We start from the raw sequence: 288358 nt of genomic DNA on the forward strand, positions 1-288358 counted from the left end.
ACCTCAGGCTCGGGGAAAATAAAATGAATGGGCACTTCTTGGAAGGGGGTGAGGGAGAGCAGCTAGAGTCTGCAGTATTGACGGCTTATAGGAACGGGTCATTTGGTGACCTTGGCCATTGGAGGCATGGAAGGGCCACTTCTTAAGTGTGCTGGGAATTAGTATGTGCGTGGGAGGAGTGCACAGTTTCCAACTAAGCAATCTTAGCTTTCCAAATCGGAGGCGGAATGAACGCATCGCTTGATGGGTCCTCAATTTACCTGGCCTCAAATCAATGACCACCCCTCACCTCCTGCCGCCGAATAGCGCTGGGGATGGGGGGAGATTGGTTACTTCTGTGGCTCGGTGAAAAAGGGGTTTCTCATTTCCTGAGAAAGTTAAGACTCTTGCCTCTCTTACAATTTCCTTTCTCTAAAGGCTGTTAAACAAAGGGAGGGCGCCGTGAGAATTCGGGGCCCTCTGAGTTCGCGCTGCTTTCACCTGGCAGTCAGGACCCGCGTCCGCGCACCTGGCGGCTCCGCGCACCTGGGCAGGTGGAGAGAGGGCGAGGAGGACCGTGTGAGAAAGGGCTGCGTCCTGTCTCCCGCGGCGAGCATTCCTGGTGTACTGCACCCCTTGGGCGAGCGCTTTTCATGTCCATTGTGTTCCAGACACTGTTTCTCTGACCTCTTGAACCAAGTCATCCGAAGCTGCTGTGAAAGCAGAGACCCACAAATCTTCAGTCGTGGTTACCACCCCTCGATCCTGGCTTAGAAAGGGCGTCGTGGGGCCCAGGGTGGCCGCGTGCAAGCCCAAGTCCTCTGTCCCCAGGCACGTGGGGGCCTGTTCAATTCTCTCCACAAAGCTTTGTCCTCTTCCCACGTGCCCGAGCCAGGAGAAGCCGTTGGATTGCCCGGCGGCTGCGGGCGAAGGCTGGGGGTGGGGGCAGGGAAGGGCCAGCTGTGTCGAGAAGCCTGCACGAGGCGGCAGGTGCGTGGTGGGCACCAAACCAGGTCTCAGGCCCCTGTTTCCGGCGCTCCTGGCTCCAAAGCTCCAGTGGAGCCAAGTAACAACTCCCGTAGTGTAAAGACGTGGTTATTGCCCCATCTGCACCGCGGGCAGGGCAGCTCCTCAACTCTTGCTCCAGCCTTGCAAATACGCATCGGAGAAACCGGTTCTTTGTTTAAATCCACACCAAATCTTACAAATGTTTCGCTTCAAGCCAGCAGGCTGCAGTGGCAGAACTTTTCAACTATGGATGAATGGTCGAAAACATAAAGGTTCTCTAAGGCAAGCGTTTTAAACACACACAAGAAACACACCCCGAAGAAAGAAACGGATTAAAACACGAAGAACGTAGAAACCAATATTCCTGGATTTAAAGGATTTTTAAAAACGCGATTTAAAATGCTGTTTAAACTCCATTCAATCCCGCAGCTCCGGAACACGTTGGCTGTAAAGGTGGCTTTTACGTTTTTTTATTTAACACCCCCTACTTCAGAGGCACAAGGGATCTGATTTGTCCTTCCTTAACGCCGTCCTCCTTAGACGGCAATTTGCTTTTATAAAGACTTTTATTTCGCAAAAGAGCCCCCTCCTCCCCCTTCCCCTTGGTCGCGCTTGTGGTTGGAGATAACAAAAGAGCTCAGGGAGGCAATAATTACAGTCATTAGTTCACAAAGGAGTCAGCCACCGAATGGGAAGGGGAGGCGGGCGGACGCTGGGGAAAAGCTTTCCAAGGCCCTTCATCGAAAAGAGGAGAGAGACCCACGGCCCGGGCCACCCGCTGGGCCAGCTTCTTAAGTTGACCTATTTCTTGTCCGTCTGTGGTTTACAGAGGAGAACTCGTTGCAGGCCTGCCAAAGAACAATATCTGATACAAGTTTTCCCTTGTGTCCTCCCAAGTGCTTAAATGTCGAAGGACAGAGAAAGAAAAAGAAAAAGAGAAAAGACATACAAAAGAAAAAAAGGAAAACAAAAACATTGCACCCTTTCACCAAATGTTTGCCATTCTCTTTCCCGGTCCCACTTTAGAAAGGGGAAGACGGAGGTTAGGGAGGGGGCCACTTGCTTCTAGCAACGGAAGGACCGGGCTGCCCGGGCTCTGGTCTGTGGGGGCCACTCCGGAAGCCTGGATTGAAGAAGGGCCCGGTAGGAAGCTCGGCTTTAACCAGCTCCTCCACCTCCCATCCCAAGGCCTCCGGATAGTGGTTGCACTGGTGGGTAGGGTTGGAGGGGGACCGGCCACATCCGGCTACAGATATCCCTTCCTCCCCAAACCACCAGTGAAGTGTGCCCTGCGGCTCTGGTTTTGTGGGTGCCTGGGCCAAGCCCAGACCTGCCGCCGGCTACAGCTGTGCCATCGGTCCCCACGGGGGGGGGGTGAGGGGAGGGGGCTCCTCCCTCGGGGTACCACACAGGGCAAGAGCAGGGCCGAGAAGGCACTTGGCCTTGGAGCTCAGCCCTGCCACAGTGGGAGCTTCCCCTCGGGCGGGTATCATTAGTAAAATGAAGAGTTTGTACGAGTCATGTCTGGGGACCTTTCCGTGTCAACTCTTTGGGTTGTAAAGAACCTTACGTCAGGTTGGCCACAGCACAGCAAACATTAGTAGCCGGCTGCACGCTCGTCACCATCTCCTCCAATATTTCCCCAAAGTCTCCTGGGCCTGGGTCGTGGGTGTAGGAGACCCGGACACTGGCAGAGGGGAGAAGTCACATCCCAGCCCGAACCCTTCTTCCAATACAGTCATCGATGAAACACCGCGCCACCCCTCCTCACCCGCTCCAGGCCACGTAGATACGGAGGGTGTCTAGCAGAGCTCAACCTGGCTTCTTAAAACAAGACGCATCAACTGAGGAATGCAAACCTCTGCCCACTCACTGCCCTCCCTTGCACCTTTAATCCACCAAAATTCAGAGCAGCAGAGATTGCCTCAAATCTGTAAACTAGGAGAACCTAAAAAATCTTACAGTTCCCTCAGTAGTGGACCAAAATTTTTATAGGCGAGGCTAAAGGAAGCCACACTGGGAAGGCTGTGTGTGTGTGCGTGTGTGTGCGTGTGTGTGTGTGTTGAGGGATTTGGAGATTTGTCTGGAGGCCACGTGTGTGTGGCAAGTAAGGGATTTTAACATCGTATGTGCGTTTGGGATGGTTGTGTATGGGGGTGTTATTCACTAATGGAGACAAAAGGTACCTCTTCCCCTCCGTGGTCGCCCTCCCTGCACAGCAGGAGCTGGGACCCAAAGAGGAACACAGCGGACAAGCCGTGAAAGCCACCGACTTCCCAAGGCACTTCCTTTATTTAGCAACATTAATAACGAAGGAAAGGGAAAGCGCGAATTTGAGGTGAAGTTCATCTTCCAAGCTCCCGGTCCGCACCCCCGCGCTTTTCCTCCCACCCGGGCTTTATGCCGTTCTCACAGACTCAGCCCGTCCCCAACTGTGCCGCGAGCCTGAGGGAGGCATTTCCATGAAAGAAATCTTTGAAGTCTTCCAAAATGAGTGCGGAGGGGTCAGAGAGAGCTCAGGCACGGTTGGGTCCGCAGGAATCGCAAACAAACAAACAAAAGAGACACATTGGGGGCCAGGTACGGGGGTGGTCCAACTGGTGGGCAGGCGGGAGCGGAGGGAGCGGAGCGCAGCGAGGCGGCGTCCGACAGGCGTCCAGGTCTCCGCTTCCCGAGCTCCCAAAGCTGGCGGGGGCACTCGAGGGGGAAGCGCTGCGAGCGGCCCCGGCCAAGGTCAGGGCTGCCGCTTCAGCGTCTGGTGCTGCCGGCGCCTGAGGGTCCCCCGCTTTGCCCCTGCACCCCGCAGTCTCAGGCACAGCCCAGTGGCCGCGGCCGCCGTGAAGCGGGGCTACACCTGCTGGACCAGGCGTCGGCGCTGGGAGGTTTTGCGCAGGAGCCTTCTGTAGTCGTAGGGGTTGGCTGCGGTCCCATTCTCCTCCTCCTCGGGGTGCTCCGCCGCCCAGCACCTACGAGCGAGACCCAGGGCCCTGGCGTCAGCGGCGCCACCGCGCGCCACCGCGTCCCCGCCCACCCAGCGTTCGGGGGGTCGTCCTCCCCACACCTCTCACCGTCTGCGAGCATTTCAGAACGGCGCATTCAAAACACCCTGACAGTGGCCGAACGGATCTGTGGCAGTTGCCTCAGCAGGTTTTCAAAACTCCTCTGAGCTGAGTAGCAGAAGGGCGGGTGGAATCGGGTGTCTTTGTGGTTCAATGACAGCTAAGTAACGCGTCAGGTTTTAATTTAGAAAGGTGAGCTTCGTTTGGTTTGAAATAACTCACGACCAATAAACAGATACTTAGTTGTCTAATAGACAGCCATTATTTTGCATTTTTAAACTGCTCAAATGTTTCTGAACAATGTCCCCAATCACTCCGGTATTGACACAGTTGCTGTGTGGGCCCTGTCAGCTTTTTCAATGAAGCTGTTGGGCTAAATCCCCTAAACTCATTGTTGGGAAATCCTGCCAATGTTTACCTTTGGATACTGCAGCCTGCCTGGGGAAGTGGCATACTACCTAAAGTGCAGCGACACAGATTCATCCAATTATTCGTGGAACACCCACTAAGTAACAGCTGCCAGTGTAGGTGATGGGTGAACAAAAGTCCCTGCTCTCATGGAGTTTATCATCTAGTATGGGAGAGGACCATAGACAGCTTTTAATACACCAGGTGGGGTGTTAGACAGACAAATAAAGCGGGCTAATGGGGAAAGAGTGATGGGGTGTGTGTCTGCGTGTACAAGCAATTTCATACAGGCTGATCAGGAAAAGCCTCCCTGACAAAGTGACATGGGAGGAAAAACCTGCAGGAAGGGGAGGCGTGAGCCAGGAGAGCTCTCAGGGAAGGGCAGTCATTCCTGGATGACGGTCAAACAGCGTAAAGGTCCCAAGACTACAGTGTGTGTATTTTATTCAGGGAACAATGAGGAGGCCACTGTGGGGTAAATGGGTTAAGTGAGGGGGGAGAATATCAAAGGATGAGACAGGAGGAATGAGGGGATAGTGTGGCAGATAATTTGGTGCTTTGAGACCATCCCTTAAGGACTTGAATTTTATTTATTTACAGTGAGAGAGACACTGGAGAGTTCTGAGCAGAGGAATAATTCATAAAAGGACCTGGCTGCCAGAGTGGAAGTAGGGAGGCCCCTTAAGAGATACTGTAACAGTTCAAGCAAGACTGATAATGGCTTGTTCTAAGCTTGTAGAGGAGGTAAGAATTGATCAGATTCTGGTCATAACTTGGCAGGTAGAACTGAAAGTTTGCTGATGGATTCGATGTGGGCTGTAAAGGAAAGGAATCAAGAATGTCTCCAAGGTTTTTGGCTTAAACAACTGGAAGGATGGAGCTGCCATTTGAGTTGAGGATTTATGTAGGAGGAGCATATTTTCTTTGTGGGGGGGAGGGGCGTAAGATTCTGATTTTGGCTATGCTGAGTTTACTTATTAGATACCCAAGAGGAGATACTGAATAGGCAGTTGGATATGTAAATCCTGATCTAGGTTAGAGATTTCACTTCAGGAATTTTAAGTAAATACATGACACTGAAGGTCATGAGAGTATGTGCTGATAAAACAGAGGACCGGACACTCCAATGGTGAGAGGTCAGTGAAATGAGGAAGACCTAGCAAAGGAGAATGAGAAGCTAGGTGAGGTAGGAGGCAAACCAAGAGAAATCTTATGCTGGAGATGCATGTTTAAATAAAAAATGAGAAATTATAAAGAAAAAAATGTCAAATGCTGCTGATAGGGTGAGATAAGGATTGAGAATAGATAATGGGACATGGAAAAATGGAGGTGACTGGTGGCGTTGGCAGGGGCAGTTTCAGTGGAATTGTGGGAATGGAAACATGAGTGGCTCATGCGAGATGGGAAGAGGGGTTGTGAAAAGGTTGAATCCCACTCATGAATTATTACTCTTTTAATAATGAAGAGCAGGAACATGGGTGGTTTGGAAGGGGGATCGAGTCAAGGGTGCTTTTTATGATGGGTCCAAGCCTCATGTTCCCAGATTGTCAGAAATTATGCTGTAAAGAGAACAGATGTTCAAGATGCATGGAGAGAGAAGACAATTGTTCTTGAGTAGATGGAAGGAGCTGGATTCAGTGCACAACAGGAAGGTTTGGCCTTAGCTAGGAGGACTACTGTCCTCTAACTTCCCTTCAGTAAACTGAGGGAAGTATATGGGTAAGTGTAGATGTGGTGGTGGGAGCATATGTTCTCTGCTGTTGTTTTCTCAGTAAAACAAGAAAAAAGGTTGTCAGGTCAGAGAGAGGAGGAAGTCTGAAAGAGTGGACTGGGAAAGTGGGATAATGGATTTTTTAGAGAAATGTAGTATTATAAAATAACTCCAAGGGCCTGCCTAAAGTTTGTGGTCATAAATTTTAAGGGAGAATAGACTGTGTTTTTCTCTAGCCATGTTCAGCTATATAGGTGCATGTATGGATTGGGTAGGAATTTGGGTTTACCCAGCACTGGCATTTACCAGTTGAATATAACTGAGGGACAAAGGGGCAAGGTCGTGGAAGGTATACGCAAATGAGTGAAAATAACGAGAGGTGAGAATGGAAAGGCTAGATTTTGCCTGCAGATGGAATATGCTTTTATTCTAGTCCATTCTGAATAGAAAATTAAAAAAAAGAAACCTTTGGGAAGGTCTTTCAGGGCATCCTGAGCTCAGTGGGTACTTGACAGGGAAGATATTTGTATGGCTCATGATGGGCCTCTTTGGGGAGGATCTTGAATTCTCATACCTGTTCATCTCATTTCTGGTGCAAGAATACTGAGAATCAGCCATCTGCCAGATACATCACACACATTACCTTTAATTCTAAGGACAACATGGCAAGTCTCTACTTCTTATCCTCAATATGCAGATGAGGAAATTCTAGTTGATACAAGTAGTGAAGAATAGAGAGGGGGCTCACATCCAGGTCAAGAGCACTCAGATCTCATACTTTCCCCACTGCATCCCTTTGCCTCTTTTCTGTTGATACTTCTTTTATGATTCTCCTATCCCTTAACTGAGGTACTCTTGTTCCATTTTATTCTGCCATTTCCCTTCCATCCTCCCTATATCTTCTTACCATAATTAAAATCTGGCTGTGCCTTAAATACCCCACATCACTCTTTAGAGCTCAACACAGACCTCATCAAGTCCCATCTTAGGAGGAGGCGAGGAGACATCAGTTCTCCTGTTGCTCTCTAATGCCATTCTCTAATCACTGATTACCTGCCACCACTTGTATTCATTTAAAATGTACAAGACACTTAACTCATCATTGATTCTCAGATCCTTCGTGGGTGATATCAGTACTTGTGTGTGTGTGTGTGTTTGTGTGTGTGTGTGTGTGTGTATAAGTAGTACATAGACTATATTGTCAGAATAATATATTGTACTTATTTATATATAATATAAACATATATTATATAAAATATATTTATTTATATACTATGCATATATATAATACAAATATATTTATTATAGAATAAATAATTTAATATATAATAAGATATATATTCTTTCTGCAGTAATGTGATCCAACACAGTTTAGCCCCAAGTTTCTCCAATTGTTTTTCTGTGTTGTTTTTGTTTTCTATTTTAAATTTAGGATCTTATCAAGGTTTACCTAGTGCATTTGAGTGTTTTGTCTCTTTAATCCCCCTTAGTTTAGAAAAATCCCTTCTTGGTGTCACCTTGTTCAGCTTTATAAGATCAATATACTTTCTCTCCAGAGTCAAGTCCTTTGGATATAATGATTACATCTCATACACCAATGTATGTACCCCTTCCCCGAACATCCAGCACGGTGCTTTGCTTAGGGAGGGGATCTATAGTAGTTAAGGCCATCCACTTTAGACTCAAGAAGGTCTGTATTCAAATTCTGGCTCCATCACTTACTCGTATTATCTAGGTGAGTATCTGCTAAACTTTGTAGACTTAGCTTCCTCACCTATAAAATGGAACAATAATAGTAATTGCCTCACAAGGTTGCTGTGAAGTTAATGAGATCACAGTCATAGCACAAGGTAAGCTCTCAACCAATGCCAGCTAGCTTCTAGCATTCTTATTCTAGTGAACACTAACAACACATCCATAAACACCACTGAATACCAGGCAGTACATCAGGGATATAACACATGTGTCTTCTGGTGGGGGAAGGATGAGAATATACTGGAGGGAAGGCAGACTAGGTTGTTAAAATAGGAAGCAGGTAAGTCAGTGAAATGCAATTTGAGCAGGGAGTAGAAAAGCTTATATTTTGGTTTACTAACTCAACGTGTGACTTTGGACAAATCATTTGGTATTCTCCTGTATAGAATTCTGTGGTTAGACTGGAACATCTCTAAGCTGCAACATGTTACAGTTTTTGATACCAAGATTAAAGAATGCATTTTCTGCTGGAGAGCCATGATAGTGGAGCAGATAAACACTCTGCCTACTTCCTTCCATGAACACATTAAAATTACAACTAAATTATAGAAAAACAAACCTGGAGAACCATCTGAAGTCTAGCTGAACAGAAGCTTTATAACTAAAGATATAAAGAAGAATCCATGGCAAGACTGGTGGGAGGGGTGGAGATGTGAAATGGGCTGACCCCAAACCTCCATGTGGTGGTTGAGAATGAGGAGGGATATCTCAGCCACAGAAGTTACCCCCAGATAATCGAGAGACTCCAGCCCCACACCAGGCTTCCCAGGCTGGAGTACTGGTGCCAGGAAGAGGAGCCCCTACAACATCTGGTTGTGAAAAACACTGGAGATTCTGACCATCTGGGTGGGATGGAAGGCTGCGGTAAACCCAGATGTCCTCTTAAACAACCCGCACACAGACTGTCTGAATCCCAGGGAAGCACCCTGGGCTCCAGCAGAGGGACAGTGACTCAGAGGGTGTCAGAGAAATATGTAGGATAGACTGAGGTATGTGACTTCATTGAGAGGGCTGGAGGACAGTTGCCATTTTCCCTGTGAGGGGATGTTTTCCTGTGTAGCCGGCAGGGAGGCACCATCTTTCCTGTGTTGAGCCCTCCCTCACACCCATGGCCAAATCTGAATCTGAACTGGCTTGATGAACTCCATTGGGACCCTGCCCCAACCAAATCCCCCAACACCTGAGACACTCTCTACATAACAGCCAGCCCCATCCACACTGCACTCTTTCTTGGAAAACTATTGGAGTCTGTGGGCCATAGGCAGTGGTGACTGGCCTCGGTGTGCTCTGAGAGTTTTGTTGAGTAGCTCTAGGCTCAGCACTAGCACCAAAACAGAATCTATATTAACCTGATGACCACAATTCTTCCCGCTCTAGTGACTCCCTGAGACCCTGTCTCACCCAACTCGCATACCTAAGAAGGCTTTTTCAGTGGCTGAAACATAAAGGAGCCGGCAGGTGGCAGGAAACCGCTGGTGTCCTATAGCTACCCCAGGTCCAGTACTGGTGGTAGCTATCCTTAGTTTGAAGTGTGACCTCTCCCATGTGCCTTCAGGTTTAGCACAGGCAGTGAACAACCATGAATCACTTTGTAGCTCCTACCAGGTAGTCCCTGGCCATTGACAAGCTGTGGGTGACCTGGGCCTGCACCAGAGCAACCTCCAAGTCAACATACTTGGAGGTTGGCTTCAGACCATAGCAGAGCACCACCCAATTAGCTACACAGTGGCACACTGAAAGCGGTGACTCAACAGCACCAGTGCCCATTGGGGCAAATTGCACTCAGTGGGGTCAGCCCTCTGCACAGCAGCCCATAAGCTGTGGATGTGCCCAAATCCCACAGCCAATCACCCCAAGGGTCAATCCCACTCACTGTCATGTCAACAGCAATCAAGGCTCAGTTATAGCAGAAGGGCACAAACAACCCACACAAGGGACACTCCTGGAGGACTCATTGCAGATGACCAGGGAAACTGTGCCACTGGCCCCACAGGGAACCTACTACATAAGGCCACTCGGCCAAGGCTGGAAGAAACAGCAGACCTAACTAATATATAGAAACAAACACAGAGAGGCAGCCAAAATGGGGAAACAAAGAAATACATCCCTAAATGAAGGCACAGGAGAAAACTCCAGAAAAAGAACTAAACAAAATGGAGGCAAGCAACCTACCAGATACAGAGTTCAAAACAATGGTTATAAGGAAGCTCAAGGAACTTAGTGAGAACTTCAACAGAGAGATAATAAGCATAAAAAAGGACATAGAAACCATAAAAAACAACAAATCAGTAGTGAAGTATACAATAACTGAAATAAAGAATGTACTAGAAGGAATCGCCAGAAGACTAGATGAGGCAGAAGATCAAATCAGTGATTTTTAAGGTAAGGTAGCAGAAAACACCCAATCAGAACAGACAAAAGAAAACAAAAGTACAAAAAAGATAGTTTAAGAGATCTCTGGGACAACATCAAGTGTAACAACATTCGCATCATAGGGGTACCACAGGAAGAGACAAAGCAAGGGATTGAGAATGTATTTGAAGAAATAACGACTGAAAACTTTCCTAATCTGGTGAGGAAATAGACACACAAGTCCAGGAAGCCCAGAGTCCCAAACAAGATGAACCCAAACAGGCCCACACCAACACACATTATAATTAGAATGGCAAAGGTTAAAGACAAAGAGTAGCTTAAAAGTGGCAAGAGAAAGGCAACTAGTAACTTATAAGGGAGCCCCCATAAGATTGTTAGATGATTTCTCAACAGAAACTTTGCAAGGCCAGAAGTGATTGGCACAAAATATTCAATGTGAAAAAAAGCAAGGACCTACAACCAAGATTACCCAGCGAGGCTATCATTTAATATCAAAGGACAGATAAAGAGCTTCCCCGACAAGAAAAAGCTAAAGGAGTTTATCATCACCAAACCAGTATTACAAGGAATCTTAGAGGGGCCTCTTTAAGACAGAAAAAAAAATCAAAATTATGAATAATCAAATGGCAATAGTTACATATCTATCAACAATTAATTTAAATATAAATGGATTAAATATTCCAATCAAAAGACACAGAAGGGCTGAATAGATAAGAAAATAATATCCTTATATACTCGTATGCTGCCTATGTGAGACTCATTTCAGATTGAAAGACACACACAGGTTGAAAGACACACACAGATGGAAAGTAAAGGAATGGAAAAAGTTATTTCATGAAAATGGAAATGAAAGCTGAGGTAGCAATACTTGTATCAGACAAAAGAGACTTTAAAACAGAGACTATAACAAGAGACAAAGAAAGACCCAGGTCCCCACTTCTGGGTATTTATTTGAAGAAACCCAAAATGCTACTTTGAAGGGACATGTGTATCCATTTAGTCATTGCAGCTTTATTTACAATGGGCAAGATGTGGAGGCAGATTGGCGTCAATGGAAGAATGAATAAAGAGGAGGTTGTACATATATAAAATAAAATATTGCTCGGCCATGGAAGGGAATGGTTTCTCTCCATCTGTGGCAGCATGGATGGACCTGGAGGGTATTGTGCTAAGTGAAGTATGTCAGACAGTGAAAGATAGATGCAAAGTAATTTTGCTTATATATACAATCTAAAGAACAAAATAAACAACAAATAACCAGAAACAAACTCATAGATATAGAAAACATTTTGATAGTTGCCAGATGGGAGGGGGGTTGGATGTGTGGGTGCAAAAAGTGTAAGGATTAAGAAGTACAAATTAGTGATGGGGATGTAGGGTATAGCATAAGGAATGTCGTCAATAATATTGTAATAACTCTGTATGGTGTCATATTGGTACTAGACTTGTTGGGAAGATAGACAGGAGGGGTTGGGGCCAGGGTGAAAAAGGTGAAGGGATTAAGAAACACAAACTGGTAGTTACAAAATCGTCATGGAGATATAAAGTAAAGCGTAGGGAATATAGTCAATAATATGGTAATAACTATGTATAGTGCTAGGTGTACTAGACGAGTTGGGGAATCACTTCTTAAATTATATAAATATCTAACCACTGTGCTGTACACCTGAAATTAATGTAAAATAATATTGAATGTCAACTGTAATTGAAAAATTAAAGAGGGGGGAAAGGTGAAGGGGAATAAGAGGTCCAAATTTTCAGGTATAAAACAAGTAAGTCATGGGGATGTAATGTACAGCATAGAGAATTAGTCAATAATATTGTGATAGCATGGTACGATGTCAGATGGTGATGGACTTACCATGGTGATCACTTCTTTAGATATATAAAAGTGGAATAACTATGGTATACCCCTGAAATTAACATAATATTGTATGTTAGCTACATTTTTAATAAAAATCTTTTAAAAAATCCTGTACCCTCAAAAAAAAAAAAAAGTGCATCTTCTTTTGGGTACATGAGGAGGAAATCTTAGTTCAGGAAGATTCTGGAAAAGCAAATAAGATGGTAATTGCCACCTTTATGGACCCCTTGCCCTAGGCCACCTCTGGTGTTAAGCACCTCACATACATCATTTCATTTAATCGCTAGACAACATACTTAGGCAATTATTAGTAAATCGTTTTGCAGATGTGGAAACGGAAGCTTAGCGAGGTCTAGTAACATGAGAAAGGTTGCTCAACTACTAAGTGGCAGAATCAGGATCCAAATCTGACTCTAAAACCTCTTAGCCATCATGTCACATGGTAGAAGACATGGGTATGAGGTCTTGAGTGCCCTGGGCTGATAGGATATTTGCTTAGGATTCTGGAAAAAGAGCTTTTCATGGCTTGTCATTGATTCCATTTCTCATAGACCACATTTCCAAACTTGCAATTTCAAAACTTCATGAAGAACATTTGGGGAAAGAAAAAAAAATATTCCCAAAGTAGTAAGTAAGTTAGAAATGGTAAAGTTATTTTAGGTCAAAGTCTGTAGCAAAGTGAGAAATCAAATTAAAAAAATACATATTTCTATATGAATCTTTCTCCCAAATATTTCTATTTGGCCTGACATCACTAGTTCTTAAGAAATTACACAGTATAATTGAGAAACCAATAAGTGATTAAAATTACATTGGTTAAAGCTTAACCAAAGATTTTGGATATGGTTTTTTGTTTATAATTAGTATGGCCATACAATTATCATCCAAACTGAGATACGTTTAAAGAGAAGTGTTATTAATGATTACACCAGGAAAACAGGTATAAACTGGGACTGTGCTAAAAAAAACTAGGACGTGTAATTATGCTACTATGATACCTATTATTTTACTTTGAGAGCTTGTTTGGAGGTTCTAGCAAGGGAGCGCAGCTACTCGTATACCCGTGACGGAGAAGACGGTCCTCTCCACTATTGGGGAAGGTCGTCCTCTTCGACCGAGCGCCCTTTGGGAGGGACGCACATGAATCCGTGAGGGAGGAAGGGGACACCCGCCTAGCCAGCCAGATCAGCCGAATCAACCCTGGCGATCAATGGGGTGACACATGTCGCAGCCAGATCGCCCTCACATCCTGATTTTACTTTTAAACGACATGTCAATCAAAGATGTAATATTGAGTTAGAATGTTTTGTCATTAGACATACATGAAATGACAGTGCTTCCGAAATGGAATTGTGAGTATAAGATTGAAAATGCTGTACCTTAACGTGTAGTTTATTACCTTTCATCGGCCTTGAAACACTGACTCTGGAGTTCTTGCTCTTGTCTTCGTTCTCTTAAACTAGGGTTGTGTTCCTTTGGTCCAGAACGACTGGGCAAAAATTCCTTGTAATAGAAATCTTCCAAATCTAATAATTTTCCCTGACTGTAATAAAACACATAAACACACCATTGTATCAATCGAATTATCTATTCACTTAAACTTATAGGATACTTGCCTCCTTATTTTAATGTGATTTACTATAATTTAGGAGTAACACATACACGTATGTATCAAAAGAAAGAGAAGTCTTGAAATGGGCAAATACTGTACAAGTATATACCACAAATTAGAAAAAACACACCCCAAAACCCTTATCTCTTACCTTTAAGAGAGCACTAACTGCTAAAGCAGCTTTCCCTGATTCTGTCACATTCAACTTGGCACAATGTTAATCATTACTAGGTAGTCAGTGATTACAGCGTTCCAGTTTGGCTGGTCTAACTTAGGGTTCACAACAGACCCTCAGATCACTACAAGCAAAGCTGATGTACTCACACACAGCACTTTCCAATTTTATCAGTACAATGATGTACACAATGTTTCACGATCTTACCTTTACAGGTAATCTTCCATCCTCCCCCTACCTGTTGGTCTTTAGGTAATTAATTTTTGTGCTCGATTTTAATTCCTGTACATGGAACACACAGAGGGTGTTCCCTCAACTATTTTAATTCTTGGACCTACTCTGCCTACGGTTTTGGTACCTGTGGTACTCAGTATCTGTAGTCTGATGGGGCTTCATATGAGGTAAGCAGTTATAGGTCTGGAAAACCACCAGATGTTATAGTGCTTCTGGGACAATGTGCTTTCCAAGTTACAGATACCAATTTATAAATGAACTTTGAGAATGCTACTGATTCATAAATTAGGGACTCTGTGTCCACTCACGCTTAACAGAACCCTTAATTGCTATTAGCACAGTGGAAATTAGATTATTTGAAACAGTGGTAAAATATTAAAATAGTAAAGTATTGGTGGGCTGAAATATTGGACAAGGAAGGGGAACAGTGTGAATTTAAGTGTGCCCCACTTACAGGTAACACAAATCTTAAAAAATATATTTTTTTTTAAATTGAGGAAGAGTGTGTTTTTCCAGGACCAATCAGATCCAAGTCAAGTCGTGGTTTTCAATCTATTGTGGAGGGTGCAGCTCACTGGCCCATGTGGGAATCGAACTGGCGACCTTGGTGTTACGAGCACTGTGCTCTAACTAACTGAGCCAACCGACCACCCCAGGGGACAGAAATCTTATCTACCGAACAAATCCATAAAAGTGAGATTTAACATGTCTTGAAGACTAAAAATAAAAAAGGAGTTTGGGAAAAGAAAGATCATGAACATGGATATGTTCAAATTGCCCAATTAAAACCATATCAATGAATAAAGAAAAGCAAGTTCTGTGTTGGGACAGTACAATTCATTCAAAACTGAGTTTTTAATGTACACTTTGCACTGTACTAGCTCAGTATATTTCCAATAGACAAGATCTTATAAATTACATATAAGCCACATACAGATATTTATAATATAATTGTATTGAGAGCACACTGCTTTCCAAATCTATCCACATAAAACTGGTGATTAATTGATTTTGAACATAGATTGATATTTTGGTGTGATAACTTACTGAAATCTAGAAATAATAATTACCTATCTTTCCTTGGTCTTCGTTTTTCTTCTTGGATTGACTTCTAAAGGGAATAGAACAGTTTTAAAAATCTATGTAATATTATGATTTCAATATAATGTAATTGATATATTACTATAATCTTAATATATAAATACATTTGTTCTCATAAAGCTAACTTAGATGTAAACAAGTGGATACAATATTTTTAAAATCTAAAGACATACAATTTACTCAAAGTTTACTAATTACAAATTTGTGATTAATCTTTGCATTTCATACGAAGAAAGAGTTTACTGCACAGTGACCAGTATACACAAGATTAACTAAGGTCTATCTATCTATAAATGGGGGAAAAACATGTCAGAATTTCTGGAAAATCCATCTCTCTTCACAAATGCAGTTGTGACTTAGGCAGATTAACTAGGCTGCTTTGATGTCTTGCTTATATGTTATCCTTGTCTGCAGGTAAAGCAGATGCGTGGACAGTGAGGGCAGGTGCAACAGTTTACAAAAGAATGAAATGTGACATCACCACCCTATAGGAGCCCATTTATGACATCAAAGTGCAGCACGGATGATACATATATTCATTTTCAAAATGTTTTCATAGTTGAGAACTATGCATCAAGGCACAAGTTATTTACGTATAGATATAATTAGATATATTTTAATCAATGCTTCCATTTGAACACTAACAAAATGGTACTTCATTTTACCTTACATACAAAGCAATATTAACTTTTGTACTTTAACATTAGTAATGTGTTTCACGGTTCACTAGCTGAATATATTTGAGCTCATGTGTATACCTGTTGCAAGAGCACGTATGTCTTTTACGTTGAGAAAACAAATATCCCAGTCACCGTGAACAAGCTGAAGATATAATTATGGCAACCCTCATGCAGATATTAAGTGGCACCATAAAAGTGCATGATAACAAAAATGGCAATTAATAATGATTTGGAAGTATTGAGGGTTTTCCTAGTACTTTTAGATACACTAAATCATTTTATCCTCATGATTTGTAATATACTAAAATGTTGTATGAGTCAAACAGTTCATAGTTTCTTTCTTTTTAACTGTGAAGCACGTGCATTTATTCATTCTGAAATAAAGTGAAATTGGAATGTTTTCTCTTTCATTTCCCCAAATTCCGCCCCTCCCCTTTTTTCGTTTCTGCTATGGTGGAGGCTGTCAATTGTAGGCGGGCATCCTAGTTTCCGTCTCGTAATTTCAGTCTAGAGCTGTGAGCCCAGTACTCTGGATGTCCATAGTTTCTTTAATTCTTATTTGTTGGTATTTTAGTGGGTGGATGGAGTAGAATTGAATGCTTATAGGCATCAAGTCTGGGAGTGGACCATTGAGAAAATGACAATGTAAGGGGCAGGACACCAATTACAATTCTGTCCTCCTTCTCATTTCCTATTACTTCACATTCTTGACCTAATGCCCTAGGCTAGGCGGTGCTTATAAATCATTGTATTACCAGCATAGGTACAATGGCCCCTAGCAATCCAGTTAATGATACCTGGGACCAGGGTGGTGTTTGCTCTGCGGGTTGTGGTTGTTTTAATATGACAGAGGTCCTGCCACCTTGATCCATTATCTGAAAAAAAAGTCTGTCTTGTACGTGGTAACAATTTTCTATGATCCAAAGTTAAGCTTAAATGATAGCATGATATTGAGTGACAGAGATTCCCTTTATACAACCAAGAATCAAATAACGTTCTGCTCTTGAATTCTCAAGTTGCAAGGACCCCTTTTTATTTTGGATTTGCATTTCCTTCTGGGAGGTGGTGTATATAAGTTGCTTCTCAGTTACAGAAATTCTTAGAAGAGAAAAATACTGTTCAGGCTTATTTCACTCTTGCCTATGCTAGGATATTCTAATAAAATGTTAATAATATATTTTCCAAAAATTACTTAAGATGGCTTATACTAGAAGCAATGATATAATCAAAGTAATAAATTAGACGTTGTAAACAAGAAACAAAGAGGACAAAAACGTGTTAAGATGGGGTCTTACATTTGTCTCCTAGTTTCCTATCTGCTAGGGTCAAAAGAGAAGTGTGAATCTGTGAAGAAGGAAGCATATTTTATGTCATGGAAGAGGATTTAACATAAATTTTATTACATGGGACTTTATATTGGGGACATTTATTGCAAAAACAAACAATGTTTTCGATTATAGTTTTGAAATTACAAATTACCAACTTGAAATTTGAAATGGAAAAAAAGAAGCTGTTTCTTACAGAAGAAGAGTAAACAAGAGAGAAAGACAAGGAGACAAACGTGACTCAAGGAGGAGATATTCCTGTGAGGGTGTTTCTTGAGGAGGCTTTTAAAAGAACAGAGCTCTTAGCTCAGGGGAGTTTGAAGACTCCTCCCCTCTCACCTGACATAAAGAAGCATGTTTTAGAAATAGACCCATAGATAGAGAGAACAAACTGATGGTTGCTAGTTGGGAGGGGGTTTGGGAGGATGGGTGAGAAAGATGAAGGGATCAGGAAGTACAAATTCGTAGTCACAAAACAGTCATGGGCATGTGAACTACAGTATGGAGAATATAGTCAATAATGTAAAAACTATGTATGGTGTCATAGGGATACGAGACTCATCGGGGATCACATCATAAAATATACAAATGCCTAACGACTATGTTGTACAGCTGAAACTAACATAAAATAATATTGACTGTCAACTATAATTAAAAAAATATATAGTCATGGGATATAAAGTACAGCTTAGAAAATACAGTCAATGGTATTACAATGGCTATGTACGGTGTCAGGTGGATGGACTTGTTAGGATTATCATTTTGTGAGGGGTGTAAATGTCTAATCACTATGTTGTTTTGTACACCTGAAACTAAAAAAAAGAAGAAATACGTTTTATGACAAAACTTTAAAATTCACATTAATTCTATCATGGTGGACACAGTCTTACATTCCTTTTGGAAATACACTATTTATTTAGAGGCCTTTACAAGGATAAGGAAAGTCGCCAAAACATAGAAAAAAAAAATATCTTGGAATAACCAAACTACCCATTGCTGTATTTCAGGGAAGGTACTGGAGAAAATAATAAAACCAGAAGGGACCTCTGTTATGACTGTGTTCAGTTACTCATTTTTTGAGGAAACTGTTGGCGCTGAGTCGTTTTGTGGGTGGCCGCCCAGCTTCTGAGGGTTAGAGCAGCCCACACACCATTGCAGCAGGGTGCGCATATCCCGACAACACTCTCTCCTCCACAGGCAGGCTTCTTAGGCTCAGCCTACTACTATTTGTTACACAATAGCAATATTTCCCAGCCATAAGAGATTAAGAACATCAAATCATAGAAGAGAGCTGGTGTTGACATTCGGGCAGTCAGAATGACCACAGGAAGAAGTGACATCCGAGGCGAAAGAAAAGCTATAAAAATAGGTAACACAACTTGACAGCACAGTTGTTGGTGATGGGCAGGTTCGGGGAAATCATTTCCACAGCTCGGCAGCCCTCAGAGCCCTGTCCTACAGTGGTGTGTTATTCAGCAAATAAAAGTCTTTTATTTATGAGCAACACACGTGTTCCGACAACAGCGGGTGAAGTCCCTGACTTCACAGGGCTTTTAGTCAGACAGGAGACAGGTAGAAAAATAAATATTTATAAATGCTCTGAAACAAATGAAGCTTTTGCTCACGACAGTGACCTGGGGTCATCAAGAAAAGGTTTAGAATGTGCAGTATAATATATTTTAGAAAGATTTTCATGAAGACCATTTAAAATTACAGAAAGTGTTTTGAAAGGTAAAGGGAGTGGGGCCCCATCATAGCTGTAAATTTCACTTATGTGTAGTACCCCGAATCCTGGTAAGGGCCGATAAATATGAGCATATGATGTGTTTTCACTTGTAACAATAGACCAGTTTTCTGTGTTTTATTTTTCAGTGAGCCACAGGTTTCAAGACTCAGGGTTATAAAAAGGATTCCAGCTACTAATAACTTAAGATGTATTAAAACACTACATTCATTTAAAAAATAATGGTTCAATGACCAAGTAAACTTTTGGGGGGAACGGACGGGGCTCATTTGTGAGGCTTAGAATCTGCTTCATAATTATCACTGACTGGTTGGTTTTTAGTCATAAACCTTCCTCCTTTTTTCAAAGTCTCTTATTTCTCATATTGAGAATGGTATCTCTTTGAAGCCACGATAATCGTCATTTCAGTTGCATTTAATGAAGATCACTGAGCATCATTTACTACTTATATTCAGGGTAAACAGGAAATGTTTGGTACTTCCTAATCTTGTTCTCTGCTGTTCGGCCTCAGAAGGAGTCTGGACTTTATGTTGAGGGAGTCGCTGAACTATTCAAGGGTCTATCAAGGGAGGAAAATGATCGAATTTATGGTTTAGGGAAATTTTATGGTACAGGCTGGAGAGGCTGAGATGAGAAGCACGTAGGTAGGGCCTGAAACCTTCCAGGTGGGAAATGATGATGGTCTGAAACAGGGCAGCCGCTGTGAGATCAGAGGAGGGAGGTGACTGGGAGCAAGCCATACTTTAGAGTGACTGATTAGATGTCAGGTATGAGACAGTGAGGGCCAGGACACCCAGGCTCTTGGTTTAGGTAACCAAGTGGATGATGGTGGCATTTGCAGAGAACAGGGCCATGAGAGGAAGGGCAGGCTGGCAGGGTGATGCCAACAAGCTCCCATGCTGCACACGGTGAGTGACAGGAGCGGTGGAGTCGGAAGACTTCAGTACAATAATGGCCCTGACAAGTAAGAAGTGTCATGTCTGTGTCTCAGAGTCCTGATCTGTGAGATGGGATCTCCGCTTAAGGGCTGTTTCTAGGATTAGGTATCACAGTGGATATGAAAATGGCTCTCATCCCAGGCCTGGAATTTAAAAGGTGCTCAATAAATGTCTCGTTCTTCCCCTCCTTCCCTTTCTTCTACTTTCACCGTAACTCACCCATTCACCTTAAGGTCCCTCTTTGGAGAACTCCTGCTATGATGTGCTTCTCTTTCTGGGTTACTATTTGCATATCAGCTCAGATTAACGGACCAGCAGAGAAAACTGCTGGGAGGACATGGGGGTTACGGGACCCTGGGAGAGGCCTGGACGCTGAAGAATTAGAGCTGGAGGAGAGCTGAGTGCCCAGATCCTCAGCCCCGGCACAGGGCCAGGAAGTAGAAGCGGAAGCTGAGGGGCATCTCCCTCTTGCACAGCACTCCCTTTTGAGAGACCTAGTGTGGTCATAGAGGTGGTGGCAGATGTTATGGCTCCCATCTGATAATAAGAGTGAGCCACTTACATGCAGTAGATAATAGTATGTGCAGTCTTCAGGGTTATTTAGTGTTTTGGGTTTCCGGGGCCGTCTTGGGGGTCTCAATATTTTTGGCTCTTCTCCTTTAGAGATACCTACAAGAAAGGTGATCATAAACAAGTTTTCAATTACAGACTATCATCAAGCAATGTTTTCCTTTTGGGGTAAATTAAAAAAATTATATACATACCACTGGGGCTAAAGCTAAGAGAAAGAGGAAATACCTTGGTTCCCCCAACCGACTCTCATCATGTTCCTCACCATGTGCTTCCTTCCGATTGTCTGCTGGTCTAGGACTTAGAGAGGTAACGAGGAGCGGAGAAAGGGAAGAAAGGAAATGCACAGATAGACAACAATTTAGTGGTTACCAGAGGGTAAAGGGAGGACGGTAGAAGAGGGTCAAATATATGGTAATGGAAGGAGAACTGACTCTGGCTGGTGAGCACGCAATGTGAGATATAGATGATGTATCACAGAATTGTACACTTGAAATGTACATAATTTTACTAACCATTGTCATCCTAATAAATTAAATAAATTATATATGTATATATATGCATACTCAGTGGGTGCCAAAAAATGTATACAAATTTTAAGAAAGGAAAAAACTATTAAAACTGTAATACTCACTATATACTGATAACAAAAGAGGACTACAAATCACATTTGACTTCTGCAGGTACAAGAGGTGCTCAAAGTGGTCACCATCAGCGTCCAGACACCTCTGATTACGGCGAACTACTGCTTGAGCAGTGTTGACCAAAGTGTCCACTTGTATACATTTTTTTGGCACCCATAGTATATAAAAGAAATGCAGTTTGGTAATGTGGAACAGGGTACTGTAGTTCAGAGGGTGGATAGGAAGAGGACACAAAGTTGCTAGAAATCTTTAAAACGGGTATAATGCTCATAGACTCTTGCTGGCCCCCTTTTCCCGTATCACCAGCCTCACAGGGCGACAAGCCTCACAGGGCGACCAGCCTCACACAGTGCCTGCCCAAGCACTGCCGGGTGTTCATTTTAAGTACCACCTCAGGTTACGGCTGAAACAAAAAGACTGCTCATTTGCAGGCTTCACTCTTTTCCTAAAAGCCTAATCTAACCTTTTGCCAAAATTTAGAATCTCACACTATTAGAATTTTCAGATCTGACTTTAAAAACCTTAACCAAGAAAGAATAAAGTTCGTCATGTTTTTCTGCCCTTTCTGTGAATATAGCCAAGTTCTCCAAGCTGAAGCCACATCATCAGAGCTCGATGATCGGCGTGCTTGGTTGTTAGTGTTCATTACAAGGAGCTTTATGTTTACAGAGCTGACAGGCTTCTCATGAAGTATTTCTGTCTATTTTTCACGTTCTGACACCCCACCCCCTGACTGCATTTGTGGAGGAATGTGTCTGCTGGATGAATAAAACAGGATCCGGGTGGGAGAGGGTTATTATCAGTGTTTATTGGAGAACGGCCTGCGGTTAACAGGTATTTGAGTATACATTTTTTTTCAGCTGAACTTTAAGGGTACTAACAGATCATTATTGTCTATAATAAAGGGACAGTAATGATCCCTAATTCTTAGATGTACAGAGAAACTGAATTGTTCCGAACCATACTAATCACACAGAGTCAAAGAGAATCAAATCAATGAATATTTAATACTATTTATGAGGTTTGACAATTATAATAAGCTCGTGAACTTGTTGCAACAATGCTGCCAACCTTTGTTTGCTATCGGAGGGATTATTCATTATGAATTTGTACCAACTGGACAAAGAGTTAACCAAGTTTACTATTTGGAAGTGCTGAGAAGACTGCGTGAAAAAGTTAGATGGCCTGAATTTTTCGCCAACAATTCATGGCTCTTGCATCACGACAATGCACCAGCTCACATGGCACTGTCTATGATGGAGTGTTGAGCTGGTAAACAAATAACTGCATTGGAACACCCTCAGTGACTTCTTTCTTTACCCGAAGATAAAGGAAATATTGAAAAAAAGACATTTTGATGACATTCAGGACATCAAAGGTAATATGACCACAGCTCTGATGGCCATTCCAGAAAAAGAGTTCCAAAACTGCTTTGAAGGGTGGACGAGGCACTGGCATCAGTGCATAGCTTCCCAAGGGGAGCACTTCAAAGGTGATCATAATGCTATTCAGCAATGAGGTATGTAGCACTTTTTCTAGGATGAGTTCACAAACTAAATTGTCTGACCTCGTAAACAGCCATGACTGGCAGTGTAAATCAGCTTCAATCAGAACAGAGACTCATCTATAGCTAACTTGAAATTCTGTCCTATGCCCGCCCCACTAGGTAAGCATACTGATCACCATAGCATTTATAGTCTAACATTATCCAGCTCATTCATTTCAAAACTTATGGGAATTTGCTGGATGACAAAGAGTTCAGCTAGTTAGGAGTACTTCCTAGAGGTGTAATGCATGAAACAACACTAATAATAGAAAACCATGACAATCATACAGTACCATACAGTACCATCTTTTTTGAATATAACAAAAGAAAATGAGGTCTTTGTTAATGAGACCTGGTTAATAGGGATTAGTAATAGACAGAAGTAAAAGCACTTTTCCATCTAGTCCCTGGAAGTTCATCTTCCATTCTCTCTCTCCCTTCTCCACAGGAGTAGACAGAGGAGGTGAAGGGGATTTAAATATCAGAGCCCTATCTACCTCCTTTCTTGGACTGTCACAGGCACAAGGAGAGATGCTAAAACCAGCATAGTTTTTTTTTATTTTCCTTCTGTCCCAGTGCTGATTATTAAACAGCTTCTATTAGCTCTTGCAAACTTTTATCATTTTAGAATGTATTGGTCATATCCATTTATATTGCTCATTTGAATCTGAATGGAAAGATAAAAATATAATATCAAGTTATTATGTTTTTAGAAACATGAAAGTGACCTGTGACTAAATTTTAACCTGACTTTTAATATCATATAAAGTCTGAATTAAAATATCAAACAATACTATTGTAACAAAAATTAATTAAATTGGAGGTAGCAAACAATCTGAGTAAATGCCAAGAGAGTGAAAACAAATCAGATTCTGGAAATAAAGGAAGTCTTGCTCTTGTCTTCATTTCTTCATCAAATTTTCCCCATTCAATCTGATTTCTACTACCAAGACTCTATTTAAATTGCCTCCTAGAAGGTCAAGGATGACCACTTTATCGACAAATCCAAAGGCCCTTTATCTGTCTTTATTATCTCTGACTTCATCATTTAATACTGACCACTCCTTGCTTTTATGACTGAGGATGAGGTGCCTGAGTGCAGACACCTCATCTTATTTATCTTTGTATGCCTAGCACTTAAGGAAATGCTTGACACATAGTACATGCTTATTAAAAATTTGCTGGATGAGTAAATAATCCCTTTGCCTGCTCTCAGCTCCTTGCAATTTCCATACTTACTCCACACTGACGACTTCCTAATGTATACCTCAGGTTTGACCCTCTCACCTCAGCACCCCCAGAACTTCTGCCCTAATTTCTTATTGAAAACTTTCATCTCAGACTCTCAGACTCAGAGGAACCAGTGGTCACCTTTCTTCTCCATCTAGGATTCTGTATACCATTCCCACAATGGCATCATTATTTCTGTTCCTCTGGTTGAAAACATTGATGTTGCCCTGTCTTATCCTTCTTAATTTCCTATAAACACACATTCATCAACTTCTGTCAATAGTAAATGGCATTTAAAGAAGGAAAATCCAGTTTTCATTTGTGAGAAATTTCATTTAAAAAAATTATGATGCTTCTTTTTTCCTTCCTCATTATGCCTAAACTTCTAAATCCAGATTACTTACAATGTCAGCAGTTTCAATTTTACCTTTCACTCCCCCTCCCCAAATTAACTATCTCCTCTGGTCAGCCTAGTACCCTTATTGGAACCCCCAACCCACCACGTTTATAGCTATAACTTTGCTTATTCTTATCTTCTCACAGAGAGGCTTTCATAGCCTCACTTAAATCTTAAGCATCTTTCAATGCCTGTCTCCACTCCTATCTCTTCCAAGAGCCTCACACTGACTGTCCAGCGGTCTCTCTCATGTGAACACCAATGGTACTTACAGCTGCTGTTCGCATTATTTGAAATGTGCTGTGGGCTGAATTATGTTTCCTCGAAATTCATATGTTGAAGTCCCAGCCCCCAGCACCTCAAAATATGACTGTATTTAGAGAAAGGGGCCTTAAAGTGAGGTCATTAGGGTGGGTCCTAATCCAACAGGACTGGTGTCCTTATAAAAGGAGATTAGGACACAGGCAAACATAAAAGGAAGATGATGTAAAGACACAAGGAGAAGGTGGCTATCTATAAGCCAAAGAGAGCCCTCAGAAGAAACCAACCTGGCCAAAACCTTGATCTTGAACTTCTAGCCTCCAGAACTATGAGGAAATAAATTTCTGTTGTTTAAAACAGCTTGTCTGTGGAACTTTATTATGGTAGCCCTAGCATAATAATACAGAACTTTATTGTTTTTGCCTGTGATTTGTTTTTGTAAGTAATGGGACCTTATGTTTTTGGATGTACAGATCACTACTTAGGTTTTGATGCCCTCTTGCTTGTCACTGGTGATCTGCATTTGCAGATAAGAGGTTTGACTGATTCCATTTTAGCTTAGAGACGCAGTGCTAAGTGAATAGTATATATTCAATATACTTTGTTAACTGGATCACTATTGTCACTAGATATAAAAAGTAAATTCCTGACGCTTTAAAACAAGTATAAGAACCAACAAAACTCTTGAAAGAGAACCCAGAAGACTTCACGAACAATCTAGGGGTACAAATGTCTTTATCCAAACTCAGAAGTCATAAAAAACTAGACATATTTGCCTATTAAAAATAGATGAAAACCTTATTATGGCAATGAAGTCAAAAGACACATAATAGATTAGGAAAATTATATTTATAATACAGATGACAAATAATGGGTTGGCATTTTTAATAAATATACCTTGTGCTAGCAAATGACTGAGAAAATACAGACCAACTGAAAAATGGGCAAAAAATATAAACAGAAAGTTTAAGATAAGCAAATCCTAAAAGCCAATAACCATGGAAGGCAACTAATCTTGCTAGCAGACAAGAAAATATACATTAAAATAATAATGAAATATAATTTTATTTCAGACACATTAACAAAGACTAAAAAGAAGGTTAACTGCTAGACAGGATGTCAGAAAAAGTATATTCTCACAAATTGTTGAAGGAAATGTCAATTGTCAGGGACTTTTAAGAAAGCAATCTATCACAAAAACGTATCTTTCAATTCAATAACACCACCTCTCGGGACTTATTCCATAAATGAAAACCCTAGTATACAGGACATTTTCAAAGATGTTTACCGCAACATTTTTCATAGTGTCAAAAAATTTAAAAAGGGAATATCTAACAACAGGAAAAAGGTTATGTAATAATTCATACATGGACGATTACACAGCCAGTAAAAACAATAAATTATAGCTATTCCAGTTGATGTGCAGGGATTCCTGCTAAAGAACTGAGGGAGCAAAGCAAGACACATAAGTGTTTACATTATGATCATATTTATGTAAGAGAATGAGAAAAACCTCTACGTCTGTATGTATGTATAAGTACACATATGCATACCTGCAAAAAATATTAAAGACTAAATGTTTTATAATAAGGGTTCCTTTAAGGGAGAGTAATGTGGGTTGCAGAGAGAGAACAGGAGTGTATGGGGGGAAGAAAACAGGAAAAAAAGAGAAAGTGAAAAACGACTGCATTAAGAATCCTGTAATGTATGGTACAGTCACATTTATGTCTAATTATAAATATGCATGCAGGTATGTGTAGACATATTTGCCTATTAAAAATAGATGAAAACCTTATTATGACAACAAAGTTAAAAGACACGTGATAGATTTGGGGTTGCCATTATTTGATACAAAAAATGTCAAAATGCCAAAGGAGCCAAAAACGTACAATGGAGAAAAGAAAGTCTGTTCAATAATGGTGCTGGGAGAATTGGAAAACCACGTGCAAAAGACTAAAACTAGACTGTTATCTGTCACCATGGTCCAAAATTAACTCAAAATGGATCAAAGACCTAAAGATAAGACCTGAAACAATGAACTTCAGAGAAGAAAACATAGGTACTAAACTTATGGACCTTGGGTTCAAAGAGTGAGCACTTTATGAATCTGACCTCAAAAGCAAGGGAAATAAAAGCTGAAATAAATGAATGGAACTATATCAAACTAAAAAGCTTCTGCATAGCAAAAGAAATCATTGACAAAATAAAGAGACAACCAACTGAATGGGAGAAGATATTTGCAAACAACGCCTCTGATAAGGCATTATATTTATATCCAAATATAAAAGGAACTCAGACAACTCAACAACAAAAAAGCAAACAATCCAATTAAAACATGGGCAGAAGACCTGAATAGACATTTCTGCAAAGAGGACATACAGATGGCCAATAGACATATGAAAAAATGCTCAACATCACTAATCATCAGAGAAATGCAAATAAAAACCACAATGAGATATCACCTCACCCCAGTTAGAATGGTTATCATGAACAAGACAAATAGCAACAAGTGTTGGAGAGGCTGTGGAGAAAAAGGAACCCTCATACACTGTTGGTGGGAATGCAGACTGGTGCAGCTGTTATGGAAGGCAGTGTGGAGGTTCCTCAAAAAATTATGAATAGAATTACCATATGACCCAGCAATCCCTCTCCTGGGTATCTACCCAAAAAATCTGAAAACATTTATACGTAAAGATACGTGTGCTCCAATGTTCATTGCAGCTTTATTTACGGTGGCCAAGACATGAAAACAATCAAAGTGTCCTTTGATAGATTATTGGATAAAAATGTGGTATACAGAGGGTGCCAAAAAATGTATACCCATTTTAAGAAAAGAAAAAACTGTATATCAAAATTACACTGACGGTAACCACTTTGAGCACCTCTTGTAATTGCAGAAGTCAAACGTGACTTGTGTTCATCTTTTGTTGTCGGTATATACTGAGCATTAGAATTTTAATAGTTTTTTCCTTTCTTAAAATGTATATACATTTTTCTGGCACCCTCTGTATTATATGCAATGGAATACTACTCTGCCATAAGAAAAGATGAAATAGTGCCATTTGCGACAACATGGATGGATCTTGAGATTATTATGCTAAGCGAAATAAGTCAGACAGAAAAAGTCAAGAACCATTTGACTTCACTGCTTTGTGGGATATAAAACTAAAAGCAACAAAGGAACAAGATAAAGAAACAAAACCGCATAGACACAGACAACAATTTAGTTATTACCAGAGGGTAAGGGGGGTGGCGGGTGGTAGAAGACGGTAAAGGGGTCAAATATATATATGGTGATGGAAGGAGAACTGACTCTGGGTGGTGAACACACAATGTGATAGATAGATGATGTATTACAGAATTGTACACTTGAAACCTATGTAATTGGTTTCAAAACTAACCATTGTCACCCCAATAAATTTTAATTAAAAAAATGTCAAAATGCATTGGATTTTCAGAATTTCTATTTAATTCTTGTATCTTGCAGAATCTGCTTTAGTGTTATTTCACTGACGTTAGGACAATCTGAAACTTAGAGTGTCTCCTTTCAGATACTGTCATGCAAAACGGGAAGTCAGCAAGTGAAAATTATTGATGAATATATTCACGAGGGTCTGACTGCTCAGATTATATTTCCTCAGACTATTTTGTATTTTTGAAAAGCAAACTTCCCATCAGTTTATCAGCATACAAATATTTCAGAAAGGCAGAAGTTTATTTTTTGTTCCTCTAAAGTTTTGTTTCTCTGAGGGAGTACAATCACTCTCTCTAACATCATTCTAACCCCTTAATTACAAAAGTGACATAAACATTTATAATCACAAATGATCAGCAGCATATCAATGTTGGCAGTAGCAAAATTAGGTTTGTGACTATTCTGTGTGATGTGCACGATAAATATTAGCTGGGAAAGGTTATTGTTATACTAAATAGCCAGAAGGTAAAATATTTATTTATATTGTAGTTCCGGTAATGATTTCATTAAGTGTCTCAGTTTACCAGGAATGAACTTTTTTTTAAATACCAAATGGACAAACATCTCAACATTTTGCGTCCAGAAAAAGATAGATTTAAAACTCATTGTCAATATTACTTGCTTTAGAAAATTAAATTTCAGTATTATTCTCATTTTAATGATAATTATACTCTTTTATTTACTTGAGTATATACACAGAGTATACTTTACTTAAGTATCACATGTAAATCAGATATTAGCAGATCAGAAAGGCACTTATGTTATTGTAATTTCTTCTTTAAGAAATCAGTTTTGTAGTTTTTGTACATTTCCATTTACTCTGTGACCTTTAAGTATTACAGTGGCCTCCAGGAAATCTTAGAAGGAAGGAATATTTCTTGCTGTGTATCCAAGGCAGTGTTTGCCCTAGTCAAGGTTGCAAGCTGCCTTCCAGAGCTGCTGTTTCTGCCTTGCACCTCCTCTGCCCTTCAGCCGGGGCGGCCCCTCTGGAAGAGAACTGGATACAGGCTCTGAGCCTACCTATGGTGAGCCGTTCAGTTTGCATCACTCCTCTCTGCCTCGTGCTCTGAGCTCCTGGAGATACCTTTTCATCATTGCCCCAGATTTGACCACTAGCTTCCCTCTCCTCTCTGGTCTATCTTTATTCTTTTGAGTCCACATGAGGGGAAGAGTTGTAGGGGCAGGTGCTTCTCCAGCTCTGAGAGTCCTTAACACTCAGGGCTTCTGCTGACCTTCTCTATAGGCAGCTACCAGCCTCCACTCATCTGGAGAACTGCTCAAGCAATTCCTTTGACTCTTACTTTTCCACAAACTGAACACTGATGCCCTCGAGCCAGCTTACCCCTGTACTCACCCAAAAGGTCATTGGCTTTAAGCTTTTTGCTACTCTCCGATTTGGGTACGTTAACACTCTACCCAGAATTTTGAAAATGGAGCATTTCGTTTTTTAATTACACTCTTAGGTTTAGGTAAGTTACTTTCCCCAGCCTGCCTCCGCCCATGTCTCTTCTAATTATGTCACAGAAGAAACAGGACAATAGAGCAGCTCTGTGTGGGGCGTGAGACCACTAGACGTGGCCTCTGGACCATCATTTGTCTCTTGGATACGATCAGTACATATCGTGTCATCCTGGTTGGGCTGAGGTCATGGATTACAGTTCTCAAAGGTGAGCTAGTTTTGCTTTAGAGCATGGGGTTAGGTTACACCCTTACTCGCAGCCAACTTGCATTCATGTTCACAGTCATCAAAGGAGGACACCCTAGCAGAGGTGTATGAGAATGCATGATGTGACGATGACGTTGCCTCGAGGGTGCCATTTTTGTTGGGTGTGATGCTGAAGTGTGTATGAACATCCATGATGTTAGGATACAGTCAAACATCAAAAATACCTACTTACCTGGAGAATAAGGACTCTCAGGTGGCATAAACATCACATGTCTAAGGCCCCCTAATTACCCGTTGGTTATTTTTCGAGATTATATTGATTTTATCTGAAAAATATTTGGGTATACAGCCTGAGGTGAATCCCTATGTTAACTGTTCCCAAAGAGCCACATTTTAGAAAATTATTTACTGACTGTTCATAGTCATTTTCTCAGATTGGCCTTTAAAAAACACAGACTAGAAAAACATTACCTGATTTTAAAAAAGCAACATTTAGTCTTTTCTTGCCCTCTGCTCATACTTTATGTCGCACAGATAGGTGGTTCCTATCAAGCAGAAGTGAAATATATCAATATTTTAAAGAAGCCATTATTCCATATTCCATATTATTGTCTGGTCAGAAGCATGGCTGGAGGAGATGCCAAGAAAACTTTCCATGGTCAAGACAGCTTGGCAGCAAAGATGACATACCTGGAGATGACACTAGCCTCATCACACATGGCTGTGGCGCTCTGGACGAGGCTGCAGTAGTATTATTCAGATTCTTAACTTTATACAGACGTGGACACTGAGGGTCCAAGTCAGCAAGGGATGGAGAGTGTCTACACTACTGGCAAGTGGGCACCTTGTTCTCATTCAATCAGTCTCTGTGCTTTTGTAGAGCTCTCTGCACAGGTGCTCTTGTTAATGAACCACCTCATGAGGGAAGACGAAGCTGATTTATTTACAGCATTCCAATTCCAATTCTGCAATATTTTATCCTGTAGTTAGATTAGCTAGCAGTTTGCCAAGGTTATTCTTTGAAAAGTATATATGAAGGGCTGTTAATAGTCCACATACAAATGTGTCATTACTTATTAATCATTTTATTATTGTCTCATTTTATTTTTTGCTATGTACATAAATTTTTATTTTTCAGCTCTGATTATTTCCTTGGGCTATGTTCTCATATGTAGGTTTAATTTTAGAATAGGCATGTTTACAGAATATTACCTTCCAACCCAGAAACAGAGTGTGTCATTCCATTATCCACCTTTTTTCTTTTTGTTTTCTTTTGGTTTTCTTGCTAGCTTTATTTCAATGTATTAAAACATTTTTCTTTTTGCTGTTATTTACAATGAGCTCTTTCCATTATAAATTTTTATAGGAAAGAATATCTGTGTATCTATATATCCTTGCTGAATTCTACTGCTAGTGCCAATTATTATTTTGGCTCACTCTTTGCATTTTTAAGGTCAAATTTAAGGTTGTTTACTAATATCCCTACAATTCTACCTTCTCCTTTTCAATAGTTATGATTTTTAGAAATCTGTAATGAAAAAAACTCAGTCTCTAGTGTTGCTAATATTATTAGTCCTTTTTGTGCATTTTAAACAAAAATTTAATGGGAAGTTGGGGAGAAGTGTGTTGTTCATTACTCTCCTCTTTTCATGTTAGCTCCATGTCCTCTGTAGTTCAGAGTACATAAAAAGTAAGGAATAAGGAGAAATAATTTAGCTCTTTTCGTCTAAGACTTCTAGCTCAAGTGTTTTGTCTGAACTACTTCAATGAACTCATCAGAAACCAAACTTCAGAGTGTAAACTTATGTCAGGCAAATTGTTTTATATGGTTAGTATTTTAATATACTTAAAATGTTAAAAATAAATGATTCTTACTGAATTGTAAGGTTGTAAATAAAATTATTTCTTTTTGGATACTGAGGATTGTTGTTTGCAAGAGTTTGGGGAATTAGTGTTACTTATTATGAAGAAAGAGGAATAGCAAATAAACTCAGGAAGATAAGTGTCCCGCAGAGGTAAGTTGGGTGGGAAGCAATATAACTTCTGAATTCTCTTTACTTTCTAGTCTTAGTGAAATATCATTCCTATAAAATATATAACCCAACATTACTTAAGCTACCCGGCTTTCACATGAACGTAAGTGTATTTATAGATACATTTGGAGATATCTTAGACATTTTGTAATACACATTTCCAGGTGCCAGCACTACAATGGTAAAATGATAAGCATTCCTAAAAAATAAAGTGGATCAAATCAGCACCATCATAACTGAAAATACTAGAGTTACTGCATGAATCTAAATGCCTTAATCATTTAGAAACAAATTAAAAATTTCTATGTTTTTTTCTGACATTTACTCTGAGAGCAACATAGAAAGGACTGCTCTGATTTAGTGTTGAATTTACTGATGATATTATGTAAATGAAGCATGGGAATTACAATAGCTTCCTTATTTGTTAACCTTACAACCCATTTAAAAATTGCATGTTGGATAGTTAACTTCTTTGTAAAAGGAGACAGGAGAACATGCTTTCGTGTTAGCAGGGTTTGTTTGTCCTATAATTCATCATTTTCTTCTCGTCACAATGATCAACACAAATCACCAGGTGTACCATAATTAAGAAAAAAAACGTCCCCCAAAAGGAGCACTCTGCACACCATTAAGGGAGAACTAATGCATTGTCATTGTATACTTATGAATACAACAGCATTTATTACGATCTATGATATATAGATCTAATTACATATCGCCTGTACTCTTTCTCTCAACGAAAATGCAAGTACATTTAGTTTATATCAGTTTCAATTTATAACAATTATTATTAAAACAAAGATATAAAATAAGTTGTTCATCTTATTTTATTTTTAAATTTCATAATTAGCTCCTCAGTTTTTATTTGGATACTACGTATTTTACTCTTGACACTTTTGTACATTTAGGCATGTCTCACAGAAAGAGAAATCTCATAAGGTTACAGCTTGTTAAAATTTGCAGAATTTAATTACCCTCATTTATTATCCATGTTTTCAGGGCTTTCTTCTGAGTAGGTAAGAAGCTTTTACAGGTCACTTAACATAAACCTAGCTAAGGCTTACTGAGTTCTTATAACAGAGTTGGGTGTAGCAATCACTTGAAGATGCCCGTAGATTTTTGAGAAGCATGAGATAATTAAAATTTCAGGTGAATCTTAGGCTTATTTTAATGAAAGAGTTATTTGTAAGTGAGCTTGATTTTCATTTCCCAAGTGAAATTTTTCATGGGGAAGTACAGTGGCCTGTTGAAACCATGCTAACAGGTACCACCTAAATCTGCCTCTGAGGTGAGGACAGCTGCTTGCATTGCAAGTTTCCAAATCCCGTGGTTGGCAATTCTGACAAGCTAAGGAGACAGGACTTCTGTATATTACAAGAATTTATTCTCTGACCACAGGAATTTTAAAGCAGACAACATACGAAAATAGTGAACATTTAAAAAATGTGATGCTACATTTTTTGTTTTAATAAAAACCAAACTTTCTAATCTTCACTCCTCTGGCCACTACACTTCGCTCCAGTATAAGTCTTGAGGAAATTAAGCATCTTTCTAGTCAATTAGTAAGCAGTTATTGAATGTCTACTGTGTGATGAATAAATACATTAGGATTATGAAAAATGAATATAGAGTATATGACATGGTCCTGCTTGCAAAGAGTAGAAAATCTATTTGAGGGGGACAAAACTAATATGTATATATAATGAAATAAATCTGAGGATAAGTAAATACAGACCGTGATACTGATAATCTATTCCCTTCAACAAGGGTGCATCCATGTGAAGTTTGGGATGTCTGGGAAAATCACTAGAGCTAGAGGAATAGGGAATGGGGTGGTGGGAATTCTTGGTTTAAATGTGGCCAGGAGATTGGCAAACCTAAGCTGTTTTATAAAGAAAACCAGAATCTGAAAATTTAGGATGGTGTTTGCCTATCCCGAGATAAAAACAAGCACATCCAAAGGTACAATAAAGGACACAGAACCACTTCAGGGATTGAATATTGACCAAACCATATCTGGCTCAATTTGCAACCTCAATTTGAATTATTTGCACTATATTTTACCAAAAACTTTCAAGAAATTTAAAAACCAGTTGCATAGGTCATTAAAATATTTGAATATAGACTAGATCCAATGATAAAGCCTAGTAGATATTGAGGGTGACTCTCCCCCAAAATAGCACAATAATTATTTGTACTCTCCCCTTTTCAATTTGTACCTATTCTAACACTTAAAGACCTCTGGGGGAATTCAGTAAGTAATTGTTAATGCATAGAAACGTCAATGGATATTTCATAGCTCTCTTCTAACTTGTTCTGTCAGCATCATTCTGTATCACATCTTAAAAACCCTCTTCCTGTGGTTTCTGAGGTACTGGCCTCCCTGGTGTTCTTTTCAACTTTCCAGTTGTTGTTCTTTGCTGGTTCCTTTCTACCTGACCTGTACATGTCCAAACTCTTGCTCTAGGTTCTCTCCTATTCTCACTGTAGGTGGACTTCCTGAATGACCTCAACCACTATATGGCTTCAGTTGCCATGCACGTGTCCACCTACCTACTTAGCAGGTCGTCTACTAACTGCTGCCTGACACCATTTACCTTCTCAGCTACCAGCTTTGTCCAAACCACCACCATCTCTTGCTGGCCTTCCACATTTCCCCTCATGCCGTCCAATTCTATTCACACAATGTAACCAGAATGATCTTTCAAAAATGCAGCTCTGTCAATAGTAGGGCTTCATTTTCACAGTGTTCAACAATTCAGATGTACAGAAATGTCACTGTATTTTCCTAAAACTAGACTTAATTCCTACCTTGCAGTGCTCATTACTATTTTCTAGTATTACGTTATTTTTAATGAAGTCTAGTTAAACTCAGTTGCTTTCGATTTACTCAGCCTTCTGGGTAAACTTAGTCATTTTAGGTTTCTAACCCTCCTCTGTTTCTCCCCAGCTACCTCTCAGTTGGGGTTGGGGGTGAGGGACTATTGCAGCTTCATTCATGAAGATAGGCCATCTTCCCTGTGCCTATTCTTGGCTTTCATCACTATCTGCTGAGAGTAACTATACTGTCTAGTCTCTGGTACTGGCATCTGCTACTTTCCCAATGTCCTCTCTTACTCCTTGCTTCTAGGTTGGCAAGTTCACCAGATTCCTTGGTGTCTTCAGGCCGCTTCGGGCCCTCTCTCAGGCACTTCCTCTGCTATTCTCGGGGACATGGGACAGTTTAGATATTTGCCAGTTTAGCCTTAAATTAATGTAGTAGAATATGTAACCTTCTTACATGTGCACAGAACAAAAAGTTTTCCCTCTAAACCTGAAGAGTTAAAGAAATGTCACTGAATTACAATCCTTTCCATATAAGCTAAGCATTGATTTCTGATACTCTTTAGGTCCACTAAAAAATTGGCAGATTGAAGAATAAAGTGAACTATTTTGATTTTCTAGTAAAATTCTGCTGCTTTGGGGCATACTGAAAGTCCCTAACAAGCAATCTTGAGACAGAAGAACAGAGCTGGAGGCATCATGCTTCTGGTTTCAAACTATGTTATAAGCTATCGTATTCAAAACAGCATGGTACTGGCATAAAAAAGACACATAGACCAACGGAACAGAACAGAGAGCCCAGAAATAAACCCAAGCCTATATGGTAAACTACTTTTCGACAAGGGTACCAAGAATACACAATGGGGAAAGGACAGTCTCTTCAATAAATGGTGCTGGGAAAACTGGACAGACACATGAAAAAGAATGAAACTGGACTCCTATCATACACTACACAAAAAATTAACTCACAATGGATTAAAGAGTAAATATAAGATCTGAAACCATAAAAATCATAGAAGAAAACAGGGAAAAACTACTTCACATTGGTCTTGGCAATGATTTTTGGACATGACACCAAAAAGCTCAGGAAACAAAAGCAAAAATTAACAAGTGGGACTACATGAAACTAGAAAGCTTCTACACAGCAAAGGAAACCATCAACAAAATGAAAAGGCAACCTATGGAATGGGAGAAAATATTTGCAAACCATTGGATATAAAGGTTTAATATCCAAAAAACATAAGGAACTCATATAATTCAATAGCAAAAAAACCAATCAACGTGATTAAAAAATTGGCAAATTACCTGAATCAACATATTTGCAAAGGAAACATACAAACTGCCAACACTAGATGAAAAGGTGCTCATCAAGGAAATGCCAATCAAAATCACAATAAGATAGTACTTCTCATCTGTTAGAATGTATATTATCAAAAAGATGAGAGAAAAAAGTGCTGGAGGGGAGAAAAAGGAAACCTTTTGCACTGTTTGTGGGAATGTAAATTGGTGTAGCCACTATGGAAAACAATGTGTAGGGTCCTCAAAAAACTAAAAATAGAACTACCATGTAATCCAGCAATACCTCTTCTGGGTGTATATCTAAAAGAAAAGAAATCAGGACCTTAAAGAGATATCAGTGTTTCCATGTTCCCTGCAGCATTATTTATAGTAGCCAAGATAAGGAAACAACCTAAGTGTCTGTCAATGATGAATAGATAAAGAAGAGGTTATATGTGTGTGTGTGTGTGTGTGTGTGTGTGTGTGTGTGTGTGTATAATTAAGCCATGAGAACGAAGGAAATCCTGTCATTTGTGACAACATGGATGAACCTGGAAGACATTATACTAAGTGAAATACGCCAGACACAGAAAGAAAAAAAACTGCAGGCTCTCACTTCTATGTAGAATCTAAAAATTCAAATACACAGAAGCAGATAGTAGAACAGTGGTGACCAGGGGTGGGGCGGTAGAGAAAATGAGGAGATGCTGGTCAAAAAGTACAAAGTTGCAGTTAGAAGATGACTAAGTCTAGAGAAGTAATGTACAGCATGATGACTCTGGTTAATAATCCTCTACTGAATACTGGAAATTTGCTGAGAGTACTTATCAGTGCTCTTATCACATACACACAAAGGGGTAACTATGTGAGAAGATACATTAATCAGCTTGACTGTAGTAATCATTTCACTGTGTGTATTTAAATCGAATCATCATGTTGTATACTTTATACATATAGATATTTTTGTTAAACATACACACAAGTCCCTGAGATGTTCAAAAGTGCAAGTCATAGCAAACCATCAGTAGGCTCCACTCCCTCTCTAGGAAACTGCTGTCTCCCACACTCCCGTTTCCCATGGAGGACTAGGCTGAGCTGCTGCACAGGGAATTCTGCCTGGCTGCCCATCCTTCCCTTAGAAGACCGGCACCTCACTGCCCACATTCGCGATGGCTGCCACACACATGATCAAGAAGGAAGCTGAAGATCCTGCTTTCCCCCTGCTCCCAAATGGGCATGCGTCATTGGTGGCAGGTGAATTAATCTGGGCTATGGCTTGTTAAGCTACTTCTTCAAAGGAAGAGGCTCTGGGCCCGGGCCTGAGAGCAGCAGGAGTGGAAAAGAGCCAAAGAACTATTCTGTGGGCAGCTTTTTTTTTTCTTTTTCTTTTTAAAAGCTTCACCATAATTCTTGACTTGAAAACAGTGGGGCACGAGAATTGATTGAAACATTAAGATATTTCCTTTCCTCCTAGGTCAGGCAACTAGTTAGGCTCCTCTTAGTCTATTCCTGCCTAAGGCATTTTTGCAGAAGCTGCTGGAGGTTAGCAGCTCTTCCTGTCTTGGGTAAGAGCCAAATTCAGTGCAGAGGTGGTGCCAGGAGTCCTGGCAGGAGTGGTGAGAAAGCGAGGGAGAATAAGCAAGATAAAATGCACACTGATTCTCCCAGAGAGAGGTCAGCAGAACAGTCAGCGGCCCCTCCACCCCTGGGGGGAGGTCATAAGGCTGCAGAGAGGGTGGCCACCTGGAGCGTGTGTGGACCAGGTGACACTCCTGACTTGCTGGGTTATTGGGTGCCTCCTGTGGATGTGGAAGCAGCAGTGCCCCCTGATTTGAAGGAGTTGTAAGGTCAGCTAGGAGGTGGGTGTCCCAACGGTAACTGTGTGGACAAATGACTAATCACCATGGCTCTACCTGATCCTTTGCTTGGCCCTGGGGAGGGAGAGGCTGGATAATTACTGAGCCTGAATTGCCCACCAGTTTAGTGAAATAGGGGCAGAGTGTGACACAAGTTGATTAGAAGAAAACAATAATGCATCTGAGTTTGTACATCTGAATGAAGACTGACACTTTCCACATTCTATGCAAGGTGGCAGACGTTGACAAAAGGAATATATTCTCCTTGTTTGCACTCTGCCTCACTCCCCAACTCCATCCCTTTCCATTCTCTTCTGGTCATATGCCACGTTCTAGTTAAAGTGTATACAAAGGGGAAAAAAAGAAAAGAGGAGGACAATGAAGTCAGAGAAGGCAGGAGGTTTGTGGAACATTCTGGAAAAGTGTATACCTGCTTATAAGAAATGGAATGAAATGAAGGTTCTCCCCAAGACAGTTAGAACATAGTCACCTTAAATCTACCATAGAATAAAGGTGGGAAACTGATAAGCAAATAAAAGAAAGTATCATTGCCTTTCCTTCAGGAAGTTCTAACTCTTGATTTTTACCTGAGAGGCACTGCTGAGAAGGAACTCGTCTATTAATTGGCTTACGAGGATAGACACCCAGATAAAAAGGCTTCAGTTGCTGTGACAAAATCATTTCATTCAGTTTTTTCTGCAGAATGAAATATTCTTCAGATAACTTTGATATCTAAAAAGAAGGTCATGTGTCAGATTAAATCAAGGAAAATAATTCAGAGAGCTAACAGGTACACTGGGGTCTAAGAAATGCCTGATCAATGGTCCCTGGGACTCCCCGAAACTTCTTCTCCAGGATCCACCCTGACCCTGGTCTGATAAAGTCCTCCCTTGATAAACCCCTGTCCATATATTACTCACCCATCTCACATTTTCCACTTAAAACTGCCAACCGTGTCACACTACACGAAAGTGTGCTTTCCTGATCAACTCCTGGGCTTCCAGATATCTGGCTAGTGTCGGTGTTGCTGCAGTTGCCTTTCTGCTTGTATCCCAAGGAACCCCTCTGCTGACTTACTTCTTCCTTTCCTTTCCAGTCTTCTCAGCCTGACTTCAGGGCTACTCTCCTCTGGTTCCTCCCTTTCCCCCTGATCCCTCTGCCTCCGTCTTGTCTGTTAACAGGCTGCCCTGCTAGGTTGATTGTGTCCTGCTTCTCTGCCTGCAGCTTTGTTCCGCGGAGCATCATGGCATTATCGTCAGCTCTCGGTAGCTGACCTGATGATCTCACATCTCCTCAGTGTCTCAGGTGCAGAGTAGGTCAGGATTCTAAACCCCGATTTGGTTGTTAGAGTGAGCAAATGTATGCACCAAGGGAAGAAAGGACTGCGTGCACATTAAACTATTTCCATGTGCTTAAAAAAAAAAAGAAAACAGGAAGGGGCTAGGTTAATTCATCAACGGCACCTCTCTCTCTCTCTACTAACAGCTAGAGATTGGAGACTGGGGGGCCACACCTCTAACACTCAGGGGGTGTCCAAGGACAGTTTTCTCATGGGCTCACCCACCGTCAGACAAAAAAAGCAGAGTTTAGGGACTCAGGAGTATTAGGTGATACTCCTCTGAAGTAACCATTATGATATTTCTTCTATGATTCTGTACTATCGACTACCCGGTAGTTCATACTAAGTTATAATATTTTAAAGGTCATCTAGTTACAATCCTTCACTTTATACAAATGGTGAGAAAATAAAGGTGCTGACACCTAAAGTGACTTTTTTAAGGTCAAACACCTAGAGAGAGAACAAGAACTGGAACCGACCTTTGTACAGGAGCCAGGCCCTGTACAAATTCCATGGTACAAATTTGTCAGAGTTCCTAAAGCCCCCTTCTAGAAACAGCTGAGACATGGCCACTAATGGAACAAGATATTCTCCAGGAGGGAATTTTTCTTTGTGGTTCCTCATTGTCATGATGTAACATGTAGACTTTCATCTTCATTGCATTTGTGCCTCAGTATGGCTGCAAATCTAATTTTTTAAAAAAGCACATCCAATTTTGATACCTAATTATGTCCTCAAAATCTGGGGCAAAGAAAGCGTAAACTTTAAAAGATTTAGAAAAGTATTTTTTTTTTTTTTTTGGTATAAGGAAAGTTCTCAGATACATGGAAATTTGCATTGTCAAATGGCAGCATTTTAGTAAGCTGTCTCACTACCTAAGATTTTTCTCATAGTTTATACTATTTTTATCATAGCAAATTGTTTTACAAATCTATGGCTATTTGTATAGCACAGCCCTTGAGACATTTTATTAAAAGGGTTTGTAGTCTCATAAAAACAGATGGAACAATAGAGCAGTTATCAATGAACTACTTGTTTGATTCAGATATTGTGTAGTTCCCAGAGATCTGTACTAATAAATAAATCTGTTTATTTACATACCTGTTTTGAAAAAATTGCCAAATCACATGCTTCTTTTTCTGAAATCGTTTTTGAGTCTCTATCATTCTTCATCATGATAGTACAGGATACCTCACGTTTTGTAGAATAAGAATACAAATTGGGAGCATTTCTTGCTACTTCTGTTGGTGCTGCAACAATCTTTTGATTTTTAAAAGAAGATGCCCTCCGGTCCCTCCGTAACTGCTGCCTTCTCTTGTAACCTCGGTATTTGCTCTGGATGAACACTGCTGCCTTGTCTTCTTCGTCCTGGGCTTGTGATGTTGGTCCAACTTGCCTGTCTTCGGCCATCCCATGCCTCAGGTGGCTTCTCTGCTGGCTGCATAGGGATGCATTCTGGGTGACCACAGATGTCTTTTTTTCTTTTTCCTTGCTATTTGCATTTTGATACACTGACCTTTGGCTAAGACTAGGTTGCAAAGTTTTTTTAAAAGAAGGCTGCTTAGTCTCATTCTCAGCTAGCCAAAGTCCTGGGTAGTTTGGCCTTTCTGCTTTGGCCTTCCTTTCTAGATATGCTGCTTTTGAGTCTTCAAAACTCCTTTCCTCTGTATAGCTCTGATAGTAACTCTGGATCACAGTGTCCTCCTTCTCCACTTTTCTTACTTTACTGTTATCCTCCAAGTGTCCCATGTACTTCTGTCTGGAGGTGACTTCTGCCCAAGGGTCCCCTACCAGGTACAATTCTTGCTTAGCATCTTCCCCATACATGTTATTCATTTTTTTCTGAGTTTGGTATCCTTTGTTGTTACTTTCACCAGCATTAGTGGCTTCCTTTTCAGCTCTGAAAGTAGAAGTCTTCACTACAGAGGTACTCCCCTTATTATTTGGAGCTGGAATGACTGTTTCATTCGTCGAGACTGCATTTTCTGTCTGTTTCTTCACAAAAGATTCCCTGTGTAAAACATACTGTATCTGAATATATATTACTACAATAGAGCGTATTACCTCTTTTGGCAATAGCTTACATAATGTTGGGAGGATAACAAAAGGGATAATAAAGCTCAAAACAAAAACTTATCAAGTCACATTAATCAAATGGTTGCCAAAATGTTCTCTATGATGACAACTATGATGGCTACTCACATAATGATAATACCAGTTTAAACTTAGAGTGAGAAATATTCTAGCACGTTTTCACTTTATGAGGGAGGTATCAAAATCTTAGGAATTTAATCATTTCAAATATGTCCTCTTCAAAACAAAGTACCTGCAGTGAGGAGATGCTATGGAAAATATATCTTGATTTGAGACAAGTAAGCAGAGTATGTTCACTAGGCTGACATGTACTTTAATAAGCTCTAAGTCTACTGATCACTGGAAACATCTTATAGAATTAAAGGAAAAGCAGTGTCTCTGCTACAGTTCATGATTATATAATATGTTGGCCAAAGTTTTACACTTATTACTTTATCAATATCTTTCCAAAATAATTTTCCCTTAACCCGAAGATAAGACCCTCTCTACACACAGTTTTTTGTTTTTTTGGTAAGGGCAAAAACCTCACAAGATCAATTTGGCCATGAAAAGGATGTTAAGGTGGAGTAAAAAAGTCATAACCTGACACCTGACATGTTATTTGGGGACTTCTGCCAAAAACTTTTCATTTTGTCCCAGGAAAGCCATGGGAGAGTTTTGGCCTTTTGCTACTATTTTTAAAGAAGGACTTTTCTCTGAGTGGAACTTGGAAAAGCTATTGGGACTCAATTTTCCTAATTCCACTGGCCACATCCTAGACTTACTATGGCATCCTCAGTCTTATGCAGGAGGCATACTATAATCCCCACTATTCTACCAGGATCAGAGAATTGGCAGGGAACCAAGAACCTCATGATTTTGATGAGTGGCTATGCTAGTATTTTGAATACCTCCATAATAACTCCCACAGAATGCTCACATTAGTCAAAACACAATCAATGAGAGAAGATAAACTATATCACAAAACTATAGCGATCAAACAGTATGGTATTGGTATAAAAAGAAGCCCATAGATCAATGGAACAGAATAGAGAGACCAGAAATAAACACACTCATTTATGGTTAATGAACTTATGACAAAGAAGCCAAAAATATATACAATGGGGATAGGATAGTCTCTTCAAAAATGGTGTTGGGAAAACTGAACAGCCATATGCACAACAATGAAACTGGACTCCCATCTTACATCACACACAAAAAATAAACTTGAAACGGGTTAAAGACTTGAATGGAAAATCTGAAACCATAAAACTCCTAGAAGAAAACATAAAGGGTAAGCTCCTTGGCATCAGTCTTGGCAATGATTTTTTGGATTTGACACTAAAAGCAAAAATCTAATAGTGAGACTACATCAAATGAAAAAGCTTCTGTACAGCAAAGGTAACCATCAACAAAATAAAAAGGCAACCTGCCAAATGGGAGAAAATATTTGCAAATCACATATCTGATAAGGGGTTAATATTCCAAATATATAAAGAACTCAATATTAAAAAAATAAAACAACCCAATTTAAAAATGGGCAGATCCGAACAGACATTTTTCAAAGGAGACATACAAATGGCTGACCGGTACATGAAAAGATGCTCAACATCATTAATCGTCAGGGAAATGCAAATCAAAATCACAGTAAGTATCATCTCACACCTGTTAGAATGGCTATTATCAAAAAGACAACAGATAAGTGTTGATGAGGATATGGAAAAAAGGAAGTTCTTGTGCGCAGTTGGTGGAAATGTAAGTTGGTACAGCCACTATGGAAAACAGTATGGAGGTCCTCTAACACTTAAAAATAGAACTACCATGTTATCCAGCAATTCCACTTCTGGGTATTTATCCAAAGGAAATGAAACCATTATCTTGAAGAGATATCTGCACTCCCATGTTCACTGCACTATTATTCAGAATAGCCAAGATATGGAAACAACCTACGTGTCCATCAGTGGATGAATGGTATACGTGTACAATGGAGTATTGTTCTGCCATCAGAAAGAAGGGCATCCTGTCATCTGAGACAACATGATGGACCTTGATAGAATTATGCTAAGTGAAGTAAACCAAACAGACATAGACAGATACTGCATGGTATCACTTATATGTGGAATCTAAGAAAAGAAAAAGTCAAACTCACAGAAGCAGAAGTAGAAAAATGGTTGCCAAGGGTAGGGGGATGGGGGAAATAGGGACAGGTTGGTAAAAGGATACAGACTTTCAGCCATAAGATGAATAAGGTCTAGTGATCTCATGTATACCATGGTGACTATAGTTGATAATGCTGTAAGGTATAATTAAATATTGCTAAGAGAGTAGAATTTAAGTATTCTCACCAGATAATGAAAAAAAATAGATAACTATGTGAGGTGATGAATGTGTCATATAACGAGATGGGGAAATCCTTTCACAATGTATACATATATATTATCATCATGATATGTACTTTAAATACCTTACAATTTTATATGTCAATTACACCTGAATAAAACTTAAATTTTAAAAAAAGATGAATACGTTTTGGGGATCTAACATATACTATGGTGACTGCTAATATTATATACTTGAAAGTTGCTAAGAGAGTTCTTAAATGTTCTCAACACACACACACACACACACACACACACACACAAGACTGAGATGATGGAAATATTAACTGACCTTATTCCATCATTTCACAATATACATGTGTATTGAATCATCATACTGTACACCTTAAATGTACACAATGCTGTATATCAATTAAATCTCCATAAATTTGAAAAAAAGATAAGAGGCCTGGGGTTGGAGCTGGAATAATCTATCTTCCTAAAACACCACTTATTCATCTTTCAAACAATTCAAGCAAAATTGAGATATTTCCCCTTTCACTAATACCCCCAACCAAGGCAGAATTCCCTTCTCCATGTCCCCACTGCACTCTTTACACATTTTAATAGCAGAGTTAACTCATGTTACTAGAATCATGTATTTATTGATTGTATCTCTTTTCCATGATTCTGTGAGCAATTTGACTATAAGGATTTTGTCGCATTCATTTATATGTTCCCACTGCTTAGCATAAAGTCTACTGTATAAATGAATTCAGGTGGATCTGCTAATACGCATTTAGAAATATAGATATGGGAGTTCAAGAGGAAAAAGGACAAAGGTGCTATGCTTTAAAGATTAGATTACAATTTAGGAGCCAAATGGTATGCTGGTTATTAAAGCCACAGGAATGAATGAGAGCCCAGGGACAATATTTAGATGTAGAGAAGGATTTAAATACGGGAAGAGGAGAAGGAATTAGCAAAGGACACTCAGAATTAGGAGCAGAAATGTAGAGAGCAGTGTGGCAGAAGCCTAGGAAGAAAAACCTTTGAGACGGAAAGTGTGGTCATCAGTGTGAAATGCCAACGAACTCCTAAAAAGGGTAAAATATCTGGAAGTGGGCACTGGTGTTCACTGACATTTAATGTGTGGATAGTAGGAACTTGGTTGGGTATGAGAAAGACTGTGAACTTTATTTTGTGACTTTACAGATTTGAAAAATCTATAGTGTCAAAATGGTACATGATGACATTATTATACCTTTTATTTTCAAAGTTTTTCTTGTAGTCAAATTCCTGATGATGGGTCTGAATGGTTGTTACTGCTGTGTTTTTCATGTTAAGGATTTCTTTTCTTTGTTTCCTGACTAGATGTCCTCTTGCAGCTGGAACATATAAGGCCCACAGTAGTGTTAATCATAATAAATAAAAGAACATTACTTAAATGAGTAGAAACAAATGGTTTTTTGTCCATCAATGTCAAAGAAGAAAATGAAATGAAAGACTCCAAATAGAACAGGTTAATAAAAAGTATGGGGTTCATTAATGAGACTCTTTTAGATGACAAAGTATAGCAAGAAAATAATTAAACTACCTTTTGTATTAAGGAGGGTACTAAGATGAAACTGAAATGACAGAAATGAGTGAAGTTGATGAAAAAGACAAAATGTGCTAATTTGTTTAAAATCTGCTAATAATTATTTTATTTTTGCCATGTTAAGCTATTGATGGAGAAAGCCCCTATTATCTAAGTATATTTTTGGACCTTTTGGCCAATTATCCCCGGAGTCAGATATATTTCAGAATTCAGATTAAAACTTTTTTTTTTTTTTTTAGATTTTAGAAAGGTAATTCAGAGCAAATGACATATACTCTGTAAAACACTCCAAGGCCAGGGCAGCATTCCATAATCAACACGAATATTTCTGCAGAAAACACAATATTTTCACTAAGTGGGATAAAGAACTATAAATATTAGGTCATGTTTCACTTCCCAGTTATGAAAAACCATTTTGTCCCAGTGTTTTATAAATTTGGGAAGTGTGGATAAAGAGTTAGACCCTAAACTATAGGGTTGCCTTTTGATGTCCCAGTGAGAAGTTAAGGGCTTAAAACTCCAAAAGAGATGATAATGTATCATAGATCTACAGAACAGGGACGGGGCATGAATCTTTTGAATGTTAGTCAGCTATTCTGCCCACCACGTCAGTATTCTTCAGAACACAGGTTGCAAATCAATAGTGGATTATAAAATTGATTTAGTGGGCTAAATCTAGCATCCAAAAATGAAACGGAATAAACCAGAATAGAAAATATCAAAGTGCATGGTTTGCAGTATGTGTGTACAGAGTAAAATATATTTTTTACTGTAGATGTCCAGTCAAAATTTTTTTGAAAGATACTGTATTAAGCCATATTAAGTTTCATATGGAAGAATAGAAAGCAAAATCCAGTCTATGAGTACATTTTAATACAAATTTTTGAAATAGGATTATAAATATTATTTTCCTCCAGTTAATACGAAGAAACGAATGCCCTTTAAAATGAGATTTAATTAAGATGTCAAAAATTATGGCAAATGGAACCTCTGAAATAAAGTAGGAAAATTCTTATTGTCTAATGTATTATAGTAATATAATTCTTGAGATCTATAATTCAATCACTTATTGCATCTTGCACAATAGGTCAATTGTGATTCATTAATACTTGACAGAAAATTTAAAAATTAAATTATTTTACTTAAAACAAAACATTTATTCAAATATTGAAAGCGTCAATCACTAAAACAATCTAATTTACATTTAGCATAGACAAAGTAGCAAGGCAACAGAGTCTGGAATTAAACACAAAAGCTACATAAGAATTGGAGGTTTGAATATAAGCTTTGATTTTATGCCCATTTCTAAACATTATATTTTGCTATACTGTGAGATGGTCTGAGTAGTTACCTGACTGTAGTATTATAGCGCTCTCTTTCCTTTTCTCCTGTATTTTTTGGTACCTTCTTGAACCCAAGAATCCTCTGACACAGGCTTGAATCAGAATAAGCTTATCAATGGCTTCCTTTCGCATTAAATTTAACTGCTCCACATGATAATATTTAAGGAACACCTTGAAAGAATTGAAATAAAATACAAATAAAATTAAGAAACAAAGATGTGAAACAGTCATGTGCTATACTTTGAAGAATAGGTTATATTCTAAATCTTTTTAGATTTTGGAAAAGTACTATCCTTATTTTTTGCTTTTTTGAATAGATGTTGTTGTAGAAAAGAAGAAATAGAGTTTGACAATCACAGTAGTTTTGCAACAGGACTAGATTTTGTTGGATGGACCAAGAAGAGTGGAGGAGGTTGAGCTCTTGTATCAGTTTTAGTCTCATGTACTCTGAGCAAAGCTAAGTTTTATGCTTTTACTATTTTTTAAAAAAGATAATTTTATTTCCTAAATTTAAAAATCTCACTAATCTATTTGTAAGACAGAAAACAATTCTAGCTATAGTAGTTCATTGATTAAATGTTTATTGAGTTGTGTTATATGTACTCACCTGATTGGATACAAAGGTGAATGAAGTGGGGGTCCTGTCCTTCAGGGGCCTGAATACTGTCAGTGGAGGGAAAAAGGCAGAGAGAAGGTCCCAGGCAGAATGAACAACTTTCTCACTAGACCCAGTGGCCACCCGGGAGAAAGGAGGGCTGACTTTTGGTCATTTTAAAATCAAAATTAATTGGAATAACAGAGGAGCCTGAAGGTCCGGAGATGTTCTCATCTAAGAGTTTCCAACTTCCTCCAGGAAATAGGAAGGTTTTTTTTCCCTTCTTTTAATGGCTACATTTACTAAGGAAATTCACCTCAAAGAGAGTTTATTGAATCCACTAAGAGATTCACTTAAATTCAAATTGAACAGCTGAGTCACAAGACCTGGTAATCCTGACTAGAGTTCTCTCAGCATTCCGTTACTTAAAAGCGTGGCACCATAGGCAAACAGTTTAACATTACAGGTTTTGATTGAATTTAATTTTAATTTCTACAGCACTCTAGATGTTAATATATTTAGTCCATTCTACTGTTGACAATTCATTTAAAATTCAATCTGTTTAAAAAGGTCATCATTGTTTTTTTGTACAGCATTAGAAATGTTCCTATATTGAATACTTTTATCCATCTTAATGAGTTGGAAAAGGTGAAGTGGAAAAATACAAATAGCTTTAAAATGCTACTCAAATATCATGCAGAACTGGACCTGCAAAAGGCCTTTTTACAAATTAAAACTCCATTTGAAGTTACGCATGTGTTTCTGACCGTGAATCATGAGATTTCAGCCTGACGAAACTCATCTTTGTGAGCATCTAAAAGAAAGGGTATGAATAAAATACCCATCATTTTAGTGCTCAGAATTTCCCCTCACTAAATCTAAAGTAAATATAGATTAGTGAATATGTAGGACTCAGTGTAAGATAAACAATAAAACAAACTCCTTAAATTGTTACAGGACAAACTTCTCATCTGAACATAATGAAAATTCTCCCCCACACTTCCCACCTGCACGACACATCTAATATAAATTTCTTTGCAAATGTGGAAGTTTGTTTCAGTCTGCATCTATGGTGTGGCTGACTGGTTATTCTTGAGAGGTCAATTTATGAGTCCTTCTCTTTAGCTTTGCTCTTTTCTCCATGCTCCCCCCGTGATACACTTACTGCCCTAAGACCTGGTACGCTGTTTGTCTCCTTATCTCTATGTTGTAATACTCTGAGGGTATCTGAGCAGCCCAATGCATCCTTTCTCCAATTAGCCACCTGTTTTTCTTCCCCATTCAAAATTGGTTATGATTTTTTACTTTAATTCTCTAAGGGATCAAATAAACTAAGATCTCACATTTCTCAAATCTAACACATAAACATACCAATATCCAAATACATATAGTGAGTCTAGTAATATTGGTAAATTTCACTCCAGATAAAGATCACATTTACTACATACATACATACATACATACATACATACATACATACATATATATAGAGAGAAGCAGCTTTGAGAATTAGGAAATAAAAGAAAAACAACCCTACTTAAATCACTAAGATTCTCTACAGCTTTTGACTATATTTGGTGATGATAAAATAGAGAAAATATATCAGCCTGTTTTCAATAGTATTTGAAGTATACTCACTATAAATTTCATCCATTTTTAGGATAAATCTTCAAGATAAATTTTTCTTGAATTTCTTAAAAGAAACCTTTACGAGAGCCAAGTGTTTAATTTTATTGAAGAAAACTTTATGAATTTCTCAATTTACTTCCCCTATTTTAAGCTAAGATTCTGTAACATAAAAAGCTGTAACATTTTCAACCATTGTAAAATGTTATAATTCTCAGTAACTCCAACATACTTATTAACTTTTTTTTTCTTGAAAATTACATGAAAACCTTACTTTTGTTTTTCCAAGAGCCCAGTTATCCAGACCAGCTTTTTCCAAAATGGCGGCGCAGGTGTCAGGACTCACTGGTGGCTCCTCGCTCCACTTGTAGCAGAGAACATGGTACCTTCAAATGGACGAAAGGGCTGCTTAGTATTTCACAAAGGTCTAACATCTCACAGCCTGGTGGACTACTGATAGTTCCGTGCAGAGGGGGGAAGAGACTCCCCAGATTTAACATAGGGAATCCTGTAGGCACTGTCCGAACAACTCTGGCATAGGCTGCATTCCAGAAGGACACAAATCCAGACCAGTCCATTTGTGTAAATTTGAGCATTGTTTTTTCAGTTTAGTGACTACTTTTCAACACTTAACAATGAACCTCCCCCCCACTCCCCCACAAAAACTCTGTCTCTCAAAACAAAAGAAAAATTAACTGGGTATTTTTTAAAAAGTAACCTTTCTCTGGGCACTAAAAACAGTATCGCAATGGCTGGAAGCAGAGGGAACAATTTTATTCTTTTTTTTCTTTTACCTTCACAAAAACATTAGAAGCTGATCTTAAAATTGGAATGAAGGAGTTTAATTCTACACAAACTTCCCACTACTGTATATACACCTTCTATCATTGTTTTTCCTTGAGTTACACTGTCTCTTCCTGGAGCTTTTCTCTATTGGTTTAATACATCAATAATTGAGGAGAGCAAGTGATTAAGGGGTGAATGAAGGAGAGATGTGAATGAGGTCACAAGCTATTCAGGCTGAGTACAAAGTCTAATGGAGGAAAGGGGAAGGAAAACCAGTTTACACCGGTCAATAATCTTGCACAAAAAGTCAGATTTCTAGAGTTTTCAAACATTCTTATTTTTATTTAATTTCTTGATGCAAGATTAACCTGAGAGTCCAGAGGAGACAAAGCAGCACGTTTTGGTAGGTTCTGAATTTCAAAACAGAGGTCATGCTGTGTAGGAGACCGAGGTAGAAAAGTAAAGGGTACCATACTGAGAGTCATCTTTGGACACAACATGGAACCTCTTTAAGTATCAACTTCCTCATCTGAAAATGAGCTCGTAGATAAATCTCTAAAAAATAACATAGCCCAGCTCCACCAAGTTTCATTCCATTAAATCTGCAGATGAACCAGTTTCTGTTAGGCTCTTGGAGAATTCTGGCCTAGAATAGTCTAGAAAGAAGTGGATGCTCATAGCTTTTACTGTTTGTGCAAATAGCCTCAGGGAATGCCCATCAGCCTCCCTCCACCTACCAGGCCTGCCTGCTTCAGGATTCAACTTGCTCATGGAAAGACATACTGTGACCTGAGTAGCTACTCTGGTCTGTTAGCCTACCAACCATCTCCTTTGTAGATCCAGCCAGGATCTCACAGTTCATCACGTGAGCCACCCTTAGTGAGCTCCCTCTCATTCTCTGTTGCCCATGCTCTGCAAACATGTGAACATGGACTGTCCAATCATCTGGTTCCCTGCTGTCGGGAAGGCTTCAGGGCACTGCCAGAGAAGACCACATTCGTGACAGTGTGCACCCTCCGAATGTGCAGTTTCCTCATTTAGCTGGGTTCACACAATGCTCAGAATCCTTACTGGGCCGTGGTCATGTCCTCACTCCATGCCCACAAGGGCAATTTAATCCCTCCTGCCCCCTCCCAACCTCCCAGCAGCCCTGCCCTCTGAACCCTTCTCAGCAGATAAGCTGTCTACTATTTTACTAGAGACCATTATTCATCTACCCATTATCAATTCTTCCCTCCTTCAGAGGAGGAGATAGCCACTGTCCCCGTACATGGGTTCTAGATGCCACCTCTTCCTCCTCTTCTCTTCTGTACATTTTCAATCTCTTTTCTCTCTTCTGGCTCCTCCCATTTAGTACTAAAAAAAAACCCCTAAGTCTCTGTCATCTGAAATGATTCTGTATCTCCCACTGGCTTTATAGATAAGTTGAAAAATTGTTTTAAAAAACTGTCTATTTCTCTACTTCCCATCACTCTTCAACTCCTGGAATTTTATTGAATCACATAGTAATAAGGACTCTTTATTTAATCACACATGATCTTTTAGTGATGAAATCTAGTTGTTTCCCTTCCCCATCATAAGTGTTTTTTCTGCAGTACTTGATATTGTTGACCACTCTGTCTTCTGTCTTGAGAGTGTCCCCAAGGATCCCATCTTACTTTGTACCCCTGCTTCTCTTCCCCTGCTGTCTCCCTGACATGCTCCATAGTTAGACTTGCTACTTAAATGCTAGTGTTCTACAATGTTCCATCTCTTTCTAAGCTCTCTCCATAGGTGTCTTGTTTACACGCATGGTTCTGACTATTCCCTGGTTGTGAGGATACTTAAATGTACATTTTCAGCCCTGTTTACATAAACTCTAAACACATTACTTCTGACTGCCTACTCTACATCCCACCTGGTTATCCCACAGACATTCCAAACACAGCAAACTGCATCATCTTTTCTTTCCTCTGCTAGTTCCTGTCTCTGTGAGTGATATCATCACTCTTTAAAAGGTAGTAAATCTAGAAATCTGTGTGTCATTCTAGAGTCTTCCCTAGGCTTCAGTGTACCCAACAGACTTAAAAGTCTCTCTGGAACCCACTTCTTTCTCCCCATTCCTATTGCTGTTACCTTAAACTTACTTACCACTTCTCACCTTGACTTCTATAATTTCCTCCCCACTTGTGTCCATCTTTACTCCCTTCTACCCTCCCTAAGACAACTTGCACACTCCATCTGAATTATCTTAGAATGAAAATCTGATCACATTCTTTTCTGACTATGAAGTCTCCCGTTATTTCCCAGGTTCTAAGCTGGGATGGCAAAATCAGGTGTTTTCAAAGTCTGGGTAGGTAACATAAACATGTTAGCTGGGAAGCAGTGGACATGCAGGAAATGGAGAAGTCACGCCTGCTGAAAAGCAGTCATTTAAAATTGGTTGCCCCATATGATGACTAATCTGAATGCTCCTTCCTGCTCTGCTTGCCTGCCTGCCTTTCCAGCCTCATGTCCTGCAATTTTCCATGGACATCTTGAGCTCCAGTCATAAGAGTTATTTAAAATTATGCCAAAGGGCCATGCTTGCTCATGCCTCCCTGCCTTTGTATGTTATTCTCTATGACTGCATGTCCTCTCTTCCTTACTCCTTGTGCCGTGTGCTCTGCTGCCAAACCTGTTCATACCAGTCGCACTTGAGGAGACATTATTTAAATAAATATCAGGTAAATTGGTGAAATACGAGTGAGGGGAGCCAGAGAATTGTTTCTACAAAACTGTATCAAATGTGTTGCTGAGACTTCATAAAGACATGTTCTAAACAACTATGGAATTGAACATAGATGAAGCTATAACGGGGTTGAGGTGGTTGTTTCTCAAGTATCTTTCACTTCAAGAAATATTAACTAGAAATCCTATATAAGAGATTATGGATAGATTAGGTAAGAAAGAGTCAATAAACTCTGATTAGTGGACTTTTATTCAAAGAAAATAAATGAAGCCTATATCAAAAGATTGAAAAATGAACAGATGCTCACGTTCTAAGTTAAAATACACTTATAGTACAGATTTCTATATTATTTTTATGATTCTCTGCTTTATCTGAATTTCTGCTATAATCTAAGAAGTCTTCCCCTTTGCTCTTCCACCATCCCTACTTCAAGCTCTGCGCATACTTTTATTAAAAATATCCACTGTTCTTTCAACAAATATTTACTGAGCACCTACTACACATCAGGTACCCTTATAAGTGCTGGGGACAGGGCAGTGAACACTGCAGACCAACACGCTTGCCTCCCGGAGTTTACATTACATTGTAGGATAATGTAGATAATTAGATCCCCGTTACCACAACTAGTCTGAGTTTCTAAAGGTCAGAGGCTCTTTCATTAATCTTTGGATTAAGATTTGGGATAATCTTTTCTCAAGGACTGGAACATAGTGGGTGCTCAATTAAATGCTTGTTGAATGACTAGTGAACTGTCTCTGGGACTTTGCTCTGGAAATCAACATCTAAGTGAATCAGATGTGTTTACAGAGAAAGGCCCAGACCCATGCTTTGTTGTACCCCTTGGTTTAAGGACTTGTTTTAAAGCCAACATGCAGACTTTTGGTTTGTTGCTTATGGGTTAGCTTCATGATTTAAATTATGGGATTGAAGACTACAGCACTGAACATAATAAGTAATTTTGGGATCTTGGCGCTGAGACAAAAATTATAATGAAAATAATTATAGCTGATATGTGTTGTTGACATTTGGTTCTATCAATAAACTTCATATGTATTATTATGTTTAATGAGCATAGCCACATAATAAAGTATATGCTATTATCATAATTTCTATTTGCAAATGAGAGAATGAAGTTTGAAGATTTCAGAACTCAAGTAACTTTGAACAGGACACATATTTGGTAAGTGGCGGAATTGGGATTCCAACCAGGGTTTTCTGAGTTCGAAACATGTGTAGTCCTCTATACAACTGCCTTTCATAAGTTCTGGTTGTATTAGAGCTCTGGTAGCTAAACCACTCTATCTAGGTGCCTTGTGGGAAAATGGAGCTAATTTCAGACGTTTCTTAGTACAAGGGTTCTTCTGAAATAACTACTGTAAAACCCGTGTCATGTGCAAAGTAAGTTAATGTTGTGTCTCTTAAGATTATGTCTTTGTCACAAAGCAAGTGTTTCTCCACAACGGAACAAAGGGGCTGATGAATTTTGCATCATATGTACAAGGAGGGTTGGTCAAAGGCTAAGGCAGGACACAGGAGGCTCACTTCGTCCTATTTACACCTCCACGGAGCCTTTGCAATTGTTCTGCCTCCCGAAGAGTCTATGTCAATTTGATGGCAGCTTTCAAATTAGTGACAGAGCAAAGGTTTAGCCTTTTATTTCTGGACCTTCCTATGTGCAGAACCACTAGCTATTCCCATGTTCTCTATAAACTTAGTTTGTTTCCCCTCCTCATGTATCATGTAGTAATTTGCTATTCTTTAATAACATGGGACTTCGAAATACATTTAAAAATTTATTCTCACTTCTGACCCTCTAAATAAGTGACTTTCAACTACATCATCATCAGGGAAATATGCTCAGCTCTCTTTATGGTCCATAGTGTAAAACCATAGATAATTTTGAAATTATAAAAAATTAGTCTGGCATTCAAGGCCATATTTTTAACCTGATCAGTTTTCCCATCTTATCTCATCTTATCTTCTATTACTTCTGTCACTCTACTAATATATACTCTACCACTCCAATCTAATCCAAGACTCTGGCTTTTGGCACACCAACCTGTACACTGAGAAAGCCCCTTCCTGTCTTTCCACAAACCATGCCCTCCATCTGATCCCAGTTTGGGCCTCCTTTCTTGATACCCTCTTAGCAGCCCTGCTGGAGATAATCCTTCTCTCCCGATTTCTTATACTGTGGACACCATTCCCTTGGATCTTGGTGTTTGTTACTTTGCACTGCTTATTAACTTTCCATGTCTATGGCTCTGATTATTTTAACTGGATTGTTCATTCTTGAGGATCAAGCCTGCATTTGCAAGTTTTAAAATTCAGTATTTCCTACAGTGATTAGCATGGTGCTTATACATAAAAAAGTCACTAAAATATAAGGATACTTCTAATAATATTATGTTAATGTTACTTATATTAATATTTAAGCAAGTTAAAAATCTACTCTTCTCCTAAAAAATGTAAAGTATAATGAAGTCAAATTTTAACTTGAAATTTGAAACTCCTCTGTATCTAGTACTTTTGAGTTACCCGCTTTAATGTACAGAATGGAGAATTTACCTATTGCTCAATAAGAAATTATAATATTTTTTATTTCTTAGCTTTGGTTATAAAATTGGGTCTGTTGTGTGAGAAGTGACGTCAGTGATTTGATGCTGGCTCTATTTCTGCACTCTAAAAGTTGAAGTTTTAAAGTCTGTCAAACTACTATAAAGGATTTTCCAATACACACATCACCATATTTATGTAATTTTGCTCTCCATCATGAAAAAGCAGTATGGTTTTCCTCATTTCAAGGCACTCCAAATGAATACCTTTCTTTTCTTTCCTAAATCTCTAAAGAAAAAAATAATTAGGAAGTACTAAGAATTGCTGAAAGTATGAAAATTTACAAAAAGAGTTAGAATACTTATTCCATTTACTAAAGGTCTTGGTTACACACAGTAAAAGAATGCTTGAGATAAGACATGACAATGTTTTTTGTTGTTGTTGTTGTCTTTGTGGGGGGAGGGAGTTAAGAGATCACAGTGCCTTGTGCAATCACTAAACTTTGTTTTGTTCTTAATACTAATTTACATACTCTGAAAAAAGCCAGAGGATGTTACATATGGAGAATCCCTCAATTGCTAGGTTTCACCTGAAAATTGTAATAGACTTCTCTTTTGAAGGTTGAAACTTCAAATTTAATGGGTATAGAAGTCATAGAATTGACAAACATCAGAAACATGAGCATTTCAAATATTGAATACATAAGATATTGAACCTCTATATCACTACTGTGTTACTTAATATATTTTATAGCTTAATTCATTTAACATCAATCTCAAATATCAGAAAGGACCCCTTATCCCCAATTGATTCTTTACAGGTTCTAAATCATCTTTAGAAACGACATCTCATTTGATTCTTATAAGAATTCTATCAGGTAGTCATGGCAGTTTCATTAGATGAGGAAAATGAGGTTCTGTATAGGCCGGGCTTTCTCCGCCTCAGCACTGTTAACATTTTAGGCTGGATAATTATTTGCTGCAGTGGGTTGTCCTGTGCCTTTTCAGATATTCTCTGCCCCCACCTCCTCCACCCACATCCTACCAGTTGTGACAACCCAAAATGTCTCCAGACATTAACATATGTCCTTTGAGGAGCAAAATACCCGCTCACTGAGAATCACTGGTCTAGGCCGTGGTCACACAGGAAGTGACAGAACTTGGACAAGAAACAGATATGTCAGTACAGAATCTCAGGCCTCTTGGTCACGCTGCCTGTGACGTGTATCCTATGCTGCCACTCGCTGGATCTCCCAGTTGACAAGAGAAACTTCCAGCCCAGTTCACAGTTACCTTTTCTTTCAATACATAATCCTTTGCGTGGACAAAATGCCTCCTTCCTTGAACACTTAAGTTATTCTCGTCCCTGTTTGGGTTCCTATAATTCTCCTGAATAATTTTTTTATATAAACTGCACATGGAAATTTAAAAAGAAATCCACATACCGCTTTATAAAGTTAGCAAAGAGTATCCGATGTGAGTATCCTAGCCTTCGAATTCTTGCTGTTTCCAGAATTCCTGTGTAGCGAAGCTGTAGCAGAACTTTTTCTTTGTCATATTTTCTGGCCTGACGTTCATTATTTGGTTTGATGCAACGGACAAAATGAGGTTGGCCCATCACCATTTTAGATAACAAATCCATCAGGGAATACTATAAGGTGCAACAAAAATAAATTTCCCAGTGTAACATACAAAAACTTATGAGCTTGTAGGTCTTTTTATTACGAGAAAAAAAATCTGAAAACTGAACGTTACACATGTTCACATTAATTCACAGTAAATGGAGGAAAACCTGTATTAGTAAAAATTTTATTTCTATTTTAAAAAATAGAGATTTACTCATAAAAATGTAGAGGCAATAACTAGGAACTTAACTAGTCAAAGGTTGCCTATAAATTCTAAAGGCAACTTTAATAGACTGATAAAATTATTTTTGATATAGATTGTAAAGAATCATATCCTCTCAGGGAAAATCGCCAACTTACAATAATTAGGTATACAATCTGGCTTCCTGCTTATACTAATGATTTCCTTCTCCAACTCTTTCTTCATAGAAAGAATGAAGAGTAAACACTCTAACCTGTCAGTATCATTTCCTAGTTTAAAATAAGGACTGAGAAGTTAACGTAGTTTAATATACGGGACATAGTTACAGAAATAAGCAAATCTGTTAAGTACTCTAATCTGCTCTGGTTTGACAATTTTCTTATTTATTTTAGAGTTTTTAATATCACACAGATGTGAAAATGGTTTTTCAGCAACACCTTATTAAAACAGTGCCTGATTTGCTAAGCATAATTAACTAAGCCAATTAACTAAGTATAACATATTAGGATAATCATAATTCAACTAAAAGTGGAATCCCAGAAAACTAGTATGTCAGAGACGTACCAGGATTACAATTTGTTGGCCAGGTAATAAATGTCTGGACACTGACAGCTGTTGGCTGCTGGGTCTCTTTCTTTTTCTTTTCTGAGGTGATATCTCATTGTGGTTTTAATGTGTGTTACTTTTCTTTTTTCATTTAAAATTTTTTGGGGTGACAATGGTTAGTAAAATTACATAGGTTTCAAGTGTACAATTCTGTAATACATCATCTATATATCACATAGATGAGGGTAAACGGGGTCAAATATGTGGTGACGGAAAGAGAACTGGCTCTGTTTGGGTCTCTTTTTGTGTTGGAAATACAAAAGCCCACAGTTACAAGCGCGTGCAAACCAAAGGCTGGAATTGGGTAACTGACACAGCACTGGATTTGCATGGCTTCCTCTTGGGCACTGTGTCTCAGATGTGATCTTCTTCAAACAGCTGGGTCTGTCACTTTGGAGCCCTTTTGCATTACTTTTATCAGTGAATCATCATTCCTTTAGTCATGCAAACATCTGCCAGGCACTGCGATTCTGAAGTGTATACACATCTGTTGGCAAGCTGAGCAAGAGCTTACTGACATTTAGGCATTGGTTTCTCTCAGAGGCCAATGCAGAGCATTTCACTGTGTTCACTGTTCTCTGCAGAGTGAAAATATTTTAAAAAATACATTGCATACTACATGGAATTATCTTCTATCTTTTCACTTCAGCCTAAGGAGTAAAACAATTTTATGAACTCAGTTTAAATGTATACACAGTATTTGATGTTAACAACAGCTGTACGGTAATGGTTTGGGTATCTCACTTAAAGAAAAGAAAATAATCTGGCTGTAAATATTGTCGGTGATTCATCTGTGCTGCAGTCCTGATGGATTGGGAACGTGTTTAGCAGCAAATGTGAGATAGTAAGCATATAAATAAATATATTAGGTGCTACTCAAAGTTGATTTAATATACATTGTCTGCTATGAGATTAGGACTTGAAAAACATTTTGATAAACTACCCAGCTATTTTTAAAAGGATTTCATGATTCTGTTAAGGAACTGGGTTTATTCACTGAGCACTCATAGGAAATTTAACCCAATTTCCTCCCTTTCCCTACATTAAATTAACTATTAATAATTTCCAAGGTTTTGGTGGTATTTTCTCCATTTTCACTGGCTGGTTAATAGGATTTTATCAGAGAAGATAAATAAGAACTGGGACCAATAACGAGGGCAGAGTCCTCCAGAGCAAAGAGACAATAAAGCTTTTCTCTTCTTTCCTTTCTCCACACTGTGCAAGGAGGAAAGGTCACCTTGATCCAATGCTAAGGACACAGTGACTCACTTCCTTGGCATGTTACTGTGTTTCTCTGGTTCCTTCTCCTTGCTCCATTCCTACACCAGTTCTATTTTTCTTTTGAGGTTTTCAGCTTGTCTATGTGCAGGAAGACATGGAATGTAGATGGATGCTCGACCTGGTCCCCTTTATCTATCCAACAGTTATTCAGGAGTGGGAAGGAGCATTGTTAATTATAATAGCATCAAATCAAAAACCTTTTTAAGTTCTATTTTGGTGGAAATGCATTTGGCTCTAAGGACAAATTTTAATGCAGGTATAGACCTCCATTAAGAACAACTCAGTATACAATAATTTTACAGGTGAAATATACCCAGTAAACCAACGCACAGATTTTTGTCAGTATCGTCTAATATAGCCTCTATCTAACAAATAGTAAATGAAACACAATAAAAATTCTCTTTTGCTAATAGCACTCTGATATCTGTTACTAGCTTTTGATCTATCACTCCCATTTAGGACAGATAACATCCTCAAACACAACACATCATAATGTAATGTCTTACTCTAAAATATGATGCAACTGTTTGTGTTTTCATGTTGGTTGTCTCTCTGGCATGACGTGTGGCTTCTGCAGTTTCACCCTAAGACCAAGGAAGGACAGTGATGCTTCAGTACTGATTGTACTTTATGATCTACAGGGAGCAGGTAGAATTTTCCTTCAGGCTATCATAGTCCATGCATTCAAATACATAAAGCAACAAAATGTTATTGGTATTGTTACTTCAAGGTAATTGTTTTGTCAACTCCTTGTAATTTGAATTGGTCTTACATAGAATGTGAATACCTCTGACCTTAGCTAATATAGTTTCAGTTGGTCTTACTGTAACATAAATTAAGAGTTAGGAATATAATAAGAAATGCATGATTATTTTAGTGACTAGCAGTAATATGAATATAACATAAACAGCTGTTTAAGCAGAAAAAAGATCAAAGGAAAAAAACTAAGGAAAAGGCTATTTACTTTTAGGAGCACACAAATATTGCCATTGTAAAGGTAGATTTTTAGACTCACTGCCATGAAAAATGCATTTTCTTACCTTTGTCAGGTTGATTGACTTTTCTGACATTCTCATTTGATAGTTTATTATATTTTTAGTTTTAGAATGTGGCAGATTTCCTATGGGAATTTAGACACAAAATTAATATACATTTTTAGAATCCTTAATGACTAAAAGATTTTCCCAATTTACTTACATGTTAAAATAAACATTGTGAATTCCACAGTATTCAAACTTACATGCTTGGCTAACTACTTACTGAGAAACTTAGAGATAAAGTGTGATATTATGTGAAAATTTACAACAAGATTTTAATTCAGACAAAAATCCAGCTTGGAGAATAGAAAAGATAGAGGTAAGTGTTGGATTTCCTTTTAATTATTTCAAGATATGGGGTGATAAGAGTCCTGCTGACACAGATCCTGCTCTGTAGGATCAGCCCCTGCACAAGAGATCGTCCACAGTAGTCACTGCCAGTCCTCACATCCAATCAGCCTGAGGGTCAATCCCTCCCACTGATGTGCAAAGAGCAACTACTGGCTCAACTACAACAGGAGGGCACACAAAACCCACACAAGGGACACACCTGGAGAACCCAGTTCTGGTGACCAGGAAGACTGTTCCACTGAGCCCCACAGCACACCTACTACATAAGGCCACTCTGCTAAAACTGGGAGACATAGGAACCCTACTTAATACATAGAAACAAACACAGGAAGGCAGCCAAAGAGGGGAGACAAAAAAACATATCCCAAATAAAAGAACAGAACAAAGCTCCAGAAAAAGAACTAAATAGAACAGGGACAAGTAATCTACCAGACACCGAGTTCCAAACACTGGTTATAAGGATGCTCAATGAACTTAGGGAGAACTTCAACAGACAGAGAGAAACCATAAAAACGGAGACAGAAAACAAAAAAGAACCAGTCAGAAATAAAGAATACAATAAGAAATGAAGAACACATTACAGGGAATCAATAGTAGACGCAGTGAAGCAGAGGATCAAATCAGTGTTTAGAAGATGAGGTAGCATAAAACACCCAATCACAACAGAAAAAAGGAAAAAGAATCCAAAAAACTGAGGAGTTTAAAGTGGCCTCTGGGACAACATAAAGCATACCAACATTAGCATTATAGGGGTACCAGAGGAGAAGAGAGAGAGAAAGGAATTGAAAACCTATTTGAAGAAATAATGACAGAAAACTTCCCTAACCTGGTGAGAAAATAGATACACAAGCCCAGGAAATGCAGAGTCCCAAATAAGATGAACCCAAACAGGCCCACACGAAGACACACAATTAAAATGCCAAAGGTTAAATACAAAGAGAGAATCTTAAAAGCAGCAAGAGAAAAGATAAGTTAGTTACCTACAAGGGAGTTCCCTAAGACAATCAGCTGATTTTTCAACAGAAACTTTGCAAGCCAGAAGGGATTGGCACGACGTATTCAAAGTGATGAAAAGTAAGGACTTACAACTAAGATTTCTCTACACAGAAGAGCTATCATTAGAATCGAAGGACAGATAAAGAACTTCCCAGACAAGAATAAGCTAAAGGAGTTCATCACCACCAAACCAGTATTAGAAGGAATCTGAGAGGCTTCTTTAAGATGAAAAAAATAAAAAAATATGAATAATAAATGACAATAACTATATACCTATGAACAATTACTTCAATGTAAACGGATTAAATGCTCCAATCAAAAGATAAGATGGCTGGGCCGGCCCGGTGGCTCAGGCGGTTAGAGCTCCATGCTCCTAACTCTGAAGGCTGCCAGTTTGATTCCCACATGGGCCAGTGGGCTCTCAACCACAAGGTTGCCAGTTCAATTCCTCGAGTCCCGCAAGGGATGGTGGGCTCCGCCCCCTGCAACTAAGATTGAACAGGGCACCTTGAGCTGAGCTGCTGCTAAGCTCCCAGATGGCTCAGTTTGTTGGAGAGCGTCCTCTCAACCACAAGGTTGCCAGTTCGACTCCCCTCCCGCAAGGGATCGTGGGCTTCACCCCCTGCAACTATCATCGGCAACTGGACTTGGAGCTGAGCTGTGCCCTCGACAACTAAGACTGAAAAGACAACTACTTGAAGCTGAACGGCACCCTCCACAACTAAGATTGAAAGGACAACAACTTGACTTGGAAAAAAGTCCTGGAAGTACACACTGTTCCCCCAATAAAGTCCTGTTCTCCCTCACCAATAAAAAATCTTTAAAAAAAGAAAAAAAGAAAAAGAAAAAAAAGATAGGATGGCTGAATGGATACGAAAACAAGACCCTTACATATGCTGCCTATACTCACTTCAGATTGGACACACACAGACTGAAAGTAAAGGGATGAAAAAAGATATTTCACGAAAATGGAAACAAAAAGCGGGAGAAGGAATACTTATACCATACAAAATAGACTTGAAAATAAAGACTATAACAAGAGACAAAGAAGGACTTTGTAATCCCACTTCAGGGTATTTATCTGAAGAAACCCAAAATGCTACTTTGAGGGACATGCTCACCCATATGTTCACTGAAGCATTATTTACGAGGTGTGATCAAACAATATGGTGAATGTTTAAATAAAAAAAAAATTATTACAGTAAAAGATACATTGCCATTAATCCCCCTCAAAATACTCCTCTCGCTTCGATCACACTTATCCCATCGTTCTTGCCACTTTTGGAAACATTCCTGGAGGTCCTTTTTCTTGAGAGTCTTTAATGCACTGTCGTGGCTGCCTCGATGTCTTGAATCATTTTGACTTTGGGGAAGAGCCAGAAGTCAAAGGGTACCAGATCCGGTGAATAAGGTGAATGAGGGCACACTGTAATGTTTTTATTTGACAGAAATTGCTGTATACCAGAAGTGATGTGTGACACAGACTGTTGGCATGATGGAGGACGATTTATGGCACACTTTAAAACACACCTTCTGTTAACTGTACTCATACCTAACTGATTGCACCTGACAAGCTGAAACTTATCACGTACTGTTACTAATGTTTGATACGCCACTTCCGGTATTGAAGATCCCTGCCTTTCTGTTGAATGGCACTTGGCAGCAGCATTCACCAAATTTTGTGATCACAATGGAAAGGCTCCCTGTCACACATTGCTTCTGATATGGCAAGTTCTATCCAATAAAAACATTACAATGTGTCCTCATCTACCTTATTCACTGGATCTGGCACTGGGGACTTCTGGCTGTTCCCCAAAGTCAAAATGACCATGAAAGCTAAATGTTTTGAATTGATTCGGGATTTTGAGGCAGACACGACAGCGCAACTAAAGACACTCATGGAAGAGGACTTCCAGAATTGCTTCAGAAAGTGGCAAGAATGATGAAACAAGTGGTTTGAAGCAAGGCAGAGTATTTTGAGGGGGATTAATGGCAATGTGTCTTTTACTGTAATAATTTTTTTTAAACATTCACTGTATTTGTTGATCACATTCGTACAACAGCCAAGATATGAAAGAAACCTGGGTGTTCCCGAATGGATGAATGGATAAAGAAGAGATGGTACACATAGGCAATAGAATATTACTCAGCCATAAAAATGAATGAAATCTTGGCATCTGCAATAACATGGGTGGACCTAGAGGGTATTGTGCTAAGTGTAGTAATCAGATAGCAAAAGACAAATGTCATATGATTTCACTTATAAGTGGAATCTAAAGAACAAAATAAACAAACAAATGAAATAGAAACAAACTCATAGATACAGAGAATGTTTTGATGGTTGCCAGATGGGAGGGGCCTTGGGGTAGGTGAAAAAGAGGAAGAGATTAAGAAGTACACATTAGTTGTTACACAGTAGTCATGGGAATGTAGGGTATAGCATAAGGAATATAGTCAATAATATTGTAATAACTAGGTATGGAGTCAGATGGGAACTAAATTTATTGGTGTGATAGATGGGAGGAGGGTTGGGGGCAGGGTGAAAAAGGTGAAGGGATAAGAAATACAAATTCATGGGTATGTGAAGTAAAGCATAGGGAATATAGTCAATAATATGGTAATAGCTAGGTGTAGTGACAGGTGGGTATTAGTCGGGGGGGGGTGTCACTTCGTAAATTACATAATGTCTAACCACAATGCTGTACACCTGAAATTAGTATTAAATAATATTGACTGTCAACTGTAATTGAAAAATTAAAAAAGAGGGGAAGATAAAGTGGAATAAGAGGTTCAAAGTTCCAGGCATAAAACAAATTAAGTCTTGGGGATGTAATGTACAGCACAAGAAATATAGTCAATAATGTTGTGATAGTGTGGTACAGTGTCAGATGGTTGCTGGAGCTGTCATGTGATCACTTCTTTAGTATAGGGAATATAATCAAAATATGGTAATAACTATATGTAATGCCAGGTGGGTACTGTTGAGTAACTATGATGTACACCTGAAATGAATATAATATTGTATATTAGCCATATTCTGAGAAAAATCTTTAAGAAAAAGACTTGTAACTAATCCGTATGAGTGTCTATATTAGAAAAGAAGAAATGTTTTTCTTAACTCATTGACTTAAAGTTTTTACTTTAGAAATCAGAAAAATGACAGAATACCCAAAGTAAACAGGAGAAAGGAGGCAATAAAGATAAAAGCAAAAAACAAAACAAAATCTACAAAATCAAAAGTAAAGCCAATAGAGAAAATCAATGAAAGCATAAGCTGGTTCTTGATATATATACATATGTATATATATATATATATGTATATATATATATATATATATATATATTAGGAATATATATATTCCTAATATATATATTGAGAATATATATATTGAGAATATATATATATGTGTGTATATATATATATATATATATATATATATATATATATTAGGAATGACAGTGTTAACTTCAAGATGTACAGACATTAAAAGGATAAGGAAATATTATAATCAACTTTATGTCAATAAATTTGTTTACATAGATGAGTAGACAAATTCTTAAAAGACACAACCTACTAAAACTTATTCAAAAAAATTAGATATCTTAAATAACTTTATATTTATTAAAGTAATTGAATTCGTAGTCAGAAATGTTCTCACTAAAAGCCCTTCAGGCCCAGGTGGCTTCACTGGTAAATTCTACAAAGCAGTTTAAAAATAAAGTAATACTTATTTTACTTTTACTGAAAATTGAAGAGCAGGCAATACATATCAGTTCATTCTACGAGGCCAGTATTACTTTGATTCCAAAATCAGAAAAAAAATTAGAAGAAAAGAAAACTATAGTTCAATGTCTCTCATGAACATAGATACGAAAATTCTTAACAAAATGTTAGTGAACTGAATCAGGCAATACATAAAATGTCCAATGCATCATGACCATGTCAGGTTTTTCCCAGGAATGAGAAGTTGGTATAACATTTAAAAAATCTGTCAATGTAACTCACCATATTTATAGAAAGAAAAACAAATATGCATATCTGATAAAAACTCAGCAAACTAGGACTACAGAGTCCTTCTTCCATCTATGCAAAACCTACAGCTGACATCATAGTTAATGGGGAAAACTGAATGCTTTTTCTCCAAGATCAGGTAAACGGCAAGAATGTTCAGTCTTGCCACTGTATCCAACACTGCTTTGGTGACTCTAGCCAGTGTAACCAGGCAAGATGAAGAAATCAAATCTGAACAGAATGGAAAAGTAAAGGCAAATTGTTCACAGGTGATCTGACCATCTATGTAGGACATCTTATAGAATTTATTGAAAAACCTATCCTAATAAATGACTATAGCAACATTGCAAGGCAAAAGATCAATATACAAAAATCAACTGGATTTCTATATGCTAACAACACACAGAACTTGAATTAAAAATGATCATTTGTAATAGCTTAAAAATGTGATATACTAGCAGATAATTTGAAAAAAGATGTGCAAGACTTGGGCACTGAAAACTACAAAATATTGCTGAGAGAAATTAAGGAAGACCTAACTAAATGGAGAGCTATATTGTGCTTTCTGATTGGAAGACAATATTGTCTTCCAATATTGTAAAGATATCATTTCTTCTAAAACTAATCTAATAGCTTCAGCACATCCCACTCAGATTCTCAGCAGGATTTCTGGTAGAAGTTGACAAGCTCATTCTAAAAGTTATGTGGAAAATCAAAGGAATTATAGTCACCTAAACAACTCTGAAGAAGAACTAAGTTGGGTAACTTACACTACCTGATTTCAAGATTTTTTATAAAGCTACTGTAATCAAGAAGTGTGGTATTGGCATAAAGATAGACAAACACCAGTGATACAAGTACACAGTAGAGAGTCTAGAAATAGACCTATACATATATAATCAATTGATTTTCAATGCCAAAGAAATTCAACGTGGAAAAGAACAATCTTTTCAATGAACTGTGATAGAACAATTGGATAGAGGTAGGGAGGAGTGTAGGGAAAGATTACAAAGGATCACGAGGAAACATCATTTGGGGGTGGTGAATAGGTTCATTATTGATTGTGGTGATGGTTTTATAGGTGTTTATGTATGCCAAAAATTCATCATATTTTACTGTCTAAAATAGGTGCTATTTATTTATTGTACATAATTCCATCTCAATAAAACTATAAAAAAAAGAAATGCAGAGAACAATTTTAAATTCCAATTAAAAAAAACAACCTAAACTACATTTTTTTTTTTTACTTAAAAGAAAATGCAAGAATGTATATGGTTGGGTTGAACAAAGGCACGTGAGGTTTTAATCAATAATGTAGAGCTCACTAAACCTGTAGAACCCCAAAGAACCATCCAAAAGCTGCCCACTCCTGAAACAGCAGGCAATTCTGAACTCTTTGGAGGTAAGTATATTCTTCTAATGAGTAGCTAGGATACTACCATATTTTCTGGTGAGTGCTTCACACTTTTATGAAAACCTAGCTTGTTTATATTTTACTATTTTCTTCACATGATCTAGGCAAAGCATATTAATAATTGCATATTAAGTGAGCCAAAAAAAAACAGCATGAAAAACTGAGAATTATACTCATGAAAATCACTGTCAGAAACTACTTGGTTGGGCCTGAAAATCCTTCTCATTTAGAGGAAAATGTCTGAGCTTACCAGTTTTTGTCAGAGGATGGTTGACTAGTTGCCGAATGACACTGTTTTCTGATGACCTCAAAAGTAGCACAATATCAGTTGGAAGAGTGTCTCTATTTTTAGCTAAGAATCCACTTGCATTATAGAGGACCTGTTGATAAAGTATGCTATAAGCATGATCACAATTAATATCATGGTCAACTGTCATTATCATCATCATCAATAAATTTATGGAGAGCTTACTCTGTGCTGAGTGACAGATATACAAAGATTTATAAAGGTAGTCCCTTACAACTTTGTTGGAAAAGCAAACCTCTCCAGGTTTACAGTAAATCTTGTCAGAGAAAAATTTGTGTGTCACTGATTTTACTTGGTTGAAATGATAAAAGAAGTTTGATTTATCCCATTATGTTGGAAATTTAGTGTGTTTCCTGTCTCTATTTGGAGGGTTGGAGGTGGTATAAAGGAAGCACACTGGGGCCACCCAGGTAACTCATTTCTATGATAATTGATTCACCACAGAGAATTGGCCATTATAGGGTTTTGTCTCACTACGAATGTGGTCCAAGTGCACTGTGGGTGTTTATGTTTCTGGAACTTCTAAATAATTTTAGGACTTTCTAAAGCTCACTGTAACCCAAAGACTTCTGATGATCCAATATGGTTGTTGTTATGAACAGAACTGTGTCCCTACAAAATTAATATGTTGAATCCTTACCCTCCAATGTGACTGTATTTGGAGATAAGCCCCTTAAGGAGGTATTTAAGGTTAAATGAGGTCATAAGGGTGGGACCCTAATGCCACAGGACTGATGTCTTCATGAGAATAGGAAGATGGGACATGAACCAGGGATTGATCTGTCTTTACACCCATTTGTACACAGAGAAAAGGGGATATGAGGACACAGGGAGACGGTGGCCATCTGCAAGCCATGAAGAGAGGCCTCACCAGACACCAACCCCGCTGGCACCTTGGTCTTGGACTTCTACTCTCCAGAACTCTGAATAACTTTCTGCTGTTTAAGTCACCCTGCCTGTGGTATTTTTGTTATGGCAGCCCAAGCAGACTAATACAATTGTTAAAAACTGGATAAAATGATCATAGGCAATTATTAATAGGTGTTTTAAGGGAGGCTTATTTGGAAAATCATGTGCTGAAAATAATGAGAGAGGCTATAACTATAATATTTAAGGTAGATTTTTTTTTTTAATGACAAAAGTCTGTGGAATATTGAAGTTTGTGGAATATAGTTTTAATAAATTAGAATGCTCAGGGTTCTGTGTTATTTTATGTATTTCTAATTCATTGCATTCTTTCTTGATTTTATCCTCCAATATTTATAACATCATTGTGAGTGAATGACATGTTATTCTCTTCAGAAGAGAAGGAAGGCATCCGCTGGGTGTCAAGGTTTGCTCTGGTGTGGAAATGTGTATCTGTCAATGCATAAACATTTCTTTCTCTAACTACGTAACAGTCCATTAGCCAATTCCATCCACCTAGGTTAGCTCTGCTATCTGACCATACCTCCAGCCTGCCACCTCCTCTTGTTGGGAGGGAGGAGAGACAAAGGCTGCAGTGGAGAGGGAAGCACCTGAAGTCTGAAAAAGGCAGTTTATATTATAAGGGTCTCAGCCACCATAAAAAGAAGGAAAAAGTAGGTACCCATTGCCAGCCAATCTGACCGAAAGCCAGATGTCAGGATCAGAGGCTTCTTTCTTTTCCTTCAGTTTCTTAATAAAAATTCCTCTAGAAAAACTATAACTCTGTTGAACTAAGAGAGGGATTTTTTTCCCCCACCTTTTCAGGATAGATGCTCAAAGTGGATGTCCTGGAGGGGGAGTGGTTGGCAAAGGACAGAACAGATTGTAGGAAGCTGGAGAGCACAGTTAGGGCCAGATAGGGGCAGAAACAGATGGCTATCTCATTACAAGCATCTATAAATACTGTGGGAAATAATTTTCATGTCTATGCTTATCTTTATTAATCAATGAAAGGCTAAAGAGAAACTCAGTCATACTTTTTCAAAGTTCTTACCTTTCCTGCAAAATGATGAATTCCAAAACTAAGTTCCATTCTTTTGGGCCTCCAGAAGTACTGTGATTTCAGGTTACCTTCAAATTTTTCTAAGAAAAAAGATTGAAGTCCAATATCAAGCATGTGGGAGACCCTCAAAAAATATTGACAGAATCATCTCTTTCACCATAAAATGGACAATGTGCAGTGAAATTTTTTTTTACATAGTTAATATACACAGATTTGAAACATAATTATATATGGTAAGGAAAAACTCAAAGATCGTGAATTTCACCATTCCATTATGATTGAGAGCAGCAGTTCTCAAACCTTAGCAAGCATCCTTAGCAAGGGTCCCCTGGAAGGCCTATTAAAACACCTACTGCAGGGTCCCAGCCCCAGAGTTTCTGACGCAGTAGGGCTGGAATAGGACCCAAGAAGTCACATTTCTAGCAAGTTCCCAGCTGACGGTGACGTTCCTGGTCTGGGGACCACATTTTGAGAACCACTGGTACAGAGGAAGGGAACTGCTGGAGACTGATTGATCAAAGAGGTTTGTGACACAGTTTGTAGAGAAGCCATGTGCCTAACAATTGGGTCTTTTGGTTCTCTTTTCTACTAGAAGACTTATAAGATATTGATTATATAGGAAACACAATGGGATAATAAAGGCAGTTACATTTCTATATAATTTTACCATCCTCAAAGAACTTTTTACTCCATGTTCTCGAGGAAACATTTTAACGTCAAAGTCAAATGACTGCTGTGAAATGACTTTTCCCACAATCTTGCCATTATTTTCTTTTCCATTACATTGTCCAATTAGAGGAGAGGATACACCAGTGAGTCAGAAGGAAGCAACACCATTGACTTAACGGTAAGAAACAGACTCTATATCACCAGAAGTAAATGACAGAAAATGTGAATCTAAATTTTCTGCGAGTATTGACTGTCTCTTACCACCAGGGAATATGGTGTTCTACCACATTTTTAAAATAGCTAAACAATCTACTACAGTTTTTTGTTTTTGTTTTTAATTTAAGGGATAGGACATTTATTTTAGCCATTTTAGATGACAATCTTTTAAATATAGGATACACATCTCTGCATTCTCAAGCAGAAAAAAATCATATGTTTAATATTTCTTTGATGATTCAGGATTATTATCATGAACATTTACTAATGTACTATAACTGAGGGTTTATTAAGGTATTTGAAGCTATTTGCCTCTAGTAGATAAATGACTGTATCATTGCAGACGAATTTGTTTCCTTCCCATTAGCTAACTCTTTTCAAATACTAGAGCTATCTTTTTGCCCTGCCCTCCAATTTCTAATTTTGGGCTGGATAACTTTTAAGGTCGTTTCTAACACAAGATCCTATGGTTGAGGCTTTACCATGAAGTAAGGAGAAGTCCAATCTCTAAACTTGTTTAATTTGTCATTAAATATTTCACTCTATTATAAACATTCACTGGTCCAGTTATCAGATCCAAAGCCACTTCTTTAAAGTTAGATACGCAGGCTTTGTGACACCTGTGTTCTCCCAAATAATTAAAAATATTTTTTAATCATTCAGAATTAGATGACTATCAGAACACGGCCATCAGAACATGATGGATTTAAGACTCACCTATAAGAGTCTGGTCAGTGGCCTTGGGAAATCGACTTTCTTCATCGAGCAGAGATAGTAAACCCATTGGCTTCTGTAGAAACAGATCTAGGAGGGGCCGGTTATCTTCATATTCAACAACTCTGGCATCAACATCTTCATTTACGTATTCATTCTATAACAGGTCATGATACGTACAGAAAATTCACTTTAAAAATTCACTTAATTAAAATTAATTAATGACAACTATGTGAATAAAATTAAACTATTGTTAAAAAAGTATCTACTCCTAAAATCTGAAAACATTTATCCATAAAGATTTATGTACCCCTATGTTCATTATAGCATTATTCATGGTGGCCAAGACATGGAAACAAAGTGTCCTTCAATGGATGATTGGATAAAGAAGAGGTGGTACATATACACAATGGAATATTACTTGGCCATAAAAAAGATGAAATAATGCCATTTGTGACAACATGGATGGATCTTGAGATTATTATGCTAAGCAAAATAAGTCAGACAGAAAAAGTTGAGAACCATATGATTTCACTGATATGTGGGATATAAAACTGAAAACAACAAAGGAGCAAGACAAACAAATAAAGAAACAAAAACTCAGACACAGACAATAGTTTACCAGACAATAGGTTACCAGAAGGTAAGGTGGGAGGGAGTTAGTAGTTGAGGGTAAAAGGAATCAAATATATGGTGATGGAAGGAGAACTGATTCTGGGTGGTGAACATACAATGCAATATATAGATGATGTATTACAGAATTGTACACTTGAAACCTGTGTAATTTTACTAACCAATGTCATCCCAATAAATTTAATTTAAAAAGTTCACTTAAAAATTTGTGAATAACTTATAGCTTGATAGTAAATGACCTAAAATCCTACTTTCCATGTATAATAATAAATTGCTCCTTCTGACCTTGACCTTAAACTGAGAATGTCATTGTATTTTTCTCTCTCCAGAACTGCTAGTTCATTAAAGTCAGCACTGTTTCTACACTCTGGCAGTCATGAAAAGTTTCTAGTGTCTACACTAGAATTACAGATATCTCAAGATTTCAAAGATTTCAAAAAGCAAGGGAATATGTTGCTAATGAGCAGTAATAAAATTGTGTCCCAGAATTTATAGAATATTAATTAGGTATAGCTTAGGGTGACATGTCCCCTAATTTAAGCCTTTTATATAGTTCCAGAAACAAATCTCTCATAAGCATTTACATAACTTTTCAGTCATGATAATATTTACATTGTTAGTAGTGTGGAAAGCTGTGGGTCACAGGAACCACCAATGGATTTGGAACTGAGAACACACAGGTTCATATCTGTGCTCTGCCACTTAACTAGCTGTATAATTCTTTGGAATTTTCATACGTTATAAGCTTCTACTTTTCTATCTACTCAGTGGAGGTCATCATCTTCACCTAACAAAGAAAAAATATCTGGTATATTAATATTCATTTGCTTTTGAGTATAAAATGTGTAAGATAAAAATAATGAACAATTACTGTATGATCATGGTGCCAATGCAACATAGATGCTGATGATCTAATTTACAAAAGGGACAGGAAGAACTGCGCTGTACATTTGTTTCTATTAACTCTGCCTTCATACTGTGGTCCTACTCCTGTGTTAGTCTATAAAAGTAAGGACACACATGACTCTGAACGATGACTCGGTAACTCGTATGTAGTGAGGCTCGCAGGCAGAGTATTCACCGGTTCTCACGTGAGAAAGCAACTGTGACCGGGGAAGCGTATTGGATAACCAATGACTCGGGCAGAATGGCCTGCTCCATTCACAAATTAAAATGACAGGCTATTTTCATTTATGTATTTTATTTAAATATATTTTATTATATTTTTTAACTCATAAATGTGTTTATTAAACACCTTGTGGTAAAGCACTGCGATGGGTAATAAAGAGACGTTTAAAAGAAACTCCCTGTCCTCAGTGGATTTAAAGTATTGTTGGAGTGGTATATTAGTAAATAAACATTCAAAATGCAAGGTAAGATGCAGATATATGCACCGCACCATGTACTACATGAGTACAGAGAAAGAACTTACTCTGGCAACTTCATGGAGGAATCTGGCCAATGGCAGGTGGGGAATTTGATAAGCAAATGCTTTAATCACTACTTTTGGAGCCTTATGAAATTGAAATCTCATTTCAAGGATGTCAGCAGAAAAGATATATGTGTGTTTGTACGTATGTTTTAAAATAAAACACAATCTAATACATAAAAATGAGGCAGAACCCCGTTGGTCTAAAAGGTAGATCACCTGAAAGACATTCAGTTTATCCAGTATCAGAAAAAAAAGAAAAAAAAGCAAACAATGTCTTATAGTTTCACAGCTTGTTCATTTGAAGGTAACCTTGGGAGAAGTATGCAGACCTAGAATTACTTCACTATTAGACACATTATTCTGACAGCATGTTATAGCTTAAATGGCAACTGCAGAGTTCAAAGGAGGTTTTGTACGTTTTATATAGAAAGCACATGAGGTGAGAGTCTAAATCAATGCATTTGTCATTTCTATTTGCCTGTGTCAAAATCCATTGAATGCTTTTGTGGCAGTCATACTGAGCAGAGATGAGTAACCTGGAAAACAATGGGCTTCCCCCCTTTAAGATACTTGTTAGGATTATGGACTCCAGGCGATGGAGAAAAAAATGCTATTCCTCAGGATTTGTAAAGCACTTTTAGTAAAATGATCACGACTAAAACAATATATCATATATTTTTATAGCAGTTATAATCTCAAAATGCTTAGCTGTTTTGAAGCATATGTGCAGAAATGGAGCTCATATAACTCTTCAGAAAGTCCTCTGCTATGCCCTGTACATTAAAAAATACATTTATAAAGCAATAATGTTACATACTAAAGATTAAGATCTAGTGCAAAAAAAACATTTAAAGCAGATCAGTGGAGTTATTAAACTGCAGTAAAGCTGAGCTGTTTAGCATAGGTAAACCCTACTCTGTTCAGATGAGCTGAATTCCCTTTTGAAAAAGGGTAGATAAATTATCATTTAAAGCATATATCAAGGAGGCAAGGGAAAACGTAAGACTTGGACATTAGAAACCTCAGGCCCGAGTCAAATTCTCCCTTCTTTTTCACTGAATTTTGAGTGTGGGTTGTGACAGAACATGATGGCAAAAAAACCTATGGAAGGTGCACCTCCATATGTATGGCTTAGACAACAAGCTTAAATATTTACAACCAATGTGTCACTGCAGGAGAGACTCGAGATTACTAAATTGACTCCTCAGACTCATACAGTAGCGTGGAAGGGTGCTCACTACAGGCTGAGAGAGACTTCATGCTTCCATGGGAGGTGAAAAATTAAACTTAGATTACTTAACACAAATTAGTAACACTAAAAAGGCTCGATTCTCATCATTCAGGTCTCACGTCCTCAGAGAGACCTTCCCTCATCTCCCAGACTAATTCAGCAACCCCCCCCCTCCTCAATTGATCACTCTCTGGCCCCCACCCCCCCAAAACACCATGTGTATCTCTTTTACTTTTAAACTTTAGTCCACTTTTTAAATGCTTCTAACCATTTCAAGTCATGGAGGAAGAATGAATGGGATTTTATATCAAGAGATGGGATTTGAAATTCACGTCGGTGTGTGGCACTGTCTCTGTTTAGGTCATTGTACAGATGCCACATACTAAAATTCTTCAGATATTTGAGGAGCACCTACTATGTGTATGTTTAGAGGTAGGTGGGGCAGGGGAAGGTAGAAATAAAGATGAAAAAGGTAGAGTGTCTGTCCTTTACGACACAGCAAAGATGCTCTCTGCCTTTCCATTTCAACCCGAAACAAACGTCCTAGGATTTCTTTGCTTTTGCTTATTCTCTTTTTCACCTGTTCCATACATAGTTTAGTACTCTATCCTTCCTGGTAGGTGGTCTCTACTCCCTCCATTTGCCACAGTCTGTTACCACAGACACCTGCCTCTGTTTCCTTTTTTCCTGCCTTAATATTGATTCTCCTTGGTTTTTCATGTGAAAAGACTGTTTCTTTCTTTTCCTGCCTCCCTTCCTCTCTTATTCCTTCTTTCTTTCCTTTCTTTTAAATGGATGGAGCACCCCTTTCTTCTGCATGAGAGGTTACCTTGTTAGGTCCCTGGTTTTTCTCAATTTGGCTTATTTGTTTGTTCCTGGGAAGAACTGGGATAGGTATGACAGGACCTGATTCTGGTTCTGGCTTTGTTTCACCAGCCTGTAACCTTGGGCAAGTTACAAGGAGTCATTTTTATCTGTGAAATATAAGTGATCTATTTAGTTTTTTTCTGGTTCTAACATTTCAAAATGCCAAAACTACCTAAAAGTGTTGTGAAACTTAATGAATGAATAAATGTTCTACTGATAGAACTTTTGCAGAAGGAAAGAAGCCACATAAACACATTTACTCCCCAAACCCGTCTTTCCGTAAAAGAATTCCTACTAACCAACTGCTCATATGAGTATACACTTTATAAAAACATTTGCCACAGTGGAAAGAAACCACTGAGAAGTTATTCATTCTAACCATTGACAAAACTGCTCCTCATTCTAAGAGAAAAATGTTAAAGGTTGAGAATCAAGGATTTAGAATGCTATTATCGTATTTCCCCGAAAATAAGACCTAGCTGGACCATCAGCTCTAATGCATCTTTTGGTGCAAAAAATTCATATAAGACTCGGTCTTACATTATATTATATTATATAAGACCCGGTCTTATATTGAAATAAGACCGGGTCTTATATTAATTTTTGCTCCAAAAGATGCTTTAGAGCTGATGGGCTGGCTAGGTCTTATTTTCGGGGAAACACGGTAATACTCAAGGTGAATTGAGTATGTGTATTATAGTGAAAAAATAAACTTTTGCCACTTTTTATTTTGAAATAATTTCAAAATTAAAGACAAACTGCAAGAATAATACAAAGAATTGCCATGTAGCCTTTACTCAAATTCCCCAATTGCTAACATTTTACCACATTCTCGTTATCATTCTCTATTTCTATATATACATATTATTTTTAGTAATAACATTTTACAGAACTAATTAAGTATTTTAAGAAGCTAAAAATGAAGAAAACAGTAGTAATATGCATGTTGTAAAAATACAAACTCTTGATGCAAAATAAAATTAATGATTTGAAATCTCTTGCTTTCTGTATTTCCTATTCAAAGCTGGTATCAATGATCCTGTTGATTTTTACGTTAATATTAATGAAAAGCCACAGGGAATGCTGATCGTCATTAATTTGAGACGACAAGGCCATTAATTCAGAATCTGACAAGTAACCTAATGAGAAAGTATTCTGGATAATACATAAGAAAATAGACATGTTTTATTTCACATATATTTAATGAACTTTGGGAGAAGGAATTTTAAATGGTGCTCCCTAGAGCAGCTTCTTTTTCTCAGAAAAAGTTATATAATGCATGTTTAGATGAAAATTCTAGCTCACTAATTTTTTTGTGTATATACCTATTCTTGAAAAGTCTGTAAAAGCCATAAAGGAGTTAACAAATGTATATTCTATCGATAGATATTGGCTTAGGAAAAGGAGGCATTTTAGTTAGGAATTCAGAACTGTAATTCTCCATCTACCGGTATCTGTTTCACCTTAAACTATTTCTCCTTTACTGTCATGTTTAAATCTTTACCAAAAAATTTTATTTCGGTTTGGTCAATAATATGCTCTTAACCTCACATGTAGAAAACTACAGTAATTGTACAGCTTTATGGTTCTAATTGTGTATATCATTGACAGTTATTAGTTATCATAACTGAAAGATTTTTTAAAAATGTTATCAAATTATCAAAATAAGTAGCACAAATCCCCACATCACATTAAAGGTGCTGATCTAACTTCATTGATGAAAGAGAAACAGACTGGGTGCAGCATGGGTCTTGGGTGTTGGATGAGGGGAATATAGGAGCCCAAGAGGTCACCTGTAAGAGCCAAGGGACAGGATGACACGTGCACAGCCACAAGCTGCTGCAGGGCTGGGCCACACAAATCTCACCACGTGGATACCAACTTCCATAGTTTCTTAGTATGTGAGAAGCTTAAAGAACATTTGTATGTGATCTCAAGCAGTAACCCAAGCCCTGGCCAAGTATTTAAAAAAATTTATTATATCAAGGGTTTCTTAAATGTATGGTTATTTTAATGCTTAAAGAAAATGCCTATAAAAGGGCCTTTGTCACTTAGCTAAAGTGATAAAAAGCTAAAATAAGCTAAAATAAGACAAATGCTATCACCATCACACACATATGGCTTAATAGGGAAGAAAGCTGGATATAAAATAAAAATTCATACTTTGTAAGCAAAACCATTTGAAGACACATATAAGGTGTTTATTTTGAATTACCCACACGGTTTTTTTTCTATCCAATGAGTAATTTTTTTTACTTTGTAATGTAAAAAAGTTGAAAATATAGACATTGTGTATTTGAATGAATTTTTGTTCTTTGTAATTGCCACAAATTATGTGTGGGAGCCCACATTCAAAAATGTCAAAAGCTTTAATCTTTAGGATATGAACAGCTGGAAATGAAAGTCTTACACATCACTTTCGGGCAGAGAAGCCAGAGCCATAATTGCAGTTATTGTTTTCACTATGCACTGAAAATAGTTCCCTGCCTCTAAAATGACTTCTGACTTTTAATTCTAAACCCGTGGGTACATACAGAAATGATATATGTAACAGCTTATCCTTGTACAGAAACAAATATTAATAGCTCACTTTAAAAACAAACTTCAGTTAATAGCGAGAAAGATGAGCTGCACTAATGGTTAAGAAAGCTTATCCTAGGTATAAATAAGCACATAAAGAAGTAGAGAATCTTCAGGTTTCAAGAAGAATGCTCTGTAGTATTACTATGGCCCTACAGAACAATGGCATTTGTTCAAGTTTAAATCATGCTCACGGTTGGTGCGCATTCCTTTTGATTTAAAACATAAACTTATAGGGAACAAGGTTCATTTCTTTCTCCATGTTCTATACCATGATTATACCAAAATTAAATCAAAGGGCAAAAGCCATCACTACAACACCAGCGTGACTCTAACCTGAAGCTTGAATTTCAAGCTTTTTATCACACTTGATTAATGTTGCGCTCTCTTTTACATGAAGAAAACCAGAAAATGAAAAAACAAAAGCAGAACAACCCCCACCCCAAATCTTGGCTATATAATTACTGTGGAGGTTCAGTGTGGGGGTTCTTGCAGAAAGATGCCTCCCTTATCAGAAATGGGATAACTTGTCTGCTGCCCTTTAAGCTGCTAACTAAAAGCTTTTTGAAAAAGGTGGAAGTAAATAGTGTGTATCAAAATAACCCTATACAAATGTAACACTGAAGGTTGAACTATGAATACTCTATTTGTGGAATGAATAACATTGAGAGAAAAATTATATACTTTTCAGCTGCAACTCATTTAGAAGAGTTGGAGTCTGGAATTGTAAAAGATTATAACTATACTCCTCATCATCTCTTTGCAGGGGTGGGGACCTGGATTATCATTTAACATTTAAACTATTGTTTCAGATATAAATTGTTCCTTTATATTTTATGAAGGTCAATATATATATGAAATGGTTCTTCTAGTGTTGGAAAAGTAAGGAAGCTTCAAATATTATGAAATACCAAACTCCAGAAAATTTTCAGGAAGTATATACTAGTAGAAAAATAACGCTACCACAGACCAGCTGTCTTAGACATTCTAAATATCTAGACAATAAGGGGAAAAAGGATACTCTCAGTTGGGTGTTGAAATTCCAAGGCATACAATTTATGTCCATAGAAAAGAAGGTTATGAGGAGAAAGGAGGCATAAATGCTGGTGAGGTGAAAATGGGTTCCCAGATTTAAGAACACGTTCAAAGTAATACAAATGGTCAGCTGGAGGCAACCATTCCCAGAAACATGAAACTATCCACCCAGCAAGCTATGATTTAGGTCACAGCCATAAACTCTTTCACTAAAAATGTTTTTCTGTGGTCTATTGATTATTGTTTTAATGGAAAGTAATGGGGAAATGATATTCAAAATACCTTCGTAACACCAATTGTGCTGGAGTGTCCAGGTGTATATTACATGTAAACTGAACTTGGGTTAAATAAGGAAACGTTTTCAGCAAACCTGTATTTATGTTCCAATGTTGTTGGTCTGTCAATAAAGATAATGTTTGTTGGTTTAAGTGGGACCAGAAGTTGTTTCATCTGAGAAGGTGCTGCCTGAGGCTTATGTCTTGCTTATATCGGCCAGATCATTTGTATGTCCATGAAATCAAGACCAGTATGTCTTACTGATAAGCAACGAAGACTTGATTGAACATTGGAGCTCTGAGTTAGGTCAAATCTGTGGTCAGATTCGACTAAAAAAAGTGTGACCATGACTTTATATAATGACTTGGCTTACTAGCTGTTTCTTATTTACAGAAATCAGTGTAAGTGCCCTTTATCTGCGATGGCTAATACATATAGCTAGTTAGCATTGCTCGGTTACATTTTTTTGCCTTCACAGGGAAGTGACAGTGAAAGAAAGAAACCAAACATACACCCACACATTAAAATCAAGAGTATCACTGACTAATCCTGTATCCACCAGATCACACATTTCATCCCTGATCATCAGCTGCCAATGTCTGGTCCTTAAGATTATGAAGCAGAGGTTCCTGGGTAGTTACCCTAGGAAGATACTTGAAAGGATTGGGAATGGCCTTAATTTCTCAAAGTGCTTTGTATAATTCTGGATCCTAGTTAAATTTTTAATTTGGGGGTGCAATTTTGAGTTGTTTTGTCTTGAAATCCTCTTGAGGATATTTTTTTAAGGGCTTATAGAACAGTTTTATTTGTAGCAAGCCCAAAGATAAAAGAATTAGGATCATGGATGAAATTCAAGACTGTCAATCAAGTGAATTATAAAATGTAACATTCTATAAAAAGTGAAAATCAAGTAATTACTGAAAGGCTTAAACACTAATTCCAATTAAACCAGATTATAACCTCAGTTCCCAAAAGAGAAGAAAAGCAGAGGTCTACCAACACAAGATGTTAAATAATCAGATGGGAAATACAGGAAAATGTACCTGGTCCCAAGAAGTAGATAATCCTAATAGATTCCTATAAAAAAGTTTAACCCAAAAAAATGTACTTGTTTCAGTCCCTGGCTAGAATGGATTATGTGAACACTCTGAGGCATTAAAGCACGATGACCTTAGTTTAATAAATATTTACTGAGCACTTGCTATGTCGGGCTCTGAAGATACAAAAAGAATTGAGACACAATTGAGACCTGAGGGTATTTACATCCTACTGAGAAAGGCAAAAATGTAAACCAGAGAATGTATTGTCAAGTATTTTTATTGCAGCATAGAGGAGAGAAGATGAACAAATATCGGTGATTTTATGGATTTCAGTAATAAGAAATGAAATATAACATAACATTTTTTGGCTTGAGAAAGTGGGTAGAGATGTCATTCACTGGGTATAAATACAAGTGAGAGGGAAAGATGATGAGTTCAGTTCTAGACAAAGTCCTGGAAACTGTCCTAAAAGGAGGCCTGGAGGTTGGAGAGATAGATGGGTTGAAGATAGGGATTTGCGCATCGCTTGCTTGTAGGGGGTAGTTGAAATAATGGAAATAGATCGTTTCTCCTAGTGAGTATGAAAAGAGGGTCAAGAAGAGAACTCTTTGGGGGAGCTAGCATTTAGAACAGTACCTTTCAACGTTGGCTGTACATTGGAATACACCGGGAACCTTAAGAAATATTGATGCCTGGGTCTCATCCCAAGAGATTTGATTTAATTGGTCTGGAACAAGGTCTGGTTACTGGAATTTTACGATAATCGTCAAAAGGTTCTAAAATGCATCCAGGGTTGAGAACCATTGGTTTAGGGGATGATGCAGGAAGAATAAAGGAAGAAACCTCAAAGAGGAAGATAAACTGAAAGATGGTATTATGGATGACAAAGGAGGGATTTTCCATAAACAGGACTGTGTTAATAGGGTTGAAAACTACAGAAAACGATAATAATGTTGAAACTACAATTTGTCTGATACTAATGACTGATGAGATTAGGAAGGGCCATTATGATAGAATGGGGAAAGTCAGAGCCAGATGCTAGGAACACGAAGTACCAGGTGGGGAAGAAAGCAATACAGTGCAATGAATACTGCCAAGATGCTTTCAAGGAGATTGGCTGTGAAGGGAGGAGACAGGAAAGACCACAGCTACAGAGATAAGCAGCCTGGAGCAGCACTTTTGTTTTTAAAGACTTTAAAGAGATTTTATCATATATGGAGGCTGAGGGAGGGCAATGATGAAAGGAGTAGAGGAATAGACAAGAAAGGGTGGGGAAAGAAAGACACACAATAGATATCAGATGGAATAAAATCCTGGGGTAGATGAGAGTTGGGCAAACATAGATAAAATCTTAAATTTATGTCCTTTGTCTTTTGGCCTAAGAAATGTAAAGAGGTTAACATTTTCTTTTGTGATTTCTGTTTTCAAAATGCAATTTCAAAGTTAATTCTTAATAAGCCTAAATATTTTGAATCAAAAGAGGTTCTAATTAATCTCAAATTTAAATTAAAAACTTCAGTTGTAATTAGTAAGCACAAAACAATTTAATATTATTTAAAGGAGACAAAAAACATATTGAATATGACTATTTCTTTTAGACTTGATAAAATATTTTAAATAGTCTTAATACTACAGATTTTTCCAAATGCAATTTAAGTAAGTCTCTGATTTATCTCTAAGAAAGAATATTTTTGAAGCTGAATCATAAATTACTCATTGTATCCTGACAAAATTACCGTTTCATGGCATTTGCATCAAACCCATTATCTTGTGTTCTGTTGCCTAGTTACCAGAATTTTGAAGTTTAATACATTTTAGATGGATATTGAAATTTCAAACAGAATTTCAGCAATGCAGTAGACAGAAAGAGGAATAGTTGGACATATCTGCTTACTTAAATTTCCAAAGGAAACTTCTTTGTTTGTAAGGGCTCAGGTTTGCTGAGTTTTGGAGAAGGGTGCAGTGATTTTTGATGGAGGACATCCAACATCACATATTAAGACACTTAATTCATACTAGTTTTTTGGGGGTTTTTTGGTTGTTTTTACTATGAAAATGGAGGAAAACATCTGGGTTTTTTTGGCTTTATTAAATGTTTAAGGCTTTAAATCTATCAGTCAACTTCAGGTCCTGCTTCATTAGTATAATTCTGCATAGAATTTACACATGCATGCATCTTTAGAGCACACAGACTTACCTGTTCCCACGCAAACACGTGCTGATTGAAATAATACTGAATTTGTTCATTTGCAATGTTAATGCACAGCTGCTCAAAGGAATTTTTTTTGAAATTTTCAAAGCCAAATATATCCAAAATGCCAATGCTCAGCTCATCACCATTCCCACTGGAAAATTAGAGACATTATTTTGAGGTCTTATTTATTTTCTTAAGGGATAATGGAAAGCAGAGTATCTCAGAGTATGCTTTTGTGATTTAGCTAAGAAGCTACTATCAGCATACACACAGTGAAAGTTTTAATTGAAAAAGTTTCCTTCCAGAGGACATAAAGATAAATTAGGTAGCATCAATTTTAATATGTAAATGGTCAATAGTTTCCTTATACTACACAAACCACTTCTATACTACCTTATATACTTAAACAAAAGAAACTTTTTTCCTATGGGTTTATGAGCACAAGATCACAGCCCTGAGTGAGTCAAGATTCATAGGGAAAACCTGGCTAGCTCTCAGAATGTAGCAAAAATATGCCCAATAAAAACATACAGAAAAGCACGAATTCTGTGAAAGAGTATAATTAGCCTTTAATTTTAGGACAACAATGAAACATCTTGCTAAAAATATTTTAATTACTTTAAAGAATCCTTATTTATTGTTGGGTTATTCGCTCGCAATTTTTTAATATAGAACAAATGGCAACCTGAAGATATAAATATATGTGGATTTATTTCATAATTAAATACTTTAACATACAATTAAATACTATATTATAATTACCTATTCCAAATGCACGTTCTCATTCTCCTTCAGAATGGTTACCTCTGTTCCCTAAAGGTTACTTTGTCAAAAAGTCTTCCCCTCCCCTAATAAATATATACACTGCCAAGTTATTTTCATGTGCATTTAAAAAAGAAAGTACAAATACTTCTCTTTGTGTTCACCATTTACATAATCTGTGTTAATCTTAGTGTTGTGTGAGGCAGCCATTTGGAAAGGACAGCTAGCGACTGCATGCTGTGAGCTGAGGAAGGACGCTCCCTAATGGGGAGGCCTGGACTGAATTTAGAACGTGAAGTTTACAGAACATTTTGAATATATGATGGATTGACAAAAGGAAAGCTATCCTACTGAAAGTTCCTATTTTGAATAGTAAGTGTAATTTTATGTGATGATATGAGGCAAAATGACTAAATTCATTTTATGCTGGTCCACTCAAAATGATTACTCTTTTACCATCTTTTTGTCCCAAAGGGTCTCACTGAGATAAATGTTTAACTTGAATAACAATATGTTAGAAAGAATGTAAGCTTACATTCTGTGGAATATACAGATATTGAAAAATTCTCGAAAGTTTCTGTTTTCATCTGAAAGCTTGGCATCATACAGACAGCCACACATGAACATACAAACTATCTGACAATTATAATTGAATTGTGATTGGCAGATCCAGTCATACAGGGTACAGTTGAGCAGAGAGGTAAAGAAGCAATTTTGAGTGGATAATTTTGACTGGATAATATTACAATACGGTGTATATTTTAGTGGAAAAACAACAATGAATAGCATGCCTGAAATGTGTATCAGTGGTCTTTTATGTTTAAGAAAGTGCGCACGAGGTCATCGTAGGTAGGCATTCATATTCTTTTCATACACTAATTTCTAAAGATTGTATAATTTATGGCAGAACAAACTTTAGGTGTAAATGTAAAGACATATCTATGCACAATCCCCGGCACATAGAGAACACTCAGGTAATGGTGGCTGCAATTGTTTTTATTTCTATGATGAGGTATTAGGTAGAGCAGAGAGTTATGGTGAGATAACATTATTGCTCAGATCTACCATTTACTAGTTATTTAGAGCACTTCTCACCCACATTTCAGTGGAAGCCATAATACCTACCTTTAAGAGATTATAATGAGAGTTAAAATATGAAAAGTTCTCCTTTGCTTTCAAGATTTAATTCAAACCCTCAAAACAAAAACAAAAACTGCTAAACTGACATTTTATGCAATTATAAAATGGCATATATTTCCCAGTAAACCTTCTAATTAAAAGACACACAAATTGATAGTAAGATGTCACTTTAAAAATGCACTTTCTATTATGTTTATTCACGTTGCTACAGTTTTTACGTGCCAGCAATTTAAAAAATTATAGCTACTTGACACAACGAAGTGATACTATTAAAAATAAAGCAGGTCTACTGAACTATAGCTTTGATAAATTAAATGATACGAATTAGAAACATCTTCAAAGGGACTCAGATATAAATCAATAAATTACAAAATAGATTTACATCACCTGACAGTTGGGAAAAAATATTTCTATAAAAATGTTTACCTTGGTGATGTGTCATGCTTCAACAAGCTGTTAATGCGATTGACTATCCAACTAAAGAGACGGCCATATAGAGTTTTAGCCATAGCATCTCTGACATCAGTAGCTTTTTCCACCGTGTTGCGTCGTATAATGGTTTCTCCTCTAGTGACCACACAGTGGGAGGTGAGAGCTTCTTGTAGCTCATCTGCCTGAATGCAAAGCAAAGAAGCAGCTAAAAAATAAACAGATGTGTTGTTAGAAGATATTACAGCACTGAAGTAACTTCCCAGAGAATAAAAATGTCTTAATTGACCATCTTCAAATAACGTGAAATAAATATAAGAAGATTTTATGATGTAAAAATAAGTTACTGTTCAACAGTATCTCTATGTCTCTTCTTGATCATCTTTCTCTATTTATCTCGACTGGTCAAACGCGGGCTGCTGTAAAATATAGCACAGCCCAAACCGAACTGGCTGGCGGAGTGAAACATCTGTACACACTGAGCAGTTGTTTATACGATACCAACATGATCGCACTGAATTATGTTAAATAATTTAAAAGATCATGAATAGACTTGGTATACTTTGGATTCCAATATTAATATACACATTTTTGAAATGCAGAAATTAATTGTAAGGTTACCTAGACTTCAGGGATGTACCCAAACAAATGTATTTTATGTACCTTTTGCAATGTAAAAGAACATAAAAAGACATTCAGATACGACCCAAAGAACATAAGCCTATTCTGACATTCAAATACCTTTTATCATACTACTTTTCAGTTTCATATTTCAATTACTAAATTTTGTTAGAACTTGATGTCCAAACAATTATTTAATAGTTAATGATAATTCAACATCATGGGGAATTTAAAATTAATACTTAACCTCGGTGAATAAAACTCATTTTTTAATATAATAAATATCTTTAACTCAAACTACTACATGACAGAGAGGCTAAGTTTTCAAATCAATTTCCTTTTAAAGTATTTTGAACATACGTAATTTACTTTGAGCATTAGGGACAAAGTATTTCTTCATATGTGGCTAAGATTGTTGGGCCTTATTTAAACAAAATATTTTGTTCATATTCTAGAAGTAATACAGTCTCAGCAGAAATCTCACCTTCTTCTAAGTTAACATTCTGCATTTCTTTCTTTCTAGGCATTTTATTGCCATTATTCTGCACACACATTTTTATCTTTGTCCCCTCTTCCCTTTCCCCACCCCCCAAACTCCGGTTCAAGCCGTTGTTTCTCAGTCTAGTTGTGGAGGACACAGCTGCCTGGTCTATGTTGGTATTATGAGCATTGCACTCCCCCAGCTGAGGTAGTCGGTCGCCGACCTTTGGTTGGCACCCAGTCATTGTTCTTAGCTGTAGAGGGTGCAGCTCACTGGCCCAGGTGGGAATCAACCAGCGACCTTGGCGTTAGGAGCACAGCGCTCCAACCAACTGAGCCGCCCGGCCCCCTCACATTTTATCTAAATATAACATCTTAAGCATTTCTGATTTGAGTATTGTTTATAAATATAATTTTAAGCTACATATTCTGACATATATCAATAATTTTTAAATTGTTGGATGTTTAGTTATCTCCATGTGTTCATAATTGTAAAGAATGCTGATATAAATATTTTGGACATGAAACTGTGTTCTTGTTTTGAATTATTTTTGTAGCATAGATTTCTTAAATTCAGCAATTAGTTCAAAGTATACAAATATATTCAAGCCTTTGATATATACTATTTAGCTGCTCTTTAAGCCTTTGATATTTACTATTTAGCTACTCCTCAAAAACTTGGAAGCAATTACACTCCTACAGCTAAATGAAAGACCAATAATTTCAACACAATTAAATGGACACTTATTTATTATTTTTTTAAATGGCCAATTCGACAGGAAAAATGCCTCTTTCTTTCAATTTGTTTTTAGTTGATTCCTAGTCAAGCTGAATACTTTCTTCTGTTCATATTTTTATTGGTGATTCTTAGTTTGTAAACTGCCTTGTTTCTTTGATGTGTTCATCTTTTCCTAATCAATTTATCAGAGATTTTTATTACTTAAAGAAAATAATGCTTTGATATATGAGTTCTGACAATTAAGTTTGCAAACTTGTTGCAATGATGTTGCTAACTTTTTGATATCAGAGGGATTATTCATTATGAATTTGTACTAACTGAACAAACAATTAATCAAGTTTACTATTCAGAAGTGCTAAAAAGGCTGCGTGAAAAAGTTAGATGACCTGAACTTTTTGTCAACAATTCATGGCTCTTGCATCACTACAATGCACCAGCTCACACAGCACTGTCTGTGAGCGAGTGTTTAGCCAGTAAACAAATAATTGTATTGGAACACCCTCCCTACTCACCTGACCTGGCCCCCAATGACTGCTTTCTTAACTAGAAGACAAAGGAAATATTGCAAGGAAGACATTTTGATGACATTCAGGACATCAAGGGTAATATGACGATAGCTCTGATGGCCATTCCAGAAAAACAGCTCCAAAAATTGCTTTGAAGGGTGGACTAGGCACTGGCATCGGTGCATAGCTTCCCAAAGGGAGTACTTCAAAGGTGACCATAGTGATATTCAGCAATGAGGTATGTAGCACTTTTTCTACGACGAGTTTGTGAACTTAATTGTCAGACCTCGTATATATTGCAAATATTTTCCCTGTTTTTTCATTTGCATTGCAATTTCTTTTTCCTTTTTTTTTTTTTAGTATAAAAGAGTTCTAATTTTTATGGAGTCAAATATCCATTTAAAAATCATTTGTTTTTGGTTTTCTGCACATAAAGTTCTTGAAGTCTTTTCTCAGCTCAGGATTATATAAATGCATTTTTCTTGTACTTTTATGATTTTTGCCCTTAAATTGATACATGTTTGGCATTCATTTGGTATAATGGCAAATAAGTATTCATAAGCCCCTCCCCCACATGGTTAGCCAGTTGGTGGTCCCTACAACATTGATTCCCTAGTGATTTGTAATGCCACTTCTGGAAATTCTACTTGGATCTGTTTTTGAAGAGTGTCTTCCATTGATTGGTATGTCTATTTATACCCTACCTTGTTCATTCATTTCACATATATTTAATGTCTACTACATGCCATACATTTCACTTGAGGCTATATTGCTAAGTACAATACTTTGTAAAACAAAATTCTAGTCTTGACGGTCTTCATTCAGAAGGAATTGGAAGCTAACAAGAAATTTAAGTGGGAAGATAGTGGGAGGAGGACAGGGACAGGGAGATATCAGATGAAAGGAAAGAGGAGGAAGAGAGGAAAAAAAGAGGGAATGGTGGGGACAGGGGAAAGGGACTGGGACAGAGAGGGGGAGAAGGAGATTGGGAGAACCCACCGATACATGTGTTAAATGATTTCTGAATGAACTGTGGAAAATGGTCTGGGAAAGTTCAAGAATTGATGTGGGATGAATAACTGGGGGACAACTGAGAGATAATATTGTCTTGGATGAGAATGGTGACGGAGATCAGGAGAAGTGGTCATATTTGAAAGATATTTATGGGATAGAATGAACAGAACTGGTTTCTGATTGAAACAATGCACCTATACAATGCTCTTGATTTGGAAATAATTCCTTGTAAGTTTAATTATATGTAACTTTAATGCAAATTAGTGTAATTTCTATTTTCTATGGCTGGCTATTCCAGAAAATGCTTTAATTAATTTTAAATATATTCTCATTAATATTAACCTTTTGTGATCTATATGACTATCTCTTGCTCTACAGAAATAGGTTCTCAATCATCAAAATCCTTTTTCAGTTTGGTTGTTTCTAAGTATATCCATATCTTCAACAATAGCAACTCTATTGCTATTCATTCTGGTGATTGTTGATCTAACTGTAATCAGATGGTGAGATTTGAATCTTATCATTTGCATTTTCTGGTTATTCCTTCCACTTCTCATCATCTAATACCTTATGTGCCAACTAAATTTTTTTTGTTTTACTATATGAAAAATCAGAACAGGTTTCCAGGTACATGCCCACAATGACGTGCCAACCTCAGACGTTTGTTCTATTGCATTACCAAGCTGGTTCCAGAGACACAGTGGGACGGAAATAATAGGGATCTGGGGACAGGTCCAGACCAGAATGGTTTAGCATTTGGCCCTATGAAATTACCCTAAAACATCTCATTCTGTTCCTGAGAAACTATAAATTAGAAAAAATATACAAATAAAAATGTATATCATGATATTATCCTTATGTGACACAGTACGTCATTAGACTTTTAAGAGTTGAGTTTTGAATGGAAGATAACAGAACTCACAATTCTCCAGAGCAGCATGATTAGAAATGTGGCTCTTGTCAAGCTGGTGTTCAGTTGCCACAGAAGAAAACTCAATGTTTCCAACATTCAAGATGGCAGCGAGTATACTGTATACACTTCCAAGTTGCTGAAACACACCATTGGAATGTTAGTATCATTCTCCTGCTGAATATAGCAAGGCAGTGATTATGACTTGGGACAGACTGGGGAGGAATCCTTCGGCTTCAGAAGTAGTAGGTCATCCTACAGACTATGATGTCAGACTAAGGACCCAAGTAGGCAAGGATCCAAGGAAGCATGGCCTCATTATTTTAATCTTAGATGTAAACACGGTGTGTATTACCCTGTGAGTGACTAAAAATATTTTATGAATGCAAATATGAATAAAAAATAGAAATGAGGAGCTCCCCTCAGAGAACATAGAAATAGCTAAATTCATTAGGCCACAGAGAAATTTCTCCATGTGAAATTTAACTTCAGAACTTCAGAATGTGGTTGTTTCCATATGTTCATTTTCCTTGAGGCCATCTTCAAAGTGAGGTATATGTGTGGATAAAAGATAGTTAAGGAAGAAAACTCAAAAGATACTAGCAATAAAATCAAAGGATATGTGTAATTTAAGAACAGGCATAAGAACTTTGGACTATAGCATAGAGATTATAGTAATTGCTTCTTTAACATAAAATCCCTAATTAGGTATACTGAAATATACTCAGAAACACACCACACACACACACACACACACACACACACACACACACACACACACGACTCTTCTTGGAGTCACTGAAGGCATTTTGTCGAGTCTGTGGTAATTTTAGGTGTCATTCCAACTATGTTCATGGTGCAGTGAGGAACAGGAAAGCGAGAAAATCCTGTTATTTTTTTTTTTTTTTGCTACAGTTATTTTATTCCAGCTCCTACACTTATCAAAGAATGATAATTTTATCCACTCCAACATTCTAAGTCAAGATAAAAGCTGGAGTTGAAATATATCTTCAGGGATATTTATTCACTCATATATAAGATATACTGTTTCCCCGAAAATAAGACCTAGCAGGACAATGAGCTCTAATGCGTCTTTTGGAGCAAAAATTAATATAAGACCCGGTATATTATGTTATATTAATTATAATATATTAATTATATTATATTAATTATATATTGTATTATATTATATATTATATTATATTTTATATTTAATAAGACCCAGTCTTATATTATATAGTAACATAAAACCAGGTCTTATATTAATTTTTGCTCCAACAGACGCATTACAGCTGATTGTCCGGCTAGGTCTTAGTTTTGGGGAAACATGGTATGTTGAATGAACATCCAAATATATTGATTGAATGAATCCTCACCAGCATTGGGTGCCAGTGTGTTGGATGTGGCCATTCTAATAGGTGTGCAGTGGTATCTCATTGTTGTCATAGTTTTTAAAAATGTAAAACATTCTCATTTCTGCTGCTGGACTTAAAGAACCTGGAGAGGAGGAGCTGTGGCTGGTCCACTGACCCTATTTAATATCCAGCCCTCTGGCTTCCACATGGTCGGCAATGACTAAAGGTTTGTGTAATCAATGAGCAAGTGTGCTTTTTATAGTAGATTGCAAATGTCCTGGTGGTGAAAAGTCCAGGGAAAGCAGGACCACTCTGTGGCGCTTTATAAAATACAGGCAGTATCTGATTTATAAAACATACTATTCCAAAAGTGTCTTTGTTAGTGACTTTGGGACATGCAGCATTGTGCTATCGTACACAGCACCTTCCTCTCGGATGGCTTTGTCAGCCTCAACGTGTAACCGGCTCAGAAGGTAAAATGGAACATTTCCCTAAATGCGCCCAGCACAATTCACAAGCTAACTGAAATAGTGCACCTTTGTAATAAAAAGACAGAAAAATAACAGTCGAATTATATTTTTTAAAATTATTAAACAGAATATATATATTCAAGTAAAAATGATATATAATTCAAGACTAATAATTGTATTTCAACATGTTATAATATTAGCCCAAGAACAAACCTGAAAATAAGAACAATTCCACTGGCTTTGAATTCTGACACTCGAGGAAAAGCACATTTTTAAGGAGAAAATGAGATAAGTGGAGAGTTTGTATAGTTTCTAAAGAAGATTCTGTGAACTTTCAAGTGTAACAGCGATTGATGACTTTGATTCTATTTCATATCTAATTTAATTTTTCAGAAATATATTTTTTTCTTGATATGGGTATTACCAATATAATGAGTTTAAAACCATGGCCTTTGAGCCCGGAAGTATAAAAAGAATGCAGAATTCAATCATAAGGTAAAGGGATTAGTTGAATCCAATAAAATAGTGAAGGTATGGCTGTGGTTCCCCACTAAAAACAATAGAGAGAGCACAGCTCTGAGAACACATTCAGATTTATGGTTTGAATTAATCATCCTGGAACAGTGGTTCTCAGCCAGGGACAACTTTTTCCTGAGGGGACATTTGGCAATGTCTGGAGATATTTTTTTTTGGTTGTCACAAATGGGGCTGGGGTGTTACTGGCATCTAGTGAGTTGAGGCCAGAAATTGTGCGAAACATCCCACAATGCACAGGACAGCCCCCAGCCCCCTCCCCCAAAAAGAATTATCCAGCCCCAAATGTAAATAGTGCCAAGATTGACAGACTCTGTCCTAGAAATGTGCAGGACCTAGGTCCGAGACAGTCTTAAATTCTCTGTCCTGAAGAATGACTCTGAACTTTCAGCCTCAGCTCACAACTTTAGGACATAGGATATAATATGTAGTGGTGTTCAAGTAAATCAAATCTACAGTATCTGTTATGGGTTGAACTGTGTCCCTCCCAAAATTCTTATGTTAAAGTCCTAACGCCCAGTACCTCAGAATGTGACCTTATTTGGACATAGGGTCATTGCAAATATAATTAGTTAAGATGAGGTTATACTGGAGTAGGGTAGGCCCCTAATCCAATCATGACTAGAGTCCTTTTAAAAGAACATCATGTGAAGACACACACACACACGAAAAACACCATGTCAAGAAGAAGACAGAAATTGGGGTGATACAATCCAAGAAACTCCAATGAGTGTCAGGGAACTACCCGAAGCTGGGAGGGAGGCACGGAACAGATTCTCCCTCACAGCCCTCGGAAGGATCCGACCTTGCTCTGACTTCCAGCCTCAAGAATTGTGAAGAAACAAATTCTGTTGTTTAAGCCTGTGGTACTTTGTTATTGCAGTCCTAGTAAACGAATACAGTGTAGCAATGCTTTTTCATTAAATTTACAAATAAGATGTGTAATCTTGTGATAATCAGTGTTAATTCTTAAATGTTTACAATTTTAGAGATAATATGAGACATGAAGTAGAAAATCTGACAATTAGTCTTGTGACTTAAATTTAAATGTGTATCTGGTAATACACATGCTTTTAATTTGAAAAGTCACAGAATTTGATTGCAAGTCATACTGAAATGTATAAGGTAACTTGATCTACTACATTATAATTTTGAATTATTAGATTTTTCCTGACTAATAAGTTTAATGCTTAAGAAGATTTAGTTAAATGATTAGAAAGTTTAGAAAGTGCCCACCAATCTTTGTAAGCCTGCTGCTGTGTGAGTCATTTCGAATGTTTGAAAGACAGAGATGTACTGAATTTTTCCATAGGTTCAGATTTTCAAAAGAATTTAATTAATTATGTCTGTTTAAGGTTATGAGTTCAGTGAATAAAGTTGACTGAAAGTTGTTTCTATTCTTACACAAAGATTGTTAGATTAACAAAGTGAATGAAAAGATGTGTAAAGAGGATAAGACAAGGCATAGACTGGGAGAAAATATTTGCAAAAGACATTTCTGATAAAGGACTGTTACCCAAAATATATAACGAACTTTTAAAGCTCAACTATAAAAAAAAAAGTAAAAAACGGGCCAGAGATTTTGACACCTCACCAAAGCAAATATACAGATGGCAAATAAGCACATGAAAAGCTGCTCCATATATGTCATCAGGAAGGTGCAAATTAAAACCACAATGAGATATCATTACACACTTAAATATTAGAATGGCCAAATCCCAACTCCAACTGACAACACCAAATGTTGATTGAGTATGTGGAGCAACAGGAACTCACATTCATTGGTGGTAAGAATACAAACTAGTATAGCCATATTGAAGACAGTTTGGTAGTTTCTTACAAAACTAAACATATTCTTATCATATGAGTCAGAAATCAAGGTCCTTGGTATTTACCCAAAGGAGATGAAAACTTATAGCCACACAAACTTCTGCACACAGATGTTTGTAGCAGCTTTATTCACAATTGTCAAAATTTGAAGTAACCAAGATGTCTCTTAGTAGGTCACTGAATAAATAAGCTGTGGTCCATGCAGACAATGGACTATTATTTCACATTAAAAAGAAATGAATTGTCAAGCTAGGGAAAGACATGAAGGAACCAGAAATGCATAGAACTAAGTGAAATAAGCGATTATGAAAAGGCCTACTATGTGATTCCAATTACACGACATGCTGGAAAAGGCAAAATATAGAGACAGTAAAAGATCAGTGGTTGCCTGGAGTTACAGGGGAGGGCAGGATGAATAGGTGGTAGAGACGAATTTGAGGGCAGTGAAACTACTCCGGATGATATTATAACAGTGGGTGCACGACATTACAAATCTGTCCAAAGACAAACAAAGTGTAACACTGAGAGTGAACCCTAATGTGAACTCTGAACTTGCGGTGATAATAATGTGTCAATGTATGCTCATCAACTGTAACACATGTACCGCTCTGGGGCAAAAATGGTGATAGTGGGGAGGCTGTGTATGTGGGGAGACAGGGCGTATATGGGATCTCTGTACCTTCCACTCAGTTTTGCTGTGAACCTAAAACTGTTCTTAAAAAACAAAATATTACAGGAAAAAGGATGTATAGGCAGAACTTAAAAGCTGAAAGAAAACACTAGGTACTTGGTTCCAAAATCATTAATATATTGAATTAATTACCAAAAACATGCCTTCTTGGAACATTAAAAACGGGATTTGCCCGTCCTCAGGCTCAAGGTCACACCCAGACTCACAGACCTGGTCAATGCACAGGCTGAGCCTCTGGTGCCCCTGGTCTGGCCCCTCGCCGATCCATCTTCCGCACAGCTGGCACAGTGATCCTTCCAGCAGTCTGTCATATCATCTTATGTCCCCAGTTAACATCCTTCAATGGCCCCTACACCCTTGAAGATAAAGTTCCAGCTCCTTACCATGGCATGAAAAGAAGAAGGTCCTGCATCTTCTGCTGCCTCTGCACCTTCATTTCCAGCTACTTTTCTCTCACACAGTTTCCAGCCAACCCAAATTCCGCATTAGGTGCCCCTCATTCCATGTTATTTTCATACTTTAATTCCAGTTCACTGTTCTTTCCCCCACTCTTTACACGCAATCCCTTCGTAGAATCTTCCAGTAGACCAACCACCATGACTTCATGTTTCTGTAACATTCTCTGCGTCTTATCATGAAACTGACTACATTTTACTGAAATTATGCTAAGTGTATGCTTCTTTTATCCGATTATAAACTTGTTGAAGATAGAGACTGTGACTAATTCATAGCTCTGATTCTTAGCACAGAGCCTGGTACACAGCTGGGACTCAATAAAAGCTTGTCAAACTGTTTTCTTTTGTGTCAGTCAAGTGACAGTGAAAATCTCCTTCACTTTCAAAGCAATCTGTCTTATTTGCCTTGAAGTTTTTACTTACACTGTGCCTCACAATTTCTGCTCCTCTTCTTCAGAATTTTTTTTTTTTTTGAATTCTGATGGTCCCCTTTTTTCAGTTTCAGGCTTGCATCCTGAGTTAGCAGTCAAATTTTATGAGAAGAAGACTACTAAGCCAAGTTATTTTCTTCCCAAAGCCAATTAACTCCTCTAAGCTGTCAAACCTTGCCATTAGAAAATGTATAATTCCCTTTCTCTGACTTTTTTTTTAGAATGGAAGCTACAGCCCTGGCCGGGTGGACTGAGTCTGGTGCACAGTCCTTTTGGTGACATGTACCATGTCCTTTCTTAGAGCCTTGACCCATACTTGTTGCTTAATTGAAATCCATTCAAGAGAGGAGTGAGAAAGGTGAAAACAAACGCCTGGGCCTCAATGTAGGTGGGGGTCACCATGGACAACAACAAAGTGACACCAGCCCAGGCTGGGGGATGTGGCACTATCCAGTCTAGTCCAGGGACAGCCAAGACGCTGATGCTGCCACTGATAAAGGACAGAGAAGGCAGGATAGGGAGGAGCAGACTGGGGCAAGTACCATGAGACCAGATGCTATCGGAGACCATGTACCAGGCGAAAAGGAGCTGACAAGTGAAAGGAGGAGCTCTGTAACCAGCATTTGCAGTCGTTTCTATATAAGGATATTAATATGTTCTCTACACTGAGGTTGATTTTGCAATAAGCTGACATGAGCAGTCTGCAAAGATTAGAATAAAGTTAGGTAGGACTCAGTTTGAGTCATAGATAGTGGGAGAAGGAAGTGACTCAGAAATAAACCATCTCTCTGCCCTCCTTTTACTGATAAAGAAACATAGACCAGAGAGGGTTAGTTATTGGTCTAAAGACACACAGCTAGAGAGAAGCAGTGCCAAGGACTTTAACTCACAGATCCTGACTCACTAGTACAGAATTATTTTTATTTTAAACAACTGGCTTCCTTGGTCCTCTCATTCTGCTCATCAATGTTGGCTGAATTATGACATTCTAGAACTGTAACTTATTTTATGCGTTTTGAATGAAGATAACTAGACCTCAAATTATTATTTTTAATTATCAAATGAACAAAAGGGACTTATATGCACCTCCCACCCTGACCAGAAACAATTTTTAAAAATGAAGTATATCACAGAAATTCAACACTTTGTGTGATGCTTTAAAATACTTATAAATTTCTTTTAAAATATTATTTGATCATACCTAAAATCATAGCTGATAATCCACAGAAAATGAACCAGATTGGGATTTTGGACTATTGTAAGAAATGTAAGCAAAATTAAAGCAGAAAAAAAATCCCAAACCATTTTCATCTTGGAACTAAGACATATGACCTTGTGCAGAGAAACAAACAAAAATTCCTGTTATGACATGGTAAAAATTGCCTCTAAATGAATTGAATTATAAAATTACTAATCATTTATTTTAAAACTATGGCAGGAAAATGTCTTAGGAAATCACATGTTTTTAAAAATTTTAGCATTTCCCAGTTTGTGTTATTTTTAGAGAATATCTGATTTTGATTTGCCTGTCAATGTGCCTAAATCAGAAATGTACAAGTGAATAATAGTAAACTCTAGAAACACATATATGGTGGGTGCTGCCAACACCAATCAGAGAAAAATCAGGGGATAAAAAGAGGGAGAATCTATAGTGGAGAGTCATCAAAAACTGTGCTGGCAGGAAGCTACGCTTGGAGAATGTGAGAATCATGCTACTTCACTTGATGTGCAAAGTTGCCTCTTTCCAAAATGGAACTGAAGCAGCTGCTGAAAAAGGACACATCTAAGAAAGCCAGTGGCATAGTATAAAAAAATTTAGGAGTGGGATAAAAAGGAAATAAACATCCACTTGGCTTAATTCTGCTCCAACCCGGCTCAGTCTGCCCTGTGAACTGTGAGTCTCTGCTTTTAGAAGGGAGACCCCTGTATCCCAGGACAGTCACCTCAAACCAGACTGAAAGTTTTCACAAAACATTTAGAAGTGATTGTGCTTCAGCTCCAGAAACAGATGCCTTATTTTCCTTTATTTCAATCTATATGTTTAGAGGTTTGATAAACAGAGTATGTTAATGTTCGGAATAAACAGGTTTAAATAAGTGAATTCTCTTTGTCAGGGGATGCTGACTGCGAGACTGGTTTTATTTAAGGTTACCAAGTGTTGGTGGACTGAGCAAGAGAAAGGAGTTGGGCCAAATACAAGTGGAAGATTGCCTCTGAGGACTGGGGCTTAGAGGTAAACAAACCAATTCAAAATGATTCCCTGCTTCTAAGATAGCAATGTTTGGAGGAGGGAACTGGTAGGAAGATCAGCTCTTCTGATGACAAAAAGCAGGGAAAAGCACAGAGAGGCTGCTCCCGTCAGCAGGAGCTGCTTGCTTGGTGTACAGAATGCTTCAGCTTGAAGGACGACACACTGAGATGCAATACTCTCTCCTACTTTCCCCAGGCCAGGCCACCAACAGAGCCAGATCACAGTCCAAAAGAGCACCTACCACTGGCAACATCCATCTTATGACCAAGGATTGGAGGAAAGGATGGCTGCTGCCTTTTCCTTCATTCATTTCACCTCTAAGTAAATTGGATACCCCCAGTACTTACATCAACTCATCTCCACAGGTGTAAGCTGTGGGTGAGGGCAGGGCTAGGGAGAGGCTCCGGAGGGAAAGGGACACAGCAGAAGGGGAGGCGGCAGATTTGAGTTTGAATTCTGGCTGGGGAAGTGAGGAAGATGTGCCCGGGGGAAGTTGCCACACCCACGAAAGGGTTGGGGTTGGGGCAGAGTTAGGGTTGAACTAATTGGTATCACGCCAGCCAGCTGGAGCAGCAAATATTCTGTTTTTCACTCCTGGTGCAGTTAACCTGGGATTAATGTGCTGAAACACTCAGGGGAGGACGAGATCTTAGTCCTTTGAGCCATAATGAAAGCAAATGGCCCAAGCAGTCACCTATGATGCTTGGCACATCAGAATTAGAGCATAAGGACAAGAATACGTCTGGAACAGGGTGACACGTGGAATCTCCTGGAGTGTCTCTCACAGCTTGCCTGACATCTCTGAGCAGTGGTCATATGTCACCTGGAATATGGCTGAAACTCATGCCTTTTGAGTCAGTGACTTCCTCTCCCAGAGCTGAACCAACTACAAACACATTTATTTCATTAGAAACAAAAGACATCTGTTTTATTAGGAAACATATTAGGGTCATCTCTGACTCCAGATGTTATAGTTCAGACCTTGCTCCCAAATGGTAGTAAGGTAAGGTTAACAGCACGTTTTCATCACAATACGATGTCCACTACCCAGATCTCACGGCATATACAAGGGTGTACACCACTCGACTCTGCATGAGCTATTCACGATAAAGTCCACAAGATTAGTAATCTCCCAATTGTCCAGCTCCTTTTCAGTCCTCATCATTTTTTACTCAATTCTTCAGCAAAGGCTGCTACTGGTTATTTCTCCTGTCTTCATACATCAATCCAGTCACCCTGCCACCCTTTGCTGCTTCCGCCCCCCCCCTTTTGTTCAGGTGGAATAGGGGAATGAGATTCACATATTGGCATCTCTCTTTCCAGGAAAAAGTTCTTCACAGTAACACATTACAGCTAAGAGCAGAGTCTGCAAGGTTCCCCCCAAACCTTTATAAATCTTACCAAGCAATGGATTCTTTGTTCCATTTGACAGCCTAAATGCTGTTTAATGCTTCAACAGAGAGAAGGGCCCCCATCATCTCCTTTCTGTCTAGAGATCAGAGAACCACAGAGTTTCCTGATTCAAACTGCGTTTTAGTAAATATGGTATGGACAGTGGAGTCGTAAACCCAAAGCTCCAGGTCGGGCCCATGAATCTATGGAGAGGATGCATCATTTAGAAATGAAAATGCTCCAGTTGGAGCCTCCACTTCTAAACAAAAAAAGTTATTCAACTTCCTGTGAGGAGAATATTTGACTAAGGATGCATTTAAACTTGGCTTGTCATTGAGTTCCCCCATCAAGTCTGAATTCCTCTTGGCTATAGACAAAGGCCACACTAAAAAAATTAACTCTACTAGGTGAATGCTTCCTGATGAACAAAGATTATCTTGATTTGCCTAAACATTCCCTGTATATACAGCCCTCATTTCAAGTCAAAAGAAAAGCCATTTACGAGGTGTGATCAAATAACATGGTGAATGTTTAATTAAACAAAATTATTACAATAAAAGACACATTATCATTAATCCCCCTCAAACTGCTCCCCTCACTTCCAACACCCTTATCCCATCGTTCTTGCCACTTTCTGAAGCAGTTCTGGAAGTCCTCTTCTGTGAGTGTCTCTAGTTGCGCTGTCATCGCTGCCTCAATGTCCTGAATCAACTCAAAACATTGACCTGTCATGGTCATTTTGACTTTGGGGAAGAGCCAGAAGTCGGACGGTGCCAGATCCAGTGAATAAGGTGGATGAGGACACACCATAATGTTTTTATTTGATAGAATTGCAATGTGTGACACGGAGCCTTTCTGTTTTGATCACAAAATATGGTGAATGCTGCTACTGAGTGCGATCCAATGGAAAGGCAGGGACCTTCAATACAGGAAGCGGCACATCGAACCTTAGTAACAGTGTGTGACAAGTTTGAACTTGTTTGGTACAGTTAGTCAGCTGTGAGCTACGGTTGAGAGAAGGCGTGTATTAAAGTGTGCCGTAAATCAACCTCCATTATGACAACACTCCATGACACATATCGCTTTTGGTATACGGCAATTTCTGTCAAATAAAAACATTACGGTGTGTCTTCATCCACCTTATTCACTGGATCTAGCACCGTGAGACTTCTGGCTTTTCCCCCAAATCAAAATGATTCAGGACATTGAGGCAGCCACAACAGTGCAACTAAAGACACTCACGGAAGAGGACTTCCAGAACCGCTTCAGAAAGTGCCAAGAACGATGGGATTAAGTGTGTTTGAAGCGAGGGGGAATATTTTGAGGGGGATTAATGGTAATGTGTCTTTTACTGTAATACATTTTTTTTTAATTTAAACATTCACCATCATATCTGTCCTCCTTTTCCAACCTCACCCCATTGGCAGAGATCATACTTCATTCCCTAGGGTCAAGGTCTTGAGAATATCCTCCCCACAGGCCTGCAGCAAGAGCATCCACGGTAGAGCCAAAGCTTTCAAAGAGAACTGTAGAAGTTAGTAGTAAGGTCTTATAGTTCCATATTTAGAGAAAATTCACTTAGCTGCAAACTTTTCTCTATGTCAAGAACATGTACATTTTTAGAAATATTACTTTCTGGTAAAAAATAGATCAATGGACTAAAGGTTATTGTTCACAGCCTTTCATTTTAGAAGGGAGTCAACTTTGCCTTAAAAGCATGCTACAAAATGATTAGATTCAATAACTTCACTGCACATAATTTAAATGATTTTTGTGAAGTTGCATTTATATCAGCATCTCTACATTTTATGTACTGTGGATAAATTTTCCAAATTTCCGGAGAAGAATGAGGTGGTATTTTTAGCTCAAGCTCTTGGATCTGATAACCCAAAGAATCTCAGGAAACTTGCACAGACACATTAACTGCTTAAAGCTGAGGGAGTGTCAATTATGAAAATGAATTAAAATTCAGCAAACTGCACATTACTTCCCTGAAAGAGTTCATCTAAAAGCCTGATTCGCATTCAGAGTGAAGTACTCTTTATCACTGGATCCAATCAACACAGCGAACAGTAAACTGCTAAGAGCAGTCTGAAAGCTTTTTTAAAAAGCCTTCAGGAGTCCTATTAAACAAGATACTTTGTTATAAAAATGGCACAGAATGAAATCTTTATGACTTATGGGTAAATTTACAGCCTTAAATTCCTTCATTATTAAATAAGGAAAATGAAGAAATAGAGGAACCCAGTATTCTTTAAGAAAAAGAACAACAAAAGAAACCAAATGACCAAATTAATAAAACATATGGAAATAAAAATGAAATGAATAATACAGATAACAAAAAAAAATATTATAGGACGGGTAAATATATCCAACAGCTATTGTTTTGTTTTTGTTTTGAAGATTGAAAATCCCTTGTGAGATCAAGTAAAGATGAAAGAGCAAGGCCAAAAAAACCATAAGATTAAAATGTGAAAGGAAACACAGCCAGAGATAGAGAATAAGTTAAAAGGCTTATAAGAAAATCTATGAATCCAATCTATGACATCAGATTTGATGATGATTTCTTGACAAAATACAGACAACCCAAAAAGAAAAGAAAAATTTGAATAGGGAATTATCATAGAAGAATCAGAAGGGTGATTAAAGACTCAATATCAAAAAGGCCCCAGGACCAGTGGGACAGATGGCTAAGTTTTATCTCATTTTAATTCAAAGTTTTAAAAACCAGTGTTCCCAACCTTCTCTAATGATAAGAATCAGGTGAGGTGCTTATAAAAGGCACAGATGATTAGGTTTCTTCCCTGGAAAGTAGGTCTGGTTAGGACCTAGCTATATTTGTCTAGGTCCTTTATATCTTCAGAGACATTGGGAACTGATTTTAACTCTGATTTAAACTTTTACAGGCCAAAGAAAAAAGATTATAAAGCTCATTGACATAACTTTGATACTCAAATCTAATTAAGATAGAAAACTAATACAATAGATAAATCTCACTAATGAATATAGGTGCAAAAATTCTAAATAAAACACTTGGACATAGAATCCAGATATTTATCAAAAGAGAAACACAATTTGACTACACTGGGTTTATTCCAGAAATATAAGGATACTTATATATTAAGAAATCTATCAACATAAGAAGAGATATGGACAAATGGCTACAGAAAAATAAGATTATATCACGAGTAAGGAAAAGACATTTGATACAATTCAGCAGATGCCTAATAGAAACTCTAAGCAAAATAACAATAAAAGGAAATTATTTGTAATAAATGCTTTTATCAGAAATAAGAGCAAAACACTAAAACCATTTCTCTTAAAATCAGAAGCTAGATAGGGAGGCAAGCTATCTAAATCATTATTGCTTACTGACTTAGACTCTAAGTCTTAGATGCTCTAAGAACACAAAAGAAAAAGAAATGGCTGACATAACATAAAAAAGTATAAAATTATTCTTTTTGCTGATGACATCATTACATATTTAGGAAAGTCTACCAATGGAAGAAATATTTCACTTAGAGTAACACCGAAAACCATAACATAGAAAGAAACAAAAAATAAAGCTTAAGTGCTAGATGAATAAAACTATAAATTATTAAACACTCAGGCAACATGTAAAGAAATGGAAAGGCGTACCACGATTTGGATGAGAAGATATAACACAAAAATGGCAATACCCTCAAATTGATACATATATTTAATACGATTCTAATCAGAATTCCAGCTGGGGTTCTGAGAGTTGAATAAATAGACCTTAAAGTATATATGGACAAACAAATGCCACACAATAGCTAAGAAAACCATGGAAAAGAAGTAAGTGAGTACAGGACTTGCCTTACTAAGTAGGATGCCTTACTAGAAAAACAGAATATCAAACCACTCTAATCAAGTCAACAGAATATTGGTATAGAAATAGAAACATAAGTTAGTAGATAAAATAGAGATATCAGAAATAGATTCCATGTTATATAATGCCATGTTATATAGATTCCAATATATAATAAGTCAATCCAGTGGGGAAAAACGTATAGTATTTTATAATAATGATAATGAAGCACAACTGGAAAATAAAAGTGGGACCCACCTGGTACTATATAAAAAATTTCAAATAGAATAAAGACAAACATATTTTTTAAAAACTTTCACGAAAACATAGGAGACTACATGTACAATCTAGAGATAGGGAAAAAATTTAAACCAATGTTAGAAACCCAGGTGTTATAAACAAAAAGATAATCTTGTTTGAATATACAAAAATTAAAAGTATGTTTCTGTATTGTAAAAGATATGATAAAAAGTAAGTCATGAACAAGCCATACAACTGGAAACATATTTATAATACAAATGATAGAAAAATATAATGTCTACAATATTCAATGAGAACTTAGAAATCAATGTAAAGCATCGAAATAACTCAATAAAAAGGGCAACACACATAAACCTACAATTCATAAAAAAACAAACCCAGGAAGCGAAAAACCAATGGAAAGATGTTCATATTCTCTATTTTTTAGTCAAGGGCATACAAATTTGAAATGAGATGTTACTGTCACCCATCAGACTAACAAATGTTTAAAAAGCTACAACACTTTGCTGGCAGAGATGGGGTTGGGGAGGGCACTCTCATAAATTGCTGCTGGAAATGTGCAGTGTTTCAGAATTGTTGGAAGGCAGTCTTGCAATTCATATTCAAATTATATATATATATATCCCCTTTACCCAGCTGTCCTACTACTAGAGAACTATCCCACCAAAATAAAAGCACTAGTAAATAAAGACAAATTTGGCTTTGCTCATGGTGACAAAGATCTGGAAGCATTAATAGCTATACTCCCAGCCAAAGTTCGATGGCTGCATATATGGTGTTGCCTTACAGCTGCCACTGTTGAACAGCTACGGACTCCGGTAGCCCTTACATGGACAAACAATAAGCCTCTATGGATAGCACACTGGCCCCTCTCTAAGGAAAAATTAAAAGAGCTAACAGAATTAATACAGACTCAATTAGAACAAGATCATATAGAATCTTCTACTAGCTCTTGGAATTCTCCTGTATTTGTTATGAAGAAAAAATCAGGAAAATGGCGAATGCTCACAGAGCTGCGAACTATCAATGCTATCATTGAGCCCATGGGTGCTTTACAGCTTGGGCTCCCACAACCTTCAATGATTCCAAACAATTGGCCTTTAATAGTTACAGGATTGTTTCTGTACAATCCCTTTGTATCCTCAAGAATGTCCTCGATTTGCATTTTCTGTGCCTTCAATTAATAAGAAGGAACCTATGAAGAGATTTCCATGGAAGCATCTACAAGGAATGCTTAACAGCCCTACAATTTGTCAGCGTTTTGTAGCCAGAACATTACAACCTGAAAGAACTAATTTCCCAGATTATTATATTGTTCATTATATGGTTGATATTCTGTGTGCTGCACCCTCTACAGAGCTTTTAGCGACATGCTTTGAATTCCTTAAAGCCAACTTGATTCAGCGGGACTTTGCATTGCTCCAAATAAAATGCAAACTACAACACAGGTCCAATATGTAGGAACAGTTGTAGACTGCCAGTCTATCAAAGCCCAGAAAGTCCAAATGAGAAGGGATCGAATTTCTACTTTAAATGAGCTACAAAACTTATTGGGAGATATTAATTAGCTAAGTCCAATTCTAGGTGTTCCCAATTATGCTCTCAGTAACTTATTTGGTCTTTTGCGGGGGGGGGGGCCCCCTCAACTGGATAGCCCCTGTACCCTAACTCCTCGGGCCAACAAAGAGTTAGAATTAGTTGAAAAGAAAATTCAGGACGCTCAAGTTCAACGTATCGATCCCTCTTTGCCTTTACAAATGCTAATTTTCCCTACTCCACATTCACCTATGCGGTAACTGTTCAACAAAACAAAACTGTTCAACAAAACGACCTGGTTTCTGCCTAACGACTTTGTTAAGTCACTTCCAAGCTATGTAGAGTTGATCTGAGAACTCATATCATGAGCCCACACCAGGTTGTTTCATTTAAATGGACAGGATCCCAATAAAATAGTGGTTCCCTTTAAACAACAACAAATAACACTTTTAAACATTCATCCTGAATTTTAGCAAACTGCTATTAGGGACTGTTTTGGAATAATCATTATCTAAAAAATAAGTTATTTCAGTTTCTCCTGAAAACTAACTGGATTTTACCTAAAAAACCTAGACAGGCTCCTATTCCTCAAGGCTTTACAGTTTTTACAGATGGATCTAATAATGGTAAAGCAGTAATTGTCAGCAAAAAAGGTCATCAACTTATTCACACTAATTGTACTTCAGCACAAAAGGCCAAATTGGTAGCAGTTTTAACTGCATTACAAACTTTCTCAGACCCTTTAAACCAGGTGTGTCCAAACTTTTTTTAACGTTTTTCACCAAGGGCCATATGCAGTAAAATACACAAACTTCCAGGTCACTCACTCGAGGTGAAGTACGTATTACCTCACCTGGTTTATTTAAGCAAACTAAATATATTTTTGGAATTTGCTGCAGGGCAATAAAAAATGGATTGCGGGCCGCAGTTGGCCCGCGGGCCGCAGTTTGGACACCCCTGCTTTAAACATTGTTTCTGATTCTGCTTACGTTGTTCATAAGTACGAAGTATTGAAACAGCATCTCTCTCCAATAATTCTAATCAATCTCTTCAGCTTTTGTTTACCCAACTCCAACAGATTGTGAGAAACCGTCAACACCCTTTCTTTATCACCCATATTCAGGCTCACACTACATTACCTGGTCCTATGACTCAAGGTAATGCTATTGCAGACTCATTAGTAGGGAGTGCCCATGTTACCGAGGCAACACATTTTCATTCTCTGACCCATACCAACGCTGGTGGTCTTTGCGCTCGGTTTCCTATTACTAACAAACAAGCTCGACAGATTGTTGAAATCTGTCCAATTTGTCAGATTCTTAGTGCTCCACAAGAATGCCCTGAAGGAGTAAACCCTAAAGGTCTTGTACCCAACGCTCTTTGGCAGGTGGATGTAACTCATATTCCTTCTTTTGGATGTTTATCCTTTGTGCATGTCACCACTGACACAGCGCCTGCCCACGTGGTATGCCACTTGTTTGTCTGTTTTTCAATTATGGGGCTTCCTCTAGCAATCAAAACAGACAATGGCCCTGCATATACAAAATTCTGTGCTGAATGGCACATTACTCACACCACTGGTATTCCTTACAACCCTCAGGGTCAAGACATGAACGTGCTAATGCCACGTTGAAAACACAATTACAAAAACAAAAAGGAGGAGAAATAGGGGACCCCCCACAGATACAATTAGCAAGAGCTATGTTTACTTTAAATTTTTGAATTCATCTGGCTCAGATACCAAGGCTTACCTTGGACGCACTGCAGCTGAGAGATGTTTCAATAGTCTCCAGAGTACAAAACCTTTGGAAAGTGTGCCTATTTAGACATTCAAACTAATCAATGGCATCTAGGAACTTTATGGACATGGGGATGAGGCTTTGCTTGTATTTCTCCAGGTCCTGAAGAACGACTTTTGTGGATACCTGGTTGGTGTGCTAAACCATATGATGAGCAGCAGCCAGCGAAGGAGAAACCACACTTGGCTGAAATCTTTCACAGGGTACACGGAGATGGTGGAGCCTCCAACAATCGAGATGTCCAACCTATCCTTCTGGATCACTCATCCAGAGCCCTCAACCCCCATTTGAACCGTGATTCAACAGATGACAGCACAGATGACCAGTGCCCAACCTCCCTCTTGGGGTCAACTGAAAAAGTTGGCTCTAATGTCAGACAAAGGTTGATTGAAAAGGGAGTTCTCAAACCTGACGTCAATATGTTTTTGTCCATGTTGGTGGTTGTTTCTGTTGTAAGTTGCCTCCCACTTGGCATTGTCGCCGAGAATTTTACTTATTGGGCTTATTTACCCAATCCTCCATTATTGACACCTGTAACTTGAAATAATGATCCTCTTCTCATTTATATTAATGATAGTTCTTGGTTTCCTGGACCAGAGGATCAAAGAGGTCCGGAATTTCCTGAGGAGCAAGGCCGAAATTTTACTCTTTCTGACCATACAGCTCTAGGCTATTTATATACACCGTTTGCATTGGTCCCATCCCTCCGTGTCTTCCTCTCTCCGATCAAGCTTGGGTAATTACCAAAGGAGAAGGAAATGACACAAGGATTTGTTTGTGATATCTGGTAAAGGATTTCATACACAGGAGTTAAACACTCCCAGTTTTCCTCCTCTACTTCATACATGTTCTCAAAATAATAATTGGATTGATACACATTCCCACATTCATTGGGAGGAATGGTGGGGAAGCCTAGATTGGGTGTTATTTAATAATTCCCATGGCACTGTGGTTGATTGGGGCCCTTATGGAATCGCAATCCGTGAATGTTCTCACTTAAAATGCTCTGATCCTCAGTGATTAAGAGAACAGTTGCTCGGTCAAGGCTTTCCACAAATAATTAAATCACCACTTAATATCTCTATCTCTTGGAAGAAGAAGGTTCTGGCCCCACCTCAATTAAGAATGATCAAACCCATCCAAGGTCCATTGTAAAAAACTTTATGGAAAGTGGCCTTAAGCCTAGGACAAGATAAGATCTGGAAAGGAAATTATACTAAAGATGAAAACAAAAAATATACCTTTAAATTTGAAAAAACATGAATGTTCAATTTACAAGTTTGTCTTAAAATTCCTTCTGTCTTTTTATTAGGGAAGTTTACAATTGATCCAATTTTAAAAGTGGTTGAATGCCCTCAATGTCGTTTGTTCACATGCCTTAATTCTTCAATTTATAATCCCTCCCATGACCAAATTATGATCTTAAAAAAAAGATGGGGTTTATGGATACCCGTCCAAGCTCCTAGGGCGTGGGAAGGCTCCCCAACTGTTCATGTTGTTTTACAACTTCTTCATAAGATTTTACGTAGGACTAAAAGATTTATTGGAATCTTGATTGCAGAATTATGGAAATTATAGCAATGGCCACCGTGGCTGCAGTCTCTGGAGTAGCAGTACATCAGACTGTACAGACAACTCAATTTGCACGAGAATGGCATGAATATGCTAGTAAGACTTGGAATTGACAAAAAAAAATTAGTGGTAGATTAGCTGATTTAGAGACAGCTGTAGTTTCTCTTGGAGATCAATTAGAAAATCTCCATACCTTGATTACTTTGTAATGTGATTGGAATGTTTCTACTTACTGTGTGACTCCTTTCTCTTATAACCAAACTAGGACCCCGTGGTCGGAGGTACGAGCTCACCTCCGGGGACATGCTCCCAACCTTACTGTGGATGTTCTTGAGTTACAACAAGAAATAGATCAGATGTCTCAAGCCACGCTCCCACTGCTCCCAGGAGGAGACACTTTCCATGGCTGCGGAAGAACTATCTCATTTGAATCCACTCACTTGGGTGAAAACCCTAGGTGGAGGACTTGCGGGTACAGTTACATTTCTGTTAATTATTCTTATTCTATTTTGTTTAGTCCTCAGGTGTGGACAACAAGCCCTTCAACGGGCCATAAATGAGGAAACTGCCAAGTCTGTGTTTCTCCTATTACAAAAACAAAAAGGGGGAGATGTTGCCTTACAGCTGTTCTAACCATTTGTTCCCCTGCGCTCTTCCCAGGATTTCACAAGGGAGTGCTTCAGTAAACTGAGGCCCGATGGAGAGATATCGAAAAACTTCCTTGAGGGGATGTCTCAGCAAACTAAGACTTGATGGAATAATATCGGTCCCTCGCCTTTAATGGATCCCCTGGAGTTAAGCGTGTGTGTGTGTGTGTGTGTGTGTGTGTGTGTGTGTGTGTATGAAGGCACAGCACGTGCTGGAGCACAATGGGGACTTCCGGAAAGACAGCCAGCAGGCACGTAATTCACAGATCTTGAGATTAACAAGCTTTTCTTCCTCATTTGTTAACCAATAAAATGTGTTGGCCCGAATCGGGACTCAGTCCTTGCGGCTTGAGTCCCTTGGCCCTGCTTGCACTCTATTCTTGTCTACTGTCTTTCTTAACCCTGCGCCACCCTCCTCGCTTCCCACAGCTCTTGTCGTGCAGGACGCGACAATATGGGACACTGTGTTGCCTTTAAGAAAACTTGTTTAGTACTATACTAGGTGATTTGAAGGGATTTTCACAAGATATTGCGTAGTGAGAAAAACTAGATATTGAAGAGTGTGTGTAATCTAATCCCATATTAATAAAACAATGGCCACTCATCCAGACATATGTACATGTACATATTTGTGCTTGTGCATGTGGTATATGGTGTGTGTGTGTGTGTGTGTGTGTGTGTGTGTGAAAGAGAGAGAGAGAGAGAGAGACAGAGACAGAGACAGGTGTCTACAAGCAGGATTTTATGAGCAGGGAGCTACACACGGAATGCTGGACTATGTGTGATGGGTTTTAACATCCATTAGCTGGGGGAAGGGAAAGGGAGCAGACAGGGATGGAAGAGGGTAGGATGGGGATGAAAGAACTGAAAAAAAAACTTTTAAAAAAGACTTCACTAGAAATTGAAAAGCTGATCCTCAAATTCATATAGAAATTCAAGGGACCCAAAACAATCTTGAAAAATAATGATGTTGGAAGACTCATACTTCCCAATTTCAAAACTTATTACAAAGCTACGGTAATCAAAACTTTGTGGTACTGGCATGAAGACAAACACATAGATAAATATAATTGAGAGTTCAGAAATAAATCTATACATTTGTGTCAATTGATTTTTTGACAAGGATACCAACTCCAATCAATGGGGAAGAACAGTCTCTTCAACAAATCGTTGTGATACAACTGAATAACCACATGCAAAAGAAGCTGGACTCCTACCTCACACCAGACACAAAAATTAGCTCAAAGTGGAACAAAGATCTGAATGTAAGAGCTAAAACTATACAACTCTTAAAAGTAAACTTAGGCATGAATCTTCGTGACTTTGGGTTTCTTATGTACGACACCAAAATCATATGCAATGAAAGAAAAAAATAAATAAATTGGACATCATAAAAATTAAAATCTTGTATGCTTCAAAGGACAAAATCAAGAAAGTAAAAAGACAAAAAATAGGAGAAAATGTTTGCAAATCATATATCTGATAAGGGACTTGTATCTATAACATAAAGACTTCTTACAACTCAATAATAAAGATAACCCAATAAAAAAATAGGCAAAAGATCTGAATAGACGTTTTTCAAATAAGAGCTATAAATGAACAATAAGTACATGAAAATAAGTTCAGCCCATATGCCATTAGAGAAATGCAAATCAAAACCACAATAAGATGCCACTTCACACACCCTCGGATGGCTATAATCAAAACACAAGTAATCACAAGTGTTGGCAAGAATGTAGAGAAACTGGAACCCTCACACGCTGCAGAGGAAAATGTAAAATGATGCCGCCACTTTGGAAAATAGTCTGGCAATTCCTCAAACGGTTACAGATATGATCCAGCAATTCCATTCATAAGTATATTCCCAAGACAATGAAAACGTGTTCACAGAAAAGCTTGAACATGAATATTGATAGCAGCATTATTCATAATAGCCCCAAAATAGAAACAACCTAAATGTCCATGAGCTGAGGAATAGAAATAACATCAGGTATATCTATAAAATGAAATATTATTCAACAATCAATGAAGTACTGATACATGCTACAACATGGTTGAACCTTGAGAACATCATGTTAAATGAGAGAAGCCAGTCAAAGGATTAAACATGGCATCACTCTATGTGAAATGTCTGGAATAAACAGATCTAGGATGATAGAAAGCAGAGGTGGGGTAGGAGTGAGGACTGCTTGCTAGCCTGTTCCTTTTTGGGGTAAAACATGTAGAACATCCAAATGATGGTGATAGATGAACACCTCTGCAAATGTACTAAAAGTCATAAAAATGTACACTTTTAAGGAGCTGACTTATATGGTATATGAATTATATCTTAATAAAAGTATTATGAAAAAAAGACTGCACTAGAAAAGAACATGTAATATGATCACGTTTACGCATTTATATAAAATTTTATACATACGCAGGAGATGCAAATAACAGTAAAATAAAAGATTAAGAACTAAACCAAATTCAATTGTATCTCAAGGCCACTGATTCCTCATTTAGAAAGTAAATATTATACTGCTAGTTGTTTCATAAGGTTGCTTCAGTAATTAAAAGGATGATCCATGCAAAGTACTTAGCACAATGTTTGGCATATATTAATCATCCAATAAATGCTAACTCTTACCATTAGTGATGACGAAAAGGTACTTCCTAAAGAGGTTCAAATGTCTTTCACACTTACCTCCATTGTAAAACCTATGACTTTGAAACACTGCTCAATTAATTCATACTGGGATTTATAGACACTATTATTCGTCATGTCCTGTACTGTTCTGAGGTTGTCATTTTGTAGGTATCTGAAAATAAATATGAAAGGAAGGGTAAAAATATAAAATTAAGTGTAAAGTAAAAGTATTATTTATGAAAGTACAACCTGCTGGGTTACCTGGGAGGTTTATTTTCAGGCAATTTGTAATGGGCTAATTTCTTCTTTTCAGATAAACCAGCATAGATGTAGTAAAACACATGAAAATTCTTTTCTCCACTGAAAAGATAAGACATTTTTCAGTAAGGTGGTTAGTAAGAATTTTTATTACTGTTAAAACTACTTGGCAATATAATTATCTGAGCAACTGTGAGTGCCAACCTGGGCTTCCCCTGGGATATTGGATTTTGGCTTTCTCTTGTTGTTATCATTATTATTTCAACAACTATTGTCATTAAATCCCAGCCACCACTAAGCACTTTATATGAATCACTCAACGCTTACTTGTGAGTGACTACCAGGCATTGCTGTAGGCACTGGAGATACAGCAAGAGCACAGCAGTCAAAATCCCCTAATTTCTTGGAGTTCAAGTGCCAGTGGAGCAGACAGAAAAAGAAATAAATTGATAATATACAGATAAGCACACCAGATGACCGTAAGTGCTCTCTTGTCTCATTTACCTGCCATAAGCCCCTAGTTACTCAGGCAGTTCCCTCATTTCACATACAAGCAAACTGAGGCTTAGAGGGGCTACTGATCGCCCCTCAGGCCACAGAACTGATGGCTAAACTGGATTCAGCTCAGGGCTGGTTGACTCCAAAGGCCACGGCTTTAACCTCCCCGGTACACTGCTTTCTGGGGCTCCATTTTCTCAGTGGTCTGAGGAGTTGGCCTCACAGGAGTCTCAAGTTCCATGACTCTGGTGCTGTGTATAAACAGCATTTCCCAGATTCAGGTATAATACAGTTAGGGTGCAGGGGTCACAACAAGGAGAGTCTCTGGCTTAGGATGGTCCCTAACATAACTGCTGAGACCTCAGGGTCCCCCTTCTCCTCCTTTCCTCATCTTCCTTTTGCTCTGGAGAGTTCTTGGGATGGATCACACTTCCTCTCCAACATCAGGCACGTTCTCTTCAGAAACAGGGAAGGATGGTCTTCTGGCTTGACAGGTTCACAGTCTCAGTTTTCCCTTTTGCTCCTGCTTTGCTTCTGCTCTGACGACCATGACGGTCACGTGGGAGGCCTTGGGGTTTGCATGTGTCTTGTGGCATCGCCCTTCCATCCAAACCCTTGCACCTTCCTCTCCTTGGGGCTGGTCCTACACCCTCCCTGGATCATTCGCTCCATGATCTCCAACTTCACGAGACTGGGGCTGGGGCAGAGAAGGGTTCCTCCTATAGGGACTGAATTAACCGTCAAAAGCGAAGGTCTTGCTGTCTTTATATCTTTGTATATTACTCCTCTTTCAGTTAGTATAAGACTCCCACCCCATCGCAAAGCTTTGGGTGTTACCAGAAGGACTGGGTCAGGAGATAGTAAATTGTTGCTGCACAAGGGCTCCTCTCGGCCCACGGGATTAGTCAGGGTTCTCCAGAGAAATGGAACCAAAAAGGTTTGTTTATACACACACACACACACACACACACACACACACACAGACATTGATTAAGGAGAGAAAAGGGAAATACTCCAAGGACAAATCTTTCACAAATACAAATTTTGGAAATGGATGGATGAATGTAAGTCAGAGAAGAAAAGTTCAGAGAGGTACGACAGGAATCAGGGGGATCAGCCATGGAAGCAAAGGCAGGCAAGCTTTTTGAGTCAAAAGGGGTGTCCATTGGCTCAGATGCTGAAGTAAGGACTGGAACAGCTTTAGATGGTTGTATTCATACTCTCCGCACCCCCAGCCATGACTGGTTGTACTCACCAGCAACATTTCAATGAACACTAACACTGGAAATGAGCAAGGTTAGGGCAAAATTAAAAGTTTAGTTCTTGTCTTTTTTCACCACAAAATAACAAAAACTTCTCCAAGACTGGCACAGCCTATAATTCAGTTTGCTTTATTCTGATGAAATTACATTGATTGCTCTGTGGGCCACACCTTTAACACATAAAAGAGGCAGTGTACAATTAGAGAACTGGCTCATAAATGTAGACAAACAAAATTGGTGGTTTTCTCTTTAACTATCAGTTTACGTTTACTGAGAATTGTAATTTGATAGGACCTGGAGATGCTATAGGAAATACACTGACCTTTAGTGGATAAACATTCGGAGAGTTAAAGAAACAGGAAAAGAAGATACCGCCAAAATTACCCATTCTGTGTCTTGCCATAACTACACCAAAGCTGTAGCTAAGACAGAGGACCATAGCGTCCCATACATGAATATATGACTAGTGCCTCCCAGGTCAGAATGGCCTGGGACAAACACTGGGTCTCAGCAAGTTATCAAATAGCATTTCTCGGCTTCTGGCCCCAATCCTCATAGTGTATCCTGTAACACTTCTTCAGAGTCCCACTCAGCCATTTGCAGGAAGACTGTCTCGTGTGTTCACCTGCCCTGGACCCTATGAAGCCAAGGCCTCAAACACCCTCGAAACTGTGGCAAAGTCCTCACAAGGGTGCAGCTTACCACACCTGTGAAATGTTTGCATCTTCAGCAAGGCTTAGAAAGCCAACACTGCTGCTTTGCATTCATCAGGCCCCATAGAATATTCATGAAACAGTGTTTTTTTCATTTTTAATTATGGCTCCTTCCACTAAGAGTCACTCCTCTAAGACATGCAGTCTCCTCAATCCCTCTGTCTGCCACCCCGCTGCTCACATTTAGCAGATGAACCCATTGCCTACTTTCCTGAGAGATTAGAAACCAACAGGAATCAGCAAGCTTTGTGACAAAGCACACATGGTTCTCTAAAGGAGACTGAGCTGCTTTACTGCAGGAATCACATCTTATTTAGTTTTGTATCTTCTGTGCCTACTAAGTTCCCAGAACTTAGTAGAACAGAATAGGCACTCAATAAATATTTGTCGGATGGATGGATGGATGGATGGATGGATGGATAGATGAATGATGAACTTTGTAGTCAGACAGAGAGACACACGTTCAAATCTCAACTCAGTCATGTATTAGCTGCTTGATATTAAGCAATTTATCACAATTCTCTTAGTTTCTGTTTCCTCATGTATAAGATAGACAATAATTTCCTGTCACATCACTGTAAAAATTAAAAGAGATAACAGATATAAAGTGCTTAGCACAGCGCCGACAGAGTAATTGCTCCATAAATAACACTGTCCCTTCCTCCACAGTAGAGAGCAGCACATCTGTCACTTTGTTGATGTTGTCTGTAGCATCTGGTAAAACGCTGGGCATGTGAGGGAAATGCAATCAATGCTTGCTGAAGTTAGCTGTAGTAACGGGAGAAAAGTGCAGTGAGACAGTTCTAATTTATTTTTATAAGAATTATCTAGCATTGACTTCTTTAATATGCTCATTTTCTTCTGGAAATTAAGCAGCTTCTTCTAAAGATTTCTTTTTTAAAATTGTCTACATTCAGAAGAAGATTTAAGCCACAAATTTTGTAATTGTACCATTACTAAAAATACAAAAATAAACATAGTCAGAGATTGGAGTGGGATAGCATGGGCAGAGGCAAAAAGAGAAGGAAAGCACTTATTCCCTTAAAAGAAAGGGTAAATTCGTTTTTAAAAAATAATTGTCTGCTCTGGTTCTCTGCTACCTCAGATCTAGTCTCCACATTTCGTTGCTCTACACACTAACATCTGGGCTCCATACTCTCTGCCTTCCAGCTGGGATTGGCCAATCAGAAGCACAGGAAGGAGATGGGAGGGAGGGAGAAGAGAGAAGCCACGGTATCTGTCCCCTTGTTTTCCCTCCCAGTAGCTGTACTCCCCATGGCAACAGCTCCTGACAGACAGCCAGTCCTCCAGAGCCCTGGCTTTCACCTAACTCTGCAGTGCTGTGCCCTCCTTCTGTCCTGCAGTCCTCGGTGGCAATGGTTTCTCGCTGCCGTGCGTCAGTGGGAATCTCACCATTTATTCTTGGTTCTTCGCTGCCCTCTCTACCTCTGTAAATAGCCCTCTCAGTTAAACCCTTTGAAATAGTTCTTTCCTTTGAGTACCCTGACTGATACAGTACATTTACATTTGTAATAAAAAATGGACCTACTAAGAATTCTTCTGTTACATTTCTAATATTTCATTTTCAAAGAACACAAGTTATCCAGAATTTAAAAATGCAATTGAAATTAAGTTTAAAAAGGTGGAAAAGAAAAATGGAAAAATTATAGGGCAGCTGTGCTCCAATTATACCTGAGTTGTATTTCAACCTGAATGTAAATTTGGAACTTGGAGGGCTTTCCCCCAATAAACGACGTTAGAAAACTAGAATAGTTCTTTAAGACAGCTGGAAAAAGCTTACTTAATACAGAATATCCCTAAAATATAACCTTAATTGTACAATTTCCTAGACGATATCCTACAGTATTTCAATAAGCATTCACGAGATTATTTCTATGGCTACAAACTGACGGCAACATTGTGCAGCTACAGACGGTACTGTCCACAGTTTATTCTATGTGAATCTGCTCCCGCATTAACTCCACAGAAGCCACCGTGAATGGCGCCCCGGACAGTGTGCAACATGGTGGCCCCATCTAAATCTCAATAATTTAGCCTCTTAGGTAGACCTTCCCCAAAGGCCTGAAGGAGATACTTACAGTTATGAGGGCAGGACGAACTGTTCTGAGAACCAGTTAAGTCTCCACATCTGTGTTAGACCCTGAGGTTCTCTGCCAGGTATAGGTGGCAAAGGCCACCATGCATGTCCCCTAAGTTCTGGGCACAGGGCACATGTTGGTGACAGTAGCTGCTGTTTACTGAACATCTCCAGTGTGCCATGTACTGTACTAGATGTTATTTCTAATCGTCACACAACTATCATCACTACTGCTGCTGATAATAGCTTAAACTTACAGGTTCTTACTGTGTGCTATTCACTGTGCTAAATACTTGAAAGGCATGACCTTAATCTATAGGTAGGGCTATTGCTATTTTTATTTTAAAGATGAAAAACTGAAGAGAAGAGAAGTTAAATATTCCAAATCATGCAAACAGTAAATTGCAGAACCAAGATCCTAGAAGGGTCCTTAAAATTTAAACATCTTAACCCAAAGCAGACTTCCATGTCACAGAGCCACAATTAAAAACTACATTTGTCTAATATTCTTTCCTTACATGTTTTGAATTGAGGACCAAAGGATAATTTTCCGCATTGAGGGCTGAACTCAGGAGCTGGACTCCAGGCAACTTATACTCACAATTTACTCATAATTGAATAATAGTAAGTTTGAAAGCACTTATATTAATAGTAATATACTAATACATAACAAGAGCTTGTGTTCCCATAAATTTAACATATGATATATTGCTACAATAATGTTTTATGTGTAGCATAAAAACAACATAAACAAATGGAAGACTCTAGCTCACCACACTTCTTACAAAAATAATATAACCACCAGGGTAGAAATCTAATGTTGTGACTATAGTTTCCTTATAAGAATAACAAACAAAGACGTTTTGGAAGCATCAGGAGAGAAACGTGGCTATTCAGCTACAAACTGCCAAAATGAACTCATTCAACCTAATACCAAAACATCATATTAGCTTAACTCAGCCGGGAATAAACAGGGCGATACAATAAAGCCCTTTCTTGAATCTTTATTTGGTCCCTTGTGTATAACCATAGGAATAACAGAATTAACAGAAAGATGCCTTTATATATATCAGCACTTAAAACAACAAAATGACTGTTATTTCTAATTAAATTTCACATTAGTTTTGTGCAAATAAATATATTCTCTCCTATCACTGAAATCACTCTAATTTATCCTGTTTGTATCCTGCTAGTATAGGTGTAGGCTATTTCGTTATCACAAATATTATTTTTTAATTCCTCTACTGGATATGAGAAAGTAACACAGCACTGAGGGAATCTTTGTTTCTAAGAGTAAATACCTTGCACACAGTAGATGATAAATAAAATTTTATCAAATTTTTGTTGAAACGTCAGTTATGACACATATCACTTATGACATGTATGCTGTTTACGACATACATACTGCTTATGACACATGTATGTCACTTGTGACACACAGGTTGCTTGTTTAGGACACATATGTCACTTAGGACATAATATCACCATTACCACATGTGTCAACTATGACACACATATCACTAATGACAAGTATGTTGCTGAGGGGACACATGCCGCTTATGACATTTTGCAACATGGTGGCATGTCATTTAGGATATGCATGTCATTTAGGACACATGTTGTCAACACACCAATTATGACACGTGTGTCAATCATGACATCACTGACACATGTCATTCATAACACACAGATCACATAGGGCACATGCCGTTTGTGACACATATGCTACTTATGCCACATGCATCACTGATGACACATATGTCATTTATGACATGTAACTTTGCTTGTTTCCCAGAAAACAGAAGATATTTGATGTGAACTTACAGGGCTTGGTGGATAACTCGGGATTTCTCCAGAAGGTATTCATACATCTGTGCTCCTACTACCGCTCCAGAAGAGGTAAATTTCATTTCTAAGTATTTTCCAAATCGGCTGGAATTGTCATTTATAATAGTGCAGGCATTGCCAAAGGCTTCCACCAGATTGTTCACTTGTAAAATCTTCTCCTGAAGGGTTATGTTATTAGCCTAGAGAAATTGTCAAGATATATTGTAAGATGAAAAAATTAATTGTGTATATAATAAAATGTCTCTTCTTTGATAAGTGCTTTACGTAGCTATAAACTTACGAGAGCATATTCCTGGAGTATAGCCAGACATGACAACCTGGCCTATTTCTCCCTTCCCACATGTGTAACCACCCACTTATTTTCTTAGAGAGGCATGCTTTTTCTATTCAAATATAGTTCCACTCCGTGTAGATTTACAAACACAATTTATGCATACAGAGATACACCTCTCCTTTTGTTATTCCTCCTCTAACTGCCTGGCTCCTACATCCAATGTTTCCTGAAGTCAGAACCATTTCCCCTGCTTCCATAAAATCTTCTAAACCTGAAACTGAGAGAGTAAAGATAATTGGTCGTTTCAAAAGCAGAGGAAAGGGAATAATTGTGAAAATCAGGGACAGCTTAGAAGTGGAAGTGGAAGTGGAAGGGGAAGTGGAGGCCCAGTGATGGCCAATGGGCCTACTTGCCTGTCCCTCTAGCTTTTCCTACCCAGTCTCAGATTCTCCTCTCAAACAGGTGTTACTTTTATTTTCTTTATCACTTCCCTTGAAATTCCATCAAGCAGAAATTTATTTGGATTAAAAGGCAACCTCTTTTAGAAAAGCATCCTCCCCTCTTAGAAGTTTGAGGAGATAGCATGAGTCATTCCCATCTTGGTAGAAACTGTATCAAATAGATTATCTGCAAAGTAATACCTTGCTGAGCTCAGCTTTGTGAAAGGTATGGAAATTTTATAAGTCAGGGAGAGGAGCAGTAGGTATTTCTGGAACGTAGGCTACAGTAGAATGCAGATGGGCTGGAGGGGGCATTCACAGTGAGGTTTCAAGGGCATATAAGGACTTCGGGTATTTTCTAAAATAGGCATTAAGGGTTGAGAGCAAAGAGTAATAAGAACTGGGACAAACTTGGCTCTTTTAAAATGTTGTTTGGGGCTGGCCTGCACCTATGGAAAAGGTGAGAAAATATCTTTATCCACTGTATGAAATATCAGTACCCCAAGCAACATTTTGAAACTGAATATTACAAACGTAACTTCAATCCACCAAACATCCCATGTTTGTTTCTGGTAAATCTTCATCAGAAAGATAAGTAAAAAAACGTGATAATCTCCGATAAGAGTAGGATTCCCAGGTTGTGTGTGTATGTGTCACCATTCCCAATTAATATTAAATCACAGTTTCAGATCTAGAACAAGATAAAGAGATTAGATAAACAAGTTTGCTGACATCTACAAAACAATATTCACACTCAAGCTATCCATTACTGATAAGTACCTCTATCAGCCCACAAATCAGGAAAGAATGGCAAAGTCTTGAGTAAACGAATTCAGGTGAACACTTCTATGCCACAATAGTGTACTGCGCCTCCCCACCCTTCCCCCTCAAAAATTACATCTTATTTCACTGGACTTAAAACCTTTTCGAATGATACTTATCCTAGTTGTAATTAGAGGGAAGTTGATGGGCAAGGGAATGGGGAAGGGATTGAGATGCCAGCCCTAAGGTGGCACTACCTTCCTAGTTGCTTCAGGCTCTTCCAGTCCTTTGGGGTCACAGGTCTGGTTAGTAGAGGTCATAGAAATCCATTGAGAAAAGTATATTTCTATTCCATACCAATATACATGATTGAAAATATTAAAACTGTCAATTGATTTTTAATAGGAATATTATTTTGAAAATGAATTAGATTCAAACAGTTGTTTTGACACTATGAGATTTCACCCTTTTACAGAGAGGTTAGGTCTGGCCTTGTACCCACAGTACTTTGTAACACAAGATTCCTATAATCACAATGATGGCAAAAATTTTAACATGACTTTAATTATAAGTATGTGGATCATAATAAAATTTTTCAGAGATAAGGTACATACAATGAATTTTTTCAAAAAGGTGTTAGCCTAGTAAGAACACATAATTCTTGACCTATCTCATTTCAAGGATTCTACCTAGAAAGTTCAAACCTAGTCTCTATCATCTTCTCCTTTTCCAAAATTAACTGAAAGCAACAAACAAACAAAAACTCAGTTTAGTGGTTATCAGAGCATAAGAGGAGAGGGAGGGTGGTAGAAGAGGGTAAAGAGGGTCAAATATATGGTGATGGAAGGACAATTGACTCTGGGTGGTGAACACACAATGAAATATATAGATAATGTACTATAGAATTGAACACTTGGAAACGATATAATTTAACTAACCAATGTCACCCCAATCAATTTAATAAAAATTAAAAAAAATATTAAGATATAATTTACACACAGTAAGATTAATCCTTTATAGTTGAAAGTTCTGAAAGTTTTTACAAACATATATAATCATATAACCCCCACTACAATCCACACATACAATTCCATCACCCCTCAAGTTGTATCATTACCCTGTATAGTCAACACGCCCCTCCATCCCAGGCCTGTGATAATCACCGATCTGTTTATGTTACTATAAGTTTAAATTTGCAAGCGTGACATACAAATTGAATCATACAATATGTAGTCTTCTGAATCTGGCTTTGACATAGCATAATGCATTTGAGATTTAGCCAAATCTCATATAATAAGATTCATTCATTGCTTGTATCAGTTTCTTCTGTTCATTTTTAAATTATTTGATTTCTTATTGAGTTTTCAAGTTTATATATTAAAGATGCAATCTTTTATCAGATATTTAACATTCAAAAAGTTTGTTTGAATCTGTAGCTTGTGGTTTCATTTTCTTAACAGTGTCATTCAGAGAACGGAAGTTCTAAATTTTGGTGAAATCCAATTTTTTTCCTTTATGGATTATGCTTTTTATGTTGTATCTAACAACTATTGCAGCTATGTAGTTAAATCTCAAAATCAGGTAATGTTGTTTTTTTTTTCCACAAATTAATTTGTGGACAATTAATATGTTAATAACATTAAGCCTTTTAATCCATGAACATGGTCTACCTCTTCATTTATTTAGGTCTTTTAAATTTTCTTTTAACAACTCTTCTTAGTTTTCAGCATACAACTCTTACATACATTTTATAAGATTCAGATTTAAACAGATCATGGTTTTTGTTGCTATTTAAGTGATACTTTTAAATTTCAATTTCCAATTGATCATTGCTGGTATATATGTATAATATATAAATAAAATTGATTTTTGTAATATTAACTCCTCTTTAACCTGCTAGTAACAAAAGGAAAGTAAAAAACATATTCACTGAATGAGTTGGGGCTATAAAAGAGAGAAAATCAGATTTATAAAACTTTGCTGACTAAGAGCGAAAAAGTTAAAATATCCTCGAAACAGAGTATATGTTTTTATATTGCTTGTCATATTTTAAACAAATGTTTTATCATTTTTGTGCGTTACAAAATGTGAAAATTAGTAAATATTAATCTAAGTAGTTATATTAAGTTCTGAAATATAACAAATACCTGGTAGGTCAGAGAAAAAATACACTGTACCTTTCCAAGAACCGTCAGCTGCTGAACTAAAAGATGAGCACTTTCAGTCTTTCCAGCACCACTTTCTCCAGAAATAACAATGCACTGCATGGTGAGAAAAGAAAATTGTAAGAAGACTTTATCCTCACAAAATTCAGCTGACATACAAGAAACTAAGAGAGGAGTTTCTAAGAGTGTGAGACTCCTTACCTGATCTGAATTATACGTTATCATAGACTGGTAGCTGAAGTCAGCCATCGCAAAAATGTGAGGTGGATTGGCAGTTCTCTTTGCTCCAATATATAGTTTGGAATGCTAAGGGTTTAAAAAATACACATTCTGTAGCACTTTTATTTTTGTTTAAACCCAATATTATTTAGAGGTAGAGCTCCAATTTTTAAAGCAAAACATAAATCAAAATAAAGTTTCATACCACCTCACATATATACACAATTATGTAAAATAAAAGTGTGACATAAAGCAGCTCAGAAATATGATATGACAATGATATGATATCACTCAGGAAGCAGTATTTAAAAGAAGACTCTTTTGGAAGTGCATACCACATCCAAAACTGAACTTAAGGTTTGAAAATACTATTATTTCTTTAAATGAAATGATACTTTATAAACAAGACAATCAGGTATTATTTTGTTTACTGTTCCTTGGATAAAATAATGTCTGACATACGATAACTACTTTTTTCCTTTCACATCATTTAATATATAATCTCTCACTTTATTTTTCCAAGATTATATAGTTAATTGATAGCAGAATTTGCACTAAAGCCCAAATCTTCTGACACTTAAATCAAGGTTCATAAACATGCCATTGTTCTTGTAAATTTTAAGGTGGTAGAGGATGACAGAATTATGTCTTTTTCACATGCAAAAAATAACTTTCATGCAGTATTAAATAATTTTCTAGAGTACTCAAATAACTTGAAGATAATCAGTCCAGTTAAAAATAAAAAAAACAGAGTGACGTCAGAAACATGGTGGCGTGAGGGGTCCCCCTTGATCTCTCCCTTTGAAGTTATAACAAATTGAATGACTATAATTCAACAAAGGATTCCCTATGCAACACACAAACACATCTGAGAGATCCACGCATTGAAACATCTGAAGGTGGATGAATCGGGGTGAACAGGGGAGGAGGGAAGGGAGAAGAGCAGAGACGGGGCCATGGATGCAGCCCAGAGCTCACTGCAGTCCCAGGAGAGGGGATGATTGAGACCGCAGGTGTGCTCTCCGTGGCTCTGAGCAATCCTGCCCGAGGGATCAGCATATGAGGGGTGATCAAAAAAAAGGTGAATGTTTAAATTAAAAAAAAAATGTATTACAGTAAAAAAACACATTGCCATTAATCCCCCTCAAAATATTCTCCCTCGCTTTGAACACACTTATCCTATTGTTCATGCCACCTTCTGAGGCACTTCTGGAAGTCCTCTTTAGTGAATGTCTTTACTTCATCCTCCATCATGACAATGCTCTGTGTCACACATCATTTCTGGTACGGCAATTTCTGTCAAGTAAAAGAATTACGGTGTGTCCTTGTCTGCCTTATTCATGGGATCTGGCACCATGCAACTTCTGGCTCTTCCCCAAAGTCAAAATGATTCAGGACATCGAAGCAGCCACAATAGCACAACTAAAGACACTCAAGAAAGGACTTCTAGAACTGCTTTAGAAAGTGGCAGTAATGATGGAATAAGTGTGTTCAAAGTGAGGGGGAGTATTTTAAGGGGGATTAATGGCAATGTGTCTTTTACTATAATTAATTTTTAAAAAATTTAAATATGCACCATATTTTTTTTAGCATACCTCGTATAATACGGCTGAACCCAGATGATTATGGCAGAGACCTCGGGGTAAAGACCAAATACAGAATTGTGACAGCTGTGATCGAGCAGTCCTCATTGCAGGGCAGAAAATAAAGCCACAGAACCTGGCCAACTCTACCCCCCAAAATTAGGCTCCCCAACACCCTCCCTGTGTTAGCAGTGGGCTCCAGAAGACACAGCTTTGATAGCTGATCACAGCGGGGCACCCAGGGCTGTCAGGCAGCATATCTGGCTGCACTGGGATTTCAGGGGTTCAGAAAGCTATCGCTTATCACATCCTCCCACAGAGGTGGTGCTCAGAAACTGAGGTGACCTGATCACAGAAGAGAAGCCCACCTCCCCAGGATATCATCTACTGCGAGAAGCCCAAACAGGGCAAAATAAATAAAATGCTCCAGTGCTACCCACTGGAAAACAAAAGAAATACCTCTTTATTTCAACCTGCTGTAGAATTCATTCCGGTAGATGTCCAGAAAGAGAAATAATCCATCAATTACAGTGAATAACAAAAGTAACAAGGCAGCTCAGAAAGAAAATGAAAACTCTCCAGAAAATAAACTTAAAGACATGGAAATATGTGACTTAAATGACAGAGAATTCAAGATTGCAGTTCTGAAAAAACTCAGTGAGATGTAAGAAAACTCTGATAGGCAGTTGAATGAACTCAGAGGTAAAATTAACAAACAAAACGGATACTTTACCAAAGAGGTTGAAATTTTAAAAAAGAACCAAATAGAAATTCTGAAGCTGAAGAACTCAATAAAAGAAAATGAAGAATAAAATAGCGAGCTTAGGTAATATAGCTGACCAGATAGAAGAATTAGTGATATTGAAGACAGAAATCTGGAAATGACGCAAATGGAAGAAGAGACTTGAAAGTTAAAAGAAAAGAAAGGACTCTTCAAGAATTATCTGACTCCATCAGAAAGAACAATATAAGAATAATGGGTATACCAGAAGGAGAAGAGAGCGAGAAGGGAACATAGAGCCTACTCAAACAAATAGTTAACGAGAACTTCCCAAACCTATGGAAAGAACTGGATATTCAAACCCAAGAAGCAAACACCTGACTACCTCAATCTAAAAGGACTTCTTCAAGGTACATTATATTGAAACAGTCAAAAGTTAATGACAAAGAAACAATTCTCAAGGCAGCCAGGGAAAAGAAGATGGTAATCTACAAAGGAAAGCCCATTAGATTATAATCATACTTTTCAGCAGAAACTCTATAAGCCAGGAAGGAGTAGAACTGAATATTCAAACTATTGAAAATAGAAATTACCAGCCAAGAATAATATACCCAGTAAAGTTATCCTTTAAATATGAAGGGAAGAATAAAGACCTTTCCATACATATACAGAAGTTGAGGCAATTTCCTACCACAAGGCCTGCATTAACAGGAAATACTGAAGGAGGTTATTCTACCTGAAACAAAAAGACAAAAGGATACAAAACTATGAATAAGATTACTAACAAACAGACAGAAGCAGGAAATGGCAATCCCTACACAGAATAGGGCACTACACACTTAACCATAACATAAAGGGTAAAAGAGACAAAAACATAAAAAAAGAGAAGACAACTTGCTACTGCAATTCAGAAATGAACTCACACCATAAATAGGGATAATTTGTGACAACAAAAACATAAAAGAGGAGGAGGTAAAGGTCTGAATTTGCAAAGGGGAATGGAGAAAAAATGCATGCTGAAGAAAAAGGACTACTGTATATATGAAACTTTCTTTTACATAAACTTAATGGTAACCATTCAAAAAAAATCCAAAACTGAGACACATATCATAAAAAAAGTGAAACAGAGGGAAAAATCATAGAATACCACCAAACTAAAATAACAGACAGAAACACAAAGGCAAAGAAACAATGGAGACACTGAGCTACAAGAAAACAAAAAATAAATGGCTATAGGAAATCCTCATATATCAATAATCACCCTAAATGTAAATGGACTGAACTCACCAATAAATAGGCACAGAGTAGCAGATTGAATAAAAAAAAAAAAACCCAAACGCATTTGGTGGATTGCAAAATGATGGATAGGCTGAGCAGTAAACAAACGCGGTTTACTGAACCCAGAGGTGTAAATGAGATGCACGGTGCCAGCAGCCTCCAGGCTGCATTGCCTGCAAGCCACACACACTCCTCCACACAGGCCTGAAGTTACCCCAGGAGCACATACGGACAGGATGCTGCAAACACACCAGACATCGCAACACTCAGCCAGTCCGCTGGCTGTAGCGTAAACTGTTCCGACATCTTCCTGCGCTGCCCTGGGGGCCGGCACTGACCCAGCTGCGGCTCCGCCTCCCTCCTCTGGGGACTCTCTGGGGGCTGGCAGCTTCCACCCATCTGGGCCAGCTTCTCCACTAGGGACCAGTCCCATGCCTCCCCAGGAGGCCCCCAACCTCCCGGGCTGGGCTTCTGCGGTCAGCTTTGGGCTTACTGCCCACCAGATTGGGGAAGTGCCTGTCTTTGCATTCAGCTTCCTGGGAAGCTCATTTCTCTTCAGCAAAGCTGCTGCTGGAGGCCTTGCTCCAGGTTTAAGCAGATACCAAAGTGTTCCCACCAGCCACTGCCTGCCTCCACCAAGCAAGCCCCCCCCCCCCTTATTCCAGGGAGGTGCTTGGGAAGGCCCTGGACTTGCATACCTTTGGTAGCACGTGGCATCTGAACTGCCCTTAGAAATGGAAATCAGCCTGGCTGGCGCCAGGTAGGCCTGCACTCTGCTCTGGAGTTGATTGGCTGTGTAGTTTTTGGATGAATCACTTGGCGTCTCTGGGCTTCACCATCTCCCTCTGGGGAAGTGGAGAGAATCCAAAGTGTCCTCCCTATGCTGGTGTGGGGAAGGTCACAAGTGCTAGAAACACTCAGCAGGCTCCAAGGGTTAGTTAGAAGCCTCAGGACAGGGCCTGGAATGGTGAGAATTTAGAGACGTGCAGAGAAACCAAGGCAGGCTCTCTTCCCACCCACTTGCCTCCCAAACTTGGCTTTCTGGGTTCACTGTGAGAAGTCGGCGATGTGGAGACATATGGGCCCAAGGACCCACACACTGCCTCCCCTATTTGGACCTCACCAGCTCAGGCCCTTGTGACAGTTGGGGGAACCTAGAAATGACCCCAAGTCTTTAAAAAGTGCCCCAGGAATGCAGCAGGCAGAGCTTAACACCAGAGCCAATTCTAGCTTCCCTTTCACTGCAGTTAATATTTAAATCCCTCTCCCTCACATCACTTTGTTTTGTTGTCTTTGTAGCATTTTGTTGCTGCCTAAAATTTTAATAGTCATTTGTTTGCTTGTTTATTGTCAATTTTCCTCGCCCAACATGCACATGCATGTGCACATGTGTACGTACACACACACACACACACACACACACACACACACACACATTCTTTAGGACAGAAGCTTCCACCTCAGCACCTGGCTTGGTAATCAGGTGCGTGCTGAGTATGTGAACCAATGAATAAAATCACTTTGCCTCCCCTGTGAAATGGGCTTCCCTTGAGGGGATCTTGGAAGGGTTTAAAAGTTAAAACAAACAAACAACAAGAACTCCCGTCCCCAAACCCAACCATATGCTGCCTTCAAGAGATATCTCAGCTGCAAGGACAAATATAGACTCAGAAAAGAAAGCAGGAAAAAATGTAAAGATTAAACAACGTGCTCCTGAAGAACAAGTGGGTCAAAGAAGAAATAAAAGGAGAGATCAAAAGATACATAGAAACAAATGCAAATAAAAATACATTGCATCAAAATGATTGGGATACTGCAAAAGCAGTATCAAGAGGAAAATTTATAACATTACATGCCTATTTCAAGAAACAAGAAAAATCCCAAATAAACAACCTAACAGCACATCTTTAAAAAAAGTACTAAAAGAAGAACAAATGAAACCCAAAGTCAGCAAAGGAAGGAAATAATGAAATTTAGAGCAGAATTAAACGAAACAGAGAACAAAAAGACCACAGGAAAGATTAACGCAACAAAGAGATGGTTCTTGAAAAAGATTAATAATATTGACAAACCCTTGGCTAGACTCACTAAGGAACAAAGAAAAAAGACACAAATAAAAAAAGTCAGAAAAGAAACAGGAGAAGTTATAATGGACACCACAGAAATACAAAGGATCTTCCAAGAATGCTATGAAGGACTATATGCCACCAAATTCAATACCCTAGAAGAAATGGACAAGTTCTTAGAAACATATAACCTTCCTAAACTGAATCACAAAGAACTGGAAAATCTAAATAGACTGGTCAACAGTAAGGAAATTGAAACAATCATCCAAAACCTCCCCTAAAGCAAAAGTCCAGATTACTTCACTAGTGAATTCTATCAAACATTCACAAATGATTTAATACCTGTCCTCCTCAAACTCTTCTAAAAATTTAAAGAAGAGGTAATACTTCCCAACTCATTTTATGAGGTTAACATTACTCCAATACCAAAACCTGATAAAGATAACACAAAAAGAGAAAACTACAGACCAATATCTCTGATGAATACAGATGCAAAATCCTAAACAAAATACTAACAAATCGAATACAGCAATACATTAAAAAGATTACACAACACAATAAGTGGGGTTCATTCCAGGGGCATTAGGATGGTTCAACATACACAAATCAATCAATGTGATACACCACAAAAACAAAATAAAGGACAAAAATATTATGATCATATCAATAGATGCAGAAAAAGCATTGGACAAGATATGACATCCATTTATGATTAAAATACCAAATAAATGGATATAAAAGGAAAGTGCATCAATATAATAATGGTCATTTTTGACAAACCCTCAGCAAATATCGTAAGTAGGGGTGAAAACAAACAAACCTGAAAGCTTTTCCTCTAAGTTCAGGAACAGGATAGCAATGCCCCCTCTCACCACTGTTATTCAACATCATATTGGAAGTCCTTGCCAGAGCAATCAGGCAAAAGAAAGAAATAAAAAGCATCCAAACTGGAAATGAGGAAGATAAACTGTCACTTTTTACAGATGACATGATTCTTTATATGGAAAGCCCTAAAAACTCTACCAAAAAACTATTAGAAACAATAAAAAAAATACAGTGAAATTGCAAGATACAAAATCAATGCACAAAAATCCATTGCATTCCTATATACTAACAATGAAATTTCTGAAAATGAAAAATAGACAATTCCTTTAGCAATTGCAGCAAAAAGAATAAAATACCTAGGAATAAACTTAACAAAGGATGTGAAGGACTTATACACTAAAAACTATGAGACATTATTAAAAGAAACTGAAGAAGACACAATGACATAGAAAGACATTCATGTTCATGAAAAAAAGCAGAGAACCATATGATTTCACTGACATGTGGTATATAAACCAAAAACAACAAAAGAACAAGACAAACAAATGAGAAACAAAAACTCATTAACACAGACAATAGTTTAGTGGTTACCAGAGGGTAAAGTGGGTGGGAGATGAGGGTGAGGAGGATCAAATATATGGTGATGGAAAGAGAACTGACTCTGGGTGGTGAACACACAATGGGATTTATAGATGATGTAATACAGAATTGTACACCTGAAATCTATGTAATTTTACTAACAATTGTCACCCCAATAAATTAAGAAAAAATCAACATAGTTAAAATGGCCATATTACCCAAAGCAATACACAGATTTAATGCAATCCCTACCAAAATTCCAATGGCTTTTTTTTTAAAAGTAATACAACAAAATCACCAGATTTGTATGGAATAACAAAAGTCCTGAATATCAATCCTAAGAAAAAAGAACAAGGCTGGAGGTATCACACTCCCTGACTTTAATTCATGCTACAAAGCAACAATACTCAAAACAGCATGGTATTGGCAGAAAAACAGACCCATGCAGTAGAATTAAACCAGAACCCACATATATATGGACAGGTAATTTTCAACAAAAGAGTCAAAAACATACAACAGAGAAAAGAAAGCCTCTTTCTTCAATAAATGGCTGCTGGGAAAATTGGAAAGCCGTGTAAAAAAGAATGAAACTAGACTGCTATCTGTCACCATATATCAAAATTATAGAGTCAAAATGGACAAAAGACCTAAACATAAGACCTGAAACAATAAATTGCATAGAAGAAAGCACAGGTACTAAACTTATGGACCTTGGTCTTAGAGAGTATTTTATGAATTTGACCTCAAAGGCAAGGGAAGTAAGAGCAAAAATAAATGAGAGAATATCAAGCTAAAAAGCTTCTGCACAGCAAAAAAATCATCAACAAAACAAACAGGCAACCAACTGAATGGGAGAAGATATTTGTAAACAACATCTCCAATAAGAGATTAATATCCAAAAAATACAAGAACTCATACAACTCAACAACAAAAAACAAACAAACACAATGCAGTTAAAAAATGGGCAGAAGACCTGAACAGACACAATTCCCAAGAAGACAAACAAACGGCCAACTGATATATGAAAAAATATTCAACTTCACTAGCTATTAGGGAAATGCAAATCAAAACTACAATGAGATACTACCTCGCACCTGTTAGAATGGCTATTATCAACAAGACAAGTAATAACTAGTGTTAGAGAGGTTGTGGAACCCTCATACACTGCTTATGGAAATATAAACGGATCCAACCACTATGGAAAAGAGTATGGATTTGCTCAAAAAATTAGGAATAGAATTATCATACAACCCAGCAATCACTCTTCTGCGTATCTACTCAAAAAATCTGAAAAAATTTATCCATAAAAATATACCATATTTTGCTGTGTATAATGTGCACCCACATTTTTGGCCCAAACTTTCAGGGAAAAAATATTTTGTTTTAATTTTTTAATTCAAAATTTTATTTGCTTACATTTAGGTACTTGTTTTTTATATTTTAAAGGAATTTTAGCATTTATTTTTTAAACATTATGGTACAAGAGTTTTATGTAACAAATAAGTATAAAACACAAGAACAGATGTAAGGTACAAGAAATTTTAGGTACTGGTAACAAATTTACGACATTTACACATCATAGAAGGTCAAGAAATCTTTGTTGTTGCAGGTTTGTTGTAAGTTCAACAAAACCGATTATCGTATTCCATGTATTATTTTGCATACGGATATTGTTATTGATTTCTAGAGTTACATTTTTAACTCATAAGCATAAATAAAAGAATTAAAAACATTTATATAGATATGGAATTAGTACTACCTGTGTATAATGTGCAACCTTATTTTTCCCTCACAGATTTGGGCAAAAATATGCACATTATACACGGCAAAATACAGTATATACCCCGATGTTCATTGCAGCATTATTCACAGTGGCTAATACATGGAAACAACCACAATGTCCATGACTGGATAAATAAAATGTGGTATATATATATACCACATATATATACATATATATGTGGTATATATATATATATATATATATATATATATATATATATATATATACACACACACACACACAATGGAGTATTACTCAGCCATAAGATGAAATACTGCCATTTTCGACAATATAGATGGATCTTGAGATTATCATGCTAAGCGAAATAAGTCAGACAGAAAAAGTTGAGAACCATATGACTTTATGCTTATGTGGCATATAAAACTGAAAGCAAAAAATGAACAAGACAAACAAACAAACACACAAATCATAGACAAAGGCAATCATTTAGTGGTTACCAGAGGGTAAAGGGGGTCAAATATATGGTGATGGAAGGAGAACTTATTTTTGGGTGGTGAACACAAAACGCAATATATAGATAATGTGTTAGAGAAACGTCCACTTAAAACCTTATAATTTTACTAACCAAGGTCATCCTAATAAATTTAATAAAAATTTTAAAAAATCTGACTTTGACAGGTTAAAAAATTTATCTTGACAAGAACCAAAAGATATAAGCCAATTATATTATAAGATCAACTTTATTGCTAGTAAAATTATTTTAGATATATTATTCATCATATTGTCTTATAGCTTTATAAGGTTAATGAAAGCATTATTTTTTGATAATAAAGTCTATATTTACACACACACACACACACACACACACACAAAGGGTGCCAGAAAAATGTATCCACATTTTAAGACAGGAAAAAACTGTATTAAAATTATGCTGATGGTAACCACTTTAGCACCTCTCATAATTGCAGAAGTCAAATGTGACCTGTATTCATCTTTTGTTATTGGTATATATTGAATATTACCATTTTTATACAGTTTTTTTCTTTCTTAAAATGTGTATAATTTTTTTGCCACCCTCTGTATATATTAACAAAAATGAAAAACATCATAGTTTAATTACAGAAACCTATTCTATATTTAAACCATTAGGGGTTGAATAATCTATTATTATATACTTACATTAATAAAACACACATTGTCTGATATTAAAAACAAATCACTATGTCAATAGGAATATTTAAATTCATAATGACAAAACTTATAGCCATTAAGTATATATTACCAATAGAAACGATGTAATTTTACTTTTGACTCTCCCTTACTTGGTTCAGAGATAGACATTGTGTATACATCTTTTTAGGCATCTGTTTATTGATATGATGCCTAGTATAGACCAATTACGAATAACTGGAAGCAATTAACACTGTGCCACATACTATTGGAAAAATGAAGACCACCTACTACAATCAGATTGATTCTTTTTCTCTTTTTTTTCTATCTCTATGTTTTAACAATAATTAAACTGTTTATTCAAGGCTCTGAATAAAACTTTCTTTGGCACCATTTAAATTAATTTAAATATCTGAATAGTGTAATTATTAGTACAAAGTAAGAAATGCAAGACACGCCACATACCTCTGTGGAATAAAGACCCAGACTCTGGAAAGGGTTAAGAGCAATGAGTATATCTCCCACATACATATAAACCTGATCTCTGGAATAACATTTCTCCAGCTGCTCTGAGACTGTATTCTATAATAAAACAAAGATAATTTCTTTTTCTTAAAAATCATTTATGGTCAATTACAATTTAAAAAGTAAGCAATAATAAATAAAACATCTGGAATCTGGACCAAGGCTCAGAAAGAAATAGATGTATTGCTTGTAGAAGTATAACGTTGGGTCAGCAACTACCTTTTCACTGAGCATACATTTTCTTTAGTTTTGAGAGCCACAGAGAGATGTCATTGTTACCTGTGTTTTCCAAAGGACATATTTGATATTACAGTAATATTTTATACATATACAGAGGGCGACAAAAAATGTATACACTTTTAAAAGGAAAAAATTATTAAAATTATAATACTCAATATATACTGATAACAAAAGATGGATACAAGTCACGTTTGACTTCTGCAATTACAAGAGGTGCTCAAAGTGGTTACCATCAGCATAATTTTAATACAGTTTTTCCTTTCTTAAAATGTGTATACATTTTTTTCACACCCTCTGTATATACAGTATTAGGCTGGTGCAAAAGTAATTGCGGTTTTTGCAATACTTTTAACCTTTTGTACCGCAATTACTTTTGCACCAACCTAATATTACATCTATTATATAGTATAATAATAAAATACATATAAACATATATATGTAATGCTTTCAAGGAAATAAATAAATGCAGAAGATGAAATGAAAAGAAAGAAAACTAGAAAAGGAAAGGGAAGATACAGTGAACATGATTCTATTGCAAATCGAGGTTATTCAGTGGCTCTGTGGAATGTCCTAGCCCTTTGCTCAGACATTTGGTTTTATGAGGCAGAATGAAAGTTCAGAAAAGTAACTGTCATAGTTGCTAAATCATGAGTACGTGGAATCAATTTTAATAGCATCAGAAATCATCATTTATAGTACACGACACAAGAGAGGAACAAAAGATCTTAAGTCAAAAAAGAGACAAAACAGAAAGCACAGACAATAGAAACAAACAAACTCAGTGTTTAACACAATATGTCAGCAATATAGATCAGCAAAGCCTTCTTTATAATCCACAAGCCTAGAAATTCACATCATTGGAAAACTTGATATATAAGGATTCAGAAAGGTTTTGGTTATCTCTGACTTGCAAGCACTATTTGATTACAAGATGTTTGATGTTCACAAGAGAGGTTATTTTGAGGAAGTCCTTGAGTTTTTATACAACCCTAAATTTACCAAATGACTACTTCTGTTCAGAAAATGTCTCATAATGTGTTACATTTCTGAGCAAAATGCTCAGGCATGTATCAGAAGTATTAAAAAAAATAAAAATCTGTTGATCAAGCAGGATAGATATCCCAACCTTTCACTGAAAAGAACTATTCATTTCTCTAATGATTTGATTATCTGGACTAAAGGGGGATGAGGGGAAAGGAGGCTGAAACTATAATTTACTGGCTTGGATTTGTGCCTTCACAAGTGATGTCAGAACTATTTCTGAGGTCATGGGAATAAGGAGTTTCAAGCAGAATTCAGTGCCCTGGAAGGTTAACTCCCTGAGAGCAGGGCTTTGTGATTCCACGAAGGGGACCACTGGCTGTGGTAACAGACAGGCTCTCGAGGGATCTTGGAGGCCTCTAGCTACTGTCACTGAGAGAGGAACAGAAGAGGAGTAACAGGAAGGATGTCACATGGAGGTTGTAGAAGGCTAGTTTTTGACCTCAGCAAATCATCCCTTTGAAACTTCTAGAAAGAATTCAGGGGAATAAGGGTCTGTGACAAATAAGCAATTCATGCTAGTGGGAATACAAACCTTTGTAATTTGAGTATCAAAAAAAAAAAGAAAAATATTGACACCAGGCTGGAGTGATCTGAAGATTTGAGTTATTAATATAAGTATTAAAACTGAAGATAGGAGAGAGAATCAGGAAGCTAAGAGACAAAGAAAGCATGAGATGTACAGATGTTGTTCAAATAACCTCCTGCTCACATCACTTCTATACATTAAACAAATCTAGAATGTTTAAGTTCAATTAAACTGAGTTTCTTACCTCATCCAAAACTTCTAGGGTTGCCAAATCATCTACATCCTTCAGACCGGAAATTAGAGATCTGCTGAAGTTACTTTTCTTTGTATGAATACGCTCATGTCTGTGAAGCAATACAAAGAGAAAAACCGTTCTGATTTGAGAACTTATTATTGATCATAATGAAAGTAAGTTTTAGATTCATATAAGACGGAAAAACTTCTACAAAGCTGATTTACTAAAATTCAACGGTAACTATTTACCAGATAGTAACCTAATGTATTTTGATCTGTTTGTTTTCTCCATTGGAAAAATGTACAATGTCAAACTTACTTCACGGATGATCAAAAGAGTTCATTATTTCTATCAAGGACTATCTTATATGTAATTTTTTAAAGCTTCCTCTAAATTCCTATGCGTGATTTAATTTGCTACAAAGTAGTGAGTCAGAGAGATTTGAATTCATTCGATTTCCAGTTTTGTCAGAGGTGGGTTAGGCCATTGGTGGTCAATGAACATAATTGAAAAAAATTATTGTTCAACAAAATTTAAGAGGAATACAAAATAAACCACCTGTGGATTTTCAAAAGGTTAAGTGTATGCAGAAAATTGATTTCAGACCCTAGAAGTTTATTTTCAAATTAAAACATTTCAGCAACTTTCACTAACAGCATCAGGATCTTGATTGGACGCGAAGGCCAGAGAAATTGCTGAGATAAACACAGAGGTTTGTTTCAACTTTTCTTGAACGAAAATTATCATCCACTTTATTTTGACCAAAATTTTATTTTCCATGTATATTTTTGGACGTACTTTTAAGCACTTGAATTTGTCTATTAGTAAAAGGGAAAAAAGTAAATAGTGAGGAATAATAAGAATCACATCATTCGCTCAGTAAACTTTAATGCTTTCTCATTGCTTAGAGAATTAAGTCACCACCTCTATCTACAGCCAGCCCTCCTTTTGTGCACTAGATTCTGTCCCCTCTCACTAATTCAAGGACATCCCACCTTCCTCTCTCACTCCTACATCACTCATTTTCTCTTCTCAGCTGTTATAGCACCCATCTCAAAAAAACCCAAATGAACAAAAACACCTTTCCCTGAATTTCCTCCATCTACTATTTATAGAGAAAATTCTCAAAATAATTATTTATACTTAATCTCTTCAATTTCTCTCCATCCATTAAGAAAATGCATTTCAATTAGGCTGTCATTGCTACATCCAGGGAAACAGCTTCTGTTAAGCACATTAATGACCTTCACATTGCTAAATCCAGTGGTCATTCTAACCCTCATTTTACTTAACCTATCGGCAGCATATAATAGACTCCTTCTTGAATACATCCATCTTCGCTTCCTGTACGTCTCTCTTGATTCTGTTCCTTAACTGGCCGGCATCTCCATCTGAGTATCTTTTTCTGGTTCTTCCACGTCTTTCTGTTACATTTTAGAGTCTCCCAAGCTTCAGTTGTTGGAGCTATTTCCTTCTCTATCTACATGCACTTCCTGATTTCATAGCTTTTGATACCAGTCATGTACTGACAACTCTACTGATCTCAAGGCTTCAGGATTCAACTGCTTACTCGTCACTTCACTTGGAAGTCTAATAGGCAGACTTAACGCATTCCAAACCTTGCTCCTGAACACCCCAACCCCTCAATTCTCACCCCAGTAAATGGTGACTCCATTCTTCTTATTCTTCAGGCAAAAAACCCCGAGAGTTATCCTTCTCTTTTTCTCATACCCCTTATGTTATCTATATACAAATCCATTCAGCTCTATCATTAAATTATATCTAGAACCAAACATTTCTCACCACCATCTCCTCCACCATACTGATTCCCAATAGTCTCTCAAGTGGTTTCCCTCCTGTCAACTTTGCCTTTTTATACTCTTCTAAACACTGCAGGCAGAGTGATCTTTTAAAACATATGTAAAGTCTGTCCTTTGTTTTTGTTATTTCCTCCTTGACCCATTTGTGTGATGAAACTTTATTCACTTTACACTGTCCACTTCAAATTAAATCCATTAGTATAATTCCATACATCTTTCAGTACAAAAACATCTCAGTTAAGTCATTTCAGTCAATCATTTGTGTATAGATCTTATTCCCTTTCCCAGATTGTAAACTTCCTCAGGATAAAGACATCTCGTCAACATATGGTGCTGGAACAACTGGACATCCACATGCAAAAAGAAATGTATCTAGACATTAACTTTACACCTTCATAAAAATGAAGTCAAAATGGATCATAGTCTTAAAACATAAAATTCAAAACTCTAAAACTCCTAGAAGATAACACAGGCAAAAAAAACATCTAGGTAACCTTGAGCTTGGAGATAAGTTTTCAGATTCAACGCCAAAAATGCCATCCATGAAAGAAAAGAATTGGTAAGTTGGATGTCATTAAAATTTAAAACTCTGATCTACGAAAGGCACTGTTAAGTGAACAAAAAGCGAAGCTACAGACTGGGAGTAAATATTTGCAAATCATATATCTAAGACTTGTATCGAATAGTAAGAATAGTTTTACTCCTATTTGCTATTAGATTCCTGCATAATAATGTTTGTAGCATTTATAAAAATGTATAATTAGGCATTCATTTGTATGGATAATTTAGTTTATATTTAAATCCTTTACTACAATGTAAGCTGCAAGATGCACAAGATTATGTGTCTTAGTTTGGCATTGCATCCCCGGAACAAGCAGATCATTTAGAACATAGTAGGTCCTCAATAAATGTTTGTTGAATGAATAAATACCTATCCCCCATGATTTCTGGCACAGGATTGACACATAGTTAGTCTCCACTTTGCTGCACTCAACAAGTATCATTTTATTTATCCCCCTATTTCCAAAGATACTCATACATTATTTTTAAGAAAATAGAAAAAGAAATTCTACTATCCACTGATTTAAGTCAAGGGCCCTGAATTTTTCATCTGTTTTTATGGGCCCATTTGGCAGCTAAAGACTGTTCCTGGACAATGACAAGGAGATAGTGAAGAATAAAAGGATCAATATTTGGCTGGCTGGTACTCTCACTCTTCCACTCCTGTGAATTTGTCTTCCATGTTACTTTTGGTATTAGCTTCCAAAAACATATCAAAGATTGTACAGTGATGATTAAAAACCTCAGATGGCTCCCCATTATCTACAATACGACTTAAAAATTTTCTGGCATGGAATTCATGGACCTTCACAACCTGGCCTCAAACAACCTTTCCAGCATCATCAGCCATCATCTCTGTACAGAACATTCCCCAATATGTCAAGTATTTTCAAGATTTTGTTCTTTGCTCATTCTGTATTTTCTGTTTGGAATTATTTTTCCTTCCAGTGTGGGAAAATTCTACTTATGCAAAATCAGACTCAACTATTGCTTTTTCTGTGAAGTAGTTGCACAGAAATTCCTTCTGTGAAAGAATTTCCAGAGAGAATATACTACTAGTAGAGTTGCATTCAATTAGGTAAATTCCCGCTGGACGGGGAGAAATTGTGGGAGAAAGCAAGGGTTGTTCATCTTTCTATGCCTGGCATCAAGGATACGAAGATGTAAAATACAATTTTACAACTGAATTGAATAGGACTGAATTGCAATAGTGAGCTCTGCCCAAGCAGCTGGTGTGCAAAGAATAGTGTCTCCTAGAGTGAGCAATCCTATGCACTGCCCTTTTAGTTCAAATCCCACAATTTCCAACAAGCCTCTTAATGATAACGCAGCTCAGGTGCCAAAACCTGTCCAACCCACCATCCTCTTTAATAAAAAGTGTAACCACAATACACTTTTAATATTCACAGAATTTAATGGAAAAAATTAAATCTAGCCTTTTTTATTTACCCAAGCCTGGCGGTTGTTAGACTATCTGATGGGGAAAAAGGATATATGAAGGCAGAGGAGAGTATACCATGTTCCTCAGACTCAGGGACGGACCCTGCAGCTGAAACAGCAAGAGGCATGGCAGTCCATGGTGAGGCTGGACTCTGGGCACAATGGGAAGCCAATGAAATATTTTAATCCAAGGGTAGAGTTTGGAAACGATAGAATGGAGTAGCATATTCTAGAGGAAAATAAATCATTTTACCACACTATAAAAATAAACATCATCACTAAGTAAAGATACCTAAGAACAGTTAAAATTCTAGTAGTGAATACTTCATAACTTAGGATCATATATCTTAAGAATATATTATATAATTAATGTGGCATTTTAAATTAGTAGAGAAGGAAAAACTTCAAGAAATTGTGCTGGATCAGCTAATTAAAAATGTAGGAATTGTATATGCTATGTAACAATAAATTTCAGGTGGATTAAAAAATTTATAGAATTAAAAATGGAGTCATAAACGTTCTAGAAGAAGATGCAAAAAACACTTGTGTAATAAGAGGGTAGGGATGGAATATGTAAGCATGATAAGATAGAAAAGAGAATGAATAAAATGAAATTGATTTGACATGCTAACAATTTTAATATAAATATAATAAAAACAGAAGTTAAAAGAGAAAATGGGAAAAATATTTGCAATATGTATGATGGACAAAAGATTAATATGTGTAATATATAAAGAACTCCTGAAACTCAATAAACAGAACACTGCAAATAAGATACCACGGGATATTACGATGGTAATCTTATAACACAAAGATTGCAGGCTTGTCTATTTCAATTTCAGTAAATGACTTTTTCCATTGGGAAAAAACCCTTCACTTCTATTACTATCATCATTTCCTAAAAAACATGTTATCACCAAAAAATGTTGAAAGCTAATAACCAGCTTATCTAGATCAAGGATATCCAAATTGCTAATCATATAATCTCTGTTGCATCTTCCAATCCTGGAATTTAAAAATTTGTCGACCTAAAGGGTTTGATAAATTTGTGTACTGAAACATGTATTACCTAGGGTACAGATGAGTGGTTCATTCTGAAGAGAAATTGTAGAGTCATTTTCTATGACTTTGAAAAAGTAGCTTTTACTACTGATACTGAATTTACTGGGGTAATTGTGAAGATATGTTGGCCCTACTCTAGAGTATGGTTCCTTTATTAATATTGCATTCTAATTAAAGGATGGAGGGGCTGAAGGAATGGGGCATGGCCAACAAGGTGGCAATGAGGAACATAAAGTCAGGGAAGATTAGGGATTGACTGACAAATTATTAGACCTTAAATTCCAAGACAGCAATTGTGTGATCAAAATGGCGGCGTGAGATGAGCCTCTGTAAAGCTCCCCTAGAATTTACAACTAATAGAACAACAATAACTCCACAAAGGAATCCCTGCACAGCAGACAGACAATATGAAGAAGCCCATACTGAATTCACCTAAAGGTGGGCGAATTGTGCAAGCAAGGGAGGAGAGAAGGGAGAAGTGCAGAGACGGAGCCACGCAAGCGCAGGACACAGACCTAGCTCAGTGCTCCGAGCTCGCTGCATCCCGGAACTACCGCAGTTGCGGAAGACGGAAGAACTCGGACTGCTAGGGCTCCGCTTACGGCCCACAGGGCTGAGGGGGCAGCATAAACACGGCTGAACCCAACGCTCACGACAGAAACCTTGGAAAAAAGACTGAGGGAAGAAAGGCTGAAGACGGTGATTTAAGCCCTCACTGCCGATCAGAGAATGGAAGCCTCAGGCACTGAGACTAGCCGCCCCATCTCTTGCCTCCCAAAGCTTGCCCCGCCCCCACTGGCCCAGTGCTAGAAGTGGAACAGTAGCAGTGTCAGATCAAAAGAACAGAATATTTGCTGTTCTGAGAACTGTAGACTGCAGATACAGATTCGCAGCCCAACTAGTTCCGGCAAATGGGAGGAAGCTGTGGAAGCAGGACCGGCTGTGGTGGTGGTCACTGCCATTGCTCTGGGCCACCACTAAGAACTCACCCTGCCCCTGGCCCCACAGATCTGGGCAGATCTCTGAAGGAGTAAACAGAACTGGTGAAACATACGGGCTCTGAATCTGGTGCAGGAAGAGCTTTAAAACTTCAAAAGCTTTCTGCATACCCACATGGACACTGCGCCCTGTGACGCAGGCGAACTATTAACAGAGTTGAGAAGCCCGTCTCCCAGGGAATCCCCACATTGTGTGAGAAGCTAGAATAGTGCAGAGAAAACATAGCACTACTCTGTCAGAGAGAAAAAAAAGGCTGCAGTCGGAGAGAAAATAAAACATTCTACCAACAAGTACTGGAAAACAAAAGAAAGACCTCTTCCTATCAATCGGTTGCAAAAGCCACTCCTGCAGATGTCTAGCAAGAGAAATAATAAATCAGTAAATGCCATGAACAACCAAGGCAACAAGACAGTTCAGAAAGAAAGTGAAAAGTCTCCAGAAAAGGAATTTACAGATATGGAAATATGTGACTTAAATGACAGAGAATTCAAGATTGCAGTTCTGAAAAAATTCAACGAGATGCAAGAAAACACAGAAATGCAGTTTAATGAACTCAGAAACGTAACCAAAGAACAACATGAGCATTTTATGAAAGAGATTGAAATTTTAAAAAATAACCAAATGGAATTTCTGGAGATTAAGAACTCAGTAGAAGAAATTAAGAATGAAATAACCAGCTTAGGTAGTAGAGTTGACGAGATGGAGGAAAGAATCAGTGGCATCGAAGATAGAAACCTGGAAATTACACAGAAGGAAGAAGACAGAGACTTGAGACTTAAAAGAAATGAAAGAACTCTACAAGAACTTTCTGACTCCATCAGAAAAAGCAATATAAGAATAATGGACATACCAGAAGGAGAAGAAAGAGAGAAGGGAACAGAGAACATATTCAAACAAACTGTTGATGAGAACTTTCCAAACTTGTGGACAGAACTGGATCCTCGAATCCAAGAAGGAAATAGAACACCTAATTACCTGAATCCCAACAGGCCTTCTCCAAGGCACATTGCATGAAAGATGTCTAAAATCAATGACAAAGAAAGAATCCTCAAGGCAGCCAGGGAAAACAAGACGGTAACCTACAAAGGAAAGCCCATTAGATTATCATCAGATTTTTCAGCAGAAACTCTACAAGCCAGGAGGGAACGGAACCAAACATTCAAACTATTGAAAGAGAGAAATTATGAGCCAAGAATAATATATCCAGCAAAGCTATCCTTTAGATATGAAGGAGGAATAAAGACCTTTCCAGACATCCAGAAGCTGAGGGAATTTTCTCATACACGACCTGTACTACAAGAAATACTAAAGGAGGCTATTCGACCACCACCAACAAGGACAATTTGTGGCAACCAAAACATAAAAAGGGGGAGAGTAAAGGCCTGAACCGAAATATGGGAATGGAGAAAGTAAGCGTGCTGAAGAAAATGGAATACTCTAAATATCAAACTTTCTTTTACATAATCTTAAGGGTAAACACTCAAAACAAAAATCCAGAACTGAAATATATACTGTAATAAAAAAAGAAACAGAGGGAAACATCATAGAATACCACCACACGGAAATAATAGACAACAACAAAAAGGCAAAGAAACAATGGAGACACGGCCTTACCAGAAACCTAAAGATAGAATGACAGGAAATACTCAAGTATCAATAATCACCCTAAATGTAAATGGACTGAACTCACCAATAAAAAGGCACAGAGTAGGCAATCCAAAGACACAGACTGGATCAAAAAAGTAATCCCAACCATATGCTGTCTCCAAGAGACACATCTCAGCTACAAGGACAAGCATAGTGTCAAAGTGAAAGTGTGGAAATTGACACTCCAAGCAAATGGTACCCAGAGAAAAGCAGGTGTAGCCATAATTATATCAGATGAAACAGACTTCAGGGTGAAAAAAATAACAAGAGACAAAGATGGACATTTCATAATGGTAAAGGGGACTATACAACAAGAAGACATAACAGTCATCAATATTTATGCCCCAATCAGGGAGTACCGAAATATATCAAGCAACTACTAACAGAACTAAAGGGAGAAATTGACCAAACCACAATTATACTAGGGGACTTAAATATATCATTGACAGCTATGGATAGATCATCCAAACAGAAAATAAATAACGAAATAGCAGCCCTAAATGACACATTAGATGAAACGGACATCATTGACATTTATAGAGCACATCATCCTAAAACATCAGACTATACATTCTTTTCTAGTGTACATGGAACATTCTCAAAGATAGACCATATATTGGGACATAAAGCCAGCCTCAGCAAATTTAAGAAGAATTGAAATCATACCAAGCATATTCTCTGATCACAAGGCTTTGAAATTGGATATCAACTGCAAAAAGAAAGCAGGAAAAAACACAAATAAATGGAGATTAAACAACATACATTTAAAGAACGACTAGGTCAAAAAAGAAATTAGAAGAGAGATCAAAAGATTCATAGAAACAAATGACAATGAAAATACATCCTACTAAAATTTTTGAGATGCAGCGAAAGCAGTTTTAAGAGGAAAATTTATATCATTACAGGTCTATCTCAAGAAACAAGAAGAATCCCAAATAAGTAACCTCACGTTATACCTTAACGAACTAGAAAAAGAAGAACAAGTGAAACCCAAGGTCAGCAGAAGAAAGGAAATAACAAAAATCAGAGCAGAACTAAATGAAATAGAGAACAAAAAGACAATAGAAAAAATTAATGTGACAAAGAGCTGGTTTGTTGAAAAGATTAACAAAATTGACAAGCCGTTGGCTAGACTCACTAAGATAAAAAGACAGAAGACACTAATTAACAAAATCAGAAATGAAAAAGGGGAAGTTATCACGGACACCACAGAAATACAAAGGATCATCCAAGAATACTATGAAGGACTCTATGCCACCAAATTCAATAACCTAGAAGAAATGCACAAGTTCTTAGAAACATATAGCCTTCCAAGGCTGAACCATGACAAACTGGAAAATCTAAACAGACCGATCACCAGTAACGAAATCGAATCAGTCATCCAAAACCTTCCCAAAAGCAAAAGTCCGGGACCAGATGGCTTCACTAGTGAATTCTACCAAACCTTCAAACAGGATCTAATACCAATCCTGCTCAAACTTTTCCAAAAAACTGAAGAAGAGACAGTCAGTACTCCCTAACTCATTTTATGAGGCCAACATTACCCTGATACCAAAACCTGGCAAGGACAACACAAAAAAAGAAAACTACAGACCAATATCTCTGATGAATACAGATGCAAAAATCCTAAACAAAATTCTAGCAAATCGAATAAAACAATGCATTAAAAAGATTATTCATCACGACCAAGTGGGGTTCATCCCCGGGGCACAAGGATATTTCAACATCCACAAATCCATCAATGTGATATATCACATAAACAAAATAAAGGACAAAAATCATATGATTGTATCAATTGATACAGAAAAAGCATCTAAGAAAATATAACATCCATTTATGATTAAAACATTTAATAAAATAGGTATAGAAGGAAAATAGCTTAACGTAATAAAGGTCATATATGACAAGCCCTCAGCTAATCTCACAATTAATGGTGAAAAACTGAAGCCCTTTGTTCTACGTTCAGGAACACGACAGGGCTTTCCCCTATCACCTCTGGTTTTCAACATAGTGTTGGAAGTCCTTGCCAGAGCAATCAGGCAAGAGAAAGAAATAAAAGGCATCCAAATTGGGAATGAAGAAGTTAAATTGTCACTCTTTGCAGATGACATGATGCTATATATAGAAAATCCTAAAGACTCCACCAAAAAGCTATTGGAAACAATCAACGAATACAGTCAAGTTACTGGCTACAAAATCAACATACAAAAGTCCATTGCATTCCTATATACTAACAATGAAATCTCAGAAAAAGAAATACAAAATACAATTCCTTTTGCAATTGCAGCAAAAAGAATAAAATACCTAGGAATAAACTTAACCAAGGATGTGAAGGACCTATATGCTGAAAACTGAGACATTTTTGAAAGAAATAAGACATTTTACAAGAAGGCACAAAGAAATGGAAAGACATTCCACGCTCATGGATTGGAAGAATCAACATAGTTAAAATGGCTGCATTACCCAAAGCAATATACAGATTTAATGCAATCCCCATCAAAATCCCAATGGCATTTTTTAAAGAAATAGAACAAAAAAATCATCAGATTTGTTTGGAACCACAAAAGACCCCGAATAGCCAAAGCAATCTTAAGAAGAAAGAACAATACTGGAGGTATCACACTCCCTGACTTTAGCTTGTACTACAGGGCTACAATAATCAAAACAGCATGGTATTGGCAGAAAAACAGACACATAGACCAATGGAATAGAATTGAGAACCCAGAAATAAAACTACAGAAATATGGACAGATAATTTTTGACAAAGAAGCTAAAAACGTACAATGGAGGAAAGACTTCTTCAATAAATAGTGATGGGAGAATTGGATAACCATGTGCAAAAGAATGAAACTGGACTGCTATCTGTCACCATGTACCAAAATTAATTCAAAATGGATCAAAGACTTAAGCATAAGACACGACACAATAAACTGCATAGAAGAAAACATAGGTACTAAACTTATAGACCTTGGGTTCAAAAAGCATTTTATGAATTTGACTCCAAAGGCAAGGGAAGTAAAAGCTAAAATAAATGAATGGAACTATATGAAACTTAAATGCTTCTGTACAGCAAAAGAAACCATCAAAAAATAAAGAGGCAACCAACTGAATGGGAGAAGATTTTTGCAAACAGTGCCTGTGATAAAGGGCTAATATCCAAAATATACAAGGAACTCATGAAACTCAACAACAAAAAAACAAACAACCCAATTGAAAAATGGGCAGAGGACCTGAAGAGACATTTCTCCAAGGAGGACATACAAATGGCAAATAGACATAGGAAAAAATGCTCAACATCACTAATCATCAGAGAAATGCAAATAAAAACCACAATGATATATCACCTCACCCCAGTCAGAATGGCTATCATTAACAAGACAAATAGTAACAAGTGTTAAAGAGGCTGTGGAGAAAAAGGAACCCTCCTACACTGTTGGTGGGAATGCAGACTGGTGCAGCCACTATGGAAGGCAGTGTGGAGGTTCCTCAAAAAATTACGAATAGAATTACCATATGACCCAGCAATCCCTCTCCTGGGTATCTACCCAAAAAATCTGAAAACATTTACACATAAAGACACGTGTACTCCAATGTTCATTGCAGCTTTGTTTACAGTAGCCAACACGTGGAAACAACCAAAATGTTCTTCGAATAGATGAATGGATAAAGAAGTTGTGGTACATATACACAATGGAATACTATTCAGCGATAAGAAAAGATGATATAGGAACATTTGTGACAACATGGATGGATCTTTAGAGTACAATGCTAAGAGAAATAAGTCAGACAGAAAAAGCAGAGAACCATATGATTTCACTGATATGTTGTATACAAACCAAAAACAACAAAAGAAGAAGACAAACAAATGAGAAACAAAAACTCATAGACACAGACAATAGTTTAGTGGTTACCAGAGGTAAAGGGAGTGGGGAGTGGGAGATGAGGGTAAGGGGGATCAAATATATGGTGATGGAAGGAGAACTGACTCTGGGTGGTGAACACACAATGGGATTTATAGATGATGTAATACAGAATTGTACACCTGAAATCTATGTAATTTTACTAACAATTGTCACCCCAATAAATTAAAAAAAAAATTCCAAGACAGTAACATGGAAAATCAAAAGTTACTTCTGAAGCTGTATAAATCCTTTCCTCTATTTAGGTCGTGGTATTAATGACACCAAAGTAATAGTTAACAGCAGAGGCTCTAGAATTACAATGCTCAGCTCAAAAAACAAAAAATTTTGTGAGGATAAATAAAATGGATTGTTTCATGTAAAATGCTGAATTAGAATGGGCATATGGAAATGCTTAATATAACAGCTATTATTATTCCAATTAAGTGGTTCTGCCACTTCCTTGCCCTTGGGCAAGTAGCTGATTCTGCTTCCTCAGATATAAACAGAAAGGTTAATAGCCTTTTTCATGAGGCTGTTGTGAAATTTAATTATATAATATACGTAAAGTAATCCATTCAATGCCTCCTACGTTTACTAATTTGAACTATTATTATCATTATTAGTTCTATGGTCATGGGTTCAGTCCTCATTTACTTCATATTTATATTTAACATTTACTTTTCATTTATATTTAATTACATTTTAAATTTGTATTTACTTTATATTTAGTTGTCTTCTTCATTCTCTTCTTGTTCCATAGATATCTCCTCTGTTCTCAACAAACATGAATTGTAAATGCATGACTCTGGACTCAGTATCAACTGAGCAGACAGTGAGAAGAATCTGTACCCAGGTCTTGCTGATGAAGGATTCATGAACATCGTTTTTGGAGAATTTCATTATATTTATTAAATCCTGTACACACCCTGATGGTAGTATCTCAGCAGAAATTATGCATTGTATCAGACATTGGGAAATGAGGCAAACCATTCTTTCTTTTTTTCCCTCGCTCTTCTCACTGCAGTGTTCAAGGCTGATTTTACAGGCCACAGTATGGAAGCCTTGTCAGGTGCTGGAGGAACGTGGTAAAAAGGTACCCGGTTGTCCAGCACACCTTGGTTGCAGCAAACTTTCCTCCTGTCTGTCGCTGGTTCATGGTTGAGGTCAAGTTAACTGGAGAAGCCTCCTGGGACTGGAATTGCCTATTTGTATTTCTCCCATAACTGTATTTCTGCATCACCAATTACTGGTAGACAAATGGAGGCTCTGGAAAGTATGGTCAGTGTTGCTGTCACTTGGTTGGGCCTTAAACATCATGGAAAACAGGCCAAAGAAAAAAGAAAAAAGATAGTGATACCTACCATGACAAAGTAGCACTAGTGAGTGACTCACATTGACTCACATTTTTCCTCTTTCAAGTGGCATGATTAGTTGCATCCATAGTATTATTGTTCAGGTTTAAAATTAGCCTTTAAAAATCTACACAATTAACCCTATCGAAGATCATAGGATGTAAGAGTGAGAAGAACAGTTAAATATAATGCAGTCCAATTTCCTTTAATTTTAAGGATTGTGAAAAGTGAGGTCAGCAAGTATGTGATGGGTCCAGCCTTGTGGCAAAATTCAGTGAGCCAGGTGATTAATGTGACATTTCCATTCTTGTTCTGATCTGTTAGACTTCTCCTCCACCACCACTACCACCAGCACCACCACCACTACCACCAGCACCACCACCCCTAACCTCACCCCCCCCCCCCCCCCGCACACACGGTAGAACCTTAAATTGTATATGTTTCAACATCTACTACTTCATTCATTCATTTAACAACATTTAAATTTCTGGAGCATCTAATTTGTTTCACGCACTGTTTAGGAGCTGGGGTAAAACCCTTAAGACAACGGATAAGGCCCCGCTCACATGGGGAACACAATCTGATGGAAGATTTAATAATAAACATATTAAAAGTTAAGATAATCTCAGTCAGCTAGGACTACTATGTCTGGACAGATCCATTTCTGAAGAAGAATATGTTAAAATCAAGGCGGTACAACCAGCTATTGCTTAAAATACTACTCGACTAATTAACATAGCTATATTTGTTCATGTGGGTTTTGAAAATACATAAAATATGCATAGTTAATTCAGGTACATAAAATTGGTTTATAAGAGTTTTCTCCATTAGTTAAACACTTTAAAAGCTATTAAAATTGTATTGACAATAGTCTAGTGGTTACCAGAAGGTAAGGGGGATAAGGGGTGATAGATGAGGGTAAGGGGGATCAAATATATGGTGATGGAAGGAGAACTGATTCTGGGTGGTGAACACACAATGGTATTTATAGATGATGTAATACAGAATTGTACACCTGAAACCTGTGTAACTTTACTAACAATTATTACCCCAATAAACTTTAATTTAAAAAAAATTGTAATGAATGATTAAGAAAAACTAAAGCATATTCTGTGAATTAAAATAAAACAAGAATCAGCAATTATAGATATACTTTATATCTTCTTACATGTCTTTTTTGGTCACTAATGTTTCCCAAGCACCTACAACAGTCGCTGGGACATAGTAGGTACTCAATAAATATGTGTAGGATGAATACATGATTATTTTTGAAGAAAGATGTCTAGTCCAATCTTCATCATTATGTTAATATGATATCCATGTTTATCTGAAACAAACTGAATCCTGTGGAGTTTATTTGGGTAAGTAATAGCTTTAAATGATTTTTCTTAGTGCAATATCGGGTATTTCTTAAAATGAGTAAGTATATTTTCACAAGAACATCTAAAATGCTTCTATAATTTTTTTTTTTTTTACAGGTTAAGTCAAATTGTTTATTTCTTTAGAAGGCTGCTTAAAGCATAATGCGTCTTTAACATACTGTGTTAATCTAGTTAATTCTAGTTAAAACATACAGAAAACATTTAATGAGTTTAATAATCTATACAAGGTGTGAGATAATTAAAATTTTGTTTACAACTTTACTGTGACAAAATAATCTTAGAATTTCTTTCAGATACAATTCTTTTCAACATCGGCTACCAAGGATTTATTTTGTAAATACATGTATTTCATACCTCATTGAAATGTAGAGAGACTCAAAAATGAATGTAATATGATCATCCTCCTAAAGCTTTTTTTTTGTTTGTTTTTTGTTTTTTGTTTTTTTTATAATTAATTTATTTATTTATTAGTTTCAGGTGTACAAAACAAGGTAATACTTAGACGTTCATCATTTATATCCCTCACACTGTGAACCCCCTCCCCCCATCCACTATCCCTCCGACCTCACACTGAACCATCACATTATATATATAAAATTATAGTTGGCATTCATTAATGTTTAGCTTCTGGTGTACAATACCATGATCAGGTATCCACAGTATCCCTGAGGTGGTCTCCCAAATAGGACGCATGTCCATCGGATACCCAACAAAATCTTTACAACATTACAGAATACCTTCCCCAAATTAATTTTCAAAAAAAACCCTGAGGCCATCTTGTGGTTACCAGCTGCTTCCAAATCCCTTCACCTTTCCCCTTATCCCCACCCCCCCCACCCCTCTAACAACTCTCGGTTTTTTCTCTGCGTCCCCAAAACTGTCTCTGATTAGTTCATTCACATAGTCTTTTCTTTAGATTCCATATATAAGTGAGATCATATGGTACTTGTCTTTCTCTTTCTGACTTATTTCACTTAACATAATGTTCTCTAGATCCATCCATGTTGCTGCAAATGATAAGATTTCTTTCTTCTTTATGGCTGCGTAATACTCCATTGTATAAATGTACCACAGCTTCTTGATCCAGTCATCTACCGATGGGCATTTTGGTTGTTTCCATGCTTCTATAATTTTATACACTTGTGGATATCTAATCAATCATGACTGATTATTGTTCTGGTTAACTTTCATTTTTCCAGTATCAAACAATTTTTTAAAGTATGCATACATTATTTGTTAGATTTAACTACATACCAAGTACCAGACAGAACTGTAATGCAGATTTTTTTTTTATAGTTTAAAACACACACATTTATAGGAAGTGACAGCTACAGATTTTGGAAGGGCATTTTCTTTAGAATATTCTGGTGTGATTTTAATAAAAACCTAAATGTGCAATTCAATCCAACAATATTTATTGAGACCCTGCTATGTGCAAGGCACTGCCCTACGTGCTGAGGGATTACTGTATGTGAAATAATATCCAAACCCTGCATTTGACTGAGTTTTAATCTAATGAGAGATTAGATTTCAAACAATACAAGGCATATGGCAAGTGATGAAACGGAAGTAAAAATTGTTGTGGAAACAGCAAGGAGGAAATAATTCCATTCTGGTGAACTAAGAATGGTTCTTGGTAGTTTAGCATTTAATCTTGGTGGTTAAGTAAAGAGGAGGGTTCCATCAGCTGAGGAAGAGTATTCATATATGGGGTGGTGCGAGGTCAGATTTGAAAGAATAGCCTGTGTAAAGCGACCATTGCAGTGCATGTGCCCCAGGACAGTGATGACGTACCAGAAGGTAGAGTGCTAAAGTGCAAGAGGTTGGGGGCTGAGGAAACTAGGTCGGGGGAAGGCGTGATTACTGAGAAATACAGATGTCTTAAATGCGAGTAAATCCCAACTTTCCAAAAAGCAAAGCATGATCTTCCACAGCAAAGCCTGGAACCCCTCCAGCGTTTCTCATCTCATTGACCGACACCACATCTAATTAGTGGCACATATCAGAAATCTCCAGAAATCTCTATCTCCCTTGCCTGCTATATCCACCCCCTCACCAAATTATGTTGTTTGCAACTCCTTAAAACTTCTTAAATGTCCATTTCTTTCCATCTCTCCATCTCTACTGAGGAGATAATGGTGCCACTGATTGAGACGGAGGTGACTGGGGTTAGGAACCGTGAAACAGACAGGAGAAAAAAAAATCAGATGTCATAAAAGCTACAGATCATATGTAAGAACAGTACAGAAAGTTTGCCATGGACTGCTGACTCGATACTTGGGTAAAAAAGAGGATTTCTTACAACTGAACAATATTCTGATCTCTTAAATCCTAAACAGAAAGAGTATTTAATAAAACCTTCAATGTTTATTTCTGAGATAAAACCTCTACTGCTTATCACCCTGATTTTTAAGCCCCCATTATTTTTGACTCAGGTTATTGCAAATAGTGAGTATGATCTTTTTATAACATAAATCAGCTATGTCACTCTCTGGTCAGTACCCTCCAGTGTATGTCATTCAGAAAAGGGTCCCATGTAATCTGATCCCATCCCTACCCGACTGTTTCAGACCTTATCTCCTAACACTGTCCCCTGACTCACTCCTGGCAGTGCCCCTATTCCTGGCACATGTCTGCTTCAGAGGTCCACCTTGACTCTTTCCTCTGCCTGGAGAGCCGAATATACATACCTCCGTCTGTTGTGAGGTCTGAGCTGACCCCTCCTTTTAACATTACAATTCCATTCCACCCGCCAACCCAGGACTCCCCATCCAATTTACCTTGCTCTATATTTTTTCTGTAGCATTCATGACCATCTATTATACGACATCATTTACCAATTTATCATATTTATTGTCTGGGTTTTCCCATTGGTATGGAAGCACCATGGTATGGAACAGGGTTTTTATTTTTTATTACATCTGTTGACTGATACATCCCAAACTCCTAGACTGGATTCTCACAAATGGTAAGAGCTCAAACTATATTTCTGGGGTAACGAAGTGAATATTTTGCTTTTACTAAACATTCATCTACTGCGGGATCAAAGACACTTTATTTTATTTTATTTTATTTATTTATTATTCATTTTACTTTTTATTTTATTTTTTGTCTATTTTTATTTTTTGGACATTTTATTTTTTAACTCTAGTTATAAATAATTGAAATGCTGAAAGAAAAATAAATATATATTATATATAATGTGTAACATTATATATAATATATATATAACATATATGTTTCAAGATAATTTTATACTTGTAACATTTTCCTTTTGCCTTGATTTTATAGAATTGGTTTCTATTCTTGTTACTTTATTCAATATTAAATTTCTGTACGACTTGGAGAAAGCAAAGTCAGAATCCTTCTGTAAGACTTTTGTCTTGTGAAAAGTACAGCTTGTTAGCCAGATTATATTTTTCATTTACTCTATAATACTGGAGAGACATAGTTTCAGACTATAAATATTTTCTTTCTGTGTTGTCAAAGGTCACGAATACCCTCAGGCATGGTTATTACAGCTTCAGTTGTATTGCAGTTCTACACATTGAAAAAAGAAACAACTATTGCTGTTCGATGTTAAATTTTTATCTTTAGTATTCAGTTGCACTACTGTAATACAACAGCTTTATTTGCTTTTACTTTGGTTAAATATACCCTTGTAAATATCAAGCTCTATCTTCTAACACAATCCAGGAGCCACTGGGGCAGTCTTGCAATCCTTTGTTAAACATGAATCTAATCAATGGTTTTATTTTAGTTTCATTCTCCATCTTTAAATTCTAGTAACAAAGTCACAACTGGTAGTATACCAATGGGAGTACAGGCTGTCATTGACGTGCCTTGGAAAAATAATTTTTATTTATCTGCAGTTTGACCCCTTCGGTCAAGTGTGCAGTTTTGAAATGATGGTGGGGAAGGCAGTTAGGTCAGTAGACCAACTCTGGCAATGGCTGTAGTGACAGACGCGATAATCACCCAGCCCCCAATACACTTTTAATTGCCCTTTTCATTCACAGAGCCCTTCCCCTTTCATACATAAATCCTCAGAGATATGCATTAATTGGAACTGTACAGATCATGTTTATAAAATTTGTAGCAATGCTAGAAGGATGAAGTTGGAAAAGTAACATAGTTGACCCTTGAACAACATGGAGGTTAGGGGTGCTGAACCCCCACCCCCAACATGAAGTTAAAAACCCCCTCCCTCCTTACCCTCTGGTAATCAGTAAACTGTTGTCTGTGTCTATGAGTTTTTGTTTCTTTATCTTGTTCCTTTGTTGCTTTCAGTTTTATATCCCACATATCAGTGAAGTCATATGGTTCTTGACTTTTTCTGTCTGATTTATTTCGCTCAGCATAATAATCTCAAGATCCATCCATGTTGTCGCAAGTGGCACTATTTCATCTTTTCTTATGGCAGAGTAATATTCCATTGTGTATACAGAAGAAGGTAAAGGGGGTCAAATATGTGGTGATGGAAGGAGAACTGACTCTGGGTGGTGAACACACAGTGTGATACATAGATGATGTATTACAGAATTGTACACGTGAAACCTATGTAATTTTACTAACAATTGTCACCCCAATAAATTTTAATTAAAGAAGATGGGATACTTAGAAACTCAAACAAAACAAAACAAAACAAAAACAAAAACGCTGCATATAATGCCCCAAAACTTAACTACTAATAACCTACTGTTAACCGGAAGCCTTACCAATAATATAGTCGATTAACAAATATTTTGTATGTTATATGTATTATACACTATATTCTTACAATAAAGTAAGCTAGAGAAAAGAAAATGTTATTTAGAAAATCATAAAGAAGAGAAAATACATTTACAATACTTTATGTATTTATTGAAAACAATCCATGTATAACGAGCCCACACAGTTCAAACCTGTGTTATTCAAGAGTCATCTGTATGTGGAAGCAGGTGAAAATCTGTACCTATGTTAGTATCTTCCTTAATTTATTTTAAATCTCTATACTAGTTGTTTCCCTACTATTTTCTCCATGTGAGTAGTAAAGCTTATGGAATAAATGAACACCAAGGGATTTTGTACAAAATTAGCATGTTCCTATAGTATACTCTGTATCATTATAATTTTGTTATTGCTGCATTTAAAATCACTTCTTGATTTTTCTTGTCTCTAATGCTTTTGCCCATTCATTAACATGACTAAGATTCCATGCTGTAGGATAGGGATTGGCAAACTTTTTGTAAAGAGTCAAATAAATAAGAATTTTCAGCTTTGAGGTCATATGATCTGTGTCACCACTACTCAACCTGTCATTATGATGTGAAAGCAGCCATAGATAATACATAAACAAACAGGCATGACTGAGTTCTAATAAAACTTCATTTACAAAAATCGGCAGCAGGACAACTTTAGCCTGTAAGTCATAGTTTGCTGACTCTCTGACATGCAAGCGAGCTGGGGGAAAGAGAAGGATCTGGAGGTGAGGGAGACCAGCCACTATTGACGATTGGTGGTTCACTCCATAGAGAGTACTTTTGTAAAAATAAGTGTATTAAAGGTTAATGTATGCATTATGACCAGGAGAGTGAAATTGTTTTAAGAAAACAAACCATGAAATGCTAAGTACTACATTAAAAAAATTACAACCTAGTTGCAGAACAGGTTAGATCTCAATTAATATAAATTGATATGCTGAAGGAAGAGATATAGAAATCAATTGTTTTGAACATTGAATCTCTAACCCGATCTCTTACGCTCTTATTTCAGAAAAATATTAAATTCCCTTTGACCTGTAACTGTCAGGCCTCTCTGACAGTTACAGGCCTCTCTGACTATCCTTGATGTTTTTGGTAAAGTGACAAAGAGTATTAAATGATTGAATTAAACACTAAAAGAGGCTTTTACATTTTCCATGAATGTTCTAGTTATTTGTTTGTACATAAATAGAATATATTTAGAAATATACATGAGACTACATACATTGGTTGCCTTTGGGAAAGGACATAGGTGAGAAGGAGACTATTTTTCAATGACTATTTTTGCACTATTTCACTATGCATGGGTTACCTATTCAAGAAACAGAATAAAAGAAACGTTATTCTCTAGCATAGAAGTTGATTTATAACTAAGAAGCAGCCTGCATCAAGAAGTAGTATATGATCCTTTGTTAATGATTTGGACAATAGGCACAATATCACCTACTAAAAAGAATGATTTTATTATGGTTATTAGAGAATTTTAAGAAACATGTACCATCTGGTAATCCCCTTTGAGGTGGTTCCAGACAGCGTCAAAGTGTGCCTGTGGGCTCTTAAAACGGAATCAGTTATGTAGAGACTGAAGAAAAATGTTCCCACTGGGAAATCTTGTCTGTTTCTGCTTTGAATGTGACTTCTCTGTTTATTATTTTAAATAGGGACTTGGTTTTAGATGTTGAAATAAAATTGATATCCGTGTTTGCAAGAGTATTTGATGGTTATTCTCCATTTGTCAAGAGTTCCTAACATCTTTCTTTTCCCCAATCTTAGCTGAGAGAAAAGTAAGAGAACAGAGAAGACAATTTCTGTAAGTAGAATTTTGTTGCAGAGAGGGAATGGGACAGTTCCTTCAGTAGGTATTGCTACATTACCAGGGCCACAGTGAGAATCTGTAGGACAAGCATCATTACAGAAAATTGATCTGGTTCAGAACAAACATGTCTGGGGAGTTTTATAGAGTTTGCCTTTTCAAGGAATGAAGGGTCAATAGAGAGTGTGTGTGATTATCCTGACTACATTCACTTTATTCCAAGTATAAAAATAATATCCATGACTTGTTAAAAAAAATTGAAAAATGCCAAAAAATGTAAGACGAAAATCACCTATAACTCCATCACCAAGAGATGATCCCTATTAACATTTTGATGTTTCCTTGTGTGCTTTCTTTTTGTTTGTACATATTTTTTATACAAGTCGGTAGAATCTTATCTTTGTGTCACCTTATTCTTTCTGGTTACATGGATAAACTGTCCCTGCTCTGAGCAGAAGCCCACTCTTCTATTGAACTCTTGCTTTCTCCAGAACTCACTGCTGTAAGATGCTCTCTTATGTGCATCGCCAACTTCTCCCTCTATCAGCATTCAAATGGGCTCTAGCATCTCCCATCTTGGAACAATCTCTCCTGTTACCCTCCATCCCTTCACTACTGGCCTCATTTCTCCTCCTTTTACAGCTGTAGTTCATATTCCCTCTTTCTCCTTCCTCTCCTCACCTCTCTCCTTAATCCCTCCAGGCTGGGGCTTCCCTCTATCCCACCCTGCTGAGATGGCTCTTGTTAAGTTCATTGAAGAACTTCGCGTGTCCAAATTCAGCGTCACTGTATTTTTCCTGAATTTTCAGCACTATCTGGCAGAGATGACTATTATGTCCTTCTTGAAACACTTCATTCACGTGGCTTGCAACAGACCACATTCCCCCTTTCTTCCTTCATAGAGAACCACACTCCCTCTGACTAGGGCTGGGTTCCCAAATGTTGATATCTCCCAGAGCTCTGCCCTAGACGCCCTCACTTCTTTTTCTAAACACTTTCAGTGGCCTCATCAGTGCCATGGCATCAAATATGAAGTTCGTGCAAAAGTAATTGTGGTTCAAAAGGTTAAAAATAACTGCAAAAACCGCAAGTACTTTTGCACTAACCTAATACCTCCATAAGCAAATGACTTATAAAATTATCTCTACATGGACATCCCCCCTGAAGTCCAGACTCCTATATTCAACTGCCCACTTGTAACTACTTTCATATTTAATTGGCATATCAAATTTAATATTGCTCCAAAAGAATTCAAGACCTCCTTCCACCTTATTTGAATACATACAGCGGAATTACACTATCATCCATGGACAAAGAACAACACCCACATTTTAGGCTGGGCTGCCTAGGTAGTATTTTACACACACACACACACACACACACACACACACACACACACATAAGTTTTTGAGGGGAACTTGTGGTACAGTCAAATCTATATAAGAATCAACCATAAAATAATAACATTCTACTTTAATTTAAATTCCCAAGACTGGAATAGCCAGAGTTACATATTTATTTCCCTTCCCTTCTTTTTGATAAAACATAGCATTTTGACTTTATTTTCACTTAAAAAAAACCACAAACAACCCAGCTGTATTTATATAAATGTATAAAAATCTAACTTCAAAGTGAATCATAATCTTCCAAAACTAAAAATCCTGTTATATACAGCATTTTTTTTTTTTTTTTGCAGAGATTACAAAACTAAATGGAGAAGCAAACAAGATTAGGACAGCTGAGCAGCCAGAGATAAGGCTGTACGTGCCTGGCAGTAAGGAATGAGAGGAATGTCATTCTGAATTCTACTCAAAGACTGAAAAATTCTGCTCTAAACCTTGACTACTATCTTAAGAATATTTCTCTCTTCTCCATCAGAAAGCTGGTTACAAGTTTCACCTAATTTAAAGGACAAAATTTGCTAGTAAGTTACTCTCCATATACTTATTACTCAGGCCTTTGATGTGATGACAAAATGTATTTAGAGGACTAAAAATGTGAAGGCCCTCAGGGAAAATGATTGCTCGGCCTTCCATTCAACATATTCATCTTGTACATCTTACTTTGATGCAAAAAATTAGTATCATCCATGCTCAGTGTCCTGCTTCCTGTGAGAAGCAGGACAACAGTAAATTCAACAGTAAATGTAATTGTATGCAACTGTGTCTTTTCTCATGGCAACAATACTAAAAATGAATGCAGTCAAATCTTAGACTATTGCTAATTTGAAAGAAAAGAAACAAATAGGCCAAACTGCATTATTTCTTACAACTTTTATAATGTAGATTAAGACTCTTGATAATCCTTTAGATTATTATTTTTTCTCTCTAGAACACAAATTTTTAAAAGACTAATGTCTTTAAGAGAAAGGCCCAAAGATGTACATGCAGAATTTTTCAGAAAATTTTGTTTTTGGAAAATGTGTTATATTTTGCTCTATTTAAGAACATATACTTGTTGGATTCATAGCATTTTTCTTTTCTTTTTTTTGAAGGTGACTATTGAACCAATTCTTTATTCAGGAAATTAGTAATTAAAAAGAAAGAATTAAGCATTTACTCTGACTTTTTAGGAGAAGTTGTAGTAATTCCTGTTGATGAGAAAAATCCCTTATTTGTAAAGAACATTAGTCAATGAATATGGAAGGAATGACAGAATTTTTAAAACCATCATTTTGAAATATTCAAATAAATAACTGACTTACACAGTAAGAGCATCAAAAAATGTTCAGTCTATCAGGTGATAGGATGTTAATGAACAAGATATTCCAGGGGACCAAAGTTGCCCCCACAGATTACTTGCTGATTATAAAAAGGGACAATGAACCTTTTCAATGGCCAGATCTGGCAGGGGCCATCTTCCTCAGATGGAAATTAATGGCACACTCCAGAACTGTGAGAAATCAATTTCTATTGTTTATAAACTACCCAAGTCTGTGGTATTTTGTTATGGCAGCCCGAACATACTAACACATGCATCAATAGATAACTAATAAAATATCATAGGTTATGCTACCAATTTCACATTTCATCACATCAGAAGGATTCATAGCATTTTATCCCATAAAATCAAACGTGATCATTTTCAGGAATCTCTTTAAGTAAAACAATTATAAAATCACAAGAAAAAGTACCAATATTTTTAAAACAAGTAAGGATTTGAGTCAGTTTCATATAGCTAAAAATGGGTAATGCCATCTTTAAAATAATGATTTCTAGAACATCACTGGAAACACTAATTATAGGAATTTGAGAGTCTGATATAAGCCTTCAGAATTTTTAAAGTGGTCCTAATATCTGATAAAATTAAAATTTCCCTATAAGTAATTAGTATATTTTAGTACTAAATTCTAATGAAAAACAATCTTCTATTGAGTGATGCTGAAGACACCAACAAAGCGACTAATAAATTATTAATAGATGCAAATAACTACACTTAAGTATTACCTAAAATAAAAATTCTTAAATACTTAGAGTTAGAAAAAGTTGATTAAAAGTTACTAAAAGTGATATCAGTTAAACTAAATAGTCCACATAAACTTTAGGGAAACCTTATAGGATTTAGTCCCTGTAATAGAAATCCTTATATAGGATTTCATTCTTGAAAGCATTTTTATGTGAATGCAATTTTATGTGAAAATACTTCAGAGGACAAACATTTGCAGGCTAAGTTAGGATGCAGATAATAAACCATGAACCAGGGACAGCCTTTTATTCTATCCAGTTCGCTAATTGCACTAAAATCATGTGCAGGTAGCTAACATGCAGATGGTAATCTATTTTGGGTTGTGCTCCTGGTCCACGGTCCACACCGCACAACTCCAGAGGGCACCATTAATGAATGTAGTGTCTCTGCTCAGGGGTGAAAGCCTTCATGTGGAATAGGACATGAATGGTGTCTGCTGGTCCTGTACAGTATGGGCCATCCCATCCCACTTGCAGGGGTCTTCATGTTAGCCGTCTTATTTCGTGGGCTCATTGTCATCACAAGCTAATGCAGGACTCCTGTTGCCTTAGTAAATCCCCACAGGTATGTCTCACCAGTGCTCGTGGACAAGTCTGCTGTAACTATATACCGTGTTCCTCATCTCTTGTTTAGCGGGGTACTAGTCTCCTTCCCACTTTGCTGGGATGATGGCGGTTGGCACACAGTGGGTCTGGTGCCCCTCAGCATATGGAGTCTTGGCAGGATAGGCTGGGCATTGCTCAGCATGGCTCAGCAGGCAAAGCAGTGTCTCCAGGTTTCCTACTGGTAGTTTATTCCTCTGCTGATGGCCCTCTGGGTGGGTACATCACGGCTGTGTGGATACGTGGCCCACATGGGGTGCTTGGGCATGGCCACTGCCCTTCTGCTGCTCCCATCACCCAGGAGTCCTTTCGGAAGTGAAAATGATGGATCTTTTCCCTTTGTGTTACATGCTGACTGAGATGGGGCAAAAGGTGTTGCTTGCACCCCATTTAAAAGCTGAGTGAAGCAGCCCTTTCAGTTTTTGCTTATAACCTCACCCTTCCTGAAGACAAAGATACGTACCCAAGTGGTTGTGCTGGGCTTGGGATGGCTTTAATTAACAACCAGTGCTTGTTTCCAGAGTTCCAACTCCCTCCAACTACTCGGGCTTTGTTACTGGGTCAAATCTGTGCTCTTTCCCTTAGTATCAGTCATCTCCCAGAACATTACATGGTCCTTGGCAGAAAGACTCCTGTGGGCCAACTCACTACCCACCAGAGACGCCTCGCTCCCTGAAGAAGGCACAGGTGTGCCTTTCACCTACGTGAATAGATTCACCTCACTGGTTGCCCAGACACGGCTACATCTCTCTTGGACTCAAGATGGAACTCCTGTGACATTAGTGACATATATATAGGGCTACTATCTAAGGTTTCAGGCATCCACTAAGGGGTCTTGGAACTTACCTCCTGCACATACTATGTATAATTTTGCAAACTGTAACCACTGAGCAAAATCGAGGATACATGGGGTTTCTTTGTATTATTTCTTACAAATACCTGTAAAATTTTAAATATACCAACACAATTTTTAATTAAAATAGTATGTATAAAATAAATCCCTGAGGCAGCCAGATGGCTCAGGTGATTAGAGTGCGAGCTCTCAACAAGGTTGCCTGTTCAATTCCTGCATGGGATGGTGGGCTGCGCCCCCTGCAACTAATATTGAAAACGGTGACTGGCCTTGGAGCTGAGCTGCGCCCTCCACGACTAGATTGAAGGACAACGACTTGGAGCTGATGGGCCCTGGAGAAACACACTGTTCCCCAATAAAAATTTTAAAAAATAATAAATAAATAAATAAATCCTTATTTGTAAAATCTTTCTATCTCCCTTGCTATCCACACACACACACAGAGTGGGGAGTATCTGGAATTGTGTTCATCAAATGTTTCTGCTGTTTTTCTAATTTTCCCTTAGTGCAGTGGTTTTGCATGATTTTTCTAAAGCTTCTTTAGATGTTTATGTATTGATTGGATTTATAAATAATAAGGGTCACTTTTACAAATAAACTAATATTTATTATTCTTTCAAAAGAATTAAGAAACAGATGATCAAAGCACGTTTTAAAGTTCAATCCGCTACTATCTGAGAAAACTGATGGACGGAAGCAGGCAAAGATAAAGTTGAAGTGGAGCATATGAGTAATCGTATTAGAATTACTCATCTGGTAAAACTACAGTGATAATGATAGTCTGAGCCCCATAAGAGGGGGCTTCAAACACAAAGTAATACAATATTCTATTGCAAGAGCCAGCATTATTCTCTAAGTTGGAGAACCATGTGTGTTGGTTGTCAGGGTCATGACCAAATCCATTCATTATGTAACTTCCACTAGCAAAACACCTCTAAAATATATGATTTACCTCCAGAGTATCAGTTGGCTTATCTTACTATTGAATAACTAAGTTTCAAGAAACAGCACAGAGATGAAAATGGAGAGACCTGGCAAACTAGTTCTACAGTAGCTCCCTGTGCCACAGTGGTGCTATCCTAAAAGAAAGACCATGTCCTATATCACGCAACTTCATAGAGGTGGTTTTAGGAACTAATGAAATGTTAATGTACATTTTATCATTTTCCCCCCTAAGTTCTCTTTTTACTTTTATCACTATCCCAGCGTGAAAACTTATAAGAAAGAGGAACTACCGGAAGTTTTCTCCAGAAAAAAAAATTTTTAAACCCTTCTATCAAGAAAAATATTTCATGTTAACTGCTTCTTCAATTATTTTCAGTTAAGTAATAAATATCTAAATGCGCTATTAACTATGTCTATTGAACATATAAAGCCAGATGGGGGCTTTCTGTTCCAGATCTCAACCCGAACTCTTCAATTCAAGATAATATATATTTATTGAGACTTACTACAGACAAAGTTCTGGACTTTGCACAGGAGATAGAGAGATGGTTAAGAAGCATGTAAATACAGATGCATATAACTATCCATACAACGATGGTGATAGCTCACTAACCCTGTGCTAGCTACTGGGCTTCATGCTTTTTAGGTTATTTCATTTATCCTCACCACTTTATGGGGCGGGTAATATTAGTGTTCCCATTGCATAAACAAGGCTTAACTGGGTCTGAGAGAGATTCGGTCACTTGGCCAGAGTCACAAAACTAGTCCACGGCAGGGCTAGTACATGGAACGATGAAGACTTGATTCTAGGTCTGTCCGACTTTGAAGTATGAACAAAGTGCTGTATGACTACAGGGGAAAGAAAATGCAAACATCCTTGGAGCTTTGGGGAAAAGTTTCTCAAAGGTGCTGACCTTCAGAAATATAGTTCTGAAGTTCATTTTCAAGGACAGAATGAAGGGGGGAGGTTTCATAAAAAGAACACTGCATGAGCCCAAAAGAAGGAGAATGAAAATGGATGGTAGTAAGTTCAGCAACCAGCAAGTGGCTCCAGTGTGGGCTCGTGGGGAGAAATGGACAGGTCATTACACACCCTTTTACTGTCATCAGGGCCACATGCGGGCAGTCACCAAGGACTCACCGATTCAGACCTAAATGAAACTAAGGACTGAATAATAAATACTATAGAGCATGCAAAATAGCATGGCTAAACAATGCTTCAGAGTGTAGTGTAACTTCAAGTAATAATTAGCAGAGAAAATGGAACTATTAAAGCAGGTTTCTTTTTCCTTTCTTTAAAAAAAAAATATTAGTTTCGGATGTACAAAGCAACATAATAGTTAGACATTTACACCCCTCACAAAGTAATAACCTCCCTCTCCCAAGCTATTACCTCTCTGACATCTTATAGAACTGTTACAATTCCATTGACTATTTTCCTTATGCTGTACTCCACCTCCTGCTGTGTGTGTGTGCGTGTGTGTGTGTGTGTGTGTGTGTGTGTGTGTGTGTGCATTTTTTCCCCTTATAGTTGGCATACAATATTATTCTACTTCGGCTTCAGGTGTACAGTGCATTGGTCGTGCAGCTACACAGCCTTTGAAGTGATCCCCCTGATAAGTCCAGTGCCCATCTGGAACATTACATAACCTTTGCAACATTAGTGCAGTTTTGTTGGCCCCTGCTAATAACTTGGTTACTAATAACAAATGCAAACTCTTAAATGCAGAGCAGAGATGAAGGATCTTTACAAAAGAAATGCAAAAATTATGATATTGATGATCATCAACTCATGTCAAGAAGTCAGTAAAACCTAGTTCCCAAATGATTATATCCCAAACAGTTCAAGGATGCTGTAAATTAGATTGCCGTTTAAACTAGCTGTTTCTACACTCCATCCTCTTAATTAAAAAAACAACAACAATAAACCCTTGGGGAAACATGAGCAAACATTTCTTGACCCTTGAATATACTACTCAAGTAGTGCAAATCCTGATTGCAAATTGGTTAAAATTTAAGTTTAAATGATTATTATGAGTAAATCATACAAAGCAGCCTTAACAAGTCTAACAAAAACTCTTCATATCACCAGTTTTGTGAATGCTAACTTCTACTAACTTCTACTACTAGTGAGGAACACAGAGAAACTAGTAGAATTACTGATCTGAAAATTATGGGTTTTCAATTAGGGCCCTGAGCTGGCCATTAACTGGTTTTAAAAATGTCAATTTCTCTGGCTTTAGTTTTCTGATCTCCAAAATAAGAAACTAGAAGAAAAAAGTTCTCTTCCAACAGTAGCAGTCTATGATCCTATGATTAGTCTTTAAAGAAAAAAAGACAGTATGATACAGATTCAGACAGGAACTGAATTAGGTATTAGCACAAATGTATTCTGGTCCCCCTGGCGTCTGCATAATGTGACATGACTCTGGACAAGTCTTTTTTCCCCTTGGTCTGTTTCCTCTAGTTATGTGAGTCAAATAGATGGCAGATTGTATGAACATGATAACTCTTCACTCTGGTGTTTATTTTGTTTTAAAGCACCAATGTAACCTTACTCCTAGGAATTATTTATAGCTTTTTAGTACATTTTAGCAACTGCTCTTCCTGTTTATTTGAATCCCTTTATTTATTGTTACTTGGGAGCACAGATACTCATTAATGGTCTTCCCCGGGGAGTGCTTATTCAATCACCTACTCCTTATTAAATTCCTCCAAAGTTTGAAAACTATTTAGCTCTTTTTTGGGAGCTTTTCTGGAAGGGGAAGTAGTGAAGAAAGGCATAAGGTAATATTTCAGGTAGGGAAAGATAAGTTATCATTTCTTAATGCCCTGGTCCTTTATTGACCCTTCTTATAGTCCCCCAGCTTCATTGGTCTCTCTCTGAGTTCTCTATCTTGGACAGATACTGCCATCAACTCATGCCTTGATGAGACCTTCTCTCCTAGATTTCGTATGGACAATTTCCTTTATCCCCTTGTTTTGGCCAAGATAAAATTGGAATTTACCCAAATAAAATTTACTTAGAATACAAGCATGCACATATGTGTTTGCATGCATACACACACACACACACACACACACACACACACACACACACACACCAAATAAAACCATCCCACAAAACACAGAAATAAATATATATCAGTAGATTCCTCATCTCAAAAGATTTAAACACTAGCCACTAACTGCCTTTATAATTAAACATGATGGGGACCAATTGGAAAATATTGTATTGAAAACACACCAATTTGAAAACATTGTATTGAAAAATACAATAGCTTCAAGTTAGGAAGTAATATTGGGAACTGCATCCTAAATTATTGCTGTAGTGTGTCTTGGTGTATCCATAGTTTACCTTCCAGAACCCATGAAAGGGCGGTGCACAGGATACAAGCGTCTCAGGTGTACTCAGGGATGTCAGAACACAGGTCAAACCTCTCAGCCTGACTCCCACTGCTCTGTGGGGTCTGGTCTCTGCATATCACTTCAATCCTATTTCTAAGATTTCCCCTTAAAATTCTAATTGAATCCTGGCTTTTCTGTGAGCATATCTCCTCCATTTCATGATTTTGCTCTGGCTGTTCTTTCCAGCAATGACATTCATTTAGTGGGTACTCTGTTTCCACATGGTGAAGGCCTGTTTATCCGTTGCAGTGCCAATTTAATGGCCGCCTTTTGGATAAGTCTGCCTGTCCTGTACCTGCTGGCGGAAATACTCTCTGCATCTTCTGAACTCTCACAGGACATTGTCTGTATTCCTTTTGTGGGACTGAGATTTCTCACTGTGTGTAATAGTTACTTACATGCTTGTCTTACCCCTTTTACTAAAACATAAGCCCCTAGAGCACAGATTCTATAGCTGCTTCAGCTGTCAGACCCCTCTGCAGCACCTCACCTAGAGCTATCCAGAATGGCCTCAATAAGTATTGAGACAACATGGATGCTTTCTCAACCCATGATTTCTATGATAGCAAGGATTACATCATAACTGGTCCTGGTTTGAGCCAGGGTGTAAGAAATTTAGTCTTGCTATGGACTAAAAACAGAAAGTAAAAGAGGAGAATACGTCAAGATACTACGTAGCCTAGACTTCTGGCTGGCATAATGGGAATAAGAAAGGGAACAAAGAACTAATTTTGGGTGGGACAGCATAAGTTCAGTTTTGGACATGTTGAGTTTGAAGTTTCTTTGAAATATTCATGTGGAGATGACAATCAGTAGGATGATTATTGTAAGAGCAGCCAGGATAGGATTTTAAAAGTCCCACGTATTAAGAGAAAGAAGTAAATGTTCCAAAGGGTGAATAATTCTCACCATGACATGGTCACAATCATTAGAGAAAAATTACCTTGTTCAGAAAATAGAAAGTAAAATGGAGTCATGCATTGTATCACATTGAAAGAACCTTATTATTACTTCCTATTGATTTTTCTGCTTTTTTTCTTTTTTGTAAAATCAAAATCCCATGCAAGTAAATTTCCATTACATAAAGTCCTATGCCTAAATAAAGGACTAACAGCTTGAACCAGACACTTTTACCACTGAAGGGTTGGACAATTTTTTATTTGTTAACCCTTTGAGATACGTCTCAAAGTTGCCTTATATCCTTATTTGGAAACCATACCGTGTTTGCCTGAAAATAAAACCTAGCTGGACAATCAGCTTTAATTGTCTTTTGGAGCAAAAATTAATATAAGTCCTTGTCTTATAGTACATAAAACCCGATCTTATATTATAGTAAAATAAGACTGGGTCTTATATTAATTTTTGCTCCAAAAGATGCATTAAAGCTGATTCCCGGCTAGGTTTTATTTTCGGGGAAACACGATATATGCTGATTGCAACAGTGCCACAAACACAGCCAGTATTTTTGGCCTAAGAAATAACTATGTTTGAGTGACTAAACTTTTACATAGATATAATTTTGATTCTGTAAAATTATATGCAGAACATAATTTATACAAATCAAAGTTAATCACCACCAGCTTATCGAGCATAGCAAATAGAATACTAAAGTTATTTTGATTTATAGGTAAAACAAAAGAAATTTAAAAAGATAACACTAATAGTATAACTACCACAGAGAGAAATTTTAATTTGAAATTTGTTATTCAAATAGGTACTGAGCTAGGTTGTTCTTTTATTTATAAGGAATGCAAATCATAGCTTAAATAATGTGCTTAGGTAAATGTTCAAGATATATAAAAGAAAGAACTATAGGAATCTGTTTGCATATTCCACACAATGGTTATTCATTGTTTCCGCAGCTCAAAATACCCCTCCTCTTTGGGGGAAGTTCCAGATGGATAAGAGGAAGGACTCTTGCTTCTCACATAGAAACTGGAAGTGAGGCAGGACCAAGTGAGGGAGGAATCATGTGGTCCTGTATGGAACTTGGAATGTCAAGGGAGTGCACAAAGCTCAAGGTCAGTTTACTGATATTTTGAGATGGCTGAGGCATTCAAGAAACCAGTGTTGTTGCAGGAAATGTTGTTGGGCGGAGGGTGAGTTATTACTGGCAGCCTTTAACGGGAAGTTCTTTTTTTGTTTTTTAAGTTTATATAGGCATACGTGTACCTCGCTTTATTGCACTTAGCAGATATTGTGTTTGTTACAAATTGAAGGTTTGTGACAACCTTATGTTGAGCATGTCTGTTGGCTTCAGTTTTCCAACAGCATTTGCTCACTTCGCATCTCTGGCTGTTCTTGTAGAGGGATATTTGAGGCACCCTGCTTCCTTTGCTTCATGCCTAAGCCTGACTCTCTGCCTTCCTCTCAATTCCTCAGCCACCCAGTATTTTTCACTAAATTGCTTTTCTTCTCAAATTGGCTATCATTGTGGTTAGTCAAGAATGCTGAACAGGGCACTTCGATTACAAATGACTTTTATCTAGTTCCATTAAATTTGAATAGTTTTAAATACTGAACAGAGAAATTCAACTTTTTTTAAAAAATACTTTGTAATTCAAATTTCTCACTGAGTCAGTCTGCATTCTAACATTGTCACTTTTAACTCCTGTGAAAAATGCATTCCCATCATTGAGGAGGGTGTCACAGAAGCAGATGATGAATGTGTATGCATCTTGATTCCTCAGAATAATTGACTAAGTTATACAAGTGACTTTTTGTACTCAGGCCTTGACTTAAAACAGAAAGTTCTTGGGGCAGCCAGATGGCTCACTTGGTTAGAGCGCGAACTCTCAACCACAAGGTTGCCCATTCAATTCCCACAGTGGATGGTGGGCTGAGCCCCCTGCAATTAAGATTGAAAATAGCCACTCGACTTGGAGCTGAGCTGCGCCCTCCACAACTAGATTGAAGGACAACGACTGATGGGCCCTGGAAAAACACACTGTTCCCTAATATTCCCCAATAAAAATTAAAAAAAAAAATAGGTCTTGTAGCCATTCTACAGTGTCTTCTGACAGCACCCCTTCCCCATGATCAGGACATTTAAAGTACTCAGTTTGTATTGAATTTATAGAATAGTTTTCTTTAAAACTGAATTGTGATTTTTAAAATTATCCTGCCAAGCACATATATCAATACAATTCCTAAAGTTAGTATCAGGCACAATAAAATATCAGCTTTGAGTTAGCTATGTTGATTTAGTAGTCATATTTTACATCAATTTTATCAATGTTAGGAACTATGAGAAATCAGATAATTTTGCATGATCCTGAAGAGGACTGCTTTAGCCCAACATGTTGCCAGTGGTACGCCAGAGCCTCTGTTCTTCGGTCTGAGTATATCTCACACTTTGGAACTAGTATAAACATGCTAAGAACAGTAAAATCTTCCCTCTTCCTATGACTTGGGACTATGGTCTGTGGTCAGAAGAGTGCTGTGGGTTAATGATTCAAGCTCCAGTCCCAGCCCCTCCAAACATACACTTGTAAAAGATAAAATATTTAAAAACATATTTTTAAGTAGAATTAAAAATACAAAGACCTTCTCTAAAACAAGGTGAGCATTACAGTGGACCTAACAGATCAGATACACACTGGGTAAGAGAACAGACTTTATAGGCTGATTCGAAGCCCAGGGTTAGAAATATGCCAAAGAGGACTGGAAGGTAAAAGAACTAAAACGCCCCACTCACAAAGAAGGCCCTGACCCTGGCTCAGTAGAGAGAATGGAGCTGAATGTGAGTTTGAGTGCGTGCGAGGGTATTGCTTGCCTGGCAGAGAAGATTGAAGAAATGCTGTACCCTCTCCCTTTAATGGAGCCAGGTGCCTGACATTGCAGGACAGAGCAGAGACATGTGGTCTACTTCATATTGTCTCAGTGACTAGGTCACTGTGATATCCTCACAGTGATGATAGGCAGAAAGGCTTTGGACTAGGGAGATCCTGACGCCACATACGGCAAAGGCAAAACCTTCATGACAGGAGAAAAGAATGCAGAAAGAAAGAAAAAGCAAAACGAAACATACCCTAGTCAACACAAGAGAAGAAACTAAAATTCTAAACCATAGAAGGAAACCAACTATTAAGGAAACAAGTAAACTCACTAACCAGGACAATTCACTCCTATTGAAATTCAAATAGAAAATGACTGTGAAATAGTCTAAGAAAAAGGAAAGAATTACATCCACAAGAAAGAGGAAAAAATAGCCAAATATGAATAATCGGATATAAAAAGCCAGGTATGAATAAAGAATAAATGGTTAAAAAACAAAACAGTGAGAGAGAGTCTAGAAATGAAAAATACAGATGTTGATAGAAACATCAGCATGAAATATCTGTATGCAGAGCAACTTTAGACTAGCCCTAGTCTAAGAGAGAATTAGTGAATTGGAAAACAATTCTGAAGAAATCATCCAGAATGCAGCAGAGATTGATAAATGGATGGCAAACATGAAAGAGACATTGTAAGACGTATAAGGTAAAGTAGGGCATTCCAATAATTATCTCATAGAAGTAAAAAATAAGAAGAATGAGAGAAGATCAATATTTAAAGAAATAATGACTGAAAATTTTCCATAGCTGTGTAAGACAAGAGTTCTCATATTCCAAGCATATTCTGAATTCCTAAGTGGATAAACAAGAATAAATTTTGTGACTCAGAACCAGAAGTATTGAGACTAACACAGCGCCCAATATATAGCAGTTTTCTACTAGAGAGTAAGAGGGGATAAGGTAGAAGAGGGTGAAGGGGGTCAAATACATGGTGATAGCAGGAGAACTGACTCTGGGTGGTGAACACACAATGTGATATATAGATGATGTATTACAGAATTGTACACTTGAAACCTATGTAATTATACTAACCATTGTCACCCCAATAAATTTTAATTAAAAAACCCAACATATAGCAGTTTTCACTATATATAAATATATATATATATATATATATATATATATATATATATATATATATATCACTAGAATTCAGAGCACTGGGTTTACAATCTAACTGTTGTGTTAGTTCAACCATTCTTGTGATGCTTAAATGTTGGGAGACAATTCTCCATGGGTCTCTTACATTTCTGCATGTCTTATACTACCTTTTGTTCCAGATTATATTTTCGAGGATGTCTGTATAGCAAATAGTCTTAGCAGTTAACGATAAGGTCTCCCTTCAGGACCGATAGAAGTTTTGTTTCCCTTCCAGAATAGTAAACATGATGTCTGCTCCAGGGAAATATTTAGACAGGTTTGCTAGCAGTCATTTTAAAAGATTAGAGTTCCCAAACTGTGAAGCAAACCCACTGTGCATATAGCACCTACACAGGCCATTACCCATTACCCCTCGGACTTGTGGGGTAAGGACAGCCAACATGAACATAAAGCTCATGCTGCTGACTTAACTATGAGTAATAAAGGCCTTTGTCTCTGATCCAGGAGTCTCGCATCTCCTGCCAGTCTTCATGAAACTGGCATGTCAGCTTGTGGGGTAAAATCTCAGATCCTTCATAATTCTTCACATTGAACACCCAGTACAATATTGGTACACCTCAATTTCTGTTTGTTTGTTTGCTTGTCTGTTTGCTTTGGAAAGGATGGGATAGTGCCGGAATATAGAACTGTATTCACACAAGGATACAAAGATGGGTATGTTTGAGCCCCTGACCACCTCCTCACTATACACTCCATGCCTGCTTCCTTCTTTTTGGAACTCTTTAATTTTTTCTTATTATAGGTGTATTAGTTCTGTCTCTCTAGCAAGGCTGTGAACTCACATAGGCAAGGACTATTATCTCCCAGGATAGTCCACAATCTTTAGGCTGTTTATACTCACGAGAATAAAGCTTGGGCTTTCAGATCAGGATTTGAATCCCTGCTAACTCATTCATTACCTGTGCAGGCTTCTACAAGTTAATTAGCCTCTGCACACCTCAGCTCTTCTCAGCTGTGAAAATGGGGTATCATAAAACATTTCCCTCACGGTTGTTGTAAAGTCACACAAGATAATACAAATAAAGTCCTAATAGAATGTCTGGCACATACTGAGCATTAAAGAAATAGGAACTTATTATGCAAAACCCCAACAGGTATTCAAATATAGTTGCCTTTTAAGTCGTCCTTTTTTCCTACTCATTTCTCCCAACTTCCTAAATAGTGATATGCTCCTGAGATGAAACTAACAGGATTCTCAAGAATGAATTTAAATTACCACTCTTTGACTTGACAGTACCATCTATAGGAATTTACCTTAATATATAGTAAGAGGTCCGTGTACAGCTCTGTTCATTACAGTGGTAGTAGATAAAAATAGTAACAACCTAAATGTCTAATAATAGGGGATTATTTAAATCAATCATTGAGTAGTCACGCAAGAGAACGTTGTGTGAAAATTTAAAAATTTGTGATAAAAGGAATAATGACATGAATATTCACTTTTCAGTGAAAGAAGGCAGGCTCCAGAACATATATAAATATTACTCCAATTCTGTTTTAAAATGTATTTCCATTCATAAGACACTGGACAGCTACAGATTAAAATGTTATACTTGATTGATTTTATGTCGTATACTCTTGTAGCTTCCAAATTTCCTAAAATAAACACTTATACTATCTGTAGTAAGTAAAAAAAAACATAGTCAATATTATAAAAACTATACATAGTAGATTCTTTAAGGTCCAAATAGGAGGAATAAAGATACTAAAAATGATTTTTGAATATAACCCAAATAAAGAAAATGATATCAACAAATAAGAGTATCAAAAGTCTTTCAAGTTTTACGTTCATTTTTCAAATCTTAACTCTAAGGTATCTCACTTTACAGAGAAGGAGAAAATACAAGAAATATACGACAACACTAATCATCTATTGAAGTTTACATTCTTTGTTCTGATGAAGTTGTTTAAAAAATGCTGGTGATAATTTCACCAATATCGGGATGCAATGCAACATATAACATTCACTTTTCATGCAAGTGCCCCCTTATCTCTGAACCCCAACTCGGAAATTTAAATGAGTCCCTTTCTCACCTTAACAGCTATTGCATTATAAAATTGTTCAGAGTTGTAGATGATCTTTGGACTTTTGGAGTCAAGATACTATTTGATTACCTGGCCTTCTCTGTGCCTCCCACGCACTGATGAATATTAATAAATTCCGTGAGTTGTTTTTGCAACATCACATCTTTGCCCTCAATTTGAGTGATGAATTTATGCTGTAGAAGATCTGACACTGTTGGACGCTTTTCATAATCTTTAGTCAGGCACCTGCACTGGCAGAAAAGAACAGGCAATTATTAGATAAGCGAGATAAGTTATGATTCATATTCCTAAAAACTACACTAACATGAGAGAACAATGCTCCTCATACTCTCTCAGCCCAGGAAACATGTCTCAAAAAATGTTAAACTGCAATATGATAAAATGAATATGGGTGGAAGCGCACACATCTGTGATTGATTATGCGGTAGTGATACGAACTTCCGTCTAAATACCACTTCTCCAGTCTCTCAGCAAGCATTATTGCATAGTGATAATTAAACTCGGTCTTTACTATCGCCGCCTCCTTTACAAGTCAGTAGCTAAAGATAAACAACAATGAAGTCATTACAGTTTTAACGCTTATCTAAAATTAAAACAAACTTGGTAGTTTCTCTTCACTAACGCTTTTAAAGTCTTCTCAATTCGTCTATTTCTTTCTACGTGATAAAACTGCTAACCCATGTAAGAAGGCTAATGCACTGAGGATGTTTAAATTCCACATCAGTAGATGTTTTCCGAGGTCATACAGCAGATGTACTAGCGCAGCTCACACTTCTACAGAGGCTCAACCAGAGCAGAGTCCCAGGAAAGGAGGTGGGAGCGAGAACACCTGGAATAGCATCCCAGGAGAAGCTTTTGGACCACGTTAGGATGTTCAATCTACTGTGACAGCTGTCTTCAAATATTTGGAAGAGGAATTAGACAGTTTTCTGTGGTCACAAGGGGCAAAAAAAAACTAGGATCAATTGGTGGAATTAAGACAGACACAGATTTAGGGTCAGCATAAGGAAGAAATTTTCAACAGTGAAATTTACCAAACATGGGATATGCTGAGCTGAGAAGTATTATTATTTTTATTAGGCGTGTTTCCCGATTGGATGGCAGCTCAGTGCACACTCTGGATATGAGTTTGGGCAAGATAAACTACCAATATCCTTCCAACCCTGAGATTCTGGGGATCTATGATTATGAGAAAACTGGTCAGAGTTGGGGCTGTCATCGGGGGATATAGAAAAAGAAAGAAAGAAGAAACCTATGCCTTGACTTGAGCAGTGCCATTTCTAATCTGTATCATTAATCCTCCTGGGATGACAACTTGGCAATTCATTTTATTGGTCTTTCCCAAAAAGCTATTTCCCAGGGATCCTAAAATATGCTAAGGAATAAGGATGATGATGCCTGAAAAGAAAAACAAGAGCTCTTAGTTTTCATTTAGTTTAATAGAAAATATCGAGTTCTGACATCTGCCAACAGTTTAGTCACATATGAAATTATTCTATTCTAGTAAAAGTTTATCAGATATCTGATGTGTCCCAAGCACTCTGCTAAGACACTGGAGTTATAGTGACAAGTAAGGCACAGCTGCTTGCTCTCTAGTTAGGGAGAAAGACCTCTAAGAACATAACTAAGTGAAAGTGGCCAGAGGAAGACAAACAAAACACAACGGTGACACACAGGATAGCACACTACTGACATGGAATTGAAACACTTCCTCAACGGATTAGCCTTTTCACATGGGTTAGCAGCTTTATCATGGAGAAAAATAGACAAATTGAGAAGGCTTTAAAAGCATTAGTGAAGGGAGACTGCAAAGTTTGTTTTAATTTTAGATAAGCGTTAAAACTATAATGACTTCATTGTTGTTTATCTTGATAGTACTGACTGGAGGAAATCAGTAAATGTTTCTCAGAGGTGAAGTTAGTTGTGTGAAATATGTCAGTCAGCAAGTTTCACTGAGGATGTGCATAGAAGGTTCTGCAGACATTGGGCACAATTATGAATTGTGGAGAGTCCTTTAAAGTTACCAATGATTCTCCTAAGGGATTTGTGAAATTCGATTGCAATTTATTAAATACTCTCTAGTGTATAGTACATACTCAGTAATGTCTGGTTAAGTGAAAACTAAGAACAAAAAGATTAATCTTTCTAGGGTTTTCAAAACCCTTAAATCTAAGTCTCTTGTCTTTATAAGAATAAGCAGATATTCTTGGTAGGAAAACCATGATATCAGTTATGTATGAGTATGATTGGTTTCTCTACTTTCTTTGCCTTTTCTAAAATTTCTGAGTGGAGTTTGACACACTCCACTTAACGACCCTTAACAACCCTTCTCTCCCATTTATAACCTGGGGTCATCCTTTACCTTAAGGAGGTTCCGAGGTATGAAGGAATTGTAAAAGGCACATTTCAAAGTTGGCAGGATGGTTATCTCTGATTTTTTAAAAAGACTCTGTTGTTACTCACTTGCTAATGAAGTCATTGAATTCTGCTGACCATATCTCAGGCTGCCTTAGTTTTGGGGGTGGATTCCTAAAAAAATAAGAATCAAAGTTGGATTGTGTATGTTGGTCAGTCAGTGCAAAATTAGGGGCAGAAACAGACAGACTAATCCATTACTGCCTTCACAGGTCCTGCCAGGTATAATCAAGCATTACCATTATTTTCCAATTCAAAGGCAGATAATGAGTTATTGATCATTCTTTATATAAAATGACAGGTTCCTTTTTCTCTGAAAGTACTTAATAGACGACCCAATTTTTCTACCTGATAATTTTTTTTCTTTTAAAGAATCTTCTTGCTTTTACCTGCGAGCCATAGGGGAAAACATCAATCAATACTTCGCAGAACAGAAACAATGAATACTAGGGAAAAGATTTTTGCTTTGAGTCCTACTGAAGTCTCTGAGGAATATCCACAGTACACAGAGGGAACCTGGAAGGAGTTGTTGAGAAGATGGAGGAAACTGCAGGCGACAGGGGCATAGGAAAATGCCTTCACGAGATGTTTGGTTGTTATCGGATACATGGCCGGAAATAAGGTTACAAAATTAAGGAACTGCGCAATACGATTAGCTATAGAGTTCTGAATGCCACTTAAAAGATTCTGCTATTAATTCCTTTCATTTTAAGCTGAACAAATCTTTTCTTTTTCGATATGTTCATGAATACAAAGGAATATCACTTGAAAATAAGGCCCAGCTAACTATAATCAAACAACATTGACCAACCATGAGAGTTGAATTTGCTGAAGGACTGCTTTATGTTAATTCTAACAGCTCTTTGTTTTCATTAGTGGACTGGAAACACTTTGTCTTCAGTTCTGCATTACTCCTTAAATAGCTTATAATGAAATTAATGTAGTTCGTACAGGCTCATTAAAGCAAAATGCATCTACTCATCTACCCTAGACCATGCCTAAAGCTCATTTGACAATCCTTAGGACTATCTGAAGATTGCTGATTTGTACATTAAAAGAAGTAATTCTTTTCTCCAAACAATCTTGCTTTGTTTCTTGTCCTCCTGAAAATTTCCTTTCTAAGAGATTTATAGGCTTGTTTTAAGGATAACAAAGTTTTGATGATTTTAGAGCACTTAGAACTGGGTAGCTTTTCAGATCCCTTTTTTATTATCATTTCTACAGTAAGTCGGAATACTTAGAATTTCATTTTCGAGATATACTGGTGGTGAAAGTCATGAGAAACGACTGAGACAATGCCATTTCCAGAAGTGCCGTGCTCATAGGTACAAATACATTAAAAGTGTCATCATTCCTCCATGTGATATCATCCCCAAGAGTTATAGTGTTGGACTAGGGTCATTTAAACCATAATGAAAATGGTTCAGGAAGTATAGTGCTTCATGTTACATACTGAATGATGGTAGGAATTAGAAAACGCACACCTTTTTTTCTGTTTTCCTCCAATTAATAAAATGTCTTAGACATGGTATAGAGCAGGTTTTCTGTTGCTTTTTGTAATCTTGTTTCCCTAATTACCAAATAAGCAGTATATTTTACAAACAGTAAGTCTTGAAAGATACATTGGCGTTCTATGTAAAGCATGATATATATCTAAGGTGTTATAATTCAGAACCTAGAAATTCAAAGGTAATTCAAAGGTAGGAAATTCAAGACAGGAAATTCAAAGGTAAAATTACAAAGTCAAATGCTTTGATCGTACACTAATTTAATTACATGCCAAATATTCCAAGTGGATCCATTTGGAAGTGAATATAAAATATTGACATTATTTCTTTAGGACTGGAAAACTGCCCCTCCCCCACTTTGTACATATGATTCTATGTTCTATAGGTGTTGGGACCATAAAATTTAATGGAAAATGTGGTAACAAATTGTAACATACCACCCACCATTCTGCCCTGGACTCCTGTCACCACAGGCCATCTCTGTGTATTCTATTAGAATTAAGGTACTAGGCAAAATCCTTAAGAAAGTCTTCAGAAGATAAGACATTTTATTCTGTCTTTTCATGTCAGGTTTCTGAAATATCTAGGAACTAACCAAAACACATATAAAATAGAGTTTAGTTAGTAATAGAAAAATCAGGGGAAAGTTTATTGATACTGAAGGGTAGAGGTGTAAATAGATAGAGGAAAGCATTTTCATGGCTCCAAAGAAACTATTCTTTTAAGTTCACTGCTTTATGTCCATATATTCAAAACACTAACATACTCTAAATCATTATTTTATCAATATGTTCTACTTATAATTTTCTTAATAATAGTATTTTAAAGTTCTAAACAAAGAGAAGTCTTAGCAAGTAGTAAAAACTACTAGACGGATAGACTGAAGCAAAGCAAATCTCTGTTGCATTGACTGGGGACCAGGCTGCCTCACTGACTAATTGGAGATTGGATAAAGTCTGGGAGGAACTGTTGTTTTTTGAGACCAAATTCTTGCAAAAGAAAAAAGACACACAGAGTATTAAAAAAGAAAAAAAAGAAAAAAAAATCTTCCACTTCGACCAGGGAAATGAAACTGCTAAACAAATACAATGACTTGGAAGAAGCAGAATGATATTCCAGGCCACTCTGCTCCCGATTTGCTAAAATATTTCTGAATATTTCCATGAGCATGGTGAGCACTCAATGGCTGGAAAACGGGATTGCAGATACTGGGCCGAGTGTTAGAATCCTCTGACCTTGGTATTTTGAAGAGTGCTCGCATGGGATGCAGATCGGCTAGTGGTGGGTCTCCATCCCCTAGCTCGATGGCTGTGATCCCCAGGGACCATGTGTCACATCTGGCATCATAAGTTGTGTCCAATTGCTGTTCACACGCAATCACCTAGTAGAAAATGAAAAAAGAAAAAAAAAAGACATGAAATTTGTGACTTTAACAAGCATGTAGCAAAATGTTCAGAACAAAGCGTATGTGTTCAAACTGATGAAGTTAGATAGCTACCAGTAAAGGCAGTAACTTGAGAGAGTAAAAGCTCAAATTATTAGTAGTAGTGTTTTTATTCTGAGAACAAAATATACCTTAGCAGGTTTGCAAATATTAAGGGAAGAAGCCTATGAAAAGGAATATTTTTGAAAATACCAAACAGAAAGGAGAAAGAAAAGGCGTCCCAAATGGAAAAGGATGGGGTCAAATGCACAGGTAAAGATTGTGCAATGATAGTCACTCAATAAACACCTGTCTGATGAGCAATATATCATCTTGGCAAAGACAAAGAACAGATCTTTAATAAATTAAAAGTGAAGGAGATAAAGAAAAACAAGCTTGAGAGCAGTCTAGTTAAATGGCTTTGATCTTTTCTGGCAACTAGAAGGCAAGGATACCTAAGGGAGCAATGAGACAAGTTTGGAGGATGGCAAAAAGGATCAATTAATAAAAGGAAATTATACTAAATACAAATAAACACTAATAAAGATTTATGAACCCTTATCTAGGAGCACTCTAAACTCTAAAACTACAACCAGGTTTTTAAAAATTTCACTAATCAAAGGATGTAATTGAGAGACAAGAAAAAAGTGGGATTTTGTTTTGCAATATTATAAAATAGTATTACATAGAATTATTGAATAATTACTTAATTTATTTCTAAATAATGTAAATATAAATACAGTTCGTTTGCAAGTAATTGTAACATCAGTGATCACAAAAAGGAAATTCAACTTCACATTTTAAAACAAGTTTTTACACTTTAAAAAAGTTTACATTTTGTGAATTCCAATCCACAAGACAAATAAGAAATGATTTGGGGATGCTGGCAGGTTACAGTTTTATCATTTCACTGCAGTACTATGAAATGATATATAAAACGAAAGAAACGTAAGGCCCTACGTGGAATAATATTTCATCTTTCTGACTCCATTTAACATCAGGCTTAACACATTAAAATATCCCCATGTTGTCACACTGGAGTTTCTTTGGTAACATTACAAACATGTCATCCAGAAAGGGTGACTCCTTCATCAATATATCTTTATTCATACCTGACACTAATAGCATCGACAAAAACCAGTTTTAAGTACAAACATTGTTTTATGGCCTTTATGTTTATTTGCCCGTGAACTCACCTCGCACCCCAGAACCAGAATGTTGCCAATAACATACATTTGCTTCTGTGTTCTTTCTCTATCCCATCTTCTTGCCTCCTCCCTGGAGTAACTCTGGTCCTACGTGATATGTTTATCATTGCCTTTTATTTTTTAATCACATCCAGAATTTAATCCTCAAATTTAATTCTAAGCTTTTGCAATATTAATGTAGTATTTGAATTATTTTCCCTCCTTCACTCCCTAGAAAATTGTAGATAAATAGCAGAGCTTTTCCAAAGGTCGCAGAGAAAGTTTTCAAACATAAATTGTTGTTTTCTGATAAACATGATTAAAAAGACTAAGGGCATTAACAGTGACTGTGGAGAGATGTGAATCTAGAGAACTTATTTCCTCAACTATTTTGGCAGTTTATTTACAACTTCGCAAAGGTAATAATGAAAGGAATCTACTAAAACTGAACATAGCCCGAAGCAGAATGACTCTGTATGGAAATCTGTTACATGGGTTAATAGACCTGAATCTGATGTTAAACAAAAGCTAGGGGTTTTCATAATATTTCTATTATAATTTAAAAACAGCATCTATTTACCATATGACCCAGCAATCCCTCTCCTAGATATGTACCCCCAAAATTTGAAAACATTTATCCATAAAGATACATGTGCTCCTACGTTCATTGCAGCTTTATTTACAGTGGCCAAGACATGGAAACAACCTAAGTGCCCTTCAACAGATGACTAGATAAAGAAGTTGTGGTACATACACACAATGGAATACTATTCTGCCATAAGAAAAGATGAAATAGTACCATTTGCGATAACATGGATATATCTGGAGATTATTATGCTGAGCTAAATAAGTCAGGTAGAAAAAAATCGAGAACAATATGACTTCACTGATATGTGGGATATAAAACTGAAAACAACAAAAGAACAAGACAAACAAATAAGCAAAAACTTGTAGACACAGACATTAGTATAGTGGTTATCAGAGGGGAAGGGGGCGGGAGATGGTAGAGGAGGGTAAAGGGGATCAAATATATGGTGATGGAAGGAAAACTGACTCTGGGTGGTGAACACACAATGAGATATATAGATGATGTATTACAGAATTGTACACTTGAAACCTGTGTAACTTTACTAACCATTGTTACCCCAATAAGCTTTAATTAAAAAAAAAACCAGAATTTAAATATCATTCATATGCTAACAAATTAAAAGTAAATTTAATAAAAAATTAAGGTTGCAAGTAGTTTATCTTCTCTGACTCACTCATTCAGTCAATCCTTCATTTACTCATCTATTCATTCACAGCCCATTTATTACCTGCCATGTTCCTCCTTATACATGCAAAAATCTGCACAAAAACAACACAACTGACATTTTCTTCTAGCAATATTCCAAAACACATATGGAGATAGAGTACTCATAAAAAGGAAAGTCAGAGAGGATCAAATATTACATTTATTTCCCTCCGAACTCTAACCTCAGGAGCCATCCAAAATGGTGTTCCTACAGATGTATTCCGACGGTGCCAGGTGCTGGTGAGCTGTGCAGACACACCTGGAAGTAAGAGAAGAGACTTCTTACATTAATTCCTCACATAAAGAGACTGCAATTGCAATAAATTTGCTTACAGACTAATATTAAAATTCTGTTCCCTTAAAGCTGCCACTGGACTTGAGCCTCAAATTGAAGTATCCTAAGTTAGGATTTTTGCACAGCCAAAATATAGCAGGGTCCTACTATTTTCTGTTTCTCATAACCAAACCTATCCATCCTTAAAGCCCCACTTCCAGTTTTAGGTCCCTATGCTGACTTTTAATTTACCGTACTTTGCCATGTATAATGTGCACCTTTTTGCCCAAATTTATGAGGAAAAAATAAGGATGCACATTATACATGGGTAGTACTAATTCCATATCTATAACATGTTTCCCCTAAAATAAGACCTAGCCGGACAATCAGCTCTAATGTGTCTTTTGGAGCAAAAATTAATGGAAGACCAGGTCTTATCTTATTTTACTATAACATAAGACCCGGTCTTATGTAATATAATGTAATATAATATAATACCGGGTCTTATATTAATTTTTGCTCCAAAAGACACATTAGAGCTGATTGTCCGGCTAGGTCTTATTTTCGGGGAAACAGAGTATAAATGTTTTTGATTCTTTTATTTATGCTTATGAGTTAAATGTGTAACTTGAGAAATCAATAATGCTACCCATATGCAAAATAATACCCTGGCATACGATAATCGGTTTTGTTTATGACGAACTTGCAACAACGAAGAGTTCTTGGCCTTCTATGATGCATAAATATCATAAGTTTATCAGTACATAACATTTCTTGCACCTTGTATCAGTTCTTATGTTTTGTAATTATTTGTTACACAAAATTTCCTGTGCCATAATATGTTAAAAAATAAATGCTAAAATCCCTTTATAATACAAAAAACAAGTACTTAAATGTAAACAAATACAAATTTGAATTAAAAAATTAAAACGAAAGATTTTTTTCCCCTGAAGTTTGGGCCAAAAACGTGGGTGCACATTATACACGGCAAACACGGTATTCCTGATCATACTAACCTCTATTTCTTTTAACTTTCTACATTTTTAACTATTTGTCTGTATTACATATTTTGACATGTAATTGTTTTTCAATGGTATGCTTCCTCCCCTCTGTCCCCTCTGACCATTACCAAAATTCTGGTGAATTTGAGAATGCTTTATACGACGGTATGCACATAGTAAGGTGAATTATGAATGTGAATAAAATCATTTTCCATCTATCAACTTTGGTCAAATCCCCTGTGACTAGAAGTTGCAAATTAACCACATCTATTCAAACCAACACCATTAACAGAATCTGTTCTTTTCCTTTAGAGAGATTACAGACCAATGGGCTACAATATAGAGGTTTAACCAAATATTTCAATCATATCATTCCATAAATTCTACCTGGTTAAATATAATCATAACTGATCCTTAAGAAAATCAGGAGGAAAGTGTCTCTCCTCGAAATTCATATTCTTGCTCCTCACATGGAGCATGGTTACCTCTGGATGTTCAGTGCTGCTTCTCTTGACCTACTCTACAGTTGATAGGTTATACCCAAATCATGGGTTTTCACTACCTGATTGCCCTGTTTTGAAAAGTACCTCCCAGGTATCATTTGTTTTGGTCTCTGGATGTTTGTTTATATTATAAGCCAAATAGAACAAAGACACTAAGAGAAATTTAAAATTAGATCTATTTGATTCGTCTAAGATAGCATGTGACATTTATCAGACAATTCAGCCAAATGAATATATCACTGGTGGAAATATACCTAAGCAGAGGGGTAGGCTGTATCTTTTGGTTCCAAAATAACTGCATCCCTTACAAAAAAAATTCACCTACAAAAAAATCCTGTTCTTTAAATTTTGTCTTTAAATATGTTTATTTGACAGAAAAAATATCCTCACTAAATCATTTTTCAAATTCAAAGGACATTTTCTAGCTACTGATACATCCAATAAGGGGTTAATATCCAAAATTTATAAAGAACTCATATAACTTAACATGAAAAAAGCAAACAACCAATTTAAAAAATGGACAGAGGACCTGAATAGACATTTCTCCAACGAGGACATACACATGGCCGATAGATACATGAGATGAAGTTCAATGTTACTAATCATCAGAGAAACACAAATTAAAACCACAATGGTTTATCACCTAACACTTGTCAGAATGACTATCATTAATAAGTAACAAACAACAAGTGTTGACAAGAATGTGAAGAAAAGGAACCCTAGTTTATTATTGGGATTATAAAAGGGAATGTAAGGATTGCAAATTGGTGCAATCATTATGGAAAACAGTATGGAGTTCAGAACTACTTTATGACCCAGCAATTCCACTCCTGGGTATTTAACCAAAGATATCCAAAACACATATTCAAAAAGATATATTCAGCCCTATGTTCACTGCAGCATTATTTACAATGGACAAGATATGAAAGTAACCTAAGTGACCATCCATAGACAATTGGATAAAGAAGAGGTGGTACATATACACAATGGAATATTACTTGGCCATAAAAAATAATAAAATCTTACCTTTTGTGACAACATGAATGGACTAGAGGATATTATGCAAAGTGAAGTAAGTCAGACAGAGAAAGACAAATACCATATGATCTCACTTATATGTGGAATGTAAGGAACAAAAGAAATAAAACAGAAACAGACTTATAGATATAGAGAATGAACTGATGGTTTCCAAATGGGAGGGGATTTGGGGGACAGAGTGAAAATGGTGAAGGGATTAAGAAGTACCAATTGGTATTTACAAAATAGTCATGGGATGTAAAGTAGAGCATACGGAATATAGTCAATAATATTATAATGACTATGTATGGTGCCATGTAGGTACTAGACTTATAAGGGGGATCACTTCATAAATTATATAAATGTATAACCATTATGCTGTACACCTGAAACTAATATACATAGTCTGAACGTCAACGGTAATTGAAAAAATTTTTAGCCAAAAAAAAAAAAAAAATCACCCCAAAGATTTTCTAATCTGTTTCTCTCTTAAATATTTTCTAATAGACTACATGAAGAAAGGGAATCAACACTTAATATCACAGTTCTTCAAAATACAACCTCTTCCTCTACTCCAGGTATTCTACCTTTCAGAAAAATTAAATCTCAACATTTTATCTTGTCTTTTTCTATGAATTAAAGGCAGAAGTGATTAAGCTTTTATGTTTCAATAGTATCAGCATATAGTAATTTATATAAGTGGAAAAAGCAAATGGAGTTTAGAAGCAATTTAATTTATAATAGATTTTAAATTTACTAAAATTTATTCTGAGTGTTTCTAATTATTTATGAAAACATGTAAAATGATATTTAAACCTTGGATATTTCTGCTTCAATTTCATAAAGATAATTTAAGAATTCAAATGTCATTTAACTGAAAAGTAAAGAACAAGGGAGAGAAAACCACAACCAAGTTAAAAATCAAAAGTTTTGCTCCCGGCAGGAAAGTGACATTTTAGACTAATCATGTGATACTGTTTTTACTCAATCTGGATATGAAGAAAAGATCATGTCACTAGAATTTGCATTTGTCAGCAAGTAGTCATGTCTTGGTATTTAAACTTATTGACATGGATGGGAAGAAAGAATCTTCCCTCCATATTCCACAGGAAATATATATTTAAGATACTAAAAGAGGTTTTAGGGGTGTGACATGTAACCCAAAGCAGACCATTCAGACACCTTTACTTGGAAATGTGAATCTTGAGTAGAGATACTCAAAGAGGGAGGTAACTAGAGTCAAGTCAACCAATGGCAGAGCTCTAAGGATTAGTCCGGGCAATGCCGTTCCTGCGGTTCCGGGGCTGTCACGGTGCTTCTTAAGAGGCCAGATGGCCCAGCTTCAACCTCAACCTTGATTTTGTAAGCCAGCCAGTGTTGTTGTCAGTTCTTGCCTAAGTTGGTCAAAATCAGTTTCTGTTGCTTACAACCAACGAAACCTGGCTAATACAAGACCCTAATGATTTCACATATAAAGGAGCAAACAAGGGTAATAGTGAATAATAAGTTTATAAAGCCTGAGTCATTAGGTTTTGATAGTAATATGAGATTATATTACATTTATATATTTATACTAATATCAGGTTAAGAATTTCCTAAGGGAAACCTTTGGCATCCAAACACTTTAATCACACATACCAAACAATAAAAACCTTCTGAGTAAGGATACTATACATAGACATATAGACTATTCTCTAAATTTTTACTAATATATTAACATATACATTATGACGCATATAAATGAAGGTAATTTTAAAGAATGAAGTTAAAATAATAACTATAGTAGAGGTATTAATATTTCTTTCTGCACTTCAATGATGTTTGCAAACACCCTGGTATTGACTGACACCCCCTTACAATGCTCTTGGAGACACATATATCTTTTAGTAACTATTGGGATCCTGCAGAAAGAATGTTTTACACTTGGTTCCTGTAAACTCTATGGAAACAAGAAAAATTGAGCCCAGAATGTGAAGAAGGAAAAACAGTCTCAAAATAAGTGAAAAAGGAAAAATGCGACTATGTAGAATGAGAAACCCATGAATCTGAGAATACTGGCTGATTATCACATTGAAATAATAAAAATATTAAAAACAGAATACAGACCCAACTATGCAAAAAATTTCATGTTTGTTGACTGCTTCTGCAATGACTGGTAAACCTGAAGATCATTTTACCAACACAACCAAATAGCTTCAGAGCTAGAAGGCAACTCAATGGTCAGATAGTCTAACATGTTCATTGTCAGGTTAGTAAACTTCCACTGGAGACAGAAAAGAGTTTCCTGAGAACAAATGACATTTTTACTTAATATAAATTCTCACAAGAAAAGTAGCTAAGAAGGTAGAAAAATACCACATTCTATTAAAAATGAGTGACACAAATGACTTTAAAAGGCAACAGGAATCCAAATCACGCCTATGAGTTCAGGAGTCCTAGGAAGTAAAGAAGATTAGGAAAATCATCTTGTCCAGAGAGGAACTAATGGAATAAGATAGCAAAGCAAACAGTTACATAAGCATCTCAGGGGAGAAGATGCCAAAGGATGGAAAATTCCAGGCAGAAAGTTTGAATAGTGAGAGGATATTGGAAAAAAACAAACAAACAGAAAAACAACCAAGAGGCCGAAAAGAGATCAGGGCTGAAGAGAAAACAGGCTAGAAGAGAGGGCAATAATCTACTGAAAGTCAAAACCACAGGAACATGAAGGAGGTTTATCTGTATTAATGATTCTTCAGTCCTTTGCTCTGATTACACTGATGGGGACTTTTCATGCCATTTCAGGCCCCTCCAACAAGACTTCCCGGGCTGCTGATGACAGTACAACAACTCTGTTTCCCTATTGTACAAGTACCGTATCTAGGGGAAAAAAACATGTAGGCTTTATACCTCACCTCCGGTCAAGAGATCTCGTATTCTTAGCGAATCAGAAGAAACATCATATATGTGGTTTCCAACATGGTTCTAACACACCAGACCATTCCAGAGAACTTGATTTGCTACAACTAGAAAGCAACACCTTGATATCTCAAGAGACCAAAAGGAAGAGCATGGATTTTTGTTGTTAACAAAATATTACAGGAATGAGAATTTAAATTATAAAAATACTAATTTTTTCTCAACAAGAAGGGGCCATAAAATTTATTATACTACTTAATATCCTCATTTTGTTCATGAGGTTAAGACAATGTGATGAGTCATTTTATGTGTCAACTTGGCTGGGCCACAGTGCCCAGATATGTGGTCAAACATTAGTCTGGATGTTTCTGTGAAACTGTTTTTTGAATAAGGTCAACATTTAAATCAGTGGACTTTGAGTAAAGCAGATTATCTTCCATAATGTGGGTGAACCTCATTTAATGAGTGAAAGGCCTTAACAGCAGAGACTGAGCTCCACTGGGCAAGGAGTTTGGCCAGCAGGTGACCTGTGGACTCATACTGCAGCTCTCCTGTGGGTCTCCAGCCTGCTAGCCTACCTTCAGATTTTGGGGTTGCCAAGCCTCCACAGTTACATGAGCCATTTCCTTGAAATCTCTCTCTCTTTTTCCATATATAATATATTATACACACACATATATTACATATATGAAATATATATAATACATATTATACACACATGTATTACATATATGAAATAAATATAATATATATTACACACACACACACACACACACGAGGTCGGACAATTAAGTTCGCAAACTCATCCTAGAAAAAGGGCTACATACCTCACTGCTGAATATCACTACGGTCACCTTCGAAGTACTTCCCTTGGGAAGCTATGCACTGACGCCAGCACCTAGCCCATCCTTCAAAGTAATTTTGGAACTCTTTTTCTGGAATGGACATCAGAGCTGTTGTCGTATTACACTTGATGTCCTGAATGTCATGAAAATGTCTTCCTTCCAATATTTCCTTTATCTTTGGGTAAAGAAAGAAGTCATTGGGGGCCAGATCAGGTGAATAGTGAGGGTGTTCCAATACAGTTATTTGTTTACTGGCTAAAAACTCCCTCACAGACAGTGCCGTGTGAGCTGGTGCATTGTTGTGATGCAAGAGCCATGAATTGTTGGTGAAAAGTTCTAGTCATTTTCGCAAAAAGTTCAGGTCATTTTTATCTAACTTTTTCATGCAGCATTTTCAACACTTCCAAATAGTAAACCTGGTTAACTGTTTGTCCAGTTGTTGCAAATTCATAATGAATAATCCCTTTGATATCAAAAAAGGTTAGCAACATCAGTGCAACAAGTTCACGAACTTAATTGTCACATCTCGTATACTGAAAACCATGAGCTCACGTTGATATCACCAATTCCAATCAACCTCATTAGGTTTAGTTTTCTCCTTTTCCATATTTGTCATTATTTTCACTAACAGCAAAAAATGTGGCTCCCATTGTTCTCATCATTTTTTGTCCTAATTGTTTTCTTCCTAATTGACATACATAAATGAAGTCCCCTTTATGTAACCAATCTTTTGTCTCCATCTTGTCCCCTATGCAGATGCCTTCTTACCCAGCTCAGTCTCTGACATCCTGACAGGGGTCACCGTCATTCCCCTAGATGGATGCTCTCCTTGTCCCACTTGGGAACTGTACACCCCATGCCCAGCCACTATTCCTACCATCCTCCCCTCATGGGCACCTTCCTCACCAGTTTCAGGCTTAAGCCATGTGCTGCATGCCACACACTTAAAGGCCTTTGTTTTGAGTGATTCAGGAAGGAAGGAATGAAGGGAACTTTCCAGTTTTTAAGTTCAGGTGTAACTGCCTCACTTGATGTTCAAAAGTGGGTTTTAATAAATAAATCACAATTTTTCTTTGACCTACATTACTCATTGGGGATTTGGTCTAAAATTGAAATGTGGGTAACAAGATATTTAAAGCCATAAAATATTCTGTCAAAAGAACGATGTCTAAATAAATCACAAGGAGTACATTCTGTACTTTCATATTAAAATGTGAACTATCCTATTAGAAATGAAGTTTCCCAGAGAGAAATTCACAGAACTGAGAACGGCCCTTCAAATTTTGTCTCTTTCCTTTTTCTAATCCAGATAGGACTGCTTTTTCAGACATTAGGTGACTTGCCTAAAGGGGTTTATCTCCTGGGAGGTCATATTATTTATTGATTGATCATACACCAGTGACTGCTAATGTATTTAATAACGTTTACAAGCTCACTTGTTTTTTCACTCTCTGAGGTGTTTGGTAGTTTTTTGTAAAAGTATATCCCATTTAGCAAAAAAAAGAAAAAAAAAAGATTTTCTTAACTAGTATTACCAAACTGAATCTTACTTTTAGTGTAAGTGGCTTGATATTTAAAGTAATACTGAATTTACTTTAGCAAAGGGCTATTTATTTTTGAAACAGAAATTGGCATCAAATTTAGGAACTCAGATTTTCATCATTTAGCAACTATTTAATAAAGTATTGATTTACTATTTATTGAGTACGTACTATGTGTGCAACACTGAGCTAGAGGCTATATGGAAATATGATTTCATGATAATGGTAATAGCTCAGATTTTTTAAAATTAGAAACATCAATAATTTTACTAAGTAGTTTACCTGTATCATCCCATTTACTCTCCACAACAATAAACTGTATTAGGTAGAGACTGTTCTTTTTTATAATTGTAGATGAGCAGATTGATGTCCTTGGAGGTTTTAAGTGACTTTCTCAAGGTCACAAAATTGTATGGAAAATACAATACAATTGTATGGAAGGAATGCCTCCCATTCATTCATTCATTCGAGAGTATTTATTGAGTACTTTCAATGTACCAGTACTATGCAAAGTGATAGTCTAGACTGTCATCATGAAAGTCATTGTAATCACTTGTAAATATATGATTACAATCAAGTGTGACAACTGGTTAGGTAAACAAAGTATAGGGTGTAGAGGAAGCACTCAGCCAGGCAAAAAGAAGTTAGCTGAGTGCAGGGGTAAGGGGGGTGTTCTATGTAGGGAAAGCATCTTGTTTGTAACTGGTCACAAAACTTTATATATAAAGAGAAATTGTAATTCTTCATTTTATGGCTTATCCCTATGCCCCTTACCCACTGGCTGGAAGGGAAGTAAAGCTTAGTCAGATCCATGAATCCTGGAAGTCCTCTTAAATAGAGTTCAGTCTCTCTTGGACAAAAGTGCTTGCCCCACCTCTCAGAGGGCATTCCTCCTCCTTCTTTTCTCCTGAAGATGGTACTGTCTGTACGGGATAAGGGATGGCTTACCAGACCCTGTGGCAGGAAGAAGAGAAGGGTGGGACCCTAGTCTCTGGGGACATGTGCTTTTGTGTGCCTGGCTGCTAGGGGCCTTGCTGGCTTCCCCTGCTAGTAGCATGGGAATCCCATGAGCTTGGGGCCTGTTCTCCTCATGCAGGAAGGGTTTCCTGTAGTCCTCCTGGCACATGAAGGCTCAGGGTGGCTTCAGCTGGAGCTGTGAACACTCTTCGGTGTGGCTCTGGCTCCTACTCGGACCTGGCCCAGGTGATCTGTTCTGTGTGTCACTTCCCCTCCTCAGCAACCTCCTCTTGAAGCTCCCCAGCTAGATTCTCAGGTACTTTTGGGTTTCTGAAAACTAGGGGTAAGGGTTTGGGGAAGCTCAGCTTGAGTACTTTCTCTACCTAATCCCCCCACACCTCAGGCACAGCGATGTGGCTCACCCTGTGGGGACCACGGCACACTGGGCAGTGGCCTCCTCTGGGACCCTGAATGACAGTGATGGGAAATGTGAGCGCAGGAGCTCCGTTCTGCTCTCGCTGTTATCTCCACTTTTTATAAGCTCACCTCACTCTCCTGCCTCTTTCTCTGTTTCATGTTTCCACAATCAGCCTAGAATTGGAAAGCGTTTCCCTCTTGTTTCTGTTCCCTCTTACGTGAAACTCTATGGTATGCCCCTGGATATCCTCTCTCCATATGCTAAAGGGATAGAAATGGAGGCAGACTCTCTCAAGAGATAGCCTGGGTCTTGTTACAAATTCCTGTTTTTGAATGTTAATACTCAGCCAATTTCTTGCATTCCTTCTGGAACAAATCTTAATCTCCCCCAGACAGAGAGATGCCTCAGGTAGACGGGGGCGAAGATCATGTCCTTGGGACAGGCAAAAGAGAAAAACATGCTAATAAATTTTGAAGCACTTCCAGAAGTAGGTTGAAGTACTCAGTTTTCCAAGTATTTCGTAGTACTCAATTACATGTGCCAGAGCCCTGCCTCAGAAAGAGTATGGAACTTTTAAGGAACTGAAAGAAGATGACCTGGCTCTTAGATGACAGGAGAGAGGGTACCTGATGGGCACTAAGGGGTAGAAAAAGGGTATCAGTCATTTGGTGCTTACTCTGCGCCAGCACAGAGGATCATAAAGAAAGCCTTTCTCAAGGGCTAGTGGCAGCCATTGAACACAATATTGAGCCAGAGAGTGGCAGGATCATATGTGCTTTCTTTTTTTTAAAAAAAATTAAAGTTTATTGCGGTGACACTGGTTAGTAAAGTTACATAGATTTCAAGTGTACAATTCTGTAATACATCATCTATATCACTTTGTGTGTTCACTGCTCAGAGTCAGTTCTTCTATCACCATATATTTGACCCCGTTTACCCTCTCCTGCTTCCCCCCTCCCCCTTACCCTCTGGTAACCACTAAACTATTATCTGTGTCTATGAGTTTTTGTTTCTTTATCTGTTTGTCTCGTTCCTTTGTTGCTTTCAGTTTTATATCCCACATAGTGTGCTTTCTGAAAGGGTCCCTCTGGCTATGGTATGGAGAAAGGACTGGAAAGAAGGGAATGAGATTAGATGCGGGGAGTTGAATAAAGTGTAACTACAGGAGCCCAGGTCAGAGATGATGGCTAGGACTGGGGAAGAGCAATAAATATGGAATCTGAGGATATATAATACAGAAACAGAGCTTTTTAACTAATTGTAGTTGTGGGAGATGAAAACAAGGGAAGACTAGAGGATGAGCCTACGATTTCTGGCTTGAGCAACAAAATAGGCTTTTTCTAAGACAAGAGACTCTTGATAGGAAGCAGGTTCTGGGGATGGATGAGGTGGTGAAGTTCTATGTTGGACATCTTGAGGACTGGCAGGTATCCCAGAACAGATCTTCAGTACTCAATAATGAGTTTACCGTATATTTCAGGAGGTGAGAAATTGAAATTACATGGATTCTAACACTTTTACTCCCAGCCGGAGCCTTCTCTGAAAATTTGATTTAAACATAAAATGAGGACATTGATTTTCAGTTTGTTTCTGCACTTTGTGGCTTACTTTATCTTATTCCTTCTGCCCTTGAGAAGTTTCACTATGCATGCACCTCCATCCTCAGGTTTCAATTCATATGAAAACCTACAAATCATTTTAGGTGAACTGAATCCATGTCCTCTTACTATGGAAAATGGAAATACAAGCACCATCTTACATGCAAAAAATAGCAGTTTAGTATCAGACACTAGGAACACATTTAATAGGCAGCTGGACCTCTTTCTAATTGTTGCTGAAAGTTAAGTCATTCAGTTAATTAATCTAAAGCCAAAGCTCTCATTTTAGCAGGTTTCTAACTTATGACTACTTTATAAAAATGTCATATAAAAGGTCACCTTATGTATTATCTGGGTTTATGTTTTTAATCTAGATTAATCTATGACACAGAAGCTCGTCATTGGTAATATAGGGATTCATGAATATTATCTCCCATGAAAAAGGTCCAGAAATAGGGCAGGCTCCAAAGGTGGTTGAATCAGTGGCTCGATTATGTCATCAAGGACCCTCCTTCTTTTTGTGCTCAGCTCTGCCTTTCTCAAGGTGGGCTTTCCACTTGGGATGAAACACCTCAGGACAGAACAAGGTGGCTGCAGCAGGATCAGGTATTGCAAGAAGACACAGAGGGTCCCAAGGAAGAAAGACACCATCTTTCCGTGTGCCTCCTTCTTAAGAGGGAAGAAATTTTCCCAGAGACCTTTGAAGATTTCCCCTCATATCTCAAAATTCTGGATTTGGGTACATGTGCATTCATAAAGATATCACCAGTAAGGGCCAAGGGATTTTAGGCTGAGGGCAATCTTTTGAGGTGCCATCTGTTTTAGAGGGTCAGCCACTACAGTGGTGTTATGGACACAAGCTTAAAAGAAGAGAGATTCTGAGACTCTCTCATTTGCCAAATTTTAAAAAATTTCTACACTTTCTAATCTCAAGTTTTTCTCTACTTTCGCTGTCCAGAAAGAAAGGCTGATGGAAAGCGATCAAGTCATCTCATACTACCCATTTTGCATTTCAAATGTATTTCAAACAAAACTTACCAAAATCTACGAGTTTAACTCCGCCTTCAGTAGTCAACAAAATATTATTTCCTTTTATATCACGATGGATAGTTTTGTTGTTATGCAAATGTTGAAGTCCCTAGAAGGGGGAAATATAAATGACTTTTAAAAAGATCAAACAAAAAAATACTTTTCAGATGATATTTGTACAATATCAATACAAAACATGTGTTAACATTAACACTGAAACATTCATAAATGTTTCATACTGAATAGTCAAATCAAAGTACATCATCTCCACTTTGGACTATATAAACATTTCTAAATCTAGAGCATATCCGTAGCTCTTACCAAATATTTTGTTAAAAATGCATTGATCTCAGCAGAAGAAAACATTCTATATACTTATTCTAAATAATGGCAAATAAAAACCTAACTATTAGTAAAAAAAATACACATTATCTACACAATCTCAGAAATACATTTAGGAGACCAAAACTCAGGGTTCTGATGACATGAGGAGGTTAGATTTCTAATGGAAGAAGGGAATTAGCTATCCTAAACATTTCAAATTTTGCATATAGTCTTGCCTCAATAAATATTAATGTAGTGATATTTTTCTAAAAATAAGATCCATATTTTTTAACTAGAACTGACTCATAATTAATGCACAAATAATTTAAATTGCCTTACCATTAGGGCTTCACGTAAAATATAGGCAATTATGGGCTCATTCATTCTTTTACCCTTTTTCAGAAATCCTTTCACAAGATCTGTCACTGATCCTCCATTGCACAGCTATAAAAGAATATTTCAAGACTGATATTAAAACAGATATGACATTTAAGGACTTGCTATAAAAGGTTTCCCCAATACATTTTTTAAAATGGTTTCATTATTTTGTTTCAAAGGATTATTCCCATCATCCTTCTGGTTTCATAAAAGAAATGAACATATAAACTTGCACTCGTGTACAATTATTTTGGAAAACAGTTTTCATGTGAATTAATTTTTAGAAAAGAATTTGGAGAAGCATTGGGCTTGATTGTTAAAGATAAGATTGCAAAGATAAGAATCATGATTCTACAAACTAGACCCAAATTTTAGGATCTAGGGCTTATTGATATCTGACAGTTTAATAGTGCAATAGATTCTATGATTTGAATACATGACTATATGCTATTTTATATGGGCCTTAATTAAAAAACATGCATCCTTTCTGGCAAAATTTCAGAACGCATTAAAGTAAGGATTTAAAATAACATTTTTTAAAAAAACCGTTTTAAATATTGTGTTTTTTAGGCTCTTTAAGCCTCTTCCCACCCCAACACCCCAAAAATAGGGGATCTAAATGGAAAAGCAGGAGGGAGGAACACTACAGAGGAATTTTTCAAGTCCAGGTTCTCCAAAGTTAAGTAGCATGAAATCCCACAGAAAACTCTCAAAGGGGCTGCAACTTTGCAGAACATAGAAAAACTGATATTGGCAATTGGAGATGAGTAAGCAAATGGCCCAGTGAGGTTCTGACCACAGGAGCACTGGGTCCCTTCCTCCTGACCGGTTAGCCTTTGCCTTCAGCCGGCCTCTCCTCCGAGGCCCTTGTCTGCGCTCTCCTTATGCTGACCCTTGGGGCTTCCTCTCCCACCTGCCTTTGGTATCTACCAGCTCCTGGGAATTGAAAGTTATCATTTCTCTGACTCTACTAGCCTAAATGCAGGCAAAGAAAGGAGGGGAGAGGCAGTACATTCCTAGCATCTAAGTTGGAAATACTGAACACATTTTCTCACAAACTTTTCTATCATGGTCCTTAGGTTGTTTTGGATACCTGAACACTTCCCTCCCATCCATTATGGATTAGATAATAATAGCTGAGGTGTGTTGAGCAGGCACTTTGTTCCAGGTACATTTCCAATCCATTTATATGTGTTATTTCTATACCTCAACCCTCTCTGAGGTAGGGATTATTATCACCTCCATATTAAAGATCGGGAAACTGAGGCACAACATAGTGAAATGACTTGCAAGGGATCACACAGTGGTGACAGAGGGAGGATATGAACTCAGACAGTGTGATTCTAGAGTCAAGCTTCTGGCTGAACCATGACACTTCATGATTCCCCAATACAATAATACTTTATGATCACACTTAACCATGATATTTCATGATCACTCAATAAGCCTGATGGGCTGGCTGTTCCATCATGTAAGATATTGTTACTAGAAGAGCATATTTTAAAATCTAAACCTGAACTTACAAATGAACATTTAGATTCAGTCCCATTAATAACTGGTATGCTTTCTACATTCAAAGAAATTTTCTTTCAGCTTATACAAGAGTACATGCAGCCCTAACATTCCAAAACCTGCATTTTCTTCTGTATGAAGAATGAAGATGGCCTTTAACTGAATAAACAGAAGAGTGTTCTGCCCTGGCAGCAGAAAACAGTGTCACACTCCCTCTCCTGTGGCCTAGCATAATCATTTTATAAAATTACTCAAAATTGACTAAAAAGAAATTAATCCTTTCAATTCCAAGGAACTTGTTTTAAAGAAACAGTTTTAGGACCAGTTTTAAATTTTCTAAAAATCATTGCAGGGAGACTAAACGTCTTTTCCGATTTCTCCAAACTGTGGCCTATCTTTGGCTGCACTGTCTGAGGTTGACTATTATGTTAATGCAAGAGGAAACAGCTAGAATGTCACAGGGGAAATAATGGAACCCGAAAGAATGTGCAGTAAATAAAATTAATAAGTGAAATAAAAGAAGGACTAACGCAATCACACACTTTGCACTAAGTAGTTCATCTTTTACTTTCTGGTATCATATTACTTAAAATAGTTATTTTTCCCATCTATTAGGTCAATGCAAAAGTAGTTGCAGTTTTTGCAATTATTTTCAACCTTTGAAACCACAATTACTTTTGCACCAACTTCATAGTAAAGTTTAGAATATAAGATTCTTTATAATATGCACTTTACTTTTTTCCAAGTAAGGTATATTGAAGTACAATTAACATATAATAAAATTCACCCTATTTAGCATAGAATTTTGAGTTTTGACAAATGTAATAGTCATGTAACCACTACCACAGTGAAGATAAAGAATGAACCCATCACACAAAAATCTTCCCTCACGTCTCTTATACGTAGTCAAACCCCTTCTCTAACCCCTGACAACCACTAATCCATTCTCTGTCCCTACAGTTTAAAATCTAGCTGCCAACACCGCGAACAGGGGAGCCTTATGTATATATTACTAAGTGAAAGAAGGCAATCTGAAAAGACTACATACTGTATGATTCCAACTATATGACAGTCTAGAAAAGGAAAAACTATAGAGACAGTGAAAGATCAATCACTGACACCCCAGAGAAAAGGAAAAGAGAGACGAGTAGATGGAACACAGAGGATTTTTAGGGCAGTGAAAGAAGTCTGTGATGCTGTAAAGGTGGACACAGGTCATTATGTATTTGTCAAAATCTATAAAACGTACACCACCAACAGTAAACCTTAATGTGAACCATGGGCTTTGGGTGATAATGATGTACTGTTATTGGCTCATCAACTGTAACAAATGAACTATACTAATGCGAGATGTTAATTACAGGGAAAACAGGGGAGGGAAGGAAATTTAATGGGCTCTCTCTGTACTTCCTGCTCAATTTTTCTGCAAATCTAAAACTGTTCAAAAAATAGTCTACTAATTTTTAAAAATCTGGCTTCCCACATCAAGAATATGTGAAAAGATCTTAATAATAAAGGAGCATACAAAATTCATTCAAGTTATGACAGACTCCTACTGTGTCTTCTCAGTAACATCTAAATTATTCTACTCATGGTTGCATTTTATATCCAGTACACTTTAACCTAAGTGAGGTACGAACACAGAATATATTCTTGATAGACATAAATTTTCATTGTAGTAGCATTTGGAGTAAGAAAAGATTTTTAGAAGTATCATTATTTATTCCTTTGTATCGGACAAGTATTTATTGAATTGTTACGATGCGCAAAGCACTGAGATAGGTACTGAAGTGGATCAAAGATGACTGGGATAGCTTCTGTTCTTAAGAGGCTTTCAAACAGTCAGACAGTGGTTCTCAAACAGGGATGATTTTGCCCCAAGAGGATAACTGGCAATGTTTGGAGTTATTTTTGATTGTCCAGACTGGGGAGCTGCTACTGACATTTGGGGTCAGGGTGCTGCTAAATATCCAACATGGCACTGGACAATCCCCTACAACAAAGACTCATCCAGGCCCAAATGTCAACAATGTCATGGTTGAGAAAACCCTGAATTAGAAAGATTAGAAAACAATCACCTAGATTACATGTTAAGTCTTGAAGTATACTCATGTAGATAATAATTCTGAGTAAGTACTGTAGAACTTCACTGATAACATCACTAGACTGATAACAGCAAGTTGGAAGGGAAAACGGGAAAGGTTTTAAAGACAGGATAGAAGCTGCCATCACTATGTTGACAATAGTTTTCTCCAGGCTGTTCTGGTGTATTCACTTTGGTCATGGTGTCTCATATAATAAAATAGAAGTACTTTTTTCTACTTTAGTACCTATCTCAATGCTTTGCACAGAGTAACAATTCAATAAATATTTATCCAATATAAAGGAATAAATAATGATTCTTCTAAAAATACTTTCTTAACCAAAAATACTATTACAATAAAAATAGTAAAATAGTAGTTTAGAAGGGAGAGAGGGTGGAGAATTCAAATTTATCAACTTTTTTCTTAATGTTCACTGTTATTTCTTTTCTGGTCATGCTCAGAAGACTTTTCTCTAAACTAAGAAAATTAAAATATGACTCCGTGTTTTTATGATTTTATCATTTTGATATATTTTGATCTTCAATTCACTACCAGTTCTTTGCCGGTGTAATACTTATTTTGTTCTAAGTAGATAGTCTGCTACCATCGTAGATGTCACCAATGTTATATACTAAATGCCAGTGACTATCTGGGCCTTTCTATAGATTATTCAATTCCTCTGATCTGTCTATTCTTGTTAAGTATTGAATTGTTTTAAATACTGTAGCTTTAGAGTTGGTTTATCAGGTAAAAATGCTATCTCCCATTATCTTCCCCAAATGTCTAAACTCTTCTTGAAATTTACTCTCTTAGATGAAATTCAGATTCAGCTTCCCCAAGGGGAGAGCTATAAACAACTTGAATAATACAATAAATAAATTGATTCAGTAATTTAGTTATTTCAAAAAACATTTGAAGAAAGTGACCATTTATTGATTGAAGCTCTTTCAACAATATGAAATGAACCTAAAAATATCAATCACCGAAAGTTGAAAAGAAATCTTTCAAAGTGGGAAAGATTTTAAAACCTTCCTCAAATTCTGAAATAATAGGTCAAAAAGAAAAATCAAGCCTCATTTCTTAATATTTAGGAAATACTAAGAATGCAATACAAGCACTTCATTTATAAATATGGTGCTAGCCACAATTTGGGAAGGTCTTTTTCGTCACATAAAGGGCTCAAAAGGGCCCCACAGAAGGTGCTAGTCGAGTATTATGCAGGTTACTGTGTACTTGGAAAAAGATGGGGAGACCTGGAGGAAGGGAGAATAAGATGCGATGATGGGAAAAGAATGTCCCCAAGGAGCTCTTATTTATCAAGCATTACCAGGCCATGTGGGAAGTAGCCAATAAAGATCTGTCCAATGCATAAATGAACAAGCAAAGGAATGAATTTATGGAAGATGAGGTTTGGTAAGTAATTGGAAGAAGGGCTGTGTAAGCACAACTTGAATAATGGAGGAATTTACAGCAGCAGCAGCCCCAAAGTGCTGGCTGATAATGGCAATAGCTTGACAGACGTTGTGTGGTTTCTTTCCTCCCTTGGTGTCCAGCTTTCAATAATGACTGAGGGAGAATACTGAAGGGGCTTTAAGTAGAAAAGCAACTAGATTTGGTAAGGTAATCAGCAGATTTTACTCTGAAAAATTATATTTTCTCCCCCCTCCCCAGTTTTGGAACATATGCTTGTTGTGCTTGAGTATGGGTGGGTCTGCTATCAGAGGAAATCGCTGAGTGAGGCTTCATGTGAACCTTCTCTGGGAGGAATCAAAGATCTGAACAATTTCCTCTTCTTGGACCCTACCCAATCCTTCCTGTACCCGTTCCCTGCAGGGAATAGCAAAGTTTATTTCCCTGGCTGCTGCCTAAGCAGAAACAGTGTTTTAATTTACAGAATAGAAAGGATTTTCTGAATGAAATTTCAAGAAAAATTAAGTTAAAATAAAAAAGAAATGGGGGAGAGGGCAAATACAGTAGATAGATAAGAAAGTTATTAAATAGACCAAAGGTACCAAATGTCAATGAGCCACATAATAATTTGTGGTTGACCTCTTCCTAAAGATGCTCAAAATGAGATCACATCATGAATTTTCCAAGTCCTCATTTAGAATTAGTGGTATTTCAAATATGCTCTTGGATGAAATTTGCTTTTTGCTCAAATAGCATAAAATGACTTTCCTATATAAAGTTTAAAAAAAGGTTTTTATCTGAAGTATGTTTGTTTTTAAGTGAATTAAAGGATGAAAATATATAAAATGAAATGCAAATGTTCTTGATTTAGACACTATATCGTAAAAAATGAAAAAAGACCTCATGTTTCCCTTTAAAAAGAATTTCATCCATGGGAATGAGTCATGTCATTTTTACCCTATGCAATTTTTCAATCACCACAGTAGACTACAGGGGGGATATGTAATAAGGGACTGAAAAACCCTTTAGTATAGCTTTGTAACATGATGTTCTTTAATCGAACAAGATTGAAGTATAATTTTCTTGAAACAGAGCTACACTAATTAAATAACAGAACAGCATTGAAAATGAACTCTCTACTCAGGCTGTAGTCAAACATTAAAAAAAAAAAACACAAAAACCACCTAAATCAAAAGGGATGATATTCTATAAACAGATACTCACTTCCAAAGACAGCCTTTATAATTTTTCTAAATGCATTCTGTATTTGCCATGTTGGGAGAAGATGTGAGAATTTTGCTCATATTTCTGAGAAAGGACTACTAATTTCTGCAGTTGGCCTTATTCTCTTTTGACATTTTCAACTGGGTTTTTCTTGTTGTTTATTCTAAAAATGTTCAAAGGCCATTTGCTGAATCTGATCATATTCCATGTAAGGCTACAAAAGCAGAAACTCTTTGTAATGCTCATTCTAGTTTTCACTTTGCTCATTTTATGCAAGTGCTCTCAATATTCATGTTTAAGTCTTTTTGTAGAAATTAATCTTTAGCAAATGCCTACAAGTAAAAATTTTGTATTACATGGTAAGTGTATATGGAATAAGACACTGCTGAACTGTTTCTAAAGTAATTACATCATTTATACTGCCTAAGCCATGTGCAAAAGTTTACTTTGCTCCACAATTTCACCAATACTTAGTATTAATAGTCTTTTTTAATTTTAGCCATTTTAGTTGGTGTGTACTAGTAGTCTCATTGTGATCTTAATTTGAATTTCCCTAAAGACTAAAGATATTGAACATATTTTATATATATGCTTTTGTGAATAGTCCAATTTCTTTGCTCACTTTTTAAAAAAACTGAGCAAAAAACTACTTTATTAGGGGAAATTTCATTTATTGCTAGTGTGCTGAGAGAGTGTTTATCACAAATAAATGTTGAATTTTAGCATGTTTTTCATGATTTTTTTCTCTGATTCTCTTGATGCAGTATATTTTAATGTTTAGCAAACTTATTTTAATGTTTGCTAATAATAATCCCATTATTATTGACTGAATAATCCCATTCAGTCAGGATGTATTAACATTTTTATATATTACTGGATTTGAGTTGTTAATGTTTTGTGAAGGATATTTGCATCTATGTTCATGTGGAATGTTAGAATATAGTTTTCTTTTCTTGCAGTATCTGTATTTTTTGTCAGTATAATTCTGGCCTCATAAATGAATCAACAAAACACATTTGTTTTTTAAAGATTTCATTTAAGTATGCAGTGTGATATATTTTGGTAATTGTATATAGTCATATAACCAGTAAATCAATAGATAAAACAGTTCCTTTACCCTAAAACATTTCAAAATTCTTGGAAAAACACCAGCAAATATTGGTAATGTCAGCAATGAGGAACCAATGATAAAAATCTATGATAAAAATATAAATCTAACCTATGATTTAAAAAAGAACTTAGTAGATATATTTTAATGTGTACAGTAAGAATATATTCATTTACCAAATGACAAAACATGGCAGGTCACCTCCTATTTTTCCCAGGAAGGTATACCATAAACTTGCACTTATTCAGAGAGCAGATACTTTTGCAAGCTCTGAATTACTATTAGGGAAGAAAGACATACAAGTCTTACGTATATTATTTATGTATTTCCTGGTTTAGAAGAGTATAAAGAAATACATTTAGACTGTTTTCCATCGAGCCCTTTAAATAAAAAATGAAACGAAATGACTATAGGTAATTAGCTGTCTATTCTGTTGTAAGTACACCAAATAACAGCCTTTTATATGAGAGCTGGGAATGGTTGTTCCAGCCCTAAGAACATGAAAGAAATCATCCTGTCAGTATGCTTCTCCACTGCAATTGTGCACAGCTAGAGAAAGAAGGAACAATGCTGTGCGATTAGAGCAACTCAGAAGCCCAGATTCCCACTCCCACCTGCTTCTCCTGACCTCTCCCACATATAAAGCCTGCAGTGGCTTCATGTCCCCTTCTGTGTACCTGTTATCTCCAGGGGAGTAACAATGAAGGGTTAGTAGCTCAATAGAAACCACTAGTTCATTTTCTATCATCCTCTTTCTTTTCTTCATGACAGGATTACTAGATGCAAGTATAAAAACGGAATGACCAATAATGCATGACATATGAAAGTAGTATTTGTCTACAAAAACCACTTCAATTACCTCAAATGTGCATTTGAGAGGCTTTATGACTATTTACTGAATTTTTGTGCTTCTAAATACCACCTATAATACCCAGTTTTTGATCTCTTGAAAGGGATACAATTTCAAAGAGAAAAAAATGCTATAATTGGAAAGCAATGAGAGAAAGCGATGTCACTATTAATATTAAAATGAACAAATCGTGGCCAACTCAGATAAATGACAGAATGCACTCTATAGCAGCACATGAAAGGAGCAATTATACCTTAGATTGGCTTATAAGGGGAAGGGTCTTTTAACAAAAAGATGTCCTAACTCTGAAATTTGGCTTCATTATGGCTGAGAGCACACTAAGCAAACAGGCCCTGACAGAAAAGACTGAGTTCCTTGCAGATTTAAAATGTAGCTGTTCATCTAAACAAGGAGAAAATTACAGATAAATCTCTATTTTTCCCCTTTGTCTTCATCAGTAGCAAATGCTTAATAACAGACATTTAACTCAATTTTGACTCTGTTTTTTAGTCTCCTGGTTCATTGATGAGCATATGCAGAAACCTACCAACTCCCTCTTTCCCATGTCCCCCTGTGTCCTTGCCACTAACCTTAACAGTAGACATTAGGAGTTAAAGGAAGCACAAAACCAAAAGAGGTACAGTGCCCCTCCATCAGCTGTTGCGCTTTCCATGGCTTCAGTTACCTGAGTCAACCACAGTATGAAAATATTAAATGGAAAATTCCAGAAATAAACAATTCACAAGTTTTAATTTGTACACTATTCTGAGTAAAGTGATGAACTCTCTTGCTGTCCCACTCCATCTGGCTGGGACATAAATCACCCTCTGTCCAGCTTACCCATGTTGTACATACAGTATAATAAAATATTTTGAGAGAGATAGACCACATTCACATAAATTTTATTAAAGTATATTGTTATAGTTATTTTATTTTTTATTAGATATTTCTGTTAATCTTTTATGGTGCCTAATTTATAAATTAAACTTTATCATAGGTATATATGTGTAGGAAAAAACATAGTATACATAGAGTTCGGTACTATCCATGGTTTTAGGCATCCACTTGGGGTCTTGGAACATATCCCTGTGGATAGAGGGTACTACCACATACACTTGACTAAGCAGGTTAGTCAAGAGATGTGATAGCAATAGGCAGAACTTAATATAAGTATGGTATTTTAAAATGAAAAGTAAAAAGAAAATTAGTTCTCCTTTTATGCTTCCATCATTAAAAAAAAAAAACCCTAAAATATTAAGTGAATATAAAAATCCCCACAGACTTTCTGTTAAAACAACAACAACAACAACAAAACAAATTAGATCTCACCGCAGAAAACATTCTACCTTTTCTCTTATTAGGTAGTCTTGTTACAAGTGCCTAATTAGAATTTCAGAGGGCTAGCAACTTTTACTAAACTGGGCAACATTTATAGTCTGAAAATAACCATACAGAGAATTTAGAAGGGAAGAATTCCCAAATAAAGCCTTGTATACCATTCATGCTCAAAAATTTGTAATATAAAAATGAAGGAAAAATACAAGAAAGAGAAAAACTGTATCAAGGTAAAAGAAATAACTCAAACATCACAACTAAGTAAGAGAGAATAGACTGCCCACCAAGATCTGAGTAAATATTAGTCTTCTTAGGATTTCCATTCTAGATTGAAACATAAAATAATGTTTCATGATGAAAAGTCACTGGGCAGCAGTTTGTCTGTGCAGATACAGTGCTCCCCACATGCCAGCCTGATAATGAGGGGAGTCACTGATCGCTCAGCCCCTAGACCACCTTCTTTATGTAGATGCACGTTAGAAGCCAAGCATTGTTAGCATGGCTCCGTGGGTAACATCACAGCCTCTCTCTGGCCACTTTCTTGGTATCCTCATGCAAAATAACTCGTGGGCTTTATTATGATAAGAGGTATAATTAGCAGTCATTTTGTAGAATAAAGTATTGATGCCAAAGCCAATTCTGAAAGTGCCTCTAACGCAGCACCTGCACCATTCATGTTTATAAATCAGATAATTGTACATCTAGCCACTCATGTGTATATGTAATCAGTTTGATTTACATATGCAAATCAATTATCTTATACGTAGTTGGCCAACTTCTTCCTTTCTTTACACTCTCTTGCCCTACTCTGTAAGTGCATAGAACAGATTTCTGAAATGTCATTTTAATAAACTATCATTTATTCTTTTTTCTCAACTCCTTTAGGGATATTTTCAATACCTCCACCTGATCATAAAATATAAGGACAAAGCTCAAAGTAGCTGTTAACTTTCTACTGATTCATTGTATCAGGAGTCTGCTTCACTTGCACTGGATGTTCTAAAACCACTGTAATCAACCTCTTCTGCTCTCTCAAAGAAACATTTAACTATAATCAGGAGTCTCCGACTCTCACCTAATTCTAGGTGGTAATACTGAGAACTGACAATATAATTAGAATAGGAATTTGGCTGTCATAAAAGACAATGATTGATCTCATTCGATATTTTTAAACTTTGGCCAAAGATTTACACCTTGTGTCAATGTCCATTTAGGCCTACATTAGGCAGAATACCTGAATCTTTCAAATGCTAACCAGCCAATGACTCTACATAGAAAAAAGTAAAGATGCAATGACTGAAAATGATTTGAAAGATATAAAGATACGAAATTTTATTCAAGACTGCATTAAAGATTTTGCACAGCATTATATCTCAAAGATATAAACACAAACATGAAGTAAACTCATTCAAATTCTCCATTAATTTAAGTCTAACTGGCTTAGAGTCAATAATTTATATTCTATTATTTAGGTAATTAAGTTTAGATGAGTGAGTTTTGCTTTGTTTTAAAGTGTGATTTAAAGAAAATATAAAGCTACTTAAAACTTAATTGAGAAATACAAAATAGTTTTAAAATCATAATAATTTGCCTATTTTTAAAGAACACAAGTGGTTATCTAAAAAAAATTATACCTCTATAAAAATAATACAGTTTCAGATTTTGAAAAGGTTCTTGAAAATACTATTTTACAATTTTGAAAGGCTCTGTGGTTCCATTAATGGTGGCAGAACAAACAAAAATTTACTTCATCTCACTGATGAATCTCCATTAAAATGCTAGTAAAGGAATAAAAAAGTACAACTCACAAGAAAAACGAGAACAGAAAACGGGAGAGCAGTGGACAAGAGATTTCAACAAACGTTTTCAATATGGAAAGCAGATGACGAAGGGTAACTAAGGATACAGAGGAAGCCACAAACTAAAGTGCTAGGTGAGCAGACTGACCCAGACAGGCTGGGTAATAGTGAAAATGGAGGTGGAGTTGGAGGGCAGAGACAGGAAACAAGTAATCCCTTGGAAGTCTCCAATCAAAAGACTTGTCACCCTCTTACCCCATATTCTGACCTTCACACCTTGCCTGAGCATTCCTCACACACACACCTAGGCAAGAGCACAGAGGTTTGTTCCCTAAAGCTGAAACAAAGGGACTCAAGACGTGATGATATCAGCACAGTGGGTAATGAGAGTAAGGCACATACCACTCCATGATACACAAAATAGAGAGGTAAATTCGGAAAGAGGAGGCCAAGGGAGCCAGGAAATGGTGGATTCTACCGATGTGAGCAGCAGAGAGATATCAGAGGTCCGGTGCATGGCAAAACTCCAGAATGGATTAGGAGGACATAGGGTTCCAGAAGTGCCAGCAACAGCCTTGCCAAAATTCAGAATATGGTTTACTACACGGAAGAGAAGAGACACGCAGGCATACATTTCCAGGTACAGCAATCAACACATTACAAGCACAGACCTGCTCAGGAGAAGGTGGCACCACTAAACTGGATCTACTTTATTATTGCTCTACATTACAGGCCCTGGGGTTGTACTTGCTGTTTATTAACCAAGTGAATGTATGTATTTTGAAAAAGATAAAAATGATTAAGTCTATCTGAGATTATATTAAGTGAAAAAAATAGGATAATTTCATAAGTGATATTGTCAATCATTTTAAACACACAAAAGAAGATGGCTATATGTTAAGTGTTAAGAATGGTTCCTTTTACAGTTTCAAGTATTTTCTACAATGAATTATCTCTAGTATATCATCCATTATCTCTAGTATCATTTCAAAACCATAATAAAAAATAGTGTTAAGTAAGGAAACAATATAATTTATAAATGATTATTGTGCCACTGCAGGAAAACCAACAGAACATTCCGAAATAGAATCAAATGCTAATAAAATCTTAATGAACACAATAAATACTCACATAAGCTGTTACAGTGATAGAATAAAGGTTTTACTAGCCCTGATAACAACTTCTAAAAATTCTTTAAAATTTCATTAGAATTAATGATTACCCCACTTGAATGATAATTTTCAATGAAAATTAGAAAAACCACATCCTTCTAGTATTGGCAGGTACCTTAGTGGGGCACCTTCCAGTGCTCCTGCATTAGAGAGAATTGTCCAAACCTACTACCAGGACTTGCAAAGGCAGAATGTACAGCTTCTCCTTGGCAACTTCAGTATTTAACACCATTTCTAGTAAGGGTTTTTTTACCCCGCATAAATGTAAATACCTGGTTCTGTAATTTATGTCATTAGTATTCAACGAGAACAGGAAAAAAAAAATCACAGTTCATCATTTTTGTCTAATGAAGCCTCACTGACATTAATTTTCTCTTCTATCCTAGTACTTGGCACAGAGCCTCAGTCACATGTTAGTTGAACAAAATATGGATGCATAAATAAATATTATAATGAAGTCCCTTTTAAGCTTGTTCTTCTTCAAGGAAAATAATCTTAGTTTCTTTAGTCCTTTACTATGGAGGTGTTTCCTTTTAATCTTTAAGAATCTTTGTGGCTTTTCTTTAATTTCCAACGAATCTTAAGATGACAAGGGCAGAACCAGTCACAATATTCTACTGAAGAGGTGACCAGTCACACACACTGCTTTATGGTATTGATGTAACATAAACATTAAGTCATTCCAAGACCACATCGCACATGTCTACCCATAAAACAATGTTGAAACACTTACCTCAAGAACCAACCAGAGCTTATCTCCATTTATTTTATCCTTCTTGAAGTACATCCCATAGAATTTGACCACATTAGGGTGGTCGGAAAGTGCTTTTAAGATATTATACTCTGCTTCAATCTCTTCATCAATATCCTAGTTTCAAAAAGTCATAGGAAGAGAACTGTGAGAAGAACATGAATAATGTCAAAGAAACATATTACAGGCTACCAAATGGAGAATTTTGTCCAAGCAAGGTCATAACAGTTTTAGTGTGCTTAGTAAGTACTATGTATTGAAATTTCTCATTACGTTGCTCAAAGGGAGAGATAGGGATTCTCCTGCTAATCAAATAGATCTCTAATTATGTTAATTGCATTGAATTAAACAGGGGTAAATAAAAGGCTATTTTTGTATGCAATTAGAAAGAAACATATATGGAGAACTATTGCAGATGATTTTCTTTTCTTTGCAGTGTTAACTTTGTTTCAGTGGCAAAATCACTGATTCTAAATAAAAGCGTTTAGCTGGTTCATTTTGTTCCTTTGAAAAACAGGATATTGAGAAGCTATCAAAAAATAGTCATATAAGCAATAAATTCCAACCTCTCAAAAAATTAAATACAATTGAATTATATAAGATGGCATATGTAGCCCTGAGTTAGCTAAAAGACTGTTCACTAGGAAAAATGGTTGCTATCCTGTCAATAAAAATGCAAGACCACCACTTTGTCATGTTTCTAGAAAATCACATACACATGAAACAAGTCACAGAGTAATAAATCAGAGAAAACCTTCTAATATTGCTTTTACAGTAACATTTAATATCCATGTTGCTTTAAGACAAAATCACGGAATCATAGAGCTGGAAAGAATTTTAAACCAGAGCTCTAATTTGAGAGGAAGAAACTGAAGCTCAGAGAAGAGTCACAGAAATGGTTAGTGTTGAAGACCAGACTGCAAGTCTACTATCGACCTTTTGTTCCTGCTCATTTCATCCTTTTCTTGAAGAGGAAATTACTAGTTCAAAATCCATAATAGTAAGAACATTTTAATAAAAAAGCCACTGTGTAAAATGCTTGGATGCATTTATATTTATTTTATTTAGATTATAATCTCTCGGTTATAAATCTTTTTTCTTTGACTTGTGATATGAAGAGTAAATAAATAATTCTTAGAAAACCATATATGTACTATGACAAGAATAAAAGCAGCAAAAGAACAAATTTCATACTATAGCTATGAAATCAGTTTGCTCCATTAAAGCAATCCTGTGAAGCATGATTTACAAACTTAGAAGTACATCAAACATGAGTATATTATGAAAGAAGAGTGGTCACATGTATTCATAACCCACTTGTTCTTCTCCATTAAGAAGCAGGGGAATTGGAGAGAGATACTGACTTTGGAATCAGATAGTGGGATCCATCTGGACCACGTTGTCTTGCTGCCACAAACCCCAACCCCTAACTGCAAAGACTACAGGAGCGAGGAACCATCACTCTGGCACAGCGTAGCTCGCAGCTCACGTCTCTCTTTACCTTTTAAATGGTGAGAACTTCCTGGGAGGGGAACGCGAAGACATTCAGCACAAGTTACAACTGAGCATAGTGCGTGCTTCTCCTTATTTTCCCTCATTCTTTTCTAATTTATTACTTTAAAAAAAAACCCACGCGCTTCTTCCTTTACTCATAGTATGAAACACTGTAGTTATCATGGGTTTAGGAGAAACAAACCATCAAAAAAGAGCCACCCTAAGATGAACAGAGCCCCAGAGACCTTTTGCAGAGCCTTCCCATTTAGTGGAAGAGCTGTGGTGAGGACTAGGCCTCCAAAGTCCTCCCCACACAAACCACATCGTGTCATCACGCCACGCTCGCATCAGGTATGCAAGAGTGGAGTAACTGGAGAAGTTGCTGTCAATAGAAGTTTGGGGATTACGTGATCACTGAGCTCCTTCTACCTCATCCATGTGCTGTGGGAGAGCTATTCATCTCCCAGTAGCTGAAAACACTCCAAAACGGCCAGCTCTCTTTCCCAGAAAGCAGTATCTCCTCAGTCTCCTCATGTGCTCTTCAAGGCAAACCAAAGGTTTGCTATTCCAGAAAAAGCAAAGGGGGATCCTACTGGGGCACTGCTTCAACGACGCCATAGGACTGAATGTGAAATTCAGTTCTTCACAAGGACCCTCATCCTTATTCTAAATGAACATCATTTCTGTTTGGTAAACACTGACGCAAACCTGAAAATTAATTTCCCTTTTCTGAACAAAATTTAATTTTTAAAAAACACTTCTGACTTGCCTTATCAGAAATTCTGCCTGAAGCCTAAATAAATACAAAAAGAAAAGGCGATCTGGTCAAGATGACATTTTAGATTATTTCTACACCCATGAGTCTATTCTTATTCTTACAATTTTTTGAAATCTAAAATAATATTAAATCAATTGTTTAGCTGTTGTGCTGTTTATTTATATATTTACTTGTATTATATATTTGTTCATTTACCAAGTATTTATTGGGTCCTATTTTATGTGTTAAGCGTTTTAAACAAAGAAAATTTAACAGGTACACTTTTTAAAAACATTTTCTTCAAATTGTAACTGACACTGTGACAGATAAGTCAAGATAAAGTACAGACTTTTAAACTGTTTAATTCAGATAAAAACACATTTAATTACATGATAAAAACAGTGTGACTTACATGAATCGGATCCAGAATTTTGACTGCTGCTTTTTGGCCGTTTTTCTTATTCAATACTTTAAATACTTTCCCATAAGTTCCTTTGCCAATTGTTTCGGTAATTTCCCATGTATCAGAAGGATCCGGAAAGTTATCAAAGATGATTGTTTTTCCAATTAGTGGAAGCATCTCAAAAGTTTAAATCACTAGAGAGAAAAAGCACAGTTTCATCATCTACATTTGATTGGGGATATTAAATGGCACACATAAATGCATGGGAAATTATCTAATATTTTCACTGACATGATGGAAAGTATACATCCGTAACCAAATGTATTAAGGTCATAGAAAATTTTAATTTTAATTCTTTTTGCAAACAGATTAATATCAGTTTAATAAGGCTTTGTAAGCAGGGTTTTATTTCTATGTTTAACATAGTTCCACATTAATTACTATTAATTCTTTTCAGATTAAAATAAGAGGTACATATTTAAATCATTTTGATTTACTGCTTTATACACAAGTATGAAAGAATTTTATTTTATTTATTTTTTTTTATTAAATTTATTGGAGTGACAATTGTTAGTAAAATTACATAGATTTCAGGTGTACAATTCTGTATTACATCATCTATAAATCCCATTGTGTGTTCACCACCCAGAGTCAGTTCTCCTTCCATCACCATATATTTGATCCCCCTTACCCTCAACTCCCACCCCCCACCCCCCCTTACCCTCTGGTAACCACTAAACTATTGTCTGTGTCTATGAGTTTTTCTTTCTCATTTGTTTGTCTTCTTCTTTTGTTGTTTTTGGTTTATATACCACATGTCAGTGAAATCATATGGTTCTCTGCTTTATCTGTCTGACTGATTTCACTTAGCATTATACTCTCAAGGTCCATCCATGTTGTCACAAATGTTCCTATATCATCTTTTCTTACCGCCGAATAGTATTCCATGGTGTATATGTACCACAACTTCTTTATCCATTCATCTATCAAAGGACATTTTGGTTGTTTCCATGTCTTGGCCACCGTAAACAAAGCTGCAATGAACACTGCAGAGTACAGAGTACACGTGTCTTTATGTGTAAATGTTTTCAGATTTTTTGGGTAGATACCCAGGAGAGGGATTGCGGGGTCATATGGTAATTCTATTTGTAATTTTTTGAGGAACCTCCACACTGCCTTCCATAGTGGCTGCACCAGTCTGCATTCCCACCAACAGTGTAGGAGGGTTCCTTTTTCTCCACAGCCTCTCCAACACTTGTTACTATCTGTCTTGTTGATGATAGCCATTCTGACTGTGGTGAGGTGATATATCATTGTGGTTTTCATTTGCATTTCTCTGATGATTAGCAATGTTGAGCATTTTTTCATATGTCTATTTGCCATTTGTATATCCTCTTTGGAGAAATGTCTCTTCAGGTCCTCTGCCCATTTTTCAATTGGGTTGTTTGGTTTTTTTGTTGTTGAGTTTCATGAGTTCCTTGTATATTTTGGATGTTAGCCCCTTATCGGAGGCACTGTTGCAAAAATCTTCTCCCATTCAGTTGGTTGCCTCTTTATTTTGTCAATAGTTTCGTTTGCTGTGCAGAAGCTTTTCAGTGTCACATAATACCATTCGTTTATTTTAGCTTTTACTTCCATTGCCTTTGGAGTCAAATTCATAAAATGCTCTTTGAACCCAAGGTCCATAAGTTTAGTACCTATGTTTTCTTCTATGCAGTTTATTGTGTCAGGTCTTATGCCTAAGTCTTTGATCCATTTTGAATTAATTTTGGTACATGGTGACAGATAGCAGTCCAGTTTCATTCTTTTGCATGTGGCTATCCAATTCTCCCAGCACCATTTATTGAAGAGGTTGTCTTTCCTCCATTGTATGTTTTTATCTTCTTTGTCAAAAATTATCTGTCCATATTTATGTGGTTTTATTTCTGGGTTCTCAATTCTATTCCATTCGTCTATGTGTCTGTTTTTCTGCCAATACCATGCTGTTTTGATTATTGTAGACCCGTAGTACAAGCTAAAGTCAGGAAGTGTGATACCTCCAGTATTGTTCTTTTTTCTTAAGATTTCTTAAGATTGCTTTGGTTATTCGGGGTCTTTTGTGGTTCCAAACAAATCTGATTTTTTGTTCTATTTCTTTAAAAAAATGCCATTGTGATTTTGATGGGGATTGCATTAAATCTGTATATTGCTTTGGGTAATATGGCCATTTTAACTATGTTGATTCTTCCAATCCATTAGCATGGAATGTCTTTCCATTTCTTTGTGTCTTCTTCAATTTCTTTCAAAAATGTCTTATAGTTCTCAGCGTATAGGTCCTTCACATCCTTGGTTAAGTTTATTCCTAGGTATTTTATTCTTTTTGCTGTAATTGCAAAAGGAATTGTTTTTTTCTATTTCTTTTTCTGAGATTTCATTGTTGGTATATAGGAATGCAATGGACTTTTGTATGTTGATTTTGTAGTCAGCAACTTTACTGTATTCGTTGATTGTTTCTAATAGCTTTTTGATGGAATCTTTAGGGTTTTCTATATATAGCATCATGTCATTTGCAAAGAGTGACAATTCAACTTCTTCATTCCCAATTTGGATGCCTTTTATTTCTTTCTCTTGCCTGATTGCTCTGGCAAGGACTTCCAACACTATGTTGAAAACCAGAGGTGATAGGGGAAAGCCCTGTCGTGCTCCTGAACGTAGAGCCAAGGGCTTCAGTTTTTCACCATTAATTATGAGATTAGCTGAGGGCTTGTCATAGATGGCCTTTATTATGTTGAGGTATTTTCCTTCTATACCTATTTTATTAAGTGGGTTAATCACAAATAGATGTTGTATCTTGTCAAACGCTTTTTTGATAGAATCATAATATTTTTGTCCTTTGTTTTGTTTATGTGATGTATCACATTGATGGATTTTCGGATTTTGAACCATCCTTGTGCCCCGGGGATGAACCCCACTTGGTCGTGATGAATAATTTTTTTAATGAATTGTTGTATTTGATTTGCTAGAATTTTGTTTAGGATTTTAGCATCTGTATTCATCAGAGATATTGGTCTGCAGTTTTCTTTTTTTGTGTTGTCCTTACCAGGTTTTGGGTCAAGGTAATGTTGGCCTCATAAAATGAGTTAGGAAGTACTGTCTCTTCTTCAATTTTTTGGAAGAGTTTGAGCAGGAATGGTATTAGATCCTCTTTGAAGGTTTGGTAGAATTCACTAGTGAAGCCATCCTGGACTTTTGCTTTTGGGAAGGTTTTTGATGACTGATTCCATTTCATTACTGGTGATCGGCCTGTTTAGATTTTCCAGTTCTTCATGATTCAGCCTTGGGCTATATGTTTCTAAGAACTTGTCCATTTCTTTTAAGTTATTGAATTTGGTGGCATATAGTCCTTCATAGTATTCTTGGATGATCCTTTGTATTTCTGTGGTGTCCGTGATAACTTTCCCTTTTTCGTTTCTGATTTTGTTAGTTAGTGTCTTCTCTCTTTTTATCTTAGTGAATCTAGCCAATGGTTTGTCAATTTTGTTAATCTTTTCAAAGAACCAGCTCTTTGTCACATTAATTGTTTCTATTGTCTTTTTATTCTCTATTTCATTTAGTTCTGCTCTGATTTTTGTTATTTCCTTTCTTCTGCTGACCTTGGGTTTCGCTTGTTCTTCTTTTTCTAGTTCTTTAAGGTGTAACATGAGGTTATTTATTTGGGATTTTTCTTGTTTCTTGAGATAGGCCTGTAATGATATAAATTTCCCTCTTAAAACTGCTTTCGCGGCATCCCAAAATTTTGGTAGGATGTATTTTCATTCTCATTTGTTTCTATGTATCTTTTGAGCTCTCCTCTAATTTCTTCTTTGACCCAGTCGTTCTTTAAAAGTATGTTGTTTAATCTCCATGTATTTGTGTTTTTTCCTGCTTTCTTTTTGCAGTTGATATCCAATTTCAAAGCCTTGTGATCAGAGAATATGCTTGGTATGATTTCAATCTTCTTAAATTTGCTGAGGCTGATTTTATGTCCCAATATATGGTCTATCCTTGAGAATGTTCCATGTACACTAGAAAAGAATGTATAGTCTGATGTTTTAGGATGATGTGCTCTATAAATGTCAATGATGTCCGTTTCATCTAATGTGTCATTTAGGGCTGCTATTTCGTTATTTATTTTCTGTTTGGATGATCTATCCATAGCTGTCAATGATATATTTAAGTCCCCTAGTATAATTGCGTTTTGGTCAATTTCTCCCTTTAGTTCTGTTAGTAGTTGCTTGGTATATTTCGGTGCTCCCTGATTGGGGGCATAAATATTGATGACTGTTATGTCTTCTTGTTGTATAATCCCCTTTACCATTATGAAATGTCCATCTTTGTCTCCTGTTATCTTTTTCACCCTGAAGTCTGTTTCATCGGAAATCATTATGGCTACACCCGATTTTCTCTGGGTACCATTTGCTTGCAGTGTCAATTTCCACCCTTTCACTTTGAGTCTATGCTTGTCCTTGTAGCTCATATGTGTCTCTTGGAGACAGCATATGGTAGGGTTTAGCTTTTTGATCCAGTCTGCTACTCTGTGTCTCTTTATTGGTGAGTTCAGTCCATTTACATTTGGGGAGATTATTGATATATGAGGATTTCCTGTCATTCTATCTCTAGTTTTCTGGTAAGGCTGTGTCTCCATTGTTTCTCTGCCTTTTTGTTGTTGTCTTTTATTTCTGTGTGGTGGTATTCTATGATGTTTCCCTTTATTTCTTCTTTTATTACAGTATATATTTCAGTTCTGGATTTTTTTTGAGTGGTTACCCTTAAGTTTATGTAAAAGAAAGTTTGATGTTTAGAGTATTCCAGTTTCTTCAGCACGCTTACTTTCTCTATTCCCATATTCCAGTTCAAGCCTTTACTCTCCCCCCTTTTATGTTTTGGTTGCCACAAATTGTCCCTGTTGATGGTGGTTGAATAGCCTCCTTTAGTATTTCTTGTAGTGCAGGTCGTGTATTGGCAAATTCCCTTAGCTTCTAGATGTCTGGAAACATCTTTATTCCTCCTTCATATCTAAAGGATAACTTTGCTGGATATATTATTCTTGGTTCATAATTTCTCTCTTTCAATAGTTTGAATATTTGGTTCCATTCCCTCCTGGCTTGTAGAGTTTCTGCTGAAAAATCTGATGATAATCTAATGGGCTTTCCTTTGTAGGTTACCGTCTTCTTTTCCCTGCTGCCTTGAGGATTCTTTCTTTGTTGTTGTTTTAGACATTTTTAATACAGTGTGCCTTGGAGAAGGCCTTTTGGGATTGAGGTAATTAGGTGTTCTATTTGCTTCTTGGATTCGAGGATCCAGTTCTGTCCACAAGTTTGGGAAGTTCTCATCAACAATTTGTTTGAATATATTCTCTGTTCCCTTCTCTCTTTCTTCTCCCTCTGGTATGCCCATTATTCTTATATTGCTCTTTCTGATGGAGTCAGAAAGTTCTTGTAGAGTTCTTTCATTTCTTTTAAGTCTCAAGTCTCTTTCTTCTTCCATCTGTGTAAATTCCAGGTTTCTATCTTCGATGTCACTGATTCTTTTCTCCATCTGGTCAACTGTACTACCTAAGCTGGATATTTTATTGTTTATTTCTTCTATTGAGTTCTTAATCTCCAGAAATTCCATTTGGTTCTTTTTCAAAATTTCCATCTCTTCCTTAAAATGCTCATGGTGTTCTTTGATTGTGTTTCTGAGTTCATTAAACTGCCTTCTGTGTTTTCTTGCATCTCGTTCCGTTTTTTCAGAATTGCAATCTTGAATTCTCTGTCATTTAAATCACATATTTCCATTTCTCTAAGCTCCTTTTCTAGAGACTTGTCACTTTCTTTCTGAGCTATCTTGTTGCCTTGGTTATTCATGGCAATTACTGATTTATTATTTCTCTTCCTAGACATCTACAGGAGTGGCTTCTGCAACGGGTTGATAGGAAGAGGTCTTTCTTTTGTTTTCCAGTGCTTGTTGTTAGAATGTTTTATTTTCTCTCCTACTGCAGCCTTTTTTTTCTCTCTCACACAGTAGTGCTATGTTTTCTCTGCACTATTCCAGCTTCTCACACAATGGGGGGATTCCCTGGGAGATGGACTTCTCCTCTGTTAAAAGTTCACCTAGGTCATAGGGTGCAGCATCCCGTGTTGGTATGCGGAGAGCTTTTGAAGTTCCAAAGCTCTTTCTGCACCAGATTCAGAGGCCGTATGTTTCACCAGTTCTGTTTACTCCTTCAGGGATCCGCCCAGATAGGTGGGGCCAGGGGCGGGGTGAGTCGTGAGAGATGGCCCAGAGCAATGGCAGCGACCACCACCACCACAGCCAGTCCTGCTTCCACGGCTCCCTCCCCTTTGCCGGAACTAGTTGGGCTGCGAATCTGTGTCTGCGAACCACAGTTCTCAGAACAGCAAATATTGTGTTTTGTTGATCTGACACTGCTACTGTTTGGTTTCTAGCACTGGGCAGGTGGGGGCGGGGCTAGCTCTGGGAGGATAGGGAGGGGGCGGCTAGTCTCAGTGCCTAAGGCTTCCGTTCTCTGCTCGGCAGTGAGGGCTTAAACCACCGTTTTCAGCCTTCTTCCCTCAGTCTTTTCTCCGAGATCTTTGCCGTGAGCATTGGTTCAGCTGTGTTATGTGCTGCCCCCCTCAGCCCTGTGGGCCATAAGCGGAGCCCTAGCAGTCCGAGTCCTTCCCTCTCCCACAGCTGTGGTAGTTCAGTGATGCAGCGAGCTAGGAGCACTGAGCTAGGTCTGCGTCCTGTGCCCGCGAGGCTCTTTCTCCGCACTTCTCCCCTCCGTCCTTCCCTGCTGGTGTCATTCGCCCACCTGGAGGTGATTTCAGTAGTGGACCTCTTCGTCTTGCCTGTCTGCTGTGCAGGGAGTCCTTTGTGGAGTTATTATTGTTTGATTAGTTGTAAGTTCCACGGGAGCTTTACAAAGGCTCACCTCACGCTGCCATTTTTTCCCATAGTCTGTCTTATTTTATTTTTTGAAAGAATTTTAGAATGAAGCTTAGAGATGATAAATTTAACTTCTTCATCAAAGCAAATTCCACACTTTAAGTGTTTATATCTTATATCACTTCACTATGCAAACCCCAATAATTAGTCCCTCCCCATTGCTTTCAGGGTGAAATTTCTTTAACATAATCTACCAAGTCCTTTGTCATGTGGGGTGGTCTGCAGGTTCTCAGCTCCCGCTCCCCACATAAGAACGCAGGACATGGTGAGGCCAAAAAGGAACACCCACGGAGCCATAGGTAGGGGAGTCATACCACTATATTCTCACTGGAGGCTGTGTTGGAGACACAGGAAGCAGGAGCCACACTGTTCACAACCCTCACTGCACTGCTTGCAGGCTCAGCCACCATCTTCTTGCTAGCCCCCATTTTCTGCTAGCAAAGCCATGGCAGTTATATTAGTGGCCAATGGCTCTCTGGTTATAGCTGACGGCCAACTAACCACAGCTGACGGCCATCTACTACCTGAGCCAGCGCCTCTCCACGTGAGGCCGAGAGCCTGGATACTGCTCTCTGGGGCTCTGTCCCCACATCCTTTAAAACATGGCTCTTGCTTAATTTCGCAGACTCATACCTTCACACTTCTCTCGTACACTATAATCCAGCCACTAGAGATCCTTCAGGACATTTTTTCTTGCTTGAAATCTTAATATACACTATTCCTTCCCACCTCCATCCATGGTTCCTTTGCTAAATTCTAACTGCGTCTCGTCTTCGAGATGCCTTAGCTTAGATGTCACTTTTCTTAGTTTAGATGTCACTTCCTCAAAATGTGATCACTCTCCACTCCGTTTGGGTTGCAAGACTCATCTCTGTTCTCCAACAGCACTCTGTACCTGCCTTTATCTGATAATGCTATATGCCCAGCTCCTGGCACAGGGCTGAAATAATTAGAGAATATGGCCCACGAGGTCAAATGACTTTAAAAAGGAGATTTTATATACAATCTGAGATGAGATCCCACATTTCTGATTTCTGTGTAATGTGTTTAACCTTCCATGCTTTCCCTTTATTACACTCAGCCATTTATAGGAAATTACAAAAAAAAAAAGTGGAAAGAGCTCTTAACACTTTAGCCCATGAAATTCACCTGTCTTACCACAACCTTCAACCTCATCCAAATCATCAACCCATTGATTCCTCATTTTCTTTATCACCCCTCTTCAGCCTTCATTCCCTCTTCATTTTCTTCTCCCTCAGCATAAATTCTACAGCTTGAATAACTATGACTTCCTTGCAAACAACCTCAACACTTGTTCCTCTCTTTCTTCACCATAATCTCCAGGGGTGAAACAAAAACTAAAAACAAAAAAAACCCAACTCTGGTTAAACACTATATCTTCTTCTTACTTTTGCCTATATTTGGAGAAAACCAAACAACCATGTTGATTAGTTTCACTTTAAATTCAGGATTTAAAAACCCTACAATTAGATGATCAAAAAACTGTATTTCCATGGTTTGTATATTCCCTTCTCTCTGGAGTAACTATTTCACAGTGACCTCTCTCAACATTTTCCTTCTCAAATTGTTCCCTTTTGTTGTTCATCCCCTCCCACAAAACTTCCCAACTGATGCCCTCATATGAATTTTAAACAAACGAAAGCAATAATACACTCATTAATCTTCTCATCTTGAAAGCTACAAACCAATGTGCTTCAAGCACAGTAAGTTCATTCCTATCACAGGTAATTGCTGTTTGGCCTCAACTATTCTTTTTCTTCAGTTTCTTCTCAGCCTTCAGATCTCAGGTCAAACATCAGTTTCGTAGAACAGGCCTCACCTGACCACCCAATGTAAAGTTAGCTCTCCTGATATCTTAGGATGTAAGCTACAAAGGATACAGATTTTGTTACTTTTACTACTGTATCTACAATTCCCAAAACAATGCCTACCACATGGTAGGCAATCAGTAAATGTTGACCAAGTGGGCAAATGTCTATTTGTTAATTCTGACAGCAGAGACCTTATCTATTTTGTTCACTTCCAAATCTAATAATGCCTAATTCTCTGCCTGGCTCGTAGATGTTAACTATATAAATGCTGAATAAGTGAATCAATATGCTTCTTCAAAAAAAGTATTTTAAAAAACGTGAGAGAAGTATGCATTAAAGAGAGCTGAAAAGAATTTGAAAAATCTAAATAAAATAAGGATCATATTCTGATTCATTATATACAAGGGCACATCATCTAGTAAATGCCTATGAATGCCTGCTAAAACTTACATCGCTACATAAAACAAACTTATGAATAGTTCTTTATCTTTATGAAATTTGTGCCTTTGATCTGAAATGCAAAGGAATAAGTAGGAGATAATCAGTAATAATCATCCACTTTAGTGATTTCATAATCAGTGACAAGATAACTACTTCTTACATCTACTTCAGTTATGCGAGTAAGCATTTATGCCACCCATAGAACATAAAAGTTAGACAAAAGACCAACTTAAATCTTGTTAAATGCCTGAAATAGCAGTTTTTAACCATGAAAAATATTCATTATATAAAATGCTGCCTTTCAAGCAGTAATATTATTAAACACAATTTTAATTTCTATATTAACTATTAGGAATTAATTATTTGTCTTTATATACAGGCATAAAAATTCAGTTAAAAAAAATGACTGAATACCAAATGTGTGCAAACTATGTTAGAGTTTTGAGGACACAAAGATAGGCAACTCATGGACAGATAAGTAAATATGAAACTAATATTTACTAATAATATTGAAAAATAATAGATATTAGAAATATGCATAAAATGCTATGGTAGCCCAGCTGAAGACACAATTAATTCTGAAGTGATCATGAAAAGATACAGAATATAAGCAATATCACAGTTGGACATTAACCATGAGCAGGAATTTGTTTAAAATACAATTTCTACCTTAACACTTCTCAATCACACCAATATAGCAGTGCAGTTATATTATAAAACAATAATCAAAGAATGACAAAAGCATAGGCATTTTGGAAAGAGTATACCTGGTCAAATCCCATTAAAAACAAACAAACCTCCCATCAACTAGGTAAAATGAAACATAAAATGACTTCCTCAAAATCAAACATTAAAGAATTTCAAGAATTAAAACAGAAGCAAGTCTCCTGGCTCCTAAACTACACTTTCTCCACTACACAGATGTTTATTCTTTAAAAATAAACTTCACAGTTAATAAACTAATTATTTAATGACTACATTAAACTGCATTCTACATGGTAATACATACTCCTATTTTTTCTAGCTCTTTAACTCTCACAGAAGAAAAAATAGTTCTCAAGCTCATAAAACTAAAACACATAATTGAGTTCTTATATAATCATATAGGCTAAAAAATTATTTTTGACATATATTTACTGTATTTTGATATATGTATTTACCATGATTCTCAAAAGGTACTTACAGAGCTACATTTAAAAAATGAAGAATCATATTTTTAATTGATTTATTATTTTTGCTGTTTTTTTATGACAGAAAAAAGACAATAGAATGAAAAAAGTATCTTACTTCAGGATCTCAACATTCATCTCAACAATTATGTTGACTGCTTTTGTAAACCTGCACTTAATTCTTCTTTAATAAAATAACCAAACTGCCTTAAAGTTCATTCTAAAACACAGCAGGGGATGTGTATCTCCCCTTGGGCTGTCTCTTCCCTCTGCCAGATATCCACATGACCTAATTCCTCACTTCCTTCAAGTCTTACATCAGCCATCACCTTCTTAGTAAGTCCTATCCTGACCATCCTATTTAAAATTTCATTCTGCCCTCCACCCTGTCCTGCCTCCCAACTCCTGGTCACCCTTAACCTGCTCTATTTTCATAGCACTTGTTACTTATTACCACATCACTTCCTGTTTATTATATTTTATTATTTTTCTATTTTTCTTACTAGAATGTAAACTCCATGAGGAATGAAATTTTTATCCAGATTGTTCACTGATATATCCCAAAGACAGGCACAAAAAAGGAACTCTATAAGTATTTGTTGAATATTGGATATAAATGAATATAACAGTAAACAAAAAAATTTCAGATGGTTTTATCAATGAATTCTATCAAATATTTAAGAAATAATGCCATCTTATGTATACATTTCCTTTCAGAGAATAGAGATAGAGGAACAATTGAGGGAATCTACACAGAGATAGAAATTATAAACAAGAACCAAACAGAAATTCTGGATATAAAAAATAAAATAACTGAATTGAGAAATTCCCTAGAGGGGCTCAAAAGCAGATTAGACTAGGTAGAAGAAAATCAATGAAATTGAAGACAAATAATTTAAAATTATCCAGACTGAGGAGCAAAAAGAAGAAAGAATGAAGAAAAGTAAATCGAGCCTAAGGTAATTTGGAGATACCATAAAGAGGACCAATATAAGCATTATAGGAGTTCCAGAAGAAGAAGAAAGCTGTCAAAAGACAAAGACAAAGAAGAAACCTTGAAAGTAACAAGAAAAGTGACTTGTCATTTACAAGAGATCTTCAATAAGATTTTTCAGCAGAAAGATGTAAGCCAGAAGGCAGTGTGATAACATATTTAATATGCAGGAAAAAAAATTGTCACCTGAAATTTTGTATCTGGCAAAACTATCCTTCAAAAATGAGGGAGAAATTAATACATTCCCAAATAAACAAAAGTTGAGGGAGTTCATTACCACTAGATTTGTCTTACAAGAAGTGCTAAAGAAAATCCTTCAGGTTGAAATGAAAGGATGCTAGACATTCTATAATGATAAAAGGATCAATTCACCAAGACAATATAACAATTATAAATACATGCACAAAACATCAGAGCTCCAAAAAGATGAATCCAACATTGACAGAATTGAAGGGAGAAACAGACAGTTCTGTAACAATAGTAGGAGACTTCAATACCCCACCTTCAATAATGGATAGAAGAATGAGACAGAGATCAATGAGGAAATATAGGACTTAAACAACACTGTAGAGCAAATTGATCTAATAGACATACACAGAACACTCCACCCAATAGCAGCAGAATACACAATTTTTCTCAACTTTACATGAAACATTCTCCAGGATAGGCCACATATTAGGCCACAGAACAAGTCTAAATAAATTTTAAAAGACTGAAAACTTATAAAGTTTCATTTCCAATAAAAATGGAATGAAACTAAAAATCAACAACAGAAGGAATAAACAATGAATGAGCATATAAGAAATTATAAGGAAAATTAGAAAATATCTTAAAACAAATGAAAATGAAAATGCAACATAGCAACACTTATGGGATGCAGCAAAGGCAGTGCTCAGAGGCAAATTTATAACTGTAAAAGCATACGTTAAAAAAGAAGAAAAATATCAAATCAACGACCTAACTTCACACCTTAACTAGAATTAGAATGAGAGGAACAAATTATATCTGAAGGTAGTAAAAGAAAAAGTATAATAAAGATTAGAGCAGAGATAAATAAAATACAGAACAGAGAAATAATAGAAAAAAATCAACAAAACCAATAGTTGGTTCTTCAAAGAGATAAACAAAATTGAGAAACCTTTGGTAGGCTGACTAAGGAAAAAAGGGAGAAGACACAAATAGCTAAAACCAGAAATGAAAGAAGGGACATTACCAGTGATTTAGCAGAAATAAAAATGATTATAAAAAAATACTATGAACAACTGTTTGCCAACATAATAAGGTAGATGAAATGGACAAATTCCTAGAAACACATCACCTAACAAGACTGAATCATATAGAAATAAAAAAATCCAAATAAATCTATATCTAGTAAGGAAATTGAATCAATAATCAAAAACCTCTCAACAACAATAAAAGAAGACCAGGACAGATCGCTTCACTGGTGAGGCTACCAAACATTTAAAGAAAAATTAACACCAATACTTCTCAAACTCTTCCAAAATATTTAAGAGAAGGGAAAACTTTCTAACTAATTCTATGAGGCCAGAAAAAGGCACTGCAAGAAAAGAAAACAGCAGACCAATATCCCTATAAACATTGATATAAAAATCCTCAAAAAAATACCAGGACACTGAATTCAACAGCATATTACAATTTAAAAAGACACAAATTAATCGAAGACATCCCATGTATTGCAAAAGTTGATATTGTTAAGATGTTAAAACCACGCAAAGTGGTCTATAGATTCAATGTAATCCCTATCAAAATCCCAATGAGATCTTTTGCAGAAATAGGAAATTTTTAAAATAGGACAGCTGCTGTGAAAACTGTGACAGCAGGTCCTTAGAACAAACAAACAAACAAAAACCCACAAAACAAACAAACATAAAAAACCCCATAGTATTACCATATGATCCAGCAGTTTTACTTCTGGGTATATATCCAAAAGAACTGAAAGCAGGGTCTCAAGAGGTATTTTCACATCGTTGTTCATATCAGTATTATTCACAATAGCTAAAATGTGGAAGAACGCAACATATCCATCAATGGATGAATGGATAAATAAATGGTTCCTTAAAAAACGAAGAATAGAATTACCATATGACCCAGCAATTCCTCTTCTGGGTATCTACCCCCAAATTTTGAAGACATTTATCCATAAAGATATATGTACCCCTCTGTTCACTGCAGCATTATCCATGGTGATCAAGAAGTGTCCTTCGATAGATGATTGGATAAAGAAGAGGTGGTATATATAAACAATGAAATATTTCTCAACCATAACAAAAGATGAAAATTTGCGATGACATGGATGGATCTTGAGAACATAATGCTAAGTGAAATAAGTCAGAAAAAGTTGAGAACCATATGACTTCACTCATATGTGTTATATTAAACTGAAAGCAACAAACCCAACAAAACAAACAAACAAATAAAAACTCATAGGCACAGACAACAGTTTAGCAGTTACCAGAGGGGAACGGGTGAGGTAGAAAAGGGTAAAGGGGGTTGAATATATGATTATGTAAGATTTGACTTTGGGTAGTGAACACACAATGCAAGACACAGATGATGTATTACAGAAGTGTACCCTTGAAACCTATATATTTTTATCAACCAATGTCACCTCAATACATTTAATAAAAAATAAAAATAAATTTAAAGAGGAAAAACATATATATGTACATGCAATGGAATATTATTCAGTCTTAAAAGAGAAGAAAATTCTAACATACTACAACATGGATGAGTCTAGAAGAAATTATGCTAAGTGAAGTAAGTCATAAACAAAAGGGCAGGCACTGTATGATTCCACTTTATATATATCTTTATATATACTGGTAGTATCTAGAATAGTCAAATTCAGAGTCAGAAAGTAGAATCATGGTTGAAAGAGGAATGGGAATAATTGCTAAATGAGTGGTTTCAATTTGGGAAGATAGTTCTGGAGATGGATGATAGTATTCATTGTACAACAATGTGTATGTACTTAATGCCACTAAACTGCACATTCAAAAATGGTTAAAAGGATAAATTGTATGTAATGTATATTTTGCCACAATAAAAATATTACTCAGAAAGCAGGACAGGAACACAAAGTCACAAAAAATCTGAAAGCCAAGTTGAAAGACATACAAAGAAGATTGGAATGATCTGCTTGCTTTCAGATCCATGAATGACCTTCCATGTCCTGAATCTCAAGGGCTGACATTTCAAAACTGTGTTTCCCACACTCCTTGTCCACTGGCTTCCTGCCCTGCTAGATTCTGTCAAGGAGAGTCCCAGGCAGGAGACTGGATGGTCGGAGGAAGGAGAGACCAGGATGTGTCTTCTCTGCTTTCTCTGGGTTTTGTGGTGTGTCCATCAGTAGCTATATATCTTCCATGTTCCCTGTTCCTATAGGGCAGGGCCTGCCTGGTTCTAGATAGTCTCAGCGTCTGGGTTCTGGTAAGATTATCTCCTTACTGTATTCCTACAGCCCAAGAAGGAATAATGTTTCTTTTTTTGATTTTGTGTTTTTCTTTTGTTTTGTTTCGTTTTTTGTATTTCTAACTTTTAGATTGTCCCACTATCCTGTTTGGCTTTCAGATATCCTAAAATATTTTTAACTTATTCCCTGTATGTTTTAGTCTCTTTGGGCTTCTATAACAAAAATATCATAAGCTGGGTGGCTTGTAAACAACAAACATTTATTTCTCATAGTTATAGAGGCTGAGAAATCCAAGATCATGGTGCTGGCAGATTTGATATTTGGGGAGGGCCCACTTTCTAGACAATCATCTTTTTACTGTAATTTCACTTGATGGAAGGGATAAGCCAGCTCTCTGAGGTCTCTTTAATATGGGTACTAATCCTTATGATCTAATCACTTTTATAAGGGTAGAGTCCTCGTGACCTAAGCACTTTTCAAAGGCCCCACCTTCCAACGCTATCACTGAAAGTTAGGATTTCAACATATGAATTCTGAGGGGAGACAACAACCCTTCAGACCATAGCACTGTATTAAATCCCCGCTATTGAATTACCTGGCATTAACTCTATTTTCCTGACTGATTCAGTCTAACAGACATCTAATCAGAGTTTCAGAAGGAGAGAATAGAGAAAAAGCAATTCAATATTGTTGGGGGTTTTCCCAAATAGGTGAAAGATATGAACACACAAATTTAGAAAGTTCAAGTATGGTAATTAAAAAGAAATCCACAGTTAGATACACCACAATGAAACTATAGAACACCAGGGACAATGATAAGTATACCGGTGTATAAGTTTTTAAAAATTTATCTTTTAGCTGTTGATTTCCAAATTTTAAAAACTTGTACAGTGAGATACTTTAAAAGGAACTATTAAACAATTTAAGAGTCAAAGAGAAATCATAACAACAATTTAAAAATAAACTTAAAAAAATAATTTTAACATCCACAAATCAATGTGATATACCACACTAACAAAGGAAAAATAAAAATTATCTGATTATCTCAATAGATGTAGAAAACACATTTGACAAAATTAAACATTCATTTATGATAAAAGCTCTCAACAAAATGGGTACAGAGGAAACATAAAAACATAATAAAGCCCATATATTATAATTCTACATCTAACATCATACTCAACAGTGAAAAGCCGAGTTTTTCCTCAAAAATCAGGAAGATAAGGATACCCACTCTCACTACTTTTATTCAGCATAGTACTAGAATTCCTAGACACAGCAATTAGTGAAGAAAGAGAAATAAAATGTATCTGAATGGCAAAGGAAGAAGTAAAACTGTCACTAGTTGCAAATGACATAATATTACATGAGAAAACCCTAAAGAGTCCACCAAAAACTATTAAAACTAATAAATGAATTCAGTAAAGTTGCAGGATACACAATCAATATACAGAAATCTGTTGTATTTCTATTTACTAATAACAAACTATCAAAAAGACACATTAAGAAAATAATCATAGGGTAGTTCCATTTTCAGATTCCTGAGATACCTCCATACTGTTTTCCATAGTGGCTACACTAATCTGCAATCCCACCAACAGTGCACTCACTTTCCCTTTTCTGCACATCCGTGCCAGCATTTGTTGTTTGTTGATTTATTGATGATAGCCATTTTGACTGGAGTGAGGTGGTATCTCATTGTGGTTTTTATTTGCATTTCTCTGATGGTTAGTGAGGTTGAGCATTTCTTCATATGTCTTCTTGCCTTCTGTATGTCCTTTTTAGAAAAATGTCTCCTCAAGTCCTCTGCCCATTTTTTAACTGGGTTGTTTGTTTTTTTGGAGTTGAGTTGAGTAAGTTTTTTATAGATTTGTGATATTAATCCCTTATCAGATATATCATTGGCAAATATCTTTTCCCATTCAGTAGGATCCCTTTTTGTTTTATTGATGGTTTCCTTTGCTGTGAAAAAACTTTTTAGTTTGATGTAATCCCACATCTTTATTTTTTCTCTTACTTCTCTCACGCGAGGGGACATATCAGTGAAAATCTTACTCCGGGTAATGTCCATGACGTTTCTTCCTATATTTTCTTCTAGATATTTTATGCTTTCAGATCTTACATTTAAGTCTTTAAGCCATTTTGAATTTATTTTTGTATATGGTATAAGGAGGTGGTCCAGCTTCATTTTCTTGCATGTGTCTGTCCAGTTTTCCCAACACCACTTATTGAACAGACTGTCTTTATCCCATCGTACATTCTTGCTTCCATTGTCGTAGTTTAGATGGGCATATAGGCATGGATTTACTTCTGGACTCTCTATTCTGTTCCATTGATCTATGTGTCTATTTTTATGCTGTCTCGGGAATCTGAAAATGGAACTACCCTATGATCCAATAATTCCACTCCTAGGCATCTACGAGGAGAAACCCAAAACTCCAATTCAAAAATCTGTATGCACTCCTATGTTTATTGCAGCACTTTACACAATAGCCAAGATATGGAAACAACCGAAATGCCCATCGGTAGATGACTGGATTAAGAAGCTGTGGTACATTTATACAATGGAGTATTATGCAGCCATAAAGAAGAAAGAAATCTTATCATTTGCAACAACATGGATGGATCTAGAGAACATTATGTTAAGTGAAATAAGTCAGAAAGAGAAAGACAAGTACCATATGATCTCACTTATATGCGGAATCTAAAGAAAAGAATATGTGAATGAACTAATCAGAAACAGTTTTGGGGACACAAAGAAAAAACCGAGAGTTGTTAGATGGGTGGGGGGGTGGATGGGGATAAGGGGAAAGGTGAAGGGATTAGGAAGCAGCTGGTAACCACAAGATGGCCTCAGGGTTTTTTGAAAATTAATTTGGGGAACGTATTCAATAATGTAAAGATTTTGTTGGGTATCTGATGGACATGCGTCCTATTTGGGAGACCACCTCAGGGATACTGTGGATGCCTGATCATGGCATTGTACACCAGAAGCTAAACATTAATGAATGCCAACTATAATTTTATATATATAATATGATGGCTCAGTGTGAGGTCGGAGGGATAGTGAATGGGGGATGGGGGGAGGGGGGTCCACAGTGTGAGGGATGAATGAACGTCTAAGTATTACCTTGTCTTGTACACCTGAAACTAATAAATTTTTTTTAAAAAAAGAAAATAATCACATATACAATTGTATAAAAAATACCTAGAAATAAATTTAACAAAAAAGGTGAAAGACCTATACACTGAAAACTATAAGACATTGATAAAAGAAATTGAAGAAGACACAAATAAATGAAAGATATTCTATGCTCATGGATTGGAAGAACTAATATTGTTCCATTCTACCCAAAGCAATATACAGATTTAATGCAATCCCTATAATATTCCAATGTCCATCTTCACAGAAATAGAATAAAAAACCCTAAAATTTGTATGGAACCACAAAAGACCCCAAATAAACCAAAACAACCTTGAGAAAGAAGAATAAACCTGGAGGCCTCACATTCCCTTATTTCAATTATATTACAAAGCTATAATAATCAAAACAGTGTTGTATTTGCTTAAAAACAGGCACACAGATCAATGAAGCAGAATAGAGCCCAGAAGTAAACCCACACATATATGGTCAATTGAATTACAACAAAGGAGCCAAGAAAATACAATGGAAAAAGGACAGGCTGTTCAATAAATGGTATTGGGCAAGCTGGACAGCCACAGGCAAAGGTATGAAACTTGACCACTTTTACATTAATACATAAAAATTAACTCAAAATGTATTAAAGACTTGAATATAAGACCTGAAACCATAAAACTCCTAGAAGAAAACATAGTTAGTAAGCTCCTTAACATTGGTCTTGACAAATAATTTTTGGTTATGACACCAAAAACATATGCAACAAAAGAAAAGTAAACAAGAGGAACTACATCAAACTAAAAACCTTCTGCACAGCAAAGGAAACCACCAATAAAAAGAAAAGGCAACCTACTGAGTGGGTGACAATATTTGCAAAATCATATATCTGATAAGGGGTTAATATCCAAAATACATAAAGAACTCACACAATTCAATAGCTACAAACAAACAAACAAACAAACTTCAAACAATTTGATTTAAAAAAATGGGCAGGGGTTCTGAATAGACATTTTTCCAAAGAAGATATACAAATGGCCCATGAATACATGAAAAAATGCTCAACATCACTAATCATCAGGGTGATGATGCAAATCAAAACCACAGTGAGATATCACCTCACACCTATTAGAATGGTTATTATCAAGAAGATAAGAAATAACAAGTGTTGGAGAGATGTGGAGAAAAGGGAACCTTTGTGCACTATTGGTGGGAATGTATAATGGTGCAGCCACTACAGAAAACAATATGGAGGTTTCTCAAAACATTAAAAATTGAACTACCATAAGATCCAACATTTCCATTTCTGGGTATTTATTCAAAGAATATAAAAACACTAACTCAGATATATGTACCCCCATGTTCATTGCAGCATTATTTACAATAGCCAAGATATGGAAAAAAATCCAAGTGTTCATCAAAGGATGAACGGATAAAGAAAATGTAAGATATAGATATAGATATTAAAAATATATAGACATATACATATACTAGGATATTATTTGACCATGAAAAAGAATAAAATCTTGCTACCTGTGACAACATGGATGAATCTTGAGGGTATTATGCTAAGTGAAATACGTCAGACAGAAAAAGACAAATGCCACATGATCTCACTTATATGTAGAATCTAAAACAAAACAAAAAAAGCAAGCTCATAGATACACAGAACAGATGAAGGACAATGGCAGGGGAGGGGGTGCAAAATGGGTGAAGGGAGTCAAAAGAGATACAAACTTCCAGTTATCAAATAAATAAGTCATGGGGATGTAATGTACAGCATGGCAACTATAGTTAATAATACTGTATTGCATATTTGAAAGTTGCTAAGAGAGTAGATCTTAAAAGTTCTCATCACAAGGAATAGAAATTCTGTAACTATGTATGCTGATGGATGTGAATTAGACTTACTGTGGTTATCATTTCACAATACATACAAATATCAAATCATTATGTTGTACATCTAAATGTATGTTAATTATACCTCAATTTAGAAATTAATAATGAAAATACTATTTATCAAAATGTGTGGGATGCAGTTAAAGCAGTACATAGAGGAAAACAGATAGCCTCCAATTTTATATTAGAAAGAAAGAAAGGCTCAAAAATATATAATTACAGAATAAAACCAAAGAGTGTAGAAAAAGATACTACCCAAAGCAATCTACAGATTCAATGTAATCTCTATTAAAATTCCAATGCTAGTTTTCACAGAAACAGGACATAGGACATACAACCCTAAAACTTAAAAAGAAGACATTATAAAATATAAGACAGAGTAAGAGAATTAATAAATATAACAGTTTTTAATGATAGTTTTTTAAAATAGACAAACTTCTGTCAAGATTGATCAAGAAAAAAGCAGAGAAGTTAAAGGTGAGCAACGTTAAGCATAAAGAGACTTACAAATTATAGCCAAAACTAAAATGATATTAAAGGATATAATCTTATATCAATCAATGTAAAAACTGAGATTAAATGGGCAACTTCTTAGAAATAATAACAGATGGAAAAATGAAAAGAAAAGTGATTTTCTCGGAATGTTTGCATTAATGGGCTTTCATATTCCTAAAACTTAATTCTTAACTCATATAATTTCTAAGGAGAGTACATAAATTACTACCAGAAAATCACTCTCTCCAACTATCTCACAATACTATAGATGTAATGACCAAATTTATCAGTGGAAGACTAGAAACCCAATTTAGGGATAACCACTTCATAAATGAACATGAGCACATTGTTTAATATAACATAACTGTTAATCAGCTTGTTAACTTTTCCAAAATATATTCAGAGATGACTATTTCAATGAAAATTCAATTTCCCCATGATACAGTACACAGTAAGAAAGCAGCAGATGGCTTTACTCAAAACCAAGCAATATTTGAATATCGTGATTCTCACTTTTAAAAACATTCATCATATATTTTCTGTAGAATATTATTCGAAGATCCTTCCCTTTACAAACCCACAGAAGTGCCAAGCTGCTTAAACTGCATCACATAAGGTTTACATTAGATTCAAATGGAGATCCTGACTATGATGGAAAAGAGATACTGTAACGTCAGCAGGTTGGCTATAGAACTTGTCTCATTCCACAGAGCAACCAGAATAATCTCAAAACAGAAAACAGATCACGTTATTTTCCGGATAAAAATCCTTCAAAATCCACATTCTTACCATGTCCTCCAAACTTGGAATGATCTGGCCCTTTTTGACCTCCCTAAACTCATCCTATGTTCTTCACCACTCACCGTGACTTCAGCCTCAACCACCTTCTGATTGGTCTTAGAACATGGTAACTTCTTTTCTGCTGCAGGACTTCCTGATATCTTTGCCTACGTTTTCCCCAATCCTCTGCTCGTCTTACACTTCACTCATAGTACACAGTCATACACCATCAGGATCACATACCGTTACTACACCCACCAATGAACTACCCCCAATTTTAATTTATTATATAGATTATTCTTCTGGTGTGATTATGAAAGTAGTAAAATAAAGCCTTCCTGGTTAAAAGAAGCCTACAAAAAGTGAGTCTGACATATAAAACAATCTTCCAGAGACACAGGCTGAATTACCAAACAAGTTTTGGCTATCTCCACAGAACTTTAAAACATTGACTCACAGAACTCTCTGGTCTAGTTTAATTACAGACTAGATAAACCAGACACATGTCCCTTCCAGCTTTTCAATAACAGACAATAACATGATTTAAAAGAGACCTTGACAAGTTATATGTACAGACTGTTTTGAAAAAGCCATAGCCAATCTTTTGTTCCCTTCAATTTACTTAAAAATGTTTTGTAAGAGGAGGAAAAGAGTCAACTTCTGTCCTTCTACACATATATTCTTTCTACAACTCATTTTTTCATTTTCTAATTATAGGGATAAAAGTACTTGCTTAAAATAAATGCTAGAACTGAAAGAAAGGCTATCACTTCCTAGAAATTTTCTCCATATTTAAAAAGTGGCATTAGTGAGAACCCCAAAAACTTGAAATCTTCAGAACACTATAAGCTTCAATGTCCACAACTGTAAAATTTAGTAATAATGCATATCTGAACTAATTCCAAGGTGATATAAGTATCAAATGAGTTTTAGGAGGAAATACTTTGTAAATTGTAATATAGGATTACTCTCCTTTTTTAAAGATGAAAGTTGGGTTATAATTTTGGCCACAGAATTACCTGTATACCTTACTAATTTGGTTATACAAATTAGTAAGGATATTTCTGAGTCAGAAATCACAAACTGAAATGTCTACAGGGGCAAGGAAAGTAAAATACACACGTGAAGCAGGTCTGGATGAAATAAAAGCAGGGAATGGAAGCACTGTGACAAAGCGGAGAGTGGATGTCCCATCCAAAGTGGGCAATCACATCTGGGTTTCAGTGCTGGAAGTCAAAACCCCGCCTTCCCTGGTCCTTTTGTTTTTCAGGAGAAGATAGGACTTTGAGAATTCATGTAAAATTTACTCATTTTAAAACATTGGTAAATAATTTTAAAGTATTTAATTAAAGTACTTGGCTGACCCAAATAAATACACATGAAAGCCAAATTCAGCCTTTATGCTATCTGCCTATGACTTCTACATGAGGTTTTGTGTTCTTTGTCAAGAAATGGCCAACAAACTAGACTTACCAGGGTGATCACTTGGTAAGTCATATAAATGTCTAATTTCTATGTTGTACACCTTAAACTAATATAATATTGTATGTCAACTGTAATTGAAACTTTTTAAAATTAATAAACAAGAACAAAAAAAAAACTATCCACATGGTACAATGACCTCAGATATCAAGAAAAATGATTAACAGTTGGTATGTAGCATTTTCTATTTGCTACATGCCAGGAATCTACTGTGGTTAAAGTTTTACATGCATTGTTATTTAATACTCATAAGAAACTTTCATCAAGACATTACTGTAACCCCCATTTTCAGGAAAAAAAAAAAGAGGCTTAGAGAGAGTTTTTAAAGTCATATTGCTGGTAAATGGTAGAGTCAAGAAACAAACCAGGTCAAAGTCCATGGTAGACATTTGGTGTTCAATGACCTGTGATTTCAGTTAAAAGAGTAATACTTCCCAACTTGAGGTTCCTGACTCCCTACGCATCTCCAAAGTGATAAGGGGGTCTTCTGTGAATTAGTTTGAAAGCCTAATGGAAATCTCCTATTTACCCTCTAATTGAATAACTGAGTTTGTTCCCTATTACCAAGGAAAGGGAGTTTATTTGTTAGACACAGTCTCTCAAATTAATCAATCCAGGAAAAAAACTTGTTTAAAAAAAAGGGGATCCTTGTTTTTTAAAAATAGTTGGAAATGTCTAATTTCAAGTACTGACATTGCAGAAATTATTAAAATGATAAATTATTTTACATTAAACTTCATATAATTTACACTTATATAGCCTAAAGTATATTTGCACTTTCAAATATTTGTTTATCAAACTATTAGTAGTAACAAATGGATCTTCACATATTTTTAATTTGACAGACAAAAGTTATTTTTCAAAGAATATTTGCACACACAAAAATTAGGCTCATAAACATACAGTTGAAAAAGGAAGTGCAGGATGATGCTATCCCATTATGTGATGTGACCAAAATGTCTGCTACCAGGTATACTAAGCTGATCGTCAAATTAAATGTTTTACTTTCCATTATTTTTTGTTCCCAACAATAATAAAAAAAGGACTAAGATGAATGAGAGTAATTTTTCACATGCTAGACATCACATCAATATATTCATAAAGACCAAGTTATCTTTGAAAGCTAATACATCTCAATTTTCCCATTTTAAAACAATTATCTTTGATAATGTAATAAAAATCAATATGGCATGAATGACACACACCCTCCTTTATCTGTCAAAACTTGGCACTTAGGCTCTGGCAAATCCAGAACAACGTGTCAACTTTATCACCTACCTTTAGCAAGGCTTGAAAGTAATGTATAATAATGGTCAGATATCAAGACAGTAAGTGTGCAGGCTGCAGCTGTGATCTGGGCCTGTAACACACAACCAAAAAGTCATGGTGTTACAGGGATAAGCATTCGGGATCTGGGGAAAGTAGTTAGAAGTTGAACTTAGAAATATTAAGGCAGTATGGCTAGACTATAATTTATTCCTCAGTTCCAGCAGTTTTACACAACAGGGAACACAAAGCACATTTCCTGTGCCTGTATAACACTCTAAAGATGTGATAGTTATACTATATCAATGTGAATTATAAACATGTTTAACAGGCATTAAGGGCACCCATGCCATCACCAAGAAAACTGGAGACAACAGGAAAAGCCATGAGGATTTTTAGGGTTTTCAAAAATCTTTATTTTATTTTAGTGCCATTCAAAGGGCTTAAGTTCCATTTCCATCCTCATAATAACAGAAGTCTTAAATTTATGACTTAAATTAAAAAAAAATTATCGTAGGAAAATTATAGCAAGGTGCAAATAGAAACTACTGGGGCACAGAACAGGGCTGTCGGAAAGCAAGGTGAAATGACATCCTTTCTGGAAGGATTTCTCTATCCCTCAATTACGATCACAATGATCTTGTCAGCTCCTTCTCCTCAAAAAGAAAACTTTACAGATGTCTTTGGAGTTGCAGGGACCCCAGCTCCACCCACCTGCTCCTAGAGGAATTACCCCTGATCAGTTCCCCTGGGTGGAATCGGCGAGGCGCGGGCCACAGGTTCTCCCCGATGCGCGGCGCGGCGGCGACGAGGTGCGCTCTCCCCTCACTTTGTTCACGTCCCCTTCGCGTCCCCACTTTCGTTGTCCGGGGCGGCCCGGGGCGGGCGCAGTGGCCTCGGGCTCCGGGAGACCCGCGCTCGCCCCACGCCCCCTAGGGCGGGGGAAGCGGCGCCGCCTCCCGCGCCGCGTGGCCGGGCTCCCGCCCCCCGCCTTCCTGGGGACCCGGCGCGGCTCCGACCCGGGCCTGGGCCGGCGGCCGAGCGCCTCCGATTGCTTTCCGGGGGCGCTGTGGGCCGGCGCTCCGTGGCGGGGAGGGACAGAGCGCCCGAGGGGGCGGCAGCCGGCCGGGGGTGGGCCGGGACTCCTGCCAGGCGAGCCGCAGGTTGGCAGCAGGCGTACACCGGGGCCACCTGTGCGGGCTCTGGGGCGTGTTCTGCCTTCCCCCGGGCGCCGAGACGAGGCTGCGCCCTCCGCGCCGAACGCGAGGGGCTTCGCCCGGCTTGGAGCGCCCCCAGATCCCAGACATCTTCGACAGGCCCAGCGTCCTAGAGCAAAGTCACCTCCTTGTAGTGCGCCGTGTCCACCCTCCACGAACTTCTCAAGCTGCGTGGGGCTCGTGCCACGGAGATGCCATCTCGTAGCGGGCAGGCTCAGAGGCTGGAAATAAACATCGGGTTTAGACCCAAGAGGGAAAGGGACCAACGAGATAGCCCCCAAATACCAGTTCACTTTAGCAGTTCAAGGAAGTTGGAACTCAGGCTGAAGTCAAGGCAGAAACTTCTGCCTTCAGGAGGACGCCTGCTAGTTATGAACCCCCTGCCTGGTCCCCTGAGGGGGGTGGGAGTCCTGTCCTCTGTCTCCTGACAAACAGGGCTCACTGGATGGGTGCATCCCGGCCGGATTCCCCTGAACAGCCTCAAGGGACATTTTTGGCATAGATCTGCCTTCCTCCCTTTCAAAAGGTGACGACCACAGTCAAAATGTTGTTTGATTCTGCTAATAATCTAACTGGTTCTGTCACTCATGATGTCTAAATAAGAAGAATTCTAGAAGAGACCAGAGGTCTAGTCCTAATCAATTTATCTGTCTTAAGAAAAAACATGGTTCGAGTAAATGCCAAAAAGGCGTTCAAGCGTGTTCTAGATGCTTCCTCATAGAATCCCTTCGAAATCTAGAAATTGAACAGTGGATTTTTTTCAGAATACTGTTTATATCATCTGGTATACGCTATCTCAGAGTATTGAGACTATCATATCAATGCTAAGATTTTATAAATAGATTCAAATTTCAACTTATTTCTTTAAAAAAAACAAATCAAAAATCAATACATCAAAGATTTAACAGAAGAATTAATAAAGAGTAATCAAGTGGCCACACAAAATAAAATATGGCAACAATAACCAATTAAAATACAATGAAAAAAATGGATTTCATTCACAACAGCAACAAAGAACACGAAATAACTAGGAATAATAAAAAATGAGAAATGTGGGAAGATCCGAAAAAAGAAAAGGCAGGAATATTGAGAAAAATTTTATAGAATATTTTAATTGAAAAAAAATTAAATACAGAATTACTAACTCCCAAATTAAGAGACAAAAGTATTCTAGAATTCACCTGAGAAACTATACAAACTAGAATAGCTTAGATCAGTGGTTCTCAGACTGTGGTCTGGGGGCATCTGGGGTCCCAGAAACCCTTTCAAGGGGTTCATAGGATCAAAATTGTTTTCATAATAATGTGGACATTTTTAAACTCCAATTCTTTCACAATAATATGTGATATCACAACAGACTGAATGCACAAGCAGATGTGTCTTCTGTTATGCCAGGCGTTCAGGATATTTGCAAAAATACAAAACAATGCCATTTGTCCCCCTAGATTTCTTTTGAAATCTATAGTTATTTTTTCATATTAAAACATTATTTGTGTAATGAATTTTCTAGTGTTTTAAAATTAACTTTAAAATAAATATATTTTTAATTTCTGTTTTAATTTCTAATATGGTAAATATTAAATATAAATACATATAACACATAAGCAAAAGATCTTTTGTATCCTCAATGATTTTTAAAAGTGTCTGATGACCAAAACATTTGAGAAGCTTTTGATTACATGAAAATAAAAATCATATTAAACTGTAACAATTAAGAGTATGGCCTAACACATGAATATAATAGTACGTCCAATCCAATCAGCCTAAGACCATCAAGGACAAAACCTCTAATCCCACAGTCAGATTTACCCACTCATTGCAACAGTGGAGACTGCCCACAAGAAGAACCATGAAGTTGTATTTTGATAGGCTCAAAGCAGAACAGAGCTGGTAGTAAACGTGTCAACATGAGGTTTGGACCCAGAAATGAGACTAGAGTCCTGTTTCCTTGGATAAATGTGGAATGTTGTGTTCAGAAATACCTTATCTGAAGCTCTGCACCTGAGTTATAAATCAAAACCACTTCTCCATAGAAAAGTGAGTTAGAACCTCCATGAAGAATGGAATGTTTTGTTCTTACTGATATGATTTCAAAAATCAAATTTTCTGATAGTCTGTGATATTAGACAACAGAATTTTCTAATGAGTAAGAAAGCGGTAGTCACTCAAAGAAGATGGCTTGTTGTGATGGATTTACAGCTGCAGAGTGCCCTTGGAAGAAATATGGTTTCCTATTCATCTTGCAGCTGGCTCTACCAGCCTGATGAATAGCCAGGTGAGTTTTACTTTATTGGTATGAGCTATTTTTTTTCTTTCTCAAAAAACCCCCCAAAAACAACAACAAAAAGAACTGATTAAGTAGTCCAAAAGCACTTGCTAACATACATAAGAACTTAACATATGATACAAAGCCATAAAATGCAATATAGGAAGACAAAATTTGTTCAGTAAATAATTTTAGGACTATTGGTTAACTTTTAGAAAATATGTAATTAGATTCTTGTGTCACATTATTCACAAGATAAATACCACAAGGATTAAAAAGTTAAGTTTAGAAAATCAAACCAAAAGTTTAGATCAAATTGAAATTAATATCTATCAAATATCTGGATGGGAAAATATTTTATGTTTGAAAGCAATTACGTAGGAAAATAATTGGTAAATTTAACTCAAAAATTTGGTATGTTCCTTAAAAACATCAGCCCAAACAAACAAAAAAACAACAAACATGGAAAGGGAAACAGTACTCTGGGGGAAAATAGGTATAACAAGTCAAATATGATTCATAACTTTAATCCATAAAAAAATGCATTGAAATTGATAAGAAAAAATCAGAATATTAATGGACCAAGGACAACATATAGAGATGATATATCCTACAAAAGAGGGATAGGCAGTTGTCTGTGGGAGCAGAAAGAAGAAAGGAGATAATTCTATGTAGGCCTGGGTTAAGGGGTTGAATAAGAACAACGAGAAGAGGGTGGTCATCAGGGAAGACTTCTCAGAGGAGATGTTTGGTTTGAGGCATAAGGATGCAGAGGAGATCACTAGGGAGATGGGAAAGAAAGTCAGATCAGACAGACAGAGCAGAATGTGCAGAAATAGATGCTTCAATATGGCTGGAGAGGTATGGGAGATAAAGCTACAAGATGGTGAGCTTGGTCAACAAGCTCCACATACCAGACGGAAGAGTATAGATGTATTTGATCGTGGGAAGTTATTTTAGAATATTTGCTAGTGAAACCCACAATCTGATAGCAGAAACAAAGAGAAAGCGGTGACTTTGAGAGCTACTAAGGATTTTTGATGGTCAGATTTGCTAACTGAATGTGGAAAAGAGGCAAAGGAATTGAGAATGCCTGAGAGTTTTGCCTTGGGTGTAATGACACAGAAAAGGAACCTTATTGTTGTTAGTGGTAGACTCCCCTTTATCTTGCCTCCTCTAGAGATCTATTTTTGATGAAGGAATACCTTGATAAGCATGCTTGGGCACACAAACTATCTCCACCGCCATCACCGCCACCACCACAAGGCGTGTGCTTGAATGATAACAAATGGTTGGGAAGCAGACTTGGGAAAGTTGGATTTGGCCATTTGAGGGCTTTGTTTTGCTGAGTAGAATTGAAAAGTTTGGGGATAAGGACTCTGGGGATGAAACTGAGAGGCCCAGGAGCCATTTGGACGTTTTGCTAGAGAATGAGGGTATGGAACCATCTTCCCTATCTCTCCATGAAGCCATCGATAGACTCTACCAGAGGGATGGTGTGGGATGGAGAAAAGATGAAGTGTCAGTCAGACCTCAGGGTGACTCAAATAGACCCGATCCAATTCTGGTTAAACGAACAACTTAGAGAACTGTGGTCCCAGAAACTGAACAGAACTACAGTGAGAGATGTGGGTTTTGGATAGAAACAATGAATTGTAAATTTTACATATTGAGTTTGAAATGTAAATGATTAGGCAAGAGATACAGCTTTTTGAGAATGTTCAAAGTCTCTCTGTTAGAATAGGTTCATATCTGCTGATAGCCCAAGAAAGGGCAGAGTTTGCTTTTCCTTTGTCTTCTATATCACTTTGTTCTGCTCATAAGCTCTTTATATTGGTTTAATTCTCTGCCTTCTCGCAATGTATTTTTTTCTACAGTTATTTTTTTCCTGTATTTCCCCCCATCTTATCAGGAGATGCTCATCCTCTCGGTCAGAGGTTTGGGGGAGTTAATCACACACACATTTTCAATTCACTTTTAACAAATTGGAAATGACACACAAGGAATGAAGTCTCAAAGTAGAATGTGATCTGTTAAATCAAAACTGAAGGATAAGCCCAGGTTTCTTAACCTCTCACTCTGGTTTAACCCACCTATCCAGTGCTGAGCAAAGAGGTTCAGAGAAAGCAGAGAACTAAAAAGACCTGCCAGAAGCAGACCCACCTTGTAAGCTAACACCATCTTGTAAATGAGCCCAGCAGTACTGCTGCAAAGACCCAGCAAAGCAAGCAAGGGGAGTAACAGTGCTCAGTCCTGCTTTCTGAGCCTCAGAAGCCCCACCTGTCAATATTTGTATGTCTGCAGCCCAACAAAATCACTTCTCAAATGTATGCTTATCCCTATTTTACTTGTTTCGCTATTTAGACTTTCACCATCCTAGAATGATCCAATGTTTTCTTTACTTTTGCCCCTACTTGCCCTCTCAACTTTATAAGTTAAATCATTGGATGTATCACTCAAGCCCTTTGTAGGAAGACTCCTTGCGTTGATAGGAAACATATATGGTGACTCTCAGGCAAGAAAATGTAGTAAATAACGAAATACAGTAAATGCACTTTTTCAAGGGCATGATCTCATTTTATATGTACAACACTCCTCTTTAATGACATACCTGTAAAATGGGTGTCTATTTACGACTAAGAAAATTGAAGCACAGACTCCAAAATGACTTCTCAAAGGCCACATTAATCACCTCTTTAAGATAATTTCAAAAGCTACCACCTCTGTAAATGCTCAGAGTTTCATCTTCACAGAGGTGGTAAGGTTAATTAAAGTCATGCTGTTTTGAATGATCTTTTCTAGCTTCCCAGTGATGGTCCAGGAATGGTTTTAGGTAGATTTCAGTGTCATGAGACTTTCTTGGGACATCTCTTTTGCTCGTCTATCCAAACTGAAAAGCCACTCTCCTCTATACTTACTGAATCGTTAAAGCATTGAATTTGAAATCCATCTCTGCCATATATACCTGCAAAATGTTTGCAGAATTGCCTTCTGTATGAGCTGACCCTCCATAGCTAACTGGAAGATAATTAATATAAGATGACTAATATAAATGACACTCAGATCGTTGAGATGCACACGTTCTTTCACCACTAACCTTATTTAAATCATCTAACTTATTGTTTGAATTTTTCACTTATTAGAAACAGTGGCCCATGTGTTTTCTTGATCATTGTTTTAGGCACTTTTGCCTGGTTGCTCCTTTCACTGTCAATTTCCCAGCTTTGAGGACTTGTAAACATGTACGCCAACATGCTTCTAGTTCAAGTACATCAAAACTGTCATTTTAATTACATCCATTCAGGCAAAAAGAGTCCAAGATTTGACTTACATAGTTGTTCATAAAATATTCCACATTTGAAGATCTCACTGGTGTCACCTACTTCACTTTCTTCTACGAATTTTGAACTTTCTCCATTGCTTTGCATCATGGTGTATGGGAGAGAGGAGCTATATAATATCACTATGTAAAAAAAAAAATAGATACAAATTTTCAGTCTTTACTGCTAAGCTTATACTAACGGACCTCCAATGCAGTGTCTATGGCAAATAGAATTAGACATCCTTATGTTAATGGTATGAAATCCTACTTGTAAAGGATCAGTACATAGAAAGATAATTAAGAAAATAAGTTATTTCTTATTTCATTCATTCAGGAATATGAATCAAAAGCTTCCTGTATGCCAGGTATATTCTATGCTAGGTGGAGTACACTTGAGTCAAAGAAAGGTCAAAAATCATTGCCCTTACGGAGATTGTGTTCTAATTCTGGAGACAAAATAAATCAATATATAAAATGAATTTTATTTTAGATAGTGATAAACATGAAAAGAAAAAGAGCAGGTAAGGTAGATAAACTGTGTGTGTGTGGTGGGGGTCGGTGGAGGCTGTAATCTTAAGAAGCGTGGAGAGGGCAGGACCAACTGAGAAGGGGGCACTTGGTCCTGTGAGTGAGACTCCGAGACTTAAGCTGGTGGCTGGAGCCCATGGAGCACTGAAGTTCTTTTGGCACCATTGAGAAAGGCTGTCTTCTCTGAAGCATCCTGACTTCCAGGGGTTCCACCCTTACTCTTCACTCCTGTCAGTGGAGGTGTGGCCGTCATGCGTTTACCTTCAGTCGAAGACTGTCCCAAGCATTTAGTAATTTAAAATGTGAGCACTTGTAATGAACGGAAGAAGCACCAGAAGAAAGAGCTAAGAGCTGGAAGTTCACTGACAGCAATTCTGAGATCATGCAAAATGATTTACATCAATTTCCAACCCGCAGCTTTTGATGACTGCTTCCCACCACACCCCTCTGTGACTCTCTCAGGCAATTTGACATTTGCCCTGAGGACTACTTCTGTTGCGAAGCTGTGATTCCTAGTGTTTGTTTCCTGAGTTCCACACATCAAAGTTTCTCTTAGTGTTCATTTTAACCAGTTTTCATTCATATACACGCACACACAAAGTTGGTAGAGGAGAGATGAAAAACACAGCATAGCTTCCTCTTGTGGCCTATTGGAATGACTCCTCCTAGGCTGAAAAATGTAAGAGGTCATTTGGGAATTAACCCTATATATGAAGTCCTTTCTTTCCTGGGGTTGGTTGGGAAGGAAGAGAGAACATCAACCAGGCACTGAACTGCTCTGATACTATAATTATGTGTGTTTATGTAATATAAAATATGATTTTATATAAATATAAATATAGTTATAAATATACACACATACAGAAGGTGCCAAAAAATGTATACACATTTTAAGAAAGGAAAACACTGTATTAATATATACCAATAACAAAAGTTAAGTCACATTTGATTTCTGCAACTACAAGAGGTGCTCAAAGTGGTTACCATCAGTGTCCAGACACTTCTGATTACAGCTAACTACTGATTCAGCAATGTTGACCAAAGGGTTAACATCTCTTAAAATTTGTATACTTTTTTTGACAACAATTTCATAAACTTAAATATATATATATATACATATATATACATATATATATATATATATATATATATACACATATATATATATTTCACAAACTTGTTGCGATACTGTTGCTAACCTTTTCTGATATTAGAGGGATTGTTCATTATGAATTTGTACCAACTGGACAAACAGTTAACTGAGTTTACTATTTGGAAGTGCTGAAAAGACTGTGAAAAAGACAAAAACGATCTGAACTTTTCGCCAACAATTCATGACTCTTGCATCACGACAATGCACCAGCTCACACGGCACTGTCTGTTAGGGAGTTTTTAGCCAATAAACAAATAACTGTATTGGAACACCTTCCCTTCTCACCTGATCTGGCCCCCAATGACTTCTTTACCCAAAGATAAAGGAAATTTTGGAAGGAAGACATTTTGATGACATTCAGGACATCAAGGGTAATACGACCACAGCTCTGATGGCCATTCCATAAAAAGAGTTCCAAAACTGCTCTAAAGGGTGGACTAGGCACTGGCATCAGTGCATAGCTTCCCAAGCGGAGCACTTCGAAGGTGACCACAGTGATATTCAGCAATGAGGTATGTAGCACTTTTTCTAGAATGAGTTCACCAACCTCATTGTCTGGCCTCGTATTATGTAGTGTTTCATGAGTAATCGACTTTTGGATATTTTGAGTATTAGAGACAAAAGGGGGAAGAGAAAGAAAAAAGGAGAGATAGAAAAATCAACAAAGAAATATGTTTTTGTCTATCCTACTCCAGAGCAAGCCTCCTTTAACACAATGGGAAGGGGTTGGAGGGACTGCATAATTGTCATTTAATGACCGTGAAATAGAGTTTTTAGGCAAACATGGTTCAGGGTGAACTTGAACTGGTTAGCAACATAATTAGGCTTCCCTATTATTACAATAGTTAATTAATAGGCCAAGAGTTCAGAACATGTACATCTGTGGAAGAATTTTGTTCCCTTTGATATAAGCAACTCCAATAAAAATCTCAATATACATTCTTTTTTGAGAGTTCATGAAGCTGGAATGAAGACATGGCCTTGTCTTCTACATTACAAACTAATTTGTGATTTCAAAACCTCAAAATTCCTTGTCGTCATGTAATTAATCCAAGGCTGAGAAGCATCATATGATGGAGTGATACAAGTTGGCTTGGTGGTGTTAAATTATACATTTGCCTAAAGATGAGGTAAAGTAATCCCTCGGAGTTTGTTAAAATATTTACATTGCCAATTAGTGTAATGGGGGCAGTAGATTCTGTACAAGATAGCTTTAAAAAGCAGGAAGACCAAGAAAGTAAACGTAAAAAGCAAAAGGGAGAGAACAAAATTCATCTTTGTAAATCAGTTTAAAAATGTTTTCAGATCCACCGGCATATTTTCCCCCCTGGTCCACCAACTATGTGGTTTTTACACCTTTGAGTATTGTCTTTGGTGCTTAAAAACATGTGTTGGGACATCTTTCAGGCAGAGCAAATAAGTTTCGCTTGGGTGGCTCTCCCAGTGTTGGTGGAAGCAGAGTACAGCCTAGATGAGTAGGTAGACAGGAGGAGTGAGCACTGAGAACTGTTGCTTCTTGTGGTGCCACAAAGTTGATGGCTCAACATACATTCATATGTTGCAAAGCCACACAGACCTTATAATCCTCAAGAAAAAGAGTGGAGTCACCCTACTCTCTTCCACGTATATCTGTTCTTCTCATCTTTTTTGCCTGTGACCCTCATAGTACAATATAGATAAAGTACAATATAGATAAACTACCATGGGTTTATCTATAAAAGGAAACAAACATATTGACCACTGACGGGGCCACATGCCTACTAGGCCCCTTGCATAACAACATTTAATCCTAGCAAGAACCTGAATAGAAAGAAATTAGCTTTTCCATTTTACAGATAAGTAAACTAAGGCTAAGAGAGATTAAGTCACTAACATAACGTAGTCCTGTGAGAAGGATTTTTATGAGCAGCTGAGCTTAATCGAGCATGGGACGTGTAGCAGATGTGCCTTCATATAAAAGTTGCCTAAGATAATAAATTTAATGGCATTTCTTTGTTTTTTTGGATATTTTGTTTACAGACAATTGTTCAGATAAGAAATAGAGGACTTTGAGGTGCCAGACTGGTTGATTGCCTTTTAAAAAATTGTGGTAAAATACAAACAGCATAGCATTTACCATCTTGACGATTTTTAAGTGTCCAGTTCAGTGGCAGTAAGTACATTCACATTGTTGTGCTACTATCACCACTGTCATCCACAGAGCACTGATCGTCTTGTAAAATGACTGTACCCATTAAACTGCTGTTCTTCATTCCCCGAACCTCTACCCACTACTATTCTACTTTCCATCTGTATGAATTGACCACTCTAGATACCTAACATAAGTGATATCATACAGTATTTGTCCTTTTGAGACTGGCTTATTTCACTCAGCATGTCCTCAAGGTTCATTCATGTTGTAGCATGTGGCAAAATTATCTTCCTTTTCAAGACTGAATAATAGTCCATTATGTGTTTATACTGCATTTTATTTATGCATTCATCCATCAATGGACACTTGGGTTGCTTTCATCTTTTGGCGATTGTGAATAATGCTGCTATGAACATACGTGGGTGTACAAACATCTCTTCAAGTCTCTGCTTTCATTTCTTTTGGGTGTGTACTCAAGAGTGAAATTCCTGCATCAAATGATAATTCTATTTTTAATTTTTGGAGGAATTGCCATACCATTTTCAACAGAGTCTGTATCATTTTACATTCCAACAGTACACAAGTGTTCAAAATTTGAATGGGAGGTGAAGTTGATTGCCATTTAATGCATAGGTTTTCTTCTGCGCAGAAAGGTAGGAAACTTCATAGATATCCCAAAATATTTTCCCCATTTACTTGTAACTGAATCTGACATTCTCCGCAATGTGCCCTCAATAGAATGCATATTAGTTGTTAATAATAAGTAGCATTTGTCTAATAGCATATGTTTAATCCTTACAGCATTTCTGTGAAGTCAATATTATGATACCCATGTTACACATGAGGAAATTGAGGTCTGGATTATTCAAGAGCTAGGAGATTCAAAGTCAGATCCTCTGACTCCAAAGCCCAGAGAGTCCCACACTGCTGGAGGCAATTGGGAAGGCTGTTCAAAGAGGAAGTTATTATCACTGATATAAAAATGATTGAATTGATTAGCGAGAGCAGGACCTGAGGGAGAGTGGGGTATGGCACTGCTTAGTTTTGATGGTGGTTTGGGACTAAACAAGGGTTCAAAATGTGGATGCTTGCAGTAAAACTAAATTCAAGTGAAGGATCCTGGGATCCAGAAGTGGGGAAGCTTTCAAAAGAGAAGAATTTTGAAGTGGAAATTGAGGAAACCCGAAAACAATAGCATTTTGCTGCGAGTCGGCTTTACCTTTTGGGGGGATTTGCTGCTGACCCACCTAGATACACAGGGGAAGACTGTTTCTCTTCTCAATTTTATACCTGAAAAATAGAGATCACTATCTTCTTTACAGAAAAAACCGAAGTATTTGAATCTGTAATATTTTCTTAGGTTCTCAGAGCAAAATTCTTACTATATTTTACTTACTTGATCTAACTGAAAATGTCAAAGCTAATCAAATATTCTTTCTGTGTCCAACACAGAACTTGAATATTTAAAATGAAATACTGTATGTGAAAGTGATAAACTCCCTTTCAGATATTGTTACATTATAGCTTTAGAATTACTATGGATACCATTCCCCTAAAAAATAAACCTTTAATAATGTTTGACATTCTAATAATGCAATTTTATATTAAATTTATTGGAGTAACATTAGTTAATAACATTACATAATCTAATAATGAAATTTTAAAAATCACTTCAAGACCTGTGTTTTGAAATAAGCTAGACAGTAAGAAACGAAAAGATCAAACATTATGACCTCATTCATTTGTTCACTATCGATTGGTGATCGATTGATCACCATTTAGTAATCCACTGATTTTATTAATTAAATAATTTGGAAGAAAGGAATAGAAATGTGTTGAAGTAAGAAGTGAGACAAAATTAGAAACATGAATATACAGGAAAACACAGGGAAGGATGTGGAAATAAGCTTTCGAATGATCTAGTGCAATTAGGTGTCCCTAATAAAAATTGTTTCCTAATATACCTCACCCATTTCAAAGTATCAATTTACATCAAAGTGTGCAAGTGGTGATTATAATTCACACATTCAACATGACTACTAAATAAAAGCTTAACATTAACCAATCTAGCAGTCATGTTCTACCCTCAGGAACAGCACATCACCAGTGGAATTATATATGATTGTTCCAAAAAGGATCATAAATTAAATGATAGAAAATGTCAAGAGTGCTGCCTAACTTAAAAGTCTTTAAATAAAAAAAGAGATAGTCTATCTTTTGGTAAGTGTGATATGAAAGATTATTTCCATGGCTCATTATACTCACCTGGACGAGTGCCTCAGCAAATGTTACTCGATTCTCTGGCTCATGGAGGGAGATCCAATTCTATTTCAGTCCTGGAAATTAAGATATAAACTCTGATCATCCCCAAAGGATTGACTGTGGTTAATGGAGACTCTGGAGAATTTGACGTTTCTAAAGGTTATCCTTGATCAGGACAGTTCTAAAAAGACGAGGTTTGACTCAAATACTTCTATAAAGCAGGTCAGAAAAAGCCCTAACCAAAACAGAAATGCTTTGCCACTCTCCTCATCAAATATTTCTAAAATTACACACACATACACACAAACATGGGTGATGCAAAAGATTTTGTTCATAAAATAAATTTCATAGTGTGTGTGTATGATACATGTATACATATGCTTGGATGATTTTTGTTTTACTCAAGGTCACAAATGATTTTAGAATAAATGGGTAGTGAAGAAGAAAATTTGGCCGGGGGAGAATCTTTTAAGAAGTCTGATAAAAAATGAAAAAAAGAGGGAGTAATGTAGAAAAGGCTTTTTAAAATTATTATTATTATTATTATTATTATTATTATTATTATTAGTGGAGATCAGAGCAAGAGAAAGGAGCCAATAAGAGAGGTGCAACTGAAGGTCACGTGCCAATCTATCTTGGGAAAAAATGCATAGCTTATGTTAAGCGCATAGGTCATGCTGTGTGCTGCTGGCTTTCCATAAGTTTTCTCAGAACAGCTCTGATTGTCTCCTTGAAGGCAAAGACCATCATTTATTCATTTGTATGTCCTCAAGACCTTTGCACAGGGTGGAAGTTCTGTTTGGCAATTAGATAAATGACTGGATGAAAAGATAGGGAGAAGAGGCAGCAATGGAATGAATCAAGGTGAAGGCGAACAGGACAGTCTCATGAACACACAGGCACTGCTAGTCCTGGAAGGGTAATGCTAGTCTCCAGAAACATAGGTCAAAGAAGCCCTAGAGAGGAAATACATAAGGATTTTGAAATGGAGAGGTAAACATCAGATGAAAGTGGGCCAGCAGCATGCAGTGCTGTTCAGTACAATACATGGTGTACAGTGAGAGAGTGTGTGTATGGATGTGTGCATGTATGTGGGCAGAGGCTGGCTCTCCCAGAGAAGAGAAGAATTTCATAACAGGAAGCTATAAGGCGAGAGTAAAGACATTGCTGGGACCATGAGGTAGTGTGAGGAGGGAGGAGCTGAAGTAAATTCAGTCACCAGAGTTCAAATCTTTTCTGCCACAATATCTGGCAATTCAAGAATGGGAATTGGAAAGGGGAAAGACACAAGGGAAAAGCAATTATAGGGGGGTGACAGGTGTATTGGGTGCCACCACGTTGTGGAGTCCAGTCTGGGGAGATGGGAGGCCAGGAAATCAATCAAAATGGCCCTAGATTCCCTTCCACTCCTTCTGATTGGTTCTGTTTTTCCTGGTAAGCCAAAGCTAGAACCACCCAGTCTTTTCTAAGTGCAGCCAGAGCCTCCTCAAACACTATGCTGCTTACTTCTCTGTATAGAGCATATAAAATATACTATAAACAAGGTTATTGTTGGAATGAAGTTTGCAAAACAAGTTGTTTCCTAGTAGGTGTGAGACAGATAAGAGTGAAGTGAAAGTAAACACGTTTATGTGTAGAGCACATACATGAAAGTAGACATGTTTGCATTTATGTGTGAAACAGCATATCAAAACTGAGTGATAAACACATTCACCAAAACAACTTCTGGTTCTCACCTACGACGTAAACAACTCCTGGCAAACAACTTCTGGTTATCACCTAAGTATTAAACAAGTCCAAGGAAAAGAGGATAAAAGCAGAGCTCGAGAGCAGTGTCATGAGCAGTCCAATTGTGCGCTCTGGCTAAGACCCTCTGCGGGGTGCAAGCTGCCATACTCCAGGACTTTGAAGTTTTTCCTTGCAAGACAGTTTGCCGCAGACTCATCGGGGGCCGAATCTCTCCCAGACCAGGAACCTTCTCCATCCTGATTGACTCTGGACTTGGTTCGTTATTAAATTCTATTTTATCTTGTACCACTTATGGTTCTTACCAGAGCATTGGCCTCTGGAGGGACATTGGTTCCCAAATAAAGCTGTGTTACTCACTGTCTGAACCTGTGTGTCGGGATTTTGTTCCCCACTCGTGTCACGAGTACCATGCAGGGACATAAAGCCCAGGGGTTAATGTCCCCTTGACTTTCAGGAAGACACTGAAATGTGGTGACTGCCCTTCCAGGAGCTCACAACACTTCTCAGAGGGTGTTTTATGTAAGGAGTCCGCTTTGATCACAGAGACTGCTATCCTTTGCCCAAACCACAGGCTCATCAGAGGCAGGACAGCTCTAGCAGCAAGAGGGAGGGGGCTGAGTAACAGAACCTGTGTGACCAAGCTACCTCCATCATCAAATCATTTTCACCTTGCTCTCATGATTGATCTGAGATCCCCAGGTTTCCTTTTGTGTGAATTAGGAAAAGCCACAGTGAGGAAATTTCTGGCCACCCCTGTGGGGTGAACTACACAGAAAAATAGAGCAAACATTAAAGTTCAAATTAGACTTCTCTGCTAAATTTATTATTGTTCCCACTAGAGAATGTCAGTTGCCCATTTACCTCATTGATTCATCCACAGAGAAGGCTTTGCAGACCAGGACGATCCAACATGAGTACCTGAAATATATTAATATTCATAGGCATTATATAGATATCTGGGTGGCTTATTATTTCTTCCTCTGTGATTGTGAACTATCTTCCTGATTCTTAAACGCTTTGCACATTTAATTTCTGATCTTCTGAGTCTTTCTGAAAGGAAATGTAAGAAACAACTACACTTGACACTTTGATCCAGGATGTCACAGCCCACTTTTTTCAAAGTCTGTTTTGTGCCAGCAGCTGCCTGACTCGAGGAAGCTTGATACCATGACTGGTGGTGAATGAGCATCCAAGAAAGGCAAAATGAATCTGATCAGAGGCCAGACATTTTCCATCAGCAATCCACACTGCAGAGCCCTCAGTGTCTCACCACTTTTTCTTTTTAAATTTGTATTCATATTTTTCTTTAACATGTTTCAGCATCTTAGTAATACCATGACTGTTTTTAGTGAGCAAATGTTTATCCCCTATCGATAATATTACCCGTGTTTGTTTAGCGCTGCTTTAGGTTCCCTGATGAACAGAAAAGTAGTAGGAGAAATGGTTCCTGCCTTCAAGTTGTTAATATGTATCAGTCGCATTGAACAGCATGATAGAAAAAGTTAGTAGTAGCTGCCATTTAGGGCAATTTACAGTTAAGTGCTTTCTCACAGTCTCATTTCTTTCTAACAATTCTATGGGGAGCTATTGATGGAACCAGAGCTTAAGCACAATTGTTTGCGTTCTAAATCCTTTTAATCTTTTCAGTACACCATAAGTCTGTCTGTATGTGTAGGTATATAATAATATTTATAGATAAAATACATTTTAATATATATTATATATGCATATATGTATATATTTACATATATTTAAGTTGATGCAATTTCAAAACCCAGATTCTACTAGATTTATCACTTTCTGGCTACTAAACATGGACACATGGATCCAATTTCTTTATCTGTAAAATGAGACCAGTAAGCTCCACCATAGCATTTTTTTTTTCAGAATATTTGTGAAGACTCAACACAATGGCATTTATGAAACTATTCTCAAAGTCCAATTAAAAATGTGAAAACTTGTTATGCTTCATGGTTTTCCTGTTTTGGTAAGAGGGGAAACTGAATATTTCTTTAGAACCAAGGTATTAAATGGCGACTTGACAAATAATCTCTCTAGGAAGCCTCTGCACCATTTTCTTATTCTTTGATCCTGGAATAGGAGGGGATCAAATTTTCTTCTCTGAGACTACATACTTATACCAGAAACAGATTTTATACTTAGATTAAATCTGATACATATAGTAGATACTCAAAAAATTTAACTACTTTTCTTCTATAAGAATGAACTCATGGCAGTAGTCAATTATCTTTTTTGTTGTTTGATGGCAGGTATGGTTGCTTCCTGCTAAACTAACACTGGCACAAAACACATTGCATACGATATACATACATATCCCAGACATACAGCGTCAAGGAATGTTCAGGAAGAAAGGTGTATTTAAGTGTTGCATGCTAATTATTGAATTCAGAATAGACTTTTAGCTCACTTCTAAATTTTTTTGAGTGATAGATTTATGAGTCACAAACTTACCAAATTGAAAAAGAGTTTTAAAGTATAGCAATAGGATGTTCTGAGGTAGCTGAAGGGCTCTCTAATTCTCACAAAATATTTCATTTTTAATTTTCTTCCAATAGGTTGTATTTTCTTAAAACATAAATTACTCCAAGTAACTTGTTTCTGTGAAGAGTCTACTTTTAAAACAAATATTTGGTTTCATCTACAATGTGGATAACTCAAATACTTCTAGCTGTGATTGTTATTACACTTTATTTGTACGAATATGTGATTACCTTTTCTCCCTCAATTTGTCACAGTGAATTAGAAGTCATATTTTTAAGGGATTGTCCTAAGCCTCAGAATGATGGATTCTGCCACTGGTGTGACATTGTGAAGAAATAGCACATAGCTAAATAAAATAAAAAACACATAAAATTTTCAGAGAAATCATAAAATACAAAAGAATATTAGTTAATATGGGAAAAATTGTATATTCTGAGACCTACATCCGTCTTAGAATATATACTATAAAGGTAAACCACCTTAGATTAAATCTGATACATATAGTAGATACTCAAAAAATTTAACTACTTTTCTTCTATAAGAATGAACTCATGGTAGTAGTCAATTATCTTTTTTAAAAAAAAAAAAACAAGCTATTTCATTGAAATTTTTCCTAATTTATATCTTAGCAGTGTTTATGTAGTTATTGTTATTTTAGGATCACCAGTGCATTTGCTCAAATGTCTGTCTGAATCATAGCTTTCAAGCCTGTATTATTTCATAAGGAATTTAAGAGTAAGTAAATTGTTTAAGTGATAAGTAGGTGTCTAACTTTTATGGTGGAAACAGTTTAGAGTAGAGTTTCTTATTCATAGTTTACATTTCAAAAATATGTCCATTTATTCTTTCTTTCCCTTGAATAAAACATATGCTATTATGTGTATATATATGTATATGTATATGTGTGCATATATATATATATATATATATATATATATATATATATATGTATATATGTATATGTATGCTGTGTTCCCCCTAAAACAAGGCCAGGTCTAATATTAAGTTGTGCTCCAAAAGGTGCATTAGGGCTTATGTTCAGGGGATGTCATCCTGAAAAATAATGCTAGGGCTTATTTTCCAGTTACCTCTTATTTTTGGGAAAACACGGTACACACACACACACACACACACACACACACACACACACACATATGAGAGAGAAATAGTATAAATGAACCCTTACAATTCATGAAGCCTAAAAGCATTAGAAATACCTTGAAACCTGATGGTATCCCAATTTTAGTCCTCTCTACTCGCCTCAAACCTTGGTAACCATTATGCTGAATAATGATTTATCAAGGTCTTATTAATTTACTGGATTTATATGGAGCCCACTTTCCAAGTTTTTAAATTTTTTTTGACTTGGTAAAGAAATCTTATAGAATGAATTTTAAGATTATGTATCACAACAATATGTTTGTGAAATTCATCCATGTTGATGTTTGTAGCTGTAGTTTATCAGTGTTCACTGCTGTGTAGTATTTCTTTTTATCATCATGCCATATTGCAAGTAATGCTCTACAAACATTCTTTTATACATCTCCTGATGTGGACAGGCCTAGGAATAAAATTTCTGGGTCTTTAACCATAAGTTCCTTCAATGTTACAAGAAAATACCAAATCGTTTTCCAAAATAGTTGTGCCAATTTACAATCTACCAGAAGGATAGAAGAATTCTCTTGTTCTTTTTCTCTCTCTCTCTCCCCCCCACCCCCTTTCTCTGTCTCTCTCATGTCCTCACAAATACCTCATCAGATTTTAAAAATATTTGCCAAATTAATAATATGAAATACCCCATCGTCTTAATACGCACTGCTACGATTGCTAGTAAGGTTGAACACATTTTTGTGTTTTTCAAAAATGGTGATGCAATTCTGTTAAATGTCTATTTATTTCTTTTGTGCTTTTTTCTATAATGTTATTTTCTTATGGATTTTCAGCAATTTTTTATGTTCTGGATATAATACACATTGTGACTCAATTCTCAGTCAAAATTCTGTTCATGTCCTTTCCCATTTTTCTACATGTTTCTTTGTTGTCTTACTGATCTAAAACATTTCTTTATATATTTTAGATATAAATTTTATGTCAGTTAAATGTGTTGAAACATGTTCTTACAGATCGTGCATTTTTTTCCTATTTCCTTTGTAAAATCTTTAGGTAAATTGGGAATTATAATATAAATTTTGCCAATAATGGGTTACTTTTGTATCTTGTTTAAGAAGTCCTTCCCCACATCAGTCATAAAGATAATCTCCCACATGTTCTAAAAGTTTTATACATTTACAATTCACGTTTACAATTGATTATTATGTATGACTTGGAAAGAGTCCAGTTTTATTTTTTCTTCCATATTGATGAAAAATTTCCCAGGTCAACTTTGTAAAATAGTCCATTCTTTGCATACTGAATTGAAATGTCATAAATAAAGTTTCTAAATATACAGATGTGTTTCTTGGTTAGCTACTCTGTTCTGTGGTTTATTCTTAACTCAGGTGCTAGTGCTAACTTGCATAACTTTGCAGAAGCCAAATGAGTGTGAGTCCTGGCTCCCGTTTACTGGTTGTATGGCCTTGGCTACTTAACTTCAGTTGATGTTTTAGTCGTTAATCTATAAAATTGTAATACCTCACTTCACCTGACAAGTTGTTCATGGCCAAGTTGCTCCCCATTTCTGCCTTTAAGGTTTCAGCTCTTTCTTGTGCATTGAACTAACTTCTGTGCCCCTCTTGGGTTCTGTTTCATTTTACTGACACTCCTGACCGTGGGGCACAGGGGAATTCTGAGCAGTTGCCAAGTAGCCATTGCTATTCTGGGATCCCACTACCTTCTCAACATCTATCCAAGATAGGGATGTAAATCTGCCTGAATCCCCAAGTCTATGTGAGATTTTTGTCATCCACCCTCATCTGACCAGGCCTCTCATTATTTCTTTAATGTCAGTGAGCATTGGACACCTTATTTAGGGAAATGTCAACAAGTAAACAAAATTTTAGGAATAAATCTATTTTGAAATATAATTTCAAGTCTATTATGCCGCTAAATAATTAATAACAAGTGTTCAGAAAGATCCTATCACAATTTTAAAGCCATTATTTTACCACATCAATCTACATTTATATACAAATAGCTAAGATGATTTATTTTCCAACTATTTTGAAGAAACAGGAATCTTTATACTTCTCAATTTGGCGATCTACTAAGTAAAAACAGTTTCCAAAATATCCTATAAAAGTCCTGTCCACATATTAATTTTCCAACATTGACTTGAACATTTACATGAGGGGAGCATTGTTATTACTAACCAAATGTTATTCATCTGATAAGTCAAGTCCTGATTAATTATTCTGTCTAAATTATTCATTGGTATAGCTACATAATGAGCTGGTAGTACACTTAGATACTTCCTTCATTAGAGATTGTAACTTAATTTGATATACATTAATTCCTGAGGAGAAGTTCTTATCCATTAAGGCTCATTAAATTGTACATAACCAAAGATATACTCTGAGAAGAGATGAGTCTGTGTTTCTTCCATACCTTTAAGGAAAAACTGTCTTTTTCCCCCTCTAGTTCCTTTGCCATCTTTTAGTTCTGGGGGATAATAGATACTCATTCATACCTTTCTTTCATTCATACCTTGTTGTTAGTCTCAGGTTGATTTTTACATAGCAGACCCTTCCTTTGCTAATTGTAAAGTAGTTGTATAATAATTTAAAACTTGAAATGCTTGAAAACTTGAAAAATTATTTCTTTCCAAGAATCTCAGCTATTTGAAAAAAAGTACCCATTTATCTATTAATCAGTCTTAACTGTGGTCAGAACACATGCCCTGTGGGCAGGTAGAACTTTCTATTAATAGGAAGTGGGACTCCCTGGAATGTTGATGTTGTTGACCACGACAATAATATAGATGTACACATTTGCGGGCATTTACTGTGGTTGGCTCAGACCATAAGTTCTGTCCCTCCTTTTCTGGATGGTGGTTCTAATATCAGTTTAGTTCTCACCTTTGCTTTGCTGGTTAGGTCTGCCTGGTGAATGTGTCACTTGAGAGTTAGTTGAGGATTTGGGCAGTGGTTTATTGCATCGTTGAGTTCTTGGAGCATTTGCTATGCTTCTTTGGATGTGTTGAGCACATGTTCAGCTCAAGAGTAAGTCTAGGACTTACCAAGTCTATATAAGAAATTTATCACCTTCTCTCGTGCTGTTCTCTCCAGCATTACCCACCCACTCTCTGCCTCCTAAGGGCCCTTTCCCCTCTTCCTCTAGACAGAATGAGGCTTTCCCTCTTCTCTCTGGATTTTAAGAGTCGGAGTTGCTGCCACAGCAAAGAATTTCCCAGCTGGTGCTGTCCTCAGGACAGGGCTGGAAGGAGAGAGAGAGAGAGAGAGAGAGAGAGAGAGAGAGAGAGAGAGAGAGAGAGAGAGAAAGAGAGAGAGAGAGAGAGAAATCCGGGATTCCTGCTGTCTCTCAGGGGCTCCATCTCCCAGTCCTCTGGCTAGAATGAGGGATTTCTCTCCAAGTTTTTGTTGCAGAGTTCTGCCATTTGGCCCACCCATGACGTTGGAATACAAAGGAGGGAAAAACAAACAGGGAAACTCACCCTGGTTACAAATCATTATTCAGGTTTTACCTGCAGTACCCAGTAAGTTGCTCTACTCTATCAGGGCTGACACCAGAAGTTCAGTATCCTTTTTTTTTCTTTTTCTGATTAGTTTGTTCATTTATTCTGTTCTTTAGATTCCACATATATGTGAGATCATACGGTATTGGTCTTTCTCCGTCTGACTTATTTCACTTAGTATAATGTTCTCTAAGTCCATCCATATTGTTGCAAACGGTAAGATTTCATTCTTCTTTATGGCCGAGTAATACTCCATTGTATATTCAAGATATTTACCAATACATGTGGAGATTGACCAACTGAAGGAGGAGGTTGACCCACAGCTCAGCTGTGTGCAGCCAGCACAGCTGCTCTGGCAATTGAGCCCCTTTGATGCTAATTATGTTAAAAAGGGAAAGCTACATGAGAGGAAGAAACCAGAGGCAGAGCTGTGTGGCTCTGCATAGTCTGTTTAGTTCCATCTTAGGGGAAACTCTGAGAAGGAATTTGAGACAGATTTGTAACATAGACAAAGATTGAGGTCTTGGGGGAAAGAATGTGAGGGAGCTTCTAGGAACCACACAAGTGTCTCCTGTCCTGGTGGCCTGTGTAAATAACAAATCAGTAGTATGCATATTCCTATCCTACTTTATTTTCAGCAGTGCTGCTGGAAGGAACACTGAGCTGGGGAAAGGTAGTCAATCCCCCTGCTGCCCTGGGTGAGCTTGTCTTGGATCCAAGTTCCAGGCAGTTTGCTACCTACATCTGCTTCCTGCCTCTGGGATAGGGTTGTGCACACAGGGGAGGGGAGGAATTTGCTAGCAATTACAGTCTAAGTCTGATGATAAAATAAACCTATTTTTAAATTTTTATTTTTATATTTCAAGATAAAGTCTCGATTACAGTTTTATTTGTTTATTGATTGATATCTCGTTTTTATCATTTACCATGAAGTTTTGGTCCTAATTTTAAGTGAATTAAACCTGAAAGTGTTTTTTTGAATACCAATTATCCTCAATGAGGGTTTTCCATAATTACCATATGCCAAGCCCCATCCTAGGTATTCTTCATGAATTATCTCCTTTATGTCTAACAATATTTAAAGCTCAGAGAAATTATGCAATTTGCAAACAGCTGAGCTGAGATCCAAACCCAGAACTACTTGTCTAAAGATTGCGCCAGGCCTCCTTTCAATGTCATGAGTCATAGATCATTGTTCCCTTATACTTCGGTATCTTCTGCAACCTCTGGTGTTTAAACACACTTACATCTTACTGTAACTTTAGCTTTTGTCATAGAAAGAAAATTGAGCAACCAGTTTTTGGAAACATTTATTTATCCATTTTGGAAACATTCTACCACCATTTGGTAAGTCTGGGAACTTGACTACACTGCCAGACTTAAATTCCTTTGGTACCCAGGAGGATTAGCTTTTACAAAGCCCCTGCTGCCAATCCCTGTCATATATTAGGTTGGTGCTAAAGTAATTGTGGTTTTTACAATTATTTTTAACATTTTAAGCCCTAATTGCTTTTGCACCAACCTAATATCAAAAGGTCACGACGACCTTTGACATCTAACTAATAGCCTGGATATCTATCTCATCACCAAGCTAGACATTTAGTTTTAGCTGTGCAGCCTTCCCAAGAAAAGCAAGTGGGTCCCCTCTCCCACTGTGGCCAGCAACTCTGCTGGGAAAAATCTCCTGGGTGGTACCACACCAGTGACTCTCCTTTGGAACTGCACAGCAGCCACGGCACAGTGGCCTGTAATGGAAAGACATTGTAGTTGAAATAATGTGATCTTTGCCCCATCTAAGATGAGACGGGAGATTATGCGGACAGGATACAGGATATATTAAATCTGAATGAATCAATAATTGACATAGGCTACTGAAAAATCCAATGTATTTGCCCAATTTACTTTTTGTGGAATCTGTGGGACTTGCACTGATACACACCCTCACACAGTAATTTCTTTTTAAAGTGCCCCAGCTATAAGCATTCTGAACCTAAAACAGAGAATTAAAAACAAGGCAGGTGAGCTTAGAGTAATAGCAGACAATTCAGTTGAATTATTTAGGAGTTTTTTCCCCTGTTGATTTTATTATCGTCAGCCATAAGTTTGTTATTTGCACTCACGTGTGAAGACCCACTCATGTTATTTCTTGGGTGTAGATTTTAAAGTCACGGAGTTGATGTTCTGCAGGGGCATAAAAAGGGAGCCTCTTCCCCCAGTGTTTCCTCAGGTTGGCATTCCTCCAGTCCTCTGGCTCTGTCTTTGGCTCTGGAGCTTAACTTCAATGCCATGCCCAGCTTCATGCTCAGAGTCTCTATTAGTATACTGCAGAGCGAACAGCCCCAAAGAAACCCAGGTCATAACACACCCTGGGCAACTGCCCCTGGGCCCCTCCCCTTGGTACCAGGTCACATGCACCTCTCAATGGGATAAAGGCTCAGTGAAGATATCAAGGGCCATTGCTCCTACATCAATAAAAGAATTAACCCTTTCCTACCTATCCTCTTGCCTTCCATTTTCCTAAGTATGAAAGCGGAATCCACATAGCCTTTCCACGGAAAAAACAACCAACGAAAAAATCACCACCACCACCACCACCACCATCCCACACACACTGCACCTTAGCTTTAACCTCTTGTCTTAATAACAGCAGCACTTCACACCTACATACAGGTAAAAAAGGGGAACTATTTCAATGGAGGTTTTATTTGACAAAGTCGTTTCTGGCCAGTAGATGATCCAAGTAACATATGTGAAGCACTCCGTAATGGCAAACTCTTAACCTATACAAGATTATTCTTTCTCCAGTCCAAAATGTAATGTCATCTTACACATCATATTTTTATTCAATCAATTTCCACATCAAATCAGACATGAGGTTGTTAAACTAAAACATTCAGGAGTGTTCACTTTTCATTTGGGCTTTAAGCAAGAAAGACTATTATCACTAAAAAAAAAAAAAAAAAAAAAAAAAAGCTCTCAAACTCCTTGCACGGTTAAGCTGAACCGAGGGGATTTAGGAGCCAACCAGAACAGAACGAGATTGATTGTGTTTGTTTTTAAAGGAAGGCTTGGCTGACAGGAGATCTCCAGGCACGGGCAGGCACTTAGCTGACAGAGCGAGAAAGTATCATGGCCATTCTCTCTAAACAAGAAGAGGCAATGGAATCATCTGTAATAATAACAGTGCAAATGTTGAATGCCCTATCTCAGATCAGACCACAGGCACAAGAGCAATACAGACTATCCAGGGAAGATATAGCCAGCAGATCAGCTTCTCCCTGAAAGAGCAACCGAGTTTTTTTTTACTTTTTGTTCATTGGATTCCCTCTCTAGAGACATATGTGATGGGAGCTGTCGGTAGATGCTGCAGACAGGAAGCCCGTGGCGGGTCGGGAAGCTAGCTTTCAGCTTTCTCAGGCATGCTCGGAGAGCTACGAGGACAGCCTATCAGAAGTCTCTCTGCACGAGGGACTGAGTGAGGGAACTAGGAGAGAGCTTTCCCTTGTGGGACTAAGGAGTCGTGACGAGCTTGACCCAGAAACAAAGCCTTAGTCATCAGAGGGTAGCACAGAGCAGAAGCTGTCACTCAATTACATCCCTGGACCTTGACTGAGTCCAAGGGCGAGGATGGAAGCTTTAAGTTCGGTAACTAATAGTTGTCACCCTGGAAGCGGAGAGTTTCCGTGTGGGCAGCGCAGATTTGATGCTCTTTAAGTATGATCCCTGCTGGGAGACTGGGGTGCCGTCTGCTGTAGCGCACCACACAGTCCAGGCCCCTTGGGGCCTCCTAAGCAGCTGTGGTGCTCCAGGTGTGGGCAACAGAAGCGTGATAGTGCCAGCAGACCATCATCTGCGATGATTTGATCATCAGAATGCCTAGAGAAGACTGAATAGAGGCCCTAAAGTGTCACCTGAAGGGCTCTCTGGGACAATGGGAATTGTCACTTACAATGATATTCTCTTCTGGAATATATTTTTATTAATGTTTCTTCCTTAAGTAAATATTTTTGATACATGATAGTCAAATGCCTTCCATCTAGGAAGCATCAGGCGGTCCACGGATCATTTCCAAAATTTCTAGGTGGGGAGTCAGGATGAAATCAATGTGATTAACTCCCAGCTGGTAACTCAGGCCCTGAGCTATGAGCAGCTCTTTCAGGAGAGGCTAAATTAGTAGAAGGTTGGTCAGGATAGCTTCTTGGAGCCTAGGGTTTGGGGTACAGGATAAGCAATTAGCTAAACAACAGCATCAAAACAAAGGAAGGTATATATAGGAGTGCAAGTTTGGTGCTGGAAAAAAAAATCTAAAACCATGTGGTTATCCACATCAAGTAGAAATAAAGATATGGAAACAAAAATAGGGCAGAGAAACAAAAATAGGACAGGGCAGGGCATGAAGAATCCACATAGCCTAGACTCATTCTGAGCCTTCCTGAAGATGCCCCTCTCCGGGCTTCTTAGATGTGCCCAGTGTACTTAAAGGGCATGGGACAAAACCCACACGTTGTACATACTATATTAATTTGCAAGGGCTACCATAACATAATACCACACACTGGGTTTAAGCAACAGAAATTAATTTTCTTACAATTCTGGAGGTTAAAACTTGAGATCAAGGTGGCAGCAGGATTGGTTTCTCTCGAGACCTCTCTCCTTGGCTTGCAGACGGCTATCTTCTCCCTGTGTCCTCACATGGTTTTCCTGCTCTATGTGCCTGGGTCCTAACAGACTCTTTTTATATGGACACCAGTTAGATTGTATTAGGCTTTACCTGAGTGACCTCATTTAACCTTAGTTGTCTCTTTAAAGACTCTATCTCCAAATACAGTTACATTCTGAGGTTCTGGGAGGTTAGGACTTCAACAAATGAATTGTATGTAGCAGGGCCCAATTCAGCCCATAACACATGTTTTTTAAAATAATTATATCTGGGTACATACTCAGTATGTAATATCTAAGCAGAGTCCTGGAGCAATTTATAAATGAAAATGACAGATATGACCCTAGCTTTCAAGTTATTTATAGTCTTTGGGAGACACAGATCAGAAAAAAAGTGAAAAAGAAAACTAAATAGTTATAAATTGCTTTATGGGCTATTAAGATGACAGCATGCCAATCTAGCAAATAACTGAGGTGAAAAGGTCGGCTGCTTTAAGTGAAATATTGGGAAGGCCTCTCTGACGAGGTGACCTTGAACTGCTAGCTGGAAGGTCAGGAAAGGAGCAGCCATTTGTGTGGATAAAACAAGTGTCCCAGGCAGAGAGACCAATATATGCATAGGCTGTGAGGTGGGAAGGAGGAAGGAGGTTGGCTTTTTAGGGGACAGAAGTATGGAGAGGGAGGGAGTGAAAGGAGATGGCATTAAGGGGTTATTAGGATACAGATCATGTGGGACCTTGGAACTGTTTGGATTCTATTCAAAGCACAGTGGGTAGTCATTGAGGGTTTCCAGCTGAGAACAGAGATTTAATTTGTATTTTAAGAAGATGGCTCTGGTTTTATGTGGAGAATAGAGTGGCGGGGTCTGGGAGGAAATCAAGAAGAGTTAGGAAACTGTTACCAAAATGTAGGGAGATGATGATGGGATTAAAATAACTGGGATTGCGTGGAGGGTGGGTGGGGCCAGGCACTACGGGAAAGGGGCACACTAAGGGTGATGCCAAAACACTTGGCTTGAACAACTGGGTGGATGATAATTCCATTTACTGAGATGGGGAGGACAAGGAACAGAAAAAAGATTTGAGTATTAGCAGTTGAGGTGTGAATTAGCATTTATTTTTTGATTTTTTTCTTCTTTCTTTCACCTTTTCCATCAGCATGCCTACATGTGCATTCACAGCATGTAGACATTTATTATATGTAATACAACAGATGCATTAATATAAAACAATAATGATGGTAACTTTTATTGTTTTCCATATAGACCAGGTAAGACAGGTTAGCTAGTATGATTGCTAGGTAGACAGGGGGGTCCTTGGTGAAATAAACAAAAAAGCAGCCATATCCCGAAACTCTAGAGTTCTGGAATGTCTCCTTCACTCCAGGACAGAGATATGAGAATACACCTTGAAGCTAATAAATTATCTCAAATCCCTTTTGGCCAGACAAAAGAGCAGATCTGATAGACACAAGTGGGTTGGTTGGTTAATCCCTTCAGGATGAGCAAACAGGACAAACCTAGTAGATGAATTCCATTAGAAGGCTCCGGCCCCCTTCCCCAAGTAGGCAGGGGAAGGTACAAAAGCAAGAACTTTTGCCTCAGTCACTGGGCACCCCCATTAGGGATCCCCTCCCACTCAGGAGCTGCAACCTCTTCTCCTGCCTCTAATAATCTATCTTCCTTTACAACTCTGTTCCTCTCCCTGGTCCGTGTTTCCATTCTTTGATCTCACGAGACATGATCCTGGCCCACAGCCAGAAACTGTCGACAGATCCTATATCATTTACATCATTTGGGGACTCACAGAAAAATATCCCTACTTCACAGGGACTATGCTAAGTGCTGTTTATACACACCTCATTTAATCTTCTCTATAATCCCAAGAGGCTGTTCCTTACTATACGAGTATGAGCAAACCAAAACTTACAGAGTTTAAGTCATTTAGTCAACCTCACATGACATATCTATCTGGCTATTATCTATCTGCTGGGATTTGAGCCCAAGTAGCCTGACCCCACAGCCGATGCAGTTTTTCTACAGACTGAATTTAAGCCTTCTGAGATGTTAATTTTTTTTTTTTTTTTTACTGTTTTTATGACACATTCAAATATTTCCCTGCAGAGAAACTTATTTCCTTCATATTGTCATGTGGTAGTTTTGGTTAATATTTTGTCACCATCTGTCATATGACCAGTTTGGCATCAGTAGTCTGCAAATATTTTGTATCAACAGAAGCCTCCTAGTTGATTTCAAATACACTAAGCCAAGCCTAGACTAGAGAGCATAATGAATTCTCAAATCCGTAATGCCTGCTGTTTTTCTGGATGATTTCTGCCTGTAGTTTCTCTTAATGTTAAAGGCAGTGAGATGCATTTGTTTTCTCTGACAGAAACAAACTCATTTGACTGAGTTTAGAATAAGAATGAGGAGACTGAATATTTGGAATTTGTAGATTACTGATGGCTATTGTCCCTTCTTTATTGCAGGCTAAGCCCTGCCATCCACGCCTGGTGGGTAGGGCAGGGGGTGGTTTTCTCGAGTGCATGAGTGTAGGTGGCAGAGACCAGCTTCTAGTAGAGCTGTTCTGTGTACCTGGGATGCCTAAGTTTCCCTGCACCAAGACAGGTATGGCCCCAGCAGACCACAACTCAGGAAGTGTGGTGACTGGGTAGGTGCCAGCCACAGTGCTAGGGGCTTCATATACGGCCTCTCCAACATTCATACCAAACTAATGAGGAAGAAATGCAGGCCAATAGCCAGTCTCTACCCTGACCATCCTCATCATTCTTCTGGTGCTCACCTTTGGGTCACTCAAGCATTACAGCTGTATTTTAGCAAAGACATGGAGATCAGTGGCAGAAGCATAAGTGAGGGTCTCTTCTTTGGGCAAAATGGTTGGTCTCTGGCTTTACTCTAATTCCTTCTTTACCACTATAATTTCTATACCCAGCAGGCTTTCACATTCTCAGAGACCTCCTCCTTAATCCACTACTCTTTTTCCTCTCCACATCACTTTATATGAATTACTATAATACTTTCAATTTTTTTATTATTAAAAATGAATGGTCATTGTAGGAAATTGAGACACTATATTAAAATAAAAACAAATCACCTATATTCACACTATCCAGATAGAACCATGGTGGCAATGTTTTAATGTCTTGAAGTCATAAATGTATACACAGAATCAGACTAATTTCATGTGTACTACTATAATCTTATTTTAAAACAATATAACACCATGAGAATTTTCCCATGTTGATACCTACTTGTCAAAACGAAAGCATTTAAAAATATTTATAATGTTCTAGGATATTCTATATCCTAATAATTCCACTGGTGTTTGACAATAAAATTTGTGCAAGGGAAAATTAAACTACTGTAACTGATACACCAAAAATATATATTGACACAGTATTTAAATGTATCCCACTGGCAGAAGGCAAAAGAGAATTTCGAAGAGATACACTTGATGTTTTGATAATATTGTTGTTGTTATTTTTAAACCATCTCAAACTTATAAAAATGTTGCAAGAATATTTTTTGATTCATCAGCCATTTGAGACTCAGTTGCTTACATGATTCCTCATCGCTCCTATAGACTTTAGTGCATATTTCCTACAAGTAAGGATATTCTGCTACATCATTACAACACTACAGTTAAATTCAGGAAATTAACATTGATACATGACTACCATGTGATTTTCAGACTCCATTCCAGTTTCAACAATTGTCCGGATAATGTCGTTAATATAAAAGGATGTAATTCAGAACCACATTGCATTTAGTTGTCATGTCACTGTAGTCTCCTTGAATCTGAAACAGTACCTCCGTATTTCCTGGATTTTAATAACTTTGGCACTTTCAAAGATTGCAGGTCAGTTATTCAGTAGAATGTCCCTGGTGAGTTTGATGATTCCTCATGATTCGGTTTGGGTTGTGCAGCTTTGTCAGGAATATCAAAGAGGTAATGCTGTGTTCTTACTACCATATTCTATCAGGTCGAACACTGTTTGGATTTTCCCCATTATTGATGAAGTTTACCTTAAACATTTAATGAAGGTGTTGTCCGCCATGATCCTTCAGTGTAGTTACTCTTTTCTCCTTTATCATTAATATTTTGAGGGGAAGGATTGTTTGCCTCAAAATTTCAATTAATTCATTATTAATTAAATCACCATAGACTCATGGATTCCTATTTTATTCAAAGGGTTATAATTACTTACTGGGATTTATTTGACCCTCAAATCACCCCAGATTTGGACAAAGGGAGCTCCTGTTTCCTTTTGCCTTATCTCCAATATTCTTTGAGTACTTCCTTACTTTCTGGCACACTGAGATGTTCTGGGCCCATCTTGCACTTTCCTACCCCAGCCCTGCAATCAGCCATTTCTCCAAAAAGTGTCTTTTAGTGGAGGTTGGTATTTAGAAACAGGTTTAGGTATTAGGTGTGCTCATTGCTTTCATGGTGTCATTTCTTCCAGGCCCTTTCAGTAAACAGAGCTTAGGGAGAGTGGTATATACGAAGGTCCGACAATTAAGTTTGCCGACTTCTTGCACCAATGTTGCTAACCTTTTGTGATATCAGAGAGATTATTCATTATGAATTTGTACCAACTGGACAAACAGTTAACCAAGTTTACTATTTGGAAGTACTGAAAAGGCTGCGTGAAGAAGTTAGACGACCTGAACTTTTCACCCACAATTCGTGGCTCTTACATCACGACAATGCACCAGCTCACAAGGCACTGTCTGTGAGGGAGTTTTTAGCCAGTAAACAAATAACTGTATTGGAATCCCCTCCCTACTCACCTGATCTGGCCCCCGGTGACTTCTTTCTTCTCCCGAAGATAAAGGAAATATTGAAAAGAAGACATTTTGATGACATTCAGGACATCAAGGGTAATAGGACGACAACTCTGATGGCCATTCCAGAGAAAGAGTTCCCAAATTGCTTTGAAGGGTGGACTAGGCACTGGCGTTAGTGCATAGCTTCCCAGGGGGAGTACTTTGAAGGCAACCGGAGTGATATTCAGCAGTGAGGTATGTAGCACTTTTTCTAGGATGAGTTTGCGAACTTAATTGTCAGACCTCATATATATACATATATATGTATATATGTAACATATATACATATATGATATATATCACATGGATATTTATTTCTGTAAGTATTTATATTGAAAGCATCTGAGTTTTTATATATTTATATAATCTCTAATTGTTTAAAAATTTATAGTGTCTTCCATTATTTATATGTCACAAAGACCTTGCCCATAAAGCTAATTATGCATTTATAATATAGCTTCTTCTAGTTTTCCAGTGGGTTTCTTTATTATGCTTAGTAACTCATCTGGCATTTTTTTGAGTATGTTATAAACTGAACTCTTGCTTATTTACTGTTTCAAGTAATTAGTCAATCTCCAGTATAATTTGTGAAATAATACATCCCTTGCTCATTTATAATCTCCTGTTTCTAAATATATTCTCATATACTGTATATTAGGGTTTTGGTGATGTCCATTCTGTCTGTTCGTTCATTTGTCTCAAACATTCAATTTTCGATATTGTAGCATTATATTTTAATGTCTGTTGGGGTAATTTCCCTACACCAAGAAACTTACATGCCAATGGACTAATATTTTGCTGCTCCAAGAGCATTTGGGAGCCCTCTCAAATGACTGAGGAAACTGGAGTTTGAGGACTTTGTGTCATTTTCCAAATTTTGTTACATGTGTAGCTGTTTCCTTTGCTTGCCCTAAATTCTTGGGAGGGGACAACAGGTGCCATGTGTAACATACTGGCAGAATACAGGCACATTGGTGGCTCTTTTGTAACTGGATTGTTCATCAGAGCATTTGCAGAGATGTGAATAACAGGAAAGATGGATTTTGATCCTTCCACACAAAAAGAAAAACTAAGCTCACTCAGCTGTAACATTATTCAAAAACATCTACCCTCCTCTTTCCTAATTATTAGGTATCATTTGGGCAGAAGAGCATGCACCTCAAAGCAAACCTACAGAACAACCACAGGTAGTGTGGGAGTTAAAATCTAAATTTGCATAAGAATTAAAACAAAAACATGAAAAATGCATTAAAAACAGGTCTTCATTTTTGTATTATAAAATCCAAGAAATTTATTTCATCATATCCTAATCTGATCATTACTATGTCTCATTTATTCCTCCTTGTGATTAAGATAATTATGCTTATTTGGAGGAGCAGTGTTTTGGTTGGATGTACAGTAGCAGCAGAGAGGCAGCAGAACAGGCGACCCTATACCTTTATTGTTATTGGCCTTCCACAGCCAGAGCTGCCAGTGTGTCCTTAATTTCTTGCTCCACTGATTTACAAATGGTAACTGTATAGCTGGGAATCAACACAGTGGTAGACTAAGAAAAAAAAAGCCCCTAATCTCTTAAATGTCCAGCAGGCAAGTGTCCAGAAAGCATTGTTATCTGAAACAGCCATGTGACAATGGAAACATTGATGTTGGAAGATAACAAGTCACAAAGCTAGATGAGAATACCAGGTCATTGGTGCTTAAATGTTTCATATTGTTTTCAATGGTGCAACTTTTATTATTCAGTTCCACAATGGTATACCTGTACAGAGAATACTGAGTGGTGTTTAGATAATATGCTAAGCATGACAAATACGAAGACCCCCTAAAGAGAAACAGTAAGGTCAATATTTCAGCTTGAAATGCATCTTTGTACGTGGGTACATATTCCCAATACACTACTGAATCAATTTTCTCTTTTTTTGTATCTTTTATATAGTATGTTGGGCTTATAAAATGTTTTCATATATATCATTTCATCTTTTTGAATGCAAGCATTTATTGAGGCCTTGTTCAGCCTCATACACTGTGCGGAGAGCATATAAGCATTGTCTCATTAAATCCTCATAATGACAACACAGGGTGACTTTCAGATTAGCCCTATCAAATAGATAAGGGAATGAAGGTTAAAGAGATCAGGGACTTTTCTCATGGTTGTGCTGCATTTCTAGCAAGTGCTAAGAAAAGAGACTTGCTTGTGGTTTTTGTATTTGGTTATCCTGGCCCAACTTCCCATAGACTTCACAGGCTACTTTGGAGATTTCTGGATAAGCCAATTTTTCCAGTATTAGATATCCTCCAATGTCTCTTTTGGTCTCCTAACCTCTTTCCTCTCAATCTTCCAAGGTTTTATGGGCAGCCAGAAAGAGGAGTTTAGTATGAACCTGTGGATGGAGGACGCAATATCTTCATCAGTTGGAAACATCAGGTATGAGAAGATGAAACAAAATTTACAATACCCGGGACTCACAAAATGTATTTAAAATAGGACTCAGAGATGTGGACTAAAACCAGTTCCCTTCTAATAGCATTGGGGTATAAATGAAATTTTGTCTTTGCAAGACAAAAATCAGGAATTTCACTCTCTTCCCTTTACACCAGGATTTGAAGGAAGAAAAATTCTTTTTTGTTCCTTCTTTCCTTGATCTGTAGTTGTGGTTAAAGCCTGGCCTGAGTTTGAATCTTGGACAGAACCTTCATAGAGATGGGAATTAGGGGTGTTACTTACCCTTGTTGGGCCTCTATTCTCTTGGGATTACAGAAGGGATAATAATAATAGTGTTTTGTTCATGGTGTTGGTAGGAGGACTAAACTAGATAGCATCCAAGCACAGAATAAGCACAAACTGGTGTCAGTTATTGTTATTAGTGTTATTATTATTATTACTACGATTATTATTATCATTTAAAGAATGGGACTGTGGTTTTTTAAAGGGATCCTTAAAAAGTTTCAGATATCTGCTGCTACCGGTTTTGTTTGTTTACCCCTCTTGAGCCCTCTCGGCCCTCTCTTCCCCTACCATAGGGACGACTGATATGAATTGGAGACAGTGCCCTGGAGAATCCTCAGACCCTTCCTTCACCATGTCCAGCTTGGTTGTGTACACAGTGTTTTCCCGGGCCTCACGACAGGGTCTCTTTCCCTTCCTACTGGCACCTGACCTTACCTCCAACTGTTTAGTAGACAATTGTTTTTGGATGTCTTAAACTCACCCTAAATTCAACATGTGGTAAACTCACCTCAGTATGTTTTCGCCCACAAAATGGTTCTTCTTCCTGATTTTCCTATCTCCATTCTCTCTCATCTTCAGAATCATTTTTCATTTCTTCCTTTTGCTTAAATATGAGTTATCAAAACAGGAGTGCCACTTCTGTTGATGGCATCCACCCCGGTACCTCTATTTTCAACTCTCTATAATGCCAGTACTTATTTACAGTTATTTCCCACTATTGGTTGAATGTCTTTTCCCTGCCAGGCTATAAGCTCCATGAAGTCTGAGTCATGTCTGGGTTTTAATGACAATATCCCTTGTACCTGGCCTAATCTCTGGTCTGACTGGCATGACACAAATAGCAGTTTACTATTGACCTGCTTTCTCTGATATGTATTTATTTTTTGCCCCATTCCCATCTTGCCATTCCCAATGACATCTTCCCTAGTGAAACCATTAATGCTTTCCACATGGACCTTTGAGTGGACCTCCTGTAAGAATATTTGGGTCATCAGACATAGATAAGTTTAAATCCAGTTATGTAATCTTGGGAAATTTTTTGAACTTCAGTTTTCCTGTTTTTAAAATGGAAATGATAAAACATACCCACAAGGTTGGAAGATTAAATGAAATAATATATTTCAATATATTTCAAAGGACCTTGGAAGTGCTTGGCACATAGTGAATTCTCAGTATGTTGCTTAGTGGGAAATGCAAAATGAGGGACAAAAAGACAAATTTCCCCCAAATTTGCAATATGTGTAAGATTATCTGCTCTGGAATTCTATTTCCTTCAAATATCTTTTAAATTAAATGTCTGAATTTCATTCCCTCATATTCTAACTCTTCCTGTTTGAAACTAGCAGTTAATCTGATAGACTAATGTATGCTAATGCCTAGTCTGTTAGGAGCTTAAAGTGTTTCCTTTGGAGCAGTATTTTAAATCTTTACACATCTTCTGAAAGACCTCCAAAAACAATTCTGATGAGACATTTAAGCACATGGCAGGCAGGCTGGTGGTATCAGGCCCTGCCAGCTTCCCACCCAGTGTCGCTTTTCTCCCCCATAGCTTTTTACTCCCTCCGTTGGACTTAGCTGCATAAAAAGCTGCAAAGATTAACCAAGGTTACTCTACCCAGCAAGGCTATCATTTAAAATTCAAGGACCGATAAAGAGCTTCCCAGAGAAGGTAAAGCTAAGGAATTCATCACCACCAAGCCAGTATTACAAAGAATGTTTGAGGGACTTCTTTAAGACAGAAAAAAAAAGATCAAAAGTGTGAAAGTAAAATGGCAATAGCTACATATCTATCAACAATTACTTTAAATGTAAATGGATTAAATATTCCACTCAAAAGACATGGGGTGGCTGAATGGATAAGAAAACGAGACCCTTACATATGCTGTCTACAAGAAACTCACTTCAGATTGAAAGACACACAGACGGAAAGTAAAGGATTAGAAAAAGGTATTTAAATGGAAAAAAAGATTGCTGAGGTAGCAATACTGATACCAGACAAAATAGACTTTAAAACAAAGGCTATAATGAGAGACAAAGAAAGACTCAGTAATCCCACTTTAGGGTATTTATCTGAAGAAATGCAAAACGATACGGACATGTGCATCCATATGTTCACTGCAGCAGTGTTTACAATGGCCAAGATGTGGAGGGAGCCTGGGTGTCCATCGATGGAAGAATGAATAGAGTAAGTGGTACATATATACAATGGAATATTGCTTGGCCATGGAAGGAAACGGGTTCTTGCATTTTTGGCAGCACAGATGGTCCTGGAGGGCATTTGTGCTGAGTGAAGTGTCAGAGAGAGAAAAACAGGTCAATGTGATTTAGCTTGTATGTGGAATCTAAAGGACAATATAAACAACAACAACAACAACAACAACAACAACAAAAACAGAAACAAACTCATAGATACAGAAAACATTTCGATTGTTTGCCAGATGGGAGGGGGGTTGGGTGAAGAAAGGGGAAGGAATTAAGAAGTATAAATTGGTTGTTACAAAGTAGTTATGAAGATGTAGGTCAGCATAAGGAATATAATCAATAATCTTGTAATAACTATGTATGGTGTCAGACGGGTTCTAGATTTATCGGGGTGATAGATGGGAAGGGAGTTGGGGGGGTAGGGTGAAAAAGGTGAAGGGATTAAGAAATACAAATTGGTAGTTAAAAATAGTCACGGGGATGTAAAGCATAGGGAATATAGTGAATAATATGATAGTAATTATGCATAGGGCCAGGTGGGTACTAGACTAGTCAGGGGGCTCACTTCTTAAATTATACAAATGTCTAACCACTATGCTGTACACCTGAAATCAATATAAAATTATATTGAATGTCAACTGTAATTGAAAAATTTAAAAAAGGGGGAGAAGGTGAAGGAGAATAAAAGGTCCTAATTTCCAGGTATAAAACAAATAACTAATGGAGATGTAACGTACAGCATGGGGAATATAGTCAATAATACTTTGATAGCATAGTATAGTGTCAGATGGTTGCTGGTTTTATCATGGTGATCACTTCTCTAGATATATAGATGTTGAATAGCTATGATGTATTCCTGAAACTAATATGATATTGCATGTTAGCTACATTTTTATTAAAAATCTTTAAAAAATAATTTTACAAAATTAATAAGAAAAATGTCCACACTTAAGAAAACATCCTTGGATTCAAATAGCTCCTAACATTTATCAATATTTATAATTTTGGTATAAAGGATTAATTCATAAAAAGTACTATCATGCTTTATTGGGCCAATAACTGTATTGGCAATAAATTTCCTTCTTGCCTCAGTAGCCTAGCTGCTAATGGCACATGGGGTTAGGTAGATGGGTTGGCGTGCATGGACATTTTGTATAGGACCAAATGCCCGCTAATAGATTAGAGACTTGTTGCCTGATACTCTTGAGACTGAATCGGTCCTTTTACAACCAGTTCAACTCAGACCTTATTTTTCTGCTTTGCCCCTGTCCTAGTACCATTGTTCTTCTAGAAATAAGACCTACATTTCTCTTTCTAGTATTGCTTTAAAACACTAGCACCATTGCCCCAAATTATAGATACCGGTATTCTGCTGGGTTTCCGCTATGCTTTGATAGATTTCCATCAATGCTAATTCTCTCTGTTTGCCTGATTCTAGATGCCATGCATCTTGGAATCACCTGGGCTTCTTTTTTACTTGCTGGGTAGAATCCCCCCTCCTGTGCCACCATGTCAACTTCACAGAGTACCTAGCTTCTGGTCCCATAGGCTCTGGGTACTGAATTCTCTCTACTTGAATAAACTCCCTTCTAGAACCTGTTTTCATAGTGCTTAGCCAATCCAAGAAATTATGTCTAGAAACAGCACCTTCCAGCCTACCTTCATCCAATGGAGGTAACTCGATCCTTCTTAGCTGTGACCCCAAGACAAGAGAAATGGAGGAGAGATGTACTAAAGAGTTGTACTAAAGGCCAACCTTTTTGCTACCCATCTAACCATTATATGCAGAGTTATTTCTCCTATATGAGAGTTAATAACTTCAATTCCTTAAGTTAGGCATAGCTAGAGAGATGTTTAAAGCACTTTGAATAGTAAACAAAACACAAATAAAAACAAAACACAACAGTAAAAAGTACACATGAATTATAATTTACCCCAAGTTCCCATAATTATATATCATTATGTTAATGTATTAATAAATTATATCTTTACAAAATTATAAAAGGTACTGCAGTTTATCTAGCATGAAATAGTTTTCTTTATGACAGGTATTGTGTATTCTGGTCACATGGAATCCATCTTAAGGCCTATTGTAAAATTATAAGGGTTTCAAAAATGGTAACCTAAACTTTCCTTAATGCTGAAAATAATAACATACTTATCATGAGATGTGACAAATCTATGTAATTATAACTTCAAAGTGATAAATAATCATAATTTCCACAATATTTGGAATGATTGGGGTCTGATTTTGGAAGCATGGATTAATGGCATACAGATCATCCATCAAATTTAGGAGTTATTTGGAATTCTGCAGGCATTTTTCTACCAACTTTGTATTATAAATTGTGATTAAATCTTAGGCCATCAAACCCATATCTTTGGTAAATTTACAATTGTTTAATGAGCTTTATATGAGAAATTTATTTCACTTTCCAAGAAACTGATTAATAAAGGAAAAGTTACGTACACCTCACAAGGGAAAAATTGCTTCGTTTTTAGTGTCACATGTAACATAAACAATGAAAAGGACAATCAGAGAGGACTCTTCCTTCTTCTGCAATAGAGTAACCGGCAGTAGACATGCCCTTTCTTGAAAACAACTGGAAAACTGGAGAAACTGTTTTTAGACATTGGTTGACAGACAGCACAGGACTGTGATACCTGAGACAAAAGAAACAAGTTATATGAGCCCTCAACTGCCCCAGATTTCTGTCAGGAAGCACTTCGGAACTATGTCATAAGAAAGGGGAAACCAAGCAGAATTTGACCATCTCCCTGAGTTTGAGTTGCCAGAGACTGGAGTTCATGAAGGCTGAGAGGAGGGAACTACACAAAGAAATGTCTCTTTAGGGCAAAACTCCATGAAGCAGAGCGAAAAGCTACCAGAGTTGTAAACTAAACATTTCCAAATAGTTGAGTCCTGACTAGCCAGAGTGAGAAAGCTCATTGTACACCCAGGAGCTACTAAACCTTAGTATGAAGGCTAAACGAGCTCTGGAATAAAGGCTATTCTAGATTTACTACAACATAGCTTCTTTACTATTAGAATCCTGATTTTGATCACAGTGGCAATATGTCCAGTAAAAAACTTACTCTTTTTTAAAATTTTATTTTATTAGTTTCAGGTTTATAAAACAACATAATAATTAGACATTTACACCCCTCACAAAGTGACAACCTCAACAAGTCTACTACCCCTCTGACACCATACATAGCTATTACAATACCATTGACTATATTCTCTATGCTATACTTTACATCCCATGACTATATGTATATTATATATAATGTATATTATATATTATGTATACTGTTTAATTATAGCTGACATTCAATATTACGTTATATTCTTTTGAAGAGTACAGTGTTGTGGTTAGGCACTTATATAATTTATGAAGTGATTTCCCAGATAAGTCTAGTACCCATTTGAAACCATACCATATATAGTTTTTACAACATTATTGACTATAATCCCCATACTGTATTTCACATTCCCATTACTATTTTGTGACTATCAATTTGTACTTCCTAATCCCTTCACCTTTCTCACCTACCCCCAAACTCCCTCCCATCTAGCAACCATCAGTTTATTCTCTGTATATATGAGTCTATTTTTTTGTTGTTGTTCTTTCATTCTGCTTTTTAGATTCCACATGTAAGTAAGATCATATGGTATTTGTCTTTCTCAGCCTGACTTGCTTCACTTAGCATAATATTCTCTAGGTCCATCCATGTTGTTGCAAATGTTAAGATTTCATTCTTTTTTATGGCAGAGTAATACTCCATTGTATAAATGTACCACAATTTCTTTATCCAGTCATCTATTGATGGGCATTTCAGTTGTTTCCATATCTTGGCTATTGTGACTAGCACTACAGTAACATATATTTTTTTGAATTAGTGTTTTGGATTTCTTCAGATAAATACCCAAGAATGGAATTGCTAGGTCATCAGGTAGTTCTATTTTTAATTTTTTGAGGAGACTCCATAGTGTTTTCCATAGTGGCTGCACTAATCTGCAATCCCACCTACAGTTCATAAGGGTTCCCTTTTCTCTACATCCTCACCAACACTTGTTGTTTGTTGATTTATTGATGATGGCCATTCTAATAGGTGTGAGGTGATATCTCATTGTGGATTTTATTTGTATTTTCTGATGGTTATTGACGTTGAGCATCTTTTCATATGTTTATGGGTCATCAGGTTATCTTCTGTGGAGAAATATCTGTTCAGGTCCGATGCTCATTTTTTAATTGGATTGTTTGTTTATTTGGTGTTGAGTTGTATGAGTTTAAATTTTAGTTATTATCTCCTTATCAGGTGCATCCTCAGCAAATATCTTCTCCCATGAAGTAGGATGTATTTTCATTTTGTTGATAGTTTCCTGTGCTGTAAAAAAACTTTTTAGTTTGATGTAGTCCTATTTGTTTATTTATTTATTTGTTTGTTTCTATCCCTTGCCTGAGGAGATATGTTAGTAAAAGTATTATTAAAGGTAATGTCTGAGAGTTTACTTCCTATGTTTTCTTCTAGGAGTTTTATGGTTTTGGGTCTTACATTTAAGTCTTTAATCCATTTTGAGTTTATTCTTGTATATGGTATGAAGGTGGAACAATTTCATTTTCGTGCACGTACCTGTCCAGTTATCCCAGCACCAGTTATTGCATATACTATATTTACCCCAATGTAAATTATTGTTTCCTTTGTTGTAGATTGAATGATGATATAGGCATGGATTTATTTCTGGGCTCTCTATTCTGTTCCATTGATCTATGAGTTCGTGTTTATGCTAATACCATGCTGTTTTGATTCCAGTGGCCTTGTAGTATAATTTGATATCAGGTAATGTTATACCTCCAGCTTTGTTCTCCTTTCTCAGGATTTCCATGGCTATTTGGGGTCTTTATGGGAACTCAGTAGTCAAGAGTGTTTCAGGTGATGCCGTACTGGCTGTGCGAGGCAGGGACCCAGGGTGTCACTAATGTGATACACAACCACGGATTTTGTCAGACCAATGCAGTCTGAGATGTGGCCCTTTCGGGGAGTGTTCAACATAGAAAAGATGGTGCCCTCCTCTAGGCTACACCTGAGGCAGGCTCCACAGAGGGACAATGACAGCTGTCCCTCTATCCCTCACCCTGAACTCACACAACTCAGTTTTTCCCCATATGTCTCTGGCACCTCTCAAGTTGTTGCCCCTCCACCAGAGAACAGGAAGTGTTTGCAAGTGAGCGAGTCTCTGTGCAGGATCTCTAAGAGGTCACCTGGGTTTCCAGCCATCTTTCATCTCACCAGGACAGGAAGACAGAGTCCTTGCAGGTTTCCACTGCCAGATGTTGTGGGAACTCCCCTTCCCAGCACAAGGCCCTGGGCTGGGGAGCCCAGGATGGGGCTGGAACCTCTGTTTTGGGGGGACGTCCACCACTGAGGTGTCCCTCTTGGGGTTCAACCACTATCTAGATGTTTGGGGTCAGCCCATCTCGTATTTCTGCCTCTTCTACCTGTCCCAGCGTGGCCTCTTCTTTATATCCTTAGTTATAGGGGTTCAGCTCAGCTTGTCTTCAGATGATTCCCAAAGGTGATTGTTCTATAATTTATTTGTAATTTTGGTGTGATCCTGGGATGTTGCAGCCATAGCGTTTACCTAATCTGCCATCTTGGACCCTCTTCTCTCTCTTTTTTCTTTTTTTCAAATCAGTCTTCTTTGCAGCTAGATTTGGTCGTGTAATAGATATAGGTAATTGGAAGTGAAAATCATTGTGAGAGGTTTTTGAAAAAGTTCTTTAAAAGGGGCCAACTCATCTGACTGATGTCTTTTTCTCTCTTGCTTATCCTTTTCTTGCTCAGCAGAATCCAAAAGTGAAATGGGATGGGGAGCAGCCATCTTGTAACCATAAAGGAACAAGTTTGAGAATTAAGGTACTCACTAACCATGGCTAAGAGGCAACTTCCAGGGAGCGTGTTTTCTCTTGAAAGTATTGTGGAAACACTTTGCTGGTCCTCGAGATTTCTGGTTAAGAATATATGTACACAACGGAATACTATTCAGCCATGAGAAAAGATGAAATAGTACCATTTACGACAACATGGATGGATCTTGAAATTATTATGCTAAGTGAAATAAGTCAGACAGGAGAAGTAGAGAACCATATGATATCACTGATATGTGGTACATAAAACTGAAAACAACAAAAGGACAAACAAATGAAGAAACAAAAACTCACAGACACAGACAATAGTTTAGTGGTTACCAGGGGGATGGTAGATGAGGGTAAACGCGGTCAAATATATGGTAATGGAAGAAGAACTGACTCTGGATGGTGAACACACAATGTGAGATATAGATGATGTATTACAGAATTGTACACCTGAAATCTATGTAACTTTGCTAATAATTGTCACCCCAATAAACTTTAATTAAAAACAAAAAAAGAAAAAAAAGAGAAAAATAAAACCCATGCTTTTTCAAACTACTGTTTAAACTAGTTTTTGGTATTTTTAATATTTAAATATCTTGTAAGTCATTATTCATTTTTCAGACTTTTTATAAGTATTCTCAGGTGCATTTTTATTCAGATAAAATCTACATTTTAAAAAGTTCCAAAGAAATCATCTTATTTGGATTTTGATTGTAATCTCCTTAATTTAGAAAGCTGGAGACAGTCTAACTTAGGCTGTGAAACCAGACTGCCTGGATTTGAATTCTGATTATACCACTTAATAGCTGTATAAACTTGGGTAAATTAATTTTTCTGGATATAAATTTCTCGTTGGCAAATGGAAGATATTATAGCATTGGCTTCTTAAAATAGCTGTGAGGATTAAATAATGTGTCTAAAGTTTTTAGAACAGAATCAAACATATAGGAAGTACTTAGTGTTTGCTATTATTATGTTACATAGATATATTTGGAAAGTATTGATTCTGTGATATTGAGTCATATTATCCAGAAATAACTATGCTCTTTATTATATCCAAATTTCCATTTTGCAAGACTCTAGAATTCTAAACATTTTATTAATGACTTAAACATTTCTTTTTTAGACAATCTCCAATTTAGATGCAAATGATTATATTTCAATGAAACACATTTCTTCTTTCATCGTCAAATCAAATACTTTTTGGATATAAAAAAGGTAAAGTGCACTGATGATTTAAATAATTCTGTTATCTCATTTCAATAAAAATTCAAGATGTAATTATAGTTTGAGGAAAAAGAGAACATTATAAAATAATAATTAGTTTTTCAGTTTTGTTAGTTTGAAATACTTTTAACAATCTCAGTGATTTACATTTTACAATGATTTCGTTATATAACATGCTTTTAAAGCACAAAGTATTATTTTCTGGAAAGAAATGTAATGAAGAAACAAAAATAAATCTCATTAAAAATTGGTTCCATTGGCTGCTTTTATTTCCAATAAACATTATAATTCCAAATTGAAAAGTATATATACACAAAAGAAAAATACTATTAATAAAGAGTGTATTCAAACGTCAAAACCATGCAGAATGTGTAGTTTTGGAAGTACACTCCAAAATCCAAATGTCATAAACATTGAAGTGACCTTTGTGTTCCAAACAGAGACCAAATGGCCAATCTGGCTTGTGTTACCATGGAGACACACTTTGATGGAAAGACCTTTGATGAGGTTGAGCGGTGTGAAAGATTAGGGGCAGTGTTGTGATAAATAATAATAATGTGTGGCACCCTTTGCAAGATATTAAGGGTGTATGTGCTGAGTAGATAGCATTGTTTAAGAAGATATATTAGCTAATGTCTTAAAGTAATGAGCAAATCAGAAAATTTTTTAATATTCCCTTTAGAGTTTTTAATATACAAACATGGCATGTGAGAAAGACATCAATTCAATTTTAAGGACAAAAGTTAATCACAAGCATAATTTATTTTATTGTGTTTCTCAATAAACGCTATTTGATGTTCTAAGAAACACTACATAATAAGGTAAAAAAAAATCAGTTATCATAGAACTGTGAGTCCAATCACAACATAAAGATAAATTTTCTCCTATTGATGGGAACTGGCCCCAATTTCAAATTAATTCAACTTTAGTCACAGATGTTTGTCCCTACTATGTGGATGGCACTATTATGTTCAATGGGAATACTAAGATAAGAAAGACACAATGCTTGGTTGTGAAGGAGTAATAAATAATTTCACAGATAATAAATTCTGCTTTGTTATAACTTAGTCATAATAGAGATTCAAATTAAAGACCATAAGGATTCACTGGAGGAGAATATTAACATTTGGACAAGGGGATCTGGGAAGTCTTCAAGGAATAGAAAGTCCTCAAGATGGGCAAAAAAATGTGTAGTGAGAGTCTCACTAGAAAAGGCAATGTTTGAAGGAAGAGAGACAAAAGATATGTACTCATAAGGATTATTAGATGAATGTGGCTGGTACATAGGGTCTAAAAGAGGACACAGAGAGAAATGAGATTAGGTCAAAATGGCAGATTGAGACTGTATGCTTTCCCTCAGTCTGCATAATTATCCTATGAAAACATTATCTTAAAAAGAAAAAAAAATCCATAATAGCGTGGGAAAACAAGAAGAGTCTAATCAGGGCACCAGAAAACCTGAAGAATCTTTGATATAAATCAGTCAAGATCAGGCCTATGGAGAAACGTAAGTGAGAGAAATCTCAGCTTATCAAATATTGTGTCCACATAGAATAGGTCCAGAGGGTCTCCAAACCTACAGGCAAAAGCCAAGGAACAAGAAGGGGCTTAGGGAAGTCTTCAGTGTAATTATTGGAGAAATGCATCTTAAGCAGTAAGACAAATGGATCTTCTCTTGTCCTACAAAACTATGGACAACAGAGCCATTGGCCTACAACTGAAAGCATCAGGGTGGGTGCTGAAGTCAAGGTATAGGCAGGAACTCAGAAAGATATTAACATGTAGGAGTGACAGGGAGCCTTCACTCTCAGAAAACAAGCTACACTTGTTGGAGGGAGGTAAAAGTGCACAAATGTTCTTGCCTTATACATGGATATTACATTACATGATGAGAATATTCTAAATTGAGAAAATAAAATGTATGTTAGAAAAATATGTATGTTAGAAATGAAATGAAAGGATTTAGGGGAATCCTTTGGAATAAATAATGATCCATCAATCTCACAAAAGACGAAAGGAAATAAAAATGAAAAAAAAAACCCAGAAAGTATTAAAAAAGGAAACCTACAATAAAATGTCATTAATAAGTCCAAGCATATCACTAATAACAACAATATTGATTGATTAAGTTTTCGTAGTAAAAGACAGGTTCAGGTATATAACCAGAGTTTAGTTAAAGGTTGTTTTAAAGAAATACACATGAAAATATGATAAAAAATATAAAACAAAGGGATAGATAATATTACATATCAGATAAGTATTAACAAAAATAAAAGATAAGAGTGGCAATAATAACACCACACAACATAGAATTCAACATAGAATTCAATGGAAACATAGAATTCAATGGAACATAGAATTCAATGGAACATAGAATTCAATGGAACATAGAATTCAATGGAACATAGAATTCAATGGAAAATATATGGGATAAAAATTTATTCTTTAATGGAAAAAATAAATCAAGCGTATATCCTCTATAAATATATAACTAACAGTACATCTTTACAATTAATAAAGAAAAAAATAATAGAGATAAAAACCTGATACATCCACAATTACCGTGGGAAACAATTCTGCTCATGAAATAACAGATCAAAGAGAAGAAAAATTAAGTAAGGATATAGAGAATTTGAATAGTACAATCAACAAGCTTGATCTTTTAGATTTAAATAGAATTTTGACCTAATGTATAAGAATTATTATTTTCAAACATATATAGAACATTAAAAAGTAGACTAAATTAGGCCACAAGCAAATTTGGAATAAATTCCTAAAAACACAGCTCCTACAGACCAGTCATTAATGAGAACGCAATGTTATTAATAACAAAAAGATAACTGTTGGGCTCAAGAGGAAAACAAAATGAAAATTATAAACTACTGAGAAGTGAAGATGAATGAGAACACTGTAGCAACTGCTGGTGGTGTTCTGTTTCTTGTTCTGGTGGCAGTTACATAGTTCTTTCCAAACTTTGGGAAAATTCATTGAGCTCTACACTTTGTTCTGTGCATTTTTATGTACATATTCTATACATCAATAAAAAGTTACTTTTAAAAAAATGAGTGGGTATTAAAGAAGTGAAATCATAGCTTAGCTTTTAGTGATTTATCAAGTACTCTAGCAGCAACAGAAAGGAGAAAAAGATGAATAGATTGAGGCGTTAAAAAGGGAGAAGACAACTTAGGTGATGTCAGTATAAATGATGGGTAGACTCTATATCAAAAAGTATCCATCAGATGAAGCTTGAAAACTCAGTGAACACTTGGGAGTTTCACCCCTCTAGAAGCCAAATTGCTGAGGAGTTGCAATGCCTGTTAGAAGTCTGAGTGTCCGGCTAGCTAGGTTTCTCAGATGAGAGCAGTCCTCAGGCCAGCAGCAGCAGCTCAGCCACAAGTTGTGGCCCCACTGTCTGCAGTGGCTTCACCTAGTGCTGTGCCCCAGCACCCACATGTGATGGCTGCAATGGCAACCACTGCTACTGACTCTGCTATTGCACATATGCTGGGCCGTGTCATGCTGGGAGCTTCAGTGGAGGACTGAAATGCTGACACCACAAGGCCTGACATCCTGACCAGACAGCAGAGGGAGTCCTTCCAACAAACCAGCAGGAGTCTGGTCCTGGACTCTATGAAATGAAAGAGTAAGCAGGGGGCCCAGACCCAGAGTGAGCTTGAGCTTCGTGAGGGTTTCAGTGAGGAGCTGAAACAGGGCAGGTTTGCAAATAGATTAACCTCATCGAAAAGTTTACATTGAAGAAATGGAAAATGAGTTTTTAGCATAAAACTGTAATTTATAGTTGTGGGGACAGAGTCCCAGAGAGCAGTTTCCAGCCTCTAGGCCTCATGTGGAAGGGTGCTGGCTCGGTTATTAGATGGCCATCAGCTGTAATCAGATGGCCATCTGCTGTGGCTGGGTGGACATCAGCTGTTACCGTTTAGCTATTAGCCACTAATATAACTGCTGTGGCTACGTTGGCAGGTTGGTTGGCTGACAGAGAAGCAGACTGTGGATTGCAGCTGGTAAGTGGGGTTAGCCAGCGTGGATGGAGGATTGCAGATCATGTTGATCCTACTTCCTGTGTCTCGCCCAGCCACTAGCAAGACGGGGGTGCAGGAAGACCCCTCCTTCGGGTACTGGTGGATGTTTGCTTTTGTGTCTCAACCAGCCGCCATTGAGATATAGTGGTATGACTCCCCTACCTATGGCTCCATTGGTGTTCCATTTTGGTCTCACCATATCCTGTGTTCTTATGTGGGCAGTGGGACCAGAGACCCCGCATGACACATGGCGCAGTGAGCAGGGTATGGTGACTGCTCCTTTTCAGCCTCCTTGTCTCCTGCATTCACCTGCCAGGAGTGGGACCAGAGTCCCCGCATGACAATAGTGAAAGGATAAAGTGTAAAACCACCAATTAAACCTCTTTCTTATTGGTAACTCCCTTGCTTCAGAATCACAATGGCAAGGCTGTTATCACTGTAGAGGAGTTAATTGAGATGATGTGGAGTTTGGGGCTGGGAAAAAGTTTATATGTCTCCTTTCATGAGCTGTTGTGATGTAAATTATGAATTAATGAGAATAAAGCGATTTTCTTCTGAAATAATTAAACAAAATACATATGCTATGGAATGTAGATTATTATGAAAAAATAAGTTGTATGTAGTTGACTAGAATAGAATCTCCTATCCAAGGTGAGTGACCAGATATTTTGCCACTTGAAATAAAAAGAGAAGTAGAAACTCCTATAGAAACCGCTAGACCCCATAGGAACCCATATTATAGTTGACGTTACTTATCCCCAAAACTTTTGGCTTCTTTTCTAGAGCCTTCTTAATATTGTTCTTAGTTAATATTGTCTTTGTTGTTCTTCTTAATATTGTTCTTTGGTTTGGTTCACCTCAAATCCTAACGTCCCCACTGTGTCCATGTTCTCAGTTTGGAGCCTGGCCATGCGAGCTGTCTGCTAGGCCCTCTCTCCCTTCAGACATTAATTGAAGTTTGCTTTCCATCTTCTGTGGCCGCAGCACACTTATCTCTTGAACTGGCTCTTCTTCTGGACTGTTTAAGATTTAACCCCCTTCTCCCAACCTTATGAATGTATCTTCTTTCTCCAAGGTTCTTCCCCCTTTTCTATGTATTGTACAGCTTCTCTATTTCCTTTGCTGGAAATAACTAAGGTTTTCATGAAATTCTGCTATCTTCCAGGGTTAAAAGGACAAAGAAACAAAATATCCAGGAGTTGAGGGGGAGAGAAGATGGAAAGGGGAAAGAGAGAGCAGCGAGCACTCAGAACAAGGTCCAAGACTCATTTCCTTAGAGAGGGTGATTCAGTCTTCTAGTTCCCTGGCGAAATTAAGAAGGTTGGCAAACTAGAGAAAGAGAATAGATTCCCCTTGAAATAGCTTCCCTTAACCTTATTTAATGTATCTACACTTTAGAAAAAACAAAGGCTCAGAAAATTTAGCTATAAAAACTTAACTAACGAAATTTGAAATGCATGAAATTATATTTTACAGTGAAACCCAAGAGAGTACACATTAATTGTTGTATTTTAATCAGTTTTGACCATTATCCCTGGTTCAAACAGTAGGATGGTAATGGAAATTAATACTTTGACCAGAACTGCTTGGCCCTCTAAAGAAAGGGTGATGAAAGTGAGTCTTCTTCCCTTAGAATGATTTTGAGACCCAGGACAGAGAGTACGGAGATGTGTCATCTATTCCTGAGTACAATCAGTGCTCCAAGAAATGAATGATAATATAAAATATTTGTAACATGGAATGTCAAGGATCAAGCCATGACTCAAAAATTTGGTGTAGATCATCAGGAATTTCATAGAATTTTTTATTTCCTTATGTATTCACTCTGCAGATAACAATGGTCTAGATTGTTATTAGAGTTTCTGACATTTCAGTAATCATTTTCTAGAATAACGTTTTTAAAGGCACATTCTATAGCAGGCACTTATAATAAGAACTTTATATACCAGGGGAGCCAAAAAATGTACACCAGTGGACACTTTGGTCAACATTGCTCAAGCAGTACTTCGCCATAATCAGAAGTGTCTGGATGCTGATGGTAACCACTTTGAACACCCCGTGTAATTGCAGAAGTCAAATGTGACTTATGTTCAGCTTTTGTTATCAGTATATATTGAGTATTACCATTTTAATAGTTTTTTCCTTTCTTAAAATGTATATACATTTTTTTGGCACCCTCTGTATATACATATATACTGTGTGTGTGTGTGTGTGTGTGTGTGTGTGTGTGTGTGTGTGTGTGTGTGTTTTATTGGTTCCGGCTACATATTCTAATCGGTTAAATATAATGTGTTGTACACAACTATTTTGAAAGTGACAGTTTATAATAATTGAATTTAATGAGGCATATAGTTTTTTTGGCAGAAACTAAAATAACATATGACCTGGAAAATGTCCCTAAAACTGAACATTTCTTTAGTTTTTTTCATTCTGTCGAAAAGGATAACTTATTTTTAAAAATGAACCTTAGAGCATGTCCAAGCAACATGAGGATTTTAACTAGATTTTCTATTCTAGTCTAAATTCTCACTTCCTTTTTATGTAGAATCATGCGGGTAATAAAATGGAATTGAGATAGAAGTGAAAGCTTATGTGAGAGGCTGGAGGCTGCCGCCAAAATATTGTCTACTGATCCATTCCCACTGGGGGCCAGAATGCCAGGACATTACATGGTGGACAGGTGTCACAAATGGTGGTTGTTCACTGGGTGCTAACACCAAACCCAGATCCACTCTGCCAGCTTTGGGCATCTCAACATTAGTACTTTCCATCAGCTGTGTCACTTTACCAGTATTAACTAGAAATGCCACTTCAACTTTCTGTATTAGAAACACCATTTAAATAAATTAACTTTGTTCATGATTCTTACACTTGACAAAAGATTTGATGGAAAAGATAAAGTTAACATTTTCTTGAGATATTCCAGGTATTTTCATAAGACATAAAATTTTCCTCAAGTATTTGAGATGTGTATTGACATCCCCACCTTTCATTTGAAGAATATAAAACTCAGGATAATGTGATAGTTTGGGTCTAAATCCAGATTTATTTACTCCCAAATCTGTGTTCTTTCATGGATCGTACATTTTTCCCCAAAAGAGAGAAAATTGAAGCTACTGACGGAAAGACTGTTTGGAGATCATCTAATGCATATCAAGCGTGCATCCAAAGAATTAAACAACCGTAAAAACAACTCAAAACTATTACTATTACCAAAGAATTAAACAACCGTAAAAACAACTCAAAACATACCAAAACTTCAGAAGCATTATCTTCACATTGGCAATTTGAATAACAAAATTCTTCTATAACATATTTAATGGTATCCAACTTGCTCTATGGGTAGAATTTCTATTGAGAGCAGAACCGTTGTCTTGGATGATGGATAAATAACTATGAATTTAGACTCATGGGTACATATGGGAAGTTGGTTATAATACACCTGGGAGCTCCTCTACCCTAAAGCAACTCCTATACTTATTTTGTAGCTCTCTTTTGATTTTGGAGTTAGAGCCAATTAAAACTATAATTCTGTCTGGACAGGTAGATGTGGTTTGTTATAAGCTATTGCCCCCCCATTAGTACTCTATCTCAAATTAGATTGCCAGATTAACATACTTGCCACTTCCCAGCCCTTTCCCAGGAAGTGGGAGCCAGAACTTGATGGTTTTCAGGGAAGAGGTGAAAAAAACTAAAGAATATTGAACAAGTTTGGGGAGAACTCTGCATTGAAAGAAAATTTCTGTGAGAACAGAGACTCCATAAAACTTCAAGTAAGATGCCCTTCAATTCTGAATTTTAAAATAAAATCGTGTTACATACAGGCAAGCTTCAGTGTTTTTTTTTTTTTTTTATCATTTTGCCTAGGGCCAACTTTGCATAAAAGAAAAGATAATCAATAAAGATTTCTTAAATTTCAAATATGGAAAAAATCAACAAAGACTCCCACTAAAATCCTTGGACAATACCCCTTCTTAGTGCACCTGTACTTGCCAATGGTGTTGTTACTGTACCTAAACTCCACACACCCTCTAGTGTATCCCTCTGGAAATACAGCTGCTGGTTCTGTGCTTATGTAAGTATTTTCTCTTGTGAGAGAATTTCCAGAGCAATTTGTACTTAGAACTACAGTTTATCTTGCATAGCCAACTCATACTGATGTCTTTCTCCAGGACTCATACAAATCCATTATTTTACTTATTCCCCATCTATTCTCGAAAAAGATGCATAAAATATGACAAGACTGGATGTGTTAAACTGTGTTGAATGATTAAAAAAAGGTGAGGCAAATTGATCAAGGAATTAGATTAAAAGACATAGAATAACAACTGATCTTTCCATCTATGAGTTGTATAATTAGCTGTATATATTTATATTAATCAGGATAGGATAGAGTAGGTTACACTATGGTAAAAACAATTCTAAAATCTCAAAGCTCATAACAACTATGCTTTAATTTCTCTTTCAGGTTGCATGCCTGCTGCAGGTGAGTTGGAGTCCTACTCTTCATTCTTCTCTCTTATTTCTCTGCTAGTGGAGCAGCCACTATCACTCATGCTGCTAGGCACTGTGGCAGAGGGAAAGAGAGAGCTTCGAAGGATCTTGCACTAGCAATTAAATGCTTTGGTCATGTTGATTCTGCTCACTCTCATTGGTCAGAACTCCACCCACAAAAGAGCAGGACAGTCTAGTCTTCCATGTGGAAAGGGAAGAGCCAGATATCAGTTGGCTCTCCAAAGCCCACTACAGTGTTCTAGCAGTCAGTGTGAAAAAGGAAATTAGGACAGACCTGATTCACAGTGTTCGTGAGATAAGAATGAATACAAGTACTCAGGAAAATTATGACTATTTTTGATTCTTGGATCAGACAGGAATTTCTCCAGGATTCCTCATGAAAAGGACATTGTATAACATAGATTACATCATCGGGACATGCATTCAGGGTTTTTTCTTATAAGGACTTTGTGTGGATACATGACATCACAACAACCACAATTTGTGTAAAGAAGCTCGAGGGGTCCAGATATTGGGGTTTAGGTATCTACATTTCTGGCAAACTCTTGATTCAGGGATATGTCTAAGCATTCCACTTGCAGGTTGTGTGTAATCAATCGATGGGCAGTGAGCACTAGGTTGGATTCTCTAGGAAGCTTCTGAAAAAAAAACACACAAAAACAAAACTATCCTTTGCTATCAAGGGAGAACCAATCCACCTTCATTAACAACTATCAACAATGGGTCAGTTAACATCCAAATATGGAAACCAAGGAGCCAGCAAGGGCTGTTGCCTAATCAAAATTTCCTGCTACTGTTCTGAAGTGAGCTGAAGGAGAACCTGATATGTGGGCCAACATCCTTCTGAATTTTCCCCATAATGCATACCAATGGTCAATTAATCTCCCAAAGTTCTATATTTTTGCCATGAGGAAACAGTTTTAGTCTGTTTTTTTTCCCTCTTTTTATTGAGGTATACAGTGTATGCAAACTTTTGTTTTCAACCTATAAACAAAGTTTGGCCCATATATGGATTACGGACCTCTTATAATAATAGCTCCAAGATATCTGGGGGTTTATTACAAATGAGTTAAATATAACTATACTCTCTTAAGCTCTCTAAGGCTATTAACCTTCCTATTCACAGCCCCAATCTCCCCTTCATCCCAGTAGCACCCTGTGAGATTGGCCTAAAAAAAAAAATCTGAAGTAGATAGAACCTGTTTGGAAACTACGTATACATGCTGAAATGCTTAGGGGTGAAATGTACTGATGTCTGCTTCAAAAAAGTAATATGGAGAGAAAACAGATGAAAATGTGATAAAACAAATACAGAAAAAATGTTAACAATTGTGGAATCTAGGTGGTAGATATATGTGTGTTTATTATTCAGTTGTCTCCATTTTCCTGTCTATTTGAACACACGTAATAAGATGTTGAGAAAAATACATGCATAATTCTTACAATTATTTCACATGTAAATATACTGTATGAAACACACATATATACATATTTAACATCATTATCATAAAAATTAACAAAATAAAATTCTGCTTAATCTTCAATATAAAAATAATCAGCTCCTTTCATTCTAGGAGAAGTTCTTCTCATGCCTTTTGCTCTTTCCCTCAACTAACCCTTCCCCCTACTTGGAAAAACCTGCAGAACTTCTGCCATAGGCTAAGACTTCAAAGATTGGAAGGAGGAGAGGGGTTGCCAAAGCTGGTATCTGAGAAGAACTGCAGGGATGGCCTCCAAGGAGGTAGCCTTAATTCCAAATTACAGTTGTAAAGAGAGGATGCCATCCAGGTCCGAGCCAGGCTGCAGCTGCCATTCCAGACCACACAAGTAGGTACTGGGCTTCAGGCAGAGAAAGCAAGTCCAGATCTCATGTGCTGGGGAGACTGAAACTTTCAGCATCCTATTAAACCTGTTTGCCGTGGGCTTAAAGACTGGGAGGGGCTGATTCCTATGCTGAAGGCCCTCAGTCTCTGGAGCTGAGCAGGGAGGACATGTAGGGTCAGGGGGGATCCTGGCAATCCAGGCAGAAAACTCCTGGGACCACCTGAGGCCCAGAAAGGGAGCCATGTGGTGACCGCCTCCTTGGTCCACCAGTTCTCTCTTAGAACAACCTCTTGGGGTTTGTACCACTTCTTATTAGAACCACTCTAGTTTGTACGTAGTGACATTTAATTCTTTTAATTTGCATTTTCCTAGTGACTACTGACACTGAATATTTATTATGTGTTTTATTGCCATTTGTGTATCTTTTGTTGTGAAATGCCTGTTAACACTTGTGTATTTTGTGTCCTCCTTTGTAAAATCAAGTTGTTTCCTTATTATTTGTATTGTAAGAGTTCTTTATATATTCTTGTAATATGATTTTTTTTTAACCTTTTAAGGTTTTCTTTTTTCTTTGGCTTTCGACAGTTTGACAATGATGTTATTTAGGTGTAATTTTCTTCTGCTTGTGTTTATCACATTTCAGCTTCTCTGAGCTTCTTTAATCTGTGAGTTGGTTTTTTAAAAAATCAGTTTTGGAACATGTTTGGCAATTTTCTCTTAGAAAATTTCTTCTTTTTCACTTTCTCCTCTCCTGGAACTCCAAATGTATGTATGTAGAAATTTTACATGTGTCCCACATATCTCTTATTTCAAATGTTCTTTTCCTTTGTGCTCCATTTTGGATGTTTTCAACTAACTTGTCTTCTTGTACACAAATTTTAGTCGTGTTTTTCTAAACCACTTTATCCATTCGATTTTTTTTTTTTAGTGAATCTGATATTCTATTGCAATGCTCCATTCTTTCCTATATTTTCACGAATTTTTAAATCATAATCTAAATTTTAGAATAGTTTTAGATTTACAAACGAGGACAAGATATTAGAGAGTTCTCATGTACTCCACACCTAGCTCCTTTTACTGTTAACATCTTACATTACTATGATACTTTGGTCACCAGCTCCTAGCCTTTCCTCTTTTCACTACATCCTTATCACAGTTGCCACCCATCTCTGATTCCATTCTACTCTTACCAAGATAGTGAACCCTCATGGATTCTTCAGAATATATCATGAATGCCACTGTGGAAATTCTACGCCTCCCATATATTACAGATGAAAATTCTACATCCCCCATAAATTACAGACTTGCTTAAGAATTAAGAGACAGCCAGTGGCATCAAATGGACAAAACCCAATAAGCACTTATTACCAACTCTATAGTCATTTTACTAAACAACCAGAAAAAGATTACCATTTCTACATAAACTTCCACTAACACTAAACTTTAACTGGGAGGAACTCGAAATTCCTGCCTAATTCCAGCTACTAATTTTCTTACCTGACAGACCTATTGTCATAATTACTACTATGTAAATCAAAGCCACATCTATATATTTAGTTTTTTAGATCCTGGAGGAGGGAGAATGATTTTAAAACTTTTTATTAAAAATTTGCAAAAATTAGCTAGTGTTGAGAAAATAGAAGAGGAGAACAAAGGTATAAATACATTATAGAGAAAATGTATATTTACACATGTAATTTCAATCGTGATTTTCAAATGTTGTTACCTTTACTCTTACCATTTAGACTTCCAATATTTTGTATAATATAAAACAAAGCAAAATGAGACAAGACAAAACAGTGTATGTAAAATACCACAACTGGTAAAAATTGTTACCTCTCTAATCCAGAGAACTACAAAAACATGTTTAAAACTGAATATCATTGATCAATAAAAGTTTGAAACTAGGATAAAGACTGAGGGAAAAAAATGAAATCATTTTATTTAGAATAGACAAAGATGACATTAAAAATAAATGCATTTATATTTAAGATTAATATATCAACAATAATCTCTTGTTCATTTTAGTGTAGACTGCCTCAAATTCTCTGTGGAATGAAGCAGGACATAAAGCATTCAATTAATTCATCACATGCTAAAGATAAAACAAAAGTTAAAACTTCAACTGTGTCCTGTATCATCTATGCTACTACTATTTCTGAAATCTTCTGTTCCATTTTTCTTTCCTTCTCGATAGTGACCCAATATTTTTTCTTTTTTTTAAATTAACGTTTATTGGGTGACAATTGCCAGTAAAGTTACATAGGTTTCAGGAGTGCAATTCTGTAATACATCATCTATATATCACATTGTGTGTTCACCACCCAGAGTTAGCTCTTCTTCCATCACCATATATTTGATCCCTTTTGCCCTCATCTACCACCCTCCTTCCTGCTTACCCTCTGATAACCACTAAACTATTGTCTGTGTCTATGAGTTTTTGTTTCTTCATTCATTTCTCTTGTTCCTTTGTTGTTTTCAGTTTTATATACCACATATCAGTGAAATCATGTGTTAGAATGGCTATCATCAACAACTGTTGGAGAGGCTGTGGAGAAACTGGAACCCTCATACACTGTTGGTGGGAATACAGATTGGTGCAGCCGCTATGGAAGGCAGTGTGGAGGATCCTCAAAAAATTAAGAATAGAATTACCATATGACCCAGCAATCTCTCTCCTGGGTTTGAAAACATTTATCTGTAAAAATGTATGTGCTCCAATGTTCATTGTAGCTGCATTTACAGTGGCCAAGACATGAAAACAACCAAAGTATACTTCGATAGATGATTGGATAAAGAAGACATGATATGTGTGTGTGTATATATATATATATATATATATATATATATATATATATACACACACACACACACACACACACACACACACATATATACACACACACAATAGCACAATAGAATACTATTCTGCCATAAGAAAAGATGAAATAGTGCCATTTGTAACAATATGGATGGATCTTGAGATTATTATGTGAAGTGAAATATGTCCCAATATTTCTAAATGCTTATTGTTACCTTCTTCTTGGTTATGAAAGCTAAGTTCACCATCACCTTCCACCCACAAATCCACCCACTCATTCATTTCCCATTCTCTGGCAGTGGCATCACGATTTTCTGCATTGCTAAAGCTTAATTTTTCGAGTCATTGTTGACTCATTCTTCTGATTTTATTTAGCCACCATGAAATCCTATATAATTGTTTTGCAAAATATTTCTGGATTCCATTCATTTTCTCCTATTTTCGTAACCTTTTCACCTTGTCCTTGTGTAGCTCAAATACTCCTGTTACTTGAGCCTCTGTGCTGTGTCAATTTAGAGGAACAGCAATCTGACTGAAAAATAAAACTGATGACAATTCAAGTCTTTACTTAGTCTCTCAAGAAATACACAGTGTAGTAAAGAGTGAAAGTCTGAAGCCAGACAGCCTGGGTTAAAAACTGGCTCTGTAAATGCCTACCAGTTACTTTATCTGAAAAGTGATAGAGGAGGGTAATGATAAATGTAAAGCGGGAATAACAATGGTACCTACATCAGACAATTATTGTGAGAATAAGATGACTCAACACATGTAAAGCATTTACAATGATATCTGGTACATAGTATATTATTATTTTTTATTATTGATTTTACTTTTATTGAAAATCCTTATTAGTCTTTGTACTATCGAAGAGAGTAGTAGTTATTTTCCCCAAATTACCTGTTATCTCCACTCTTAACTTTCCACCCAAATCCTCTCCGGAAGCCAGTCCACCCACTCTTCATATCATTGGCCATTTTTTCAACTTTCTGGAAACGTTTCTTGTTCCAAAGTAAGGTCCCCTAATGCATCTCCAATCTTTTCAGATTTTTCAAACTTTCTACCGAGGAAAGGATGGTAAGAGTCCCCCAGGAGGAAATAAGAAAGGGTGTGTCCACTGCACAGACCCTAAAAATCAATAACCAAACTGAGGTTAAGTCAGCTTGATTTTTATTTTTGCCATGTGCTTTTGATTCTTAAAATATCATTGATAAACTACTTCCCCCTCTTCCACAATCTTTTTTGATCTAGTTGCAATAGTTACTGTTGAGTTTTAATAATATATACACTGTACATATATATACATATAGACACACAATATATATGCATATATATATATATATATATATGTATCAGCTTTATATTATTGTGTTTTTATTATATATCCTTTAGTCAATATTGGATTCTACCTACAAATTAATTCTGAGAACTTCCAGTTGCATAGTCAACCCCCAATTCATGTGGACTAAAATACATGTGCTCATTTTGAGAATAACTTTATGAGAGTTCAGTCATCCCAGCCTCTTCAGACACAATTTCAGTCTCCAACTAGTGTGGTATTGCATATTCCTGCACTTAAACAACAGAGTCAAAAGAAACAAAAATAGCACAATGACTGTAAAGACAAAGAAATTGAACTTGAGTTACTTCAATTCTAGC

At 37.1% G+C, this 288358-nt stretch overlaps 1 protein-coding gene across 1 annotated transcript; it reads right to left on the minus strand.

Moving 5' to 3' along the window:
* Positions 1 to 3247: 3247 nt before the first annotated feature.
* Positions 3248 to 206472, minus strand: MYO3A (myosin IIIA). The gene is made up of 33 exons (XM_081054812.1): positions 206288 to 206472; positions 203607 to 203741; positions 190341 to 190445; positions 189687 to 189786; positions 177779 to 177855; positions 174928 to 175073; positions 172233 to 172298; positions 169839 to 169994; positions 132743 to 132842; positions 130629 to 130745; positions 120180 to 120284; positions 119991 to 120074; positions 116314 to 116516; positions 109922 to 110020; positions 109718 to 109832; positions 87991 to 88117; positions 83706 to 83916; positions 81381 to 81528; positions 70093 to 70246; positions 68482 to 68570; positions 66465 to 66594; positions 59445 to 59524; positions 58911 to 58988; positions 56136 to 56341; positions 48914 to 49025; positions 46427 to 46589; positions 44740 to 44863; positions 40186 to 41095; positions 38333 to 38477; positions 20529 to 20635; positions 15249 to 15289; positions 13557 to 13700; positions 3248 to 3953 (listed from the first exon to the last, which is right to left on the minus strand). The coding sequence occupies exons 1-33, from the start codon at positions 206453 to 206455 to the stop codon at positions 3836 to 3838; spliced, it is 4863 nt and encodes a 1620-aa protein (XP_080910938.1). The 5' UTR covers positions 206456 to 206472; the 3' UTR covers positions 3248 to 3835.
* Between the last annotated feature and the right edge of the window lie 81886 nt (positions 206473 to 288358).

This window comes from Rhinolophus hipposideros (assembly GCF_964194185.1).
Source record: "Rhinolophus hipposideros genome assembly, chromosome: 1".
Taxonomy (NCBI): domain Eukaryota; kingdom Metazoa; phylum Chordata; class Mammalia; order Chiroptera; family Rhinolophidae; genus Rhinolophus; species Rhinolophus hipposideros.

Excerpts from the sequence above, each read along its gene's own strand:
- MYO3A (XM_081054812.1), bottom strand. The coding sequence starts at position 206,455 with ATGCTTCCACTAATTGGAAAAACAATCATCTTTGATAACTTTCCGGAT. Across the intron at positions 70,247-81,380 it reads ACGTGTTTGCGTGGGAACAG|AATGAATACGTAAATGAAGA; the intron begins GTAAGTCTGTGT and ends GACCTGTTATAG. Across the intron at positions 56,342-58,910 it reads CAGTTGCATCATATTTTAGA|TATTCCCTGATGGATTTGTT; the intron begins GTAAGACATTAC and ends TGCACCTTATAG.